The following is a 288,358-nucleotide window of genomic DNA, read 5'->3' on the forward strand; positions in this document are numbered from 1 at the left end:
CTTCCTGCTTCCCCACTGGCATCGGAACTCTCTCTGCTTTCCCCTGTGCTCGGGGATGGGCTTGAACTCAGGAGGGGAGGGACTTCGCGATATCCCCTGTCCCTCACAGTAAATGAGCACACAAAGTCAAAAGACCTTTAGTGAAACAGTAGGTATTCAGTAATACCTAGGTATATATGTATTTTTGTTTTTCTAGCTTGATTAAAATTCTTTTTTATTTCATAACAGGTAGATAGTTAAGAGCTTAGGCGGCTTCAGCGGTGGGTACCTAGCACCGCCCAGAATTTGGCGCCTGGGTGCCCCACACCCCTTACACCCCCGGGTAAAGACGGCCTTGTATGTTGGCAATGACCCATAACTGGCAAAGAGGAAGCTTTGCAAGAAAATTTAGGAAATCACCAGATTCAGCCTGTTCTGTCATGGTGACTGCAATCCTATGCATACTTCTCTTGGAGTAAAATTCCACTCTTGTGTTACTTGTGTATAGCACATAAATATGCACACTGTGCCTGTGCTTTGAGCCCTTCCCCCCAACATGGCATATTCTACTTTTAAAAAATGCATAGGGACCGGGGGGGGGGGATTCAGTTCAGTTTGCACTTAATATATGAGCCTTCACAATGTGAACTCTGAATTTTGCACCTGGTCCTCCAGACAAGTAAAGTGTACAAAAATGCATCTCTTAGTGAAAATAGCACACCAAGGATGCATTATATTAGGGGAAATTCCATTGTGAAAAATTGTAAATTAGGAGAAAATCCATATGGATGTATACATTAAGAGAAATTTGCATTAAAATTCTGATGAACTTTTATGAGGAGTTATTTTGTTTTGTTTTGCAAACTGATGTGGAAATGTGGAGAACTGAACTTAATGCTGAAATAAAAAGAGTGAAACTGTGAGAAGTATTTACTCCTCAACCCTGGTAGTGCACCAACAAAACCATCTCGTGCCTGAAAGATAATACCAAATGCTTTCGCAGTTTCCTGAAAATCCCTGCAGCGTATTGATAGGACACAGATCTGAAGGGAGAGAATTCCAAAGCCTGTTTCCTTGTGGTCACCCACATCACCAGCCTAGGAGATGGATGTACACCAAAGATAGTCTCTGTCGTGATCTCAGTGCGCAGACAGGTAGAGAGGTAAGAAAGCAACAATTTCCATTCTAACTTGCCTTTGTCACAATCAGCCTTGTTTCCATTCTCCTGCAGTGCAATTTCCACTATGTTATTTTTCCTCAATACCTGCTATTTAAGGTAATTTACATAATTAGTTATGCAATTAGTTATGCACCATTCATTTCAGTGTAAAGGAATGGTGAAACAATGTAAAAGAAGGAAGTCATCAGCTGATTGCAGGCTAAAAAAACCCCCAACAACCAAGAATGTTGTGTGTAAACACCTATGGTATTTGCTGAACTGATATCAATTGTATTTGTATTTTTGATTTCTGTTCCAGAGCTGCGGGGAAAACACAAACAGTGGCAATTTCCCTTTTTGCTTCGGTTTCAACAGATTCTCCAGCACCCCAACAGACAGGAGTATATGGCTGCAGGTGGTCCAGTAGATAACTCAGTCCGAAACCACTGAACGCTTTAAAGGATGAAAAACTCACATGATAAATTGGGCCCAGATTGTTCCTAATGGGACTCTGGCAGAACCAATGGAAGTCTCCAAACTATCTTCAAAGACAGCCCCATATAGACCGTATTATGCTAGTCTAATTTGGACGTGACCAGGGCATGGATCCATGTGGCAAGGTCAGACCTTTCCACATAGGGCTGAAGATAGAAATAAATCATCGTCCTAAATAATACTCTTACTCCCTCCCCCTGCGAAAGCTAACATTCTCCGTAGGCCCCTCTAATATTTGGAGCAACTTTCCACAGATTACCTCAGCTCCCACACATGCAATATGTAGTCAACAAGACATGAACGCCAGTCTATGGCTTTATTTAATGAATCTCGTTTCTGAGTTCTTTTTCTGTGGTAGCTATAAGCAAACATATAAACAAAAGGCTCCGAGCTATACACTGGTTCTGAGGCTAGTTGCAAGCAGCACTTACAACAGCTGCCTCAGCAAGCTACTTTGGGCTTGTGATATGTGCCAACAATAAAAAGGTCAGGCTGGAGACATAGAAAGCAAAGGTCACTCGCAGTGCCCAATGCAAACAGGTTGCAATATTAGTCCTTTGGCTCCCCTAGCAGTTTGAATCCTGGGATTTCTGCCTAGGTCAAAAAGAGCAGCAATGCAGCATTTAGTCATTACCACTGAACTGGATCTCGTTGCTGTTTATACATATACATTTTTCTGAGGCCACGTTCACCCAATTCTTAAAGCACTATGATGCCACTTAAACCAGGCATGGCTTCCCCCGAGATAATTCTGGCAGCTGTTGTTTGTTGAGGTATTGAGAGTTGTTAGGGGCTCCCTATCCCCCTCCCCAAAAAATAATCTCCAGAGTGGTTCAACCATTGCTCTCTCTTCACGGGGAACTCTGGAAATTGTAGTTCCTAACAACTCTCAGCACCTTTCATAAATGACAACTCCCAGAATTCCTTGGCTCCAGGATCACCCAGTTATGGCTTTCCCCAATGGAATCATTCTTTGGATATATCCTGTGTTATATTCCTTAGTAACAACTCTCAGGATACAAGGATCTCATTAGTGTTATTTACATAATTACAAAGTAATTATTAGAAGGGAGGAACCTTGGTTTGGTGCTAGTTCAGTTAGAATATTTCCTACTGAGAGTTCTCTTCTGCGGCAGGGATGGGAAGTCTGTTGTCTTCTAGATGATGCTGGAAAACAACTCTTCATCTCTGACAAACGGCCATATTGGCTGGGAGTTGGAATCCTACAATAATATTGGAAAGGCCACAGATTCCCCACTCCTGCTATATGAATGATAGTCCTGATATATCTTACAGATATATTCAACCTGTACCACCTAGCTGGACTCTTCCCAGCCTTTAAAGGGAACTCCAACATTGTGAAAGTGTATCCGATTCTGGGCTAACGTTTCAAAGATTTCATCACTTGACATCTCAAGGGCCTCCTAGATTGGTATGCCAAATACACCCTTTCCTGGACTGGGACCACTTGGCCATTGTGATTCATGTGTTGGTGACCTCACAACTGGACTACTGTAACATGCAGTTTGTGGGGCTTCCCTTGAGACTGGTTCACTGTGCCCAGGTTGTTGAGCAGAGCACCTTGGTGCACACATATTACACACCTATGCTGAGGGAACTGCATTAGCTACTGATTAGCTGCTGGGCTGTATTCAAAGTCATGTCACTAACAAATAAAGCCCCAAACAACTCAGGACCAGGTTACCTGAATGACCACCTGTCCCTGTACAGACCTGTAGCCTAATATCACTTGGATCATTGGTGGGAATTTTTCTCATGACACCCTACACCAGGGGTGCCAAACTTTTTTCAAAGAGGGCCAGATTTGATGACGTGAACATGCATTGCTGAGCTTTCTTTAGGATTGAAGTTGCTGAGCTTTTTTTAAAGGATTTTACCCCAGGACATATACTGCCACGGGGCCTGGATTAAATCAACCAGTGGGCCGGATTAGGCCCCCGAAACATGCCTGGCCTACACCATGTTGTTGTTTAGTCATTTAGCTCTTCGTGACCCTACACCATAGGGTGCTGAAACTAAAAGATGAATTTTCTGCTGTTTTCCCTACTTCTCTGGAATGCCCTTCCTTCTGCTATCCAAGAAGTATCTTCCATCAGTTGTTTCAGGTGCCTTCTAACATGGGTAGGCAACCTAAGGCCCGTGGGCCGGATGCGGCCCAATCGCCTTCTAAATCCAGCCCGCAGACGGTACTGGAATCAGCATGTTTTTACATGAGTAGAATGTGTGCTTTTATTTAAAATGCATCTCTGCGTTATTTGTGGGCCATAGGAATTCGTTCATCCCCCCCCCCCAAAAAAATAGTCTGGCCCACCACATGCTCTGAGGGACAGTGGACCAGCCCACGGCTGAAAAAGTTTGCTGACCCCTGCCTTGTAAGGACGCATCATTATGTCTAGGCGTTTCCTGACCTACAAGACTGGGTTGTTTTTTTTAATCTCTGCTTTTATGACATTTTCCTAAGCTGACTTTCTGTTCATTTGTTCTGTTTGCACACCAGTAAGAAGCTCCCAAATAGTAAGTAATTTTGAGCTACTTTTAAGGAAATAAATCCTTGTCATGTGTATGTAGACCACCCCCATTTGGGACTTCCTAAGCTTCCTGTGTTAGCTTTTTCTGACTTCCTGGGACTGCAGAAGGGGAGCAGAAGTCAATCACCCAACCAGTCATGAAACATAGTGGGTGAGCTGCATTTACATGTTGCACAAATGTGAATTAGGTGTCACCCCTCCTCCTTGAACATTAATATTTCCACTGCTGCTTCTGTTTCTTTTTCTTTGAACATTATTTCCCAACCTCTTCACATCACATGTGCTTCACTGGCACAATATCAAATACGAAGTGGTGCTTAATGTTTGAGCTTTAGAAGCTAGATTAGTAGCATGTTACAACGTACTACCTTTCTCGCCCCCTTTATTCTGAGATGCAGGAAGTTTACTAATGCAATGCTAGTAAACCCAGGAAAGCATGCTGGGTTAATCCTAATGTCTTGGTATAATAGCTTTATGTATTGAGAAGCCTACATCTCTTAAATCTGAAATGCAGTAATCCACATATCTACTTTTATAGTGGGTTTACTTATGAATTTTCCAGAATGTGGTTTGCATTTCCGGGCACTTTATATTGCGGTACTCAGAGCCAAATTAGAACATGCATTAAATGCACAAGTGGTTTTAATAGGTCTGGGTTTTGTTTTGTTTTTTTAAAAAAGCTAGAAGGTACCCAGTCAGGACCAGGACCTTGGTGTGTGGCTGCTTTCTCCCTCTTCCCCATCTGATGTGGTCCTGATCCTGACACCATGCCTGCTTTAAAAAAAAAGACATATTAAATGAATTCACTTACTGACCTGATTGCTATATTGTTTTTACTGTCTTATTGTCATTGAGTTATATCCAATGTTAATAATTCTCAAAGTAGACTTATTGAAATCAATCAACTTAAGTCCATTGGTTGCTATAGGTCTACTCTGAGTATGACTTAGCTAAATAATTATTATATTTAATGCCCTTTTTATTACTGTATGTGTTTTATCGTTAGCCACCTTGGGAGTTTTATAAGGAACTAGAGCAGGGGTCCCCCAACTTAGGCCCAATTGCCTTCTCAATGTGGCCCGCAGACAGTCCGGGAATCAGCATGTTTTTACATGAGTAGAATGTGTCCTTTTGTTTAAAATGCATCTCTGGGTTATTTGTGGGGCATAGGAATTTGTTCATTTCCCCCCCTTCAAAATATAGTCCGGCCCCCCACAGGGTCTGAGGGACAGTGGACTGGCCCCCTGCTGAAAAAGTTTGCTGACCCCTGAACTAGGTAAAGGTAAAGGGACCCCTGACCATTAGGTCCAGTCGTGACCGACTCTGGGGTTGCGCGCTCATCTCGCATTATTGGCCGAGGGAGCCGGCGTATAGCTTCCAGGTCATGTGGCCAGCATGACAAAGCCACTTCTGGCAAACCAGAGCAGCACATAGAAACGCCGTTTACCTTCCCACTGTAGCGGTTCCTATTTATCTACTTGCATTTTGACGTGCTTTCGAACTGCTAGGTTGGCAGGAGCTGGGACCGAGCAACGGGAGCTCACCCCGTCACAGGGATTCGAACCGCTGACCTTCTGATCAGCAAGCCCTAGGCTCAGTGGTTTAACCACAGCGCCACCTGGGTCCCTTGACCCCTGAACTAGAGTGTATAAATTGAACAAAGTAACACACAGGACTCATCCACGTTTGACTTTTGCCCTGCATTTTCTACACACAGGTAGGCGCTTTAAAGCACCGTGAAAAACCCAATTTGCCATTTGTTCCAATCAAGGCTCCCCCCCCAGCTGGAACTCACCAGAACTCAGTTCCGGCACCTCTCAGGTGGGCGCCATTGCCATTATAAGAGAACAAGGGAGGCGTTCATGGTGAGTTCTGGCACCTCTTTTTCTAGATAAATAGAATGGTTCCAATTCAGCGGGTTTCTGTGGGGAAAGTGCCAGGGCAAAAACCACTTGGACATGACGCTTTAAAGTGCAGACCTATGTCTAGAAATGTAGCATAAAAGGAAGTCTGGATGAGACCACACACATACACACACTATATCATTGGGGTCCCTACCAACTCTACAATTCTGTGAGTCTATGATTTAGCTTGGACCTTGGTATGCGAAGGCTTTTGAATAGCTGCTTCAGCCTTAAAAAAGATCCAGCCATTGTTAAGCATCAATCTGATTCACAATCTGGTTAAACTAAGTACTAGGATTTAAGATGAGTGAATTAGCTTTGTTCCAAGTACATAGATTTAGCTGGGTCTGGGCTAAGGCTGCATTCTTACTTTGTGATGAACTAGTCTGCTGCTTGACAGTAGAATCCATCACAGATGTATGCGTTTTAAAAGGTAACACCGGAATAATTTGTATTTACAGCAGCGTGCTTTTAAAGCGCTGTTATTTAAATGTGCTTGTCCTCCCTTAGCTATATGTAAATAAGCCCCAGGAGAATATACAAGCAGGCAAATAGGTACTTTATTTTGTGGAACTGCTGCATCATATGCTGTGGCTAACGCCTCTTTGCTTCAGTTTGTGAACACTCCTGCCAGCTCACTTCATGCATCCTCTCCACAGCTTCCGACTGACAAGGAGAATATTTGCAATTATGGAAACAATTCAGCAACAAGCCCTGCTGGGGGAAAAAAAGTGTTCACTTGGTTCACTACTGATAGGGTATTTGGATTTTACAAAAAAACATTGAGTGCCGTGTTTCGAGCCGAAAAACAAACTAGGCCACTGACCTTTCCCATGACCTTGACACAAATTCCGACTCACATTGACCAGCAGAAGGTAAACATGAATGGGACCTGTCCTTTCCTTTTTTTCACCATGCCTCACTCATTTCAAAGTGACAGAAGCAGAACAGAAAACCATAAGTTAGGACTGAAAGGCCTTTTCTTAATGACAAAATCCCCTCAGGGCCTCACGTTCCTTTCTTTCTGATTTAAGGAAGCTGAGTCATTTTGTTCAAATGCTGATTTTTAACACTGAGTGTTGGTGGTGGTTTTAATAAATGGTGCAACCCACAAACAATACACTTAAGCAGGATCAATTTAAGGAATAAATGGTCTTTAAAAAAAACTTTTAAAGATATAAAGAATGCAAACAGTTGGTTTCATAAAACAATTTTTTTGCTGGCGTGTAAGATTTCCTTGTATTACAGCAATGAGCTGTTTGGGATTTTGCAGGTTTTTGCTGTCACAAAAGAGGTTTGTTGCCTTACATACCACACACCTGAAGGTGTTTCCAGATGAGTGTTTATTGTGGGGTTTGTGCTCCTCATTAGGAGAATATGCTAATTTCAGTTTCTCTCAGGTTCTCATTTTTCCAGTCTTGAATTCAGTTCTCCACATTTCCTCATCACTTAATACCTTATTTACTTTTTAAATAAGTCTTCAGGAAGATTCATCAGCATTTTGTACAAATTTGTAGTGGAAGACAAATTTTTCGTTTGCAATTTTGCCTAATATGTGGCGGGAAGGTAAACAGAATTTCTATGTGCTCTGGCTTCCATCACAGTGTTCTGTTGTGCCACAAGCTGTTTAGTCATGTTGGCCAAATGACTTTGGAAATCTGTCTGTGGACAAACGCCGGCTACCTCAGCCTGAAAGCAAGATGAGCGCCGCAACCCCAGAGTCACCTTTGACTGGACTTAACAGTCCAGGGGTCCTTAACCTTTACCTTTTATTATTTTGGAAAGTGAAAGTTAGAAAAGTTTGCATGCAAGCTACCAACAGCAGCCATGTGATAAGAATGCAGAACATACCACCCCTGCCTCCAATACAGTGGGACCTTGGTTTGCAGCACCACGTCAAACCCGGAAGTGCAGCTTTTTTTTTGGATTACAACACATTTTTTGGGGGGGGGGAAGACTCCATTAGCGAAAGTGCGCCTTGGGTTACGACCTGTTTTGGTTTACAACCAGACCTCCAGAACGGATTATGGTTGTAAACCAAGGTACCGCTGTAATCTGGAATTACCCTTTTCTGTGAAAACCAGAGAAATTAAAAATACTTTGTTGCTGGCAACCCATTTGAAATATCTTAACGACTCATTTGCAATATCAAGGCCCTGGTGTGGAAGCACCCAGGAGACTGCTTCTACTTCTGTGTCTTGTTACGGTCTCTGAAGATTCACTGAACTGCAAAATACTGCATGCTTCTGTACTCAGGGCAAGTGTGTCTAGGATTGTAGCCTAAGAGCAAGATGGGAGAAATGAAGTATGGTTCCAACTGTAGGGAAATGTCTGCTGCTGTTGTATGGAAGTGGCATATTTTGCAGCCAGTGCCGGATTTATGTATAAGCTAAACAAGCTATAGCTTAGGGCCCCATTCTCTTGGGGCCCGCAAAAAAATTTAAAGGAAAAAACAACCTGGATGTGCATTTCCAAAATAAGATAAGTTCAACAATTACTTTGATAAAATACATATTGTTATGTGCAAATGGCTTCAGATACCTATTAGGTCCATAAATTACCATATAGCATATATTCAACACAAAAAAACAGTGACAATTTGTTGTTGACAAAGGACCGCTGGACATATAAAGGGCCCCATTACCTTCAGTAGCTTAGGGCCTCATCAAACCGAAATCCGGCCCTGTTTACAGCCTCTGTCTGACTGCATGTATGCGCCAGCTCATGCATGTTAGGGTTGGGAGAGGGACACAAGTAGCTTAATTGCTCAGGGACTCTGAAAGGAACCCCAAAGTCTATTTTTAATGCATTACCTGTTTGTGATTCTTTTTTAAAAATATTTTTATTAGGTTTTAAATAATTTTATACAAATAAAGCATAACCTTTTCAAACATTCAAATACAAGGTTCTTTTGAACCTTTAGACCTCCTTCCCTCCCTCCATGGATTCCATATTAAAATTTAAGTTTGCTGCATCTTTTACCATTATCTATCTACGCGGGTGGCGCTGTGGGTTAAACCACAGAGCCTAGGGCTTGCCAATCAGAAGGTCAGCAGTTCGAATCCCCACAATGGGGTGAGCTCCCGTTGCTCGGTCCCAGCTCCTGCCAACCTAGCAGTTTGAAAGCACGTCAAAGTGCAAGTAGATAAATAGGTACCGCTACAGCGGGAAGGTAAACGGCATTTCTGTGTGCTGTTCTGGTTCGCCAGAAGCGGCTTTGTCATGCTGGCCACATGACGTGGAAGCTGTACGCCGGCTCCCTCGGCCAATAGAGCAAGCTGAGTGCCGTAACCCCAGAGTCGGTCATGACTGGACCTAATGGTCAGGGGTCCCTTTACCTTTACCTTTACCTATTAATTAACCTATTAATTTACCTTTACCTATTAATTAACCATAATTATCACAAACTATAATTATCACAGATCGTGAAGCTGAGGCTCCAATACTTTGGCCACCTCATGAGAAGAGAAGACTCCCTGGAAAAGACCCTGATGTTGGGAAAGATGGAGGGCACTAGGAAAAGGGGACGACAGAAGACGAGATGGTTGGACAGTGTTCTCGAAGCTATGAACATGAGTTTGACCAAACTGCAGGAGGCAGTGGAAGACAGGAGTGCCTGGCGTGCTCTCATCCATGGGGTCACGAAGAGTCGGACACGACTAAACGACTAAACAACAACAACAACAACATCAATCACAAACAATTCCACATTACAAGTGTCCTTACATCCCTGCCAAAGATTTTAACTGTTTACAGTGGTCTTTTAAGTAAACTACAAATTTACTCCAATCTTTAGCAAATACTTGATCTTCTTGGTTTCGGATCTTCTCCGTCAATTTCGCCATTTCTGCATACTCCATCAGATTCATCTGCCATTCTTCTTTTTTTAGTACTTCTCCTTCCTTCCATCTTTGGGCTAGTAGCATTCTCGCTGCCGTTGTTGCGTACATAAAATTGTTTTATCTTCTCTTGGTAACTCTTCACCTGTTATATCTGGTTTTTTAACAAATGTATTTTTAAACATTTCCTTTATTTCATTATATATCATTTCCCAGAAAGCCTTTACCAATGTACATGTCCACCACATATGGTAAAAAGTACCCTCCTTCTCTTTACATTTCCAACACAATTTTGAACTTGTTTTGTACATTTTAGCAATTTCACTCTGTGTTAGATACCAATGGCACATCACTTTATACAATTTTCTTTCAACAAACAGCATGCGGTAAACTCCATTTCTTCTTTCCAAAACTTTTCCCAAGATAAGAGTTGGATATTATACCCAAAATCTCTAGCCAAATGTATCACCACTGCCTTAACTTCTTCATCTTTTGTATGCCATTCTAAAAGTAGTTTGTACATTTTTGATAACACATGTTATTCTCCAACAGATCTATTTCAAACCTCAATCTCATTGTATCAAAACTTTTTTTTACTAATCTTAAATACCGGTACATTATTTAATTGGTGATACAGTACTGAAGCCAACCCGTTAACAGTTCTCTAATGTCTTCAATTTTTTTCTAGTTATAATTAGTCTCCTGCCTCTTTTAATAAATCTTTATAGGTGTCCCACTCACCTCTCATATTTACTTTTAACTGAAATTGCTTCCAATGGAGAGAGCCACCATGGTGTTCTCCATTCTAATAGATTCTTATACCAATCCCATACCTCATATATTGATTTTATTATCAAATGGTTCAGGAATCCTTTATGTACTTTTGTTTCTGTTGCTTCAGGTGCGTATCCTAATCTTCTGGTATAAATGCATTAGTCATCTGTAGTGCTACCCAAGTTAATTGCACCACATTACTATTGCACTTGTTCGAGCAAGAAATTCCTAAGTTTGGTGTCTCCAAGTTCACATTTGTCAAAACAAATGTCAGCGACTTGCTTATAGAGTTCACTGACTGGTCTGCTTCAACTGTTTCCAGCCCACTATATCATACTTGCTTGGTAAACATTTTCAATCATCTCTAAAGTCATAAAAACCTGAAGCTTTCTAGTAACAAAATACTTGTTTGTCTCCTTAAGTGCTTGTCTGTAATTCAGTTTAATGATGCCACACTTCCTCATGGTCTCTCCTGGCCTAGAGGGTAGTTTGTATTGATTTAGTCATTGTGTTAGTCTCAGTAACAAAGTACCACATAAAACAGAGACTGGGGAAAGTGGAAAGTTTCCTCAGATGGAAAAAGCACATTTGTCAGTGAAAGAAACTTTGTATTCAATGGACTTTTTTCTTTTCTTTTTGGGAAAGGGGGGGCGGAATCTTAACACTTCATGAGGGAATATACACCAGTATATATTTACTTACAGGACCTCCCTACACACCCAAAATGAACACATTTTTTAAAACTAAAAACATAAGAAATAGCTGAAATTAAGTTTCACCTCATGCATTCAAATTGCTTATTTCTTAATTGAACCCAGAATTTCTTCACAGATCATGCCTCAGATGCAATACCTCATGATATCTCTTTAGGGTAATGTGCCATAGAAAGAGATTCTGTTATAAGTGGCTGTTTCTTAGCATTGTTTCTCTCACTATATTTTTTGTTTGGTACAAAGATAACTCAAATTTAAGTGCATGCACACTTCTTCAGATACCAAGTGTGCATGCACACAAAAGCGCATACCAATGACAAACTTAGTTGGTCTCTAAGGTGCTACTGGAAGGACTTTTTTTATTTTGTTTCGACTATGGCAGACCAACCTGTAATCAGATTTTAGTAGTGTGTGAATTGCCAGTTCCCCCTTTAAAATGCTTGGAAACATCTACCTAGCACAGAACCTAATTCCATGTATTTTAAAGGACAAAGACTCAATTTATACATGAGGGAATCCTTCAAGGCACGACTGAATTCCCATCAACACCACCTCTAACCATTGGATATGCTGGCTGGGATGATGGGAGTTGAAGTCCAGTAACATCTGGAAGGCCACTGGCTTCTCAAGCCAGTTGTAAAGGTAAAGGTAAAGGTACTCCTGACCCACCAGTTGTAGCCAGCACAATTGACAACAAAATGTGCCTGACACAAAATTGCTCAGGTAGAGATATTGTGACCAGAAAAGGAAATTGTGTCATGGGAAACTTCCCCAGACCCCTTTTTAGGATAGCCAACCTCCCCCCTCCTTTCTTCGTAAAAGTCAGTGGGTGATATCTGGAAATGAAATCAATGCAGCTATCTTAAATCCATTCATTTCAATGGGCTTTTTCCGAATATGTCACCAGAACACCACCCAGCATCTTTCAAAATAACTAAGATACAAGAAACCACCTCAGTTTTCAGATACAGAATATTGCAATACTCTGCCTGTCTGTCTGTCTCTATCTGTACTGTGGCCAAAATAATAGTAAAGAATTCCGGTTTGAATGCTAGTATTTTCTTACATGGAGTGAGTTGATAAACTGGTGGTTGTTGTTTTTTTTTAAAAAAATGTGCTTTTACGTTGGTGCATATAAAAAAATACAACATTAGCGTCAACAAAGGATTATCTATGATGCTTTCCTTTTAAAAAAGAAATATAAAATCCTGATGTACCTTACTGTAGTAGATGGTTGCATGTTTTCATAATAAATCATATTGTAAACATACTGTGGCCCCTTTTCACACAGCCCCTGAACAATTTGCAGGGTGGGGAGTGAGAGCACCATGCCTGTTGTCTGTGCTGCCTGACTTTCATGCATTCAGGTGAAGGTGTGAATAGAGCCTCTTTCAACAGGTTATATGCACACAGGCTCTCTCCACATGGTCAGAAACTGGGCATTCAGTTTTGTCTACCCATGCAAGTGTACATGCAGTGGAGTGTGTGTGTGTGTGTGTGTGTGTGTGTGTGTGTGTTGGGGGGGGTACTAACCCTTCAGGATTTTGGCTGAACACATGGATGTTGTGGGCAGAGACTGTAGAAAGAATCCTGCTGTCCTCCTTGATACATCCAGAGAATGTGAATATGTCATCTGAATAGGCTATGGTGATGTTGCTTGAGAATAAGATAAAACTTACATATGGAAGTAGCAGGAACAACTGAAGTGAGGTGGCTCTGGCAGTGAGTGAGGCACTTCTATTTGCTGCTGCAGCAACAGACTTAGCAACAGCCACTATCGTAATGGTGTCTTGCTGAGTGACACTCATGCCCAACAAGACATTTGGTGGTCATTTTCACATTTGTTTGAGAATACAGGCCTGTCTTATTTGAAGGGTTACGTGATATTGGTTGGACTGTAGCTGTTCAACTTCCCTGTAAAACCTCTGCCACATTCAACGGATTCTAAAAGTTCACTGCAGGAACCCTGCACAGTCCGCCATAGAGCAGAAAGTCAGCATATTGCTTCTTCACACTTTCCAGCAAGTTAATTGTTCCTGTAGCAGAGATAACTTTATGGTAACAATTTGTGCTAAACACCGATGAACAGCAATGATTCTTATTGTAAAACAATATATGTAGGGTTCGATGAATTTAATGCACTGAGATTATGGCTTTGTTTTCAGGACCAAATCCTTGTTAAGTTTTTTTTATTCTGATTATCAATATAAATTCTTAAAATTTATGTTGAAACAGTCTAGTTACTCTACAGCGTCCAGCGCATGGCTATCACTGTCTCATTCATCTTCACCAATTTTAGGAATGTTATTGTGCAGCTTGACATTTAACACAAGCAAAAAGTACAGGAGAGACCTGCTGTTCTGCAAGAACTTTATTGTGTTTCCCATTTCATTTTGCAGTTTCAATGGATTGCTTTCAGAAGATTCTCTGGTGCTGGAAATCACAGTCATTAGTTCACAAGCTCTCTCTTTAAGCTTCCAGCCCATTCATCTGGTAGCAAAGTGCATATTTAAAGTCCAATTATCTGCAAAAAGCACTTTTCAAGCTATGAAACTGAAGAGCTGCTGGAATCCATAGGAAACTCTCTGACTAAGCAAATGAAGCTGCAGTTGCTAGTTTGATCCTGAAATCCCGTCGCAAGAATTCTTATTGTAGAATTTCAAAAGGGGCTGGAAAACATCATTAGAGCTGTGTTGTTGGGTTTTTTAAAAAAACTTTAGACAGTGATGCACAGTGCTTTCTTTGGAATTATATACCATTCTTCCCTGCATAGGAAACGCTTAAAGCAGTGATGGGAAACCTGTAGCCCCCTAGATATTATAGGACTACAATTCCCATCACCCTTGACCTATGCTGTCTGGAACTGAGAGATTTGGAGTTCTACAACATCTAGAGAGCTACAGATTCCACATCCCTGGCTTAATGCCTGGGACTGCTTAGAAAGGGAACCTCTTAAGTCTAACTCTTCAACTCGTATAACCTAGTGTGAATGATTTATTTGATTTCTACTCCAGCCTTTCCAAAGCTCACATTTTCATTAGCATCACCCTGTGTTCTGCTCTTGCAAATGGCTGAACATATAATCAGCGGAACTCTTCAAAATCTCCTGCCACATTTTATGACCTGCGGGGAGGAAAATCGTTGTGTGAATGTACTCCGAGACCAAAAAAATCCCATAGATTCAAAGCATTTCGAAGACTAATCGAGCTTGTGGACAATAATGCAAGTGATAATGCACTGTAACCAAAATAGAGGACAGAAAGCAGACAGAGACATACAGTGGTACCTGTAGTTACAAACGCAATCCATTTTGGGGTGCCATTTGCACCCCGAAAAGTCCGTAAGTAGAGAGCTGCTACTGTGCGTGCACAAAGTGTGATAGAGAGCTTCTGCGTGTGTGCATGCGGCAAACCCAGAAGTAAACACTTCTGGGTTTGCCGCGTCCATAACTTGAAAAGCTGCAACGTGAAGCCAACATATCACTGTATCTTTGATAAAGGTGGGCTCCCCCGGTCCACCTACACTTAAAATGTTAAAAATATGTGTGAAAACTGCTGAAATTCTGTTAAAACAGTTAGGGCTTGTCCACACTTCCATGCCCAGAAAGCATGGGTCTGAGCAGTTTCCCCCTTGCCTCTCTCATTTCCTATAGAAAACTTGCTCTTTAGCTTTAAATTGTAACAAACAGCAGTCCACAGAAAACCTAACTGCTGTTTGTTCCGACTGAGCGCTAAAGATTAGTTCCCCCTGGAGGCAGGGAGAAACAATGGCAGTAGAGGTGGCAGGGAGAAACAGTGGCAGAAGCCCTTAGTTTCTCTAGTTCAGTCTTTCCCAACTTGGCACCACAACTTTCATCAGTCCAGCCATCATGCATAGCCATGCAGGTTGGGGTTGATGGAAGTTTTAGTTCAAAGCATCTGGAGGGAACCATGTTGGGGAAAATTGAGCTAGTTTTCCTCCACCCACCCAGAAATAAAAAGCTTTACAAGGCAGTCCTATGCATGTCTTTTTAAAAGTACCGTAAGCTCCGTTGAATCCAGTGGGGCCCTACCCAGAGGAATGTAGGCTTAGGATTGCAGCCTTAAAGGCTTTAAAATAAAGATCAAAGTTTGTTACATTTTACTAATTTTAGATGAATTTTACTAATGGCCAAATTCTGCAAGAAATGTGTTATTGGATTTCCTGATGCCTATTTTCTTCCAACAATGGTGCAGGGGAAGAGAGTTAGATTTTTTTTCAGATTCTGGTCCAGATCAAAGCCAGATCTCTGCCCCCCACCCTGCCCACCAGTTGCTGTTAGCTTTGCAGATAACTAAGATAAAATAAAATACTTGGGGGAAAGGCTGGGTAAATGGTGTGTGTCAGAAAGGGTTAATATTCCTTCTCCCTAGCACCAGAAACTGGCAACCCCCATACAGTTGATTTTTTTTTAAAAAAAGAGTTTCAATCACAAATTTCAGCAAAATATGAAGATTGGCCCTAAGCCCAGGCACTTGGATTTAAACTGATATCGCCCCTTTGGCTTTAATGAAACTAAACTGGCTTTAATCCATTTGACTCTAGTTTAACTAATTTGTGGATCGGGCGGCTTGTATTCTTGTAATTCATTTATGGATGCTTGCATTAATATTTAACAAACAAACAAAAAATGTATCAAGCCTTCACTTAGAATAAATCATGGCAAAATAAAAAGCTGCTTTCCTCAAAAGTCCAAATTCTCAGAATTATTGCTTCCATTTCAACTCCCAGGCATAAATAAAATATTTATATAAAATTACATGCAACATTAAAAGCAGAGCGCTAGTAAAAAGTACTTGAAATAATTTATGGTAGATAAACAGCGCTGCCGGCATTTTCTTTGGCAATTTATAATCGGCCATATTAGAGAAGACGTACAAAAATCCCTTTCATTGTAAAATATTCAAGGCTCTGCTGAGTTAGGAAGACACACTTTGTCATTTGTCAGCTCCAATCCCAGGGCACCTCTTGATGTTTCCATGAATCAAATTCATGGAGGATTGGGCTGTTGATGGCTACTGTCCATGATCGTTGTGCTCTGCCTTCACAGTCGGAGGCAGCCATGCTTCTGAATACCAGTTGCCAGAAGCCACAGGAGGGCAGAGGCATCTTTTGCTTGGGTCCTGCCAGCCGATTTCCCACAGGCTTCTGGTTGGATTAGAATCATAGAATTGTAGAGTTGTAAAGAGTCGTCTAGTCCAACCGCCTGCAATGGAGGCATCTCAGCAATAGCATCCATGACAGATGGCTACCCAACCAACCTCTGCTTAAAAACATGCAAGGAGGGTCTACTTACCTAGGAGTAAGTTCAGTTGAACTCAGTAGGACTTCTGAGTAGTCACTGATAGGATTTTACTTTAACATCTTGAATATTAAATAGTATTAGTAGTTGTTGTTGTTTTTTAAATCTACCAAAATACTTATTTCAAAAAAGCTGCTATTTTGTTTGCTTGTTTATGGCAGTGTAATGGCTGACTACCAAATTATTTTATTGAGGAGAATGCTTGCAAACAGCCCTGAATGGTAAATGGGTGTCTCTTTATGGGAGCCAATATTAGCAGATTGTTTCTGGAAACTTCTCTGTAGTGTTTTGAGTGAGAGAGGCATCGGAGCGTGGAGAAGATTAGGTGACTTCCTTCTCCTTGAGGGAACAGCTTGAATGTTGCGGGAGACCTGGCACCAGTGGTTAGGGTTATAAAATTTATATATCACTTTGCACACATGCACATATACAGTCCTGAAGCAAATTACAAAAGATTTTCTCTTCTCCAGATATCTCCATTACGTTATGGGCATGAGTCAGGTGCAAAGTTCCCAGCTGCTTGGGGGCACACCCCCACACACTTTCTTCTTATTGCCATCATCAGAGCTGGATCAGAAGCAAAATAAGCAAGAGAAGCAGGATAGTAGCAGGAGGGGTGTTAGGGACTTGTGAGTCAATAGCTCCAGTGCTTTTTTCTGGGGGTACTTAGGGGTACGCATACCCCTAAACATTTTGTGAATCTAACGGGAGAAGAAACTATTTTTTATTTTTTATTAGTTTCTTCTCTAGCACAGTGAACTGTCAGTTTTGTTGAATAGCATGGTGAATCATCAGTTCCATTGCTACCTCATTTCCTCATTTCCTGTCACGGTGTTTGCTGGGTCTCAGACGGAAGCGAGCGTTTAATGTGTGAAGCAGTGTGGAATGTGGATGTGTGGTGTTTTACTGATGAAATTTTGGTTTCATTGAGGGGCAGTATTGGAATATGAGAATTGTGTGTTCTTTGTACTTTTGTCCATTTGCTGTATTTATTTTTCCTGATTTGAATTATAAAATGGTGATTTTCTTGAGTCAAAATGAGAGTACCCCTAGACCCCTAGTGCTTTTTTAAAAAGAAAAAAGCACTGGATAGCTTAGTAGTTGGGTGAAGTGGCATCGAGAGCCTGTTGCAGGTGGGTATGTGCACATTTACAAGCAAAAGGAGGTGCATATGCTAATCTGTGTGGTGTGTAATGCTTTTCTCCCAATGGAGGTGGGCATTACGAACCATCAAAAATCACAAACTAGGTCTGGGCCATACAAATTTTGGCAGCTGCTCCTTCTAAATTTCCCAAGTGTTTTCATCAGGCTTAGGATTCAAGTTAAATCATGGTGAAACCTTTTCTGAATTTGCAATTCCTCTACAATGTGCAGTTGCACAGAAGCATTTAGGAAATTGCTTCTCATCACCCACAGAATTATTGCACTTGGAGAAAATGAAACCATTCGTCAATTACCAGATTGGCTGTATTTTCCCCTAGATGCAGTAAACTGTGTTCTCTAGCATCCTTTCTTCAATGCTGGATAATATCGTTATGCCACCAGGGTAAGGATGTTTGCAAACCCTGCTGTTTCAGCAATCTCTCTTTCCCATTTTTATGTGTCATGATTATTGGCAACTTTGTTTGCATTTGAGCAGATGTTGGGGTAGAGACATGATTCAAATAAGGCCTAAAAATAGTTGTGTACAGGTTAGCTACTGTTAAAGCACTTAATACTAAGGTGGTACTGAAAACTCTGTAAGCGACAAATTTCTAACAACATAATCAAGGGATTTTTTACAGTACACACTAGATAATATTTTTATCTTATTACTTCATTATGGGAGGAATAAGCTACAGCTAAATTTGTGACACTGCATCTGTATAACTTAAATAATCAAATCACCCTCTACTAAGTGACCCAGCTCCTATCAGACATGGGCTGAGTTACTTACTTAGTAATGAATTTAGTCTCACTTCATTTTCAGCCAAGATTTCAAGCTATGATTGGCCGAGTGCAAAGTTAGACCCGAACTAAACACAATTCCTCACAAACATTTTTTATCTCTGCCTGACAGGATATTACTTTTCAACATTTTTTTTTGACATTTTGTGTGTGGAAACGTCCACCCATTTATTTGCTTTCTGCATTGCATCTTTCGGTAATATCATACAGCCAGGTCTGATTTGCTCTGCAGTAGGAGTGTGTGCAGATCCCAAAATTCACCTTATATCTGTGCATTTTCAAAAATTCAAATTTGCTTCTGAGTCACTCTGTGCACTCCCCACTTCAATCTGCAATTTGTTTCCTTGAGCCACTCTTATTCACTATGCTGGGGTCAATAAAAATGGCTATAACTTTGTTCCACTTTGGCAAAGTAGAAACAGAAAGACACTTCCTGCTGCTACATGAAGTCACACTGAGATTAAGCTCAATTAAAAGAGAGAGGAAAAACAGAAGAGAGAACTTAATCTCTCCTGCCTCTCACCTTGATCAATAACTGATAGCTCATCTTCAGAACCATTCTGCTGATTTCAGCAGATGCTTTAAAATATGAACTTCTGGCCTCCACCAGAGACTCTAATTTGGCTGGAAAGGATTAATTTATTTATAGCATACATCTCTTTGAACTGGTCACACAGAGTGCAGCCTCCTTGCAGAGCCAGAGCTCCTATTTTAAGCCATGATGATAAAGGGTCCTGAGGTTCCTTAGAGGCATGAGTTTTCAGTAAGCTGCTCTAGGACACCCTTGGCTGCAGTCCTGAACATGTTTAGGTTGCAGGGTTTTTGTTTTTGTTTTGCATTGCTCAGTATATAAAGCCTCCGGTTCAGTCTCCAGCACCTCCAGTTAAAACAGAGGTGGGGAACCTGTGCCTCTTTGCACGGTGTTGGACAAGAACTCCAATCATCCCTGACAACTGGCCATGGGATCTCCATCCCAGGTAGCAGGGGTTATAAAGACCTCTGCCTGAGACTCTGGAGGGTAACTGCCAGTTAAATACAGTACCGTACTAGGCTGCTATGCCAACAGTCTTTATAAGTATAAAGCAGTTCCACACACAATACTGCATTGTAGTAAATAGCACACAGGTGGAGGTGCTTTGGGGTTTATAAACACGTATTGAGTTGGTGCATGACGGGGGGGGGGGGAGCTTGTGGTCCTCCATATATTGCTGGACCACAACTCCCATTATTCCTGAACACTGGACATGCCACCTGGGGATGATGGAGACCAAACAACATCTGTAAACCCTTGGACTCTTCTTCCATGGAGGTTTTCCATGGAGCAGAGATTGGATGGCCATCTGCCATAGATGCTTTAGTTGAGTTTCCTACATTGCAGGTGGTTGGACTAGTTGGACCCCTCAGGGTCCCTTATACATCTACAATTCTATGATTAGCACTTATTTCATTATTTCCCCCTCTTCTTGGTTTCTGACTCTTGTTTTCCCCTTCATTGCCTCACAGTTCCCATCCCCCAAATCTGAATTTCCCAAAGCACATTTATTCAAAATAACACACTTTGGACAGTCTAGTAGTTTAAACACTGTGTGTTTCCCCATGGACGTGGTCAAGATGAAATGTTTCTGTGACTTAGGTTCGTATAACATCTTTAAAGATTATCAACCTCCTTCTCAAGGTGCTGCATTTGTGCAGCTGGACCATTTGAATTAAAATGGTTTACACTAGTGAAATAGAAGGGGCCGCTTTCTTTCATAAAAGGGAATCCAGGGAAACCACTGCCATTTTTTTACTTTAAAAAACCACCAGGATGTTTTCCACATTGAACATTAGGCGGAAATTACATTATTTTCTTCCATTTCACAGTCCTTTTTTGGGGATAGTGATTTATTCTTTTTCTTTTCTTAAAGAGGCAAGTAAACAAATAAATGCTGTTCAGCATTTGTACGAAACTCTTGATGGAGGACCTATTGTTACAAACAAGTTAATAAGATAATTATAGAAGTTCAGATTGGTTTCCTTAGATACATAACAGTACCCAAACATTTTGGTTGCAATTCTGTGGCAGTGGCCTCAGAGTTATATTTGATTAAAATGCAGGGCTGCTTCAAGCTGGGAGTGCCTGATATCACTGAAAACTCCTTAGAAGTGCTTCAATGTACAATTACAACATACCCTATTTAAAGGTATATTTTTAGTCTTTGGTGCCAAATATAAACATAGTTCCATACATCACTTGTAATGTCTCTGATGAGCTGGTCAGAAAAAAATCCCTCACCCAGCATCAATCAAAGGTCAGCAATTTGGTGTCTGAAGCAAGCAAGCAAAGCAAAGCATTAAGTTCTTTATGTGAATTCTCTGCTGGAATTACACTGGCTGATGGCCTTTAGGATTTGGGGGAAGCCAACCACAGAGTCTAGGGCTTGCCAATCAGAAGGTCGGCGGTTCGAATCCCCGCGACAGGGTGAGCTCCCGTTGCTCGGTCCTAGCTCCTGCCCACCTAGCAGTTCGAAAGCACGTCAAAGTGCAAGTAGATAAATAGGTACCACTACAACGGGAAGGTAAACGACATTTCTGTGTGCTGCTCTGGTTTGCCAGAAGCAGCTTTGTCATGCTGGCCACATGACCTGGAAGCTGGAAGCTGGACGCTGGCTCCCTCGGCCAATAACGCAAGATGAGCGTCGCAACCCCAGTCGGTCACGACTGGACCTAATGGTCAGGGGTCCCTTTACTTTTACCTTACACAACAGCCAGCCGTGGTGTGTAAGCAGGGGAACAACAGGAATGGTACAATTTACAGTAGTGTAGTGGCAAAATTCAGACGTGCAAGGTCTCTTCATGATAGTCACAGCCATGCACCCTCACAGCCATGGCCTCTTCTAAGATTGTGGAATAATATTATAATTGAACAATAATAATACTCGGGGACAGTGCTTTTTTCTGGGGCTACTGGCACCTTTTTTCTTCTAGAAGAAAAGCACTGCTTAGGGATGCATTGCAATGATCAGTGCAGATCTCCATGTGTTTCTTTTTCAGTGAGTTCTGCTATTTTCTGTGCACATACATGAGCAAATGATTTGGAGTGCTGCATATCTTCTTTCGGAGTGGCTTAAGTTGTGCTTTCCTTGATGTTCCATTGTATGTAACAGAACTTGCACACCATTCTCTTGAAGCGGAAGCTCTTTGCATTTTCAGTATTCCGAAATAATTCGCTTTGGAGCATACAGAATAACTGCCGCTTTGTGTTCGTCCCATGCATCTTCTCCAGAGTGACCCTAGGAGCCGATTCCCAGTGCCTGACTCACCACTTTCCACTCTGATTGGCTCTAATCAGCACAAAGGGTGAGGAGGCTTATTCTCAGTGGATGAAATCTCCCCTTTCATGCAAATAGGATGCTGGTGATAGAGACTCTGCTGAAGAAATAGCAGGCCTACTGTCTACCCCCGCAACCCTGAACCACTACTTCTCTGCCTTTCTGGTAGCTGTGATATGGGGGGTGGGGTTCTCTCTCATTTCCTGCCATTTTTGTAATTTCTAGTAGTATGTTTTCCCCAACCTCACTGGGCAGTCTTTGAATCCTACAATTCTATTATTCCTCTGGCATGGCAGTAGCATATCTATGATCTTAGCATAATGTCTGTATAGAATTGCTTGCTTAGAATCATAGAATCATATAATTGTAGTGTTGGAAAGGACACCAGTGGTCATTTATTCCAACCCCATGCAATGCAGGAATCTAAACTAGATCATACATGATAGATGGCCATCCAACCTCTGCTTAAAAACTTCCAAGGAAGGAGAATCCACTACCTCTTGTGGGAGTCTGTCCCACTGTCGAACAACTCTTACTGTCAGAAAGTTACAGGTAGGTAGCCGTGTTGGTCTGGGTCGAAGTAAAATAAAAAAATTCCTTCAGAAGCACCTTAAAGACCAACTAAGTTTTTATTTTGGTATGAGCTTTCGTGTGCATGCACACTTCTTCAGATACAGTGAAATAGAAGTCCCCAGGCACTTATGTAGAGAAGGGGTGGGGAGGGGTGGGGATGGGGAGGGGAGGGGGGATCACTCAGAAGGGTGGTGGAAGTGGGTGATTGACTGGGTGATTGTCAGAAAGTTCTTCCTTATGTTTAGTCGAAGTCTCATTTCTTGTAACTTGAAGCCATTCGGAGCAAGAACAAACAAGCTTGCTCAATCCTCCATGTGCCAGTCCTTTAGAAACTTGAAGTTGCCTATCATATCTCCTTTTTTCCAGGTTAAACATTCCCAGCTCCCTCAAGCCACCAAAATTCCCCAGTTACTCTTTAAAAAACAAAGCTTGTGAAGTTGAAATGTGACACTCTCCAAAACCAACTAGGTTTCAAATTAAAGAATCTTGCCGACGCCCTTTCAAATTATGTTTTTAGAATTTGTTTGGCCTTTTGCAGTTCCCATTTCATTGATGCCTGATGGATTTTGCCATATTTCATAAATCCCTGATACGATGAATGATGATACTATGATACTATGAATGATGAAAATGATCAGAAAGCAATAACAGCTTGATGTCTTCCCCTGGCCTTCACAAATCTGCAGAAAACCATTTTGTTTAGTAGGAAGGAATGGGATTTGCATAGCTACCGGTATTTCCCAAGTGGCCTTTTGTGTGCATGAGAACATATGTATTTAATTCATCATGGGATATAACCCAGCTTTTTAAAAACTGCATTATTAGTTTAACAGTAGTTCATCCTATGCTCCAGACAAAAGTTCCATCTATTATTTAGAGGTGAAAAATCTATTGGCAGATGACTGGAAACTTATCATCAAATATATCACCTACCCCACAGCAAAGACAGCACCTGGAAAGTGTTCATTAAAGCCTGCCTCCATAAGATATTTTGGGATGTGACTCACAATAATTACTAATAGAAAATGACATTATTGCTCAATCTGCTTTGGCACTGATGCACATTTTATCATTGGTTCTACAAAAAGCAGAACAATTTAGCAACATGTTCACATACAGATCCCGTTCACATGATTGGTTCTATAGCTGTTGAAAATGTAGACCATTGTGATATTTTGATAATACGTTTCAGGATGTTTTCTTCTTTTTTGAGGCATTTCTTGCAATGGGAATTCCAGGTGAGCCATCTAGAGGCCAAAGCAGAGTTATTATTATTATTATTTAAAAAATAAGGTCACAGTAATCACAAATGCATTAATGTTGAAGCAAATCCCATTAGTTTTAGTGGAATGTCCTCCTAAATACCCAATCTGACCGCAATGAAGAATATAACTTTTCTGAAATAAATCCTCCTAAAATATTTTTAGCACATGTGGGTACCAAGGCCATTCATAAAGCTCCTCAATACTTCACATTTTCTTTATACTTCTTTATACTTCTACCTTTCATGTGAATTGCAAGCAGGTTTCAGGCTGCTTTCATTTTAGAATGGAGAAGAAGAATTTTGGCTGTGTATCTCCGGGTTGGGAAAACCTCCAGCCCATGAGGCAAGTTAGGCCCACCAGCATGGCCCACAGTTTCAATTCTGTTTGGTTTTTGTTTTTGTTAAAAAGGTGTGCTTAATATAACATGTAATCTGGCCCTAAACAATTTCAAGATAAGAGGTGCCTTGATAAAATACTACAAGCAATGAAAATGATGGCAACAGCCAAAGCCTGTTAACAGAGCATCTGCTTTTCATGCAGGAAGTTCCAGAATCCATCACTGGACTCTGCAGGTAGGCTTGGGAGAGACTCCTGTCTGAAGCCTTGGAGAGCCTCTACCAGTCACTGTAGGACATACTGAGCTAGATGGATCAGTAATATTGCTCTGCATAAGGCAGATTTCCAGTGCTAACTTTGTCACAACAAAGAGACTATGAGAGAAGGAAGCAGGCTATTATTATTATACTGGTGAAATTTCTAAGGGACTTCTGCACACCCATAAGCTTTCACCAATTTTTCTTAAAGTGACATTATGAAACAAATGTGGAAGTTCCTGTTTGGGGGAAATGTCTACTTTGAGGAAGGAAGGAAGGAAGGAAAGAAAGAGGAATTCTGACTAATATGTATCTCACCAAACAGCAAGGAAAATTTTTATAATGGGAACTACATAGTAAACACATTCATAACTGTGACGAATTTTTTTTTAATGTGGAACTCAAACCCATTTTGCAAGCTGCTCATTGGCATAGATATACCACAGCTGAATAATGGCCAGGATTCAGAGCTCTTCTTCCACATGCTCTTCTTCCACAGAAACAATATCCTACACCATGCAGAGCAGCCATTTTTTTCTGTTTCATGAAGCTCAGGTAAAACAAAACAAAATGCACACTATTTTTGTGTGAAGGTAATCATACTTGTCCTCACCCATGGTTGTTTCTCTGACTGAGAAGAAGGGATGCAGCTTAGTGGTAGAGCACAGGAGGCCCCAGGTTCAATCCAGGCAGGACTAAGAAAGCATGTATCCTGTCTGAAACCCTGGACAGCAGCTGCTAATCAGTATAGACAATACTGAGGAATATCTGAGTGGTTTACACTGAGTTGCCTAACTCATTATAAGGCAGCTTCCTATGTTAGAGGAGAACGAAAGGTGGTTTCCAATGGACAAACAGCTTCAGAGAATGAGAAAGACCCTCAGCCAGAGAAAGCATCCAGTTCTGCATCCCAAATAGCCTGTTTTACACAGCTAACTGTGCTCATATCTAGAAATTGCTTACACATCTGTGTATGGAACGGGCTGGGAAGCATTTCTACCCCCCCCCCCCCGTACTGCTCATAGTCCTCTGGATCACAGCCAATTCCCAATACAGTACATAGAAAGTTCACCATTTCCTTCTAGCGGGGAATCAGTACTGCTTTCATTTTTATATGGGTCTTTGCTGGTGGTCAAAAGTGAAAGGCAGAAATATTTATTTCCCCTGCTCATTCCATGTGAAACACACCTGCTTGTGCTGGGACCAGCAAACCAAATGCAGCCCACCACCTGTGCATTGTGGGCTTTCAGGTGCTTGAGAACTGTTCTTGTAGGCAGGCAGCAAAATCATTCAGTTGTGGACGCCTCCCATTCCCGGTGTAGTGCCTATGTACACCTAGTTGCATGTCCCCTGCTGTTGGAGGATAGCCAGACCATCTGAAATGGAACGGTGTGCAATTCCACCGCCATATTTCTCGGCAGACAAATGGAGGGGCCATTCCAGTTATTTTTCTCCCAGAGGAAAATAAGTTGTCCATCAGTTTCTCAGGGCTGGGCTTCACCGTTAACATTGGGGCTGCATTAAGTTTATTCTGTTTCTCTGAGATTTCCCGAACTGTTAATTTCTGAGTAACATTTGAGTTTTCACCCATCTTGCAAATTAGGTGTTTGAAAGAATATCATCCTAGTGGGTGACAGTCTAAACTGGTCATACTTTGCTTGCTCCCTGCCTTAAATTATGTCATCATTATCTTATCAGATGTTGAGCAGACTTTCCTTGGCAACTTGATTTACAAGGTGTGAGGAATTAGAATATTTCCTGAATGCCTTCCAGGAGATGATGCTGGAATCAGACTTGTACCAAGGTCACTAGAGTTCATAATGAGGTTTCTATTGCCATATTAAGGTAATACCAACCTTTTATGTATGCCATGATCTACATTAATAAACCATATACAGTAATAAATTCAGATTGACACACACACACACACACACACACACACACACACGCACACACACCTATTCATAACAGCAGCCCCTAAATTGAGGTTCTTCCTGCCCATAGAAATGTGTCAAGGATCTACATAGTACAGGTTTTGCCATACACTGAAGCGGCAGCTCTTTACCTTGACAGGTAAGGTATTTTGTTTCAAAGAACCCACCTCTTTCGCTGAATATATATTGTTCTGTTCCTTGTGAAATGGTTTTGCATGTTTTATAATTGTAATTGTTTCAGCTGTTTTTATTAGTGTGTATTCTAATGTTGTTACCAGGGGCGTAGCCAGGATCAAAACTAGGGGGGGGGGGGCAAGCCATGGTTGTTCAGGGGCGGGGCCAAGGCACAGAAGGGGAGGGGCCACAAAGTGGGCGGGGCTAAAGGGCCAACGGGCCTGATGACATCGTGGCGGTGGCAGCAGCGGCCACCTTGTGCTTCTGGGGCTGGTAGCGTTGGCGGCTACCCTGCTTGGCTGGAGAGGACGGGAGGGTCGGGCAGGCGAGAGGGGGTGGCAGGGCGGGCGAGGGCGAGGCAAGACACGGCCGCAGCCACGACGGCTCCGAGGCGTTGCTGCATATCAGCATAATATTTCAACCATGGTTCAAGCCCCACCTTAGGAAAAAAATCCTGCATTGCAGGGGGTTGGACTAGATGACCCTTGTGGTCCCTTCCGACTACAATTCTACGATTCTATTGATATATTACCATACCATATGCATCGTTCTGCTTTCTTGAATTGTCCTACTCCTAGGCATAGCAGCCAACTCCTAGAGGTCTAGGTGCCTCCGCCCCCCAATTACTGGTAAATACCGTATTTGAAAGAGTCATCCGCCTATGTTGATGGGCTTTCTATGTGGGGCTTATCTGCCCCCCCCGTATTTTATTAAGGATGGAAGAGGGAGGGAAGGAAGGAAGAAATAGAGAGAGGGATAACTCATATTTGTGGGTGCCTCTGGGTGACGCTGTGATGCTGGAACTCTGCATGTACAGGAGCCTTGTAAGCAGCTTTCTCTCTGCTTGATTTACAGCAGGCACGTCCAACAGGTAGATTGTGATCTACCAGTAGATCACTGGATGTCTGTGGTAGATCACTGGTAGGTCACTGACACCCCTAAAAAAAGCTCACCCAAAATTTTCCTCCTCCCTCAAAAAAATTGAACTATGACCTGAAGCCCTAAACAAAAATGGGCCTCCCACCCTCCTAAAAGAAGCTCAACAAGTTTGACCTAAACCCCAAAAAACAGGGCTTCCCTTCCTTTAAAAAAAACTCAACAGCTTTGACCTGAACCCCCCAAAAGGGGGTAGATCACCCCCAGTTTTAAACTCTGAGTAGATCAGAGTCTCTTGGGAGGTGGCCACCCCTGATTTACAGTATACAGATGCAGGAGGAGGGGCAGACTGGAACACCAATGCTTTTTATAAACATCACTGTGTCTGTCAAAGCTACAGCCCCCCCTTTCTTATTCACTTCCTTTTAGCCTTGCAGAGCCACCTTAGTCAAATTGAATCCTCCGAGTCTGCACCCTCATTAAATCGCCAATAGAACTCTTAATGCTCCTGAATGCTCATTAACAAGTCCCACTTAAGAACAATAGGGTGAAATGGTCAGCTATCAAATCTTGCCTGGGGATATATGCTCCATTGTCTTAACTGCTTAACTACTGGTAGCCACTTTGCTTTATTTATTTGATGTGTTTTTGTTACTGCTGTGCCCCCCCCCCCAGCAAGCGGAGACTTAGCTGCTCTTGCTAAAGCAAAGCCTTTTCCACTTCAGTTTTTGGAGGGGAAAAGTGCTGGTTATGGTCTGTAAAATACATTAATTTTTTTGCTTCTGGGGGGGGGGCAGCTGCCCCCTCCTGCCCCCCCTGCCTACGCCCATGGTTGTTACCCACCCTGGGACCTCGTGCTGGAGGGCAGGTAAGAAATCTTATACCGGTAAATATATGCTCATAATAATTTGAAATGCAAGGATTTGGAAATGAGTTGACCTGGCTGCTCTCGTGTCATGATTCCTGGCAGAATTTCTTGCACTCAATCAACACCACACTAAACTTCAGCTGCAATAGAGGCGGGGCAAACCAAACCATGTTCTACCCAGAAGTAAATCCTATTGAATTCAACAAGACTTACTGCCAGGTAAGTGGGGTGCTAGTTTACAGCCTTATAAGTCTGGAAATAGGCCTCACGGAAATCAACGTGTCTTTTTGTTGAGTAGACATATTAGCCACTTGCTATGTTGTTGTTGTTGTTGTTGTTTAGTCGTTTAGTCGTGTCCGACTCTTCGTGACCCCATGGACCATAGCATGCCAGGCACTCCTGTCCTCCACCGCCTCCCGCAGTTTGGTCAAACTCATGCTCGTAGCTTCGAGAACACTGTCCAACCATCTCGTCCTCTGTCGTCCCCTTCTCCTAGTGCCCTCCATCTTTCCCAACATCAAGGTCTTTTCCAAGGATTCTTCTCTTCTCATGAGGTGGCCAAAGTATTGGAGCCTCAGCTTCACGATCTGTCCTTCCAGTGAGCACTCAGGGCTGATTTCCTTAAGAATGGATAGGTTTGATCTTCTTGCAGTCCATGGGACTCTCAAGAGTCTCCTCCAGCACCATAATTCAAAAGCATCAATTCTTCGACGATCAGCCTTCTTTATGGTCCAGCTCTCACTTCCATACATCACTACTGCGAAAACCATAGCTTTAACTATACGGACCTTTGTAGGCAAGGTGATGTCTCTGCTTTTTAAGATTTTTAAGGTTTGTCATTGCTTTTCTCCCAAGAAGCAGGCGTCTTTTAATTTCGTGACTGCTGTCACCATCTGCAGTGATCAAGGAGCCCAAGAAAGTAAAATCTCTCACTTGCTATGTTAGACTCTTTAAAAATACACCTGGACTGTTGGAAATACATTGTGCTTACACATGGATGGGGCTAGTTCATTGCTGTGCTGTATTATCACCAACATAGAAACAGCAATGTGCTAACAACTGGCAACACAGTAAAGAAACCAGCTCTCTGATCATGAAAACAAGCTTTGAAATTGGCACTTTGCTGCCTTTGGTCACATTCCAGGCATCTAAAACTGGGCAATAACATCCCTTTCGCTTTAGGACCATCTGTGATCATGCTGGCAGGTAAAATGAAGATGGAAATAGCTGGAGTTACCACCACAGAGGGACAGGGATAGAAAGTCAATCAATATATTTACTTGCCTATTATTGCAGAGTTGGCTACAGCTGAACAGTTGGCCTGGTCTAGCCCCGAGGAAACATAACAGGTATCCTAAACTTAAAGGCTGTCCAAGCATTAAAAAGACTAGATTATGAACAGCTCATTTCCCTTTGCCATTTGAATATAGAGGACTATAATTTAGCATCCTTATACTTTCAAGGCACCTTTTCTTCTTGTGGGGGGGGGGTAGGGGGATGTTTGGCAACGTGCTATGATGACATTTCTGGCTCCACTAACATGGCTTAATATCACTGTTATTTCCAGCTCTCGACAATATTAGCACAACGTGGATCATTCATTTGAAACAGGTTTGATGATACGGCTCTTGTGTTTCACGGCTTGCCTCATCGTTCATTATGAGGAGCTAATACCCATATTCCTATACCTTCAGAACACTTGGGCAGCCTGAGAGTATGATTCATCAGGACAACAAATAAGCACCACATTGCTCAAACACGTACAATACCACAATATCTTGGAGGGACTGTTGAAAAGACACCAGAGTCAGACAGCCCAGCATTTATATCTTTAGCCAAACACTTCTGGAAGCTCACAAGCAGGTCCATATCCTGTTGTTTACATCAAATGTCCAATGACCAAAGATCAGGGCTGTCTCAAGACATATTTTTGCTTGAGGTGGAGAAGCCAAAGTTTCCTCAGTCAAGGTGCTCATTACCCTAGGGTAGTCAAAATATTTTTGCTCCTGAGGCAGTCTGGGAGTAAACAACTAACAATTTGTTGCCTTTTCCGTGTCACTGAAAATCAGCTGCCTGAGGTGCAACCTCAGTTAGCCAAATGATAAGCACCAGTCATGAGAAAGAGATACTCAGCCAGACCAAAACACTGCATAAAAAAGTAGAAATGTATCTCCCCACCCCACTGGAAATGTCAGGGGTTGAATTTGGGACCTTCTGCATGCCAAGCATATGCTCTGGCACTGAGCTATAACCTTTTTCAAAGGAAGATAACTAAAATTATGCTAATTATGAGACAAGGGGCATGGGAGGAAGGAGTTGGGTAGGGTCCTGATAGCTACGCAACTGATATGGTTACCAAGACCAAAATGTGGCCAAAATGTGTAGACCTCTGATTTTAAACATACTTTCATGATGCTTGAAGTGAAATAGGTGATGAATAAATGTCTAGATCAGGGGTCAGTAACCTTTTTCAGCCATGGGCCGGTCCACTGTCCCTCAGACCATGTGGGGGACCGGATTATATTTTGAAGGAAAAAAAATGAACAAATTCCTATGCCCCACAAATAACCCAGAGATGCATTTTAAATAACAGCACACATTCTACTCATGTAAAAACACCAGGGAGGCCCCACAAATAACCCAGAGATGCATTTTAAATAAAAGGACACATTCTACTCATGTAAAAACACGCTGATTCCTGGACCGTCCGTAGGCCGGATTTAGAATGCGATTGGGCCGAATCCGGCCCCTGGGCCTTAGGTTGTCTACCCCTGGTCCAGATATTGTAAAGGATTTTCCCCCAGCTGCAGTAGATACCAAATTTTGTAATATTGAACTAAAAGGAATGATAAAGTTGAGATTCGATAGGTATAGGACTATGCAGCATGACTGCAACCCACAAAGTAAAGTGAAAACATTTTATGAATGTATAATAATTGATCAGAGGGGGATGTGTATTCGGGGAGGCATCAAGGAAGTTTGGCTGTTTTAAAATTGTAACCTGCCTCAGGTGCCTTGGTAGCAATCCATCCACTCAATCTGTCCTTGTCATCACCTCCATAATTAAAGCTACAATGGAAACATCACATTTCTTAACATTAAATTGCTCTTCAACCAACCTTCTGTTGGATCTTGGATTTGGGCTTTACGGAAACGTTTGTCAAGAATGTCATAACCACAAAACAACGGTTGTAGCTGTATGCTGTATTCTAAAGACCTTTTGGCATTGCAATTAAGCATAGTGTGTGTTATGTACTAAGCTTGGATCCTAGAACAATAGGCAAGTAGGATCATAGAATGCAACAACTGATTGGCTTGCAGGAGAAGACCAATCAGGCTCCAGGAAGAAGTTAATCAGCCTATTAGGCTGGTAGGATCGTAGAATGCAACAACTGAGTGGCCTGCAGGAAAATACCAATCAGGCTCTAGGAGCGAAGCAGAATCGGCCAATCAGACGGGACTCATTGTATATAATAGCCTGAGGTTTGGGGAGCATTTCATTCACTGTTTTACAAGATGCAATAAAGAGCATGAAGTCACTACAGGACTCCCAGTATATTTCAGTGTGACTCTGGCATGAGTAGCACTGGGATTAATCTCTTCAACCAGGGGGGGACCCATTAAATGTAAAGACAAACATATGCAGCTGAAGAAAATCATCAGCCGCAAGTTCTCCTTCTGTCATCACCAGAACCAACAATGGTATGTGCTTTGTCTTACTTTTTATTTTAATAAAAAATGAACTTGGTAATACAGTCAAAGATCTGCAAGTCAAAGTATTAATGGCCATGTTAATTAAATTAAATTAAATTAAATTTCTGTTCTCTAGCTGTCTCCCCTCTTGACCACATTCTTGGAGGCCATAAATATATGAAGGTTTAAGAAGTCCAGATGTGCCTCTCTGAATGTTATCTGGGCTGGGAAGTTTATTCATTTAAGGACTCAAACACCACTTTACATTAAGAGAATACCCAAGCCGTGTACAGAAATGTTGGCACCCATCTGTCTCAAAAGACAACAGAGTGTGCCTCTGGGGGTGAAGTCAAATTGCTAGAGAACCACTGCATCCACTGTGGAGACTGGTAACTCATAACTGCTGCCTCCTGCATTGTTTTTGCTCAAGTCTGGGCAGTGTGTACAGAAATAGACTCCAAGTATAGTCTGATCATAAAAAGATCAAACAGCATTAAAACATGAACGCCAGCAAGAATTAAAAACTGCACAATACAGTTGCTTGGAGATGGCACATACAGTGGACGCTCGGGTTGCGAACATGATCCGTGCGGGAGGCACGTTCTCAACCTGCAGCGTCCGTAACCCGCAGTGCTGTGTCTGCGCACGCACGGATTGTGATTTGGTGTTTCTGTGCATAGCACGCGAGTGCTGAAACCCAGAAGCAACCCGTTTTGGTACTTCCAGGTTCGGTACGGTGCGCAACCTGAAAATGCGCAACCTGAAGCATTTGCTGCTCCAGAGAAGCGGAAAAGGTAGCAATGGATTCAAACTACAAGAAAGAATATTCCACCTAAACATTAGGAAGAACTTCCTGACAGTAAGAGCTGTTCAGCAGTGGAATTTGCTATCAAGGAGTGTGGTGGAGTCTCCTTCTTTGGAGGTCTTTAAGCAGAGGCTTGACAGGCATATGTCAAGAATGCTTTGATGGTGTTTCCTGCTCGGCAGGGGGTTGGACTGGATGGCCCTTGTGGTCTCTTCCAACTCTATGATTCTATGTAACCCGAGGTATGACTGTATCTATATCTATAAATTAGCTGACTGAAGTATGTTCAAGCATCCAGGGCTAGCCTATTATGCAGAGATCACATCTCAGACCATCTGGCTGAGCACGATTATGGCAAATCTCTATTCAAGAGTGCAAATTCTCATAAAACCAGGGACGGACTTGGGTAATATGGCAGCCTGAGTGAGGACCAAATTTGGTATACCCCGCCCCCAAATATTTCTTACTTTCACAAGAATTCCTTTTGGAACAGAATTTGTTAAACACCCTTCCCCCCCTTCTGTTCTGCACATGTTCTCAAGCGCATAATTTTGTGCCCCCTTGGCTTGACGCCCTGTGCAGGGGAACCACCCACACTTAAAGCTGGTGCTGATAAAACCACAGGGAATGTGTAGAAATAGATATCAATGGGCAATTCGGTTCATGTAAGGTGATCATAGGGAGACGGAGCACAATAAGCCATCAATAGTTGTGGCTGGTGCCTACTAAGATCTGGTGGAACTGCTAGGAGGTCCCAGGGTTGTGGCTAATGAGCAGTCACAGAGGTGTAGCTAAGTTGTTCTGGATTTCTCTCCATCCTCCTCTCTTGCAAAGCTGCTGTGGATTGCCTGAATGTCTTTTGAAGCCTTCAAGATGGTGGCCGTCACTACAATGTGTGATAAGCATCACAATATTACAAATAGTTGGAACCTAGCTAAACTGAAAACTGGCTAACTTTAGTTCAGAAGGAGTCCCTGTGGTCACAATTTCCAGTATGTATTTATGAAATGAATTACCATTAATTGTCCTTTTGAATTGCCACTCTTTTATATGATCAAATTCCTTTTTGTATTTTTTAAAAATGCCCCAATCTGTTTCTCTTCCAGGCATTTGGTAGCCCGAGAAAACAGTTCCAGCTCCTTCTAGAATCACCTGCATTGCTTTGTTCTCAAGGCAATCACAAGTGAACCCTTAAGTACTTTGCTCATAAGGTATTCATTGTCAGATGGTATGCTCTGTGCAAGTCAGAGAAAGTTAATTTCCTTGGGGAAAAGACACATCCAGTGAGTAGGTACCAGAGGGCTTGGCTGCTTCAAGGGCTTCAAGCAGAAATCTGATTCCCAAGTCGCTTTAGCATATGTTTTCTTTCTTGCAAATTCTGCCGTCAGCTCAATTTCCACAACTTTAGAGTGAGCGTATTCATTTGAACTCTAAAGTGTGCATGCAGGCATGATTTACCGTATATCTATCCTCCTAAGCATTCCCCCACAGTATTCTTTCGACGTTTGCTCCACTCAAGCCAATGTACAAACAAACAAGGGGGAACTGATATGAAGTGAAGTCTCTGCCACAAGGCGATTCAACTTCACTTAAGATTTTGCTTATAAGTGGTTTAAATCTATCAAGTGTGGCCTTAAAAAAAAACTTAATCCATATAGCAGTAATCTTTTTTAAAAATAAAAAAAATCTGGAAAAAATGATTGAAATACAAACAAACAAACAAACAAACAAACAAACAAACAGAAAAGATATCTGTTTTTTGTTTCATTTGATAAATTAGAATAGTCTATTGACAAAAATTAGGGACCCAGGTGGCGCTGTGGGTTAAACCACTGAGCCTAGGGCTTGCTGATCAGAAGGTCAGCGGTTCGAATCCCTGTGACGGGGTGAGCTCCCGTTGCTCGGTCCCAGCTCCTGCCAACCTAGCAGTTCAAAAGCACGTCAAAATGTAAGTAGATAAATAGGAACCACTACAGCGGGAAGGTAAACGGCATTTCCGTGTGCTGCTCTGGTTCGCCAGAAGTGGCTTTGTCATGGTGGCCACATGACCTGGAAGCTATACACCGGCTCCCTCGGCCAATAATGTGAGATGAGCGCGCAACCCCAGAGTCGGTCACGACTGGACCTAATGGTCAGGGGTCCCTTTACCTTTATTGACAAGATTACATAGTGAAAAATGTTGTTAATATTTATTTTGCACTCATTTTTTTAAAAAAATGAGAACATGTTATAAAAGGAACAGTCTATGTTTCTTAAAGATAATAATTTCATTTCAACTATAGAGAAAAAGGGTAACTTATTTTGTTTCTGTAGTGGTTGTTTACAAAGGTACAGACTGATCAGGTAACAAGTTCATAGCAAAAAAAAAAAAAGTCCAAAAGCAATAGCAACACCCTTGAGGCTTTAAGTGCCCGTCATATCTAAATGTAGAGCTTGCCAAATAAAGACATACCTCACTGGGATAAGTGGGTTCATATGTTGTTTGCTCATTTGCATCACAAAAGCCCTACCAGCAGCAGCAAAACCCATGGCTTTAGCTGACCCTTTAAGATGATGGGGTGATTTTTCTGAGACAATGGTCAAGGGGGATGGAGGGGTGTTGTCCAGCAACATCTGGAGGGCCACAGGTTCCCCAGCCCTGGGTTAAAGGTAGAATCCAAAGGAGGGTGGAGCCCAATCAAGAAGGAACTATCTCCTTGAGGAGACACACTTCAGCATCTGTTTCACACAGGGCTTAGCTAAACAATGGAATATGCTATCACACATTGTAGTGATGGCCACCATCTTGAAGGCTTCAAAAGACATTCAGGCAATTTCATGAAGGACAAGGCTGGCAGTGGCTGCCAGCCATGATGACCATGTTCTACCTCCAAAGTTGGGGTCAGTAAGCCTCTGAGGATCAATTGCTAGGGCTCACAAGAGTGCTGTTGAACTCACATTCTGCTTGTGGGCTTCACATAGACAGCTGGTTGGCCACTGCAAGAACAGGATGCTGGATTAGATGGGGCCTTTGGTCTGATCCAGTTCTTAATGGACCATTGTGGGCATTGAATGGGGGCAAAGCACAGATCCATGTTCTCCATAATGGCCATCAGATTTCACTCCTATTTGTGGGACTAAAAGACGAAAAAGGAAGGGCTTTATTGTGTCCATATTGGGATCTGCTCCCTCAACATGCACATATGGATGCAAGAGTGAATTGATCATGCCCTGTGTTTTCAGCATCAGAACATTAGCAGCCAGGTTCTCAAAAAGAGTAAAATTATTGAAAATAAACCCAAGAACTCTAAGTTAACTTGGTTGTGGGTCAGTTTGCCTGTGTGATAGAATTAGATAACTCACGCTGAAAATAAGAGGAAGGGAAAAAATCACTTCTTGCTTTATAAGGAGTTTCAGAGTTTTCAAAATAGAACACAGCAGATTTTCAGTGGGAACGAGTGAATTTAAAACTATTTTAGATGTTTTTACCATAAAGACAGCTCAACCTCTCTCGAGCCTAAGATAACATCTTCAAGGGGCATTATGTACCTAACTGACATAAATAAAATATTTTAATTACAGCTAATAAGGATTGGATTTTTGTTTCTGAGCTCCATAATGTCAAATTTGGCAAGCTGCTGGAAGGAATCTGCACAATAGGTTTTTCTATAACTCACTCAGACTGCTATGTTCATGTCAGTTTGACCTTGTAAAGAACACATTGTGCTTAGAGTCTAAAAAGCACATTCTAAGCAAATGTTCTTGCCTACAGACTTTTCCCAAAACTTTTAAAGTGCAATTTGTTAGTCCTGCAGGAGAATGAAAGCAAAAGAGAGAATCATAAGTCTGGTTTGTACTTCTAACTTTGTCTAATGTAATGCAAGGAGAGAGCTCATTTGCATTTGCTTATGGGTGGAAATTGTTCCGATTTTGCATTTGCTACATGATCACTCCAACCCAAAGCTTTTTTTCGTGCTGCAGCGTATAAGATTATAAGGTCCCCATACTGCATATATTTACATATGCAGCGAATGTCCCATTAAAGTCAACGTAACTCACAGAACTGCAACTATTTGTAGCCTTCCAACAGCCTTCCAACAGTATGACTTGATTACTCCCAACCTTTTGCCTGCAGGCGAGTTTGTTCCACCCCAATGAAGGAGGAAGACTCTCAATACTTCCTCCCAAAGGGAGAGAGGGGAGAACTTTTTCATATGGCCTTTATTAGGCCTCAGGGAAGGGTTACCTATAAAAGATGGCCTCTCCCTGAGTTCTTCCTGTTTCTTAGTTGTGGCACTTCACCCTTTGAATAGCTTGGGTTTTGCCAGTTGCCATTTGGGGCTTACTAGGAATTTTCCAGTGCATGGACTGCATACCCCACAAGTTTCCCAGGAAAAATGGACACCCTGTTTTTTTTCACATGATAGCACAGTAACCGTTTTGGGTGCTGTGGGGTTGCATGATTTCAGACCAAGATCTCTCCTCCCCAAAGTGCTTTTTTCTGGGCTGCAATCTCACAAGCACCCCAAAATGTGTGTTTTGGGGTACTGTGCAAACAGGAATGGAGGAATGGAGGCAGTCCTGAAACCCTATAAGTATTTCTTTTTATCTGTCTATATGTTTGTTCCCTTTATGGGGCATTTATGAAGTCCTCATTCTGATTGTTGCCCAATATATCTCCACTTCACTTTAGTTAAGTATTTTCGCCTTCCACTTGTACTTCTGTTTTAGCTTTGTTGCTTGTTTATACTTTTTTATTGTAAGAAAGTACAGTGTAAGGAATATACAGTAATGTCAAGGACATAATTTAGTAATCTAGATGCCTGCAGAACAGCATGTGTCAAGAAGACTAGATTAATTCACGTGGGTTGCACGCCTCGCTCCTTTCAGGAGGACCCGCCCGGGCTGTGCGCTCCCACCAGCGAGCCACGCGGCGGGCGGGTGAGCGGGGGTGGGGGGGACCCCGTGGGGGTGGGGGGTGCCTGAGGGATCCCTGCACCACGGCACCACATAAGCTTAAGACGGCCCTGATTCAGATATGCAACAACCCACATTACTATTTTTTTTACACAGTTGAATGTCTGAATGAAATGGTTCATGAGGATGGTGAGGGATGAATGATATGAGTATATATCTGAATGGTAGAAACTGAACAGAAGCAAATACTTGGCTGCTATCCTTCTTGGAATATACTGCATAGTATATATTTATCTCCTTATCCTTGATACATAATTTATCAGAGGAAACTTTAAATGTCTTTCAAGTTTTTAATTTTAAACCAGATCCTCACATTCCTTTGTCAAGCAGCCATATCCAAGAGTCTCAGGAACCACAAGAAAGCACTTGGTTCCCTTGTTCTGACGCTTGGCTGGACAAGCTGGTGAAACCACTGTCAGAATTATGTAAAGTTGTAAATAACTAAGTTTTTAGCTCACAGACTAACTCTTCATCCAGATGTGATGCAGAAACCACCAAAAGTTGTCTTCAGATATAGATCTCTATTGAGGCCCCAATGAAAGGAACTCTGGAGTAACCACAAAGCTGTGAGATCATTTATGATATAAACAACCGTGACAAGAATGATTTACTTAAACGCCATCAGTTAGCCAGAGAACCATATTATATGCACACAGAGTAGCTTAATTCTATAAGATGAAGTATTAAATATGTTGTTCCCTCCTGACATCTAGTGCTTTTGAGAGAGATTAGTGGCACAAAACTATATGTTCTACATGCACTAGGTTAGTTGTGCCAGATTCATTTTCACTAAATTTGTGCCCAAACTCTTTGTTGGTGATTCCCAAAATTGAAAAATGGAGAGACTGTGTATTGAGACACAAAGGCTTCACTTTATGAACTGTGGAGTGGTATTAAAGAAAGATTTAGCAATTGTAATTCATTCCAGGTTTTTGCTAGAATAAAAGAGCATATTTTCTTAGATATTTAGCAAGTGGGGATGGAAGCTGACTTAACTTTGTCAAACTCTGAATGACTTTGGTATTCAAATGTAACAGTTTACTTCACCTTCATGTGTAATTTACCATTTGCTACATCCATCCTGCAGGTTTAAACAAAGATGTGACCTTAGTTAGGAGAACATCTTTCACCTTACCTCTAAGGGTCCAGTGTTCAACAAATGCTTGAACAGGTACAAACTCCACTTCCTGTAAGTTTGCAGTCCTCCCAGTGCTACTTTTCCTAGAAAAAGAGGTGTCTGAACCAGTGCTCTTTTTCTAGGGATACTCAAGGCTATGTAGTACCGGACTGCCCCCCCCCCCAACAAGGAATCTTTTGAAGACCTTCCTGTGAAATCCAGAGATAGCTAAAATGCCCATTAAAGTTCCTGGGAAAGTTCTGGTTTGCCAGCTAGGAGATCACAACCATCAAACCAAAAGTCTCAGGTCTGATAGGTAATCCTAAAACTCCGAGAATGGTGACAAATCTACATAATATTAGGGAAAGCCTTTATGGGGCAGATTTCATGAGGCCAGAGCATCATAAACAGAGACCCGTTGTGTGTTTCCTTTGCATTAAGTATAGAACTGTTCCCCCTTCCAGCTTTCAATCCCCCTCTTCAGTATTGCAATATATTAGCCAGCTGATCCTTTAATCTCAATGTGCCAAACTGGAATCTTTGTTCTCGAGCAATGCATCTTTTCCTAAAGCCTGCATGCTGTCTCAGAGGCTTATTGCAATCTCTGTTGTGACTCCTAAGGTATTTAATATAATGATTTACCCGGAACCAAGATATGCCCAACTTCTCACAATTTTAAATTTGCACTTGAAACAAATTCAGACTTGTTGGGTTGACTGAATTTTTTTCCCTGACATTCCACAGCAACAGCTATTTATTATTTAATACTACGGAATCCCTAAAACTGGCTCTTTTGGTTTTGTACATCTGTCAGCATCCACAATAGTTGGCATTTAACCACCAGAGAAAGCTGGATTCGGCTTTATCATGTTATCAGAGCTACTTGCTTCTGTCTAAGGGAGTTTAACCTATTTTAGAGCTTATTCCGTCATACTCAGCCACAGGGATTAATTTGGGTCTCAGAACCTGTTTTCTGCATTCTAATTCAACAAAAGAACATATAAAATGATATCAATTGATGGAGCACCTTAGAGCATGTTATGGTGCCTTTCTGGGAAACCTGTGGCAGAGAGAGGCATTGGAGCCAGTCAGGAAAATGTGGCATTTTTAGTTTTAAACACTGGTTTTTTTTTTGACTGGTTGTTTATTGATTGTTGCGTAAGCCACGTTGTGATCAGGTTATAAATATTAAAAAGAAATGACTAAAATGAGCCAAAGGAATCTCACCCATCGCTATCTATGGTCCCTATAGTGTTTTATCTAAAAGTAAGACTATCATCAACAGAATTCTCACCCTTGAACCCTAGATTATTTCCACACATACATGAGTTTCTAGGTAGATCAGGGTAATTGTAATAAATGTTCCATATTTCTTTAAGTTTTTGGTGGACCACACTGTTTGTGCTTCTGCTGTTTGTGATTTTGTAATGCTGAATGGCAATAATTACAGGATTCTGAAAATTGCATATTCCAGACAGTCAAAGAGGTATAGATGTACAACATGTACAAAGATGAAAAGAGCTAAATTAAGATCTCATGAAGTAACGTTGCCATTGTCATAAAGGCTGAAGAGCTACAAGCCAATATTTCCCCTAAATAATAAAGGACATTCCAAAAATGGTTTTGGGGATATCAAAAGCATGTTTAAGCCACTTTGTGGAACTTTAAAATAATAAAAGCAAAACAGATTGAAATAAATCAAATGCAATTGAAGTCTAAACAAAGAAGGGCTGAAACCATTAGACATATGTGCCATTAATTTGACACAGACTATTATTTTAAAGTCAGGACATAGTTTCTCTTGGAATAGTTAGCATAAGGTATTATTAACACCAGACACCCAAAGGGGTATTTATTCCAATCATGTAGAGATTTATTTTATTATCCGTTAGTTCATTTACAATCTGTACGTAGGAACACATAGAAAGTAGGAAACTTGCACATGAGGAAATAGTCATAGCATATACAAAAAGAAATATATTGAATGTTAGAAAATAGTCACCTAGTATATATTGCCTAATATGTGTTCAAACAAAGGAAAATCCATCAGAAGAAGCAAAGGGCAGCGGCACAGATTTGTGTTTTTGATGTGTCCCCCCCCCAAAAAAATGTTTATTTTTCACATGAAAAGTTTGACACATTCGGAGCAGGTGTGAATATTTTCCACTCAGTTGTAAAACTCTTTTTTGTCCTTGAAAAAAATGTAATGTATTGGGGAGGTGGGGGGGGGAGGGATGCAAGCACTAGTAACCTTTAGGAATTAAGCTGTCAATAAAGGGTTTTGATTTTAATTAAAATATGTACTCTTTTTATTTTTAAAAAACATTGTAGAACTGTTTGTGAGTCCATAATTGTTTAATTTTCAGGTTCCTTATTTTTCTTCTGCAAGGAAGTATTCTACTATGCCTCTTAATACCTTTTTCATTGTTTGGAATATTAATTGGCATGTTGATAAGTGCCCCCCCGCACAGTGTTTTAAAAATTTCCATTACACGCATTTAAAGGAACTTTTACATCTAGGTTCAGACCCAACATGTCTGCTATGTCAGATGAAGGGACATTGAAAAGCAAAACATTGAGTCAGCTGTAAATAAAAATCCCTCCCCCAAGTTTTATTGTTTAAATCCAATAGATAACAGGGTCCCCAGAAATGCTAGACATTGCAGATGTTTTTTTTTTGTGAATATGCTGGACACAGTAGAACATATTATTTACTACTGCCCACTGTACAACCAGCTGAATCATAGAATCATAGAATCATAGAGTTGGAAGAGACCACGAGGGCCATACAGTCCAACCCCCTGCCAAGCAGGAAACACCATCAAACATTCTTGACATATGGGTGTCAAGCCTCTGCTTAAAGACCTCCAAAGAAGGAGACTCCACCACACTCCTTGGTAGCAAATTCCACTGCCGAACAGCTCTTACTGTCAGGAAGTTCTTCCTAATGTTTAGGAAGAACTTCCTGACATGGCAGAATGAAAATATCAGATTCTATCTCTCTGACATTAACCTGGAGGTAACTGCAAAGGTGGCTGAGTTTTTATCAATAGTATCTCTTACAGTGGTGAATGGCACTATTTAGCTGGAAGAAACTCCAATGAAAACCCTCGTTATTACATATTTTTACATGGCTGTTTATTTGCATATGTTTTGAAATTTTATATATGGATATTTTATGATGGTCCATGTTTGTAAAGCCTAATAAAGGTTTGGCGAAGTAGGAGTAGTACGTCTGCTATAACACACAGTGTCAGATTGAATGCTAGGAGGAATATATAGCCACCATATACTCACAGAATATTCACCATATACTTCCACAAGAATGTGGAAGAGCCTTCAGTATTTCTTCTCACCAGTGTTGAAGCAATGATTCTTCAACATCAACTTCGTTGGACTGGTCATGTTGTGCATTTGCCTAATGATCGTCTTCCAAAGCAACTACTCTATTCCAATCTTAAAAATGGAAAGCGTAATGCTGGTGGTCAACAAAAGAGGTTTAAAGACTGTCTCAAGGCAAATCTAAAAAAAGTAGTATAAACACCAACAATTGGGAAACATATGGCTGCGAGTGCTCCAACTGGAGAACAGCCTTTACCAAAGGTGTCATGGGTTTTGAAGACACTCGAACTTAGGACACAAGGGAGAAACATACTAAGAGGAAGGCACGCTTGGCAAATCCACACCATGATCAACTCCCACCCGGAAACCAATGTCTCCACTGTGGAAGATGTGTGGATCCAGAATTGGCCTCTACAGTCACTTACGGACTCATTGTTAAAACTGTGTTTATGGAAGACAATCTTACTCGGCTACAAGTGATCGCCAAAGAAGAAGATGATTTCCTCTCACAGCAGCAATGGGGTCATCTGGAAGAAAGGTATGATCTGGTACGGCAAGAAAAGAAGAAGAAGAAGAAGAAGAAGAAGAAGAAGAAGAAGAAGAAGAAGAAGAAGAAGAAGAAGAAGAAGAAGTCATCCAGTAAATATTATGGCTGTGAATCCAGGTCTCATCAACCAAAGTCCAACATACAGGCTGCCACACAACCCTCTGCCATTTCTTGCATTTTTCAACTTTCCTTGGGGATGTGGCTCTGTAGTGTCTTTGGGAGTGTAGGCTTTGAAATGAGCCCCTGCATTTCAAAATTTACTATTGCACCAATGTTTACTCAGATCTCCTCCCAATAAGGTTTAGTTTACCATAGCAAGGGAAATTAAGGGACAAAAGAGAAACCTATCCTGTCTTCCTACAGAGAAGGATTTTAATATTTCTTGTGAACCATTTCATATCGTTTTCATCACCTGTTTTTATTGAGTTATATTGATGACCCTGTTTGTTTCCACCAACATACAACTATAGCAATGTAATATTAATGTTGGAAGGAATGCACTGACTGGGTTGCCACCCACCCACCCAGGTTCTTGTTTATCATAATGTACAAACATTCATGTTTCCGGTCCATAATGGCATTATCTATAAACTACGGAGAAAAATGGTCAAGGGTATGGGGAGCAAGCATTATGTGACATTAAAACCTAAACACAAACCAACTCAAGAATGGGCCAAGCTGTAATCAAAATAGACCTAACTATATCAGGAGAGTTACTGGTACCCTAGCCAGATATTTTCCTTCATTGACTTAGTTTCATTCAAGGGAGTGCATTTTTTTTCTTTTGGGTTTTATTTTTAGTTGAGGAAAGAAAGTTCAACAAGGAAATTGCATGTTGTTCCATGTTAAAGAGTTTTTAAAAATACTGCCCTGGAAAGTTGAATAATGGTTGTCCATAATGCAGGCAAAGGATGGAAAGTGGCAATTATGATGCAGAAAGAAGATATTATCGAAGGCCAAGACCTCTGATATTTCTGAATTGTTGGTAAAATATGGGGGGGCTGGCTGCTATTGAACTTTTATTAAAGCCGAGATTTATCTCTGGCAATTTGAGCCAGCCAACCCAGGCTCATCCAAAGATAAATCAACCCTTTGTATAATATTCTCTGCCTAAGGTAAATCTGAAGAGGGAGTTCTTCAGAGCTTAGTGGCACAGTGAATGCACCATTAATTATTCTTCCCTTTCACATTATCCAGTGCTCTTAACTTGAGGTATGATGTGTTTGAGGACAGAAGACATCCTGTCAAAATCAAAGTTCTGTGTCAGCATTCTGTCTGGGTTCTTCACACCACTTTTCTCCCCCCCCCCAAAGTTAAGTGTTGAAAGACAAATGCACTTCGGAAGAAGGACCTTGAGGATGGAAGTGGAAAGAAATTTTGGAGGGGATCAACCTTCCAAGGCAGGAACTCACTTTCTCCACCTGTTGCCATTGAAAGCTGTACAGTGGGCTAGCAGATACAAAGGAAAATCACAGGGAAAGTGTGTAAAGAAAAAGTTCTAGCATATTGGCAGGTTCAAATGTTGAGTAGTAACAGCAGTAGTACTCAAGGTTTAGGTAATATTAACAGTAGCAATAAAGACATTATTGAATTTTTTTTAGTAACTTTATATTTCCTGTGGCAGCCCAAAGTGCTGCAGAATAAAATGGACAGGCAGACTGAAAACTACACATAGATACTTTAGAAGCAAGTGGAAAAAAGAAATACATTTTAAAACATCCTGGTTACTTTTAAAAGGCAACAGATATGGTACTTAAGGCAAAATGCCTGGTTATAAAGGAAAGTTTTTGCCTAGCACCTAAAGAGATCTAATTATGTTGCCAGGTCAGCCTCTCTGGGGAGAGCATTCAACAAACAGGGAGCCACTGTAGAAAAGGCCTGTTCTCGTGTTCCCACACTCTAGAACTCTCATAGAGGAGGCACATGAAGAACAGCTTCGGATGGTGATCGCTGGTTCTGGGTCAGTTCATATGGGGAGAGGCCCTTGAGGTGTTGTGGTTAAAACCAGCACTTTGAATTGAACCCGAAAACTAATTGGCAGCTGGTGCAGTCGGGCCAGGATTGGTGGTATATGCTCAAACCATCTTGCCCTGGAGAGCAAGTTATAGCAATAACAGTAGTAAGTTAAGTTGAAATCAGCTGGTTGCTGAGCATTCAGGGAGCTCCGCACAAAGGACTTTGCAAGCTCTGTGCTTCTCAAATGCCAAGTATATGTCTCACACAGCATTTCCTAATTGCCCAGCGATCAGATGGTATGTTTGCATGAAGTTAAACGACTTGCTATCTCAACCGCCCTGGAAAGGCACTTCTGACAAGTACTGGGGAGAGATACAATTCTCCATGAACATCACTGAAGCCAGTTGCCATTAGAAGGGACTGTATTTGCTCTCTCAGTGGGCACAAGTGTCAGTCTGCCTATTGCCCATGCGTTTTCTGTCCTCTGGTCTCAGCAAGTGCATGTTCTTGTTTTCAAACAAATATTCACCTTGTGGAATACTTGCACTTTAAACCATTGTGAAACCATTGTGTGTGTGTGCTGTGCTGCAGAAGACAAAACTCTTGGGGAACAGGACATATACATTTTTTTAAAAAAAATCCTTCCAGTAGCACTCGGTGTATCTGAAGAAGTGTGCATGCACACGAAAGCTCATACCAATGACAAACTTAGTTGGTCTCTAAGGTGCTACTGGAAGGAAATTTTTTAATTTTTTGTTTCAACTACATCAGCCCAACACGGTTGCCTACCTGTAACTAGGTCATATACATTCTCTTTAAACCACCCTTCCTCAACCTGATGCCCTCCAGATAATTAATATTGATATGAATCTTTTGGGGGTGGTCTTCTGGGGCTTGGTGTCATCAACATGTTGAAGACATCCCACTCCACCTCTATACTAACTAAACCAGATGGAGCTGTCTTGGTGCTTGACTGGTTCCTGCATGCAGTTATGGGTTGGATGAGGACCAATAAACTAGAGCTAAATCCTAACAAGATGGAGACAGTGTTTGTATGTAGTTCATGGGTTTGAGAACTGGGTGATCAACCTGTTCTAGATGAAGTTGCTCTTCCCTTGAGAGAGCAGGTTTGTAGCCTGGAGGTAACCATGGATCCAGTGCTGTCACTTCAGCCTGTACTGTATACACTGTAGTTTAAGAGTGCTGAGAGTAGCATTAGGAGAAATGGGATTAGGAGAACCCTGTTTCCCTCAAACAGCAGCTACAATTTCCAGTTCCCTGGGAAAGGGGATTGTTGAACCACAAAAATAAATATTGCATCTGAATATGTGTAAAAAAGGCTCAAGGTTTTATTTATCCTCTTATTTTGCTCCTTCCAGACAAACCAGCTTGAATCCTGGCATAATTAATTGGAGATAAAAGGCTGAATATTTAAACTATTGCTTTTATTATAATTACACTGGCGTACAAATAAATAAGCACTAAGTTATTGTAAAATATTGTCAATGCACGAAAGGAAACAGAACTGATTTTCAAACAACATCTTATTACTTCAGAAGTATCAAAGTACATATAATTACATTTTACTTAAAAAAAGAATCAAGTACAAAAATGAAAAGAAATAAATATGTATTCATACTGTGTATATAGAAATGGCTAATATATGATTACAGTTATCATCTAGCTACTCCGTACACATTTCAGGCACATACCTGACATTTCTAATGAAATATGAAAAAGCAATATGACATTCAGTTTTAAAATATTGGTAAACATATTACATTGGAATGGACATGTTACGGTTTCATTTCCTTTAAAAACCCTGTTGCTTAAAAATGTAGGGCCATTGGCCGCTTAAAAAAACCCAACATACTATTTAATACCATCAGCTATAAATGAAGGAGGGGAGCAATAAAGGAAACATACATTTGCTAATATACGTAAACACATTTTTAGTGCAATAATTAACAAGACCTGTGACCTTACTGTGCTTTCTTGAAATCACAGTGCACTTGACACAAATTGCTACACTAGAATGTTGAACTTTAGAAATTTAAAGCAAAGTTAAGTGCATACCAAACATTTTCGTATATACAGTCAGTATAAGTGTGTGGGTATATATGTGTGACCTGGATGTTAGAGATTGCATATTTAAACACAGCTTTTTATGAGCTCACCATGCTAATCCTTGGCATTCTCCCTGTACAGAAATAGAAGAGAATCAAGAAAATGCTTAAATAGGATTTGGTAGTAGTGGAGGCATGCTATTTCTTTATGACCAACCACCATCTCCTATATCAGGGACACCCACTTTTGTGTTTTCAGGAATGATGTGTGATTTGGAAGAGTGATGGCTTCATCCCCAAACCATGTATGTTTTCCCAACGTTTTCCTGTCAAACGCTTCAAGGGATTTTTGGAGCATTGAAAAGGAATGCTTGCAAAGTCCAAATGGGTAATATGTGCCTGCCCAATAGTGGATTTATTTATTGTTTAAATGGTCTGGAAAGTGTGCGATAGCACTTGCTTTGATACAACATCATCTAATCACCCTGTAATCAAATCTGGATGACTGCTCATTAAATACCCAATGTTGTCTAATCTCCCTGCAAACAAATCAAGACGAATCTTCCATAAACAGGTCATCGGGGAGCAACCCCAGAATAAGGCCATGTCCTATGTTGCTAAGCATGCCCCCAAAATGTTCAGAGAATTTCTTTCCCTCACCTCCACCAAAAACCAGCAGAAAATCTGCCTGTGTTTTTATAGGGGGATAACGTTTCATGAACCTTAAGGGTGGGGAAGAGGTTTTGACAAAGCTCTACTATATATATAATCACAGATGTGCTAGTGATAGGGCAAGTTACTCCTATGTATGAAACTGCATGCTGAGTCAACATAACTTCAGAAATGACAACACCACACACAGGGCAGTTTACCATGAGTTAGAGGACCTGGCTGGTGGGATCTTTTTACAAATAGCTGTGGGTACTATCACTTCACATTATATTTGTGTGATTTTACATTTTAGGGCTGAAGAGAGGTTTAAAAACTAGTCTAAGACTTGCTTGGTGGTATACAGGAATGTCCAATTGTGCTGATTTGTGTTGCAAATCATTAAAATGGCACATCGTTTCTGGAATGGCCCACATGGGGACGCAGTGCCTTTCTCAGACTGACTTCTACAAGCCAAGTAACTGATCCCAGCAAACTGGAATTTGGATTTTCCTGAGCCAAATGCATGTTACATATGACCACATCAAGCTTCCATTGGGAGCTCAATGACTTTCAATCATTCCCCTAGCTTCACCCATGTGAACCTCCAAAACTGTTTCCCATTCATCTATTTCCCTTGTGGCCACTCATGCCCTTATGGCTGAGGAGAAGGAGCACTCTCTCTCTCTCTCTCTCTCTCTCTCTCTCTCTCTCTCTCTCTCTCTCTCTCTCTCTCTCTCCACCCAGTGCCCCCATCCAGTACCTGGTGTTGATGCTGGCATAGTAGCAAATCAGGAACATTTGAAACACACCTTTTGCAGCACTCCTGATACTGTACATATTAGGGACACTGGAGAAAGCCCATTTCCCAGCATCCCTCATACTCGGCTCCTCAGTTTTGCCAGCATCAGCACCAAGTATGCATAAAGATCCCCAACAAGAGGGAAATTCCTCCCTTGTGTCACCAGAACTTAAACAGCCTCAAGATAAGCAAGTGGGGATGGATTTCTGGAGACCTCCTTGCCCTTCTCCCATCGCTGGAGCAAATGGAAAGGCGGGTGTCGCAAAGGATTAAAGCTGGAGACCCTTGCATATGTGGAGGGAGGAGGTGGAAACAAGTAGGTGAGTCAGAGGGACTTGGTGGCAAGTTGTGAAAGGGCTGTGGCTCAGTGGTAGAGCATGAGTTTTTCATGCAAAAGGTCCCAGATGCAACTCCTGGCACCTCCAGGTAGGGCTGAAAATGTCCCCCTTCTGAAATCCTGGAGAACTGCTGCCAGTTAATGTGGGCAGCACTTGTCCAGATGGATCAGTGGTCTGACTCGTCGTAAGGCAGACCCCCAGGTTTCTAACCAAGTGAGTTGCTTGATGGGTAGGGTAGTGGATGGAAGGAAGGATTAGTGAATTGGAGACAAGTTCTTCTCCAAATGCAATTCAAACCCAAGAAAGAATTCAGGAGTCATAGCGCTTGCTGTGCCTTGGAGGTGAGGGTTATGGGCCTTCAGGAGTCTCTATCCCCGTCCAAGGAATTTCAAAGCTAAATGCCATCTCTGTGCAGAAGGAGAAGCAGGATGACTCTTAGGAGGACAAATTCTTGGACCGCTCCTGCTTATCTTAAGAAGCGAAGTCCTGTACACTTCAAAAGAAATGACAATTTTGCAGTATTTCCAAGTATCTATTTCAACATTTTCTTTGCTAAGAATGTAACGGTACTTTCTTTTGCATATAATATTTTCTTTTAACAAATTAAGGATTGCTTCCAACATGCTTGCACTTGGTTTTCTGACTAGGGGCACGTGAGCAGGTGTAAACTAGCAACTGAATCACATACCCATTTTTGCTGCTGCATATGCACAGAGTGGCAGTGTGTGTGTGTGTGTGTGTGTGTGTGTGTGTGTGTGTGTGTCCCCTTATGTTGTGGATAAAACATAAATAATGATGCTTGAATAACTACTATATACACTTATAGACCCCCACACTACTTCTTCTTTTAAATCTGATACAGTAATTGTCAATTTGGACATCAAAATATACATTAGTTATAAAATATTTAAAAACTTTATTTTTTTTTATTTGTCTGGAAAGAAACTACTATTGGTAAAGTAATAATCAATTTTATCAATATAGATTACAAAATAACCTACTAAAATTTTGTTTCATTTTTGGTCTTATTGATCAGCAGTTGCGCATGTGGCATTACTGTCAATATCATTTTAAAAGAAAAAAGAAAAAGCCAATATGACAATAAATTCAAATGACACATTTTTTCCCTTCTTCTCAGAGAATATATTATTCTTAAAATGATTGTTAAAAGAGGAACCCTTTCATGCTGCCAAACCTTTAGAAGCATCGATAAAAATTTAAATATATAAAATATATGTGATCACATCAACTCTACGGCAATATGGATTTTTAAAAATCTTATCCTACACAGTGCCTTCTAGAAGATACTTTAATGCACAGATCTCACCCTCATGTACAGCATATAAACCATCTCTTTCTCCTGCTAAAACCAAGAGGTCATAATTCTTTGGTCATGACATTATAGTCTAGTAAGATGGGTGTGATGTCACAGAGGACTATGACCCAATTACAGGATCAACCAGGAATACGACAATGGTTACTTGAGAGAAATGTGCTCTACAGACCCAATCCAAAGGGTCAGACTTTCCAAGATGAAGTCAACCTTTCTCATTGACTTTAGTGAGATTTCACACTAACTCATTCTATAACTGGACACAAGATACAATATATTAGAAAAGTAACGTGAACATTGTGAACAGAATTTTTTTTTTTTGTTACCTTTATTTTCAGGGACCCAAGACAAATGAGGATGGGAATTAGAGCTGCATTATCACCATTTCAACCTGCTAAATGAATAGAGGATAACTGAATCATGTGATGTATACAATTCCTTAATCACAGTGAACCCTGGTCTCCACAAATCATCTGAATAGAAGAAGGAAGAGTTCTCAGTTGAAGATAACCTTTCTGCAGCAAAGCTAACTCACAACTAATTGATGCATTTTGCTCAAGACATTCACCCTGATCCAAACGGTTGATCCATGTGAAGTAGCCTATTTCTTTGTGCAGATCCTCCTTGCATTATTGTTTACTCAAAGTTATGTGGTCAAGGCTTAACCCTTGCCCACCACATCAACATGCAATATCCCTGCATCTGCTACACAAACATCTCACTGAGCTGAGTTAACTCTGATAACCTATCTGGAAGGATGGGGTTCGAGTACGGGGCTGATTTTAGACACCCTCTCCCTACCACCAATTCCCTCTAATGGACTGAATGCTGTTTGTCAGGAAAAATCCTGGCACAGCTTCTGCGCAGACAGGTCTCTGGATCATGGCCCTATGGTACAAGCCATTAGACAGTCTCCAGCCACGTTAGCGAGGCTGATGCAGGAGGTTGCAAAGCAGTCGCGCTTGGTAAATTGCATTCATTTCAATTTTACAATAGCAAATATACTTTTTTTATATAAAAAAATGACACATTGTTAACATAATTCCAACATCTGAATGAATACTGGTTTACCTGCCTTGCTTGCAGTTCTATCCATCTTCCTGCCAAACGGTATACAGAAAATGAAATCAAATTAGTTCTTTTAAAATTATTATTTAATTTCACTTCTACATCCCTAGCACCGGTTTGTTACTGTTAAATCAAATATGTACAGCCACATGCTTATGTCAAGATAGAGAATGTAGGCTTATGGGATAATTTTAAATTAGTTTTCTTTTTTTAAAAAAGAACAAAAACAAACCCCAAAACATAAAGGTAACACATAGAAAACAGTTAGAACAGTTTATGAGTAAAATTCTTCATACATGTTTGCATTATATTTTAAATAGTGTATTGTCTCAGGTTTTTTTTTAAGAGATTGGCAAAATATTTACATCTTTCTTTCTTTTTTTCTGGATCCCAAAGAATCCTCAAAATTGTGCATGCCTTCATTTAGTGGGAGACATAGATTTTTCTTTTGATTGACAGGTGGGTACCGCTTTAGCAAGCTTTATCCCTAGGTAGTTCTTCACCTGAAAATTAAGTCCCAGCCACCACCTTATTAGGAAGATAGGCTGACAGTGCATGTTTGTAGCAATGTGCGGAAGATAGCCCCTCACGCTCCTATCATATTGCAGTGTCCCAGAAAACGGTTTGTTGCTTGGAATACGGAGGGGGGCTGTACTTCTTGGACCCTGTGTTCTTCTTCCAACTCGGCAAGATAGGCATGCTGTCCTGTTTGCAAAGTCCTTTCTCGGATTTCTGCCGTGCCTTGATTTCTTTGCACAGGCAACGCTTTTTCTCAATCATTTCCAGCATTGTATGGTCTCCGTGCAACCACTGCATACATGTCACCTATTAAAAAAGGCACAAGAGTTTAACTGCAGGCAAAGTGGTAGTGCTGGTTCTCAGAAAGCATTTTCAAAATACTTACGGCAATCACTGGAGGAGAAAGAAAGAAAGAAAACCAGAAACTACGCAATGGGGCACCTTTAGCTTTCATCCATCCCCAAGACCAACAAATGGGCACAAGTTCTGTGTTAAATATACATAAGAAATTCTGGACTGATAGCTAGAACAGTAAAGCTAGACAGTTCAGTATCTACTTAGCATGCAGAATGTCCCATGTTCAAAACCCAGGCATCTCCCAGTAGCACTGGAAATGTCCCCTGCCTAAAACAGTGGAAAGCCGCCAGCCGCCAGTGTAGACAATACTGAACCAGATGGATCAATAATCTGGCTTCGTTTAAGGCAGACTTCCTATGTTCCTTTACACAACAGTTCTTGGATGGAACCAGGTAAGGCTGCAGGTGGTTTTCTTGTTTGAACTTTTCTCATTGGAAAGAAAATCCTTACACAAGGGAAAACTAACATGCCAAAGAGAAGGGTAAGGTCTTCTTTTTTATTATTTATTAAAAAAAAACCAAAACTCTTCTTTGTGTTTTCTTTCTTTGTACATCCGCTGAGTTTTAAAATGAGAGAATTCGGTCATGCAGTTTCCGCACTTGTTGACTCAAGTGATACAGGAAATTTTGTGCATGTAATGAGCCATTTTCTTTAGACCAAACAAAAGATTGTGAGTGAATTCATGTATGCAGAAACCATCTTCGTCATTCTTCATTTGAGTTAACTAAACACACATGAGGGGCAGTGGGAACGAGTGTGCTAGATCCATCTCCATTGTTATTCCAGTCACCCTCCTTAAGTTGGAGGGTGAACTTGTGAAGTGGGGAGCCTTCTGTGCTTGTGGAGAAACCCTGCATGTTTTGCAACTCTGAAAAAATCAGGATTCTCATAGTGGCACATTTCCTGGAAAAGGCAGTGATCAAGGCAGTGTTATTTTTCTAGAAAAAGAGGTGCCAGAACTCACCACGAACACCTCCCTACTTCTCTTATAATGGCAACGGTGCCCACCTGAGAGGTGCTGGAACTGAGTTCCGGCAAGTTCTGGCTGAGAAAAAAGCCCTGGATCAAGATCACATCACATCACTGTGTGCTGTTCTCTAAACATGCTGGGGGACTGTGGACAATGAGAGTGGAAGAAGACTCTCTTCAGAGTTTCCCACTGGCTGCACTTCCATGTGATATTCAATATGGTAAGCAACAATCATCTCCCCATAATTTTGGAGAAATATCTCCTCCTGCCTCCCCTCAGTTTTGCAGGGGAGAATATTTTCTGGAAACAGGAGGAGCTGATATAGACCTAGCCTATGTTCTGTCCCCTAGACTTCTCTTCTTATTCAAAGAGTCCCTGTGCCAGAGCAGCAATGTTCTTCTCTCAAGGAGAAAAAATGGTGAAGCTCAGCTTCCCCCCATTCAGTACTGATCTTTCAGTTTTCCCCTGGAGCAATGCTTTGTTTCCATTTGTATGGCAAATTTCCCTTTATTTTTATGACTTCCAGCATGTATGTATGTGTGTGTGTGTGTGTGTGTGTGTGTGTGAGAGAGAGAGAGAGAGAGAGAGAGAGAGAGAGAGTACATGTGTGTGTTCAGCACCAAATGAGAAGATCACAATAAGGTACAGACTTAACCCCAACGGTTAACCATCTGACAGCTTCTTCAAATGTTTAAGTACAGGGCGAAATTCAGTTGGGTGCCGAATCACAGCAGAAGAAAACGATAGATGCACACCAAAGAGTAAAGATGATTCTGAAGGCCTCACTAAAGGTAACATAATATTGTTCAGGTAGCAGATGGTCACCTTGGCAACCATGCCTATTCCCCCTCAGCTCTGTAGTCAACGATGACTGAGGGCACATTCGGGTGCCATGAAACTGATCACTGGGTGGCCCTGCAAGGTGAGCACATTAATTGCACCATCCCTCCATCATTATCATTATCATCGCACTCCATGGGTTGGAGGGTGGCTATATGCCCATAGTCACAACCCTAGAAAATCAGGGTTAAAAAAAATGTGTGGAGACCCTTTATTGGTGCAGGAGACTCCAGCTTCACACAGTTGCCCCCAAATTCGTGGAGGGCACTGAGACTGCTGATGAGGTAAGGCAGAGGTAGTGCACATATCCCTTTAACCCCCTCTCCCCCCAAATGGCTATAGTGTTACAGCATTGCAACAATGGAAGAGGGCTCAGGGTGCCTTGCATCTGCCTTGGGATTTTGGTAAACAGTGGTTTTGGTGAATAGAAACCACAAAAATGGCCATAGCTTCCATAGCATTAAGACTGTTCTCATGATGTTTGAAAGCTGGGGAAATAGGTAGGGATGTGGGAGGGAGCTGTTTTAAATTGATTTACATAGGCAGTTCCAACCAGTGGCATGCGGTCAGTGGACTAGAGGGCTAGGCTAGTCCTTTAAATATTTCTGGTAAATTAGAGTCTTAAAGCCCAGCGCCTCCTTCCCAAAGCCCGGGAAGCTTCTGCCCAGCTTAGGGAGGGAGGGTTGATGTTCTACAGGGTCCAAGAGCCCTCCCACCACCTTCCTAAAGCCTGCCTGGATTTGGGAAGGAGGCTGCAGGGCTCCAGCATCCATCCAGGGATTTTCTGCTTGGCTGAGGGAGGGAGGTGTGATGTTCACGCACATGACATCAGGATGTTCCCTGCACCACCACACCCGCAATCATGCTCACTATCTGGTGCCTCTGGCCCTAACTGTTCCCCTATGGAAATTTTCACCACACGCCACTGGTTCCAACCCAATCATTCTTTGCTCACATTGAACCAGGTCTTGCATCGAGCACCCAGTTATGTCCGAGCCTAACATACTCAGCCGCAATGTCAATCAGTCAGAAGATGAGGAATACAACAAGCCTGTGTTCTTTCTTATTATTGGGTAGTAACATTGCATTCTGAAGAAGGGTTACACAATTCAATCGTTTCCTGAAGAGGAAATAGGAACGCCGTTAATGCTTGGAAGACAATTTTTTAAAATATTTCTCTGAATTAGTACGAGCTTTTAAAAATGTCTGGCACTGCAATATCAACTAATTAAGGGTTTTTAGATCAATTAATTTTATTGCCTCTGAGCAAATTAACCGACTCATTCATCAATTAAAGTATCACATAGTATGTAAGAACTGACAAACCTTTGTATGACTAAATAATAAATATATTTTGTCTGTTAAATGAAAACTAGATAAAATGAATTTCTTCAATCAAGGGATGTGCTAAGCTTGTCTACCACAATGCTATCAGTGCTCAGTATTCTTTCAGAGGGCACATCTCAAATGTAATTTCATCTTTTTAATCTGCAATTAATCAAATTAGGTCCACTGATTAGCTGATTAAATTGTTCGTTCCTACTCAGACATTTATGGCTAGTTAGTTTCAATAAAATGTGACTCTCAATGGAGGCAAGAATACCAGCATTTCAATATGCAGTTCTTTTTAGTGCCTCTCAGCACTGAAAGCACCAAACAAGAAAGCACCACAAGAAACAAACGGCGTCAACACTGTACACAAAGTCAATAAGTCAATACACAAAACACGAGTGAGAAAAAAAATATGGAAACACCTATAAGAAAACACCTTTTTTTTCTGCAAATGAAAAAGTGACCAAAAATATAGAGAGATTATGGAGGTGGGGAAAAAATGATAATATTAATAAAAATAAAAGAAGACAAAAGCCTTATCATTATATGAATGTGATTCTGCTTCAGCACCTGATTCTCTCTTGTAATAATAAACTTATTACATGCACCATGCCTTATTGAACAAAAAGCCCCACTGAAATAAATGGAAGCATTTGCTGTGTTTCAGTGGCCGTTCTCGTTCACTTCAATGGAAGCTTGAGAAGGGGAACTTCCAGTTAGAGTGTACCTAAATATGAATTGGATCTGTTATGTTATGGTATAGCATTAGCTATCTTTAGAACTTCCCACACCACATACTTCAAGCACGCAAGGGGAAGGAAAAGGCTGCGGGTTCAAGCGTTCTAGCCCCTTCTCCTCACTGTCACTCTCATCATCTCCAAGAGTTGTAGGGGATGACCAGAATGATGATGGGGGAGGCAGAGCTGGCTGACTTGACTCCTCAGCCTTACCTTGCGTGATTCCAGGGCACAGTGCTGGAACTCCTAAAGATGGGTAGGAGAATGTTCCCCTCTCATCTACCCCCCCCACCCGCCGCTCCACAGCACCTTCATCCTGCTTCGCCTTGTGGATGGGCAAGATACTATGGTTTTTCCCTAGCTGCAGAGCTATTTTCAAGTAAATAAACAAATAAACAAATGCATTGCTGTTCACAGCAGAAATGGGGCAAATTGTATTCCATTTTCTCTCTCTCCATGTAGAACTTTTTAAAAACCGTGCTGAGCCATTGTGCTGCAAAAACCCTTCCAACTGCAGCTCCCTGGGACAAGGTGGTTGACATCATAGCAAAAATAGAATAAAAAATCCTTTTTAGTTTCCCTCAGAAGAAAAGGCTTTCCCACCTCTTTGTGCACATGGCAGCATTTGAAGCTCTGGTCACTGAGACATGCCCACACTTCAGTAGGTGTTTCCATACTTTCCCCCAGTATTGCATTATCACACTTACTTTACTGTAATTGTTTACGCTACTAGGCTGTGGAAGTGGTTGTTCTCTCCTGGTTCTGGTGGGTTTCTTCCCTCTCCTATTGGGTGTGCAGTGGGGTTGATTCTACATTTAGAGTAGGTACGGGGGAGAACCAAATAAAATGATATCGGTGTGATCATGGAGCTCATTACGTATCAAAACAAAGTTCTTTTCCACAATTGCTGCACAGGAACAAAATGGACAAACCAATGTGAGATGAAAGGATGCACAGAGGTGATGGTTGAATTTAATTAAAATGTTGTCGTTTCAAAATGGCCAGAGTGTCCAAAAATAAAGGAACCCATAAAGCGGTTCCCTGAAAAGTGCAACGCTTTTCACTTTTTGTAGAGCTGTCATCAGGCAAACAAAAAGGAGAGGCTCGTTGAAGGAATCACTTACCGTTTGCTTCAAAGAGGGGAAAGTGAGGGCACTACTTGCCAACTCTGACTGAACAATTAAGGCACATGATTCTTCAAATTCCTGGATTCAGTATGTCTGGTGAATGCATTTTTTCTGTTATATTGATTAGATAACCAAATTCTGGTACAAATCTATCTATACAAATATGGGATGTCTCTGTTATTTACCTGCAGATTTTGAAGCAAGACAGCTGGCATGTTAGATTATGAACCCTGGGATCTAATAATAGAATCATAGCATCATAGATTGTAGAATTGGAAGGGACCCGAAGGGCCCTCTAGTGCAACCCCCTGCAATGCCGGAATCTCAACTAAAATATCCATGACAGATGGCCGCTTTAAAACCTCAAAGGAAGGAGAGTCCACCACCACCTCCCAAGGGAGTCAGTTCCACTGCTGAACAGCTCACCATCAGAAAGTTCTTTCTGATGTTTAGTCGGAATCTCCTTTCTTGTAACTTGAAGCTATTGGTTTGGGTCCTACCCTCCAGAGCAGAAGAAAACATGTTTGCTTTATCCTCTATGTGACAGCCCTTTAGATATTTGAAAATGGCTGTCAGTCTTTTCTTTTCCAGGCTAAATATGCCCAACTCCCTCAACCGTTCCTCATAAGGCTTAAGTAGTAGTTTTCAGACCTGCTTGTCAGTACCTGTATGCTTCTTAAATTGTGGCAGACAGAAATACACACAGTACTCTAGGTGTGGTCTGACCAAGGTAGAATAGATCAAGATCAAGGCTTCCTTCATTTGAGACAGTATTCTTCTGTTGATACAGCCTAGAATAGCATTACCCCCCCCCCACTTTTTTGTTTTGTTTGCAGTTTCATCACACTGTTGACTCATGTTCAGCTTGTGGTCTACTAAGACCCCTAAATCATTTTCACATAGTTGAACAACAATGTGCCTAGGACAGAACCCTGCGACATCTGCTTGTAACTTCTTTCAAGTTGATGAGAAACTATTAGTGAGCCCTCTTTGGGTTTGGTCAATTAACCAGCTACAGATCTAACTAACAGTTACCTTGTACAACCCACATTTTACAGCTTCTCCACAAAAATATGAAGCTTTGCTGAAATTAAGATACATTACATCCACAGCATTCCCCTGATCCACCAAGCTTGTAACTCTATCAGAAAAAGAAATGAGATTCGTCTGGCATGACTTGTTTTTGAGAAACCCATGCTGGGTCTTTGTAATCACACTAGAACATTATCTGTTCTAGGACCTTTCCTGGAGGACCACAGGATCTCCATCCCTTGAGCAGAGCTAGAAAACAGGCTGTAGAAGGGAAGAGTCACAGTACAATTATTATTAAGAAGCACATGCGAGATAATGTCAAAACACTGAAGTCATTTGAATGACACAGGAACAGATTGTTTTATGTCTGAGGCCTAAAGGCCTCATCACTGTTCTGTCATCTGAGAATGTTTAGGCTTATTAAATTGATGCATCCCACATCTGAAAAGGATGCAGGATTAAGCAAAAAGGAAAGATTCTCCCCACTCCTCAGGTGACAAATCCTTAACATCGAAGTGAGTCACAGAGCAGCAGGCAGCATGACTCAAGGTAAGTCACTGCCAGTAAATTCAGTTCCCTCCTGCACAATGAAGTAAATGGGAGTATTTTCATCTTCTGTCAGAACAAAATAAGAGGAGATAATTCTTGGCATTTGGAGTTCCGCAAGTTATGCTGTGAAGCGACTCATGGAACAGGGGAGGACCAGACAATGGATCTGGAAGTTATCTTCACAGGTCAGCTGTATTTTCCAACATGGAACTAATGTTCTGTTGGCATAGTGCTTATTTCTTGCGCTAAAAAGAACAGCAGTGGAATTTTTTAACATTCATTTTTTTATTAAAACATACAGTCATTGGGAAGAGTCAACATGTATTCAGTAGGCTGCCCTGCTGCAATATGCCCTCAACCCATTGATAGCCCTTGGGTGGGCTGTGATGGTGGGGGCAGGACAAGTACACACAACCCTGCTCTTCTCCCCCAAGCAATTATCAGTGCTTTGTTGTGACCACCTGAGCAGGGCAGGATTCTGAAGCACTTTGTGAACTTGAGCACACACAGTAGTCCAAGCACTGTCCAGTGTAGAATTTCCTACCCTAGTGACTGTGTCCTTCAACACTTAAGGCTTGATTAAAATTCCTTTTAAGTCACTAGAATGTATCTCGTTAACCTGAGAGAGATTTGGATCAGATTGGACTCCCAAGAACTTCTAGTGGAACATACCCTCAACTCATTTTGTTGTTGTTGGTTTCCAGAATCCACCCTTCTAAGCTACTTCCTTCCTAACCCCATAAACTACAGGCTACAACTGAGTTTCTGAAGATGAAGAATAAAAAGTTAATCTGCAGAGGGAAGGTCTTGCACAAAAGAGGGATTTTGAGTTTGGCAATCAAAAATTACTATTGTAGAACAACCATCCACCGCCTCTTTTTGTGAAAATGTGTTGTCCTTCCAGAAAGAAGGTACACGAGGCTGCCGTAATTTATTGTTCAGTTAGAGCAATCCAGCTGGACCAAGTCCCCAAAGATAAATAACAAAATTAACACTAATTGAATGGAAGTTATTACCCTTAAAAAGTAAATATGCCTTATGTTAGCACAGACAGTTCCTAATAGAGGATGTAATCCAGCAAAGCACTTATGTGCCCAATGTAAAGTCTGGTGTTACTGATCATCTGTATGTCCAGTAAGAACAGGAGGGAGGCTGGCCAAGATTTCATCTGGAGCCTCTTTGTGGCAGGTGTCCAGTGTGGGGAATAGGATGTTAAAGTGGGGCTGTGGAGTGGTACTCAGAGCCAAACATCACTATGGAAACATATTATGAGCTGGAGGGCAACAGCTAGTTTCCATGTATTATTTACCTAACCAGGGACTGTGAAAACGATCGTGTTGAGAACTGTGATAGATTCCATCACCTTAAATACATTTTTACTCGGTGAATATGATCAACAATCTTAGCACAATCCACCCAATTTCTTTCTTTTTTTCATGACAGGCATGCTAAAATGAAGTCGGAAATATTGACTTTGAGATGATGAGATTTTTGACACCTAGTACGTCTGGGATTCTTTTCATTGAGACTTTGGGCTACTCACTGCTGCCATGTTTTCAATTTGGGTGGGGTTACAGTGGGACATGGTTACAGACATAGATAAAATTATTGAGAGTTGGGGGTCGTAGACCAACTTGGCCTCATCTGCACAAAAATCTCTAATTACCCCAGTTGCAAGAAGAAGAAAAGAGGCACATATCATATTCTAACAGAATGAAGGAAATCCAAAGAGGCCAAGGTAAATATTACAAACCACACGCCTTTGTACATTAAGCCAAATTTAACAATGTGTGATTTACCAACATCAGCCCTATGAAACAGAAAATATCTCAGGGTGAACTTTAATTTAGCAAAGATCAGGGTTAGAAATGTTTCATTTGTTTACAATTTTGATTTTAACAAGAATGCCTAACCCTAGGAAGCCTAACTCAATGCTATTAATACTATTTAATGCCCATTCTTATTGGCTGCAAGAAGTCACACCGTGATATAGCTTATTGAGTCTGCTTTTAATTATCTGAAACACATATCAGTGCCTATAGCCCATGGTAACTAGCATGTAATTATGAACCTTGCAAAAGAAATGAATGTAAAACTAAGAATATAACTACAAGGCTGGGACCTTCATTATTTGTTAGAAGAGAACTTAAGAGTAACACCCCTCGCTGCTTAACTAAACAACCAAAACTAGTTGAGCAAAGACCGAAATACCCAGGTGTGGGAATGGTGTTTAGGCTCCCCTCTGTGGTGCCTAAGGATAGGAGAAGGAAATGATGGCTAAATGCAATACCCTGTGGAGAAGCCCTATGCTTTATGAGTTCCCCTCTTGTATCTGAGTTTTCCATCTTTGTCCATGTATGGGCAATGATATAATGAGACAGCTAGTGATAGACTGAGATTCCCCCAGTGAGGGACTAAAGTTAGGCACCTCTAATGTTTCTATGCCAGTTCTCTACAGATGGTACAGCTTCCCCCCCCCCCTTCAGTCTAATTATCACAGCACTGATTCTTGTTTTTCTGCTGCTCCGCCTTGCCCCCTTCAAGGATTCCTGGCTTGTTCGCCATTGGGAAGCCACTTTCTCAAACCCAGACAGTTGCTCTCCACTTCCTGAACATAAACACGAGAGCATTAGCAGTGCCCTGCTGGATTGGGCCAATAGCAGATATAGTCTAATATGCTGATCTCACAGTGGCCAACCAGAGGCCTGTGAGAAGCCCACAAACAGGACCCAAGCACAAGAGCACTTTCTTCTCCCGCTTTTCCCAGCAAACGTTGGTGGCAATCACTGCCTCTGGGGTGAGAGAATACCATAGTTTAAATATGTGCTGTGCCAAGAAATGCTTTCTTGGTTGGTCCTGAATTTCCCAACCTTCAAATGCACTAGATGTCCATGTTCATGCCATGCATAATATGATACGCCGAGACCTTTTGCTCTTAAGAGGGAATCATTCCAGCTGTCCACCCTACACCTGAAACAAGAATCCCCACACAGGCTGCTAAAACAAATGACCCCACCCGACCCCAAGGGGCCACGCTTGAAAGTAAAAGAAAAGTAACCACTGTTTTAAAATTCTCATTTAAAATACACAAAGTTTTTATTTCCATTGTTTAACAAGACAAAATGAAGGTTATAAGTTATCAAAAGTGAGTGCTGGCATCCATACTTCATCATAACTTGCAGACATATAATGTTTGTGAGGAAGTCAAACATTTCAGAGACAGACTATGAAGAGACACACGTACATATACAGATATATAAACAAACTATACATACATACATACATGGGTGAATAAATATACATATTTATGGGCATACAGTATACAGACAAGATACTATACAGTTGCAGTAAGTGCAATATACTGTATAAGGCTATACAAACATTTGAGGGGGAATCTGATGAAATTATGGTCACCATGGCAACAAGGCTAGAGCGGTCTGTGATGTAACAAAAGAGATGGTGGTAAAGAAAATGGTACTTTTGTTCACAGTGTCCTGTGTGGTGTCTCCCTCTCTCACACACACACACAGTTTAAACAGAAGACGCATGGGTGAAACCCAGCAAATTCACATATCAGAAAGGCAAAAAAAGCTGTGTTTGTGGATAAAAGAGAAATGTGTGCTAGATGAAAGTGGCGGCATTCTATTTATAGCACATTATAAATAGGCTCTCTATTTTCCTTTCACAAGGGAATGGCGAAACTATAGGCAGTCTGCCATGCTGCCATAAACTTTTGTTCCATGCCACTTTTAATCATTGTTTTCTTTCTTTTTCATTTATGAGTAAATACCCTATAAAATTGTTGCCCTGAGTCAAACGTAAATGTGCACCAAAGGAGAAAAGAAAGGCACAAGAATTTCAACAGGTGCAGGTGCAGAAGAACCACAGGAAAGCAACTGGGCAATCAGTTGCTGATTGGCCACATTTATTTTCTCAACTTGATTAAAATGATAATTTCGGTTCCAGATCTTAGAAAGCGAATTTCCTCCCCTCCCCCTCCATTACATGAAAAGGTGAGCCTCGAAGCAATTCTTATGAAGGATCTTGGACAATAAAGTTACAACCAACCTATAGATACACATAGGCTGACAAGTAATATTAATATCTGTTATTATCATAAGCTTCATTTCATTCAACTGTCATGTAGTCCCTCTAAAGTTCACTGTGATGTTTGAATGGTATCACATGAAAGGCAGTTATAAAAAGGGAACGAAGCACTTACATTTTTATTTGCTAAGTAGACAAAAGCAAAACATGGTTCAAAAGCCATAATAAATTCAGGAAGCAGTCCTACGCACAAGAAACTAGCACGAAGCAGGCCAATATAAGTTAAGCCAGTGTAAAGTTACACTAGTTGAAATGAGGAAGCCTCTCTGGAATATCTTCCACTGAACAGGGGCTGGGGACTTAACACTGCTTGAGTCAGGAACATCCTGCATCCTAAACTAATCACCCTGGAGGATCCTGTCATGGGATAGCCCCTGTGGACCAATGAAGCCATAAGGATAAAATGTCTGTCTACCAATAACCACGTTTGGTTGGTCGCTGTACAACTGCCTCACAGCTGCTTCTGTGCTGTTGTGACTGTGAGGTCTTTTTGGTGGAAATAATATATTTTATTGCACACATTTACATCTGCATAAATTTTTATAGTATACTAGTATAAAAACTAACACCCTGATCCTAAACACATCTACTTAAAGAACTGTTTTACTTTCATTTAATAGCAGGTACTTCCAAAGAAGTGAGCTTAGAACTGCAGTTTTCAGCTGCACTCCTCAAAGCTCTTACCTGCACCACATGTTCAAACGCTACCTATGGCTACAATCCTCTACATGCTTACATGGGAATAAGCCTCACTTAACCCTGTAGAGCTTCCTTCTGAATAGACACATCTGGGATTGCATGGGAAATGACTGTGGATGAGAGACTTAACAGACGTCTCTGTGCACCATCCTTATCCCTATTTGTTTTGCCTTTGTTCTGTTGCAGTCTACAGGTCTGCCCTACTGTAGCCTAGCCTTAACCTGTCATTATCAAATTGCCTTTCTGGATTCTGGCTCTTATCCTCTGGCTTCTGATTCCTGATCCTTGATTTGGCTTGATTTGGTTCTCTGTTTTCCATCACCTCCATCTTTCAACCTTTCTTCATTCCTGAATACATACCTAATCTAAGCTCAAGTACGGCACCCTCAGATCATTTGATCATTTGGACTGATTTGCTTCCAGCTTTTTCTCAGTGTATAAGCCAGGGCATCACTGGTTTATAGGAGACCCTGGGAGAGTTCTTAACATTTCTCCAATGAGCACCACTTATTCCCTTGCTCTGATGCCTGCCTTTCCTTCCATGAATTTCCCATTCTTATTACAGCACTCTTATACCACTTTAACAGCCATGGCCTTCCCCGAGGAAGTCTAGGAGCTGTAGTTGGTTAATGGTGATTAGTCCACAGAACTACAATTCCCTGCACCCTTAACAAACTACAGTAACCAGGATTCTCCGTGGCTGTTCAAAGTGGCATAAGAATGATTTAAATGTTTGATGTGGACCAAAACGTGACACCGGGTATCTAACTAATACTCAGGGAAGGTTCAGTTTCCCTGTTAGCTTTCTATATTAACAGGGCAGATGGCAACTCCATATGAAGCTCAGGACTTTGTAATATGGATGTAGCAATGTTGCATGGTTAGGTTTCAGTGGCCCAGCTTATGGATAATACCAAGCTTATGAAACCCTCCATAGATTAGTGTTCTGATGGGGTATTGTATCCAATGGTAGTTTTGCACTAGTGGAAAGCACTTCCACTCGTGAAGGGTTGGTTACCAGGTTTTTGCTAATCCTCCTCTATCCACTGCAGCCCCCACCCCATACCTCCTGAAAACTGCTCCTAAGTGTTGGGGAACCCTCTCTAGCAGTATGCGAGGGCTGCAATAGTAAAAAGAGTGACCGGTGGAAAATGGATGTGCTACCTTGCATGGGCATAAGCAAAACCACCATTAAAGTGCCTTTAAAATGTGGGTCCCAGTGTCCAGTCTAAGGGCACATGAGGCCACCACCCTGCTAAAGCTAAGCAGGTCTTGGTTCGGTTAGTCCCTGGATGGGTGACCATCCAGTACAATGCTTTGGATTCCATGTTGGGTTATTAAAAAGTAAGCATGCAAGAAAAGTGAGATGATGCCCTGCCTGTGAAAACTCTGGCAATGTAGTTGGTATGAGATGCTACTCGTGCGTTGTGAGAGCACGATCCATAAGAGGAAAAATACTGAGATACCCTGGATGCAACAGTTTGCCTGCAAAGTGTACAGTATCAATCCCAATATCAATAATAGTGCTGGATTAATTTAGGATGAATGTTAATAAATGAAAAACCTGTCAATTCAGTATGTGAAGGAAATGGGAGGATGGATGGAGGCTGATGAAATCTGTGCTGACATGCTTACCCTTATGAGAAATGTGTTTTATTTTAGACCAGTTGTCTGACTACATAAACCCCAATGAAACATGCTACCTAGTGTAAATGAGTAAAATAGTTGTCACTGTGTTTCACCAGTTCATTTTCAGAAAATTTAGAAATTCTAGGCTCCATCAGACCACTTGATTGTGGTGGCTAAAACTTTCATCCTTCACAAAAACTAAACACTCTAAAACAAAGTAGATCAATACCTCCCTCTTGTGGGCACCCAAAAAAGAGAAACACAAATCTCAGTTAATAACCACCTACACAGCAAACAGTACAAAAACAAGTCCACATAAGTTTGTGAACATCAAAACCAATAGGGTTTGGGGAACATTTTGTACATCTTTCAAAGAAAGATGAGGCTAAATTTTAGAGGTAGATTTTGCTAGGCTAGGTTCCATCAATTAAGCAGTTCTTAAGCTTTGAAAGAGGGACGCAGGTGGCATTGTGGGTTAAACCACAGAGCCTAGGGCTTGCTGATAAGAAGGTCAGCGGTTTGAATCCCCACGATGGGGTTCGGTCCCTACTCCTGCCAACCTAGCAGTTCGAAAGCACGCCAAAGTGCAAGTAAATAGATACCGCTCTGGCGGGAAGGTAAACAGTGTTTCCATGCGCTGCTCTGGTTTGCCAGAAGTGGCTTTGTCATGAGCTGGCCACATAACCCGGAAGCTGTACGCCGGCTCCCTTGGCCAGTAAAGCAAGATGAGCGGCGCAACCCCAGAGTCGTCCGTGACTGGACCAATGGTCAGGGGTCCCTTTATCTTTACCTTTAATCTTTGAAAGGTTTTTACACGAGGCAAATAACAACTTTAAGACTGCAGAGTCACAAACTAAGTGTCTATATCATCTATGTGTCTTGTATATGTTCTTGCCCATTAAAGACATCAAACTTCACATATTTAACCCCTACCTTCCATACAAGAACCAACAATTCTTCCTCCACCTCTTATTTTTTTTGTCCAGTTGCTGTCCTGTGTCACATTTTCTACCCTGGGATCCACTAATCCTGCTGTAGAGCTCTTCTCCTGCAGAAACATCCCTGCAAAAGCTGGCTATAATGACCACCCAACAGACCCCTCTTCCTTTTTTCTTTTTTTCTTTACACTTTCCTGGAGTAGCAAAGGGAGACTAAGGATCTTTCAGAATTGTGGCAACTCATAGATTAAGGGGAATAGTGATGAGCCATGCAATGGGCTGTATCTAACACTCTGTCCGCTAGCACAAGAACTCTTGCACTAGCAGACAGGTGAGTTTTAATGCCGCACAACGGAGGAATCCAACACAACAGTTGTCCTAGTGGAAACTCGTTGCGCAACTGGTTGTGCAATCTATTTTGCAACAGAGTTAACAGCAGGGGTCAGCAAACTTTTTCAGCAGGGGGCCAGTCCACTGTCCCTCAGACCTTGTGGGGGGCCAGACTATATTTTTTGGGGGGAAATGAACAAATTCCTATGCCCCACAAATAACCCAGAGATGCATTTTAAATAAAAGGACACATTCTACTCATGTAAAAACATGCTGATTCCCAGACCGTCCACGGGCCGGATTTAGAAGGCGATTGGGCCGCATCCGGCCTCTGGGCCTTAGTTTGGGGAACCCCTGGTTGACAGCAACCCGCTTATGCATTCTCTTGTGTGGTAATAGTCCGCTGGTGAAAAGCAATTTGCCAGTTGAACAAGTATACCTCTAAATGATTTAAACTTAGCAATGCATTGGATACAACCCCATATTTGCAAATAAAAATAAATATTAGGCCTCGGGGTGGGAGTAGTGAAATGCATACTCAGAAGCACAATTCACTTCAAGGAAACATCATAGCAGTAGTTTTGATTCAACTCATTTCCTTCCACCTTCCTCCACAACAGGACAACTGTTACTTTTCATGATGCTTCTGTACTTTCCCCTTTGCTGGAATTGCTTTGACTTGATCTAATATTGATGTCGTTCAGTGAATCACCTGACCGTCTTTCTGAGCTGTTCTGATTGCACTAGCAAATATACCAATGGCAGTCAGAAAATAGCAGGGAAAATGGAACTTCCCTCCATTTCCCTTTCATAAAAATAAAGCAAGATATTCACTTAAATAATAGTGTGGATTCCAGCTCCATCTAGTGGCTGTTACAGTGCACAGAGCAATGGAAGAGTATAAACATCCAAGCAATTTCATTTCCAGAGTAAAAACTGGAAATTATGGATAGACAAGGAACAAAACTGCAAGGGCAGATTTCATAGTCACAAACATAATCTGGACTTTGATGCTGTCAAGGAAAAATACATGTAGTTGGTTTGCTGTGCTCATTATAAAGCATTACCAAAATGCACCAGCTTAATTTTAAGACTCTGAGAAGCAAAGAACAAATTTCACAAGCTGACTATTCTCACAGTCAATGCAAGATCAGCTTTTTTGGACCCCTCCCTAGAGATCTTCTTAAAATTAAAACCTATAGCTAGGGAAGAGGGAGAAATTCGATTCACTTCATATGCAAAGTCAGATTTAATAAATTTGCCATTTCTGAAACAACACAAGAGCTGAAAAACAGCAATCGTTCAAAATTCACACTTATCTGAATTTTGCAATGCAGTTCTCCAACCAAAAAATCTGAAATGTGCATAAAAATGAACATAATACTTAAAATAATACACAAATGCATTACAGTATATTAAGAGAAATTGCTTGCAAAAATTAGTTGAAGCTGCATACAGTACAAAAATGTGTTTATCACGAGAAATTTGTACAAAAGTACTGATAAATTTTCATGAGGGTTTTATAGAAGAAAAATCCACAAATTGTGGAGAGCTGATTTTAAGATTGGAAAAATGAGAAACCAAGAAAACAAAAATTGACAGATCCTCCTACTCCCTAGCTGCTACTTATACATGTTCTTTCAGACCTACAAATAGAACTATGAAGGACTGGTGTAGGAAAGTACCGTAGTAATAGTCATTGAGGCAGGGTGAGAAGGAGTGGTGCAGCTTAGCTGGCTGGGGTTACTTCCAGATACCAAAATGGGGAGGGGTTAAGCAATAGGGAAGATGGCACGGGTTGGGTGCAGTGGCTGTCAATCTGATACTCCTTGCCACCTTGCCTGGGTGGTCCCTCTTGGGAATCAAGGGCAACCTTGGCATTGGGAAGTCAGGCTACCAGAACCACCCGACTCCATCCTGCGCCACCAACCACTGATGGGAATAAACCAGACAACTTGGCGAAAATAAGAAAAGAAAGAAACCCACCAGCACCTCACATCTAAAAGAAGAAGTGAGATTTGTTGCCTCAAGTGCCCATCTGACTTGATGAACCTTGATTTAAGGCGATGTGCCATTTGTTGGTCTGCCTCATGCTAAAAAATATGTAGGTCTGTGGGGCTGCTTGTGGGTCGAATCTATCTCAAGATCCTAGTTGCTGGGGTTAGGGATTATTATACCCCCACACTGTGGTTCAACGCTCTGTGCCTGAACTCTGCATTGGGGGGAAAGTCCCATTCATGCCGATGAGAGTTTCCCCCATGTGCACCCTGTGCCATCCCCAAAATTTCCCTGGAGGGATGGGGGAACACCTAGAACAGATTCAGGGGGTATTGGGTGGGAGGAGGGGCGAGTTCCATTGCACAAGCAGAAGTCCTTGAGCTAATGGAACATGTTAGTTGGATGCTGCCCAAGCATTTAGTCAACACACAGAGCTGGTCTTTAGAGGTCAGGCTAGTGCATATCTCCCACTTACATGAAGGCATGCACATGGAGCCTTATAGTCACTATTCCTCAAAGTTAAATGGCATCTGCACAGAGAAAACTGCATTGCCCCACCCATCCACAGGCATTACTCACAGCACCAGGCTTCACTGCTCTGTAATCTTACCAAGTGGCCTGAAAATTCAGAAGTACAAACAAACAGTAGGATACCATCAAATGGCTAGAGCTTTGTGTTCCTTTGACTCCCTTCCATCCAGGTAAGATTTTGCTAGAATCCGGCCAGAATGTGGCCTTTCTTTAGAGTTCCTGCAACATTCTAGCGTCACGGAAGCAAAACAAAAGAGACACGGGGAAGGATTCAAATATTGCCTTCATACTTTGGGTCTGAGAAAAGACGCTAATAACACTTAAGTGAAGTCCCTGTTCCTCCAGTTCCTCAACCCTAAACATGCTGCATGTTTTGGATTGCTGCGCGAGTCATTCTATATTTTAAATCTTGCACTTATGTAAAACACTACTTGATAGGATCTCGACATTCATCTAATAAAGCTAAATATTCATATCTTCTTATCTTTCTTCAAGTTATATACATAGAATGGTTATTCTACTGACTTCTCTGCTGCCTCTGCAGTTGTGAAATCTTTGTAATATATTGTAAGTAGTAATATTTAAACTGGGTGGTTTTTAAACACGATTTATCTATCTATTGACCTACCTACCTACCTACTTTCTCAACATTGCATCCTATTCTCTAATGTGTAAACATGCAGCAAAATAGGTGGCGGAATGCTAAGGTGGTATAATTAGTGCTAAGCTGAAAGTTCAATGGGATGAACTTTCAGCTCAATCTAAATATATATATTTAGTGCATTATTGCCTAATGCACTAGCTTTCTGTTTTAAGCACAATGGAGCATCCAAATGGGAGATGCCCTGTGAAGCAGTGCCAATCACTCGGACATCTCAGCACCTGAGCACCTTTTACTGCTGCATTTGTAAGCTAAGTTTCCAGGGTGGAGCTATGTAGATATGCTTAAGGAGAGAAAACCCTGTCTGCTAACCCAGAAAAAGAGATATCCTTTACTTACTCTAACACAGGCATCCCCAAACTTCGGCCCTCCAGATGTTTTGGACTACAATTCCCATCATCCATGACCACTGGTCCTGTTAGCTACGGATCATGGGAGTTGTAGGCCAAAACATCTGGAGGGCCGCAGTTTGGGGATGCCTGCTCTAACAGTTAGAGCCCAACTGAATTGACTTATTTGCTGACAGAAAGAAGGTTCATTTTCGAGACAATATTGTAGTGAGGGTAAAACCTGCACCAATACCACAGAGAGGATTACAAAACAGCTATGGGGGGAGAGGGAAATCCAAGAACTTAAGTGTCAGCAGCACAGACTGATGTAGTTCCCAACATGTTTTGAGAAAGGAAGAAACAATACATGTTTTTGTTTGTTTGTTTTTATAAAAACTGCTTTGGACAACTTTCCTCTTCCAGTTCACCTAAAGTCTGCTTTGGAACCATCTCTATTTGTGCAGCTGTCTGAGATGTTCTTGTTCTTGGCAGCCAAACATGCGCAGCCCCCCTAGGTGACTTGCCTGTGTGATTGTGGTGGCTCAGGGTCTTGGCGGGACCTTAAGCAGGATACCCTCAGCAGACCCACCTCCTCCTTGGTTCTGTTCCTACGGCCCATTCCGTCACCATTTCCCCCAGGGCCCAACCACCCAAAGGCAGCGTACACAGCAAGCAAAGGATGCTAATTTATCTCCTCCTCCTGGTCCAGCAAACAGGCAGTAAAAACCAGGAGAAGGAGCAGTGGGGCCAGGAGGCTTCTGGGATTAGCAATGGGCCTCCAACAGTAGTGTGGGCCTTGGCTGGTGCCCAATAACACCTAGCGGACAGGAAAACCCATTAGTGAGGGGGTTTGCAGAGAGCACATTGCATTCCCCCCCCCGTTATTCACAATATATGGGACTTCCTTCCATGTATACCAGGCTTCCTCAACCTCGGCCCCCCAGATGTTTTTGGCCTACAACTCCCATGATCCCTAGCTAGCAGGACCAGTGGTAAGGGATGATGGGTATTGTAGTCCCAAACATCTGGAGGGCCGAGGTTGAGGAAGCCTGATGTATATACCCAGCTCATTGCAATGTTTTTGCCAGTTTATAAAAATGCAAGGTATTACTTTATAGTCCCACTACTATTATATAGAAGCAAGAGCTGATGAAGAATGAGCTGCCCCATGCAGAAAACAAAATATTTTGCAGCTTCGCTAAAATGTATGTATATAGACAGAACAATGTATGTGTTTAGACAGACAGATAAATCTATATGACTGCTAATCATGCACCAAGCTCAAAACAGATGCACACATAATTACAATACAAGAAGTCAAAGTTCAAATGGTATATACAAAGTTGGTGAGAAATAAAGTAAAAAAAAAGTTGTACATGAAATATTTAAAAGAAATATATGTTATAAACAGCATCAATTAAATTGATAAATTGTTGATAAAAAAATACACCACAGGACCATTTTTTCCCTAAAAAAAAGAAGACGCTCACAGCATTCAGCTAGTATATAGAGCATGAAAGGTCAGCACATTTATATTACAGAATGAAGCGGAGACAAACAGAGATTTTAAATGAATTAACAGCAAAGAAAGTCTTGACATGATACTGGAGAGGGTAGAATTTCTTTGCTTATAAGAGAGAGAGAGAGAGAGAGAGAGAGAGAGAGAGAGAGAGAGAGAGAGAGAGAGAGAGAGAGAGAGAGAGAGACGCACATATACAGGCATACAAACAGAAATCAAACCAAATCACAGAAGAACAATTTACAGCAACAGATGGCAGACACACAGAGAGGTGAGAAAATTTGGCATGTTGCATCACAGGAAGTCATTCACGATTGGCTAACGATGGTACCTGGCTCGGTTGCAGATCGCTGGCTTGCCTGAGAGGAGTAACGGAGGGAGGAGGCACACCGGATGTGGATGCAGATCGTCCTAATCTGCAGCTTGCTTTCGGCTCTGGAAAGGAAAGGAAACAGGTCAGAGATCAAGTTCTGGAGTCCTTTGTCCAAATCCAGACAGCCATGAAAAAGCATAGTTGTAAAAGCCAGCGGTTTATGATGTTCTCGTTTCTCTTTTGCTCTCTATATTCTGGCAGCGTGGTCTAGCTTGCTGCCCTCCAACGGTTCCCAACTTGTTTTTGTTTTTGAGATTTGCCGCAAAGAAGCCCTTGATTCTCCACCACCAGGGCCTATGGAACAGAACCCACTGTCAACAAAGCACAGCTCAGACATGTGCTTAGCCGGGAGTGGATTTGATCTCCCTCATGTGACTCTGGAAATAGGGATCATGTGCAGGGGGGAGCACACTTGCAAAACAACATCAAACCTATGGTTACGTAAAATACACTCAACAAACACACAAGCATGGACCAAGTTTGTTTCACTTCTGGTGGGTCATATGGGTCACTTTAAGAAAGAAAATTTTGTATCTGTGGATTGCCAACAACCTGTAACTATAATCAATACTGTGTCTGTCCATATAACCCCACATTGCAACAGTTGCTGTTTACTGCAGCTACAACCATACCATAAGATCCATAATCTTGTTACATCAGATATGGTATGTGCAGTTGTTTATAGTATTTATATTATTCTTCCTGTTAAAATGTGTGAAACTACGACATTTTATTTATTTGCATTACTTAGAACTTGTACAACTGATGAAGCCCAGGACGGCGAAACAAGGCCAATATTCTGGAAATCCTTGTCTAGACTCTGTGAAAGGATTCTGTGGAGCTGTAGCAAGCTCCCATGTGGATTTTTTGGATTTTATGAACATACAAAGACACAGGTGGAATAGATACTAGTAAATGTGTGGACCTCGTGAATGAACTGATCGGTGAATGAACTGATCTACTGGGTCTTCTGCTTACTCCATTGAACTTTATGAGTCATTTCCATTGAACTCTATGAGTTATTTGATCAGTATGGCAGCCCACCTGCCTGCTCTAGGCTGAGAGTCAGCTTTGACTAGCTGCTTCTTTGGAGCTCTGAGTAGTCTGCCCCCCCCCATTTTGCGATTGGCCATGTGGTTCCCTCTTTTCCCACACAGTCCATCTCTGGATGTGATTGGGCAGATTGCCTTTCGTCATGGCTGGCAGGAAGTACAAGCAGGAAATTGCAGGTAAGGTGAATTATTGGCCAGCACTTGAGGCCCTTGTGAGGTGCCACCAGAACACCTCTTTGCTGTCTGGCTTGAGCTGGGATACAACTGAATGGTTCTTGGGTCCATTGGCGAAGGATTGACCACAGTGCCTCCTCAGCTCCTCTTTGGGAGTAGGCATTGAAGATCTGGGCCAAGCCAATCAAATAGTTTTGAGCATGTTGTATCATTGTAAAGTGACTGAGGGTGAACTCAATCATCATTTCTCCAGCACTGTGCAGCCTCCCTGGTTGCTCTCACTTCCTGATTTGAAAAAAGCCCTGTGGGAGCAGTTACCACGTGACTTCTCCCCATGGGCTATCATTGATGCTTAGGCATCCAGGAAGGCTGCAGACAGCACACTGCTGGAGAGATTATTTGTAGAATGAACGAAAGGACACTCGCAAATGCTCCCCAACCGCCTCAAAAATAAGGCAAGTGGATAATAAACCCTACACCTCATCCAATAAAATTTCACCCATGTTTTCTTTCCCCTTTGATAATTTTTGAACACAATTCCCTTTCTCATTAATCAACGGAGAATCATTAGGGTAGGGGTGTTTGGCACATCTCTGCTTCTTGTAGGCAACGTGGCCGCCTTTAGTTTTGTTGATGTGAAAAACTGCAAGGTCTTGTCTACCACAGCTTCTGAATTGTTTGTTTCCAGAAAATGGAAATGCTAGCTTTCTCAGTTGGGCACATACATCATCATGGAAGATTATCACATCTTCAGTAGCAAAAAAACACTTTCATCTGGCATCAAAGGAATGGAATGTATCATACTCAGAGAGAATGGTTGTTCCTTTTAAAGAACCTACCTTGCCTTATATTTCTAGCATGGTGTGCCTGTTGCAGCTTTCAGGCTACAATTCAATACACACTCACCTGAGAATAAATCTCATTGCCTGGGTAGTAAGTAGATATGTATTAGATAAGGATTTGATTGCCAGTTTTCTAGTACTAATAATTTCCTGGTAATGCTCCAGCACCTTCCTATGTCCATTATTCTAAGACTCAAAACAAAAAGTGATTGTTATTTATAACCTTTTAAAAACTATTTTCTTTTTAAAAAATTCAAGTAAGAAAATAAAAACAAAATTAAAATAATTCAAATTATTTACTGGCACCTTAGTTAGGAAATAGCCTATTTCCTTTCATGTGAACAATGCCTCTGTATTTATTCCCATTCAAGATCCAAATGCTGCATCTTAAATTGTTTTATGCAATAATGTCATATAGAATTGGAGAATTGGAAGGGACCCTGAGGATCATCTAGTCCAAGAATATGTAGCTCTCCCATACAGTGACTGAACCTGCAACCTTGGCGTTATCAGAATGATAATAATAATAATAATAATAATAATAATAATAATAATAATAATAATATTTGTATGCTGCCTATCTGACTGGGTTGTCCAAGGCACTCTGGGCGGCTCCCAACAGAATAATAAAACACGATAAAACACCATGCTCTAACCAACTGAGCTATGTGTGTGTGTTTCAATGAGTAGGTATAGTTATTAACAAATGCAAAACACTACAGTATAGTTATTAACAAATGCAAAACACTACAGCAAGCGTTTCTGTTCCCTCGGGGTCCCTTCCAACTTTACAGTTCTATGACTATATAGCTTGGTCTCTTCTATATCTCTATCTATCATCTATCTATCTATGTATGTACGTACGTACGTACGTATGTATCTATCTATATCTATCTATCTATCTATCTATCTATCTATCTATCTATCTATCTATCTATCTATCACAACCCTGAGAGGTAGGTTAGGCTGAGAGACCGTGAATGAGACACAGTCATCCAGTGAGCTTCATGGCTGATCAGGGATTTGAACCCTGGTCTCCCAGGTCCTACTCCAGTACTCTAGCCACTACACCACACTGGCTTTCTCTAAAAGAAGGCACAGAGTATTATTACTTTTTAAAATTGAATTTATATACTGCCCTTACCTGGGGGGTCTCAGGGCAGTTCTTAGAATAAAATCAAGATATAAAACCACAAAATACCTAATAAAAACAAAAACAACAACCCAATATCGCCCCTAGTAATAATTTTACTACTTTGCACTTGTTCCCAGTAGAACATCTAATCTCTGTCCAAGTAGGAACAGGGCTGGCCCACCTATGAGGCAGACTGACGCAACTGCCTCAAGCGGCAGAATCCCCTGAGGAAGCGAGAAGCAGTGGCAGCGGCTTCTAGCAGGTTCTTGTGAGAGTTGCATGAAATCTCACCAGAAACCACTTCCCCGTGACTCTGGTGAGCATGCCTTTGATGGAAGGGCAGCAGCGGGAGGGAGTAGCCGCCCCTGGTTAGGAGTGCCACCTGGCAACTAAAGAGACAACTCTTCAATGCCTTGCATTCTTCCCCTCACTGTCACAGGGCACCCAGAAAGTTTGGGGCACCCCCTCCTCCATGCTTAGGATCACCTGAGGCTTATCGGATGATGGAAGGTGGCAGTGCTGTGAGCAGCACCACAAGCAGGGATGGAGGAAGCGAGTTCGGTGGGGGCCGGTTGCCCTCTCTGTCTTTGCTGGGGGGGGTGAGATTTGGTGTGCACCTGCCCACAACTCCCAAGCCTACCCTGAGCTGATGGGGAAAGGTGGATCTGTGTTGCTTTTATTCCCCCCCTTCCCTTTTTATTTTGACAGCTGGGGGAGGCTTGGAAGTCGGGGTGGGCAGTGCGCCAAATGTCAGCCATCGGTGGCCCGCTCCACCCTGGCTTCAGGGTGTGCACACCACTCTGTGCACCAGAGCGGCTATCCCACACCTGGGAGGGCACCCTCTGTGCCCCGCCCCCCCTTGGGAGTGCGCCCCCCCTTGGGCAGCACGGGCATATGCTCTGCTGCTGAACACCAGCAGCCCCAGGCGACTTGAGCTCAGCCACCATTTTAATTTCCCACAATGCCTCAAGGATGCTGTGTTCGGTCCATTGTGGGGGATTACTACAGGGGCTAGACTCAGCCACACAGCTCTATTCAGACTGCTGCACCAGATTCTTTCTTTTTTTAAATGGAGGGCCCAAGGTAGGCACTGGCGGTTGGCCCTCCTGGAAACCTGGCAGCTACCCAAGGATTCCAGGTGCTAATTTCAGCCCTGTACATTGGGGTGGGGGTGGGGTGGGAGGAAGAGGATTTCAACCCAGATTCTTGTCCAATAAGCCCTAAAGTCTAGGCCAGGAGTATCAGCCATAAAATCTGCAGAAGATGACATGATGACTTTAATTGTATACTCATCACACATTTCTGGGTAGACTCTTTCAGGAAAGGCAGCAGACCCTGGTTAATTTGCTGGCAAAATGGCAAAGGAAGTTAGTAAAGTGGTTTTCCTCCTGCTGAATCAAAAGAAGAAGACTACAGAATTTGCTATTCCCCTTGCATTAGATGGAGGTGAACGAAGGCAAATGTCTCGAGCATCCTTTTTGTCAACATTTAGACCTTAATATCTAAGATTAATAATGTATTAGCATCATTCCTCTCTAATCCTAAGCACCTTCACTAAGCGCACAACTGTTTTACTTGCAAATCGTTTTCGCCTGACTTCTAAATGATCTGGCCAAGTGCCAACTTTGCAATGTTTAAGAAATGAAAAATAAAACTGCAAGTAAACAGTACAGTGTGGGACAGCATCTTAAAATGGAGCGCAGTGCATCTTAGCAGCAGTAGGTGGCAGTGCAAAATGCCTTATATCCCAAGCAGGCAGCAAGCTTCTGGAAAATGCTGTTTGAAGCATCCACAATTGAGTTCCTTGAAGCCTCCCATTTTGCCGACCCCCTGTGGTTTTCCACTGAAACAGCAATGGCATGTTTTTGTGGCTGCAGTGTTTCTTTCTCGTCGTTTTTTTTTTTTTAAAAAAAAATCACTGACAGCTATTCCTCTAAAAAGCCTCCTGATAGCAGAGACCTGAAATGAAACGTCCCTGAGAAACTATCTAAGAGACGAGGTGATGACACATAGCAATGAAACACAGCAGCGAACGCAGCGCCCAAGGTCACCTTAATATTTACAAACTCAGAGGGGAAATAGCCTAGTTTCAAAGGTACAGCATCCCAGCACATGGGCTATAATGACACAGGCTGGGAGCAATTGAAACTAATTGAATGGCGCCACGCAGTATCAGAAGTGGAAGTCGGCAAGAGGGGGGATCAGGTGAACCAGATCTGATGCTGCGGGAATGCACAGCTGTGCCTCCACATGAAAGGGGACTTGGAAGGGAGGATGGCCGCCTGCCCTCCGCTTTCACGCTGAAGATAACAAGAGGACCAGTGTGAAGGCTCTACGTCCCGCTGTGCAACACCAGAACCAGCTGGGTCCTGCTGAGCTGTTAGGCGGCTCAGCTGCACGGATCCTGCTGTCTGCCGATGCAGCAGGCAAGGGGAGCTGCACAGAGCCAGAATTGCTGCTTGCACTTCAGCTCAAGTAAGAGTGAGGAAGCTGAGGCCTTCAGGCCTCTCTGTCCAGGCCTTGGGAATCTCCCCAGTCCACATACCCTCACCAACGCTGCTCCACATCCTCCTTGAGTGTTTTTGCCTGGTTGGGGCATGTGCTGTGATCATGCCTCCTGCTGGCCTGGATGGAAGATGGTGTATAGAGCCATCTTCCTTTTGTGGGGTTGCTCTTCATACTTTTTCCTAGGGCCGCATCCACCTTTGGGAATGTGAGGCTGAACAGTGTTTCCATCCCTGAGCCACAGCTCTGAGCTACCCCTCATATATATTATGGGTAGGTATTTTCTCCTACACAGGAAATCAGCCCTGTGTGCTCACTGGAAGGACAGATCATGAAGCTGAGGCTCCAATACTTTGGCCATCTCATGAGAAGAGAAGACTCCCTGGAAAAGACCCTGATGTTGGGAAAGATTGAGGGCACTAGGAGAAGGGGACGACAGAGGACAAGATGGTTGGACAGTGTTCTCGAAGCTACGAATATGAGTTTGACCAAACTGTGGGAGGCAGTGGAAGACAGGAGTGCCTGGCATGCTCTGGTCCATGGGGCCACGAAGAGTCGGACACGACTAAACGACTAAAAAACAACAATTTTCTCCTACTTTTTTAAATTGCAGAGTCATCCGATCCTCAAAACTAATATTACACAACACATCTCCTTCTATGCTTAGTAGAGATAAGCCATCCAGCCTTCCTTGTTGCATAGTTCTGTTGGGATTTTAATATATATATATGTACTTCAACTGAGAAAATGAACACTCAGCTGAGCAACTGGAGACCATTAATGTTAAAAATCTAGGAATGGAATGGAAAATTTCTGTGGTGCCCCACTTCCCTCGATGCCCTTGGCATGTACTTGTTTTGCTTAATGGGTAAACCAGCCCTGCCTGACAGTCACTCCGACCATGCCCCTAAACTCCTACTACAGCTTTGCTCCACATGCAACTGTGCCAAGCTAGCACTTGGGCCAGCATCACTGTAGTGTCCCATAGGTTTGAGAAGGATACTGACCATGTGAAGATACCTTACATTGAGTCTGCCCTAATACCAGGAAGCCAGCAGGAGTTGTTCGACAGTGGAATTTCTCTCCTTCTTTGGAGGTCTTTAAGCAGAGGCTTTACAACCATCTGTCAGGAATGCTTTGATGGTGTTTCCTGCTTGGCAGGGGGTTGGACTGGGTGGCCCTTGTGGTCTCTTCCAACTCTATGATTCTATTATTCTAAGATAACTTCAAAAGTTGCCTTTATTGGTCAGCAACAGAGGAACAGCTCAGCAGAGCAACTAAGACTTTTTAGCAGGTAAGACTAAGATTCCAGCTACCGTAGTTTCCAATTAATTATGGAAGGAACCACCCCCAGGGAGGAGTGCAGTCACACTACAGTGACCAAAGAAGGAAACCCTAGTATGCATTAACTACACACTCTAATAGGAAGTAAACTTTGCACTCGTTGTATGTAAGGAGCAGGGGCTCTGGAGAGATGCAAATGTATTACTTTACACCGGATCCCCTCAACAATGAGCCACAATCTATTTCCTCCCTGTAACTCGTGGACAGGACAATGTCTCCATAGCACACTGCAAACTGCTACCCAAGATCTTGAAAAGTGCGGCTTCTTCGGCGACACATGTACACTTGAGGACACATTTTAACAATCTGATTCTGAGAACAGTCTCGAAAGCTGGTCTACATGGGATTACACCCCCCCCCCCCCGAATCCACGCACATAAAAAAAAAAGCTTGTTATAAAACAGAAACGTTTTCTGGAAGTGTTGCAAAATATTGTGATTTGATTGGCTTTTGACATCTGGGGTTAGCTAAATAAGGGGCAATTTTAATACTGATCCCAACCCACTATGATCAGCTGTGCTATGGGTTTATTTGCAAAATTAAGGATGCAAATTTCATTTCAGGTGTGCTGTCTAAATGCCTACAGAAATTCCACCGTGTTTCAGCTTTATATCATTTTGTTCACCATCTCAAGTCATTAACAGATCACTTTGCCTGCATGAGTTTCAAAACTCCAGCCATTTGTGATAACTGTAGATAATACAGCTATGTTACTTTTCTCTTGATCACTTCTCCATACTTTAGAGGCATGTGTTGCAAAATGCGTCCACTGTATTTTCCTTTCTTTGGATAACAGCACCACACTCTGTATCTGAAACAGATAAGACTGCAAGCAATTCTAAATTCTAATCTCTGTGCTTTATAATTATAACACATTCTAGCCCAGAGTTAGGTACGCTTTACTCTGGGCTGGAATATGCCAGAACTATAAAACACTGAGATTAGAATTTAAAATTGCTTCCACATGGAAAGCAATCTGCTTCACTCTTAGTTGGATTTAGCGTGTCCACTTACACAACACCAACAAAGAGGAACTTCACCAACAAAATAGAGGACAAGGAAGGACATTGATATAATAATAATAATAATAATAATAATAATAATAATAATAATAATAATAATTGCATATACTGATTTATGTGTATATGTATACGTGCAAACTTAGAAAGAAGTTTTAGAATGTAAATAGAAATGCAATACATCTCGCCATTGTGGGGAAGACTATGACCAGGTGACCTGTGTGCTTGTTCATTCTGCTGTTTTGGTTCTAACTGCTGAAGCAGATTTGTAGGGTGGGGTGGTCCAGCTGCTAAACTAGTTAGGTCACTGTTGTTTACTGGGAGGGAAACGGGGCAAGGTGCCAGGGAGCGTTGCGTGGATTTGTCTGGTCTACTTTAAAAAGAAAGAACCATGAGAAGGGACAGCAGCAGTGACCCACCTGCAGAGAAGATAGCATGCTGGCTTTATCCCAGCCAGTTAGCTGCTTCTGACTAACTCTCGATGGGCAACTTCAAGGCTGCTACTGTCCCTTCTTGTGGTTCTTTTTTTAAAAAAAAGCAGACCAGACAAATCCCTGGAGGGTAAGGCTATCAATGGTTAGCTAACCCTGACGGATATGTTCTGTCTCCAGTCTGATTCTGAATACCACCTGCTGGAAAGAGCAGGAAGCGAGAGTGAAGTTGTGCTCAGATCTCTCGGGCAGTTTCCCCATAGGTATCTGGTTGGTTACTGTGAGAACAGGATGCTGGACTAGATGGGCCACTGGCCTGATCCTGAAGGCTCGTCCTTTGTTCTTCCATTCTTGCTTCGGAGTACAGTCCTCTGTAAAGTGTGACACATGACCACCCTATCTGGAATGTAACTGGCTGACTTTAAAACTTCAGCACACTTGCAACTTCCTAAAGTCATTTGGTTTGCATTCTGCTATTGCAACTTTCTTGTGTGAGGCGGGCTTACAACGGTGGTGGGCTGGGAGGAAAGCTTAGACACACTCAGCAATAGAACTGATACACAATGTAAGAAACACGCTTACCTGTTGCTGGACCAGTTTCCATTATTGAGTGTGTGTAAGCTTTCAGTCTTCTAATTTAGGTAGAAGTCACTTTAGCAAGATGCATCACCTTACCTATTTTGTCTCTGGTGTTCTGGGACCAGCACAGGAGTAGCACTATATAACAAACAAAAGAAGTTGTTCAACACAGCAGGAATAGCCTTACCTATTTTGCTTCTCTTTCTATGGGACCAAACCACTGTCGCATTCTCACGCCCTGATGTAGGAGAGTCCTGATAAGCCAGAAAAGCTCGCTGATCTTGGATCAATGAAGCTAATAGCATGCCACCTTGGATTCTCACATAAGGACAATGTGAAACGTCCAAGGCGAGAGCTCAAACTCCCCCCCCCCCTTCAAAAGCCTGGCTTCCTTTGGCATGGGAGAAAACAAGAAGTCCCATGATCCCCAGTAGGAAATAGTGCTTCTTGCATCATATCCACTTAAGGAGAGTCCTTGCAGGGATTCTCACCCTCTCAACTGGACCCCTTTTGCATTCCTACAAAATGCTCAAAAGATCTGGTTGTTTTTTTGGGGATCCTGGAGGGGCTCACATGTCATTAATCTCTCATTAACTAGTACTTTCCAAAGAGCTAGGTATTGTGCTAGGCCAGGCATCCCCAAACTGCGGCCCTCCAGATGTTTTGGCCTACAACTTCCATGATCCCTAGCTAAGAGGACCAGTGGTCAGGGATGATGGGAATTGTAGTCCAAAACATCTGGAGGGCCGAAGTTTGGGGATGCCTGTGCTAGGCAGCGCAAAGCTTCTGATCTAGAAACTCAGCCCTTGCATATTTATTAATTTTCTTCTGTACTCACACTTACCTGAGCTATTATTTCCTGCCAACATGGTTGGACTAACAGAAGACCTTCCGAGTCTGCTAGACACAAGCGGGGGTCCTGGTGTGCCATCCCATTCCTGAGCTTTGATTGGCTCTCTGGAGGAAGATGCCCCATGGTGACCTCCTCTCTCTTTGTTTTCCAGCTTTGGTAGTGGCTCAGTGCTGTGGCTCCTGATCTTCAGCTCATCTAATGGTTCTGCAGAAGAAGGAAAGGTCACAATCCATTATACCATGCAAATTGATTCCACCCATACGCCGATGCTCTTTCCCCCCCAGTTTAGTAATCAGCTAATTGAGCTCCACTGTAAATGCATGCCATAATCAATAGAGGACCACAATAAACGGACTTTATTAAAATTATAGCGGTAATTGAAGTTTGCATCAGGATAGCAGGGAACATTCAGAATACAGACAGAAATGCTACGTGCAGGATTAGAAGGTTGCATTAAATGTATTTCCTGAAATCTTAGATAATATAAAAGCTTTTGTGTGTTTTGTTACTGATGCTTATTCCATAGGGAGAACTCCTGTTTTCGTTTTCTTGAAAGTATGGTCAAAATTCAGCTTGGATGTGCTTAACCAATGGGCCTAGTACTACCTAATCATGCCGGATTGTGACTAATCTTGTCTGCTTAATGCAAGAGTTGCCCGTGCAATTCCAGTGGGTATTATTGTGCTTGTCAGTACCTCTTATAAAAGTATATATCTCCCCAAAAATCCCCATTCCACGAGAGACAGTTCCTGCTCACTCCCTGTTTGCACTGGTTCAGCCTCTCCTGCCCTATCACACTGGATACACTAGGACTGGACACACACCTTCCCTTGCATTCTAAAGTTAGGAAAGGTGAAAAGAGCTTTTCTCTGTGAGTGTGGACAGTGGTGGATGATGTAGGTGAATTCTTTCCATGGGGGTGGGGGATGATGAGGGCATGCAAATGCCACCTTCATGCTCTCCAACATCTTGCCGATCAAAATTGGGACACTCAATTTTCAGTCCCGAGCTCTTGTGAGAACCAGCTGACTCGTGCAAGAGCAGGAGACAAAAAAATGAGCATCTTTTGGTCCAGCGCTCTGGCGCAAGCAAGCTGACTTGCACCGGAGCTAAAGACAGGGCATTCAAGGATCCAGTCAGAAGTTGGGGTGGCTTCTGTAATTCTGGGGTGTCCCACTCAAATTGGGACAGTTGAGCAATATGTGTCTTGTGCTCCTGGTCTCTTTTTGTGCTTTTTGTGTAGAAGCCCTTTTGCATCTGATTGGCATCCATGGCACTTCCTCAAAATTCCAAATGTGCCCACTGGCCCCCAAAGGCTGGCCATTCCTGTCTTAATATTATTCCTTTCAGAGCTTTCCATGCGAGAACATGGTCTTAGTCAAGGGTCATCAATGTGGTGTCCTTCAGCTGTTGTTGAGCTACAGTTCCCATCATCACCAACTGTTTTGTTCTGTTTTAATCTGGTTTTAATCTAGTGTTGTTGTTGTTTTTTGGAGATTTCACGGAACACCAGTGTTGTATTTTTATGTAAATGCTCAAGAGATTTCGGTTATTTAAAACAATTTATAGCACTTAATATAAATAAGCAACCCAATTCTACTCCTTGTCCAGTTCCTTTTAAGCTTAATATATTAGTATTTGCATAAACATTATGCATTTCTGTTTCACCCGTCCTCCCAAAGGAAACCAGGGCAGTTATGCAACATCAGAAAAAAATATTTACAATAATTAAAAATCTAAAACTGCATCTCTAAAAGATGAAAACATAACAAATAACAACAGTTGGCTGAAAAACATTAGCCAATATCACTATCTCTATTTAGTGGCAAAATGTGCGGAACATTGTGCTTTAGGGGAGGAAATCACTTGGCACATTAGATTCTTGGCTGGAAAAGCTAAACTGGACTTACTTAGATATTATGTGGATAAACCACAGAGAAATATAGAATCAGAAAATTGTGGAGTTGGAAGGGACCATGAGGGTCATCTAGTCCAACCCCCTGCAATCTTCTGCCCAATTCAAGATTCAAACCCACGACCCTGAGATTAAGAGTTTCATGCTTTACCAATTGAGCTATCTTGTGGGTTCTTTTCCCACTGTATGTTGGGGCTTCATCTTGCATGTCAGTAATGAACAATCGCACCAGTCTCTTACGTCAACCTTACCATACATATGGAAAATATAATTTTTGAGCTGCATGCCTTTTCAACTCCTTATTGATTTTGCTACAAAAATATTGTGATTAATTTATGTAATCTATGGTATACCTGATATGTTTTTTTTCCTGTGGGGTGCTTCATCCTGATCCTATCTGATTTGACCTTTTAAAAATCTTTTTTTTTTGGTACTGTTTTGCATTATTTTCATAAAAATCACAATTAAAAGTATTACACCAAAAGCAGGAATTCCCTGGCAGTCCATGTCCTCGGAGCCATGGCCTCCTCTAATGAATGATGTACCATACCACTTTAAATGGTCATAGCTTCCCCCCAAGAATCCTGGGAGCTGTCATTTGTTAAGGGTCCTGAGAGTTGTTTGGAGAATCCTATCCAACCTCGTAAGGCTACAATAACCACAGTGGTTTAACAGCCAGTCTCTCTCCCCAGGAAACTCTGAACATTGTAGCTCCATGAGAAGCACAGGACTTTCTTAAGCTACTAAGAACACTCAGCACCCTTAACAAACTATACTTCCCAGGATGTGGGTGTGAGGAGTAACAAGTAACCAAAGGGTTAACTGTGTACTGTCCACCTGACCACTGAGGAAGATATCATGTTACAGAATGTACTGGAAGTGTTTCTTTGTGTAACAGTTGGTTTCGATTCTGCCTGGGAGACGGTCGCAAAATGTCTGCGAGCTCACCAGGTCGTTTGTTGTTTTCTCTGTAAAATAAACTTCAGTAGTTATTAGAACACCTTGGACTCTGTGTGTTCTTAAGAGGCTTTTTATCCAACGGCTATACAAGCTACCGCTGTGCGTGAGAAGGGAAAAGGAGAACTCTGCTATATTTTACTGCCAAGCCCGGGTCCACGGAGCAGAGACGCTAGAGAAAGCGTGCCGGGCGGCATTTAGTGGCTCCTAATTGAGTCATAAATAACTCAAAGGAGTCCTATATTTGTCACAGTGGGAAACCACAACTGACTAAAGGGTAGGGCGGTTCATAAAAAAATATTTTTTTGGAAAATGCCTGCTCCAAAGGTCTTATCTTACTACACTAGGGGTTATATAGCTATATCTGAAATTTCATGCATATCAGTTAATATCTTGACCCTCCTCCATGAAAAAAGCTGTTTTGCAATTGGTACCTGACATTTGGAGACATGGTAGCCCCTCAAGGGGGGGGGGTTATTCCTACAAATCTTCATATTTGCTGAGACCCTACCTGCCCGCGGACTGTCTCGCCAGAGTGGTGAATGCTCTAGTTATCTCTCACTTGGACTACTGCAATGCGCTCTACATGGGGCTATCTTTGAAGCTGACCTGGAAACTACTACTAATCCAGAATGCGGCAGCTAGACTGGTGACTGGGAGTGGCTGCCGAGACCACATAACACCAGTATTGAAGGACCTACATTGGCTCCCAGTAGGTTTCTGAGCACAATTGAAAGTGTTGGTGCTGACCTTTAAAGCCCTAAACGGCCTCGGTCCAGTATACCTGAAGGAGCGTCTCCACCCCATCGTTCTGCCCGGACACCGAGGTCCAGCACCGAGGGCTTTCTGGTGGTTCCCTCATTGTGAGAAGCCAAGTTACAGGGAACCAGGCAGAGGGCCTTCACGGTAGTGGCACCCGCCCTGTGGAACACCCTCCCATCAGATGTCAAAGAGAAAAACAACTACCAGATTTTTAGATGACATCTGAAATCAGCCCTGTTTAGGGAGGCTTTTAATGTTTAATAGATTATTGTATTTTATTTTTCTGTTGGAAACCACCCAGAGTGGCTGGGGAAACCCAGCCAGATGGGCGGGGTATAAGTAATAAATTAATATTAATTAATTAATAATATAGGTAGGCCCAGCAGTATTTTCCCCCCGCTAGCCACTATCTCATGATCTCATGCTTCCTGGTTGATCACCTAAGCCTCTTGAGGATTGGAAACTGAGAGCTAGCTGGGGTGTTCCAAGAGCTAGCTGAACTTCCCAAGGTCCCTGGCCAACACTGTAACCACTACACCATAGTGGCTTTCAACAGGAACTATTGGAAGGGACAGCATGGCTGGGAGTAGAAGGAACAGCATGGCACGTGGGTAGAAAGAGGGCAAGGGAGTGAGATCTGCGGTGCAAAATAAGAGGCAATGCAAAACTGGCCCTTATCCAGGTGACAAGTAATTTCTGCTTTCCATTACAAGCCATTTGGCCTGCTATCCAGAGCACTTCTCCAATACTCCATCAGAACCCTTTCATTAAAATGTTGCATGTCGAAAACACATCCTCGGTAGTGTTAACCAATTCTGTTAATCAATTCTTGAGACCATTCTTGTACACAAAAATCTGTTTGCAGTTGACAGGTCAGTTAATATATTTACATGGCAAGCTTCATTTTTGTGGTTATCTAAAAACTAATAAAGCTAAAAGAAATGAAACAGTCTGGATCAGTCTGCCATCTCACACGGTCCATTCTTTGCCTAAAGAACATTGTTATTGGATGATATTTATCAGCAACACAAAAGCACAACTTTTAAAACATTGCTATTTTCCAAACCCTGTAAGGAGGAGGGGGGAAACATAAACCAAGGGAAATTACATTTTCAGAGAGCATCATTCAGGAGACCTTTCCATTGTCTGGACATGCAGTGGTGAACTTTTCCCCCGAATTTAATATTCTTTGATGAATATGAAAACATAATTTGGTGTACCCGCTCTATGAAATCTCCCACAACATCTGAAGCAAAGGTTGCCTTCTTTTCTGTGGTCCAATTCATCACACCTCTGCAAACAAATTGGGGCTGTGCTTGCCACACATATCAGCACAGATAAAGTTTTGTGAGTAATAATAAAGTTTCAGCTCAGCTGAAGCAACTAGAGCAGTACAAATTATATCACATCAGAGCAAATTCCACCATTGCAGCTCTTCTGGTGCAAAGCACTTTGATGCATGTAATGGCACTTCCTCTACAACAACAACAACAACAATAATAATAATAATTTATTATTTATACCCCGCCCATCTGGCCGGGTTCCCCCAGCCACTCTGGGCGGCTTCCAACAAAATATTGAAATTAAGAAATCCATCAAACATTAAAAGCTTCCCTAAACAGGGCTGCCTTAAGATGCTTTCTAAAGGTCTGGTAATTGTTATTCTCTTTGACCTCTGGTGGGAGGGCATTCCACAGGGCGGGTGCCACTACTGAGAAGGCCCTCTGCCTGGTTCCCTGTAACTTGGCTTCTTGTAGCGAGGGAACCACCAGAAGGCCCTCGGTGCTGGACCTCAGTGTCTGGGCAGAGTGATGGAGGTGGAGACGCTCCTTCAGGTATACTGGACCGAGGCCGTTTAGGGCTTTAAAGGTCAGCACCAACACTTTCAATTGTGCTCAGAAACCTACTGGGAGCCAATGTAGGTCTTTCAGGACCGGTGTTATGTGGTCTCGGCGGCCGTTCCCAGTCACCAGTCTAGCTGCCGCATTCTGTGTTAGTTGTAGTTTCCGGGTCACCTTCAAAGGTAGCCCCACATAGAGCGCATTGCAGTAGTCCAAGCGGGAGATAACTAGAGCATGCTGTCCCTGCCACCCACCCCAGCACTCTCAAAATAAGCTCTGGAGCAAATTTGTGGGTTGAGGGGCAGGAGCAGGGGAGGGAATGGAAGTCCTGTTGCATAGCATTGGATACCAACATGTATTTTAGGGTGTATTGCATCACAAAATGCATATTTTATATGTATTTTATATATGCAGATCTTGAAATGTATTTTATAATTGAATTTATATCTCATAAAACATTGGGGTACCTTTTCCGAGCCAAGATCTATGTCACAAATTTTGGAGAAATGCGAAATCTGAATAATAAGTACATTCCAACTGACACGAGCAGGTCAGATCACTTCCCACTGGAATTCATAGGAAAGGAATTCCTCAGGCACCTCAAGCTGTTGCATCCCTCGTTGGCTACTAGGCTTTTAAATGGGAGAGGCAGCGTTTGGCAGAAGAGGGCAATGTAGGCTCTGTACAAACTGTGAATTCCATTTAATAAGCTACAGCTTAAAACAAAAGCAAGCTGATAAATCAAAGCTGCGGAATTGCTTAATCTAAAAACTCTCTCATTGAAATGAATGTACTCTACCTAGTCAGTCTCACACGCCCCCTAAGCATTAATTCTGGAGTCTGGCTGTTATAATGCTGAGTGACAAACAGTAAAAATCTCTTTTTAGGCGTCGGAAAAGTGCAATCGAAGGAACTGCAAATGAGGGCAAATCTCAGCTAGTCTTCTATAAGTAATCCAAAATGTATCAGATAACAATGCATGTATTATTCATTCATCTTTGTCCCCTGTCTGTTATAAATCTAAATAAATCATGAATCACCTTTGCAGAAAGCAATTTTTATTAATTTATTTATTTAGAGAGATAATGAGAGCCAGTTTTGCCAAACTAGATTACTAATATGAAAGGTACTTTTGAGCAGCACTGCAAAACAAGGTCACACTGACCCATGGTGAAATTTCGCATACTGAATGGCTCTGAACCCATTCCCTGAATGGTTTCTGAGTTGTCCTCCTGGGAGCTGATTTATACAACTACCCAGTACCTGGGAAATCACCATATTTTCCTGTTGATTGGTTTTGGAATGCTAAAGCAGTCTGATAAATACTGGCCTTTATGTCAGTATCATGGTTCATGATGTCCTGGCTGTAGCACCTTGAAATATAGCAAATTATTCTTTTTTTTATATTTAGGTAATATAGGCTTTGTGGAAAGATTGCCCCATGGACATCAGTTCAGCACCAAATGTTGGGTGCATCCAGCAACTATTAAAAACATGCTTTGAAACATCCTCTTTTTCATGGGTAGAGCCATCAAAGGGACCCATAGCTAAAAGTAGAAGTTGACAGATGTTTCCCTCTTTTTTGCTCTTTAGAATATGGCACCCCAATTTCCTGACTATTAATACTAGCTCCTGACATTGATTGTTACTGCAACTGATACAGATGTTTTATTGACATGGTATGTATTGCTAAAGGGACACAGGTTGTGCTGTGGGTTAAACCACAGAGCCTAGGGCTTGCAGATCAGAAGGTTGGTCGTTCGAATCCCCACGGCGGGGTGAGCTCCAGTTGCTCGGTCCCAGCTCCTGCCAACCTAGCAGTTCGAAAGTGCAAGTAGATAAATAGGTACCGCTACAGCAGGAAGGTAAACGGCGTTTCCGTGTGCTGCTCTGGTTCTCCAGAAGCGGCTTTGTCATGCTGGCCACATGACCTGGAAGCTGTACACCGGCTCCCTCGGCCAATAATGCGAGATGAGCGCCGCAACCCCAGAGTTGGTCACGACTGGTACCTAATGGTCCTTTTACCTTTACCTATGTATTGCTATACGTTGTTATGTGCCATTTGTTTATTTGCACTGCAATTATTTTAAATGAAAGCTGGTTTACAAATTTTTCTTTTTCTTTTTAAAAAATGCATCAATACGATGACTTTTCCAGGCACACTACGCTTATGAGAATCAGCCCCAAGTTTCTTAAGGGTCAGTTTTCAAAAGCAAAAAAGAAAGGTTTTTTTTGTTTGTTTGTTTGTTTGTTTGTTTCTCAGCGTGGAACTCTGCTTGGGAGCCATATTTGAGAACCACTTGGGGGGCTCAAATGGATGACACCCACATCTGACTATGCACCTGAATGCAGATGATGTTCATCCACATGCCTTTACTTTTAAAGGGATGCATATCTAAAGGCACACCTCCATTCTGCCCCAACTTACTCATTTTATACAAATGGGCTGGATCAAGGAGCATCACTTTGGTTTCCTTGACAATAGAGACATGGTCTTTCTCCCTGCAAATAGTTTCTTACCCATTCCAAAAGCTCCTATTTTGCACCCTGCATTTCACACTAATCTACATGCACTGCACATACAGATTCAGCTAAGACCTGAATGAGTCCTAATCAAGTTGATTTGATTCTGGGAACCAACCTTTGAATAGATCCTTTGATTTCCCACCCTGTAGCCACTGCCAGCTGCCACCGCCATCTTTTCACTTGTCCTTTGCTGCTGCTGCCACCATCTTACCATTATTTAGATCATATGGGCCACACTCCAAAAAAATAGTTGAGTCAAAGGACATAAGTGCACTTAACTCTCTGGTGGATTGCCTTGGCACATATGTGCACAATACGTTTTAAATGGCCATTGTAAGGGAACATCTATAGGAGCTCTTTCATATGTAATGCACTGTGATTGTAATATTGAAAAATCTCTGCATTCATTAGCAAATTGGCAGGGATTGGCATGCCAGCTGCAAATCAAATACATTATTCTGTAACATTTAGATGCATATCATAGTTTTAAAAGTGCTACATATTAAAATCTGCAGCTACAAATATAAAGTATTATTTAGTTTTGAAATCAGAGAGAGCAGAGCTCTGTTCTATGAATGGATATAATTCCTTCAGGAAATGTATAGAGATATATGGCTACATTTATTGTAACTAAAATAAATATATTATGAACCTTTTTGTCCAAGACCAGACATTTTAGGGCTATTTATTTATTTTATTAATATTATTCTTAGAGATAAATCTGATATTCAATAGGCATGAAATGGAATCTTAAACTCACATTTCCCAATGCATCTCTTGCAATTTTGTATAAAGGTATTCTGCAACTGCTGTGACAGATTTGTATCTTACAGGGTAAATGCTCAGTCAATGAAACCTGATGTTGACTGCAGTAGAAATATATGCAGTAGGTTGGGATTCAAAACATAGCTTGAAGATTGTCCAAAGGCTTGACTATGCCTGCTGCCCAGTGAAACTATTGACTTTCTTCCCACCAATGGATGCCATGCCTTTTCACAAACTACAGTGGTACCCAAACTACAGTGCTACCTGAGTTTTCAAACTCAGCCCATTCTGGAAGTCCATTCAACTTCCAAAATGTTTGAAAACCAAGGCACACCTTCTAAATGGCTGATTGGCCCTGGGCCAGCAGCTGAAATGGATGTTTGGCTTCCAAAAAATATTTGCAAACTGGAACACTTACTTCCAGGTTTGCGGCATTCGGGAGCTGATTTGTTCATCAACTAAGCTGTTCAGGAACCAAGGTACCACTGTACTTCGAAAATCCCCCTCCATATCAGAAGAGGTTTCCCATGAGGGATAGGTAGCTAATCCTAGACAAACACAAGTTTCAAACCTCTTTTTGTACATAGAATTCATCACACAATTCTGTAGATTGTATTGTAAACCACCCTTTGATCCTCAGATGAAAGGGCATTCTAGAAATTCAACAAACAAACAAATAATAAATAGATTCAGGCCATATATATGAACCAATTTATGTGATCAGAACTGGCAAAAGGAACTGGATGATAAGTTTTTATCCCATCTACTGTATCCTTCTGGACCAGAACAGATTACATTACCAGACTCATATCACATTCAAAGGACTCCCTCCTTGTCACCCCCTCACTGTAAGAGCCAAACTTAAGGGCAACAGCCCTTTTGTCATGAACCTGGACTCAGATTCTCATTCTTTAGGAGAGGCTGAGGACTCTGAACCCTTTGAAGGGTTTCCATCCCCAGAAGCACTTTCACTGGACAAGCCTGTGTGGTTAGTACCCCTCCAGCCCCACAATGTGACACCACTGTTCTTGGACTCGGAGGACTCCATTGTAGAAATCCCAGTGATAGCAGAGCTCAGCCACACAGTTACAATTGGAGACAACTGAAGCAAGCTGGGCCCCTTTAAATGAAGAAGCACCGTCCCTTGCAGTTAGGGCTACTACTACTACTACTACTACTACTACTACTACTACTACTATATTTATACCTAACCCATCTGGCTGGGATTCCCCAACCACTCTGGGTGGCTCCCAACCAAATATTAAAACCACAATACAGCATTAAACATCAAAACATCCCTAAACAGTGCTGCCTTCAGTTGTCTTTTAAAAGTAAGATAATTGCTTATTGCCTTGACATCTTACGGGAGGGCGTTCCACAGGGCAGGCGCCACTACCAAGAAGGCCCTCTGCCTGGTTCCCTATAGTGCTCTATATGGATCAGTTTGTTGCTTCAGCAATGCCAGAGCCTTGTGTCCCATAGCAGAGCCTGAGCACTCCATTTAGCCTGACCCCTAGCTTGCCTCATGCCTGAGCCTTGCCTACGATCTCAGAAAGTGTTTGCTCCCTGCTGAAACAACTCCTCTTGCTACAGATGAGCAGCTTCAGCCTGTGATCTGTCCATGGTACTGATAAACTCTGCCTAGTTTATATGATTCTCCTTAACCAGCAGAGTCTTGGCCTTGCTGGCTTTGACATTTGCTTTGTTCAAGTTTACCTTCACTTTACCTATTGAAACCTAACCTTGATTAACGCGACCTAAGCGACCATGCTTCATTGGCCACTATGCTGCCTGATTAAGAAGTGACACAATAGTATTTCATTTCCCTAGAGCTCAGAGCCTAGCCAGAGCAAGACAGGACAAGCCCCTTACCCTGTTTCAATGTTGCTGCCTATTCAGTCACCTACTTTCACCTTCTGAACACTTCTGTAGATAAGGCAACTGAATAAGCAATGGTGATGATTTCAAGGGAGTGGACCCATTCCAGAAAAGTCTTCTTCTTCTTTGGCGATCACCCGTAGCCGAGTAAGATTGTCTTCCATAAACACAGTTTTAACAATGGGTCCGTAAGTGACTGACTGCTTTGCAGAAGCTTATGAAAAGCTTGGTCTATCACTCAACATTCAAAAAACCAAAGTGCTGAACCAACAAGTACAAAATAACTCCTCTGCAGTGCCACAAATCCAACTCAGTGATGTAACATTGGAAAATGTTGATCACTTCTCCTACCTAGGCAGTTACCTTTCCACAAGGGCCAACATTGATGCCGAAATCCAGCATCGCCTGAGCTCTGCGAGTGTGGCTTTCTCCCGATTGAAGTGCAGAGTGTTTGAGGACCGGGACATTCACAGGGAAACCAAAATGCTTGTTTACAAAGCTATTGTACTACCAACCTTACTATATGCGTGTAAAACATGGACCACTTATAAACGCCATCTCCAATTCCTCGAAAGATTCCATCAACGGTGTCTCCGAAAATTTTTACACGTCACTTGGGAAGACAGGCAAACTAATATCAGTGTACTGGAAGAAGCAAAGATCACCAGTGTTGAAGGGTCCCAGTAACAACACATTGACTAGAGCTTCCCATGCCCCAGTTCTGGAGGTGATGCTGAATGTGGATGGTCAAGAACTTCTCATTCTCACTATGTCTGAGAAACAAACTGGTTGGGTGAGATAGAACATGAAGCTGCCTCATACCAAGCAGATTATTTGGTCCATCCAGCTGAGCATTGCTGATTAGAAGTCACCCTGGAAGGGATCTTGCTCCCAATATCTGTTTTTGTTCAGAGATGCCAGGGATTGAACTTGGGACCTTCTGGATGCAAACCATGTGCTATGTCACTCAGTTACAGTCCTTCCTACAAAGTGTTTGGAGCCCCCCCCCCACGGGGTGTGTATGTGTGTGTGCTGGAACATAGGAAAGATTTAGTAAGGGAGAAAATCAATGATACAACTCCCTCCCTCTGAACATCATCTGTATCATACAATCCACATCAATAAGTGCCTTGCACTTCCAAGCTTTAGATGCTAGTACCATTTGCTTAGTATGTTATTTCCTCCTTAAAAAAATTGTTTGCCATGGCCCTGAATGTGTCCCTCTTCTATTTGTAGCTCTCACAAACAGAGCAAAGCCGATCAGCCGTGCAACATGTTCACACTGGCACACTGCAGACATTTGTTGTCTTTTCAGTCATTCCTTGCTGAGACTGTAACTTCTGGAAATCTGTTGGATAAATCGCAACTCAAGCTTGAGCAGTTGAATAAACAAAGAGGAAAAATAAATAAGTCTGTGTGCATCAGTGTCAAACAGCAGCTGCCTTGAACAACAATAAATAAAGAGAAACCCAAAATTACATTTGTTACATAATTAGGTTCCCTTCACTGATTCTATGTCCTCTTGCATGAAGGCAAATTGATCTTTTTTTATGATGACCCTAAATTCATCAAAGAGAAGCAAACACAAAATCAGACTCCCAATGAGGAAGCCTTTCCAAAACAGATTATTCTTGTATCCATTACTGAAGGCGCCACAGACCTCATGTGCATCCACTTTGTGTGTGGCTGAAAGATTGAATGACTGTACGGTCATACCTTGGGTTACAGTCACTTCAGGTTGCGTCTTTTCGGGTTGCACTCTGTGCTGAACCCGGAAGTTCTTTGCGCTTGCACAGAAGTGCAGATGCGGATTGCGAATGCTGTGGGTTGTGAACGTGCCTCCTTCATGGATCACGTTCACAACCTGAGCATCCACTGTGCCCATGTTCATACCCAAAGCATAGATAGTGGAACTTGAACAAACTGGTGGTTGAAGTCACTTGTACATACATTCAGTTGTGTGAACTACTAGACATGTAGCAACTATTTATCTGTGCACAGCTTTATTTTCCAAATTACAGCAACAGCAATTTAAACGTCGTGCAATCTGCCTACCCAGCATGTGGTGTTGATCATTAGCATTTTGTAGTATTTCCCACTTGACTATTTGTGACTCATTCCCACTGTAAAGCAGACTGGGATTTCTGCTGGGAACTTGCTTAAATCGGAATGCTTAATTAAACGGGCTGAAGGTATGAACAAAGAAAATGAACGTGTATACAATGATCAATCTGCATTTGGGTAAACCCAGGTGTATATGCTGATTGTATGTGCATTCCCATTCCTTCGTCTATCCCCACTTTGTGGATGGGATGGGGGGACACTCAAGAATTACAAGAAGGACAAAGAAGGAGGCAGGAAGCATGGTGGTTGGAAGGTCTCTGTTTCATGTCGAACAACCAATAAGAGGCAGATCAGATCAGCAACCAAGTCACTCAGCTCTCTTCCCCTTTCCCCACTAAAGTGGTCTTGTTAGAGGCATGACACTCCAACCTAGTAAGCTGAAGATTTTTACAATAAGTTACAAAGCAGAGCGAGCTAGTTCAGTGCTGTACAAGCACAACAGGAGACTTTAGGGCTTTGTTCAACGTTGCGTTAATACAAATGTTCCATCAGTCAACAGAATGTTCTCCACCTGCGCACACCCTAAATCTATCCTGGGTTTCCTCTCAACCTTCTGGAGCAGGTTTAGGTTTAGCGGGGGATGGGGGAAGGAGGTGTGTATGTCCTGTTGTGCTCTTGGCAGTTCTTGCATGTGCACGAATACCACCTTAAATAGCCAGGGAGCCCCCAACTTCAACTCTTGTCGTTGGGGAGTTGAACACATTCTCCCCACAGTGATGATGTGTTTGGCTGAGAGGTCTACAAACACATCTGTGGCTGAACAAATTGCATCACACACATATCAATTTCAATAGTAATCAATATTAATCAGTTGATATTAATCAGGTTGGGCTGATGCAATCCGATGAATTGTTCAACCTCAGGAAACTCTGGCTTGATGTTCTCTTTTTAGCAGTCTCCATATTGACAGACGTTTCATCGAGAGCCAATGTATAGGTGCTCTTAGTTTGCACCTAGCATGGTCTGTGTATCATGCAGTTGCACATGCCATGTTGTTGTTTAGTCATGTCCAGCTCTTCGTGACCCCATGGACCAGAGCACGCCAGGCACTCCTGTCTTCCACTGCCTCCCACAGTTTGGTCAAACTCATGTAGTACAGTTCAAATAGGTGATACCTAGCCATAGGTATGAGGGATAGCTTGAGATTCAAATTTTAGTTCATTTATATTCTCTCTCTCTCTCTCTCTCTCTCTCTCTCACACACACACACACACACACACACACACCTCTTTGCACATCATCTCATTTCCTAGGACATTTGCAGATCATCCCTTCTATGCAAATACTACTGTTACCAGAATATTTTTTTAAAACGGACTTTACCGTAAAACCCATTAGAATGATTAGTGTGCTGTGCTGTGTCAGTTCTTGAACAATCCCTAAGATCCTAATTTGCGATAAGTAATAATTGTAATGCAACTCTCTTTAATTTCCCTGTAGGGGTCTCTCAAAGCCTGCAACCCTTCCCTGTGCAAAAAATTCATGTCATTATCCTCAACTATGGATGGGAAGTGGGTGGGGGGGGAGAGGATTATTATACACTCACATTTTCAAAAGACTTGAGGACTTAGTTAGGCATCTGAAGATTTCAATAACTTCAATGTTTCAGCTTTTTTGCTGGATGAAAAGTGAATTTAATTATCTGTCAAGTGACATATATGGAACGTTGAAAGTGACTAATCATATTAAAAATTGATGCATTTGCTTATCAGGGTACTGCCAGCAACTCAGGGATATTCCAGGTACAAAAACAAAACAACTGGCTCCAGAATCCTGCTCAATGGATTCAAACCACAGCTGCAAATGGTCTTCAAAGGAACTCACTATAATTGCCAGTCACATGACTCTTGTGCACGTATAGATTAGCAATGGATTTCTGTTTGTTTGCTAACAAATACTGGTTTGGGGAATATTTCCTGCCAGCTCTACTCCACCATTTCTTCCCCTTTCCTTTTAATTATTCCTAAATATTGTAATATACTTTAAACACACACACACAACACAGCCTTGGTCTCTTATTACAAGAACCACCTGGGATTTAATATCTAGATTTGCTTGCATCCAATCAAACACAAATCTGATTATATTTTGTATTTATTGCTGTAAAAACTTTTATTGTCAATAACCCAAATGAACTGTGGAATGCTGATTTTACATTATGGGCTGTAAGCTGCCAAGCTGCTGCAAAGCCAATATTTGCACTGACACTCTCTTAGCTTGTATCTCCTCTCTTTCTTATACCTACGAATAAATTGATTAATTCCCACGGTGCTGCCACTAAAACCTTATTAACATAGTGGACAGCATCCTTTTCTGCCATGGGAGTGACCAAGGGGTTTGATTCCCCAATGGGGAGGTCAAATACTTTGATAGTGAAGGACAAGAGTTTAGTAGTAGAGCTTATGCTTTGCATTCAGAATATCCCGAGTTCAATCCCTGGCATCTCCAGATAAAGCAAATCTGGTAGTAGATTGTGGCATAGGTCTCTGTTTGAAAGCCTGGACAATGCTGCCTATCAGAATAGGCAATACTGGACTCCATAGTCAAACAGTTTGCCCTGGTATAAGGCAATCCTGGATTCCTAAACTCTCCCAAAGTTCCATATAAGTGAAGCAAATTCTAGTCAATGACCAGAGAAGTGCTGTCTATAACGGAGATGAAAGTGAATCCACACAATTCACACACATCTGCAATCTGGCTCTTTTCTTTCTGCAAGTAACACCATAAATGCAGTTATCAAGTACATTTGACCAGGGTGTTTTCAGTGTTGCTCTTCCACCCCAAAGGCGTAATTTATTGCCACTTGCTACATAAACTCCCGGACTAGAAAATAAAACCCTTCTCAAATAAAAGCACCTTGGCTATACAGGATTCAAGGTACCCCAGACTCACTCATAAAGTGGTTTTATAGGACCTGCAGGGGAAAGTATATCATGCTCACTTTCTTCGTTAAACTACTAAAGGCTGAGAGTACAATCCCTGCCTGCGCTTGATTCATTTTCCCAAGGACTTGACTCAAAAGCATTTCCGACATGCTGAAGGCAAAGCAGAGACAACATAATGTGAGTGGCGAGAAGGACGGAAGTCAATTGTGCCCCCTGCTTCTTCCGACAAAAATTAAGCTCTTCCTGGCTAATCTGAGCACGAGGATAAAGAACCACAAGGCAGTAACCAGCAAAGAGCAATTTTGGGACCTGAGCATTTTCTTTTACTTGGTAATAATATTTTTTTAAAAAAATATATACATGCAATCATTAAAGGTTTTGATTGCATTAAACATCTCAGAATCGCAAGGGAGACTTTCGAGAGAGGAAAACTCTGTGATGATCATTCAGTGGTGGTGATGGTTATTGTTTTGTTTGTTAGCATGTTATGTATTTATGTGTTTTTGTATTGCAAACCACCCTGTGATCCTTGGATGAAGGGAGGCATAGAAATCCAATCAATCAATAATAATAAATAAATACAAACTCAGATATGAAAAGGGCCTTACAGTGGAACCTCGTGTTACGTACCAACCTCCTTACGAATGCTTCGGGTTATGAGCTCCACTAACCCTGAAGTAGATGCCCCTTGTTACGAACTTTGCCCCAGGATGCGAGCGGAAGTTGCGTGCCGGTGGCACAGCAGCAGCGGGAGGCGCCATTAGCGAAAGCGTGCCTCATGCTAAGAACGGTTTGGGATTATAAACGGACCTCCGGAACGGATTAAGTTCGTAACCGGAGGTACCACTGTATATGAATAGTCCTAAACTAACCCTGGAAACTCATAAAGCAAATGAGTAAGTTGCATGGTGCCAAGTACACCAAACTGAAATCCCCAACAGTAGGATAGTTTATCAATGGAGGTACTCCACAGTTAGAAATTGATCGACGGCATGACACTGATTTCAGCGATCATCAGTAAAGAGTAAAATAAGTAAATACATTATTTGAAGCACTTACTCTCTGCAGGCTCTTTAGATCTTCTTCCGCTGGAGGATTTCCTCAGTAAGCTTCGTCCTGAGGTAAAAAGGCTGGTTAATTCCTCTAGAGGACTGGTAGGTGTTCTAGAACGGGAACTACTTTGCGATGATGACCCGTAGGTATTGACAGAGGTGTTTACCATTTTCCCTCCTTCTTGCAATATGCTCCTGGCTGTAGAATGAGGCACTGATGGAGAACTTCTTGAGAGACTTCCTGAATGTACAGAATCGTAAGGAGGAGGTCTTTTGAGACTTAAGGGGGTAAGTGACCGACCCATATTCACAGGAGAGGGGGAGGCAGAGTGGCTTTTGGGATAGCCATGCGGAGACTGTGTTCTGTATAAGGTGGAAGGATGTGGAGGGGAAGAAGAATGTCCTGGAGTACTAGTTCCATGAGATGCTGTCTGGTCTTTCTCCAGTTTTTGATGACTTGGCGTGTGAGGTGGCAGTGACGATGGAGAAGCTCCAGCTTGCTGCTTGATATAAGACACGTTTTCTAGCACAGGAAGCTTTGTGACTTCCAGTGGTGTTAAAGGAGATTCATCAGAATTTGGGGAGCATTGCACTGGTGCAGGTGGAAATACCAGGAGTGGAGGTCTATGAGAAAGCAAATTTGGAAATGGTGGGGGTATATCACAAAGCACACCCTTGGGAGTGGATGGCACTGAGGACTTGGTGAAATCAAGGTCAGGCACTGTGGGAGTAGCACACTGAGAAGAACAGCTGTGATGGTCATACTCACATGGACATTTTGAATCTTGGCCTCCATCGTCAAAGATGGGGTATTTCATTTCCTCATATACTGCCTCACTTTGATCCTCCTCATCTTTTTTAAAGTCTCTAAGTATATTTCCGACCATTTCGATATAAACCGGTTCGTCTTCCTCAGTATCTGGAGCAGGACTGCTGACCTGTGATAAGGAGGTATCCCTGCTTAGTGTTGACTTTGTGCGGCCATGTTTTTTGATGTACGTCTCATCAAAAGATGCACTTAGCTGAGTGTTTGGGTTCCGTTTCGGCTTAGGGGGAGGAACCTTCTTTGTGTATTCATCGCTGTGAGGCCTTGGTTTGGCCGACACTGCAAAGGAACCAAAATACACATCGATCAGATGTTTAGTTAAAACATTGTCCACCTTTCAAACACCTATAGTTTAGATGCTCTGTTTTTACGCCTGATTTGTTTCATCATTTCTCCTGAACTACATGATGCAATGGAAGCAAACATTTCACAGAACACCATTCAGACTTCATGAAGCTCACTGGTATTTTAGATTTAATCACCAGTGTTCAAAAATGATACTGTTTTTCAGGATAGCTAATGTAAATGTGGCTCATGTTGTGCTGATCACCTAAGTATCACCTAAGTATTTTTTGATGAACTTGAGAGATCTAATCTTTTAACATCCTAAGGCTGCAATCCTATATCTACTTATATGACAGTACACATCCATTAAACTGAATGGGGAAATGAGCAGACATGCTTATTGGGCATAGCTTATTAAAACAACTTCTTTCTGCTTGCTTTAGGAAGTACAGAGCTTTAGAATGACAATTAGATGAATGGCAATTAGATTGGGAGGAGCTGAATTTAACCAAGTTTCTTAAAAAAACTGAAACAAATTGAGATAACCATAGAAATTTACATAAACTGCTTTCTTGATTATTCTGTAGAGATTAATTTGTATGAAATCTTTGACCTTTCAATTCAAATGATCCCAAAGCAATGTTTTTATTTGCAGTTTCAAAGACAGTCCAATATGTTGTTCCTGGGTTTATATTGTAAAAAAACAACACGTAAAATCCTGGGGCACACTGAGCCTTCTAGACCTCCACTGAAGCCTTTACTATACATTCCTATCCATAGAGTCGTAGAATGATAGAGCTGGAAGAGACCTAACATCGAGTACAACCCCCTGCGATGTAAGAATCTTTAGCTGTGATGAGAGATAGCATGCATTTGAAACAGGCAGACACTGGTTAATTTTTAGATGCCAAGTCTATTTCTGCTATATGTGGTAGTGGTATTTTTTCTCTCTCTACACTGTTTGTCATCTGTAAATGCCATGTGAAAAAGAAGACATGAATCAATCATGGCTTCCCCATGTGTATCTGAAGCATGTTCCACAGTTTATGCTCACCTCAGGGAGTCAACTATGTGGACCATGATGATCCTGCGCCAATCCCTGCCATGTGAGTAGACTGGTGCTGGCAACCAAGGTGGATTCAAGTGCCAATCAGTCTGGATTTCAGGAACTGGAAATAGTGCCTCCAATTCCATAAATTAGAGTTCTCTGGATGTACTTTGTCAGGTGCCTATAGCACAATATGCTTCAGGTCCATGCTGCTTTCCATTACACAATGAGCAGCATGAATTAAGCTGTTGGCTTTCATTAGATGTGGCAACTCCTGAGCCGGGACAGGAGATTGTATGAAGTGACCTTCGGGTTCCTTCCAAGTCTTCCCTTTTTTTCATTCAGTGAAAAGGTCCTCTCCCCCCCCCCCGCTTACTCCATTTCCCCAGCAATAATTCAGGCATTATCTGTGTTTTCTATTTTGCATTGTGCTGTGCAGTCAAGAAAAGGAAGATAACATGGTTTGAAGTGCACCGTGGAAGCGTCTGGCATTTTCTCATCTGGTGTATGAATGTCATGTTATATCATATACAGAAAACAAAATACAATTAGTGGCATAAAGGTCGGCTGACTGCGCCCTCGTGCATAATATGGAAGATAGATGTCTACAAGAGGGGTCCTCCTCTCTTATCCCTGTACAAGACTCTTATATCTCTCATGGTATTGTTTGCATGAAGCAGTTTTCACAACGGAGAAATATATATATATATATATTAGCCTCTACCTCCCCGCCACCCCACACAAAGTCTGGGCTGTAAATATTTTATAACACAATTTATTTAAAAGGATCTATGGTGTACTTTCCTGTTATTTCAAGCCCTGCCTGAATAATCACTTATCTTCTCAGAATATTAAGAGCAAAGAAATAGTGGGAAAATGAAATTCTGCTTACAGTAATCACAGAACAAAAAAAAAGTGCAATGGTAAGTAGGCAATTGCTGCACATTTACGTGCAACTAATTATTGGCATGGATTTTGTGTGTGTGTGTGTGTGTGTGTGTGTGTGTGTGTGTGTGTGTGATATCTTGGAGCGTCTCACAGGCAATGAAAAGGAATTATTTGGCAATCTACATGCAAGAGAAAAAGGCACAACATTCCATTAGCACTGTGACATTTAGCAGACAAGGAAAACATTCCACGCATGCTGAGAACACAAACTCTCCTGAATGGCTCATTCTGGCCAATTGCCATACTTAATGAATGATATCCACACCATCCACTGTTGTCTTTTTATAGATACTAAAACCTATCCAAGAAGAAACCTGCTGGTTTAGACCACGTACTCCAGGGCAAAAACAAATAAACCAACACCTACTCTGCCCAGACCATTCACGGGACTGAATCCAGGCTCACTGATTTCAACTTGGCTCCCAACTAAATCAATTGCACTTAAGTCATGATTAACTTGTCATACTAATTTCAGGTGGATCTAAGTTCAACTAACCTAATCTAGAACCAAGCCATATATTTTTTCCTAAATTTCTGTTACCTGCCACACCCACTTTTCATTTTTATTGCTAAATTAAAAAGTGTGTTAGAACATGTATGTTGTTGTATGCATGCATCCCCACACCATTAAGCACAAATTAATGTTGTTGCATATTACACATACACACACACCCTAAATAAAAGCAAAACCGAGTTCACCCTGGTTTTTTTGGCACATTTGTGTGTGTGTGTGTGTTTTACACACTTTCCGGTCTCCGAAGTGAAACACATACCGTACATTAAAATCCCCCAGGACCTTAACAATAACCAAACCTTCTACCAACATGTGTTTCCATTATTGCATTGCTCCCACAGGATCATTAGAAATTTGTTGAAGTATTTTTATGTTGATGTTTTGATGGATGTACCCCAACCTGAGATCATTTGATGGAATCCAGGCTTTGAAATGTTTTAAATCACATTTTTATTCAGGTATTTATGGAATAGAACGCTGTTGTTCTATAGTTTCACAGAATCCAATTCCACATTCCATCTTTCACATCATACTCCTGACACCCATATTTGGTAGGTTCATTGATATGCAACCCCAGTTTTCTTACCTGCAAATCCTTTTTGTGGGTGGGTGGAATGAAGTCCTGTATACAAGGACTCTAAAACACCATATGCAGGGTGATCTTCACCCACCTTTCCTGGCGGGAGGTGGGTGGGGAGCAATAATGACCGCATAACTCCCTACAATCCTTATCCAGGGGCATACCCAGGATCAAAACTGGGGGGGGGGCAAGCCATGGTCATTCAGGTTGTGACATTTCAGCACGGAAAAGGTGAATGAAACCAAAATTTAAAGAAAATTATATATAATTATAGCAGTGTTTTATTACGGTAGTTATTACAATTATTTGCTTGGAAAAAAATTAAATTTTTATTCTAGTTACATGTCTTATACTAATATCATTTTTTCTTGGGTTTGAAGAAAACTTGTTCAAAACTTTCGTTTCAACCCAGTCCTGATTTTCCTTGAAGAATTTCCAATGGACGCTCATCAAACTCAACCCAGTCAGTCTGTCCTCTCCCATTGTACTTCTGAGCCAGGTCTTTACCCTTTAAAATTTAATTTTCTACAGAAATTACTTAAATTACCTTTTTGGAACCAGTTTCTTATATCCATTTAGGCAGCCTCGATGTCTTCTTAATGTAAATAAGAAGGTAAACTAATAGCGGGCGGCTCACTTTAGCGGCGGGCGGCTCAGTTTAGTGATGTGGAACTCACTAGACCCCTCTAGAAGATTCCCTCTTCACTCTGCTAGAGGCCGCTAGAGATCTCTCCCTCCCTTGAATCCCAATGGCTGGCTGACATAGATTCCTCTACTAGTCGCTAGGTGGCTCTAGATACTTCTCGATTTTTACACCATTTCAGTGTGGTAAACAACGGATTATTCGCCATCACCCTACCAATTTTGTTTCATTTCATCACTTTATAACCATTTTAAAAAAATTTTTTGCTTATGGGGGCAGCTGCCCCCTGCCCCCCGCTGGGTACGCCCATGTCCTTATCCATGAGAATGATACACTACAGTCTGCTGCCATACCTGAAGCTTTCCAGTAACCAGCTAAAGGAGCTCTAAACAAACAAACAAACAAACAAACAAAATGACACATGGAGATCTCCGCTATAGTATAGGAAGAGAGAGAGCCTATTATTTTAATAATTATTTTATTACTTTATATGGAAATTTAGGGAAATTAAGAGATTTATCTATTTGAGGGTGGTAAATATACAAGTCTGCTCCAAAACCTAGAACTGGAATAGGAAACATGTTGTCCTTCAGATCTTTTTGGTCCCATCATCTCTAACTGTTGATCATGCTAGTCAGGGTTGATGGGAGCTGGTGACCAAGGCTATTTGGAGGTCAGTATGTTCCCTGTTCCTAACCTAGAGAGCTCAGTTCTTGAAACAGATCCGATGGCATCCCAACTGAAGAAGCAGACTGATAATGCAGGGCCGTCTCAAGCATGTTGGGCACCCTGGCGCCGTGGTGCGGAGATCACTCTGGCGCCCCCGTCCTGGTAGGCGCAGCAGCACAGCGCACGGCACCCCCCTGCTGGCCCAGCGCCCTGGCACCCCGCGCCACCCCAGCCTACCCCTAGAGCCGGCCCTGTGATAATGTATAACTTTTTTTAAGGAGGTATTTTTGCAGAGCAAAAGATGGGCAGAGCTTTCAGACATGCTTGCAACATGCTGCACTTAATTCTAGAAGTTCTGCTCTTTGTCCTCGCAACCTTTATGGCTCCCCCTCCTTTCCTGCATAAGAATAGATTGAAATACGAAATTATGTTGTGACATTTCTTTTCATGATTGCTCAGAGTGTGAGGGGAAAGGGCAATTAAAACAACAACAGCAACTAGTTTGTCATTTTCTATTGTGCCTCACCTGTTTACCAGCTTTTGAGACCTCCATATGGAGTTAATTTACTGTGCAATTCAGCCCACTTAGAAGAATGACATTAAGTGCACGGGAAAATTAAACTAACTCCTGCCTCCTCATTTATAAAGACACTGTGCCAATAGGTATTTTAAACCTGAACCACCTTTCTCTCTGCTTCCCCTTAAAAAAAACAACACAAAAAAACCCTGAAATGAAAAAGCTATTCTCTAGAGATCTCACCTGCACACATAGCACATAGAATTAGGCTGTGGTACCACACTTACTACAGGGCGAGTCCCATTAAATTAATCAGGACCCATGTCTGCATAAACATGCTAGGATTGCACAGTTTATCAGGCTATGCTTGGACAGATGTTGCATAGCCTATTATAGTGTGCATATGGGAGCGAATGGCTAATTTGCTCTGCATTGAACTCCTGATTTGCATTACAGTCAAAGCTGAAAATATACAAATAACTAGGAACTGAGGAGGAATATGTTTCAAATGGGTTCATACAAGGAATCTGGCAGTTCCAACCTGATAAAGCTTTGCCCACATTGGACCTGCTCTTGCATCGATCTGCTTTTATGCAAAAAGGAACAATATATTATACGTATAGTACATATAGTGCTGTATTTCTGCAACACAATTATATAAGTACAGTCGTACCTTGGATCCCGAACGCCTTGGTACTCGGACGTTTTGGCTCCCAAACACTGCAAACCCAGAAGTCATTGTTCCGGTTTGCAAATGTTCTTTTGGAAGTCAAGCGTCCGATGGGGCTTCCACGCCTTCCAATTGGCAGCAGGAGCTTCCTGCTAGCCAATCAGAAGCTGCGCTTTGCTTTCCGAACATTTGGGAAGTCGAATGGACTTCCAGAACGGATTCCGTTCGACTTCCCAGGTACAACTGTAATAATATATAAGAATTTTTATATAGTGGCATGCCTTCTTGTGTGTGTCTGTATATTGCCTGGTTTTTCTTTAGAAAATCTGGAGCATATGTGTGTACAATATGATATGCATAATGATGCATACAATAACACACATAATAGAATTGTGCGGATTTTTGATTTTTTTTAGCAAAATCGGTAAAAAAGTAACTTGCTTCTTGTCAAGATCAAGGAGAGTGATTGGAATTAGGAAAAATTTCCTGTGTTGTCCAATGCTTCCAGTCTTCTCCTCTCCCTTCCTCTCCCCTCTGCTTCAGTTGCACACCCTGAAAAGCAGCTTCAGGGAGCTAGGGGGCCCTCTAGAGAAGATTTGGGGGGGGGGCACACAGAGCAAACAGAGACAGCACTGGGCTCTGGATACAACCATGTGTTGATAAACTCAACACAGATTTTCAGAAAATTCCATCCCTAAAAATAACTCATTTCTTCTACTACTTTTCAGTTAGTTATAGTTAGAGATGTATCAGTGGTATATTCCTGCAATTTAAAAACATAGCCTAACTACCATGATAAATGCTGAAGACAGATTAGCAGCACAATTCTGTGGATGTTGGTTTGAAATTCAATCCCACAGTGCTCAATGAAGTTTACCCCTTGTGAATAGAATTGCAGGCAGTATAAATCAGCTGATATAGATACCATAGTACGGAATCAAAGTCACAAATGTCAAGGTTTTTTTTTTTCAAAATTGAAAAGGGCTTTATTTTGAAACTAAAACTGGGGTTGTTTTATGATTTTGAGGATTGTTTCAGAAGTAGTTTTAGCACTGTATACAGCATGGATGAAGACGTCTGCCAGTCTTGAATGATGATATATTGGATGGATCCAGACTTAATCTGTTTGAATCAATGGAACTTAGCTTAGTCATGACTAACTTGTCCTGCAGATCTTGCAAGCAATGTGAAATAAAGGGGAGCAAACACAATGGGTAATCACTGTTATTCTGCCCTTAATCTGAGAACTCCAGACTGTCTCATCTTCTTCATGAAATCAGGGACTCATATAGACTGGTAAAGAAAAAGCAATTTACAGTATATGCATTGTATGTGCAATATAACATTGTGCCATCAGATGGTGACGTGGAGTCCTGGTTTTTTCTCTACCTGTTTTCCCTGCTTAAATTTACAACACTTTAAACTAAAATGCTTCTTTGATGTGTCTAGATCCGGCCCTGCTTTCTGCTTCTCTGCTTATACCAAACTGAATTAGTTAACCTTTCCCACAATGAAGTATCCACCCACAGAGTGGATTACAAAATGACTGATCACTCTCTCCACTTAGGGTCCTTTGCCTCTGGACTTTACACTTTAGCACCATATTTTTCATCAGGACTGTGTAACTGAACAACCTTGAACAACCACAAGAAAATAATAAAAATTCATCAAAAAGGACACTGCGGCTCCAAGTTTTGTTTTTAACCAAATGGTTTGGAAAGAAGTTGTGTTAAGCCTTTCTTTAAAAACCCAGAGGTTTCTTTCTTTTTGGTGAGGGGGAACCCACATGTAGAGAAACTGTAAAGAGCTTAGCAGTTGGATTTTAGATTTCTTTGAGAGTTTATTTCAGAGAGAGAGAAAATATCAGTACTTTCTGATCAAAATGTTTTCACAAAATATGGTTTGTAACTGGAAAAATATTAACATTATTTACAGTTAAACACTTCCTTTCCTTCCATCCCCAATAACTGATGGGAATTGTATGTGTGCTGCTCCAGAGAAGCGGACACGGAGCAATGGATTCAAACTACAAGAAAGAAGATTCCACCTAAACATTAGGAAGAATTTCCTGACAGTAAGAGAATTTCCTGACAGTAAGAGAATTTCCTGACAGTAAGAGTTGTTCAGCAGTGGAATTTGCTACCAAGGAGTGTGGTGGAGTCTCCTTCTTTGGAGGTGGAGTCTCCTTCTTTGGAGGTCAGTAAGCGGAGGCTTGACAGGCATATGTCAAAAATGCTTTGATTGTGTTTCCTGCTTGGCAGGGGGTTGGACTGGATGGCCCTTGTGGTCTCTTCCAACTCTATGATTCTATGAAACAGGACAATAGATGAAGCCTAATGAAATTGGGTAGGCACAAAGCTGGTGCCAGGCTCTTTGCTGTCTGTGATAAAGAGGATGTCCCCTTTCAGTTCCACATAGAGAAGTCAGCTGGACTGGCAAGTGAATCTCAGGGCAGTCCTCCAATACTTCGCTACCACTTCCTGTCCCCCAGTATCTGCCACCTGAGGCAGCTTTTTCACTCTGACAGCACCAGCCATGCAGGGTCAAAATGTGGAAAGAGTAGATCTGCAAAGCAGAAGTGCTTATAATCACAGGGCTGATTTTGATCTGAATCCCCAAGTCAGTTCTCCAACAGATTTGGGTATTCTGATACTCTTCAGTTTCCTCTGGGCCAGCAGGGGCTACCCCCGCCCCAATGTCCAAAAAGCATGGAGGTGAAACATGGAGTCAACCACAGCCCGCACAACAGCTGGCTTCTCCTCCTCCTCCTCCTCCTCCTCCTCCTCCTCCGTGGTGGAGGTGATGGAGGAGGAGCCCGTCACTGAAGTCCCATGGCCGCCGTGTTTGGCTCCGCCCCGTCTCCTCCCAATGTCCTGATGGCAAGCATGTGGTGTCAGGTGTTACACGTGTGGCATCAGCACATCACATGCACAACCTTGGCCCCCCACAATCGGCCTCACAAGCTGGCGTCTCTGCTCTGTGCTGACCTTCTTACCATGGGAAAACATCTGCCATACGAGCAAGCTCAAAAATGGCAGATGCTGTTGCTTTGACCAAAGAGAACTATGCAAAGTTTAAACTCTGCAAAGAATTGCCCCATAAGCAAATCTGCAGTGGCATTAGGTGAGAAAGTATCCAATGAATCAAATAAGTATTAAGAGCAAAGCAATATGCATTTGCAGTCTCCCTGGAGATTAATCTGTGCATCCACAGATCAGCTGTAATTAAACTGATATCACTATGTACTCTCACTGTTTCCAATCAAGTGACAGGATTTCAAACTGAAAATTAGCAAGCTGCTAAAGATTACTTGTGAAAAACAGGATTTTTCCTGCAGGGACAGAGTGTACCAATATTCTCATGATGACCATTTTAAATATTAAAAGTCCTCCTGCTGTTATCTCCCTAATTTGTTTATCAATGTGTTATCTCATCACCACCTTATGCAGTTTGGAAAAGAAAAGAAAAACATTAACAGGACATACAGTTTTGTTGAAGGGTGACCAGAGAAGAAGAAGAAGAAGAAGAAGAAGAAGAAGAAGAAGAAGAAGAAGAAGAAGAAGAAGAAGAAGAAGAGAAGTAGAGTTTGGATTTGATATCCCACTTTATCACTACCCTAAGGAGTCTCAAAATGGCTAACATTCTCCTTTCCCTTCCTCCGCACAACAAACACTCTGTGAGGTGAGTGAGGCTGAGAGACTTCAGAGAAGTATGACTAGCCCAAGGTCACCCAGCAGTTGCATGTGGAGGAGCGGGGAAGCAAACCCGGTTCACCAGAGTCCACTGCTCTTAACCACCATTTGAGCATTTCAAGCCTGAGGCCTGAGGGCCTTCACTGAAGTTTTTCTTGATTGAATGCAGGGATGGGGAAGAAACTCAATTCAATTTGCATTGAAAGGTGAACCTGCCAAATCCACAATTTTTTAAAAAAACAATCTGTGAATGAAAGCATGACCATCCTTTGAAAAAAACCACACATTCCTGAATTTTGCAATGCAGTTCTCCAGCTGAGCAAAGTGTACAAGGATGCATAGATTAAGGCAAAGTGTGCATACAAATGCTTAAGTCAGTGACAACAACATAATGCATTGTATTAAGGAACGTTGTCTGCAAAACTGTGCCTTTTTTCAAAACTGCATGTGTTTATTATGAGAAGTTTGCAGTAAAATGCTGAATAATTTTTATAAGGATAAAAAAAGCACAAATTGCTGCAGAAACGTGCAGAACTGAATTTAAGATTGTAAAAATGAGAAACTGAGTTAACCCATGAATTGGCAGATTTGTTTTCCCCTCGTTGTGTGAAGAACATTTGCATGGAGAAAGAAGGATCCTATGGGAGATTCTGGCACCATCCTAAGGTGAGGTAGTGGAGCTGGAACACAGGAGCATTTAGCTCCAGAATTTACCTCATATCATTGAGGTTTGGGTGAAAACTTGTCTGTTTGCCCAATATGATATTGCTGTGGTGGTTGCTTTGTATTCTAATTTTCTCCAAGGAGCTCATGGTGGCATGCCCAATTCTTCAACTCTCCATTTTATGTAGAAAACAACCCTGTGAGGTAGGTTGGCGTTAGTGACTGGCCCAAGGTCACCCAGTCAGCTTCATGGCTGAGTGGGGATTAGAACCTTTACCTCTCAGGTCCTAGTCCATCATTCTAACCACAACACCACACTAAGGAGTCACCAGCATTATGCCACTGCTGCAGTTGAAGAGTCTGTGGTATGGCTCCTGGGGGTATATTTCAAAGATATGCTGTGCTGCTATTTGTTCTTATACAGCAGCGGAGCCGTATCGCTTTATATTGTGAGTGCAGACGGTGCTTTGGCTGAGCAGCAGATATTACATGATACAGCCGTACCTTGGAATTCGAACGGAATCTATTCCAGAAGTCCATTGGACTTCCAAAACGTTCGTAAACCAAAGCACGGCTTCTGATTGGCTGCAGGAGCTTCCAATCGGAAACTGCAGAAGCCCAGAAGTTCAGCTTCTAAAAATAGCTGGCAAACCAGAACAGTCACTTCTGGGTTTGCGGCGTTTGGGAGCCAAAACCTTCGAGAACTAAGCTACTCGAAAACCAAGGTACAACTGTATACAGGCCCGGCTCTAGGTGCAGTCCCGGTGGCGCAGGGCCGGCAGGGGGGGCCGCTCGCGGCAAAGCCGCATGGAAGCCATGCTGCGCGCTGCGAGGGCGGGGTGCCGGAGCGATCTCTGTGCCTCAGCGCCAAGGCGCCCGACCTGCTGGAGACGGCTCTGACTGTATAAGGGGGTTTTCAAGAGTGACACCAATAATGCCTCCTTAGACTGTGCTGCAGCACTTGTGAACAAGCAGAGGAGACCCATTTTCAAATTAAAAGGACATCCTAGCAGCAGTGTACATTTTCCTACTTCAGCTAAAGACACCAGAATTGCAAAAGCTCATTGAAACCCCCCTTGTGAATATGGCCAGGTCACAGAAAGGAAAGGAAAACATGAATAATTTTGAGGAAGTGTTCTCTTTTTAATGTATCGTTCTGGATGTTTTTTCCACAGCAATTGCGTAGCTGACAAACTTCTCTGTACTTTATTATACCCATTAGTCAAGTATTCCCCAAACTGAGCACACCTAGCAGTTTTGCACTGATCTGCACTCTCCATTCCGAGCATCTTACCCACAGTATTTAAAGGAGAGCATCCCATGGATACTTCAAAGAGGTTGTGCTACACCCCGGTTAGGAAGCTTGAATGGTAGTGACCTAGAGGCACTGTATCCCACATTTGGAGACATTGGTGTTATCCTTCTCACCCATCACAGCTTTTGTATGAACTTAAGCCCAGGTGGCGCTGTGGTTAAACCACTGAGCCTAGGGCTTGCTGATCAGAAGGTCGGCGGTTCGAATCCCTGTGACGGGGTGAGCTCCCGTTGCTTGGTCCCAGCTCCTGCCAACCTAGCAGTTCGAAAGCACGTCAAAATGCAAGTAGATAAATAGGAACCGCTACAGCGGGAAGGTAAACGGCGTTTCCATGTGCTGCTCTGGTTTGCCAGAAGCGGCTTTGTCATACTGGCCACATGACCTGGAAGCTATACGCTGGCTCCCTCGGCCAATAATGCGAGATGAGCGCGCAACCCCAGAGTCGGTCACGACTGGACCTAATGGTCAGGGGTCCCTTTACCCTTTACCTTTAAGCTCCCTTAAGCTCCACAAATACCGGTTTGCCACTGCAGAGTTGATGGAGGACATGGGGTTAGGCAAAGGTCAAATAGCTTTGGATGTCATTTTGATGTCAAACAGCAAATATCTGCCAAACATTCCCTGCATGTCCACAACTGGATGAAAATAAATATTTGGCAAATAGTGGACAAGAATGTAGAGGAATTTCTGGAAATAATAATAAGTGAAGAAAATCATAATTGGGAGGGAGGGAAAGAGAGAGAGCACACACTGGGAATTAATGAGTGAATAGGCTGGTCCAGAACCCATATATATATATATATATATATATATATATATATATATATATATATATATATATATATATATATATACCAATCTGCATAAATGAGCAAAGATTACATACAGAGCAGAGGATGTTTAAAGTGAGTTTTTATCCACACAATCCGCAGACAGGTTAGCGTATCTTGACTACGAGTGCTTGCAATCAGTTTCTCAGCACAACATAATTCCCAAGCTGCTAAGTACGTGTCATATATTTTAACACCCAACAGACAATGCTTTGCAGTGTTTGCAACTTTCTTGAATGCTAATGTGTATATAAGGTCTCAAAGGATGTGATTCCTATACAGCTTCAGTTAATGCAGTATATGAAGTGTTTGCGTTAAATGTTGGCTTTTAAGGAAATCAAAATACAAAATGGTAAAAGACAATAATATGTAGCAGAAAGTACAATCTCTCTGATTGCAATGTGTGCTATTGAAATCCTGAATGAAACCTCTAACATGCCTGAAGTTGTTACTTCAATACTGTAATGACTCCAGGATCTAGTATTCAGCTTGCTATTGATATGTAGATCAAAACACACTAAATTCCAAAATGTTCATAGTTAGCAGCACAAATAAATGTGAGGCATTTGTTTAATCAGAGTCAAGTGCTTCCTTTGCTTATTCTGGCGCCTCAAAAAACAACTGAAATTATTTTTAAATGATCAATAGCAGGTATAATGAAGTGGAAACTTTACAAAAATAATCAGAACCCAAAAAACGGGCTGTCTGTTTCTATTATGAAGATGGGAATATTGTCCTTATTCTAGTTTGCATTTGTGGTGACATCACATAGCTGAATGAAAATCTGGCACAACCCAACTTCCGCTATGCCTATTGCTAGGAAATAAACTGCTGATAAGCAAGAAGAATACTGGGTTCTACTAAATCTTAAGTCCTTCAAACACTAGTTGGTCATAAACAGGATGGGAACACGCCCCCCCCCAAAAAACCGTGACAGCTCCAACTCTTTTCTGATCTAACTCATATTTCTCTGCTGTGGCAAGAGTGCACTATGGGTGTTTGGCATCCTGGATGGGTTTGTAGCAGTGATTTGATAGGAAATGGTGTTGCTTTGGTGTGTGGGGGGCAGCAATTACTGGTATAGTAATTGCCTCTCCTAAAAGGTAAATGCCCTCAATAAGTCAACCACTTTGAGAGATTACAGTGCAGGAGAAACACTTTTGTCTGAGAGAGAATTATAGAGCAGCAAGAGGTACCTTTTCCATGCAGGGAGCTCACTTGAGATTGCACAAAGAGTAAAAATTGCCAGGAAAATGTTCAGCCTAAGCCCCATTGAAACAAAACAGAGTTGATCGAGAGTTGTGCTCTTGTTCAAATCCCATCCATGTTGATGAGCTGCCCAGAGGAGGAGATGTGACTGGCCAATTGTGCCATTACAAAAATAGTGTAAGCATTGTTAAAAGCCTACATGGGTCTATATCTGTTCCAAGTGAAAGACACAACGGCATCTACTGGAATCAGAATCCAGTAAGCACAAATCATTTTTACCTGCTGTTTTGAATGCAAATGGTCCTTATCTTTTCCTATACAGTGGTGCAAGGAGTCACGTCCCAGTGGCCAACCTTCTAAATTTCCTGGCCAGCTCCATTGCAAGGCAGGATAGTCCACCAAAACAAAAGTTAAACTGCTGAATCATGGGCAGCCAATGAGTGGAGCCTGCTCCTATGAATAATACTAATAATAATACTAATAATAATACTTTATTATTATTATTATTATTATTATTTATACCCCACTCATCTGGCTGGGTTTCCCCAGCCACACTGGGCAGCTCCCAACAGAATACCGTGTTTCCCCCTTTTTAAGGCGTAGTCATAAAATAAGCCATAGCAGCATTTCTAAGCATTTGAGAAATATAAACCGTACCCCGAAAATAAGCCATAGTGATAGGCGCTGTGTGGAAGAGAGCACTGAGCTCCCCGAGTCAGCAGCAGCAACGCCGGCCGCAGCAGTGTTTGCTGAGTCCTTTCTTGCTTTTGGGACTTGGTTACTGTGCTGGCTTGGGATGGTGTGTGTGCAATTGCTGTTGCTGCTTCGTGTTTTTCAGCTGGATTCTCTGGGTTCTAAGCACTTTCCCCCGTTTGTTTGCGAAGCAGCACTCGGCTGCAGCCCCTGCCTCTCCCGGCGGCTGCATCGATCCCCAGGAGGCTGCATTTGATCGCTATCTCCTTTTCTATTTCTTTTGTCTTTGAGCACCCGGCCCCGCCCCCTCTCCCCTTCGTGGAATGAAGAACGGAGTTTTAGCAGCATTTCCTCATTATAAAAAAAAGGTCAGGAACTTTTACTTTAACCTCAAAAATGGGATATTTCCTCTCTCTAAAAACAACTCTGACCTGAACACCAATAAAACGGGGGTAGATCACTTCCAGTTTATAAATCCGCAAGTAGATCGCAGTCTCCTGGAAGTTGGGCTCTATACTTTGGCTGATTGCAAGCCTTTGCATCTTTAAAAAACAAAAACCATGCGCTTCTCAGTCTTAATTTTCCTTTAATTCATCCCCCTATACCCTCCTCCAACCATTGCCTCCTTCCATTTATCCATTCCTTACCCCCCTCCCTCTCTCCCCACTTCCCTCACTCCTGTGCGATCTCATTGCTTTTTCTGTTGTGTTGTCTATTTTATATTTAATATTATTACCCTTTATGATGTTATTTTTTCCCTTGCGATAATTATTTATTTTTTATCTTTAACTAACTTTCCTTTCCATATTTTTCCATATATAACTCAACACTTTCCCATTCCTTCTTAACTCTTTGGATAGAGTGCCCCCCCCCCATTATTATTGTTAATTTTACAATTCCTGGATTTTTTATGGAACCGAACAGCTTGGGTGCTTCAGAATGTGCCTTCTGTTGCTACAGGGCTATGGGGCTTCACTATTTGACCCCCCCCCCCAGGTTGGGATTATTAAAGTAGTTCTGTGGGTCCCAGGGCGCAGAATCACCCCCGATCCTTTCCTTTGTCTAAACAGACCTCTTCCCCCCTGACTTTGGAAGGCTGTGCTTCAAGGGTGATACCAGGGGTTTTTTAAGACCTGCGCCTCTTAAGGATTGTTACGGTCCATAACTTCCATTGCTTTCTACAGGGTTGGGGGTTTAAAGCACTGCCACCCCCACCCCACCCTGCAGGTGCTCGGAACTGGCAGCGCCAACAACGCGCCCAGCAGCGCGCAGAAGAGAGCACTGAGCGTCCTGAGCCAGTGGGTCCCAGTTGTACCAGCACTTTTTTTAAAAAAAGACACCCCCTGAAAATAAGCCACTGTGTGTTTTTTTGAGGGGAAAAAGTTATAAGACGGTGTCTTAAAAAAGGGGAAACACGGTATTAAAAACACAATGAAACATCAAACATTAAAAACTTCCCTAAACAGGGCTGCCTTCAGATGTCTTCTAAAACTCAGATAGTTGTTTATTTCCTTGACATCTGATGGGAGGGCATTCCACAGGGAGGACACCACTACTGAGAAGGCTCTCTGCCTGGATCCCTGTAGCTTCACTTCTCGCAGGGAGGGAACCACCAGAAGGCCCCTGGAGCTGGACCTCAGTGTTTGGGCTGAACGATGGGGGTGGAGGTGCTCCTTCAGGTATACTGGGTATTTATACAATATTTTAGAGTTTCAAGTCTTACTATAATGCTATTTACAGCACATCTCCTATCAAGATACCACGGAGGCCATTTGGAATGGAGTTTGGTGTTAGCAAAGCGATGCAAGCATAAGCCATTTACACAATTAGAAAATGGAAGTAATATTTCAATTTATTTATTCTGTGTTTATTTTAGTTCTCAATCACTGTCAATAAAGTCAATGTGTACTGAACTAAGTGCAAACTCAGATTTGCATTTAGAAACTTGCTTTTACATTCAGAAATTTAAACTTTAATGTACCGTTATAAAAGGAGAATTTAGCTTTGGCTGGGAATGGATGAGGAATACGAACACTTGCATTTTTGGTGACAGAAACTGAAGAATACCTAAGTGCAGAACCTCCTCAAAGTTTGAGGAATACACTATTAACAAGTGACTGTTTAATAGTACCTTCAAAAGTAATCAGAAGCTGAGCATTTACCTTCAGTTCGGTCTGGAAACTTTCCACCCTTACTTGTTGTTCCAGCATTTACAGTTTCAGAGGATGTGCTTAGTTTGGTATTGGGATCTCGTTTCGGTTTCGGTGGGGGTTGTTTGCGGGAGCAGCCACTGCTTTCGTCATCGGTACCTCCAACAGAATGAAGCGACTGGGATCGCACGGAAAAGCCACTCGAACAAGGATGAGGCAGTCTGTCCTGAGGGGCGGGCATTGTCATAAATCCCATGCGGAAATGCTTGCCAATGTAGCTTCCTTCATTTCCTCTCACCACTTCACCACCTAAGCTGTAAGGAAAGTAAAACACACATGGATATACATGAAACTGATAAAGCCATTTGGACGGCCAACAAAATAATAATAATTATAATTCTCCTGTTAAGCAATTTACCCCTTAATTACAGGAAATGCTTTGAACTTATTTGAATACAACGGCTATAATAGTACACACACACACACACACACACACACACACACACTGCAACTAGTTATACTTTAGTTAAAATACAAATTGCTTACACAAGGCATAGATTCAGATTTGTTTTGCTATTGCCACTCCACCCATGCACCCACCCAGCCTAAACACCCATGAAATAGATTTTCCAGCTTTACTCACAATAGAAATTTGCTCTCACCACACTAGTTTGTTTTATTGATAAGAAATACATTGGAAAGAAAATAGAAGAAAACAGTGCTGAGTTTATAATGTAGAACCCCACTAATTGATGATATGATAATGGACATTCAGAAATCATAAAACAATGCAGCTACATAAGAACATGGATCATTCCCAAAATATAATATTGATTGTGCTTGAATTTTGCTGCCACACTTGCCTATGTCTCCTGCCACACCAGTTTGCACCACACCATTTGAGAACCACTCAATTCTAGACTGATTCTAGATGCATTCGGATCCAGGGTCTTACCCATAGGGACTAGGGGTGCGGGGCACCCTGGTGCCAGGCTCTCAGGGGCGCCAGGCCAAGAGTCTGGGGCCCGAGAGTTGAGTCCGGGGAAGTGCCTGTCTGTCGGATGGAGCGCCCAGTGGGCTCTTCTGCTGCGGGCAGCTCTGTGGCGCGAGTTTGGGGGCGACCGAGCCAACGAGGCACTGAGGCGGCCGGCCAACTCCGCCCTCCTGCATGCCTTGGACTGGGAAACCTGGAGGGGACGGGACGCCAAGCGGATCTTTGTACCCCGGCACTGCATATGCTTAAGACAGCCCTGTTTGGACCCCACACTTTCTGATGAGGTTATCCTGCCTTTCCCTCCCTAAACATGCCCCAGACAAATGAAGAAGGAAGTGGTGATTGTGATCTTGCTATAAGCCCGCCCACAACATTACCAGGAAAGTGCTGGGATGGCTTAAATCTGTTTTCAAATGGGCATTGTGGAGTAATGCAGAATCAATCTGCAACGAGCTTTTACTTTCAGAATGAAACCAGTTTCTCAAAAAGTGCTTTTCAGGGGCAAGCAAAATACACATTAGATCTTGACTGTATGTACAAGTACTCAGCCTCCATCGATTTGAAAATAAAATACTGTGTGCATGCAGCCTTACTTAATGAATTAAAGTTCTCTTGAGTATGACAAACTGCCATCACTAGAGAGCAGTAGTGTCCAAATACACAAACCAGGACATGTTTATGACACCAAACCATTTCTAGATCATAGTTGGTGTCACTTCCCCAGGGATGTCAAGCCCAAAAAGGTAAAAAGCAGCATTCATTAAATGCTCCTTCACAGTCTGAAACTTAAAATAATAAAATAATCTATGACTAATTTGAAGGTTAATTATGCCTCAGTTAATCTTTCTAAAAATTGTTCTGCAAATAAAGTGTGATCCCAAACTTCTATATAGCAAACAACAACAACAAACAAACAAACAAACTATTTATGTCACATTTTTAAAAAGAGGATTGCCATTGAAATATTATATGTTCTTCTCTGTAGGATTTCGGCTAATCTATTTGAAACTCAGGTGTTTTGAGAATGTTGCAATAAAGGGACATAAAACTGATATTGAATGTCTATATTCTGCACAGTTGAATCTGCTCTCTGCATATGGCACATTGGTTTGGTGGATTGATGTAGGGCTTGTAAAAAAATAAAATAATAATAATAATAATTAAATTTATTACCTGACCTTCACCAGCAGGTCCCAGGGCAGGTTAAAACAATTTAAAATTCAATATTTATTTTTTTTATTAAAAAAAAATACAGCCACAGGAATAATCAAAATCTCAGGGTTTATTTAAAATGTATTTGGATATATATATATATATATATATATATATATATATATATATATACATACACCGGTATATATATATATATATAGCAACTCACTAAATTTTCGCTGCTTCTATTTTTATCTGGCATCTAGTAAATCCCACACTATTACCTACAGATTATCACCAAAAGTCAAACACGAGTCCCCCAAAGTTCCCTGTGCTTTGCTTTTTTTGTCGCAGCCTTCGTTTTGCCCTGCCCAGTGATGTAAAGAGTTCATCTGATCTTCCCGACTGTAAATAGCAGGGCTGACTGGCCGGAGCCTGCTTTGTAGCAAGAGGAGGAGAGTGAGATTTATGTGGCACTTTCCTGTAAAGGAAAATGAAGACAGCTAGTAGAAATGATTGCGTAGATGATCTCATTCCATTACTTTTGACAGAAAGGAGACTGTGCTCTTACCGTTCAGATGATAAGCTCGAGCTCGTTTCGAAATTATATTATATGAGTTGCTGAAAAAAATGCGGCACGGCTTATTAATATATATGGAAATGCATATTTGGATTCTTCCCCTGAGAGCTTTTCATTTGGGCTTGGTCAGGTTCAAACTGCTTTTATGACAAGGAAAAATGATTGGCTGAAGTACAGCATGGGAAATGTTACTTTAAAAAGAGGAGGTGGGAAAAAACATTTGTCAGGAAAGAAAAGTAAGAGGACAGTTTTCAGACCATTTACCCCAGAGTAATCTTACTGAGTGTTACTATTGAACACAAGCATCATGGTTTGATGAATGATATTCTAATCAGAGTAGACCTAGTGAAACTGATGTGCTTAAGTTCAGTAAACTCTGCATATGACTAACACTGGATTCCAACCTTTGTTTGGCACTGCTGGAATTCTGCCATCCTAGATAACTTATTGGATTGAACTACCCATGCTACAAAGTTATTCAACCATGGATCCCCAGATGGTCTCTCAGCCTCACTCACCTCAGAGTGTTTGTTGTGGGAGAGGAAGGGAAAGGAGAATGTTAGCTGCTTCGAGATTCCTTAGGGTAGTGATAAAGCGGGATATCAAATCCAAACTCTTCTTCTACAACTCCCGGCATCCATGACCATGGACAGCTGGTCTATTAGTTTTCGCTGGCCCTGATATCAGATCCATATAGCTGAGAGTGGTTCCCCTAGCAACAAGGAACTATCCACATCTGACCTACGAAGCCTTAAGCGGCTTAGGACTGAAATATCTCATGGCTGCCACTTCCCACATGAACCAATTTGGATCCTACATCCATCATCTGAGGTTCTTCTCTGTATGATGCTTCTGAGGGAGGTGCAGAGTGGCACAACACAAGAATGGGACTTTTCAGTGGTGGCTCCCTGGTTATGGGACAGGAGGGCACGACCAATGACATCACTATTCCATTTGCCAGGCAATTTTTTTTCTTTGCTGCTAGGCCAGGCCTTTGGCCTTTATTTGGAGGGTTTTGATATTCATGGCCTTCTTTAGTGCCTCTCATAAATATGCTTTTTATATTTAAATATGAATGTATTTTCAGTTTTTAATCTGTTTTAGTGTTATGTTGGCTTTCATTTCACTACCTGTCAGATACTTTTTTTTGCAGGGGGAAAGTGACTTGTAAGTGCAATATGTTGTTGTTGTTGTAGTTGTGGTTGTTGTTGTAGTTGTAGTTGTTGTTTCTGTTGTTTAAAAACTGATACTACCAGGAGGCTCATACCAACTCCAGGTACATTAGCAAGACAAAGCCCAGTTTAAGCGGAGTGTGTGTTTGTGTGGAGGCTAAATCAAAATGCCAACCACCTCAATGCCATATTCTGTCACACACCATAATACCTAGACTAACACATATACCAGCACCCCACTTAACAATACCTCTAAATACTGTTTGCGATTGAGGGGGATAGTTTGTGCATTTTCCCTTTTCTCTTCTTTGAGCCCAAGTGTTTCATTATTTCATTCTCCCTTTTTCCATATTATGGCATTGCTAAATTTTGACAGCAACCTCATTAGGCAGCTGTAAACCAAATGTGATACGATTATGCAATTTTCACCCTTTGAAATTTCAAGATGTCTTGGAAATTTCATTTCTTTAAATGTTAAAGAACCGATGCAGGATATGATAGAACCATGAAACCAGAATGTTACAGACCCAATTTGTTTTCTAAACTGACCACCAGTTACTACCTTCTATATTGCCCTGGAGCTTTTTCTTATTAATTCAGATCTATAATATGATGGTTTCTTGCCTCAGGCTTTACCATCATTCTATGTTTCATGTCCTTTTGTCTAAAATTTATTTTCTCCTTCTGTGAACCCATGCCTGATATTTAAGTGCCACATACATTTCATTCGAGACACCAATTTCCTATCTAGCTAGTGGATACCTTCTGGATATTTTGATCCATGATCCATCATGTGCAGAAGCATATTTCATTGTTGCGCAGGAACTAATTCATTCATACTTACATGCTTCTTGATCCTTCAAGTTGCTTTACACTTCAAAGTAGAGCTGCACAATTTGTGACTGGTTTTTAACAAGATCTTTTAAAGGCATGGAATGACTCCTGCAAGTCGCTCCAGTTCCTGCACAGATGTGCTAATACGCTGTCTGAATAATGCATGCAGGAGTGTGTTGTGGTTCATTTTATGTTCAAAAATGTTAGAAAAAAATGGGTGAATTGGGTCTTGGCGAGTTGTGAACGTAACTCAAGCTGGGGCATTCACCATGTTAAAAATCTACTACAAAGATTGATGCAATATAATTTCAGGATGTAAAAAAAAAAAAAAAGTATCGGTGAATTGCAGCCATATTTCATCCTCAATGGCTCAATTGTGAATTGACACTGGGAGCCACTCAACCCATTCGGAGGCAGAAAGTTACTGCCTTCAAATTTTCTATACTGTATTGTTAACAACCTTTATTGTAAAATGGTGCAACCAGCGGTACTGGTTGTAGAGGATAGAAGGGGCATCACCTTGCCCAATATTTTTGGGCAGGGGGCAGCACACCCCAATATTTAGGTGGCCAAACCAACATCACTACCAGGTGCCCACTGCGCACCCCAGTTTCATAGCTAACCCCTCGGGTGCCTGTTGGGGGGCATGTCCTGCAGCCGGGGGGGTGGAGTGATCTGTGCCCGTGGGGGCGGGGCGAGTTGCCCATGGGGGCGGGGTGATCTGCCCATGGGGGCAGGGTGAGCCTCTCTGACACTTGGAGCCTCTCTGACACCTCCCCCTCATCTGTCGGGTGGCTGAGGGAGAGGAAGTAGGCAGACGCAAGTCTCATGCTGCCATTTCAGGCAGCGCGGAACCTGAAGGCACCTAAGCCACCACGTCACTCCTGAAAAGTTTTGTGAGCCCTTAAAAACAACAACTCATTTTGCCGCCCCCCCCCTCGGTGATGACACAAGGGGAGGACCGCACCCCACCCCCTTCCTCTGCTACTGGCGCATCCCAGCCTCTGCACAGCAGGCCAGGGGCCAGGCAATGGCTGGGACAAACACGGGAGATCTTTGCTTCATTCGTTCCAGCAGCAGCAGCCTGGCAGCCTAGGAGCTGGGCTGTGGCTGGGTCAAGTAAAGCAAAGATTGCCCACGCTCATCCCAGCCTCCACTCAGGAGCCGGGCGGCAGCAGGGATGAGCAAGCCCGGGGATCGCCCTCTGTGCACCCCACATGACATGTCACATGGCCATGCCCCCTCAATGTGGGGGGCAAGTTGGCACTCCTGCTTGCAACTATGCGAGATGTCTCAGCTATGGTTAGCTCTTTATAGCTATGGTGAAAGCTGGGATGTGAAAACAGATGTGAACTGAGCCCACATAAACACCAAGAATTAGGCCACCAGAAGATGTTTAATCATAAAAATAATATCTTCAACTTTGGAGACAGAGTGAGAGCTAAGGTAAACCTCTGCATGTTTGTTTTGGGACTCAAGTAAACACTGGCAGGTTTCAACCGTAACTCATATTGTATTTGGACAAATGATAAGATTGCACTGAAATGTTATATTGTTATTTGTTGTAGTTTGAGAAATAAATAAACACTTTAAGATAAAATAGTTCAAAGGAAACAATCTTATCTAGTCCATCAGTGCTCCATCACATTTTATTGCTGGAATATTGCCAACAAATGCTTCTCAAATTCAACCTGTTATCCAACCATCCCTGAAAGAAGTTGCTACTTTCTCACTGGGTTATGGCACTCTTTAGGAGCTTCTTCCTAGAGTTTATGCTGGCAATCTTATATCCTGATGGTTAAAATTTTACTGTTCCATGCTCAATTCACAACGGAGACTATTAAAGCGATCAAGTTATCCAGCATATAAAAAGATGCCTTGCTTAAGAAGAATCAGCACAGATTCTGCAGACATACATTAAGAGTTCTTTGAGAGAGTAAATAAACATGCCAATAAGCCAACGGACATCCTGTACTTGAGGGTTTGTTTGTTTTTAAATTATAGGTCCTCAACAGAGATTCCCAAGTAAGTTTAGCAGTTCTGGGATAAGAGGACAGGTCCTCTTATGGATCAGTAACTGGTTAAAGAATAGGAAATGGAGAGTAGCAATAACTGGACAGTTCAACTTCTTATGGTGGGACTATGGAAATTAATGGGTTTAAGTTGTGTTCATTAATTTTAGTGAATATGATGAACACTGGGTAAAACTCCCAGATCTTTGCCCTATCCGTTCTTGTCTTGTCTTCTAAAATGTATCATATTTATATATATCTCCTGCACACTTCTCAACTTGCATCATTTGTTTGGCATAAACACAATGCAGGAGAAGAGGTTCTCATCTGTGCTGAGCACAGTGGGACTAGTACTCTCCAGATCTTGGAAATGATTTTCTTGACAGTGTATCCTAGAATGGCCTTTGCTTCAGCACCACCGCAGTGACTCATGTTCACTTTGAAACAATTAAGCTCTAAATCATTAAAAGTGAAGATGCCTATAAATATATGCCTATAGAAGCCAGCGATGGTTCCTTGCAAACAGTCATTTTTAAAAATTCATTTAATTTTGCTTACCTAATGCACTACACATTTTCTAGCAAAAGAAAGAAAATAAGCAGCAGGCTGTTGTTTTTCTCCACACCAAATAACACATTCACACTTCAGAAAATGCAGGCACAATCCACTAGAAAGTTCTCCTGCGTAAGCCCCATTGGCAGCAGTACAAGGAAAGGGAACCTGTTGGTGGATTGGGTCCTGTTTATTCATTGTAGAGTTGTTGTTTATTTTTGTCTCTTGTGGCTGCTTATGCCATCTAATTACCACATCCCCTCCCTACTTGTGTCTAATTTTCTGAGATAAAGGACTAGGGTGCCTTTGAAATTTCTGCTTCCCCTAAGAATAAATAGAATAAATTTATAGAGTGTTTGTGTGTGTGTGTGTGTGAGAGAGAGAGAGAGAGAGAGAGAGAGAGAGAGAGAGAGGGAGGGAGAGAGGGAGGGAGAGAGACTCTTCTTTATTTCTGAAAAGTGCTTTCAAGATTAGCATAAATTGGATTTGTAAATCGGAACTTGCCTAAAAATTGAAGCTGCACTATTTTTATCCACTCAAACAAGATTTTCACAGTCCATGAAGAAGTCTAATAAAGGAAGGAGGGAGCAGAAAATAAAGATGCCCTACATAGCAAACATGCGCTGGATTATGGAGAAAGCTAGAGAGTTCCAGAAAAACGTCTACTTCTGCTTCATTGACTATGCAAAAGCCTTTGACTGTGTCGACCACAGCAAACTATGGCAAGTTCTTAAAGAAATGGGAGTGCCTGATCACCTCATCTGTCTCCTGAGAAATCTCTATGTGGGACAAGAAGCTACAGTTAGAACTGGATATGGAACAACTGATTGGTTCAAAATTGGGAAAGGAGTACGACAAGGTTGTATATTGTCTCCCTGCTTATTTAACTTATATGCAGAATTCATCATGCGAAAGGCTGGACTAGATGAATCCCAAGCAGGAATTAAGATTGCCGGAAGAAATATCAACAACCTCAGATATGCAGATGACACAACCTTGATGGCAGAAAGTGAGGAGGAATTAAAGAACCTTTTAATGAGGGTGAAAGAGGAGAGCGCAAAATATGGTCTGAAGCTCAACATCAAAAAAACCAAGATCATGGCCACTGGTCCCATCACCTCCTGGCAAATAGAAGGGGAAGAAATGGAGGCAGTGAGAGATTTTACTTTCTTGGGCTCCTTGATCACTGCAGATGGTGACAGCAGTCACGAAATTAAAAGACGCCTGCTTCTTGGGAGAAAAGCAATGACAAACCTAGACAGCATCTTAAAAAGCAGAGACATCACCTTGCCGACAAAGGTCCGTATAGTTAAAGCTATGGTTTTCCCAGTAGTGATGTATGGAAGTGAGAGCTGGACCATAAAGAAGGCTGATCGCCGAAGAATTGATGCTTTTGAATTATGGTGCTGGAGGAGACTCTTGAGAGTCCCATGGACTGCTAGAAGATCAAACCTATCCATTCTTAAGGAAATCAGCCCTGAGTGCTCCCTGGAAGGACAGATCGTGAAGCTGAGGCTCCAATACTTTGGCCACCTCATGAGAAGAGAAGAATCCTTGGAAAAGACCCTGATGTTGGGAAAGATTGAGGGCACTAGGAGAAGGGGACGACAGAGGACAAGGTGGTTGGACAGTGTTCTCGAAGCTACGAACATGAGTTTGACCAAACTACGGGAGGCAGTGCAAGACAGGAGTGCCTGGCGTGCTATGGTCCATGGGGTCACGAAGAGTCGGACACGACTAAACGACTAAACAACAACAACAACATTCTGACAGCTGCACATAAGCCACTACTGTAAAATATAACTGTTGTAAATTGGCCCAGATCTTTCATCAGGCAAACACAAGCAGTGGGATAGGTCTCTGGTTCCAGAGACATACGATACTGTTCAGTTCAGCATCTATGAATAGGTGTTGGGGTGATGGTGGTTTTGTCTCAGCATCACTTTTCTGCACAGCGCCATGATTAAACCCTGTCAATCCTGCTCCTGTACTTACTGAAATGTGATGGAAAGAAACACTTTCTCCCTCATCCAATCCTTAAAGGAATGGAGTTGAAGGCAGGGTGGGTGGGCGGGCTGAGATTGTGATGGACTTTGGTTTCGTGTGACCTAGCCAACGACACAGCATCGCCAGATTTATGTAAAGTGCCATGTCCCTCCCTGGGCAGCCCAGAATTGACAGCTAGTTGCCCAGCTAGTTGTGGGAGCGGGGGAAACAAGATTATTTGGGCCTTTCTTTTTCTGATTGACTTTGGGTGGCTTGCTTTTGCTGGGTCAATGGAGACTTTTTTTTTCTTGGTTTATCTGCTATGCCCTACCAACCAGATTTATTAGGCAGAGACCAGATACCATCTTGACTGTGAGACCTGGAAGACGTGCTCCCTGCCTTGCAGGACTTTTCCTATATGGTCTAGAACAGTAATCCTCAACCTTGGGCCTCCAGATGTTTTTGGCCTACAACTCCCATGATCCCTAGCTAGCAGGACCAGTGGTCAGGGATGATGGGAATTGTAGTCTCAAAACATCTGGATGCCCAAGGTTGAGGACCACTGGTCTAGAAGAGCAGGGCCCTGACTGACTCTAGCTACAAAATCTGTTGAAGAGGCCAGAGACCATGGCTGTTTCTTAGTGCCCAAGTCATTGAGCCTGAGCTTCTACAGCCAATGCCTGCCATGAACCACCATTGGCAGGATTGGCAGCAACAGATATGTTCTATGCTTAATATATTCTCTTGCTAATTATGCTGTTTTAAATATACATTTTATATTTGGCATCTTTAAGTATTTTTTTTGGAAATGTTAAGATAATTCTTTTAACTTTGCTGCATTAAATGTGCCTTCTGTAGCTGACCTCCTTTGTAATGTTGTTGTTGTTGTTTTTTAAAAAAATATCTTGCGGTAATAATTTAGTTTCTTGTTAATTAAAAGTTGCTTTGATTGCATACTTTATATTTGCCTTTCTTCAGTAATGTTTTGTTCTGCATTGTTTTATTTGATGTTTTAATGTAGGCTGTGAATTGCTTTGAGATTTTTTTCTTAAAAATATAAAACGGTATAGAAACAAACAAACAAACAAACAAACAAACAAACAAACAACAACAACAACAACATACCTTGGCAAAGTTCTCCTGACTGGGTTTTAAAGCCAAAATTCAGAGGCTCATAAAAACCAACCTCGGACAGCTTTATAAAATCCGATATTATTAGGCTACTCAGTCACACACCTGCCTGGCAGTTACTTTAACATTTTCCATGGGGAAGTACCCTCACAGGACCTAAGAGCAACAGGCTAGTTTTTTGGGAACATTGCCCCTCTGCCTAATGGTAGGGCCAGCCCTGTTCCAAGCTGCCAAAGCCTATTAGATGCTTTTTAAAGCTCCTTTGGACCACTTGCATGTACTCCAAACTCTGGCTACAAAAGACATCTGTCTGTAATGAATCTCCCTTATATTGTGTGACCCTGGCTGCTCACCATGGTGTCCAGCTCACCATAGAAAACTTCCTGCACAGGGGACCATCTGAACCCTGGCTGCAATGGCTCCCAAGAACTCTTATCACCCACCTTTCCTGGTTTCAAAGGAAAGCTCTGAACCTGGGATGGCTGCCTTTTACAGTCAAATATTGAGCAGCCTCAACTGAACAGGTTGTCCCAGGGCACACAGTTATTGATTCCATAATGCAGCCTCTCATACATGCCCAATTTAGACTCCAAAGAAAGCCTAGAGGATGTTCTTTGCAGCCAAACATGGTGTGCTTTGTCAGGGGACCCAATTCTCTGTTTGGTAAATGGAACACAAATGTATAGTCATTGTTTTCCCCTGAGAGGAAACTCCCTCCCCCTCTTTTATGTACCATGCAAGCACATTTCGCTGCACCGTTCAACACACACACCAATCTGCCTAATGTACAGTTTAATTTAAGCCCCAAATAAAGTCTGCAGGACTCCAGCTAAGTGCCTTCACATCACATACACACATCTAGCTCTTGAAGTTTAGAAACAGGAAATAGATTGCACTCCCTAATATCTCTGGACTGCTAAACACTAGACTTGGCAATGCTGAAAATAATTATTCATTTCACCTTCTTCTTCTTTTTGCTCCAGAAGAAAACAAACTGCTTTTGTTCTCACACCCAGTGGGATACTAAGAATCTATCATATAACACTGCCAACACATGCAGTCCCAACATACCACAATATTTCATATGCACTACCCAGTCTTTTTCATTTCTACAAAATCAATGCATTTGAAAGCTGGTCATATATTACACAGGTACGTATATTCACAATTACACATAATGCAAAGCACCAGGAAATCTCTCTTAAGGCTTTGAAACTGTAGCAACTAATGTTTGCCACCTTCATTCTCTCTCTCTCCCCCTCCTTCCCTCCCTCTCTCTGTGACTGGTTTCAATATGATAAAACAAGTGCGTCAAATATTGTACATCAATATTGGCAGCTTTCAGGCCTGCTTTTCATCCAGGCCTAAAAGGCTGCAGGGTCTTGTTCACTAACATTCAAATTTCCCTTTGAACGGCTGGCTAGAGTTCTTTTTATAGAACATCTTTATTCATAACAAAATGATAGTTATTGCCACAATGGAATATTTAAACGCTTTATTTCTAAATCTAGGAGCAGAGAGCCTATTTCTTGATGGATGCAAATCATTGCGCTGTTGAATGGATAGTTACAATAAACTAAAAATCTAAATTTAAAGAAATAAATAAAAAATAGATGCTTAAAAGAAATGAAATAAGGCTATCATATGATCAGTAAGGAATTTGGGAGAAGTATGATCTTGATTGGGACCCAGGTGGCGCTGTGGGCTAAACCACTGAGCCTAGGGCTTGCTGATCAGAAGGTCAGCAGTTCAAGTCCCTGTGACGGGGTGAGCTCCCGTTGCTTCGTCCCAGCTCCTGCCAACCTAGCAGTTCGAAAGCACATCAAAATGCAAGTAGATAAATAGGAACCGCTACAGCGGGAAGGTAAACGGCGTTTCCATGTGCTGCTCTGGTTTGCCAGAAGCGGCTTAGTCATGCTGGCCACATGAACAAGAAGCTATACGCCGGCTCCCTCGGCCAATAATGCGAGATGAGCGCGCAACCCCAGAGTCGGTCACAAACTGGACCTAATGGTCAGGGGTTCCTTTACCTTTACCTTATGATCTTGATTGTGTCTGAAATAAGCAGTTTCATTCCAAAACATGGAAAGGCAAAGTTGTGACATCTGTTGGAAATTACTGAATCTAAGCAAGTCTAACATTTGAATTCTACTGCACCTATGCCCACTTACCCGGGAGTAAGCCCCAGTGTTGTCAGTGAGACCTACTTATGAGAAGGCGTGTATATTATAGTGATGCAATCCTAAACGTATCTATTCAGAAGTAAGTCCCCATGAATTCCATGGGGCTACTCCCAGGTAGGTAAATATAGGGTTTTAACCATCAGGATTTAATACAAAGTGGCCCTAACAATGTGAACTTGTGCACATGGTTGGTTTAAACAAGTGGCTTCACACACACACACACACACACACACACACACACACACACACCCCTTGCCAAACATTGATCTGTTGCAGATGATTCTGATGCTCTTGCTGCATTTTGCATGTCAGTATCAATTTATGTCCAGAGCTCAGCCAAAGTAGTCAGGTAGACTCCAGCATAAAGTGATATATTTCGTGGAACCCTTCTTAGGACACTCAAATACAGCTGGATAAGAAACTGGAAAATGAACTTCATGTCCAGTTACTCCGCTGTGGGAATTTAGAAGGTCAGGACATTTTTAATCTCCCAAAGCATCTACAAGGTAGGATGGAGGTAGAATGTGTTCACTAGGGATAGGTGAATGAATTCCTCTCAGTTCAATTTGGAAATGGGTCAGACATTTAATACACTGTTGGAGAACACTAAGAACGCCCTTTCTTAGTATCCTAAATTAATGTGTTCTAAATCTGAAACGATGCTGGAAAAGGACCTAATTTACATTTGACCCTGAGCCTTAGGGGATGAAGAAGATTGGCCTCGCCACACACACACATGCCATACCAAGAAAATAGAGGCTGGGGGGGGGGGGAGAGAGAGAACAAAAGTAGCATGGATAAATAGCATTTGTGTAAGCTGAGAGGTGCCGGAACTGAGTTTCAGCAAATTCCAGCTGATAAAAAGCCCTGGCTATAAGTTTCTTGAGTTTGAAGGGAATGCATGTTCCAATATTTTGACAATGGTAATTCCTTCTTCATCCACACAGTAACCCCATCACTGAATCTGCATGAAGGCAACCAGTTCATGGAGAACATAGGTGCTTCCCCCCCGCTTCAGGAATACAGGAATCTGCTTCATGGCAAGTCAGACGATTGGTTCATCTAGCTCAGTATTGTATACATCGACTGGCCACAACTTCTGGTGGGGCCACCAATAACTACTTTTGTGGCCCTGTTATTCACAGTCCAAGAAGTAGACTCAAGGTTCAAAAGTAGTCTATCCGTAGCCACCAGAAGCCAGGGAAGAAGAAGAAGAAGAAGAAGAAGAAGAAGAAGAAGAAGAAGAAGAAGAAGAAGAAGAAGAAGAAGAAGAAGAAGAAATTTCCATCAGATAGTGAATTCCCAAAAATAATGTGCTGCAGAATTTTGCAATGCACTTCTCCAGTGAAGTAATAGGTATAAAACTGCATATACTAAAATGTGCATTAAAATGCATGTGTTAGTGAAAATAACATAGGAAAATGCATTATAGTAGGGGAAAATACTTTTCAAAAATGTGGGTATTAAGAGTAACTAGCACTAAAATCCAGATTAATTTTCATGAAGATTTGTTTCTACGGTAATATATATTTAAAAAATCAAACCAATGTAGAACTGCAGGGAACTGAACTTTAGGTTGGGAAACTGAGGAACTGAAATTGACAGATTTGGCCATGCATACCAATGACAGGAAGGAGCCCTTGGCAGGCAAGCCAGACAAGGTTTCTTTTGCACAAAATTCAAAACCAGGACAAATTCAGAGTTTGCTTGCGTTTTATCCGCTCCTGCACTTTTGACCTACTTGGAAATCTCTGCACTAACTTCTGTTTTAGCGCCTATCTCGATCAATGCGGATCTGATTTAAGTATGGACTCATAAAGCTGAAATGAACCTTACACTGAAGCAAAGCTATTGCTCTCCTCCTCGTTCCTGCCAATTAATAAAAGGGAACTTTGTGGTTCTTTAATTCCTGAGCAATATATGTTGCCTTTGATTAAAGGTAACAAAAATAATGCACAGACGATTCTTTCTTGCTTTTTTTCTTTCACTGCAATTCATTGCTTTTGACACCTAAAACAATTTCTTATTATATACCTGTCACATCTCATACATTTCTTACTTATAGAAGTTAAGTTTGAGCTGTCACTTAATGATATTTGCTGCATATAAGTATGAATTTCTAATAACAGGCTCCAGCATCTGTGTCTGATTCTCTCCCTCTCTTTCTCTCTTCCTTTTGTGCACTGCATGACTCCATTGATGTAGGTTCCGCCCCACCACCGATTTTTTTTCCTGGAGTAATCATTAAGCTCATCTTACTTGCTTTTATATGTTTAAATATGTCTGCCTTGCACATGAATGTTAGGTTTTTCTGACATTCCAACTGTATGAGGAGCACACCTTGCTTACATATGGAAAAATGATGGTCCAAAACAGCTTGCCCGAGTTGGGGGGGGGAGGAGTGGCTGACGTGGGTTTTCTCTGACATTAATTGATTGCCTGTCACATATGCTGCAAGCAAAAATAATAATAAATAAAAGTATGTGTCCATGTTCTGCAGTACTGCTTCCCAAAAATAAAAGTTCAACTATTGTTGCAAGCGGAAAGACAATAAGTGGATGCTAATAAACATAGGCTATTGGAAACCTTAAATTTTACAAATATTCCCCCCCCCCCCGCAATTTTTGCAGCTACCGTGAGAGGAGCCCATTAAACTGAACCTTCTCCCTTCCTTCAGAGGAGCAGCATTTCTCTCCGACTGAAATGCATGGTTCTGTTTTGTATTTTCACCCCCCCCCCAACACCACAATTCAGTCAACGCTGGTCCAGTTGTTTCAACCGAGTTTAAGGCAAGAGTATCTGAGACTGAGAGTAATAAATTACCTGTCACCATCTTTTCATGCTTTTATGTGAGGCCAGGCAACATGACAAAAAAATCATTATATTTCCTTCTTTGTAATTAGCTGCACATGGGGTGGGTGGTGGTGAGTTTAGGAAAACCTAAGGATGCTCCAGGCATGCTACTTGAATGAATCCTGCTTCTGTGTGGTCCTTCTCTCTCTCATTGTCTTCTCCTCTTGTATTGCAATCTTCCGTCTTCATTTTATCAATTATCAAACCACAGTCGGGTGTTATACCTGAACTGGGAAAACTACAGTTACCTCTGAGCAAACTAAAGTTTTGAATTGCAAATCCAGTTCAGTTCAAATTATGTTTTACAAACCTATCATCATTTTGCTTTGATGCTCTATACCTGGGGTTGTCCACCTGGTCCCTACCGCCCACTAGTGGGCATTTCTGGATTCTAGGTGGGCGATAGGGGGTTCTACGGCACAAGCTGAATCTCCCTTCCATCGAGCACTGGTTGGGCGGTAAGGAATTTTACCATCAAGAAAGATGCATTAGTGGGCGGTCGGTATAAAAAGGTTGACTAGCCCTGCTCTATACAAAATAGGCCTATCATAGTGAGGGAGAGGGGTGCTTTTCACAGATTACATACCCTATACCATGCTGAGACCGAAAACCAGAATGTGTGTCTTTTCAGCCATGCTCCTGTGAGAGTCATGTGACCTGTAGGGGGGTCACAGAGCCAAAAAACATGTTTTGGGGGAGGTGCTGAGAGCAATTTATTCAGGGCAGTCAAGGTGTATGAGATTAGACCAACCTAATGTGGGGTCAGCCAGGCATAGAGTTGCACTTGTGTGGACATGCACCCAACACAAAAATATATACCAGGCTCCAAGCCAGTGGTATATTTGACTCAGCTAAAAACACTGGGCAGAAAAATATGTTGTTGTTGTTGTTGTTGTTGTTGTTGTTGCTCCTGCTGCTACCGCCGCTGTCATTGCAATCCTGTTGGGACTTAAGCCTACAGTCCCATTTTGGAATTTGATTTAGGAAGCCCTCATGTTTCTGAATTGTAGCCGCCAAAAATAAATGTATTGGTTTGGGAGGGGAATATGAAGAATTATGAAGATCAGCGCAAAACAGAAGCACATATGGCGGTAGTTAAGCAAAATATACTTTGAAACTAGTATCCAAAAAGAGCCAGCTGTCAGTTGCAAAAACTGCAGAAACTACTAACATAGAAGGAAGGAAGAGTGTTTATATTTTCTTCCTTTATGCTCATAGCACTGACAATCATTTTTTCAGTATGCTACAAAATATTTAAGCTACAGAGGCAACACTGAAAATGAGTCTCTATTTCCAATGACCAGTCATGCAAAGTGACCTTGGGCCTGTCACTGGCTTTCAGCCCAACCTACCTCACAGGGTTGTTTTGAAGGATGATATAGAGAGCAAAGGAACTATGTCCACTGCCTTGAGCTACTTGGAGCAGATGTAGTATATGAATGTAGTTGAGAAAGTAAATTCAAAAATTAAGTAATCTCTGACAGAGTTCTGGGTAAAGGCCATTATCTCATGATTTCTGGTTCTGTGCTTTAGCCATTATCTGATCCTTAAAATCTAGAAGTATCAAACCATAATAGAAGCATAGAACAAACTATAGTAGAATTTTGGACTGCAGTTCAGAAAAGGTTTAATTGACAGTTGCTGTATTTTATAAACACTATACTCAGCCAGTTTACAGGAATCTGCTGTTTGTTTACCAACTTTACACTAATAGCTGTTGCCATTTGTTTAGTATAGAAATGAAATAATTACAGTCAACAGGCATCCTAAATAGCATATCTTTGATCAGGTGGAAGTCTGAACGATGTTGGTTAGCCATTCATGCAATCAGGCTTCGATTTGACCATCTGAACATTAAGTGTGTGGCCTCCACCATTTTCTTGCCATTTAAATCATGGAAATAAGGGGAAAGTAAAATAAAGGAGGCTGCCTTGAAACTAACAGAAGGGGTGGGGACGAAAGAAAAAAAGAAAGGAAAGGGTTAATTCCATTAATTTGCTTTAATACCTTGCTCCATCACCATTCTCATGTGGTTTCTTAGTTCATTATCTCTGTGACTCAGAAATGTAAAAAGAGAAAAAGTGAACTTAAATGCTTCAAAAACTCCATTCAGGATTATGCTATTTGGCAGCATGATTCTAACAGTTTCCCCAGGCAAGGCAGCGACACACATTGCTGAAGGCTTCCAGTTTGGGCCCTGGCAGTTCCTGGCAAAGATGCTGCCCAGAGAGTTATAAAACCATATTTTGAGGAAGGGCCTTAGCTCAGTGGCAGAGCATGTGATCACGGCCGTCTTACCCATAGGCGCTAGGGGTGTGGGGCACCTGGGTGCCTGGCTCTCAGGAGAACCAGGAGGAGAGTTCGGGGCCCAAGAGTTGAGTCCGGGGAAGAGCCTACCCATTGCAGTCTGCGCCGCAAGTTCGGGGGCGACCGAGCCAGGCAACCTGGGGGGGAGGGTTGCCGGGCAGATCTTTGCACCCCGGTGCCGCATATGCTTAAGACAGCCCTGCATGTGATTTGTATGCAGAAGGTCCCAAGTTCAGTTTCCTCCATCTGCAGGTAGAGCTGGGAAAGACTCTTGCCTGAAATGCTAAGGAGCCTCCGCTAGTCAACGTAGACAGTCCTGCCTGCACTAGATGGACCAATGGTCTGACTCTGCATAAGGCAGCTTCCTACACTCCTATGATAATGTATAAATCCAATGCTCTGAACTGGATAGGTGGGAGTCAAGGGAGAAAAATAACTAGGCCATTTCAAAAGGATACATAAGTACCACTATGCAAGAAATACCTCCTGTGTTAGAGAAAGCCTTACTCTTCAATGACTCAGTTGGGAATAGAAAATGCCGTTCTTACTGCATGGGGGAAGGCCTTAGAAACCAAACTATAAATCCTTTCATGCTGCTGGCGTTACCACATCAAAAAAGTAACATGCAACTCCGAGTTCAGAAAAATGGTAAATCTCCTGGAAAGTTCATAGGATGTTGCAAGAGCTGGAAGATGAATTGGCAGTGCAAGAGCAGAAGCTGAGGGTAGTCAACAGTGCTCCCTTTTCTTGGCAGCATCATCTTGTGTTGGAAAACACAAAAAAACAAATGAAGGTAGAAACATCAGAAGCAAAGAGTAAAGAGATATTAAAGATTACGAAGCACTTCACGGATGGGAGACTATTTGCTGCACTACAGAAGAATTGAAATAGGATCCATTTGGTAGATTAATGATGCTAAATATTTACACCATACACTAACTGATCCGGAAAAGCTAGCATGATATTTTTCAAACCCATTAAAACCTGGATCTTTGACGCAAATCAGTCTCAATATACTGTTATAGCATCACTGCTGGTACACTACATTTTAATGGGGAGCAGCCTGGGTCATTTTTGCCTGATAAAATTCAGATTTTGCTTTATTACTAAGCTTTGCTCTTTCTATCTACCTGGTGAAGGGTGGCAATAAATTTGATAACAGCAGCGGCAATAACAACAACAACAACAACAACAACAACAACAACAACAACAACAACTGCCCTATCTCAATCTGTTGGCTTGGAAGGACTTGCTGGTGCCATCTTTTCTCATTCAGACTTTCAAGATGATCTCATAAACAGCATGGATCTCTGTCCTTTGAAGAGGCTGCAAGTGGGTGATCTTGTCCCTTGAATCTCACAGTGCCTATTGAGATACAGGTTGTGTGCATGCTCCCATTTACTTTGCATCTAGTGGCACTCTCACCACTGTACACACAGCATTAGTCACTATCCATATTTATTCTGCATCAATATTGCATTTTTACCCAAACCAGCTTCGATATGTATTGAGAAAAATAACAACCTAGCTACAACACTGTCTAAACTACTGCTCTGACTGCTTTGAAAAGTTAGCAATGTGGGATATAAACATGGTAAAACAACAAGATAGTGTGCATGACTATTGGTTCTTATCAGGATTGCAACATAGGTCCCCAAAAAACCAGAGTCCTTTTGGTTGCGGATAACTCAGACTGAAATTCCCAGGTGTCAAAAAAGGTTATTTATGTATGGCTACGGTATTACTGCGGCCCATGTTTCATTAGCCCAAAAATGGAAAACGAACGAGGTCCCAGCTAAAGAAGAATGGCAACTTAAGTTGACAGAATGTGCACAACTTACAGACTTAACATAAGAGAACAAGAAGAACATATGTTTAGAGAAGACTGGAAAACGTTTATTGAATATATGGGAAATAATTGTGTACAGCTGTAAATGCTGGCAGCATTAAGATAAATTCAGCATTGTGAATAATTTTTGATGGATGCAGTAATGGAATACTGAATGGTTTAGTTTTTGTAAAATATGCAGGGATTTTTGATATGTAAAATGAACCATGGAAAGAGAAGAAGGGAAGTCATATCTTAAGGATGCAAAATGAGTATCTTAAACTGTAAAACAGAAAACTTAATAAAAACACACTCTCTCCCCCCCCCCCCGAATTGCAAGATTTGTGAGAAAGCCTGTCCATCCCAACTGTGTCCTGTGAACAGAGGTCAAACTGGGTGCTTCACAACTGGGAGTGAATCATGGCATCCAGATGGGTGCTCATGTTCCATTGCGCTCTCTCTCTCTCTCTCTCTCTCTCTCTCTCTCTCTCTCTCTCTCTCTCTCTCTCTGTGTGTGTGTGTGTGTGTGTGTGGTACCCAACACACCATGGAAATTTGTGCATGGAAGCATATTTCAGTGTGTAGCTTGACTTTGCCAGATCATGACTCATATCCCAAAGTCTGAACAATGTCTCCTTATGGATATATCATCATCATATCCTTCAAACCCCATTTTGCAGCTCTTGTTTATTCTTGAGACTGGGCCTCAGAACTTGAATCCATTCTCAGATCCAATCATTTGTGGTTACTTTGAGCACCGACAAACTGTAAATGTCACTGTACATATAAATCAATACAGACGTGTCTTTGCTTTGCCTGATTCCAATACACCAGGATGTTTACAAGATGGGCAAAGTCAGAAAAATTATTGTTACAAGAAGAGGGAGAATAGTAGAAGATGGATATGCAGTATATATCCTTATAAATATGGAGTGGGAAATAGTCCTAAGAAGAAAAATGTGCAGTGCGAACCTATACATAATCTATGGCTAGAAGAAAATGTACTAGATAAATATGCATAGCAGCTTTCACCAAATTGGTGCCTTCTAGATGTCACACAAGCTTTGAAAGGGAAGAGGATGGGAAGGAAACCAGAACATAGTATTGCATGTTCCCCGCAAACCTGTAGCTGGCCCTGGCCAGCCTTTCTACTTGAAACTCTGTGAGGAGGCAAAAGTGCGGTTTTTAATTTGCCCCAGCGGTGTTCCTATTTGATCACTGCCCTCCTGCCCACTGGGGCAAACGAAGCACCCCCTTTCCAGCAGATTCTTCCTTTGTAGCACTGTGCAACCTTGTTCAAGTGCACCTCATATACTGTTTTTGATGTGCAGCCCATGCTGTCATGATCTCCCGTTTTCTTTTCCTGCATATCTCCTTCCTGTCATGGGTATACAGGAGTAGCTTGTCAGGTCGGGTGGGGCCACTATGTTAGCTTCCCAACAGGTGAGATGCTGTTGCTTACCAGGAAGAGAAAAGGTAAGGCAGCTCAGAGGTCAGTTTTGTGCAAACACATTGGTGGAGCCAATCCAGCACTCCCGCCAGTGTGTTTGCCCCGCACCAGCCTCCCCACTGCCTCACCCCTCCCTCTCCCGCTTCCCATAACCAATAGCAACCCACCTGCTTGGTAGCTTGCCTAGCAACTCCACTGCTTCTGCAGCTATATATCTTAAATTGTACATGAGATTGGGGGGGAAAGCTCTTCCAAGAATACTTTAATATTCATGTTTGTGACTACTAATTAAACTTTAAAATTACTCTATAACTCTTGAAGGCATATGCCTTAATGCAGTGTGCAGGGATTTAACTATGTGGGTCAAACTATGTTCCAGTCAAAAGCATATCATCAGTATCCCCACCCCCTGGGCCTGGGGTTCCTTCACCACTAGGAAGTTCAAACTGGGAACAAAATAGAATGAGAGGATCTGCTGGAATATAAAGAACAGCAAGAGTGTGACAGCCAACACTCTTTTCTTGACTCAGAGTGTTTTTTAAAAAATCTAATTCAAGAGAAACTAATGGTACATGTTTTGGGAGAAGTGCCAGCATCAATTTTACAGTTTTAGCAGCTGAAGATTTAGGCACCATTCTGTAATAAAAAATTCAACGCAAACTACTCTACACTTTTCACATGAAATCTTTCCTGGAAAGTTACAATTGTGTGTTAAATATTTATTAGTTACTTGAGAGGCTGGACTAAATCCATGGCAGCGCTTTTAATTATTGAATGAACATCCAGGGCAGAAATAGGAATGACTTCAGCGGTAAACACTGGCGTCCCCATAGGTACGCAGGAGGCATGCACTACGCTCCAAACTCTTTATGAGGTCAATATAAGATTGCCAAGCCTGTGTTTTCTTCATAATGCTCACACCAGGCCTGGCATTAGAATAAGCAAATGGGAAAGACTTAACTCTTTCCCTACCTGTTGATGCCTACAAATGCCCCTACTTCACCCAGCAGTGACTCTTTCCTGCAAGTAGACTCTGACCTAGAATTAAACCTGGCTGGGTGGGATGGGGTGCATTTGAACAAGGTTGCACAGTGCTACAAAGGAAGAAGGTCTCCACTACCAGGTCCTTCAGACCCATGCGGTGCCAATAGATCTGCAGTTTTACACACAATCTGCTGGAAAGGGGCTGCTTCGTTTGCCCCAGTGGGCAGGAGGGCAGTGATCAAATAGGAACACCACTGGGGCAAATTAAAAACCGCACTTTTGCCTCCTCACAGAGTTTCAAGTAGAAAGGCTGGCCAGGGCCAACTATAGGTTTGTGGGGAGTAATGGGCAACAGAGTTCCCTTCATCTATCTATAGGCCCTGGCGGGTTTATCTAGGTGTGGCGGTAGTAGAGAAATGGGTCAATGGGTCAATTTTGGTTTCTCTCAGTTTCTCATTTTCTGAATTTTCATATCTCATTTCTCCACATTTTCACATAAGTCTGCAATTTTTATTGCAGGCCCAATGAAAATTCATCAGCAGTTTTTACTGCAAAGTTATCCTAATCTTTTTTTATGTACACATTTCTGGAAGCAACTTTCACTAAGATAATACATTTTAAATGATATTGTCATTAATATAGCCATTTAAATGCACATTTTATGCCATTATGTGCATTTCTGTCCAAGTACCTTGACTGGTGAACTGCACTGCAAAATTCAGAGGTGTGTGAATATAAAAGGATGGCTGTATTTTTGGTCTGCATGTTGTTTGGGGAATGCAAATTAGGCAGGCTCACCTTTAACTTTGAACTTAACCAAATTTATCCCCCATTCCTAGCACTTAGCTACCCTTTAATTTTTTTTTACAAATCCCCAGAATTATACTACAGAGATCCAGTTGTTTGGTGCTACTTAGAGGGCCAGTGCAATAATGAAGCTAAGGGGCCCAGGGTAAGCATCAGCTGCGGGCCCTGCCTAGAAGCTGACACCAGTTTCATCCCAATTCCATAGCACCATAGGAGAAGGATTTCCCTAATGACCCTGATTAGACTTTCCATGTTCTCTTACTTCTAAAAACCATGTTTTCAGCACTTACCATTTGCTTCTTTTTAGGTCTATCTGGCTGCAGTATATTTTAAGCTTTCATAACAGAGACGGAAACAATGAGATTGTTTTGTTTCAGTGGGTCTGTGACTACATAAAACCACTTCCGCATCTCACGGAAGTGGTGTTGTGGGCTTGGCCCGACTGAAATCTCGTGATGGGGGCTGAGTTCTCAGCCCCCTCGCGAGGGGGGAGTTCCCGCCTCCGTCATAACCGGGCTGGCCAATCGGGTCAGCCGGGAGGCGGGGCTTCCCCTCCTTTAAACTAACCCGGAGGCGGGAACCCAGCCTCTTTCGCCCCGGCTCCCACAGCGATCGGTTCACCCACCCACCCGCCCTTTAGGCTAGGCAGGTCAGGCAGGTTAGGCCGACGCTGCTATGGACTTTGGTTGGTCGCCCCGGTTGGCCGGGGGGCCTGGTAGGACTTTTTCCACTTGGACTAGCCAATCTGTTTTTTCGCCTACCTCATAGCAATTCGTCACAACTTGGTTTGGCGGTTAGGCATTGGAAATTTGCATAAATGAAGAAGGGGGGCAGATTACGTCATCCTCTGCCCAAAATTGGAGATTTAATCCCGTTAAAGGGGTTACGGGGGCGGTAGCTTTGTCCTGGGCCTACAGAGGTCAGGGCCTGATTGTACCCCCCAACGGTGGCCACAGGAGGTGTCTCAGTAGATGTACATCATTGGGCTCCTTTCTGGTGGTTAATTTCTCCCAGACTGTAACACATGGGTTACAGTCGGATATAGCCGGTTAGGTTCCAATGCCTAAGCCAATACCGCTCAACATCCGAAACCAATAAAGTTGTGGCCTTTTCACCCACTTAAATCTATTCACTGTGTCCTGAGTCTTATTTCCTGGGGAGGGAGGGACATTGCCACACAATAAATGACTGATGATCGATTTAGGTTGTTTTGTATTGTTTCTGAAGAAAGCAGCTCCACTATTTTTTGAGGCAGGTGCAAAAGTGAGAGAGATGTTAGTAATTTTGCAGTTGCATCTCATGTCTGCTTGCTCTACTTTGTCGTGATTCTGTTGATAAATTGGCTCCTCATCTGCATATAAGAAAGAAGTCAAGCCACAACAAACTGGAAGAGTAAATTAGGGATCCTAATTCCTAATTAGGATCAAGTGTTTTGATGTTTATTTCCAGGTAATTAGAGCTGATGTCTTTGTCCTTGTTTAGAATTTCACACTATAGCTACCTCCATCTCTCAATGCAAATAAATAATACAACAAAGTGGAAACTGGGGTATGTGATTGAATGGCTTGTTCCTCGTCTTGCTAAGCAATAGAATTATAAAGAAAGGAAATTAACTGTGCTGGATTTTAATTAGAACAGAACAGCAATAAATAAATAACATACAGGAACTCCAGACTGCCATGCCATAGAACCAAGACTTCCAGCTTGAATCTTTGTGTTGGTGTGTGCTACCTGTCCCCAGGTGACTAAGGTGCACACCACATGAGACTTATATAGGCCTCAGGTTCTCCGAACCATACTAAGGACATTTTCATCTTGAAAAGCCCTTCAACTTCTTAGAAACTGTGTGTGAGAGAAGTGGGGATATCCAGCAAAAATGATCTGCTGGCGCAATAACTTTTGACTGAGTAAAGGTACTTGTCCCTTGCCTCTCTCTGTTCACCTCATACCCCCACCCAGGGCTTCCCTCAAGCTTTCAGAGCAGATTTGGGGAGAGGGCAGAGGGGCAAGGAGAGGGAAGGGAGGGTAACTCCCACTGTGACAGAGGCAATCCTTGTGCTAGTGGATCTATTTCATTGGATACTGCCTGGTACCTTGCCAGAACATAAAGCAGTGACACAAGAAGCAAGGAGTGTCTATGACAGCTCTTAGGTGCCAGTGCAAGGAAATAACCCATCTCCCTCACACGTTGCATGCCACATTTGTGAGAGGAAGAGCCTTCCCTATTCTACTGCAGGAGGCGGGGCTAATAAGCCATTTTCAAATATATAAAAGGGCCATCACTTGGAAGATGGAGCAAGCTTGTTTTCTCCTACTCTAGAATCTAGGACCCAAACCAGTGGCTTCAAGTTACAAGAAAGGAGCTTCTGATGAAACATCAGAAAGAACTTTTGGAAGGTGGTGGACTCTGCTTCCTTGGAGGTTTTTAAGCAGAGGTTGAGTGGTCATCTGTCATGTATGATTTGAGATTCCTACTTTTCAGGGGGTTGGAGTAGATAACCATCTCCACAATTCAACAACAACAACAACAACAACAACAATTTATTTATAGCCTGCCCATCTGGCTGGGTTTTCCCAGCCACTCTGGATGGCTTCCAACAAAATATTAAACAGAATAAGACCTCAAACATTAAAAACTTTCCTAAACAGGGCTACCTTCAGATGTCTTCTAAAAGTCAGGTAGTTGTTTATTTCCTTGACATCTGGAGGGAGGGTGTTCTACAGGGTGGGTGCCACCACCAAGAAGGCCCTCTGCCTATGATTCTATAAGCACCCCATATGCAAAAGTTCTATTGCACATATGCAAAAGTTCTATTGCAGTACAGTATTGAATTTTAAATTCAGCTGCATCCAAATTGAACTGAAATTGCAAGCAAACCTTCCTGTTCCTTCCACAGTCCCCAAGTTGACATGGTTTATAGCAATAAGGTGCAACCCTAGCACCAATTTTTTAGATAAGATGGATACAGAAGACTTCGCTTTAGTTGTCTTATATTTCTGCTTAAAGATCAAGGATAACCTACATCAAAATCTTTTTGTTTAATTATACAATAGCTGAGGGGATGTGACTCAGACTCTTTGAAGTGCCACAATTGCTGTGCTACTTGCACAAGTGAAAGGATTCATCACTTTGAATTCTACCACCTTAGATCTGTAACTTAATGGGTGCCATATTTCATCGGATAGATTTTTAAACTGGTAAATATAATGTCAACAAGCCATTGAATTAACTAGCAAGTTAGTGGCTTGAAAATATAGGTTGTCAGGCATTATTCACATGCTTCTGTCCTACATTCAGATAATTAAGATGCCAGTAACACAGCTACCCTTGTGTATAGCAGAGATAGTAGGGATTCTTTTTTCACATATTTTGTAATATTGTTATTATCATTATTTCACTTTTTAGCCCAAAGGGATGAACACAATAGTGAAGTTTGAATTAAAAAATATACAGGAGCAGTATAGATCTAGTAGAAGAAAACAAAAAAGTACAGAATGAAAAGACACGAATAAAAGAAATCTAAGGTGGAAGATTAAAGAGCACTCCCACTACCATTCTGCCCCATATCTTTAGGGGCTAAAAACTCAAACAGATACCTATGCAAATTAGAGGAATTAAGGGGTGCTTGCAGCACTGTTTTAAGCATATGCAGCTCCAGGGTGCAAAGATGCGCCCAGCCCCCCCCCCAGGTTGCCCAGTGCCAGGTACACAGGAGGGTGGAGCCGGTTGGCTGCCTCAGTGTCTCGCTGGCTCGGTCGCCCCCGAACTCACAGCGCAGAGCCGTCTGCAGCAGAAGAGCCCATCATGGCGCTCTGACCAATGGGCAGTCTCTTCCCCAGATTCGACTCTTGGGCCCCGAACTCTGGGCCTGCTGCCTCTGAGAGCCCGGCACCCGGGTGCCCCGCACTCCTACTGCCTATGGTTAAGATGGCCCTGGGTGCTTGCATCATCATCATCCCGTCCCAAATATTCAGTAGCTCAGGATGAATGAGTGATCAGTATAAAGAACTGTTCAGCCTTTTTAAAAAACGTGGAAGCACTTCCAATATTAATAGTTACCACCACAATGGGATAGAGTCCAACACATGATCCTATACTATTGCAGAAGGTAGGCTTAAAGGGGCTGGCACTCACAGTCATGTCAACCTGAATGGATGACGTAAAGTGCAACGATTCCTTCGAAGTTGTTCCCTTTGACAGCAACACACTGGTGGTGACAACAGCAACCTGTCAAAGTTAGCCCAGACCTATCTGGGATAAGAGCCATGCAGCTGCAGCTGCAAAAAAAAAAAGTTCATAGGGAGCAGAACTAACTTCTGGACTCTGGTAGCTGTCTACTACTCCCATTTTGCACTCACAGCAGGCATGAACATTGGGGTCAGAGATACCAATTGATGCTTCTTTCACTGTGTGATAAAAAGTCTTGTTTTTGTTCCTTTGTTCTAGCCTTGCCTAGCTTGGTATCTTCCACGTGCCTTGGACTACAGATTCCGTCAGCTCCAGGGCATGACGCCTGGGGGGTGATGGAAGTTGCATTCCAAAACATTTGGAGGGCATCAGGTTGGCAAAGAATGCTTTGTGCAGTAGACAGTATGACGAACTGAAAAGGTGCTTGGGCCTACAAGTAGCCTTCCTGTTTTCTAGGTTGTGGAAATGGCTTTGGAATATCGATGCTCGATTATTTATTTCTATTTTATTTTAACTTTTTTTTTCTCAGAACACTTCAAGTCAAGCATGCCTGCATCTCTCACACATGGTCGAGAGCTTGTAACTAAATCATATACCTATTAAAGGTGGAGAGCAGCAGCCAAGTTAGTGTTTCATGAGGTTTGTTTTTTTAATAATAAAAAATAAACAAACAAAGAGTCAATGACAGCAGTACAATGACAAAGTACAAGCACACTTTGGGATTCTAGACCTCCAACACCTGCCATTGCATTAGTAACTTTATGACTGAAAATCAAATGAAGCAATTATTCATACAAATAACCACCTGCACAATTAAAACCAGTTGCCCCAAAGCTTAGCCACAATATTAGTGTTTAGCTCATTTATGGAATGTGCAAAAAAAGAAAAGTCTTCCCTTTATATTTTTGTTGAGATAACGTTGATCCCACATACAACACTCCCTCTCTCTCATACACACATAAGCAGTGCCGATAACTGAACAGAAAATTGTGCTACAAGAGCACACACCTCTTGGCTCTTAGCTTCACACTCTATAGCTCCCCAACGCTCATACTGACAGCATGCTAAGAGCATGGTAAATACAAGGAACAGGTGCTGGATGCTCAATTATAGCCACTGTTGACTTATTTCTACAGTCTTCTCTAACCTATATTGCTGTATTTAAGTAAACACAGTTGACTTTCTAGAGCTGTTAAAACGTATCCTTGGATTTTACCCCAAGAAAACCTACACTTTAAAACATTTCTGATATCAGTGATCTCTGAAAGATTGTTGTTATTAGGGCTTCTGCTGCCAAAATCTGGAAAAGCAAAAAATCTGATATCAGGAGCATAATCGGGCGTCCGAAAAGGATGACCCACTCATGATAATTTGTTTTGTTTTCTTGACTATATTACAGGGTTTCTCTTGTTCCAGATTGCCTCTCTGTCCAGTGCTTGGATACCTCTGTGTATTATGTTGCAGGTCATAGAGCATCAAAGGGAATTTCAGTATTGCTCTAGCCCACAAAATGACTCCACTGAGGTAGTCTGAGGTGGTTAGTGTGGAAGAGTCAATACAAGCCTTGGATGCTACAGGTTGCACAAAGTTCTCTGGGGTGGAGTATGACCAGTGTTGTCATCAGTATACCCTAGAGCAGGCATCCCCAAACTTCGGCCCTCCAGATGTTTTGAACTACAATTCCCATCATCCCTGACCACTGGTCCTCTTAGCTAGGGATCATGGGAGTTGTAGGCCAAAACATCTGGAGGGCCGCAGTTTGGGGATGCCTGCCCGAGAGGCTTAGATGCTGGATAAGAATTTTACAGGATCCCTTTAGGATCCCTTCCAACTCCACAATGCTATGATTCAATGTCTTATTTTAGAATCCTAATCTATGGTGTTCCTTTTTGTTGTTGTTGTTTAGTCGTTTAGTCGTGTCCGACTCTTCGTGACCCCATGGATCATAGCACGCCAGGCACTCCTGTCTTGCACTGCCTCCTGCAGTTTGGTCAAACTCATGTTCGTAGCTTCGTTCCTTATCGCCATCCTATAAGCTCTCTCTCACCAGGAGTGAGAATTTACTAAAAGATATTGAGTGATTGATTTACCAATGAAAATCTTGCCAATTCAATTACACAGTTGATTAATAATCAGAATAGCAGAGGGAAAGGCGGGCATTATCACTTAGACAATACATTATAAGACACAAAAGCTGGTATTTTCCTACAGGTCCTGAAAAAAATAATATTTTATGACACTTGCCCCTATTCCAATCTAAGTATTTTTTATAAAGAAACCAAGAACAGAACTTTTCCCAGCAATCATAATTTTGCTTCATTAACCAAAGGAAAGATGTTATGCAATTATATATTATTTATACCTGACATGTGGCATGGAAGACGTGGTTAAGATTAAATGACACTTATCACTGCCTACTTACAAAAGCTCCCTGGAGAGCCATGAAAGGGCATCTTGCATAATGGAGTCATCTGTTGAATTGCAGCCATTATTAATGGTGTACATTAAATGTACTGAAGGTGAAAACCAGGTCTCTTAAAGTACTGGGCTCTGATAGCTTAGGTGTGCCTGAGGAAATTTTGCTTTCTTCTGGTTTAATTATGTTTTTATGTTCAAGTACTGAAAAAAGAAAGATGTGTTCTCGACAATGAGTGGAGTCTTTGATCCATAGGAGGAGGAGGAGAAAGAAACCCACAGCAGGATTCAACACCCTTTTTCCTGTAAGAACAAAACATCACTGCTCTTTGTGAGAGGAAAAGGTGTTTACCATGACAACTGACAGCAACTGCAATCCTAGGCATTTTTACTTGGGAGTAAATCCTACTGAACTCAATGGCTTACTTCAGAGTAGACATATACAGGACTGCAGTTTTAGAGACTCCAATCATAATGAAGGTTTGAAGATACACCCAAAAGATAAGGACTGGCCTGCAAACTCTGGATATTAAAAAAAGAAACAAATACAGTCATACCTTGGATCCCAAATGCCTTGCGAGTCAAATGTTTTGGCTCCCGAATGGCACAGACCCAGAAGTGAGCGTTCTGGTCTGCGAACGTTCTTTGGAACCTGAATGTCCGTTTCGGTTTCCGTGGCTTCCCATTGGCTGCAGGAGCTTCCTGCAGCCAATCAGAAGCCGTGCCTTGGTTTCCGAACGTTTTGGAAGTCAGACGGACTTCCGGAATAGATTCCATTTGACTTCCAAGGTGCCACTGTAAAGGTGATTTTGTATAAAGAAAACCCAAAACAACTGGAAGACTGGTTGGAAAGAACTGTTAGATCATAGGAATGTTAGATCATAGGAAGCTGCCTGATAGTGAGTCAGACTTTTGTTCATCTAACTCAGTTTTATTGCCTTTGCTGATTGGAAGCTGCTCTCAAGGATCTCAAACAGGTGTCATTTCCAGACCCCCTTTGAGATGTCGGGGGATTGAACCTGGGACTTTTCATATGCAGAGCAGATGCACTGCCACAGAGTTTTGGCTCATGGCCTTTCAACCCCATGACCTCCTTAGGATTAGGATCATATGTTAGGTAACACTTTCTGTCCATCTAGCTCATCTTTCCCCACCCTGGAGCTATCCAGATACGTTGAACTACGAGCCGCAACATCTCTGGCCACTGGCCTTTCTTGTTGGGGCTGATGGGAGCTGTAGTCCAGAGGAAAGTCTGGAGGGCACCAGGCTGGAGAAGGCTGGTCTGTCCCATTACTGCCTACATCAACAGGCTCCAGTTCGGCTCCAGGGACTCAGTCAGAGGACTTTCACATCACTTGCTGTCTGGTCCTTTTAGTTGGCTGGTATAAGGGACGCAGGTGGCGCTGTGGGTTTAACCACAGAGCCTAGGGCTTGCCAATCAGAAGGTCAGCGGTTCAAATCCCCACAATGGGGTGAGCTCTTGTTGCTCGGTCCCAGCTCCTGCCAACCTAGCAGTTCGAAAGCACCTCAAAGTGCAAGTAGATAAATAGGTACTGCTACAACGGGAAGGGAAACGGTGTTTCCGTGTGCTGCTCTGGTTCGCCAGAAGCGGCTTTGTCATGTTGGCCACATGACCTGGAAGCTGTACGCCGGCTCCCTCGGCCAATAACGCGAGATGAGCAACCCCAGAGTCGGTCACGACTGGACCTAATGGTCAGGGGTCCCTTTACCTTTACCTTTATGAGGGATTAACCATATAGGAACGTCTTGCATATAAAGCACTTGCTGTCCCCCTGTGCTGTAGCCTCTCTCTCTCTCGAAATGCCAGGTAATACAACTGTAGCACATGGTTGCATTTAGATTTTTAGAGGCCCTGAGCCCTGAATAGATTATGGTAAAGGTAAAGGTACCCCTAACCATTAGGTCCAATCGCGGATGACTCTGGGGTTGCGGCGCTCATCTCGCTCTATAGGCTGAGGGATTATGGTACCCCATATATACCGGTAATTCAAAATAGAAACAATATTAACCCCCCCTGTTTTACCAATCTACTTTAACAGGATGCCCACTGGTTTAGGTGGGGGATAAAAAGAGAACAGAAAAAAATAGCTTTGTTTGCCTTCATGATGTCTGCACATAGCCAGATTTGACTGGATAGTTAGTGTTGTAACGTCTTCTCATTCATTACAGGTTTCCTGATAGTCCAGGAAAATAGAGTGGGGGTTGGTGCCAAATCAGCTGCCGGGAGGCAGAAGAGGGGCAGGTGCAAAAAATGAAAAGTGAACATTGCCATCATTAGGGTGCTTTGGAGAAATATTTCAGGCTAACTTGATGTACTACTTAATTCCTGAATATTGAAACGGGCCAACATTTGGCACAGCCCACCACTCAGGCCTGTACATAGAGAATGCTGCAGCTCCTTCAGTGTTGCGTTTTACTGTTGTAGTTGCAAGAGTTCACGTAGACTAGGACTTCTGTCATATGGCAAGCTTTGCACATTGCTTTAATTCGACGTCCACGATTTCCTGACTCAACACAACAATGCATAAATCATGCTGGCTATCGCACGCAATGTCAACAGTCCCTGTGGTTGTTCTTTTATAGCCTGTCACATGCAGAGGGAGATGAAATGCAGAGCAGCTGGTGCCTACATCAGATCAGGCAGGAGGTATTCTCTAGGTATAATTTCACCTTGACTCTTCGCTGTAGAAAAGCCATTAGTAATTCTACCTTGCTGGAGGATCTGTTAGGAGAAAGAGACGAGAGGCATTTCTTCCCCTTATAGCATGAGCTAATGAAGTCTTGAGAAAGTCCAAGATTTGCTTGAATGTGGCCTGAAGTATTTGTGACTTTTTTAAAAGTTTTCCTTCCCATTTTTCTTTTCTCTTAAAGCAGATGGCAGAATATGGATTTTATAACAGGCTGCTTGCTTAAAAAAAGGCATGACATCCAAGGATGTCTACCTGATTGTGCAATGCATTTCTGTTTAGTCAGTGGTCTTCCACTCACTCTTCTTCTTCCTCCATACTGTAGTCTCTCATAATCTGTCTGCAGGATTGGGTCAACCTCCAGAACAAATTTGGGGGTGTACAAAGAGCTACAGGGCAGCTGTTTATCAGCTCCATCTGATACGCAGGCTGAGACCCTACCTGCCCGTGGACTGTCTCGCCAGAGTGGTGAATGCTCTAGTTATCTCTCGCTTGGACTACTGCAATGCGCTCTATATGGGGCTACCTTTGAAGGTGACCCGGAAACTACAACTAAACCAGAATGCGGCAGCTAGACTGGTGACTGGGAACAGCCGCCCAGACCATATAACACCGGTCCCGAAAGACCTACATTGGCTCCCAGTACGTTTCCGAGCACAATTCAAAGTGTTGGTGCTGACTTTTAAAGCCCTAAATGGCCTCGGTCCAGTATACCTAAAGGAGCGTCTCCATCTCCATCACTCTGCCCGAGCACTGAGGTCCAGCACCGAGGGCCTTCTGGCGGTTCCCTCGCTACGAGAAGCCAAGTTACAGGGAACCAGGCAGAGGGCCTTCTCGGTAGTGGCACCCACCCTGTGGAATGCCCTCCCACCAGAGATCAAAAAGAACAACAATTACTAGACCTTTAGAAGGCATCTCAAGGCAGCCCTGTTTAGGGAAGCTTTTAATGTTTGATGGATTTCTGTATTTTAATATTTTGTTGGAAGCCGCCCAGAGTGGCTGGGGGAACCCAGACAGATGGGTGGGGTATAAATAATAAATTATTATTATTATTATTATTATTATTATTATTATTATTATTACTACTACTACTACAGGCGAGAAGAACCTGGTGTGGTCTTCCCTGGTATTATTGCTAATGCTATGATGGTATAGAAATGCTTCAAATGAATAAGTAAATAAAAATCTAGCTATTGGGTGGGTGGGGGGAATGAATTCTAATTTAAATCCCATCCTTATTCAAAGCAGTTCACCCTATAGGGCATTCTATTACAGAACATACTACTACTAATTAAAAACATAATTATTTCAGAAGAGGTTTGTGTATTGGAGTGTGGGTATATGTTGACTCCTTTAAGATGAAAAGGAGTGAAGAAAGTGACAACAGTTTAAGATCTGAATCAAATGGTACCTAACAGTGCAGTCCTAACTACGGCTACTCTGAAACAAGTCCTAACAAATTCAATGGGGCTTCAATCGAGCATAATTAGCAAAATCAACTAAAAGCAATGAAATACAACCACTAAGATACCTGCAATAAAATCAGAAGCATAATTTTTTAAAATAAAAACTTTAAAAATAAGAAGCAGAATAACAACAGCAACAACAACTTTAAAAATAAGTTAAGTATCAGAAATTTAATGTTGGATGTGTTTTGATGAGAAACTACCTGATTTGCCCTTCTCAAACCAAAGCATGGACCCCAACACAGTTATCCTTTTATATTTTAATTTCTCTGAATTTTGTGATGCATTTCTTCAAGCAGTGTGTCAAAAAAGAAAATGCACATAATAGTCGAAATACAGCAACATACAAAAATGCATTAGAGAAAGTTTGTTGCAATAAATTGTACATTGGTCAAAACTGCATATAAAAGTGTGTCTATTAGGAGATACTTGCACTAAATGCCTCCCCGGCCCCAGAAATTAACATTTTAGTTTTGGGTACTGTCACAGTGGCCGGAGTGGACTACTTCAGAGTAACGACGCTACGCAGCTCTGCATTTTTATTCTTTTATTGGTGCTGCGTATTTACAGTGCTGAAGTCATGCTATTTACACGGAGTGATGTGGTCAGTCGGTTTCAGAACCTCCAAGTGACTTTTGGCGCGTCTTTCCCCAGCACAAAAGTCTTGGAAGCCCCATCCTCTTTCCCCTCCTCTTCCGGCGTAATTCTGGAGTTGGGGGGATGGGTCTCCCCCCCTTACTTCCCCCTTCCTGTCCCACCTGGGACCCTGGCTCCGCTACCTTGCCTGAGCCTCGGACCCGACTTCCTGCTTCCCCACTGGAATCGGAGCTCCCTCTGCTTCCCCCTGTGGTCGGTGATGGGCTTGAACTCAGGAGGGGAGGGACTTCGCGATATCCCCTGTCCCTCACATCCACCCCCTTCCAAGCTCCCCTTCTCCCCTCCCCAGGTCCCCCCCAGGTGTCGGTGACGACTGGAAGCCTAAGAACTCAGTGCTTTCCGAGCCCGTTGGTGTGAACACCTCCCCCCAGTCCTGCGAGGCTCCCCCTTCCGCCTGGGAGGACTGGAATCCCAAAAATTCCGTGGCGTCCGAGCTGGTGGGGGTAAAAATGTGCTGCCAATCTGCTTCTGCCTCTGACTGTGTGGATCTCGGTGACACCCATATCTCGTCTCCCGAGTCCTCAAACTCCGCTTCCCAGCGCCATGGTGAGCTGCTCTCCCGTGCCTCCTCCTCCTCCCCCTCCCTTTCCATGTGCCAGGGCTTGGGTCTGTGGGGATAGAGGGCGTGAAATTCTTCCACCAAGAATTCCTCCTGTATCTGAGTGGCTGGGACCCATTCATTCTGGGACGGTGGAGCATCCTCCCATGCCATGAGGTACTCCAGGCCCCCCACCCCTCTCCGTGAATCAAGGATGGCCGTGGCCTCATTGAGTTGCTCCCTGCCTCCCCTCTCCCCCCCTCCCTCGGGGTTTTGTTCGCTGTCTCGGAGCCTGCTGCTTTCCCTGTACGGCGACAGCAGCGATCTATGAAACACTGGATGCACCCTCATATCCTCTGGCAGTGCCAGCCTGTATGCCACCGGGTTGACCTGTTGCGTGACCGTGAAGGGGCCCAGCCGTCTGGGTGCCAGCTTTTTGCACCTCCCTCTGGTGGGAAGGCCCTCCGAGGACAACCAAACCTTGTCCCCCACCCTGATGACCTCCCCTAGTCGCCTGTGGCGATCCGCCCCCTTTTTGTACGCTTCCTTGGCCCTCTCCAAGTGTTCTCTGAGCTGCTGGTGCACCGTCTCCAGTTCCTCTGCCCAATCCTCAGCCTGTGGGCCCTCCTCCTCCTCCTCCCCCTCCCTCTCTGGGAAAGATCTGAGGTCGCGCCCGTAATTGGCCTTAAAGGGCGACACCCCTGTGGAGACGTGCACTGCATTGTTGTAGGCAAATTCTGCCAGTGGCAGGCGATCCACCCAGTCCGTTTGCCGCTGGCTGACGTAGCATCTCAGGTACTGCTGCAGAATGGCGTTGACCCTCTCCGCCTGTCCATTGGTCTGCGGGTGTCTAGCCGTCGACAAGCTGACCTCCACCTGCAGGAGGTTCATGAGCCGCCGCCAGAACCTGGAAACAAATTGGCGGCCACGATCCGAAATAACCCTTAAAGGTAATCCATGCAGTCTGAATACGTGATCAACAAACAGTTTGGCTGTCTCTTCTGCAGAGACCGCCCTGGCACACGGTATAAAGTGGCACATTTTGGACATGAGGTCCACCACCACCAACACTGCGGTCTTGCCCCTGGAAGAAGGCAGATCTGTGATGAAGTCCATGGACACCACTTCCCACGGCCTGTGTGGTGTGGCTAAGGGCTCCAGCAATCCTGCTGGCGCTGCTCTGACCACCTTTGCCCGCTGGCAGGTGTCACAGCCCCGTACATAGTCTCGAACATCTTCCCTCACCCCTGGCCACCAGAAGTGTCTCATGACTAGGTGAGCGGTTTTGTCCCTTCCAAAATGACCCGCCGTTGGGTTGTCGTGCATCTGCTTGAGGACCGTACGTCTAAGCTGGGTGGTGGGCAGGTACAGTGCACCCTTGTAGAAAAGCAGCCCCCTGCGTTCTGCAAAGTCCTTTGCCTGCTCCCTCCCCCCTCTCAGTTCTCTGAAGATGCGGTTGGCAAATTCATCCGCTGCCGTCAGTGCTGTGAGTTCTGCCTCGCTCACCACTGCTGCTCCGCAGGACCATGCTGACGGGGGGAAAATGTGCCTTGGTGCTGGTGGCGCCTCCTCCTCCATGTACTCTGGCTTGCGGGAGAGGGCATCCGCCCTGACATTCTGCTCCCCCGGGATGTAGTGTATGGAGAAGTTGAAGTTCGAGAAGAACTCTGCCCACCGTATCTGCCGCTGGTTGAGCACCCTGGCCGTTCTCCAGAACTCCAGGTTCTTGTGGTCTGTGCACACCTGGATGGGGTGCTTGGCGCCCACCAGGAAGTGTCTCCAATGCTTGAACGCCGCGTGGATCGCAAGAAGTTCTTTGTCAAATACCGTGTAGTTGCGCTCGGGCTGTGTCAACTTCCTGGAGAAGAAGGCACAGGGTCTCCACTCCCTGTTGGCGTCCAGTTGCAACAAAATGGCGCCCACAGCTTTCTCAGAAGCATCTGTCTCAATGCGTAGGGGCGCGTCCTGGACCACGTGGAACAGGTTCTGGTCCGAGGCGAACACCCTCTTGAGGCTTTCGAACGCTGCTTGCGCCTCTGGTGTCCACCTGAACTTCTGCTTGCCTCTCAGGCAGTCCGTGATGGGAGCCGTAACGCGAGAGAAGTTCTTGATGAACTTCCTGTAGAAGTTGGCGAAGCCTAGTAGGCGTTGGGCATCTTTGCGCGTCCTGGGGCTGTGCCAGTCCAGGATGGCCTGCACCTTGTCCTTGTCCATCGCCAGCCCCTTGTCTGACAGCTTGTAGCCCAGGAAGTCCACCTCCTTGGTGTGAAACTTGCACTTCTCCAGCTTCACATACAGGTGGTTCTCCTTCAGGCGCTGCAACACTTCCCTGACATCTTTCACATGCTGCACTGGGTCATTGGAATAGATAAGGATGTCATCTAGGAAGACCAAGCAGTTCTTGAAGAGTAGGGACCCCAGGACGTGGTGCATGAAGGCCTGGAAGCATGCTGAGCCCCCTTGCAACCCGAAGGGCATCACCAGATATTCAAAAGAGCCCAGAGGCGTGAACATCGTGGTTTTCCATTCATCGCCTTCCCGGATCCTGATCAAGTTGTACGCCCCCCTCAGGTCGAGCTTGGTGAAGATCTTGCCCCTGCGTGCTGCTGTCAGCAGATCATCCACTCTGGGCATAGGGAAAGCCACCGGTTCCGTCATGCTGTTCAGCCGTCTGAAATCCACCACCAGGCGGCGCTGTTGTGTGTCTTTCTTGTCCACCCAGAAGACCGGGCTGCCCCCTGCTGCCTTGCTTTCTCTGATGAACCCCCGCTTGAGGTTCTTGTCGATGAAAGCGCGCAGATCCTCCAGTTCCTGGTCTGACATGGCGTACAGCTTGGCTGGGGGTATAGTTGCCCCGGGCACCAGGTTGATCTGGCAGTCAAAAGGCCTGTGTGGGGGTAGGTGGTCGGACTCCGCTTCGCTGAAGACCTCCTGCAGGTCCCAGTACGGCTTGGGTATCGCCTCACCCCCTTTGACGTGCATGGTGGCCACCGTGGCTATCGGAGGCCCCTCCCCTGGTTGGCGCTGCATGCAATGTTCCAGGCAAAAGTCCGATCCAAAAGTGATGCATCTCTGGTGCCAACTGATGGAGGGGTCGTGGCGCGCCAGCCAGCTCATGCCCAAGACGATGGGGGGGTCTGAGATGGTGGTGACGTTGAATGCCAGTGTCTCTGAGTGCCTTCCCACCGTCATTCTCATGGGGGGGGTTTGATGAGTGATGGCCCCCCCCAGCAGCTCTCTGCCGTCAATGGTTGCCACGTGAAGGGGAAAATCCAGCTGCAGAAGCTGGATCTGGTGCTCTTCTGCAAAGTTTCTCGAGAAGAAGTTCGCTGAGGCACCACTGTCAATTAAGGCAAGGACTGTCAGGGGATAGCCATTTGGGAGCGTTAGCGTGACTTCTAGAACCACTCCTGCTCTGGGAGGGGTGGGCTGGCTCTGCTCCTCTCTGTGCGGGTGGGCGGGCTGGGGCTGTTCTCTGCTGACTGTGCCTGGCTGCTGCCCCTTGTCTCCTGCAGCCAGGCTTTCCCGTTTCCCTGCTGTGGTGCTGCGTCAGTGGGGGAGGGCACCACCGTTCCCGCCCTTCCTTGCCACTCCCTGCGATGTGGGCAGTCTCTGACGAGATGCTGGGGGGAGTTGCAGAGAAAGCAATTCCCGCCCTTTCCCTCCTTGCGTCTTGGCGCCGCTGGGGTTTGAAAAGCCCGCGCGCGCGCGCTATCAATCTGCATGGGTTCCTGGTCCTGGCTGGCCCCAGGCGTGGCTTGAAAGGGTTGTTGGGGGAGTGGTTTCTCCTGCGACCGTGGGAACCAAGCCCGCTTTGCGCGCGTTGCTTGTTTGTCGCTCCACCGGGATTCCTGTCTCACCCCCACCGCCAGAGCCGCTTTGCTCAGCTGATCCATATCACTGGGCTTTGGACCTCTCGAGAGCTCATCCTTCACGTCCTCATGCAACCCCAAGTAGAACGCCGCTTGCATTGGGGGTGACCCTAATTCCCACCCCAATCTGTGCACCAGCATGGTGAATTTCGCCCAGTACGCGCGAACTGTCATATTTCCTTGGCGTAAATTATGAAGTTCCTCCTTAGTCTGGTCCATATGACTATCGGACGAATACATCGTTCTCAAACCTTCTAGAAATAGTTTGACATCCTTCATGCAAGGATTCTTTGTTGCGATTAACGGTCTTAGCCATTCCCTGGCTGCCCCGGTAAGGTGCTCCACAATAAACGCTACTCTGTGCTCATCATCAGGGAACTCAGCGTGGTGTAGCTCAAGAGCATACACCATCTCAGTCTCAAAGCCCTGATATTCCTTCGGGTCTCCATTGAACTTGCTCACTAGGGTCCCGGCTCTCCTTCCTGGCAGCACTTGGACTTGGGGTGCCCCTCCCGCCTTGTTTTTCTCTGCATCCAGCTTGTTTTGGAGGTCTACCGCCACCGCCCTTAATTCCTGCTCTCTTTCCTGTAGTGCTCTCACCTGTTCCGCCAGTTGTAGCCGGTCGTCCTGGACCTTCTTAGTCTCTTCTTTAGCTGCCTTCAATTCCCCCTGCGCCTGCAGCGACAGCTGCTGCAGTTCTTGCTGGGCTTGCTCCGCGATCTGCCGCCATCTCTCCGCCTCTGACACGCTCATCCCGGCAACTCCAAAGTAGCCCAAAAAAGACTTGGAGGTTGCTGTCACAGTGGCCGGAGTGGACTACTTCAGAGTAACGACGCTACGCAGCTCTGCATTTTTATTCTTTTATTGGTGCTGCGTATTTACAGTGCTGAAGTCATGCTATTTACACGGAGTGATGTGGTCAGTCGGTTTCAGAACCTCCAAGTGACTTTTGGCGCGTCTTTCCCCAGCACAAAAGTCTTGGAAGCCCCATCCTCTTTCCCCTCCTCTTCCGGCGTAATTCTGGAGTTGGGGGGATGGGTCTCCCCCCCTTACTTCCCCCTTCCTGTCCCACCTGGGACCCTGGCTCCGCTACCTTGCCTGAGCCTCGGACCCGACTTCCTGCTTCCCCACTGGAATCGGAGCTCCCTCTGCTTCCCCCTGTGGTCGGTGATGGGCTTGAACTCAGGAGGGGAGGGACTTCGCGATATCCCCTGTCCCTCACAGGTACTATATAACGTAACTCCACCCAACCAAAACTGCTCTGGCTGCTTAAGGCATGATTCTCAAAAGTTTTGCTTTTGACACTAAATCGCTGATGAATTTTCACAGGGATTTAAAAAAAATTAAAATAAAACTAAAAATCGCAAAATGCTGATGCAGGTTCACCCACCCCTAGATACAATGAACACAGTAGAACTTAGGACCATTGTGCACGATTGCGCAGTTAGCCTCCCTAACTGCAAAATGTTTTGGTAATAAATAAATAAATAAATACAGCTTTTTCAAAGCATATGAGTGCTACACAATAAACATAACAGTTAGTTATGCTTGCAGTGTTTGATGACCCCGAGTACTCTATTCAGGGGGGGGAAGTGTAGTCAATGAACTTTTGCACCATGAAGGCTGCAAATGCTTTGGAAATCCATATTGGCAGGGGCTTCATATTAAGCTTAATGCCTCTCTCTGATGAGAACAGGTCAGACAGTCAGCACCAAGAATTGGATTAGAAATTCTGGCTTAAAATTTGCAGAGTTCCACTTAAATCCTAGCTGAGCATACATACAAGATAATATAAATCACTCTCCAGGTACTGTAATTCAATACAGAATGTGGCTATTTAATCCTACGATTTTAACTTTGGGGCACCCCTGCCGCAAGCAAGCAAAGCTGCCTATTGTGCTATCATGGCCTCACAAGCTAATAGCAAATTTTCCATTACCTTTTATCTGTTGAGGGTCAGGTGGCTTTTACATAGAGACCTAACAGAAAATAGGATGTGCAGTCTGGGCCTTGCTATGGCCTCTTACACAGTGTAGAGAGAGAATTATGCTATCACTCCAGATTGCATGTGGCACAACTCCTCATAAGCTTCCCTTTACTGAATAAAGTAAACATACTAACTAGGGGTAGAAGCTTTGATTGTCAGATTAGCTGGATGTAGCTTTAGTTGCTTCATCACTGATTGACAAAATCTATTCTGAGAGTCAAAGACAATTTGCAAGGGGTTATTTTTTAGTTTCAGTGTACTATTGAAAAAGAAATATATTGCAGATGGTCTTTTTAACTACGACTGCTTACATAAATTACATAATTCCCACACTTGCTCCAATATCTCTAAGAGTCGCTTATGTTACTTTTTTATTATATAACTTCAGATTGACTAATTCAACTGAAACAAAGGCAGATAGCTAATATATTCTTCAATAAGTTGATAGTGAAACACCTCAGATTACTAATGTGTGGTTAAGTCTTGTAATCATGTGGGGGGGCCTGTCTTTCCTTCCTTTTGCTTCTGTTTCTGTGCAAAGTGACATGCACAGTGGTGGCTCTAAAATAAAATCCAATTAGCCAAAAACCTCGGTACTTAACACATTGTGTGAGAAGGGGCTTTCCAGGTCCACTCAATATCCACAATGCTGGGGAATCACAGCTGTTAAGGACCAGTGGACATAATTCATTCTGATTAAAACTGAGGCCTTTTCATTCAAATTAAAGATCCCTTCGCCACCCATTCAAGCTCAGGGCATTTGTCAGCTTGGTTTCATTTTAAAATCATGCAGCAGTTGCTTTAGAATTGCACTGTTTTCTGAGCACCTGAGTCCACAGATCAACTCAGGATTTCAGGGAGCCCTTGATTTCATTCCAGGTGTCTTGCTAATAGCACAGTCCAACTTAGGAATGTGTAAATCTCACCTGAATCATCTCTATTCACCTAATAGTTAACGAAGTGCTGTTTATGTGCACCTTACACAGGGTTCCAGGGAGTTGCACATAAAGCTGAAATCATGTATTGTCCAAACAACCCCCTGGAACCACCTCTACATCAGCAATCCTATCTTCTGGAGCTGATGCACTGAATGGGTCTTACTGCCCACCCCCACCCCCCATGCAAAGCTCTCTGCCTTGCTTACCTGGCTCTGGGAGACTGTTGCACAGACTCTGGAGTCTCTCCACCTTAAAGGTAAAGGTAAAGGGACCCCTGACCATTAGGTCCAGTCGTGACCAACTCTGGGGTTGCATGCTCATCTCACATTATTGGCCGAGGGAGCCAGCGTACAGCTTCCAGGTCATGTGGCCAGCATGACAAAGCCGATTCTGGCAAACCAGAGCAGCACATGGAAACACCGTTTACCTTCCCGCTGTAGCGGTTCCTATTTATCTACTTGCATTTTGATGTGCTTCCGAACTGCCAGGTTGGCAGGAGCTGGGACCAAGCAACGGGAGCTCACCCCGTCACAGGGATTTGAACCGCCAACCTTCTGATCAGCAAGCCCTAGGCTCAGTGGTTTAACCCACAGCGCCACCTGGGTCCCCCTCTCCACCTTAAGAGTATGTAATTTGTGCAATTCCAACTGGTCAGCTGCTAAGTGTGTAAAGTTGAAATTGTGCAAGTTAAATGCATGCAAGTTGTGAGTTGACTACACAGAGCTGGTGAACACCCCTCCAGCTGAGGTCTAAACTTTGTGCAATCGAAGGAGTGGACCATAAACGTTTATGTCACAATAAATTTGCTAACCTTTAAGGTGCAACAATACTCGTCCTTGTTTCTACTGCAACAGAGACTAACATGGGGAACTTTCTGGAAACTTGAAGATCAGACCATCTGAAAGATGTCCCTTGAACCTATATGTAGACTCAGCAATTTAAAATCTAATATCCATCCCAAAGGTCCTGGCCTAACACATGTTGAATGCATTTTAATAACTCTGACTGATAGCATTGTCTGCATCACGAGCAATTAGAGATTTCTCCTAGTCCCACAGTGAACCATGCCAGTAAGAGCATTGCTTCTATGGCTTTTGTATATAGCGTCCATGCTGGCAGTGCAGTTGTTATGACAATACATATGGAACTGGCACTGCTGTGAGAACTTCATGGGCTTTTGCCATAATTCACCAGCCTTTTTTTTTTTTATTGACGTTCTACTGCAGTTACCTTAAGCAGGCAGGCTGTATGAGATACCTTGCTATGGAAGTCTTCGGTCACCGTATTCGGGACCAGGGAGGATTTCGCCTTCAGACAAATTCTGTCTTGGCGTTTTTGCCTGCCTCAATGCAATTATTACAACTTGCTGGCAGGTAAGGCATTGCGATGGATCCTTATGCTTGTGGGGCAGACAAGTCACAACAGTTCCTAGAGTGTCCACCATAGCTGCCAAGTTATCCCTTTTTTAAAGGGATTTTCCCTTATGCTGAATAGGCTTCCTCGCGAGAAAAGGGAAAACTTGGCAGCTATGGTGTCCACTAACAGGAACTCACCTGGGGAACAGCTGACTAAGTTCCTGTTCCCCCAGACATGCAAATGAGATGGATCAGCTGGGACAAAAGCCCCTAGCCAGCAGCCATTCTCTCTCTTAGCCTTTTCTTCTCCGATGGGAACACATCTCCAGAGAATCTACAATTAGGATGGTTCTCCCTCTTGGCCTGCTGCCAAGAGTGAGACCAGATGGAGTCTTACCTTACTAAGTAGTCTCCACATGTATATACTTGTAACTTTTATAAGCAAGCCTGCCTTTCTGAGATTATGCTGTTAACTCAGGATGAAACTGTAAGTAAACTCTATCTTATTTTATAAACACTGTGTTGTGTATTTCTTTTAAGAGGGACAAAGGGGACTTTGCCAGGAAGTGTAATATTGAAGTATAAAGTATAATATTATTGTACAGGTTTTAGCAAACCTAAACGCACTCACTTTGCTGCGCACAAAAGGGGAATGTCACTCTGCTGATATTGGAAGCTTGCTAACACAAGCTTGGATAGGATCTATCTAATAATATATCCTAATTCACATCCCTAACATTCCCACAATGCTAAGTAGACAGGGAGTTGTCCACCCCCTGTGTCAAAGGATCAGAGTACCCCCTTAAAGGGATCCGGGGAGGTGGTTCTGGCTGGATTCCAGGGTGGGGAGCTGATGGGCCATAGAACTCGCAAAATGGCAGTCTTGTGGTGGTCACCCCAATTTGATGTATGTCATAGGGAGATCCTTAACCTTGGATAACCCTGCCAAATAATCAACTAGCAGATAGGTTTGCTGATTCAGGTTACACACCTGATGCCTCCGCCAAAGCCTGTTAACAGCTGTAATCAATAAAGCTGTGGCCTGTTTAAATCCCAACTGGTTGTGCTGTGGTTACTGCATCTTTATCATGCCTTTGCCCCACCACCCATGACCCCAGTGAGCCTGGACCTGCAACACATGTATTTTAATATATTACAAGCCATGCTTAATTGAGGAAGTTCTGCATGTTAGGCTACAACGAAAAGTAAATCGGGAGTGAATATTAATGCTTTAAAAATGTAATAGTTTTCAGTTGATATCAAATGTTTATTTTCATAGGCTCTGTAAATATACGCAGGAAGTGACATAAGTATTATTCCAGCAAGTTTAAAATTTCATACATCAATACTTGCAGCAAATTCTACTACCTTGTAGCTTTAGGACCATATTCAATTACATTATCTCTTTTAATAACACTAAGTGCCTTTGCTCCTTCAGATGACACAGTGCATTCCAGTAAAACCAAATGAAGCATTTTACTCTTCCTATTACAGGCATGTAAGAGCAAAAGACCCTTTTGACTTACAAAGACAAAGATTTTTCTGATAAGGTGATATTTCTTGTTTCCTATTTCCCCCCTAGATCATTGATTGCTTATCTGACATTTCTCTCAATTTCATACTCTGGAAGAGGAGGGAGTTATTTCTGCCATTAATAGACTACTGAAAAAAGATACCATATTTCCGGTTACAAGGCCCTTCAAACATTTATTCCCCCTTCAAACATTTATTTCAGTGAGCCAACCTGACAGTGATGTGGGATTGAGGACTGCCGTGATCATTCTGTGATATTATGGCAGTGGACAAAGCTGTATTGCAGGGGTCCCCAGACTACGGCCCGGGGGCCGGATATGGCCCAAAGGCCTCATTTATCCGGCCCCACAGCCCACTGCCGCCGCCCACTTTTACCGGTGTGGCGTGGCACAGCTGCCCACTTCCAGGCTGAAGGAGCACCGGAAATAGCTTGCATGCATGCACAAGCGTCATTTCTGGCGCACTTTCGGGTTGGAGGAGGCCTGTGCGCATGTGCACAAGCTATTTCCGGTGCTCCTGCGACCCTGAAGTGTGCCAGAAATAGCGTGTGCACAGCCCAAAGCGCTGTACGTTTGGGGACCCCTGCTGTATTGTAACTTTTGAATAAAGTTTAAATAACCACATTTATTTCCTCACCAGGCAACTACAGCATCAAGCGGCAACCTTCCTGTTTGAATGGTGAGGTCTTTCATATCGCCTCACATCACCTCAGATACAATGGTTTTCAGCGGGGTCAATTGAGTAATCAGGTCCTAAGAAACCAGGTGATAGGTGTGTTATGAGTAAAGCAGCCCTACATCGGATTGATTAGATTGCTCTGGGAATCCTTGCCTGGAAATAAAAGTATAATTGGAATAATCTCTTCAGGCTGAACATTCTAATGAAAAAGTGAAAGAATAGCATTAAGAAGTGGAGGGAAAGTAACTGCACTAATTACTCCAGAGTTATGAGTTTATCCATAGTTAAATATCTTCTCTCCAAGCATTTATTTGGCATTCCACATCCACTGAGCATGTTCTGCCTTCATTGTTGGACTCCCCCTGCCTAATACATTCAATTTAGGCCCACCCCACCAAATATTATTTGTATTTCTGCAAATGTTGTGTGCTGATCTCTCTTGTGTGTGGTGCTATGATAAAGCAAAGGTAAAGGACCCCTGGATGATTAAGTCCAGTCAAATGGCGACTATGGGGTGCGTCACTCATCTCGCTTCAGGCCGAGGGAGCTGGTGTTTGTTCATAGACAGCTTTCCAGGTCATGTGGCCAGCATGACTAAACCTCTTCTGGCACAACGGAACACCCTGACGGAAGCCAGAGCACACAGAAACACTGTTTACCTTCCCGCCGCAGTGGTACCTATTTATCTACTTGCACTGGCATGCTTTCGAACTGCTAGGCGGGCAGGAGCTGGGACAGAGCAACGGGAGCTCACCCCGTTGGGGGATTCGAACCACCAACCTTCCAATCAGGAAGCCCAAGAGGCTCGGTGGTTTAGATCACAGCGCCACCACAATATGAGGTGCCATTTGGCTACATATGGAGTGTCACTCAGAGAATGGAGACTGCTAATAGCACATGACACATCCAGATAGCTTTGAAGTCATATGGGTTTTGAAGAAGCAGGAGAATACCTAAGAAAAGGAAGCATTTCACCAAAGGCCATTCCCACCTGCTCCATTTAATGCAGATTATGGGCATACTTAGGAACAATGCCATTCCAATTTAACTAAATCTATAGCCCCTTTGCACCAGCTTTTTAAAAGCATGAAATATTTATAGCTTACTGTAACCAAGGCTGCATTTCCTAGCTAACAAAGAGGTTTTTTTCTCTCCTGGTATCTCCTGGTATTTTCATCTGTATTTTTGCACTAAGGTGCTTAGAAATGTATGGCTCAATGAGAAAATATAAACAATAATGGAACAGTACTGGACTCTATCTCTCGCTCTGAGAGAGAACTTTTCATTTCTGAATTCGTTATATTTTGGAAGGGATTAATTTAATTCTATATAAAAACCTTACAAACAAGTTCCTGAGTAAATCTGGGGGGGGGGGAAGGACTTTTATTTGAACACAAGTGGTTGACTAAGGCATGTTTCTCACACATTTTTCACATGAACGGCATATGCAGAATAATTTTAACAAAGTTGAGGATTAAAAGCTCTGGTGATTTCCTACTGCCTTTGACCTAGTTGGACATTTCTAGCTTGAATGATGCGAAGACTACATGATTTGCCTTGAAGCTTCTTTTTTTAAAAAGTAAAAAGTAAAAGAAAAACCACCTTTTCTTTATATAAATAAACCCGAGGAAGAGGAGATAATGGTGGGAAATGATGTTCATTTCAGAACTTCAGGAACATATGTTCTGGGGGGGGGGGTCTACTGGGTTCAATTTCCAGTTGTGCCAACACTCCAACACTTATCCCAATTTTTCCTATGTTCGATTTACTTTTCATCAGGGCAAAATAATCTGTGGATATTTGTGCAGCTAAGCAACCTGGACAAACATCCGTGGGGGTGGGGAAAAGTGTCATCATATAATTTAGTCACTAGGTGACACTGGTATTAGTTGTAACCAGGTGGAATCAGTAACTTCCTGTTGCTGTTATGTTCTGGAAGAGGCAATAGTGTATTATATAGCTTCCTGGTTGTGTTTTCCTCCAAGCTTTCCATGATGGAAGGAGCATAAATGTAAGAGAGAGGGCTTGCAGAGAGCAGCCCACTCTGCTTACTTCCATCAGATGGGAGAGCAGCAGCAAGAACATCAAGGCAGGAAGGAGGTTCCAGGGCTCTAGCAGCATACCAGAGCCTCCACTGCAGTTGGGAAGCAGAGAAGAAGGGGTGGAGCCAGCTGCATCAGAGGGTGGAAAGGAGAGGGAAGAATCAACGGCAGCTGAGGAAAAAGGTTTGACACAATGGGGATCCCGTAGCGCCAGTAGGAGGGGCATTTTGGGGACCAGTCTTAAAGGCTGGGTCAGAGCCCGCCAGAGGCTATTGCGGGCTTCTGCCCCATGCAGAGCAGACATGATTTGAGAAATATCACCACTGTATATAGCATGCACAATAAAACTCTGAAAAGCCAGACGATGTGTAGAGTGCTTACTCAGGAGTAGCCAACACCCATCTGTGACAATAAATATTGAATATGCTCAGGGTTGTTGATGCACATCCAAATATGGATGTTCGTTGGCACAGAATTACTCTCAATAGGATATACATTCCAATGTTTATTACTCCCATCCACAGCTAGTCAACAACACACAAAGACTGGCCTGCTGCTACTATATTTAGGTTGTTGGTTTTTTTCCGAGGAAAAAAAAAATCCAAATAAATATTTCACCTGTGCTGAAGTTGTTGGGGAAACCAAGGATGTAGGGGACACTCTAACTCTATTTGGGCATTTTTCTACTTGTGTATTCAATGCACAAAGGGGGAGAGAGCAAGTACAAGCCTGCTAATTCCCATCCCACAGCCATTCGTCTCCAGGAGCTGGAGGAATAACCTCTGCTACAGAGAACCTACCCGACTTATATAAACTCCAGGTGTAATTGAGGACCCTGGAAAATTAGGATAACCTATCATGACAGGACTCAACAAAAAAACTCTGCTGCTGTAGAAGGATTGCAGCAGGGACAGTGACAATATTAAAGGGGTGAGCAGAATGAAATCAACAATTAAAAACGATATTCCAAATACAAAATACCACAAGTCAGTAGATTAATGCACCAAATGTATGCCTGAGTAGGAATCTTGTGGATTTTCTGAGACTGTGGGCAGGTAAGGGAGAACACCTTGAAGGAATAATGCTGGAGATTTCATAAATCCACAAGCCTAGGTTAATTTAAAGAAAAAAATAATTTTATCTTCATAGGCTTGCCTGTCTTATTGTCTGCCTGCCTCTGCCTCTCAATATTATGCACATTAGTGACCCAACTGGTGTAACTTTTCCCTTCAGCTTCCTTTAGGTGAAATCTTGTTTTTTCTTTCCTCCATATACCACAGTAGGCAATTTTGTCTGTGTGCCTGCTCAGGCAGATGAGTGAGCAAAAGAACCCAACTAGGTCCCAGGGAGAGAAGTGTAACCAGCCTCTGTTAAATCCCTTCTGAGCGCTTGTGGTCTAGGAGACAATTTGCTACAACAGAGTTAGTTGGTGGGCATCAACTGTAATAGGCCAACTGGGACCAAATCCTTCAGCTATTTAGGTTTAAGTCTACCCTGGGGCTTCTATCAGTGCAAGTTAGAAAGATGATTATTCGCAGAATGGGCCAGTGTGGTTGCAGCTTTGTTGCTTCTGATGGACCCATCAAAAAGATGGGTTTAATTAGAATTTCAGCTAACTTCCTTCTGCAGTAAAGTTTTTTTCTTCCCCAACCTAACTTAAATGGAAAAGGGGAAATGAGGGCACAGCATCTTTTGCACTCTTTGGTTTTTTTAACCTCAAACTACAGCAGACTTTATTTGCTCATTATGGGAGCAGACAGACTCTCCACCACCGCGGGATGAGAAGCTGGCTTAACTACAGTGCAAGGTGTGGGCGACTTGTGAAACTGTGATTAATCTAAAATGGAAGCAGATGCTTCTAATCTCTTCCTCACAAACAAGCAGGAAGAGAGAGGAGCTCAGAAGGTGCAAGCCCAGGGCTCGCTGCAACTTATACTCATCATGCTATATCCTAGGCTTTCTCAATCTCCATGATCCTTAGTTAGCAGGACCAGTGGTCAGGGATGATGGGAATTGTAGTCTCAAAACATCTGGAGGGCCGAGGTTGAGGAAGCCTGCTATATCCTGTTCTAGCGCTCCATCAAAATGAGGCCAGGATTTGTTTATTTATTATTTTATATTTATTGGTCACCTCATCATATAGTGACGTACAGTAAATTTATCACAGCAATTTTTCAAACAATGTCAGAATATACAAATCCATGCCAAACCAGCCTAAATGAATCAAGGAAAGCTAAACACAGCTCCTTTTAAAAGGTAAGCCCAAACCATCCTGAAGAATTAACCAATCATCATCGAGCAGCAGCATAGACCGTACTAAAAATGATGATAAAATATAATAAAAGGCGGTCATGTTAAAGTTATCAAAGGGTCTGGGAGAATAAAAGAATTTGCCTTGTGCTCAGCGGGCATTAATGTGTGGCACTAGGGAATCCTTTCCCTCTGTCAGGAGTGCCCAGGTTCCATGTATCTGATCCTCTGGAGATAAGGAGGAGGAAAGAGGGAGGAGGAGGAAACCATCCATTCATAGTGTTCATGATATAACCAACAAGTATATCTCAAATATGAACATCTAAAATATGGAAACGTAAACAGAACATTAGGGTGTTGTGCTGGACTAGGATCAAGGTTCAAATCCCTATTCAGTCATGAAGATCAGCGGGTGGAATCAGAGTCTCTCTCTCTCTCTCTTTCTCTGCCTAACCTACCGGTACCTCATGGCCTGGTTGAGGTAGAAGTGGGCATGTGGCCACCGTGAACTCCTCATAGGAAAAGTGGGATATTAGCATAAAAATAAGTGAAATGAAATGAAAAAGACACTTATCAAGGAGCCAGGATTGGCGCCCTCAGTGGCAGATTCAGGCCTGTTCTGCCTTACATTCAAGGTGTGACCCAAGAACATGAATGTGAATATGTAACTAAAACACCGGGTGGGAGCTGCCTAGAACACCTCAAGGTTGTTGATTTAGGATAGGCATTTTACAATCTCTGGAATAAGGCAGGGTCTCATGGTAGTGTAAACAAACCATAAACCTTTCATGAGGAAAATACACCCCCCCCCTGTCATAAATCCACTCATGAATAAGTGCCGTTTTATCCTTTAAAGGCCCGCGCATGTGATACAAGCTTGAACATTTACAATGCACTTTAAATCAACAAGGTGATTCATTTTACCTGTGCCTTCCCCTAAAGTAAAAGCTAAGTACTATGCCATGGCGCTCATTAAGATGCTGATAAATGCTAGCACTTAAATGCATTTCTAAATACACATGGCGAGACACAGAGTATGGTTATATCAGCACTACAAGACAATTTTGAAAGAAAAGTCCTCAAAGTGGGTGGGGGGCAGTTTCCTGGAAGATACAGGGAGGGCACAAGCGGGGTACCAACAGTGGCATGGGAAGTGGTGAGGACTGTGGCAATGCCACTGGGAAGTGGGATGATCTTTTTTTATAGTGGCCAATCCTCTATAAGCCTTCCCAAGAGCTGTCAAGTGTGGTTTATGGACAGTGAGTGGAATCCTGTGTAGTGGTAAGGCAATCGTTCAGTCAGCACAAAGTTTTGTGATTGAGTAGTGGGACTTTCCCTCCCTCCTCCTCCCTGCACCCTCTCCTAAATCTGTTCTAGGGGCTCTATCAACCCTGCGGAGAAGATTTGGGGAGGGTGCTTGGGCAGTAGAGAAAGGAAAGTCCCATCATGGCAAGTGGAAATCCTTGTGCTGATGGGAACGTCTTAGTGGGTGGGGTATTGGCCAAAGAACCCTAAGAAGGAAGAGAAGGAGCTCTGAAGTTGCCCACCAGCCGTTAGCTCCTGGACAACAGACTAAACAAGCACACAGACCACAGTCTTCCCCATTATGGGGAGATGTACTGTATTTCTATTTAAACTATAGCAATTAATTCTATATTTTGCATCTGCCTATCATAAATCAACATACACAAATTTCATGCAACTTCATGCCCTCTGCCATTTACCTTTTGGGTGATGCACTTCTAACTTTTTTACTATCTTAGCAGGAAGGCGTTTGAGAAGGTGTGTCTTGACTAAAAGATAATAATTTCAAGTGCAAATGAAAAGTCCTATTCAATAAGAGCAAAGGTCCAGCCAGTTATTTTGAAAGAAGCCCACCAATGGAGCCCTTCTCTTAAGGTTCCTCCTTAGGAACTGATACTCAAGAGCTTTACTGTCCCTGAACATGTCATCTCCATTCAGCAAATGGCCATTGATAAGCCCACCCTCCATGAATCTGTCCAATCTCTTTTTGAAGCCCATTTGATATGCTTTTAAAACAGGCACTTTGTCCTGTTTCTTACAGCAAACTTAACACTGACTGTTATGTGATGCAATCCACAGAAAGCTAGGAACACCAAATCCCTTGAGCTAACAGCCTTAGGTCTCAGGCCTGCCTCGGCATGTGTGCATGCGTTAGCTTTCCGGCAAAATTGTGGAAAGGGAATGCTGGCACTTTCAAACAAGCACATGTATTCTGCAGAGGTACAGTGCCAATGAGAGCATTGTGCTGGCAATCCTGGCTTGGCCAGGGGTTCAAGCTTCAGTGGAATCATCAGGACGTATGTGCCTGGGTTGGCCCTACTGTGAGGCAGAGTGAGGCAGCTGCCTCAGGCAGCAAATTCTGAGGGGTGGAAAGTGGCTAGAAATGTGAGCCATGTGGTCTGCCCTGCAGCCCATAGGCTGGCTTGCTGCCCTGGCATGGCCAGCGCACCAATGACATATCCTGAGGTGACCTGCTTCAGGCAGCATGTTCCACAGCGGGCGGGAGATCCCAAGGCAGCCATGGTGGCAGCTGCTTTCAACTCAGGGAAACTGAAGATGCAGCCAAAAGTTGAGGAGAGCCTCATGCAATGCCCTCTTTTTCACCTCTATTCTTGGTGAAAAGGAGTTGCTCCCATAGAGAATCTGTGTTGCTGCTGGTCTCCTCTTACCCTGCTAGGGCATGGGCCCAGATCTATGGGGCTGTGTTGGTGGCATGTCTTGCCTCAGATGCCAGAAGGTTTCGGGCTGGCCCTGATAAGTATTAAGTGGTTATTCTGCTTTCAGACAGATGTAGGCATGCCAACTATCTTCTGGATCATGGCCACAGGTTGTGTGTGTGTGTGATCATTCCTCTGTTGAAAGATGGCGGCTAATATAGCTGAGAAACAATTGTGTTCTCACAGTGGAAACTGTCTCTACTGCATCATCAACAGCCTGATGATTTGCAGGATGTTTTAAAGCAACACCTCAACAAATCACTGGTTGTAATTTATACATATACATTAGCTCATTTCATTTTGTCCTACAAAATAAGAGACAGCAATTCCTGATTTCTGTTTTGAGATCTACCCCGGTATCCTAAGGATGCCATTTCTCTTTAAATGACCTTGTGGGTACCAAAGCTCACCTACAACCTCATTTATGAAGCATGCAAGTGCTCTTTTTTCTCTTTGGATCCTTAACAAACACACACACACACACACACGTTTCAAACCGATAACTTTATATTCAATGACATTTGCAAGTAAATGTGATTGCTAGAGAAATAGAGATGAAAGTCTCATTGATTTGAATTGAAAATCGAAAGGAAGCTTTTCCTGAAGTTCAAATGCTGCATCGCAAATCACAGGAGTCATTAATTCCAGCATGCAAGCACTTTTCAAAATGGGCTCTCTTGATGTAACAGGGGAGCTTAAGCTGTGGCACGGGAACTGACAAGAAAGGCCAAATAATTGATTGTGCTTCATTCATTAAACCAGCATGGTCTTCACACCTTTTTGGTTCTGTGCCAGCTCTGCTGCCCTGCCTCTTTTTGTTGATGCAGCACATTTTTCTACATAATTTCTTGTCTGTAACTTAGGAGGTCAAGTATAGCTGCTGTAAATTAAAAACAAAGTCCAAATGCTTCCCTTTTCTGTATATATAATTGAATTAACAGAAATAAAGCTGAACTTCCACTCAGTCCAATATTGCACTGAAACCTCTTCCCTTTGTAAGTGTATGCATGCTCAGTTGTATGCATACTTAATAAGTAACTGTATAACCTTTGGAAGACATCTGAAGGCAACCCAGAATAGGGACATTTTTAATGTCTGATGTTATATTATGGTTCTGTATATGCTGGAAGCCACCCTGAGCGGCTGGGGCGACCCAGTCAGATGGGCAGGGTACAAATATATAATTATTATTGTAAGTAGAGCTATGTGTCATCAGCGTATTGCTGACGAGGTACCCCAAAGCTCCAGATGACCCCCAATCATCAGTTTCATGTAGATTTTAAACAGCATGGGGGGGGGATAAAATCAAACCCTGAGGAACCCCACAGAGAAGGTCCCATGGGACCAAAGAGCACTCCCCAAGCATCTCCTTCTGGGAAAAAAACCTCTTCTAAGTAGGACTGGATCCACCACAAAGTGGTGCCACCCACCCCCAATTCAGATAGCCACTCCAGAAGGATACGACGGCTGATGGTAGTGAAAGCCACTGAGAGGTCAAGGAGAATTAACAGGGACACATTTCCCCATCACTCTCCTGATGGAGGTCATCATACTGGACAATCAAAGCAGTTTCAAAACTGGGCCTAAACCCCAATTGAAATGGATCTAGAAAATCATCTTCCTCTAGAGTGCCTGGATCTGTAAACCAATAAGAGAGAGATACAAAACAGGACTCCTGATGTTGACTGGATTCCATGGGAGGGAAGTCAAGTTCAGGAAGTAGAGTCTTAACTCATTTAGTTTGCTTTTCTATAATATCCCATATATACAAATCAAGGATGGCCAACCTGTGGGGTTCCAGATGTTGTGTGACTCCTGTCAGGCTCAGCTGATGGGATAATAACATCTGAAGGACCACAGGTTCCGCATCCTTGCTATAAAACCTATAATATGGATTTATAGCCTTCCTCTTTTTAAGGACAGCAACAACTTAAGAGCAGGTAGGTAGCCGTGTTGGTCTGACATAGTTGAAACAAAATAAAAAAAAATTCCTTCCAGCAGCACCTTAGAGACCAACTAAGTTTGTCATTGGTATGAGCTTTCGTGTGCATGCACATGAAAGCTCATACCAATGACAAACTTAGTTGGTCTCTAAGGTGCTGCTGGAAGGAATTTTTTAAACTTAAGAGCAATCATCAGTGTTGATGTTGTCCTTACTGGGCTACCTGGTGAATAAGGCTAAATATAGGAAAGGAATTACTCCAGAGCCATAGTTTCTGCCATTAGCATTTGAACGCAGTGCTCCTATTCTGGAATAGCATTTGGATGAAGAAAACAACATTTGCATCAAATAGTGCAATAGGTTTGCTCCCTTTAAAGCACTCTATTTTTGAACAACCCACTGCAATGCTCAATATACATCCCCTGATATTCAATTAAAAGCATGTTTCAGAAATTAAATTACAATGTGGTTTTAGCAGAAGGTATGAAATACTGCATTTGCCCTGGCATTCAAGGAAAGGCTGTACTTAGCAATTTGCTTAATGGCTCCAAGCATGTGATCTCAACTTAATAAATGAAAGTGCCCTCAGCTAGCACAGAATCTACTGGGGAGAGATGTCCTATATAAGGAAAGGATTAAATGATATTAATTTGCTGCACACCATGTAACTGTCAATATTTTTAAATGGAGGGTTGCCATCATCTCATTTCTGCCAAAGGTCACATGTGTCTTCCAATGCCATCTGTGTTTTACACAGCTGCAATTTCAAAGATACCTGAAGATTCATGAAGCTTCAGGGCCACCTCAATGGTACATTGTAGTGAATCACCTTCCACATGTAGCAAGATTTTTTTAAAAAACTAACAAAGGACTTGCATTGCCCTTCCCCAAATGCACGGAATACGTATATTTCAAAAACGAGAGTGACTCTGTTTATGAAATTGTAGCATCAGAGTTGCCTTCTACATCCCTGCTTGTCTGATTCTGTGTGCAAATGTCTGCTTCCACACTTTCAAAGATTTAGGCCCTGCCAGCTTGCAAAGTCAGAGAGTGAGTCTATAGTGTTTTTTGATCCTTCTGTACAACCTGGTTTTGTTGAATTGTCAGAATTCAGCCAGCACTGAAACAGACCCCATGGCTTATATCCCAAGGGGTTTTGTGCAAGCAGAGCTCCCACAATTGTCACCAATCCTCCCTATTGGACTACAGCCTCCATGCTGCTCAAGAGCAGGCTTCCTCAACCTCGGCCCTCCAGATGTTTTTGGCCTACAACTCCCATGATCCCTAGCTAGCAAGACCAGTGGTCAGGGAGGTTGGGAATTGTAGTCTCAAAACATCTGGAGGGCCAAGGTTGAGGAAGCCTGCTCAAGAGGTTTAGGGAAGCTTTTAATGTTTGATTCTATTTTAAATATTCTGTTGGGAGCCGCCCAGAGTGGCTGGGGAAACCCAGCCAGATGGGCAGGGTATAAATAATATATCATCATCATCATCATCATCATCATCATCAAGGTTACCCCCACACTCAGTTTTTTTTGGGGGGGGGGAGTACTGCAGTGAGTGGCGAGAACAGCAAAACCCACAGTCACTACCCTGTACAAGTGGAAGTTCTTTCCACTCATATGCTACAGAACCTTTGGATGCTACATATTAGCTTTGTTTTGTTCATTAAATGTATTTCTAGATTGCTATTATCAAGATTTCAGCTTGAATGAGAATTGTAATATTTGGAGGAGTGGAAGCTTTTTCATTCATTACCAGTCCAAATGTTTCGGCAAATTAAGCTGCAGCTCAGAACTATGAACATGGGGTGGGGGTGGGGGTGGCCTTGGCTCAAAGCCCTGGACTGTGGCACCCTGAGTTCACCTTCCCTGCTGCTGTCCTTAATCAGCTTCTGGGGGGTCATCCTTTGGGCCAAGGCCAACTCCCTCCAATGTTGGCCAGAGTAGTTGAGCCCAGTGAAAATGCTCCATCCCACTAGGCAGCCAAAAAGTTCAGAATCATTACAGGGAAAATCTTCAGAGCAAGGGACACTTTTGGGAGAAGACCTGCAGCTTTTACTTTGGGCCAGTCACCAATGTATTGCAGGAGGTTGGTCTAGATGACAGTTGGGGTCCCTTCCAACTCTACAAATCTATGATTCTATGGTGAAGCAGCATGAAAAAAAAGCTGCATGTCACCTTCCCAGCTGCACAATTCCTCTGCAACGGGTAGATGATTCATTGGAGGGAGGGTGCCCTATCCTCTAGCTGCTAAGAAAGCACTAAAGGTAAAGGTAAAGGGACCCCTGACCATTAGGTCCAGTCGTGACCGACTCTGGGGTTGCGCGCTCATCTCGCATTATTGGCCAAGGGAGCCGGCGTATAGCTTCCAGGTCATGTGGCCAGCATGACAAAGCCGCTTCTGGCAAACCAGAGCAGCACATGGAAATGCCGTTTACCTTCCCGCTGTAGCGGTTCCTATTTATCTACTTGCACTTTGACATGCTTTCGAACTGCTAGGTTGGCAGGAGCTGGGACCAAGCAACGGGAGCTCACCCCGTTACAGGGATTCGAACCGCCAACCTTCTGATCAGCAAGCCCTAGGCTCTGTGGTTTAACCACAGCGCCACCTGGGTCCTACTCACTACTCACTACTCACGAGCAATTAGCACCTTCCCTGACTCAATATGCCTTACTCATGTGTGTGACACAAATGATCCTGCCTTTGTTAATAGATTCAGCGGAGAAAATCACTCTCGACACTAAATTTTAAAATTAGATTATTTTTAATCTGAGGGTAACTTTCCAGAGGGAATTGCGTTGACACTTTCAAATTACTTCACTTGGGATCTCAAGTCAAATTAGAACAGAAAAGCATTTGATGGAAAAGGCCACTTTGTGAAGTAATACATTTTACAGTTATTTTTTACGCCACTTTTACAATCTATGGTTTGCCAGTCCAATCATACGGAAAGGTAATCCAGTAAAAAAAAAAAAAAATTGGGGGTGGGGAGCAACATTAATATTTTCATATCATTTCATACATCTACTTGACTGGCGACAGGTAAATACCCCTTGGCAGATGTTGTATTTCAGTAAAAAGATGAACTTTAGGACAGAATTTTTATCTGAGGCATTTGCAATAAGATATATATCTATATATGGATAGGCAAGTATAATCTCAGTTAGATGATAGCTTGTTTGATTGGATTACCAGGATACTGAAATATTTCTACAAACTATTGGAAATATTCATATTAAAACTCTGTAATCTGATATGGCCGGGCACTGCTGATAGTTTGAGATAGGTCAGCTTAGTTCATGGGTAGCAAACATGGTCCCTTCAAAACATTGATGGGCTCCAACTTCCAGCATCCCTAACACTGACCCTGATGGCTGAGCTGATGAGAGTTGTAGTCCAATAGCTGGAGAGCAGTATGTTGACTAGCCCTGGTTCAGTTACTAGCAGAGTTATTTGTCAGCTTTGGTGTGGATGGGAAGGAAATAATCCCTCTATAATCAGAAAGTCCAATACGCCAAAAGAGGAAGGGCAACATATAATGTTTCTATATACGGTATGCATTTACCACTTAAGTTTTATTTGTGAGCCAAATTTTCACAAGGTTCAGCTTTTGTATTGAAATTTGCAATTTCAACCCACAAGAATGTTTCATCCAGCTACACTGCACCTTACATGAAGTTTCCCTGATAATTTAAGTTGTGCCAAAATGAAAATTAAACTAAACAGGTGGATCTGCCTCCATTCTGCAAGTGCTTTTTAAGAATGTGTGAACTGACTGCTGAATCAGAGCAAAGTCCCTCTAGTCCAGGAGTAGATCTCTTAAGCCACCAAAGTTTGACTGTTTTTTTAATCTGTGCAACCAGTCACTCCCATTTTCAGCCATTTCGCATGGGGGCTATGTTCCTGGCCCCCGCACATGTTGGCTGAGTGCGTATAAGCATGCCCCACCCTGTTCCAGCCCACCCTGGCATCATTACACCATAGCTGCCAAGTCTCCCGTATACTCCGGGAAATCCCCGTTTTTCCAGCTGTTCTTAGCTGAAAAAAACGGATTTTTTTGTTTTTCCCTGGTTTATTCTGGCGAGGCGGCCATTTTGGAACTGGGCAAAGCAGCATCAAAAGTCACTTCTGAGCATGCTCCGCCCAGTTCCAAAATGGCAGCAGCGCTACTTCCGGTCTGCTACTTCCGACCCGGTCCCTTATTTCTCAGACAGCAACTTGGCAGGTATGCATTACACCCCATTTTGCCCTCCTCCCATTCTTCCTTCTTCCGGGTCAATAGCACACCATTTGGACATGCCTAAAATGGTCACTGTCTGTACAAACTTCCACTTCCTGTTTGCAGATTTCAGCTTTGTAAACACAAAGCATTTACTATGTGAACAACTCACAGTTCACTGTATTGTGAGTCCCTGTGAGGCAGCTTCCAATGGAGGCTCTAGCAGTTGAACTAGGGCCAAGGATTCAGACAGCAAGGGGACAGGTCTGATTACTCATCTTACCCTAAGCCTAGCCAACCCTACTTAATTGCTGGTAATCAGTAACATTGTTGTTGTTGTTGTTGTTGTTGTTGTTGTTTAGTCGTTTAGTCGTGTCCGACTCTTCGTGATCCCACAAAGAGTAATAATCAGTAACATTATGGCCTCTTTTTATCCATTCTCTGCTGCCAGAGGCCAGACATCTGCACATCTCACATGGGCAAAAGCAGACTCTTGCTTTGTCCCTCCCTATTCCTGCTTTGCTCTTTAGACTTTGCGCCCCTTCTGCCGGCTCCTCATGCCTTTGAGCCTTGCTACATGCATCTCTCCTTGCAGTTTCCACCTCATCTGCTTCTAGAATTGACCTCATCTTGGCTCTCCAGTCCACAACTTCACCTTGTTCCCGAGACAGATGCTTTCATCAGCTTACCTATAACTGGAATAAGATAGCTCTGCAAAAAATCCAAGTCTTTTTTTCTACCTCCTAGTTTGCCCATACCATCTAGCATACCCTCCAAAATTTCTCCAATGAAAACAGGGATATCCTAAGGAAAGGTGGGACATTCAGTGATCAAATCAGAAGCTGAGACAGCTTCTCTAAGTCAGGGACAACCCTGGAAAATAGGGACACTTGGAGGGTCTGCTCTAGAGAGACAGCAGGACAAACACAGGACTCTCCTGTGTAATTCAAGTAATCTTGGCCATATGCTGTTAAACATGGAAGCTCCATTTAGCTATTGGGCAAAGATTTACACACAGCAGAACTTTCTCCTCTCTTTCCCATGTGTGCACCCCACACCCTCCCCACATTCAGAGCATGGGGGGGGGGCAGAACAGATTTTGAAGGTATGTGGAGGTGCAATTTCCATTGCACAAGGGTGATCCTTTCGCTGATGGAATAAGCTACTTAACACTACTTCGGATACAACCCATTAGATGTTGAATTTATTCAACCTCTTTGAGGCACTTAGAATTAAGACCGTATTTCATATAAGAAAATCAACACTGCCTTTTCTGTAAAGTTATGAACACCAAACCCTGGAACTAAAGTGTTCCATAAAATAAATATATGCATCAGGTTGGGCAACTTTTTCTAGCCTGTGGTCCACATTCCCTCCTGGGTGACTTTTTTTTTTTTAAAGCAAACTTTTTAATGAATTTTTGTTAAATATAAAAACATGTACACATCAGGTGGAAACAGATAAGTAACAAAGCGGCTTTCCAGGGGCCACAGTCTAATAGTGGATGGGGCTAGAGCAGAAAAGTGGATAGAGCAATGAGATTCTTACCTTTGTTTTGTAGGCTACATTCCAGACATACAAAAATCAGAAGGTCGCCCACCCACCCAGCTCCATCCATGCAAGCAAAAGGCATTATATCCAACCAGGCAAAAGCATTTGAAGAAGGGCTAGTGAGGGATGTGGTCTTGCCAAGGGAATGGTGCCTGGAAAGGAAGCATGGCTTGGGGAGAGTCCCAAAGTTCAGATACAAAGACCTGGATAATTTCTGGTCTGTGACCGTAATAAATTGATTGATTGATTGATTGATTGATTCATTTGTTCATTCAAAGATCCAGATAGCCAAATTTGGGCCCTGTGCCTGAGGTTCCACATCCCTGGTTTACGTTTTGCTAAAAACAAACACAAATCTAACAACACCTCAATATTGAACTATTCCCCGAATTTGCATGTGTGTGTATGAAATATGTTCTGCCAGCTATAGAAAATATTAGCAACCAATTTCATTGTTGTTGTGAAGTATATTCATGGACTGGTGTCACTGCAGGCAGATGCTGAGGACTGTGGAAGTTCATAGTCCTTTGCACCTGTCCTTTTCATTAATATCATTCCCTTGGGTAATGCCACCCTTTCCCCTAACCTTTACAATACAAGTCACGAATAATGAAAGTGTTTGTCGAGAACCACTATGGCATTTCTGAAGGCAGAAGATCAACATTCAGCACAGAAAACTAACCAGAGCAGGCTTTGCTGATGCACGCAACAAATGGATGGTGCCATTTTGCTCAGAGTATTCCTTTATTAATGAGATTCAACCCCTTTAGTGAACTCAGAATGTAATTGGTCAGCAGTCAAGATTCTTTCTTCAGTCTGAGTCTGTCAATAAAATTTAATTCCTTCTGGGAATGTACTTAATTTAATAGATAATAAAGCTTCTCTGGTATATGTATATAGTAGCTTTTCTGTTTTAGAAAGATCTTGAAACATTATAAATTACAATAGTCCATTAAAGTGCAGGCATAATTTCTAATAATGTGTATGTTTCAGAAAGGGCTGTGTCCATTAAATTTCATCTAAGTGTTTCAGAAGGGGTGGGGGAACTACTTTGGTAAAATATTTGTGTAGGATTAGGAAATGTTTGCTATCCTTTAAAAAGGTTTTTAAGAACAAATGACCCCAAATCCCTCAGTTCACATTATCCTGCACACCCTTGAACCTAGATGTTTTGCAACACTAAAATGTTTGATGTCTGTTTTTGATTCCCTCTTTCAAAAACCCTCCTTCCTGGTTTAAGCCCTGTCACTGGGGGGCAATATTTGTACATTAAATTCATTACACGTGACAGCTGGATTCAAGGTCGATTGGTTATCTGAATAATATTCTCTCCTATAGCAACTAAGGATAATTTGGCCACATGATGGAGCAATCAGATGGTTACTTTGCTTGTGAAATTTACAAGATTCACCACCAGGGTTGCCATATTTCAAAAGGTAAAAACCAGGATACCCCAAAAATTGTTGAGCAATTTTTAAAATTGACTTGTCTAAGATCCAGGACTGTTGCCTGCCAGAACCCCCCCCCCCGATGTCATTTTTTCCCTCTGAAATCCCAGTAATGTATGGGAAAATCCAGATGTATGACAGCCCTATTCATCACAGATAGAAAGCTGATTTTAGACCCTGCTCCTTTCAGCAGGCTTTTATGGTGATTTAGTTATCTGAGGGACCCAGGTGGCACTGTGGGTTAAACCACAGAGTCTAGGGCTTGCTGATCAGAAGGTCGGCGGTTCGAATCCCTGCAACGGGGTGAGCTCCCGTTGCTCGGTCCCAGCTCCTGCCCACCTAGCAGTTCGAAAGCACATCAAAGTGCAAGTAGATAAATAGGGACCGCTCTGGCGGGAAGGTAAACGGCATTTCCGTGTGCTGCTCTGGTTCGCTAGAAGCAGCTTTGTCATGCTGGCCACATGACCCGGAAGCTGTCTGCAGACAAACGCCGGCTCCCTCGGCCTATAGAGCGAGATGAGCGCCGCAACCCGAGTCGGACACGACTGGACCTGATGGTCAGGGGCCCCTTTACCTTTAGTTATCTTATCACTTTTTTTGGTTTCTTAGTTTCCTTTCATCTGTTGCCTGTATTTTTTGTTTTGTATTTGAAGATATATTTTAATGTTCTTTCTTGAAAATATGCACTTCTGTCACATTTTATCCTCAATGCATATTTTTATATGCATTCTGGTACATTGTTTCCCCCTTTGAGAACTGCATCACATTATTTGAGAAGGATAACTGCATCCTACTCCTCCACACATTTGTCTGGGTGGTAAGAACCAAGTCAGTTCTTATCAGAATTTGCAAAGGTCAACTCCCTGAAGCTAGAATGCGAGGCGATACTTTGATCAGAACCCCACTTGATTGAGTTCTGTCCATATATGCCCCTCCTTTTTTTGTACATCTGCTCAGCAAAGTTCTATCTACCCTGCTCAACCTCTTCAATCTCCTAAGAAGCTTAGCCAGGCTGCATGTAGTAATGTCAGCATCAACCCACTGAAGGACTGGACTATGGCCAAAAAGTGATTCATAACAGGTAGCAATAACATCTATTGACCCTGGAACTATGGTGTATTTTTAGACACTGACTGATAGATGAAGAACATTTTGCAATGCCCATGTCTCCGTGTTAATTGCATTGCTCTATACAAAGGTACTAGGACAGCAGCAAAGTTTCTACCAGGTCATTTCTGCTTTAGGAGTATTAAAGGAAAATATCGGGCTACCAGCTTTCTGGATTAGATGAAGTAAAATGCATGGCTGGGAAGATCACAGGATGAATTTGTTTTGGGGCTGTCCTTCAGATAGGAGGTGCAAGGGCAGAATATATGATTGTTGCTCCATACTGAAAACAAAAACAAAACACAGCACATACAAAACTGGTACATCAGACTCAGTCAGAACCCTCCTCCCGATCATGCTATCCTCCTTGGTCATCTAGGTTACTCTTTCAATAGATATATTGATATAGATTGGGGTGGGGAGCTTAAACTTTAGAAATTAATAAATGGTAGGATTTTGATTATTGGGAGTACTGAAGGGAAGATTGCAGGCCTGTAGAAAAATACAGGCTAGGATAGTGTCTCACCTGGGATAGAGGCATTAACATGACAAAAGGTGTTGATGGTCCATCTAAGAGGAATCTTGGGCCTGGGCACACAGAGGTTGCCATGGTGATGGGGTGTGTGTTTGAAGTGACAGGAAAAGAGAGTCTTTAGAGCAAGGTGTGCTGGGAAAATGAAGGGGGGAAGAAAGGCTGAGATCCATCTTTGACTCCAGTACTGTACTGCTGTGGGGAACAAGCCCCACTTGAAATCACCATGCTGTAAGATCCAGACTCCCTCCAGGCAGACTGAAGGTGGACACATGTGAAGAAATAATCTTTCTTAAAGCCATGACAGTCTCCATAGCATCTTCTATTCTCCAAAAGAGCACAAACTCCAGGTGACTGCCTGGAACCCCCTGGTATCATACTACCATTCAGCAGAGTGGGGATGGCACCCAGCTTTTGTAACAGTATAAAACAGATGTTTCAAAATTGTAAGGAATAACACAAGAGTCAGGCTTCTGAATGGTCCATCTAAATGGGTTTTTGTGTGTGATCCCTTCTTATGTTCAAAAATGATAATTGGGACGAAATTTCTGTTGCCGTTACCATTCTCTTTGCCTTGCATATGGGGAGCCATATGGATAGCAAGCTTTTGGAAAGGCGGATTTGTTATCTAGTTCACCTCAATTATTTATAAATATGCCGTAATGCATTTGGAGGGCATCTCTATTGAAACCATTTCATTGACAATGGGTAGCAAAGCTGTAGATGGCACTTTCTCCACATTAACCTGTCTATAGCAAGGTCATGAGATAATGGCATGTACATTACAGTATTTACTGTGCACGCAGTGGAGTCACTATGTCAACTATCCAGAAAGATCATGGGGGGAAAAGCAATTCTATTTGCGTCATGATTCCATCCTTCCATAGGCACAAATCCTTTGATTAGAGCTGGCTATTATTCAGTCCTGGAAAATTGGCATCACATTCCATGTGAAGCATATGTTTATTAATGCAACAACTAAATAAGACATTGACCCACATAATCTTGACCCAGATATATATCTGCCTTTGTCAGTGATACCCAGCTTTTTTACTATCGTAGTGTTTAGATTACCTTAGCACCTTGAAACTTTGGCTACTCATAACTGGGTGCATCTACCTTGCACTAATAAGAAGCAGGAAATCAGTTTGTTCTACTCTGATGCTTGCTGTCTCCAAGTCCACAATCAAAGCTTACCATCAACTAATATTGGAGATGAGCACATTGGAGATGTTGAGTAATCAAACAACCAAATCATCCCTGGTCCTTGCATCATCATCACCACCACCACCATACCTCCTTTCTTTTATATGCTACACATTTGATTTGACCTGGTCACTGGTGCACAATAGCACCAATGCCAGCTTCATATCTAGCCTTCGTTTGCAGCACCAGTTGAAAGCCACAGGTTATGACATTGCACTCTTGCAGCAGTCATTGCAAGCCATCCAAACACATTTTCCACTGTGGCAGATCACAGGGTTGGATAGTTTTCCTGGAGGACTGACCTACAGCATGTTGTCATCGACAAAGCATGAATCCCATAGCATATTTGAAGCATGAAGTTCACTGAGCACAATCTTAGCCAGTAGCAATTTCAAAAATATAAAAGTGGTCTGTGCCTTTCTATTTTGTTTTATTGGCCTATGGCAGGGGTAGCCAACATCGTGCTGTCTTCTCGACACTACCACAATATTATTGGAATCAAATTATCTTTGATGAGTTAATAATCATCAAACCCTTCAATGTGCCCATTTGTAGAATTCTGGGCTTTGTGTCAATGGAAGACTTCCTTGAAGTCAATGACACACATTTCCAAGCAGATACATTTAGGAGAGAGCTGCTAATCCAATATTGCATTGTGTTTTGTCAGCTAAGACAAAATTTGTATGAGCAATAAATCAAGTCTTGCTGCACATGCAGCCGTGAAAGATGTCAAAGGTACTCAGCCCACGCTGGGGCTGAAAGCCTATTTACACTTCTCCTTGAGTAAGCCCCATTGAACACAATTGGACTTACTTCAAAGTAAACAAGCATTGGATGGCACTGCAAGATCCTTCTTATGTCTGTCTGTCTGTCCCTTTCACACACTCTCTCCCCCTCCCACATCCCTTTTTCTGCTTTAGATCCAGCTCTCTAGCTAAGCTAAACATACACATAAATGCATACATAAAAGAATATGAAAGAGAGTTGTTTTCTTAAAGGAAAGAAAAAAGAAAAAATGTGCTTACATTTGCTGAAGGGTTAGTCTTCAGTGTGTGGCTTGCCATAGATCATGAGGGGTTGAGATGACAGCTGTTCATTACAATTACTTGTTCTTTACAAGAGCTTAGCTCTGCTCTTGCCTGGCTGGCCCATTTCTGTTAGCTCTGGCACAGAATGCAAACAGCAGACATGCTCCTCCTCCTTTGCAACATCTGTCTACTTATTCCCAGGAATGAGCAAAACAAAGCCGCATGCAGTGGCACTTCAGTGCTCAGAATGGGACTAAGGCTGGAGCTGCATCTAAATGACGACGTGCAAGACTTTCACCATTAAGTGCACTGGAATTGGAAGGTGCTCAGTGGAAGTGATATAAAGGAATAGCAGTTGCTGGGAATCAGAGGTCCTACTTGTGGGCATCTGGTTGTCCACTGTGAGAACAGAATGCTGGATTGGAGGGCTCTTTGGTCTGGTCAGCAGGACTCTTTCTGTATTCTTATCATGGCCATGGAGGTACCTCTGGCTGCAACTAGGAGACCTCCATGAGCAGACCTCCTGCTCTACCTGTTCAAAATCCACACCACCCAAGGGTGCTGTCCCAAGACCATAGGATTCTACCCTAAGCCTCTTGCCCTTTTCTCTATGGAGATACAAAAAAGCACCTCACCTTCTGATGCAATAAATAAATAAATAAATAAATAAATAAGTGTGCATTGGAGCGGGCTTGAATTATGTCAATCTTGCCAAAAACAATGTTGGCCACCGTAGCCATACAACACATTCATTCTCAAGAAGCTCATTCAGATTTCGTTGTTATTGCCAATAACAGTATTAAATGATCCTAATATATAAGCTATTTTAGAGTGGGGGTATTTTTCAGAAGGGATGGGGAACCCTTTTCAGCCTGTGTACTACATTCACTTCTGGCTAACCTTCTGGTGACCTCATGTCAGTGGTGGGCGAGGCAAAAGTAGGCAGAGCAATGGATGTAAATGTTATGTTTGTACAGTAGAGTAGTTTCCACACACAACTCTTTCTATCCTCCATTCAGACAAGAATGGGGCATTATCAGAGGTCAAGGACATATATGCCAGCCGGGCAAAAAACATTTGGGGCACAAGGCAGGAGCAGTGAGGGGTGTGGCCTGTGGAGAGTACTGAGGGCTACACAGAGGCACCTAGAAGGTGGTATGTGGTCCCTGAGCCTGAGTTTCCCCATCACTGTTTTACTACCATGCATTTAAAAAAGTATTTCATGAGATGATGATGCTAGGAGAGCATAAACATGGAAACATTAAATTCAAAGCAACGTGAATTATCGGAATGTCTGCTTCAACTATGAAAGGGCTGGCAGGCAAAGGTCTAAAACCACGAGTGCCTACAGGTAAACCAAAAATATCCACCCCTCCTACAGTACTATGAATTGATTGAGCTTCCCTGACATTTGTATCTAGAAGTAAACCCTCCAGCAATTGGTGTACTGTGATCTCTTAACAGTGGGCAATAGACATCTAGAGGAATGCACAGACCACCCATGATAAGGAAAGTAGGTCCATGCTTCCTAGGAAATGTGATGAGCAGTCTTGCACTTTAACAATATCCATGATCACAGATCACAGAATCGTAAAGTTGGATGAATAATGCTGTGTTATATTTTAAAATAACATTGTTTTTTGAAATGATTTCTTCTTTTAAAAAAGGCTAATAATAAAATGGTCACAAAACAGTCACAGTCATACTAAACGTTTGTGTCATCATTTCATCTCATTCTCTTAATCACCACATTAACCTGGTATTCTTTGCACAATCGCTGACTGCTATACTAAAATTAGGTCAGAAATTCATCAGCTGACTCCATCCAGTAAGAGACAAAGACTTTATCAGTACACTCAGAAGGAATACGGTAGCTTAAGACTCACTTATTAGGAAAGATATATGAGGTATGAGTTTTGTTTTGTTGCTATTAACTATCCTGCCAAAATCATTCTTAATGCCACTGCTATTCATGAAAGCGTCATTCTCACTTCCATTTTACTCCAGGGGAAGAATGTGCAATACAATGGATGTGAATGGGGTTTTTTGGGGGTCTTTTTTCTTTTTACACAAGAGGTATGTAATACTTCTTATTGCCTTAGAATTTTTTTGCAACCGTTTTTAACAGTTATTTTTTTAACAACTGTTTAAGATACAAGACATTTATTGTATGGTTCAGCACATAAAACACACACATATCTATCAGAAGCCCTGAAGCATAGCAATTTGTCTGGCATTAAATGATGTATTGTTGAAAATATTTCCTACCATCTTATTCATAGACCACCCTGTAATACATATCACTCTCCAGAACTACAGCTACTGATATCAGCCTTCCTGTGTTTCTACTTTAAAAATCAGTATTTCTCCCCCTACATACACACAAGAAGACACATTAGAGCAGGGTTCAGCAAACTTTTTCAGCAGGGGGCTAGTCCACTGTCCCTCAGACCTTGTTGGGGGGGGGGGCGGAGTATATTTTGGGAAAGTGTCAGAGGTTATTACGGCTACTCCTGAGTAACGACTCTACACAACCTTGCCTTTCAGAGTCTTTATTGGTACACATTATTTACAGTGTGATGAGCTGTCGGTTTCATGTCCTCTCATTCCGTGTCAGAATCCGGCACTGCCCCTTTTCGCCCCTTGGACCAACATAAGAGCCTGGGGACAGCGAATTTCCTCCCTTTTCTCCTCCTTCTTAATTCCACTGCCGGGGGAAAGGGTCTACGCTCCGTCTTTTCCCTCTCCCCCCTTTCCGTCTCTCTCTCTTCCCGCCTGTGGAGCAGGGGCTCTTCCCTGCTGCCGGAGCCCTGGCTCTCCCTCTCCGCTTCCTGACTCACCCCTTCAGACCCTGCGCTTCCATGGCTGCTTGGGGAGGAGCTGCTCCTGATGTTAGGGGGAGGTTCTCTATACTCCTTCCCCCTTACAGAAAGAAAGAAAAAAGAACAATTTCCTATGCCCCACAAATAACCCATAGATGCATTTTAAAGAAAAGGACACATTCTACTCATGTAAAAACACACTGATTCCCGGACCCTCCGTGGGCCGGATTTAGAAGGGGATTGGGCCGGATCTGGCCCCCGGGCCTTAGTTTGCCTACCAATGCATTAGAGGAGCCAGTCTGTGAAAAAATACCAAGTCCTATATTATCCTTCTAAAACTCCATATAAAAGAGCAATATTGTCTCCATATTTTTGGAGTGGTTTTTTTGCTGGCTGCAGCAGAGCTCAAAAGGTGTCCGGCCAGCACTTTCAAATGCCTTGCTGCTTCAGATGTGATGACGCTCCAGACCTATCCAAGGCACTCCGCTCAACCACGCTATAAACAAGCACCATCTCAGTATCATACTCCAGTTGGAAAACAGACAGAGATAAATCTAGCAAATCAGTGGCATTCATCTGCGCTTGGAACTTGGAGGCCATCATATTATTTTCCCCACCCTACTTGGCCTTCATCAGGTCAACATGGGCTCGGATCCAACTCACAAATAATCACTTGTATCTCTCTAAGCTCACCAACCAGTTGCAAGCCCATCTGTGGAAACCACACGCTTCAATTCACCAACTGAAGGCTAATTCATATATGCATGGACATCGCTCGGTAAATGCCGGCACCGACAGTGTGTGAGCGTTAATTACCCCATTGAAACACTGCACTTCAAGTGAAGTGAGGTGACAGGACACCCATGCACATGTGGAGGTGCGATGTCTGTTTCACAGTTGCAGATCTTTATTGATGCTGTAGTCCTCAAGTGATGAGCATGCATATGTAAATATAGAAGTCCATCAAGCATGTGAAGGGGAAGATACCTTTTGCTTTTCCTAAGTGGAATGCTACTAAATGCTACTGAAACCTTCTCTAAGATTCTTCCTCTTCTCTTCGACCAAAGAATAGGTTTCTAATTTTCTCTCACACGGCTGCTGGATAAGAAACAATGATACTGGGGCACCAGACAGCACTGTCTGGAGATTAATAGATAGTCTGTTTCACTGTTTTGTTTCTAATCTATCAAGCACTCAAAAACATGTCCTCAGTATAATTAAAACAAGTGAGTGAATCTCTCCAATGTGCTTGTAAAGAATAGATTTCTTCCTGGGCTGGAGTCCCAGTAAATGTGAGAACTGGAATATTATATATATATATATAATGGGCAAAGTCTTCAGCACTAAAGACCATTTTGGAAATATGTCACAAGCCTGAAGGATGTGGATGATTTAAGTGTAAAATTAGCATGATCTGCATATCATCTCCATGTTTCTGATACAATGAGTTACAGCCTGGGGATATAATTGCATCTATGAAAACAATTTCGGAATAAAATTATTGTATAGCTTGGATATGAAAAATCTGGGTTGATCTTTGAAAGAAGATTCTTGATCAGTGGGCTTGGATATCATGGCTTCAGAACTCTCAACCAGTGATATCTATGGCAAATCTAGACAAGATGTAAGTACTAGTGGTAGAAGGGAAAGCCAAACTGGGAAGAGATGTCCAGCCTATTCAAGATGGGGATCACATTCCCTCTGAAGAAACACTTTGGGGAAACATCTCCTGGGTCCAGTTTTTGCTCCTGGATAGACAGGAGCAATGACATTTTCAACCACGTTCTACTGTTTGTCATTCTGAGAATATTCACTACCTGACTACGACCACATACGTAGGAAAAACATCACATAATACAAGGGCCACATAAAAGTCACTTGAAACCACATGGACCATGTTGCCAGTAGGTGCCAATTTATCATGGATAGGAAGGAGGGGTGCTGTGGGGCTGACTCCACCAGCTCCACTTTTGTTTTCACTGTTCTCATGGCTCTTCTGAAGCGTGTAGTCCCTGTGCTCATGGGAGCTCCTTGCACATTTTAGAATCCTGAGAAATCAGGGTTCTAGAGCAAGGCTAGAGAACTTTTTCCAGCCCAGGTGCTGCATTTATTTTCTGGTCAACTTTTCTGGGCACCCCCACATACTGGGGGTGGGTGGGGCCAGAGGCAAACGTGGGCATTACAATTAATTCAAACTTTGCCTTTGTAGAGTAGGCTAGTTTCTACACCCACTCACACATCCCTCTCTGTTCTGCATTCAAGCAAGGAAAAAACACTATCAAAATTCAAGAGCACATTCCAGTCCGGGGGGGGGGGGAGGATGTGTGAAGTAGGACTAGTGAAGAGTGTGGCTGCAAATGGGGTACTGTCTGGGGATAATCTTGAGTGCCAGACAGGCTTGGAGGACTGAATTTGGCTCCTGGGCCTGCAGTTCTCCACTCTGGTTCTCAAACATGCAGGAAGCCTCTGTGGGTATAGGAAGTTTCCCACTTCCCAAGGTCACCCTCCATGAATCAGAGGACAGCAAGCATGGTCATCAGAGGGCAGAGCTGGCATTGTCATTCCTGCTGTTCCCCTTCATATGCTAACACATAATGAATGCTTTAGTGGCTACACAGTGTAGCGAGCTGTTTCTTGGATCCTGGCATGCTACATGGATGTCCTTCAGTGAAAACTTCCCTAGAATATTGCTAGGATTGAGAAGACTAGGGTGGCAATTTAGTAAACAACTAACAGTCAAAGATCTATTTCAATGGTCATGATATGTTTTTCCTGGACACTTTTAACAATGCATGATTACCTCATAGAATCAAAGAAAGGAACCACTGGTGTTTTGTTATTAACATATTCCATTAGCACAACTCTCTCCAACTCTCTCTCTCTCTCTCATCTATCTATCACTTGTTATATAAATGCTACCTTCTCCCCACCTCTCTTCCAAGAAATATACATTCAGTGTAATCCAATATTCATTTGATTAGTTTTTTAAAAGATATATAGATATAGATGATACATAGACATTGATATAGATATATGGTATGGAGAAGCTGAGGCCTTTTCTGTTGTGTTCCCCATTGCAGCTCATGAGGCAAGCCATGGTTTACCTCTTAAAGTGGCATGCTTCATGCAGCTGTGAAAGCAGTAGAATGGGAAGCTACAGGGGAAATCCATGGCTGTACTTGTGGTTCTCGTATCCACATTCAAACAGCCGAACTCTGAAATCCAGAATGCAAACCAGTGCTTGAAATCCAGGTTCTCCTTCTGTCATTTCTGGCTAGAACAAGTGACCCTTGTCTTTGCAAACTCCCTCAGACATAGCCATCCAAAGGATCCCCTCTTTTTTATACATGCAGCTGAAAGCCTTGTCAGGTAGGTCCTGTTTTAAGCCATGGTGTATGTGCAAGTTCTCATCTGCCACTCTCCTGAAGGCAGTGCAGTGAGGGACAGGATCCCCTCTTCCTTTCTCCCATGTCATGCAATGGGACGGGTAACACAGCTTGGACAATCTGCCGGGAAGTGGACTATATATTATCTTCAACAACATAACATTATATCGTAACAGAGCTATCGCTGTTCCATTAGGCTACCAGTCTCATCGACCTCCAAAACCAACATCACTTCCTTGAAATAGCCATGTCAACCCTCAACAAGTGGAGACAATCTTTTAATCTGTAACCAACATTTCAGGTTTTGAAGGGACCTGTTTACTCTTTCTCAATCAACCCTGATTTTTAACAAAAACCATATAGTTACCGTTTTATTGCTTCTTCTTGTTTCCGACGTTTTTCATTCTTTTCTTTCAAGTAAGCCAGGTTCGTTTCATTCCTCATCCGATCGTTCTCTCGAGCAATGTCAGATGCATTCTGTATAACCAAACCATCATAGGCCTTCATGCCCATATCTTCAATATACTGGAGGAAAGTGCCCAAAGTGACTTCCTCCTGATTAGAACTCATCATCTTGTTGGAGACAATAAATGGAGGAAAATACTTCCTGTAGGTTGACAAAGAGGGAAAAGAAGTCCATACAGATAAATCATTTTTTGCTTTCTAGCTATTTTTAAGATCAACTTTCTCCAATGTCATTTTACTTAAACCTGAAGAAAGATCTGGGTGACTGCTGAATTTTATATTTTTTAAAAAAACGGGTGATCAGCCACTGTGTTTCTTTTCATCCCGGGAGTCCTAGTTGAAATACGAAACCTTCCTAGCAACTAGGTGAACATAGCCTACTTCAGTCTGCTATCTCCTCCAATGCTTCATCTTAAGACCAGGAACAAATTACTTTGTTTAACATTCAGCCTGATGAAGAGTAATGACAACCTCAAAGACCTGCTCACTTTTTTGCACTGCCCTACTTTGGATTTCAAAATTTGCTTTTCAGATATTTTTGAAGTAGACCTAAATTTAGAGCAAGCATGGCTTTTTTGTTGTCACCTTAGGCACATTAATTTTGCCTGACACTGTTTTTCATGGTTTTGCAGGAGGATTAATGCATGGATCTTGGCTGCCAGGGATGTGTTTGCACTAGATCCATACGTGCATTCAGATTCATTGGATCATCTTTACTCCAGTGGTTTCCCATGTGATATGCACAAGGCTCTAAATACTCTTCAGGGCAGGAAAAAAAGCAAGCTGGGGCTTCAGAAGGAAGAACAGAAAGCCGACCTAATAATCCCCAAAGGCTCTTAACAATGACATTGGCACGTGAAGATTATTTGCAGTTCTCATTACATTCATTTATTATCGTATTTGATTTTAAACACTGGGAAAACATTGTGCAACCTCTGTATGAATGAATTTCAAGCAAGTGCAACAGACATGAGGTCTGGATATGGTGGAAATAGCCTGCTCACATCTTTCAGTCATTTACTTGATTCACACCCCTTGAAAAATTCTTGCCGATGCTCATGACTGTCTTAGACCCAAATTTTCTTATGAGTTAATATCAGCATCATTCTCAGAATTTGCAACGGCAAAGACTTGGATCCAAATAATACACTGAACAAGTGGAAGGCAAGTCTACTCATACAAAGAGTGTTTTGTTTATTCCAGTTTTCTCCCGTCTTCAGTACCCTGCACTACCTTTGAAAAACTGATTCCACAAGCCTCTTGGATGACATAGGGGACTACAGATAGGGTGACTATGCCTACTCCTCCACACTAAGGAAGTACCTTCCACTCCTGCAGAGAGATCTCTAAATTGCCTTTAAACTGGTGATATAGTCTAACCATGTAACGGGGGTCTATTTTCCTACTTGGTCATCTTCCCCACCCCCTTCTGAAATGATGAAATTCATTGTGACACCTCAACATGAAAAATGAAAATTCTGCCACGATACAGAATTTCACAGGAACTTTCTCTGGCCTTGCAGTGGGGATGAAAATGGGGAAACACTGGATCTATACGTGCAGATGTTAATAGGGACCAAATCAGCTAAAATCCAGGAACATCAGTTTGAGTTGGGCTGTTTGATCTCTTAGAAGGAGAGTTTGAGGAAAATATGGTAGTATTGGATCAAGGGGGTCAACCATAACAAAACCAATAATATTGTGTTTAGAAATGAGGCTGCAAATCAACTGGTTATAAATACCAGGTGCCCCTCGGATCTTCATGATCATCATTCAATTTTTAATGTATTTTTTCTCAAGTTGTGTCTATACCTATAATGAATCAATCAACCATGCAGAACCTTCATATATCACTTTTTCATGAAATTTGAACCAGGGTTCATACCTTGCTTTCTTAGGTTACCCAGCTGCCATATAGGCTGCATTTATTGGATGTTTCTGAATTTTATATGTTAGATGTGTTGTTGTTGTTGTTGTTGTTGTTGTTGTTGTTGTGTGTGCTGTTGTATTTGGTCTTATGTAGGCTTTGTACTATTGTATGCAAGTGGAACCTGCAACAAAATGTTGTCATTATAAAAAACAATGTTCCTGTTCAGGGTTCCAGCTGCCTAGTCTCTCCACCCCACACCCCACCATGCTACTCTCCTGGCTGTCACTCTACATTCTGAGATTGCTGAGCTATTCCAATCCTTATTGGGCTGTTGGAGGGAGGGTTCTGCATACTTAGTTTTGTTTTTTTTAAAAATTGATACCCCTCTTGTTTCTGAATAGTTCTGTTTCAGCTACAATTTTGGTGGCACCTCTCACCCGAATCTGATTGCTGCCTGATCATCTCATCGGCACAGAACATGTGGGAATGGGATATAAGGAATAAGCACACTGCTTAGACAACTTCCCTGGGGTTTGATCATTTGGGGGGAAAGTCTGGAGCATTTATGACAGTGACAGCCAACAGTGTCTATAGACTAGGAAGGTCATCACCGTCTATAAAGCACAGCATGGTTTAAAATTTCCACTACTTTATCTTCCTCTCACAGCTAGAGTCAAGAATCAGTTGCAGGATAGTAGGAGATACCTTCACCCCTGCAATCAGTTATCAGCAGGGAAGAAGTGAAGTGCACCAGAGAATACATGTATTTTTAAAAGTTTACTGTTCCTGCCCGTTTGTTCAGTTTATGGCAAGGTGAATCAGCTCAGTGAATAACATTCCGCCCAAGAACTCTCATGACTAACTGAAATATCGTTATAATCATTCTCATGCAATTTCTGTAAATGAGCATAAATTATTAATTGAGTTTGCAATTCAGGAATGAGGGAATCAAGTATCTGTGACTTTTTTTTACGGCAGAGGTAAGGTTCATCTAGCAAAGTAAAAACAACAGCAGAATACATCATAATGTTCGAGCAACTAAAGTCACATGTCCCCATCGAGCTAGGGCTACATTAAGAGGCTCTGCGTGCACCGTCCCTGATCTTGTCCTCCAGTGGGCTGCAGTATGGATGAGATTTTGTCCAGATAATCAGCAATACCTGGCTTGAACTGCTCGTTGGAAAAGAGGGAAAGCAAGAGGATGGATTTTGTCTTCCCATCCCTTATTTCCTCATATAGATAATTGGGATTTTAGCAGATCATCTGATCAGGTGGATGTTAAGAAGCCTGATGTTGCATGTGCACACAGTTAGATCATAGCTGCCAAGTTCTCCCTTTTTTTAAGGGAAATTCCCTTATGCTGAATAGGCTTCCTCGTGAGAAATGGGAAAACTTGGCAGCTATGAGTTAGATAAGTGAGCTGGACTTTGACCCCGCATGAATATGAAGTTCTAACATGCGAAGGCTTCCCCATTCATTTCAGTGGCATGGAAAATTCTACATATCCATAGGAATGGAAACCCAGAGATTTCCCACCTACTGAACTGCACAAGGAAGCCCTTTCAAGAATGTGAAAGTAGTGTGTGCAACAGCGCTCCTGTGTGTGAAAGGATCCCCCAAGTTTGGCTGCGTTCTGAAGAGACTACAGTGCCAGGGGGGTGGTACTGAATATCTGAATTGACCCTAAAACTCAATGAACACATGCACATTGCAGTATGCAACTCATTTGTGCAAAGCAGGTCCCTACACAAGGTCTGGCAATTTTCACCGCACTACTGCAAACATTCACTTCTGGTGTTTCTGAAGCCTCGCTCTTCTACAATGAAACCTAACAATGAATACTGCTTGCCACATGAAGCTGCTACTGCATTGCTTGCATTTCAAGTGTTTCTCACTCTGCAATTTGCATGTGTGATTTGAGCCGTAAAAAAAAAAAATGCTGTGCTGTAGGAGAAATAAAATGTGGACCATCAAATGGAACAAGTTGTTAAAATAAAGATAATGAGTGCCTTCCATAGTTCATTGATATATATATAAAAAAGAAACCCACAACCATTTTCTATCAGTTTAATAGCTACATATCACATTTTTAAGTGCCAATTGATTTCTTTTCAGATAGGCAGAAGAATTAAAAAAGAGTTGGGCACATACCCCACTGGTATACCATCCCTCTCCTTGAATGTTCACTTGCATTTTGCAACATAACAATTAGCTCATCTGAAGTACACTCTTCTCACCACAGATGTTATATGGAGTACCACTTGTAGTGTTTGGGCTCTGCTTTCATTCTGCGCTTCTTGAATTGCTTACAAGACAGTAAGTGCAAAGAAGCTAGGCCACATTCAATATCTAGCAGACTGCTGACTACAGCACCACTGTTAAAGAGCTAATGGCACTGGTATGCTATACACTGGGTTCCCACCCCCACTTCTTCAGAGTTGCTGTCTTTTATGAAATGGCTTCCAGAAGACAAATTATTTCTTTGCTAGGCACATTGTCAATGAAGCTCTCATATACATGTCTGGCTGCTGCCTTGTCAATTTTTAAGCAGACTTGATTTTTTTATTCATTTAAAGGAAATGTTTTCCAATTCCACATGGCCCACATACAGGGAATAAAGCATTTGTTGTTGTTCTTGCTTAGTCGTTTAGTCGTATCCGACTCTTCGTGACCCCATGGACCAGGCACTCCTGGCATTAGGCTTCTTCAAAAGCACAAAGGCAGATTGCAGTGCTACTCATAGTGCAAAGTTTGCAAGAATCAACTCTTCTGACATACTCAACCAGGTTTATCCAGAAACTTTCTATTCTGTCGCTGGCTACCCTTGTTGTAAATGGGAATTATGCCAACTGCAAAAGGATCTCTCTTTTAATAACACAAATGGTTAAAAGGAGCTCCTTCAAAAGAATGAGGAAAAAATGCATTGCATACCTGAAATAAAACAATGCTTCCAAGAAGGTGTGTTTATATTATGTCTCTTTGTCAGAAATAAAGAGCTTTACAAACCCAATAAATGTGCACAAAGGATAGATCTCCCCTTCCTTGTGATTGCACTCCTCAAAGCCTCTAGAATGTGGAGTACTACTGTTGTTGTTTACTTGTCAACCAGAAGTCCTTCACATATGTGTTGTGATCCCAAAATGTACAATTTCCTAAAAAGCAAGTAGCATGTAACTGGATAGCCAACAGCCAGCACTACCTATAATTAGGAGATTAAGATTATCCCAACACTACCAGGACAATAGGTCTTTTAATTTAGGAGAAATACTTATTTGCTTTCTGCTTAACTAAATTGTTTTCCATGTTCTTCAAGGCGTGTATTGTGGGGAGGGCAAAATAAAGTGAAGATCTTTTGGCTAAGGGAAACATATTTGAAATGTTGTGAAATATTAATGGTGTGGCGTGCCTAATAAGTAACTAACACAGCTGTTAGGTATTATATCAATTAATACGTCAGAAAAATAGCTAGCAACCTTTTAATAATTTAATACTGCCTTTACAAATGAAAACTCCAGACACCAAATGTTCTTATTATCAGGCACCTAATGTGTAGAAGAACAATAAATAATCCCAAATACATTACACATTATTTGGTTTTGCTGTGGTTTGATTAATGTCTCCCCAAACAGACAAAGTTCTTGCTTAGATATTTCAGGGTTGTAAATCATTCCATTTCTGCCAATATGCCTCTCTGATAAGTGATATAGTGATATATAAATATAGATAAGCACTGTATTTCATTAGCATGCTTAGATATTCTTTTTTAAAAAAAACAAAACAAACCATGTACATACCAAGATTAAAGTCCTCGGGGGACTGCTAAGTGCAATAATTAAAGGTGACTTTTGTCTGTAAAAGCCCTTTCCTGTGGTTTATCTCAGTGCAGTCTGAAGGGATATTTCAGCACCATAAAAACAGATTTTGCAGATTGGCTCAGTTTTTCTTCAATTAAAGTGCTTGAGATCTTCTTGGCAAACATTTCCAGATTGTAGCATTCTGCATCTCTAGAAGTCAGCGTGTTGCATTAAAAATAAAAGAGCGATCTTCTCGGCATGGGATTAAAATAGCCTTTTTAAAGTTTGACTTTCAAAAATGCAGTGGGGCTGGGGGGAAAGAGGGGATCTGGCATCTTAAATCCACATTGAGAGAAATAACAGCAAAGGTTTCAGGGGGGCATCAACGGCACCCTGCTTTGAAGTCCAGCAGGAAAGAAATGGGAGGATTTTTTTTGCCCACTTCACCACACAGAAGATTACAACACCAGCATATGCAGTGGCAGAGAGGTGGCTAAGGTGCCTCATTGGAGTGGATGCTGTGGAGACCAAAAGAAAAGACAAGGAGGGATAGAAAACATCCTATCCAAATGGCTTCTTGCAACAGAAAAAGATGCTCTCTCCTTTCTCTCATTGCCACCGAGACAGCGAAGGTTTGAAACAGTCTCTCTCACGCTCGCCCGGTGACTACAGGCAGGCTCTCTCGCTCGCTCGCTCTCCCTCTCTGTTGATGCTGTTGCTGATTAATCAGGGATTCTCAAACAAAGAGCAAGCCTACCTTCGGCAATGAGCAGTAATCTGGAGCTCCTCTTTTTCTGCAATCCGCTTGCGTTCAGCATCAAAGCAGCCAGCATTCTAGCACCCTGGACAGTTCCCGTTTGCTTAGGCCCATTGGAGAAAAAGGAGGCGAAGGAGCAAGTGAAGAAATGACAAGAGACCGGAAAGCAGCCGCCTTCGACTTCAGCTTGCCGTCCCCAGGGGCGCAGCTGCTCATTAAAGCTTCCTATCTAGGCAACAGATTCTCCCCCTTTTATCTTCGCTGCACTGAAGTCTGATTAGCAAAATAATCCAGTTTTTTTTTGGGGGGGGCGGGAGTGTAGGAGGGATCTGCACAAATTCAGGCTCTCTAGGTAGGACACGGCACGGCACAGCACTGCTCCATTCTTCTCCCCCTCCTACTCAAAAAAAGAAAGAAATATTTTTTTTCCAAAAAAAAAAAGTCCCTCCACAGAGAATGGGCAAGTTAACCTTTAGCCCATGTTATGGCTCCAGGAAATGAGCAACCACTTAGAGGGAACATCTAAGTCTCAGTTTGATACCTCATATTGATGAATCGCTTGCACTCACCCTCACTGTAAAAAGCCGTGCAAGGCTCACAATTACTGCTGACGCAGATTAGGCTGCTGCTTGGGGGGAAAGGTAGGAGGAGCTTTTTAACCTCATCAAAACAACCTCCCACCACCTGCTCCCACTGCATGAGTGAATAGACCTCCCCCTATTTGGAATGCATATCTGTATAATGTGCGATTTGGCAGCAGGGATATTTGAAACACAGCGGGGCGGTTTTATGCCCTCCTGCAAAGTTCATCTCTCTCTCTCTAAAGAAATATTTAGTTTCTGTTCACTGATTCAGAGTCCTGGGGACCAACCACCTAATCCAAATCCCTGCTATTCAAGGCAGAGTTCTCTGGCTATCACTAAGGTTCTATAATTCAGCCTGTGCTATCCACAAAACAATGCACTGTGACTCAGGCAAGCAAGTCAAGACATAGCATTGCAGAGAATAAAAAAAAGGCTTCTTCACATGTTACAATGAACACAGGTACGAGCTATCTCTGCACATGTAGAAATGTTTGTGTGGAAGAGTATACGCTTGTTAATTTCTACTGCTCACCTATTTTGTAGACAGGTACACAGATTTTAAACTTTTTAAATGTTACATGTGAATAATGGTATGAGGGTACACCTCAATTGTTAGTGTACATGGATGGTACCCTCATTGGATGTAATGTGTGAATGCCCCTAAAAAGAACCCAGATCTGGGGAATTCATCCAACCCAGTGAATCCAAACTGGAGGAAAATCTTCAGCGTCAAATATGGCAATTAATAAGAAAGCAAGGAAGACCTGACCATTGATTGACACTTCTCAAAATAAATGGTTGTGGTGGGCAAATTTAATTGTATAAAACTCAGCGCTGTTATTCTAGCTGTGATGGTACCCAATGACACAGAAGTAAGGCCTGGCACCTCAAGGACTATAGCGTGGTGCAGCCAGGATTAGTTCAAATGAAGAATTAAACTTCCATTCTGGACTAGATGTAAACAGTTGCTTGGTACTCAAATCTGCAGCCTGATTTCACAATTCATTCAACAAAGCAAAACTTTGTATGACCTGTGGTTTAAGATGAAGTGCTGTTGGCATCCATCTGTCTTAAGAGACACTGGAATGCACCTCTGGGGGTTTAGTCATGTCCACCTTTGGTCCCCACTCTGCACTCAGCTCTCACCTGTGGTTCCTAAAAGCTGTCAGCAGGTGACAGTGGCCAGAAACCAGGAAATGGTTTTTATTGCCCAGCTAAACCAGGTGAGGGTAACCGATGGTTCCCAAACCCCCAGTGAGTTAGGGACTTCCCCTGCAGACAGGCTCCAGAAGATTGAGCAGACAAGATCAATAGTGGGCCCGACAATCAAGAAGACGGTTTCTGCACGTCCTGTGGAGGGAAATGAGGGGCAGATGGGGCTCATCAGCCTGGGAAGGTAGCTCCTCTAGGACAAGGAAAACTCTGGTCCTAAACCTCCACTGCCAAATGGCTATACGTACTTATTTGTGAAATAGGCTTTGGGAGGATGAGATGGTTTAGATTTAGTACATTCTCTCCTTCTCGCCCCTCCAGACAGCTGATATGTGTTACTCAGATCATCTGAATGGTTTTCATATACTTTGTCGTGTTGGGGTATTTCTTTTCTGACTCCAGTGAATTGCGGATATATCATGGTAGAAAAACACAAAACATTAATCATGACCCTGAACTGGTTTTTCCCCGGAGTAGGAGTGCTTTCCCCTTTTATTTATTTACATTGTCCCCCTGTCCTTTTCATCTGTAATTATATACTCCAGATATATGAAAGACTGGTCAGTGATCGTTGGACATACATTCCACCAAAGCTGGAGCAGCTCAAGGCTAAAAACAGTGATTATACACTCAACCACAGTTTAAAGTCATCTTAAAGATAGCATAATACTACCCCTTGATAGTGGACCTCACTTTGCTCCCCCCCTTTCATTTCCACACAAATACTATAATTTTAATCTAACCTTTAAGAGAATTCAAGGCATTCTTAGGAACATAGTCCAATTCTTATTTCATATAACCATAAGTCTAAAACAGAGGCAAGTAGCATGCACTCACATTCAACTATATGCCCTATCACAAATGGCAAGTGGGCTGCCCAATTCTGCAGCAGTTAGAGATGTCCTGGTGCCTTCAAAATCATTCATATAGTCACTGCATTGGGCTAATTGGTCACTGAGGTTACTGGACTGATCCATGGGAATTGTGCGTGCATCAGCTCTATATAGAATGGTGGCAATGGTTTTCCTATGGAGTCCACAACACAGGAAAAGGGGACTGACAGGCCCTGGAAATTAATATGGGCTTCAAATATATCGGCCGTCATGCATTCCATTTTAGCAATCCCTGAGAGGCCTATGATAGAGGAAACAGACCCTGAACATCGTAATCTATTTATTATTACATTTATGCCCCATGTCCCATGCCTCCCATGTCCAAGGAGCTCAGGGAAGCCTGCAGTGTTCTCCCGCTCCTCATTTTATCTTCAAAACAACCCTGTGACGCAGATTAGGCTGAAAGACTGTGATTGGCCCAAGGTCACCCAGTGAACTTTATAGCTGAGTGACAATTTAAACCTTGCTCTCCCAGGTCCTAGTTCAGAACTCTAACTATACCATATTGATACCATATTTTGCTCTTACAGAGTTTGGGAGGTGGGAAGGGCATTTATATTTTGCTTAAAATAGAATGAGTCACAAATGTGTCCTTCACTTAACTGATACTGAGACATCCAAGAACTATTTTTAAAAAATAAAATATTGCATTCTTGCTAGTCTTTTTAACTATATCACATTCATTAGTCTTGTTGAGTTTTCCTCTCGAAAGTATCTCCTAATGAAGATCTGAGCACTGAGCTTTTCCTCGCCCCTTTTGCATTGAAAAAAGTTGTGTATTCTTTCTGATTTACAGAACCATTTAATCACGTTTAACCTCACCCTGTGTTAATGCATATTTGAGACCCCCAGCATGGCTTATTGTAGGTCAGCAAGCAGGCAACAAACGAAAGCTGCAATCTATATCATATATACCTATATCATGTACCACTGCATTCTATTACATCACTTTTCCTTTTGTTTAAGTGGGCTCTTAGCTAGTGGTGAGGCACAGACACCAATTGCCCACCAATTGATTGTAGCCTCTTTTAGATGCTTGTTTCATACCCACATCATCATTTGTTGCGGTTGTAGTTGAATGATCCACACATGAGTATAAGCCCATTAATGGGCCACCTAGAATTGCAGACGATAGGAATCCAATCCAATCCGCATAGTCTACCTTCTCACAGGCAACAATTTCTCCACTTTTCTACTGAAATATTCATTGCACAAAATACTTGGGCATAATAGCTTGCCTTGCTTGTTCCTGCTGTCTACTTGCTGCACATTGCGAGTATGTGTGTGAGAGAGACAGAAATCCTACTTTACGTGCTATTTCCTTCTGTTTTAGTCCTATGATTGTACTGAAGTCAGAGGCTTTAATTAATTAATTAATTAGAATAATTACGTTTACTTGATATAAGGGTGCATGGTAGTCATTCAACAAATTTAATATTAGTGTGCTTATTTATTTATCATTATAATGGCTAATATAAGGAAGGCACTTGTATCTGCAGCATCCGAATTTAAAAGACAGTCTATTTATTGTTTTCCTTATGCAGTTGACATCAGTATCCCATTCATAATGCTAACCCAATGATATAATTCGGTGAAAATCTAACAATAATGCCATTTTGTGGTGAATAACAACACACAATGCCCTGGAATTGTAAAAGGAAGCATCTACAACAACAGGGGAGGAAATCTCTTCACTATAAGGTAAGACTGAAGGAGGCCTCCTATCATCTGAAAATGGCATCTCCTCTGCTGTTTAAGTTTTAAGCATATCAGTGCTAAATTATTATTTCAGTCCTCATTTCTCTTTGTTGTGATGAGATGATAAAGAAGCTTATTGAGATATTATGGCTTAAACTGTGTTACAATAGATTTTATTATCCACTTTTAATTGCATTCCACTAAATACAATTAGAATGGAACCAAAGCTTGCAGAAGGGTAGAGGATATCGGCTCGCGAAACCTACTTCTTATGACCTATTAGTACCTGATCTAGTAGTTAATATATGCTTGAGTTATGGATGTATCAATAAATGATGACAAAAATCAGCAATCTTATTCATGCTTTTTTAAAGGAGTTGGGTTTTTTTTGGTTTTTTTGTTTGCAATATATATTAAATATAAAACCAGTGTTTCTTTTGTAATGGTACTCACTGTCTTTTTTCTTCCCTGGACACCTATCTTGCACATTTATCAATAAATGAGCATCAGCGCCTATGACAGGGGGAAGGTCTCCATTCAGCAATAACTTTGGGGTATATCAAGATTAGCCAAAATTATATCCACTCTTCACAAATATGTAGTCTAGCAATCTATTGTTTTCACTGAAGATGAACTAGAGCTATTACTTGACTCAGACCATGGCTCTCTGGATTTTGCAAAGCAGATCTTCAACCAAATGATGTGTATATTAGTGAAATGTACAAACAATAATGCATATAAAAGTGAAAATAATATGCAAAAATTGATTATGATAGGGGAGAATTGCTTGAAAGAATGCAAAATTGCACACAGAAATATGTATACAGTTTTTAATGTGGACTTTTTGTTTTAAAAATTAACAAACATATGTACAATCGGGGTACATCAAACTTAAGACTGGGGGAAATGAGAAACTGGGAGAAACCAGAATGGATAGTGTCAGGGGGACTCCCTACAGAGAGCCTCCTCCTGTCATCCTGACCAGCACTTCGCCCAGCGACAGCACAAGTAGCGAGTCGGGAGGAGGGAATGAGGAATGGAGCGGTTTGGAGAGAGGGCTAAGAGAAGAGTCAGAGCCCTGGCACTGACCTGGTCGAAGGTCAGCAGATGAGGGACTCAGTGAGACGTCGGAGCACAGGCGCCGCCCCAGCCAGCAAGAGGGGAAACCTCTCCTTCCGGCGCCCAAATTGAGGCGCGCGCCCACACATAGGGTGAAGGGGCGGCGTTTTAGGATGCCCAGGCTTTTATGCTGGCTGAAAAGCAAGAAGCAGCCATTGCCGGGTTCTGAATCAGACTAGGCAGTCATGTTTTCTGCCCTGTAAATAGAATACACAATAAAATTAAAGACAGTGCGGACTGGAGTGTCTTTACTCGAGAGTAGCCGCAACAACCCCCTGACAGATAGATTCCTCTATTTCTAGAATTGCAGACTTAAGATGTTATTTAAAATGTTAATCAATGCACACACCTCCCATTCATTTCAATTATCATTTTTAAAGAATTTATACCTTCCTATAAAAGTACGTAGGTCGGCTAGTGTACAGTTTTACGAAGGGTTTCTCCACTGAGGAACTCAACATACACAAGAGAGTCAGATTCATAGCAGTGGCAGACCTTGACATCTCAAATTTCAGTGCTGCCCTGTGCAATGCAAAAATCCAGCCCCACCCATTGTCTCTCACCCTCTTTTCTATGTCTTTGCTGTGGCACCCCCTGCGACACCCTCTTGGCTGGTCACACTCCCTTAAATCACTGTCTAGCTATAAACGTATGATGTATATGTTGCCTAACTCTGCCACTCTCACAGCCAAACCTTGGAGGAGAGTGATAGCCCATGTGGAGAACAACTCTATTTACTTCAGCATCCCTCCCCCAAATCACGGTGACTGGCGTGGCCTCAGAAAAGGGTTCACTGTGTTAAAAGCTAGACCTGTCTGTCAAAAGTCAACCTCTCTCCACTGCCTCCCCTCTTGAGCTCTGGAGATTTCACCAGTCAGGTTAGTTTCTTTTCTCAAAATGGAAAAAAAGTGCTACACATTTAACTTTTTGGGAAAATGAAAAGTAGGCCATGGGGTGACTCAGAAGCCTGAGCCACTGCTAGGTGACATCTTTAACAGTGTGATCCAACCCAAAAATAGTAGGGTCATGACCTAAATCACCTTGATTCACCTTGTTCAGGATAGACACAGTGCACTGTTTAGAAATGGGGGGAAAGCTGCTCACAAAAAAGAAATTATTTTTAAGAAAGGAATTCTTTGTGAAAAGAGAAAAAAAGTACTTCAGCTTTTTTCTTTAAATGAAATACTATGCAGGGTCATACAAATGGTTGTATTTACAGATAAATTCAAAGAAAATGCTGTGATAAAGCCACCTGTCCTTGTTCAGTTTGCACAATAGTGACTTAAAAATAAAATGAATTTATATAATTCCTCAAATGACTACTCTATTAGCTAAAACAATATGATTCAAACTCTTGGATCCCTGCTTTATTCAAATTTCTGCTGTTTTAAACCATCACTATTCCTTTCTCAGGACTCGGCTATATAGCTGCAAATAAAATGTTTTGAGTGTGTTGTTGCAAAGTGCATTATACAAATGTGACACTAGATGGTGATGGTGAGCTACGGCAAATTCAATATATTTTTCAAAACATTAAAATAAGCATTTTCACGGCTTTTTTTACATATATATTTGTCTAGATTCCACAACAGTGTCCCTCCCTTTTCGTTTCCATGCCATGGCCACGACTATTGTGCAACCTGCCTTCACTTTTCTAACTCTACTCCTTCAATAGGGGCTGCACTCCAACTTCATGCAAATCCAGAATTGTAATGTGGCCCTACAAATCCCCCAGTGGGGCTGCATGATGACATTTACTACATGGTTAGTATATGTAGGAATTGCATGTGGCGACAATGGATTCTGACATAAATAATATTATGTAAAAACAGGGTTGCCATATGTCTTCTTTTTCCAGGACACACCCTCTTTTTCATGGGTAGAGTTATCAAAACAATTCATAGTTAAAAGTAGAAGTCGGCAAATTTGTCCTCTGTTTTGCTCTTCAGAATATGGCAACCCTGAATGTTTAACCTGAATTTGCTATTTTAATTCTTCAGGACATGCCATTTGATTGTCTCTTTGAAGGAGATTAGATTAAATGATTTTGGCAGTTTTCCAACCTCTTTAATTACTGGATAGCATATTCTAGATGAAAATGTTCTGCTTTACCTAAGTGCTTCTAGAGCCTGTCAACTCCTGCTTCTAATCAACTAATATCTGTAAAATCTACAACTCTCCACAAAGTGCTGAATCTCAATTCAAATATAATGATATTGCATTTTGTTGACTTTTAACCAAGGTGACACCCCTAAATCTTTCTAACCATATTTAGGGGGGAAATAAATCCCACACAAATAAATGGAACCCTCTTCTACGTACATACATTGTTGACACAATGATGAGTCTTTGGAAGTTCTTTTCTCTGTCAGCACAGTCTCCTGATGATGATGATGATGATGATGATGATGATGATGATGATAGGAGAATTGCTTTTGGGACTTTTTCATGAAAAGGAAAAAAAATGAATTTGAGACATATGGGTCTGGAAATTGGGGAAATATTGCTCAACGGAAAGTAGAACAATGGGATGCCATACTAGAATGAATGTTTTGAATGGATTCCTTTATGTAACTGACAGGTGGAAAATCTGAAGGCCTTCTTATTTTTCACTCTCTCTTCCTTTTTCTTTCTTTCTCTTCTTATATAAATTCCTTCTTTTTATCTAGTTTCTTCTCTTTCTCTTTCTTTCCCTTTGGTGTGCACTGCTCTGGAGTCCAAGGATTATACAAACATGAAGGTGGTAGATGAATGGAAAAACCCTGGGTAAGACACATGGAAGGGAATATCTCCCAGGGTGAGAGCTGAGAGGGTCCACTACTTTCTGTGTGATCCAAGAGTTAAGAGCTACCTTAGAGAGAGGACTCTGAATTTTCTTTCCTCTTTCTGTCTTTGTTTTTATTTTATCTAAATTATCTTTTATCTTTTTGTATTACAAAAAACCACACAAAACTTTAGGCTAATCTTATAAGAAAGAAGCATAGAATTTTAAGTCTTAAAATCTGCCTTATTATTTACTTAATCAAGAATGTAATTAAATGAATAAGGAATAAAGAAAAACAATACATTTAAGCAAAATAATAATTAACATAGAAACATGATTTCTGGCCATTTCATTTACAATCCCTGGGGAAAAAAATTATTATTAGTGTGTGGGGGAGATAGTAACTTTTTAAATCTCCCTTATTAAAAAATAGATATCAGGATATTGTCCTTCAAGTCTTGTTATATTCTCACATGAAGCTGAAAAGTTAATAAGAATTCCGAACAGTAGCATATTTCACAGGTGGTATTTAAACATTGTAGGAATATAGAGCTGGAAGGGAACTTTGAGGTCACCTAGGACTATGTGGTGCTCAAAGATCTGCAAACCAGTGTACAACCGAAGCATCCCTCACAGATGCTTTTTATATAAAATGACAATACAGTGCGGGATGCGGGTGGCACTGTGAGTTAAACCACAGAGCCTAGGGCTTGCCGATCAGAAGGTCGGTGGTTCGAATCCCCGCGACGTGGGTGAGCTCCCGTTGCTCGGTCCCAGCTCCTGCCAACCTAGCAGTTTGAAAGCACATCAAAGTGCAAGTAGATAAATAGGTACCACTACAGCGGGAAGGTAAGCGTCGTTTCTGTGTGCTGCTCTGGTTCACCAGAAGCGACTTTGTCATGCTGGCCACATGACCTGGAAGCTGTATGCCGGCTCCCTTGGCCAATAACGTGAGATGACCGCCGCAACCCCAGAGTCGGTCATGGCGGGACCTAATGGTCAGGGGTCCCTTTACCTTTACCTTACAATACAGTGCACTTGCAAATGAACCTGCACAATCATATATGGCCAGATGGGGAAATGAACTTTCAATAACCAAACTTTGGCCTTCACAGGCAACTATCAACAGCTCCCTGCTTATTGTGGAGTTCCTATTGTGACTGTTATCTGTGACAGGTGAGATGTTTTCTGCAGTAGCAGTCTGGCTGATCCAGCTACACTGCAGCCTGGGCTCCATCGCAGGAGCCAATCAGCTGTGCCAGTTTGTCTTGGGAGGTGGGGCTTGGGAGAGAACCAGAGGGAGAGCCTCCCCTCTCTGACCTGCTAGGCATTAACCCTCAGATTTGCCTAAGCAAAAATGGGCTGCAGGCTCAAATCAAAGAAAGCTGCAGCCAGAAACAAACCTACATCTTACTATGTTATTGACACAATGGCACATCTGAATTTATTTTGCAACAACTGTGGGGTCTGATAGATCTGTGGGTGTTCACTTCCTTTCAGTCAGTTGCCTAGTCCAATGGTGATCCAGCTGGCGGCATGGCTGAGAGATTATTTTTTGCTCACGTTTTGTAGAAAATAATAGCAACCAAGGAGAGCTTTTACATTATTTATCACTGTGCTCCATATTCCACACACACACACACACACACACACACACACACACTGCTTAAAAGAAGGTGTTTAAATGTAAATTGTTGCTGCTGGCTAAATCCCCTCATCATTTCTTTGTTTTTCAACGGGCACTTAGTTTTATTTTGAAATTTAAAACAAAGGCTATTCATTTGCTCAGGTCCTGTAATTCATATGTTGCCTTTTAATCAAAAACCCTGATGGATATTGGCAGTGTTACTAATCCAACCCCAAACTTCCAAAGAATTTAAACATCAGTAAAAAAAGCATTTGAAGCAGCTTTTTCGGTTTAAAGCAGCTTTTGTCAAGTGCTTGTTCACAACACATTTCAACCTGCATTCATTTCAGCAGTAGTGGGTGGCACGATGGGGCAGAGGCACTTACTTGACCACCTGGCAGGTGCATTGCTGCTGCTAACCTAATAGGAAGGGTAACAGTGAGGGTGGTGTGGGGTAAATGCACCAGCAGGAATGCCATATTGGCTCTGCTGGCGCATTTGCACCCCACCGGCACCTCACCCCTCCATCTCCTTCTCCTAAGTAGTAGCAACAACTTACCTGCTGGAAGATAAAGGTCATGATTCACATCAGAATACTAATATTTACCATGGCAAATACTCACATCCACTTAGTCACAACCATTGATGGGAATATTTGGAGCAATGGTGTATTGGAAGGGAAATGAAGAGCAGCGCAGCTCTGGGACTTTTTTTTCAGAGCAGGAGCCTCTTATGCCAGACACCAGGGTAAGAGACAAACCCTCCTTTCTCTGAGGTGATAATGAGTCTTTCAAGAGTGTGTGTGACTGATTAGCATAGAGGAAGTCAGAGGAGGAAGGAAATTATCCATCAGAGGTGTTTGTCATAACTATACTTAGGAAGTATAGCCCTAAATGGCCTCGGTCCAGTATACCTGAAGGAGCGTCTCCACCTCCAACATTCTGCCCGGACACTGAGGTCCAGCGCCGAGGGCCTTCTGGCAGTTCCCTCGTTGCGAGAAGCCAAGTTGCAGGGAACTAGGCAGAGGGCCTTCTCGGTGGTGGCGCCTACCCTGTGGAACGCCCTCCCAACAGATGTCAAAAAGGAAAACAACTACCAGACTTTTAGGAGACATCTGAAGGCAGCCATGTTCAGGGAGGCTTTTAATGTTTAGTAGATTATTGTGTTTTATTCTTCTGTTGGAAGCCGCCCAGAGTGGCTGGGGAGACCCGGCCAGATGGGCGGGGTATAAATAATAAATTATTATTATTATTATTATTATTATTAGGAGATCGCTTTTATTTGATAGGATTCCTCGTTCACACTAGCAGCTTAAATGATAACGCAATGCACGGTTGCATTTTTAATGATAAGCTAAAGGTGGCATTTCAGCTGGCTGGAGGTCTTTTGTTAAATTTTGCAGGTTGAATTTATGAGGTACCTTAAGTAGCACTACAACCCATAGAGCTTAATCCCCGAATGTTGATGGTGGGTGGTGATATTAATTCTGTGCCCTTCACCAGCAGGTTCCAGGGTGGGGGGTTATAGCCATTTAAAATTCAGAATTAAAAATGATTAAAACAAATTACAGTCACAGGGGCCTTGAAAACACCAATAAGATTGCAATCATGCTGGAACCTGATGAATTCCATATTATACTATGTAGAACTATTTTGGGGGAGTGGGGTATGCCATAAAGGATGGATGCAGCTGCTTGTATTTTTTGCCTCTTTTCAGGGGTATGGCTATAGAAGCTTTCAGGATGAGGTCATCACATCAGCATTTACCAGTCCACCATTACATAGGAGTTGAGAACCACGTTGATAGTATCATTCTCTAGTACTAGGTTGTTGTTGTTGTTGTTGTTTTTATGAGATTCCTAGATTGCCCTTGGTGTTGTATAATTCCTGCATAAAAGCAGGGAAATGAAAAATTCACACCAATCTGATTTTGCCATTCAAAGTGTGATTTGTAATATACCCTCACCTTTTCCCTTTGTAGATAAATGCATTCTAATATTTAAGAGTCTGTGCTCTTTTTATTTTACCTGCTCTATTTTATTTTTGGTATTAAATTAAAAATATTAATAAAAATGGTATGATCAATGTCCTCTGTAGTAGGGTGGCCATACTCAAAAGAGCTAGATTTAGTGAGAGAAGTCTCCTCACAGTGCCTGAGTAGCAGGAAAGCCTCTATTGTTCAGTGTGTCATTAATGAACAAACAAAACAGGGCACACACTCGGAGTTCATACAAAAAACCCTCGCCAAACGTTTAACGTATTTCCTAGCATATGACTTTTGTGACTCATGCCCTTTTCCAATACCCTGCAAATCAGCTAGTTTTGTTTTGTTTTGTTTTTTGGAGGAACAGTGTATGGTAATAATAGCAACCACAGAATACGGAACAGAAATAGAAGCTGCTTTTCCCTGGTTGTTGTCAAAATAAGGCTATAGGAAAGCCTGCTCCCTTCTTGAATAGGCCTCATTAATAGTATAGTGTTTCACTTGTTTTCTTTAGGAGAATGTTATGATCTTCCAAATCCTCTTAAGATAATAGCCATTCCTATCAATGGATGTGCTGAAAGCGCCACCACTAAAGAAGGAAAGAATGTAAATGCGGTGTCCCAATTAACCTTCTTACAATTAAAAAACATCTCTATCTATTAGTGTGCCCATTAGTGATATTCTAGTTAATGGTCTGTCAACATTTCTATTAGACCTTTCCTCCCCCACCCTACCCCGCTGCACCCTTTCAAAAGTCTCCGCTAATCACCTTGGAAATACATCCCTGTGGATTTACAAGACACTTCATACATGCTTTAAAAGACTTAAATGTGGCTTCGCGCTATTACAATTCATTGCCAACGCATTTGTACGGCGCAATCAGAATGTACCGAGCAATTTACTGGATAGATTTATCTTTTAATTTCCCTGCACTGCACATCAGAGTAAAAGCACATTAAAATGCCTACCTTAAATTAATTTATTTGTGTATTATTTATTTGTAGAATTGTTTTTTTCCTTTATCCAGTTCTTTCTCTTCAGAGCTGTTTTTTTCAAGAGGGAGCAACAAAAAGCACCTATTGCCACTTTTTTCCATAACAACCACATGAAGCAAATTGGGCTGAGAGATGTTACGGGGTGAACTTCATGGCAGACCAAGTCTCCCCAGAAATGCACTGCAGTCCTAGGCGTGTTTACTTAGAAGAAAGCCGCATTGAGCTCAATGAGATTTTCTCCTTAGAAAGGGCCTAACTACATATTAACATTGACTGCATGGGTTTAGAAAATTTAATTCTAGGCACAGAGAGCCTGGTTCCCATTAGGATTGCAGTTCACAGGGAAGAGGGGCTTAAACCTTCCTTCTTAAGTCATGAACTCCTTGGCAATTCCCACTGCACTCCAACTAGGGCTTAAAAATGCTCCTATTGGCACCAAGGGGAGCCCCACCCCCAACAGTAGTTGCAACAACACAGAGGGATTTCCATCAATAGCATGACTGGGGAAGGAAGGGATAAACCTCCCCTCTGCACACTTTGGTCCTATTGGAAATTAGGGGTCCCCATTGTCTTTTTAAGCCACCTAACTATTTAACTTGCAGTTAAGCCCTCTGAGAATTTACGATTCCTGCCTTGGTCCAACATTTTCCAGTGGACCACCTCTGATAGATGAGCTGCATTTTTCATAACTGATGTCTGCCAAGCAACAGACTGATACAGACAGAAGCTTATATCTGATGATATGATCCTTTATTAGGAGATTTGGGACAGTAGGTTATGTTTTGCGCTCTAATGCCTAGACAACATGGGGTGAAGCAAGGACAAGGTTTCATCGTTAATAGCGTGCAATCCCATGACATCTTGACGGCTAAGCCACACTCCCCACATTATTGTCATGCAGATTCTTTGTGTGTCAGATGCATTACAAATTTAACATGCTCATGTATATTGCATTTGCTACTCCTTTAAACTTTAAAAACATATTTAAACATTTTATAGTGCCCTAGAAAAAAAAAGATATTCTAGAGGCTTGGGAAACAGAGCAGAAAAGAGGTATTCAGGGGGTGGGGGCTACAGAGACGGACTGAAAAATATTTTCAGTGCAGGTTATAAAATGCCATTTAAACACATGTTTTCAACCCACATTTTATGTTCCTACTGAAACCCTACATAAAAGCAGAACCACTAGTTGTAAAGGCTGCTCACCTATGGTTTTTGCACCCAAAGGCAGTAAATTCTTTCACATGCCCAGCTGAGTTTACTTTGGGCAGTCTGAGATGACTTGCATCAAAACATCGCCTGCACAGTTTGGTATGCAATTGAACTTCAACCCAGTTGCTGTTCTCTGCCTCCTATTTCTTTACTGTAGATTTTTATACTTTTGGTCTGCATGACTCATCAGAGCCTGGAAAAATTTCCAAAATGATGGAAGATGGTTCCTCATTAGCCAAGATTAATCCATTCAAGCCCCAAGAGATTATTCTTATTCTGTTTAATTGGATGCAAGCCTTGCTCATTTTCTTTAGGTATTATCACCAGGACTACGCATGTGTGAAGATATATTCACAGACTCTGAAACCCTGTCAAGGTTGCCTTTGTCATTATTATAGTTCTCCAGTAATATGACTTTCATACCTGCCAAGTTCCTCTCTGAAAAAAAGGGACCGGACCGAAAGTAGCATACCGAAAGTAGCACGGCGGCCATTTTGGGACTGGTCGGAGCATGCTCAGAAGTGACTTTTGATGCTGCTGTGCCCAGTTCCAAAATGGCTGCCGCACCAGAAGTCACGCTGCAGCCATTTTGGAACTGGGCAGAGCAGCATCAAAAGACGCTTCTGAGCATGCTCCACCCAGTTCCAAAATGGCTGCCGCGCCAGAATAAACCAGGGGGAAACAAAAAAATCCATTTTTCGGCTGGGGACAGCTGGAAAAACGGGGGTTTCCCGGGGAAAACGGGAGACTTGGCAGCTATGATGACTTTGGAGATTTCGATTCAGAGCTCATCACAAGCAATTCAGCCATACAACTCTCTCTCACACCCATTCTAATTGGACACAAGTATAATTATCTGCTGACCCTCATGAACTGGCAGGACAAAGGGGAGGAAGGAGATTCCAGTGAGGGGTCTAGCTAGGACTGGGACACACTGGGGCAAGCAGGCGGTGGGGAAGGAAGTACTCACAAGGTGATGGAGGATGGCGAGGGGATGGCAGTCAATGCACAGGAACCAGAGCAGCAGGACCCATCGCCAGAGCCAAAGGGGCCCCTGTGCCCACAAACACAGTGGGCTCTGAGGTGTAAGAGAGCAGCAGGACCAGTGCTGTAGGAGGCTGGGGCAGGCAAGGGCCCACAGCCCAGCTCTCTGGCTGGCCAGGTGAGGCTCGCTAGCTCATTCAGGAAGTGTGTGATTTCTCAGCTGGAGTAGGCTTGGAATAGGCGAGGGTCACATGCCTTATCAAACACAGATGCTGCAATGAGCATGAAAAGTGCAAGAGGGAAGCAGAGGTGAGGTGCTGTGTCTGCTCATCTGCCCATGTTGATGGACCTTTGCTTGGATGTTCCTGGACCTCTCTACAAGACTACTTTGGGATTGACTCTGGACTGTGACCTGACTGCTGGACTTCAGAGCTGGATACTGTGTTTCCTGACCTTCCTGAACTTTGGACTTGACATATTTATTTGCTGCCGGATAGGCCACGGGTTTAGGACACTCTATTGTCTAGCTTAAATCTCCTTTGTATACCTTCAGTGTGTTGCTGCCTTTGATGGCCCTACGCTGGGGATGAGAAACCTTAGGCAAGGGGACTAAATGTTGCCCTGCAAACCACTCTTATCTGGCCTGCAGGACTGTCCCCATGCCACACTCCCTCCCCAGCCACACCCCTGTTCCTCCTCTTGAATGTTTTAGCCTGGCTGCTGTGTGTCCTTGGGCTCAGATCATGACACTTGCTTGTCTGCATAGGAGTGTGTGTGTGTGTTGTGAGTGTACAAAGCTAAAATCCACACTCATTGCTCTGTCCACCATTGGCATGTGGACCCCAGAAATCTGCCCAGAAGGGAATGTGGCCCTCAGATGGAAAAAAGGTTTCCTACCGCTGTTCTACATGGATGTCGCGGTGTGTCTGAGATACTCCTGCAAGTGTCAGCTACATTTCCTTAGGGCCTCCATAGCATCAAAGGGTCTGATTCAGGATGCAAGCATTACAACCCTTCAGGCTGCCATTGGCTAAGCCCCCTCCCTGTAATAAAGCCTATGCAAATGTCATTGCAAACTCTTCCCTGCGGTTTTCTAGGTTGTAAGCCCATTGGGGAAAGGACCTGTCTTCTCAGTCTTTGTGTGCCAAGCACACAGATGCTGCAACAACATTGGACTCAATTGGACTGAACAGAACTGCTCTCCACTTGCTGCTTATGTAGGTATAACAGCGACCCAAATTCCAGGGTGCTTATGAGGACAGGTCAGGAATGAAAATGTTCTTTACAGATGGTGAGGCTACACACATCCACACACAAATATATATATTTTTCTATTTTGACTGAAGGAAAAGTTTGAAACCCAAAATGGAAGCCAATTTTTTTTATTCAATCAAATGAGATTTAAGCCATTCTTGGGGGTTTATGCAGTGGGCGGGCAGGCGTTGGATGAGGGTTTTTGACACTTTTGGACAGTTGGGACTAGCAACATTTCAAATATGCCTAGCCTACTTTTTCTGCGGTTCTATTATTCTTTTACCATGCCTGCATTCAGACAGCAGGAATAAGTTCTTATCAGGGGTCCACAACAGGCTGCTATTAAGCTTTGTGCAGAGAATGTTCAATGCATGGCCACAACATCTCTGAAGAAATAATTTATGTGTGGCGAAGGCAGATTAAAAATACAGGCACTTTAGTGCAAGACCCCATAAAGCAAAGATGTTTTGAATTTCCTGAATGGATTTTTGGCTGCAGATCAAGCGCAGACTGGTAGTTAGATTCAGCTTTTCCATTTCTAAAAATAAACACAAAAACCTCCATACCTATCAGGCACATGAGTTTAGTGGTAAGGGACGATTTGAGCTTTAGGGCATCTTGTACCGAGCATATGGTGAAATTATATCTAAATGGTTTTTGAAAATGATGGTATAAGGCAAATGGTAAAACAACCAGCGATTTCAGTTAAAAGGAGCAATAGAAAAGCTAAACAATTTTTAAACGTCTTTGCTTGTTTGCTTATTAAATTGTGAGTTCATTACCCAGGAAGGTAATATAAATAAGGGTGTTTCTACATCTTTTAATAAGACCTTATAGATCAGCTAATTATAGTGCTGAGAAAAACTGATATACACACAAGAAAATTTGCTACCCTATTTGCAGTGATGTTTTTCCAGAGAATTTTTCAGCATGGAGGCATGATTCGTGTTCCTACTGAAAGTGCAAATATATAAGTTTAACAAACAAAATGACGCTGTCTGTGCATATTAAGGTCACCTGTAGCAATAATTTCTATTCCAGTGTTGCAACATACATAGCATTATGTTATATATTGTTGTTGTTATTCAGGGGGCAATCCTAAAGGAAGATCTGCCAGGCTGAGTGATGTCAGGATCCAGATGATCTCCAGCTGAGTCAGTAGGTTTCCAGCTCAGCTGGATTTTGCTACCTGGACTCCTTCATCCTGGCTGAGTCTGAGGTCTGCCAGCATTTTCTCCACATCGTGGCTTAGCCACAGCCCAGCCAGCTGAGCCAATTCCAAGGGCTTTTAAGCTCCTGTAAATCATGAAAAGGCCTCCTGGAAGTAAGGGAGGGAGGGAGGGAGACATAGACAGTATCCTAACCCTGTTCAGCATGATCACATGACCCAGCAATCCAACATAAGTTAAGCTAAGAAAAGCGTTTTCAGGACAGAGGGAAAAAAGGTGTGTGCAACAACACATAATTAACATGGAATTTGCTGTTACAAAATATGATAATGGCCTCCAGTTTAGCTGGCTTTAAAGGAGGATTAGACAGATTCCTATGGGATAAGGCTATCAGCCATGTTAGTCTTGATGGCTGTATGGATTCTCCTGTTTAGCAGCAGCATGCCTCAGAACAAACTTTCTGTGGGCAGATGAATGGTGGCTGCTCACAAACATTTGCTGGAAACATGACACTGGACTAGGCATTCTTTTAGACCAGGCACCCCCAGACTCGGCCCTCCAGATGTTTTGGGACTACAATTCCCATCATCCCTGACCACTGGTCCTGTTAGCTAGGGATGATGGGGTTGTAGTCCCAAAATCTGATCTAGACCAGGCACCCCAAACTTCGGCCCTCCAGATGTTTTGGACTACAATTCCCATCATCCCTGACCACTGGTCCTATTAGCTAGGGATCATGGGAGTTGTAGGCCAAAACTTCTGGAGGGCCGAAGTTTGGGGATGCCTGGTCTAGACTGATCTAGCAGGGCTCTACTTGTGTACTGTGTTCTCCATGATACAGGGAATTGGGTTGAGACATTAAAGCAGCCATGAGTGGTGAACAAGTCTAAAAAATGGACACCATCTGAAGTAGAAGGTTATGTAAGAATTATGTCCCACCAGCTCTACTTTTATTCTCTAAATCTATATGGTTGAAAACTAGATAAAGCCTTAGAAATTAGTGCCACCTCCCAAATATTACAGGGCTACAACTCCCACAATTTCTGACTGCTGACCATTCTGGCTGAGGTTGATGGGTCTTGGGAGTGTAAGAATGTCTTGAGGTTCACCACTCTTGGTCACCCCTGCTCTGGATCCCTGCTTTAGAAGAGTGAGGGGTACAGGCTAAGTGTCAGCGACTGCAGCACACATTTCAGCTCCCTATCACAATCCTTCTTCACATTCTAGCAGCAACATGAATGACATACACTATAGAAACATATGAAGACAAAACCACTGTTGTTACTTACTAGTGGCTGCAAATGCAGCAGGTGTGTGTTTGTAGCAATAATTTTGCATCAGCATGTTTAAAAATCTTTAAACAATATTGTTGCTTATTCCATTTCTTGCTCATGTTCTCTTTTTGTTAAGTTATTGTTACTGATGATAAGTTGTCAGAGGTTCTTGCGTCTAGTAATGACTCTCCACACCTTCTTGTCTTTAAGGTGTTTTTATTGTGCATTCTATTTACAGTGGAAAGAGTCTGGACAACATGTCTGCTTAGTCCGAGTCAGAACCTCACAGTGGCTTCTTTCTGTTTTGTGCCCAACATAACAGCTTGGGAACCCCAAAGCGCGTCCCTCTTGTCCTACGGGGTGCCGTGCACCTCAATTCAGGCGTCTGGGAGAAGGGCCGTCCTTCTGACTGCTCTCCCATCATTTCCTCCCCAGCTGCCTCCTTCTCTACTCGGTGTTGAAGCTCTCTCATGCTGCTAGAGCATCTTCCCTCCCTCTCTACTTCCTGACTCCTGGACTCCTGTAATCTGATCCGCTGCTGGACTTACTGCTCTGAGAGGAACTCGACCTGATTGGGGGGGGGGGCTGTTCCCTATAAGCCATCCCCCTTACATAAGTCATTGGGAGATGTGAGATGAGAAATAAACAAACATTCCAACAGCGTGTAATTATGAAGTGGGAAGCTTGAAGATGCCATTAGCATGCATTTACTCATATATATTTAAAATTTGTTCTTGTTTTTCACTGCCAGTCGAAGGAATCAGAAAATCAAAAGCTAGATTTGCATCACTCCATAACAACAAAAGATTCTGCCTACATGAAGGAATGCTCCTGTTACATTTTAGAGAAGTGATATGGTGAATCATAATTCCATGGCAGTTGTGTGATATTCTATCAATGCATAATGGATATGGGGTTAGCATTGCTGTGTGGAGACGATATCCACTGACAATATCAATGACTGCACTTGGTGAACTCTTGCACAAAAGAAGAAGAGCGCTTAACCTGAAAGGAAGGGTCATGCTGAAACCGACTGGTCTCAGGGTACATTTGTTGTCAGTTTCATTTCAGCTACAAATCCCACCAAAGTCTCAAGGCAATGTCTAAAGATTGACTCCAGACATTAAGATATGGGGGTGATATAGCTGAAACCGACAAGTGCCTTCTCCACACTGACTTGAAATTAGTCCATTTCAGTGCCCATCTTTGTCCCATCATTTCTGGCAAAGTGCTGATATTAGGATCAAAAATTCTTGGACCATTTTGTGGGCACAATGATGTATTGGGTGGGGGATAAGAAACTGAGGCTGGATCTGGACAAATGATGGTTTTGGTCAGTAAGAGAGTTGACCTGGGGTTGCAGTCTCCCATGAAGGATCAGGTCCACAATTTCAAAATGATCCTGGATGTGTCCTTGTTCTTGGAGGACCAGGTGGCAGGAGTGATCAGGGTGCCTTCCATCGGCTATGGCTTGTGTGCTCTTTCCTAGATCGTGTGGATCATATCACAGTCATTCATGCCTTGATCCTATCAGAGTGGGATCTTGCCGTGCACTCTGCATGAGGCTGTGCTTGCAGAGTGTTTGGAAACTCCAAGTGATGCACAATGCAGAACATATTGCACTAGTTCTGTTTTGTTTTCACTGGTTTCATTGCCAGGGACACTATTCAAAGAACTTGTTATAACCTATAAAGCCTTAAACAGCTTGGGAACAAGTTATCTGAAAGGTCACCTCCTCTTGTATGAACCCAGCTTGTGCAACTTGCTCCCAAAAGAAGCTCGGCTGGCCTCCATCCTTTTTTAATTTTAGGGCAGCAAATGGTTGTTTTTAATTCAACTGTGTCTTGGATTCGTTTTAACCACTGCTGTATCAATGTATTTTCAATGTATATTGCTTTCATGTCCTCCTCCTGGGCTTCCCAGACTCGCTTTGCTGGATTCTGTTGGAAATAAGACTTGATAGAATCTAGATCAGGCATCCCCAAACTGCGGCCCTCCAGATATTTTGGCCTACAACTCCCATGATCCCTAGCTAACAGGACCAGTGGTCAGGGATGATGGGAATTGTAGTCAAAAACATCTGGAGGGCCGAAGTCTGGGGATGCCTGATTTAGATCAAAACCAGTAGAGCTGTGTGCGAGATGGAGTAACAGTGCTTCACACCATTGATGCCGCAGACATTGCCTAGTAGTTGCCCCAAATAGGAAAAAAAAGCCCAATGAGTTACTTCCCCCCTAACAACATAGTATAATTTTTGCAAAATGGAAAAAGGTGCTATCACCCCAAACAAAAGTGTTTCCTGGATAATATGTATGGTCCCCACACAGCAAATGATCAACAACTGTGTGCTTGTGGCACTCTGCATTGACCACCCTGGAAGGCCCATAAAACAACTTGCTGATGGCATCTGTTTGTCTCAGGAGACAATGGAAGAGTGTGCTGTTGGGGGTGAGGTGAAGCTGTTGGCAGGCTGTAGAGACTGATAAGGGAGAGACATGTTTTGTTGCAGCTAGGGTAGATGAAAGTGTCCAGTTGTGCTGCTGGAGAAGCACCATGGTGTTTCTTCTCTGCACTCCTCCCCAGTGGTTATTTCTCCTTTGGTCATAGCACATTACTGGTAGTTGAAATAGGGTAGAATATTTTGGTTGCATGCAGATTTGCCTTCCTTCAGCACACATCAATGAGGACTCTCTTAAGAGCAGCTCATAGTCTTTGGCAGAGGATTAGCTTTTCCCTAAGCAAGATCATATAATCAGTCCGACTTAAAGAAACCTAAAAAAATTCCTTCAGTAGCACCTTAAAGACCAACTAAGTTTATATTTTGGTATGAGCTTTCGTGTGCATGCACACTTCTTCAGATACACACGAAAGCTCATACCAAAATATAAACTTAGTTGGTCTTTAAGGTGCTACTGAAGGAATTTTTTTATTTTGCTTCGACTCAGACCAACACGGCTACCTACCTGTTAAAGAAACCTGATTGTTTGCATTCAAATGCAAATTCTGCAAGGTTTTGCAGAATTCTGCTCAGGCACTAAAGCTGACACTTCATCCCTAGTGTAAACATTTCATTCATACTCTCCTTGTCAGGTAAACCAGGCAGAGAAGGAAAACACTTGTTTATCTCCAAGATCACCCTGAAGCGGCATGTATTTATTTATTTATTAGTTCACAATCCTCTTCAGGTTCTTCTGGCAAATCCTTCTACCTCTAAAGAACTTGGAAAAAGTCTCCGAGTAGATGATATCATTGTGTAGATAAAATTATGCCTCCAGGCTGTCTGAAACTTAGCAATTTAGATTGGTTGCAACAGATCTCCTTGGGCTCCTGGCTTAAATTGAGCTATACAAGACTATAAGCATTCCTATCTCTTGGTTAAAAGATGCACTGTGTCAGGTACTTTATTAAACCCAAAGAACAGAAGACAATCTGCACCTGAAGTGTAACAAAGGGGAAGGAGTAGTGGAAATCACTTATTTCCTCCATACAGGGAATCGATCCATGCAAACCTTGCACAATGAGGGCAATAAAATCCGTTAATTATGAATGTTCATTACAGTCATACCTTGGTTTAACTACGCTTCGGTTTGAGTATTTTCAATTTAAGTACTCCGTGGACCCGTCTGGAACGGATTAATCCACTTTCCTTTACTTTCAATGGGAAAGTTCAGTTCAGGTTAAGTACAGACTTCCAGAACCAATTGTGTACTTAAACCGAAGTACCACTGTATTATGTTTCCCCCCCTGTATTATTAAAATATTAGTGCTCTCCCTCCTCCTCTGTGTGCATGGAACATGTCCACCAGTTTGTGGTGTAGGCATTTCTGGAAGGAAAAGGATCTTTTGCCCTTCTTTTGAGATATCTGTCACACAACATTTCTTGCATAAAAACTCAGATCCTAGAACAATGTTATTTCTCTCACATCTTATCGCCACCATTTTCAATGCATGCCCTGCTCTTCAGAAGTATGGTGACATTATGACATCCTGCATATCTTAGTTCTGCTGAGACTGACATTCCTTTGCTCCAATTTAAGGCCTCCAAGGTCATAGAGCTGAGGGTGGAGAGTACCTTGCTTTGCATTGCAATAACATGCATCTAGTGAGTGAGGAAGAAGTCAAAAGGAAAAGAAACTTTATAACTTTTATTTAAAGTGGAAAATTTAGATTAGCATATATCTAACATGCTCACAGATGGAACCTAATGTCCCTGGGGAGGTTTAAAGAATGAAAGTGAAGAGCAGTTATTGCTTAAGGCATTGTTGCATACAAGACTACTAATGCTATTTTTATAAACGGCTTCACTTGGATGAAATTTGTGTGCAACCTTACCATTGTTTTCCTCTCTGAAGGCAACCTATCATTCTAGTTAACTATGTCATAGTGTGTGTGTGTGTGTGTGTGTGTGTGTGTGTGTGTGTTATCTTCAATTGCTTTAGAAGCTGTGGAATGTGGCTTATCAGCAACATTGGTAAGAAAATTGATCAGTGGATCACACTCATTGGCATTTAGTAATCAGTTCATCTCTAATCAGCTGAGTCGGTCATCTAGAATTTAATTGTGGATACAGAGACTGACCTGGCGTATGTAACCAAGACTTGGGTGGGGGAGCAGGGAGGAGTTAATCTCTCCCAATTGTACTCCCCTGAGTACTTGGTTCAGCATTAGGAAGAGGTGTGGGGTGAGGGATTCATGGTCTATCAGAATTCTCTCCCCAGTCAGTGCCAATCTGGTGTGCTTGTATTTTGTGCTGGGAGGGCAGGACAGATTGGGGATTTTGCTGGAGCACCACTCACCCTGTTGTCCAGCAGGTTCCCTATATGAGCTGACAGAATTGGCCATGGATGCAGTACTAATGACTCCAAGACGGATGGCCTTGGAACAGCTTGGGAATTAATGGCTCCCATGACAATCATGGGACCATCTCATCATTTCATCAGCCCAATACATACAGCAGAACACACACACAGAGGGGAAGGTTAAGGAAGAAGGCTCTCTGAAAGTGGGGAATATTACATCTATTCCAAATGGATTCTGGGGTCTTGAGGGACATGACTGGTGCTTCTCTTCCAAACCCTGCTGAATCCTTGGAAAGCAGAGATAACCCTTTCTCACTTGACAGATCCCAAATTGGAAGAAGATGAGAGGGGGATGAGAATTTGCCTTCAAAAGGAACAAAATTAAAGCAAGCATACATGGGTTCCCATCACTTGTACTTAAATATCTTCCTCACTTCCTTTCCCAATTGCTTGTTTTAGTGGATAAAAGCCCTAAACAGTTTAGGACCAAAATATCTAAAGGATCACTTTCACCCACATAAAACTTTCACCCACTTTCACCCACCAGCTGAGATCCTGATTAGAAGACCATGTTTCTCTGCCTTTGCCTTCAAGGGTGAAGCAGATAATACCACAGATAAAGACATTTTGGTAGTGGTGTCACTGGTATGGATCCCTCATAGAATAAAAAAATCATAGAACTGAAGAGTTGGAAGGGACCTTCCAAAATACATGCAACTAATGTAACTGTGGTTTTATTTCAGATGCTCAGATACAGCTGTCTGGTTTGCCTGAGCCTTTAAGATCTATCCAGTGGCGCCCTCCCATCAGATGTTAAGGAAATAAACAACTATCTGACTTTTAGAAGACATCTGAAGGCAGCCCCGTTTAGGGAAGTTTTTAATGTTCGATGTTTTATTGTATTTTTAATATTTTGTTGGAAGCCGCCCAGAGTGGCTGGGGAGGGTATAAATAAATAAATTACTGTATTGCTTTTGTTATTGTTATCCATCTGTGGGGAGGGAGGTCCGAAGAGGGTTTTAGAGCATGTTTAATTGAAAACACACTCAGATTTCTCCTTGTGAAAAAGAACCCTGATTGCTCATCTGAATACACTGCAAAGACTTCCCCTGACTTTCCCACACAAGATGGAAAGTTTGGGGTTGAAGTGGGTGTGGATCTGCTCAGCTTGTATGAGAGAGAACATTATGGCAATGCGTGCTCTCTCGCTCTCGCTCTCTTTCCCTCTCTCCCTCTCTCCCTCCCTCCTGCACGCACCTCTTTTTGACCACCTGAAGATAACTTCTACAGGTGAAACTTAGAAAATTAGAATATTGTCAAAAAGTGCATTTATTTCAGTAATGCAAGTTGATAGATAGATGCATGACATGCAAAGCAAGATATGCCAAGCCTTTATTTGTTGTAATTTATTTGACGTTAGGCGGGTCAATTATAAATGGAATGTAATTAATGAAATGTAATAGCGATGTGTGTGTTTTTTGTAGTATTGTAACTATTTGTTTTATTACTGTGGAATTTCCAAACGAAAGCATTTGTAAAAACAAAACAAAAACCAACAACAATAAGTTGCATTACTGAAATAAATGCACTTTTCGACAATATTCTAATTTTCCGAGTTTCACCTGTATTAGAACATTCACATCTCACACTTAACAATAAAATCAAACTCAAGGTGAGTTATAATCAAAAGATACATTTCAGCAAAATTAAAAAGAAAACTAGCAGCAAAACAAAGCAGCAAAACAGTCTCATAAAAACCACATCAACAGCAGTATGCTGATATTTGCTTAGCTGCTGCATATTGAATTATCTGTTGATTAGGGTGCTTCCTGATACCCTGTTTGTTGAGCATTTGTCCTGGTTTGCTTGCAGGAAGATTAGACATTGTTGGCTCTTCAATGAGCATTTGCTCTGATTAGTTTGCAGGAAGGGTAGAAGATGGTTGCATCAAAGGCGGTGTCACCCCACACTTTCCACACAGCATTTCCCTGTCATTCTCCTGATCACACACAAAAATAGAATCTTATGGGAAAGAAAGTTTGCGCTCCAATCAGCTTTAATTACACTATCTGAATCTGCTCATCCTGGTGGATCTTGCTACAGGATTGCACCACAACTGGCAGAGTCAGAATCCAGTGGACCTCTGGATGGTCTGGGAGGTTCCTGGCACAGCAGCCACTATGCTGGTGTAACTCCCCATCCTCAGCTCAGCCAGAGATACGCAGGTGTATCTCCCCCATCCCAGCTTAGCTGAGCCCTGTGGATCTTGAGTAAGCCTTGAAAAAGGAGTGTGATAGGGGGTGCAGCCAGAGAGAAGACCCGCTCAGCTAGGTTATGTGACCTGGCAACCTGGTATAAATTAAACTGACAAAAGGGGTGATATAACTCAAACACTATTCAGTGTTCTTTTTCTGCCTGCCATGATTTGGCCATCTCAGCCAGCAGTAGCCCTGCTCCAGAATGGAGTTTGGAATGGGCATACTTAGCCACAGCTTAACATCAGCTTCCTGCGTATAGGATTGCCTTGCCCTTGCTTGAAGCCCACTTGAAAATAGCGAGCCTGGAAGTGCCCTTCAACTAGTTGCTGTGTTAAATCATGTCTGTGAGGCTCCTTTAGACTGTTTTGCTCAAAGCATGTATGTTGGGGGTGAGTGCATTGAATGTGCATGTTCCTATCCTCTTTCCCAGTCTTGGAGCCATAAGAGTGTGTGTGTGAGAGAGAGGGGGGGGAGGCTAACATTTGAAATGAATGACCTGATTGTGCCAGTCCACAAGCTTTCCAATTTCATCCTTTAAACAGAAATCAAAGCCCAAAGTACTCCAAACAAACCTTTCTCACAGCCATGGCACACACAGGATATGAAAGAGGGAAAGTGACAAGCATTTTCTGCCCACATATAGGACTCCAGAAAGGAAGTGGCATTATTACTTCTGTTATCTCCACCTTCACATTCTTCACCTGTCTCGGGCCATTTCAGTGCCGACATTAAGCTTTTTCATTTCTGATGTTAGATATCATGTTGTGTTCGGTTACAAATATCAGCATACCTTTGAAACTATGGCAATAGAGCCAAATATGTTAGGCAAGATTGTTATCTAATTGTGAAGAAATAAAATACTGTATTACTGGCAGATTTTAGAATGGAATATAATAATAATAATAATAATAATAATAATAATAATAATAATAATAATAATAATAATATAGTAAGCCATACTAGCTTTTATTAATTAACATAAGTTTCATGCTTCCAGTCTGTGATAATCCATGATTATGGAACCAATTCTAAATAAACTTCCTAGGAAGTAAGGTGGTTGTTGTTATTGTTGTTTTGCTGACATTTGCTTCTAACTATAGATGGGTGTATCTGCCAATTTTGCTATATCTTCGCTTTTCCAGTCTCTCAGTTCTCCACATTTCCACATTGGTTTGCAAACTTAAAAAAAAAAAAGACCTCATGAAAATCCAACAACATTTTTGCAATAATTCCTCCTAATATACATGTTTTTCTATGCAATTTTGCCTAATTTACACCTTTCTTCAAACCAGTTTTGCACAGTAAAATTTCACTTTCACTAATATCCATATGGCTATTTATGTACACTTTGTCCTAGTAGGTGCATTTTTGTATGTATTACTTTGTTGGAGAACTGGATCACAAAATTCAGAGAAGTGTGAATCTTGGAAGGGTAGCTGTGAATTATGACATTTTAAATTATTCCAGCATAAATTGCCCCATTTCCAAACTTGGGAGCCTCTGAGAAATAGATTGTGGTGAATGTGGATCTCAGTTTTGAAGTATGAGTCTTTGGTCACATGACTGAGATGAGCAGGGTTTAGAGTAGCTTGCCTTGTCTCATCCTGACTCCATCGCACACCTCTTTTGAGGGGACTTATGTAAGTGACTTATGTTCTTATGCATATTGATACACTCAAAGAACTCTGAAAAGTTAATGAGTTCGTTACCTTTTGAGAAGCCATGTTCTTCAGCAAGACTTGTTCTTCTTTGTTCTTGATGATTAATATCTTTGATAATGCTTTTGACCAATTTATGAAGACCTGCACCATAGCACTCTCCAGACATCTCCATTTAATTAGTTATGGTAATGTGATCATTGCTAATATTGAGAGGACAAACACTATTACAGAAACAAAATTCCCACTGGACGTATCTCAACTAGGCTTTAACAATTGCTCTAAATATTGTTTCCCAATAGCAGATGGCTAGAAACTATGTCAAGATGCTAATCCACTGAATGTGCACTTAATAAAGTGACAAAGGAAAACCCCTGGGTGAAGCCCAAGAACAGAAGGCTGGAAAATGGAGATGGGCAAGAAGAAAGGAACCAGTCAGGCATGTAGGAGAAAATAACTCACTCAATGGAAAAGGAAGAATCTTCATTAAAAGGGTCGGTTTGTGAGAATGTTGAGCCAAGGATGTTCCTTTATGCCCTTAAAATGATTTGGCTCAGAAACACCATGTCCACTGTCTTCTTCCCCAAACCAAGAGCTAAATGAATCTATTCAGGTGCTAGCCCGGACCTGGGGCCAGATACTGAGTCCTTGGAAGATGAACCAGACACCCCACGGGTCAATAACCTTGTGGAGCAGGCAGGATATTATGGAACTAGAGTTAAGAATCATCTTGAGGAACTCTCCAGTAGGAGACCTGCTGGCTCTCTTGGAGAAGGAGGTGGAGAATTCTGGTGCCAAAAGGTTGAGGTCAACTTTTGAGACAGCAACTCTTTTTTAACTCCTTTTTTTAACTTTTGCATATTAATTTTTAAGCTCCAGCACTGACTTTTTCCATGTGTTCCTTAACGCATTCCCACTCTTTATTAGTTTTTGATTAGAGCAGCTTCTGATTGATGCTGTTAATTTTGCCATCTCCACGAATTCAAAAAGTTTGGTTCTCCATTCTAATAATTCTGGTGTTTTGTCAGTTTTCCCATTTTTCGCTACACTGCCGCGGTTGCGTAAAGGAATACCTACCTTCCTTTTATCCTTGGGGATATCATTCGATACTAAACCCAGAAAAAATGCCTCTGGTTTTTTAGAGATTGAATTCCTAAGTATTTTTTTAAGCTCTTCATGTATCATAATGCAAAATTGTTTCACCACTTTGCGCCCCCACCACATATGATACATCGTCCTGGTGATATTGTAGCCATTGGAGGATTGGAGACGCAAACCCGGTTCACCAGATTACGAGTCTACCGCTCTTAACCACTACACCACACTGGCTCTCAAGTTCCAGGTTCAATATTTGACATCTCCAGGTAGAACTGGGAGAGACCCCTGTTTGAAAACCTGAAGAACCATGGCAAAGCAATGTAGACAATACTAAGCTAGATCAAGTTGGATTTGAAACAAGACAGCTTGTTGTGTTCCTATAGCCAACACAGTGCAAGGCTTGTTCCCCATCTGAAAACAACCAGGCTAGCCTGATAGGTTCAAGTGCGGCAATTCCTGTTCTCTGATGAGTACTGGGCTGATTGTAAGGTAAAGGTAAAGGATCCCTGGACTGTTCAGTCCAGTCAAAGGCGACTATGGGGTGCAGTGCTCATGTCGCTTTCAGGCTGAGGGAGTCGGCGTTTGTCCACAGACAGCTTTCTGGATCATGTGACCAGCATGACTAAACTGCTACTGGCACATGGAGAACTGTGATGAGTGCGTTCTTATAGAAATGCACCCTTTGCTCATCCTTTGCAAGGCTGCAGGTAAGATCATTCTGCAGTCATTCTAATGCATCGGTGAGAACCAGCATCAGCATGACAATCTTCAAAATGAGAATGCCCATATTCTTCAAACTTTGAGGATAAGTGAATTTGAAAAATGCTTGGATACCATGACGTGGCCATAGTAACCTAATACGTGGAGCTGCGTGTTATCTTCCACCTCTCTCAAAGAAGTTCAGTTCTGTTATTGTGAAACAGCTACATTCAGGTTTTCCATAAATACATTTTTACCTTCTATGTAATATTGGAACAGGAGACTGAACAACAAGATTTGTGCAACGTTTTGCATGCTGAAATCTACATGCAGAGCTGGCCCTGAATCCTGGTTGTTCAGAGCACACAAATCAAACAATTTGTGAAGCTAATGTTTTAGGGACGCGGGTGGTGCTGTGGTCTAAACCACTGAGCCTCTTGGGCTTGCTGATCAGAAGGTCGGTGGTTCAAATTCCTGTGGTGGGGTGAGCTCTCGTTGCTCGGTCCCAGCTCCTGCCAACCTAGCAGTTCGAAAGCACGCCCAAAAGTGCAAGTAGATAAATAGTTAAGGTTTCCGTGCGCCGCTCTGGTTTCGGTGTTCTGTTGCACCAGAAGCGGCTTAGTCATGCTGGCCACATGATCCATAAAAACTGTCTGTGGACAAACACCGGCTCCCTCAGCCTGTAAAGTGAGATGAGCATCGCAACCCCAGAGTCGTCTGCGACTGGACCTAACTGTCAGGGGTCCTTTACCTTTACCTTTAATGTTACATTTGGAATCGCTGTGTTTCAGACAAGCCTATACATTTTCTAAGAACTAGCAAAAGAATAACAGTGTCTTGCTATTGACAGAAGTATACAAACACATTCATATACCACTAGACAAATGTAATGTGATCCTAATGCAAATGAAAGTCTGTGCACTTTTTAAAATGGAAATTTGGACTATGGGTTTTCAATCAAGCTGATTGGGGTGCAAATTAAGTACTGATTAAATTAATTTGCGGAATTGTTATTAATGCAGCAGCATCGGACTAGGCAGGCCCAGACTGGAGAAATGCACTTTGTACAATTCCCACCCTCTCATTAACCTAATGGGAATTTTCATTTTCTACAGTATAACACTTGCGGAACCAGGAAAGTGTGGCTGAATGCCATACCAAGGCACAAAGTTGAACAGGAAAGTTCAAATTATGGCTCCTCATCTTAATGGCAACTGACACCATGGAATGCTTAAGGAGCCTAGGACTTTCTAGCAGCCAGTGAGCACACAGCAGTAGCAGCAAAGCTTCAGGAGCAGTTTGGCAGCCATCCACATCCTAAGAGCCAGAGAGAAAACTGTAAATTCTCATTCATTTAGCAATGACACACTGCAGAGGGAGAGAATAAGACTGGGACCAAAACCACTCATCACATTTTATGAACACTTTTAGCAGTGTTGAAAAAATGCTTCACTTTTTTATTGGAAAGAAAAACATTTCTAAATCACTTTTCATTTTAAAAATCCCAGTGTAGTTTACAGCCGTGGAGTATATTTCTACAATAAAACAACAGGACAGCCATGATAAGACACAGCAATACAGTAAAGCATCAGCCAAACAGTACAGGAGGCATTTCAAATCTGGCATGAATGGTCATGAACCACTTGGGTCAAAAGGTTAGGTTTCCATAAATGACAGAAACACTTAACTGTTGGAGCCTGTTGTGCTGCAGGGGTGGGGGGTGGGGAGATTGTTCCACAAAAAAGGCACCACCATAGAGAATACCCATCTCCATGTTTCCCCAAGATGGAATTCAACAGGTTGCCTGATGGCCAACATAATTGCAATGGAGGAATCTCTTGCCCAATGTGGGACTCGAACCCATGACCCTCAGGTTAAGAGTCATAAGCTCTGCCAGCAAAGCAATCTCTGAATATTCAAAGAATATTGTCTTGGTAATTTTGACAAATTTCCTGAACCCCTTGCAATGAAGTTTGTCAGGTTTGTTTCACCTCCCTCATTTGTCTTTTTCCCTAAGTTGCTCTCAGTTGACATTATCATCTAGTCACATGTTCTGTTATTTTCTTTGATGCCATCTTTTGCGCTATTAGTTGATAGAATGGGGATAGCCATAGCAATAATTCAGGAGGAGAAAGAAGATAACAGAGAGAAGTCATGCTGAGGAAACAGGCATCTTACACACAGCCTCACGGGATCATTTTGGTGGTAACTAGGTCCATTGCCAGATATTAGTGCTTTGTAAAAATAAAATAAAAAATCATCTGCTTTTTAAAAAACTATTCTTCTTCTTCATCAATTAATGAGAAATTAAACATGGGAAGAGAAAACTTTTGTGAAATTCTCATGGATGGGAATGCTATGGTACACTAAGTGGGTGGAGGAATTGTACTGAGCTTACGTACATTTGAGGTGGCTGAGAGCTTAATGTGAGTATCTTTGTTTTCACTCTACAAGTCATCTCTCCAGATGTTCAATGGAAAGAAGACACACACAAAACACAAACACCACCTTCTGCCATCTTGCAATAATAAGGTAAGCTCAGCTCCACACCCATTTGAAGTTATAAAGAAATTTATTAGCTCCTTTAGTGGGGAAAGAACATATTTTGGGAATTGGAGGACAGATTCTGGCATGGTACTAGTCCCTATTACTCCTGACCCCATCAGATGCTGCTCCCAAGGTATACACACCACTGGGAAAGGGAAACAGCCTCTCATTTGCTGGTACAGCAAATTTATTGGGACTATAATAGGACAAGCTCTATTACCACACATAGAAATTGATTGGCAGGAGATTCAGGGCAAACAAAGGAAAGTACTTATTCACACAACATGTAATGAATTTATGGGATTTGCTGCCACAAGACATGGTGACAGCCACTAACACAGACAGCTTTGCAAAGAGATTAGACAAAGTGATGGGCGATAGGTCTATTGATAGCTTTTATCCCTGGCAGTTATATGGAAGCTACACATTCAGAGGTAGGAAGCCCTTGAAATTCTGTTGCTGGAGAATCGCTTCATCATGAGAGGGCTACTCTTCTCAGGCTTTGCTTTAGGTATACGGTGTGCTTTTGTTGTTGTTTGTTGTCGTTTAGTCGTGTCCGACTCTTCGTGACCCCATGGACCATAGCACGCCAGGCACTCCTGTCTTGCACTGCCTCCCGCAGTTTGGTCAAACTCATGTTCGTAGCTTCGAGAACACTGTCCAACCATCTTGTCCTCTGTCGTCCCCTTCTCCTTGTGCCCTCCATCTTTCCCAGCATCAAGGTCTTTTCCAAGGATTCTTCTCTTCTCATGAGGTGGCCAAAGTATTGGAGCCTCAGCTTCACGATCTGTCCTTCCAGGGAGCACTCAGGGCTGATTTCCTTAAGAATGGATAGGTTTGATCTTCTAGCAGTCCATGGGACTCTCAAGAGTCTCCTCCAGCACCATAATTCAAAAGCATCAATTCTTCGGCGATCAGCCTTCTTTATGGTCCAGCTCTCACTTCCATATATCACTACTGGGAAAACCATAGCTTTAACTATACGGACCTTTGTCGGCAAGGTGATGTCTCTGCTTTTTAAGATGCTGTCTAGGTTTGTCATTGCTTTTCTCCCAAGAAGCAGGCGTCTTTTAATTTCGTGACTGCTGTCACCATCTGCAGTGATCAAGGAGCCCAAGAAAGTAAAATCTCTCACGGTGTGCTTTAGGTATACAATAGAAAAGTATTGATACTTTAAGAATGAACTTAATTTGAGTACTCCTAGAGGTATTATGAACATGCATGAGATATTGCTGTGTATAATTTTCTTGTCTGGAAAGCCTGAGAGAATTAGTTCATGATTACATGCAGAAAGTGACAATGAGCTTTTGAAAATCAACAACAACAACAAATAGCCAATATAGATTTTCTTTTTTTTAAAGGTCCTTTCCACCCATCTATTGCAAAGACAGATAATAAAATATTGTATGTGACAGAAAACCTGCATAAAATATCCAGACACTCATAAATTTTAATATAGCAACTTCAATATTCTTTTTGTAGTCATTCATGAGTTTATTACATATTCTGTTTTCAAGATATGAACGATTGTAAACAGGGTTGTCAAAAATGGATTTTTCCAACATCTAACATTTTCTGGCTGCCTTGATGTCTTAAAGTGACCAGAAACATAAAGAGATTCTGACTAACATTAGGAAGAACTTTCTGGTGGTAAGAGCTGTTCAACACTGGAACTGACTACCTTGGAAGGTGGAATGTGATCCTTTGTTGGAGGTTAGATGGCCATTGAGGTCTAGTGCCGAGGGCCTTCTTGCAGTTCCCTTACTGCGAGAAGTGAGGTTACAGGGAACCAGGCAGAAGGCCTTCTCGGTGGTGGCGCCCGCCCTGTGGAACGCCCTCCCATCAGTTGTCAAGGAAATAAACAACTATCTGACTTTTAGAAGACATCTGAAGGCAGCCTTGTTTAGGGAAGTTTTTAACGTTTGATGTTTTATCCTGTTTTAATATTCTGTTGGAAGCTGCCCAGAGTGACTGGGGAGGCCCGGCCAGATGGGCAGGGTATTATTATTATTATTAATATTATTATTCGTCTTGGATTTTTAAGCTCTGATTCCTGCATTGCAGGATGTTGGAATTGATGGCCCTTGAGGTCCCTCCCAACTCTATATACTCCCAGTTCTGCAATATGTACAGAACTGTGATGTAGGCACTTCAATCTCCTCCATGTGATCGGATCAGATGCTTGCTCTTTGTGTGTCAATCCCTTTCACATGCTAATGAAATGTGTACATGGCAGGGGGTATACTGCTGTGTACATGAGAGGCAAGGGTAGGCCTAACCTATGTGAACCTCTTCTTTCTCTCTCTGTGTGGAGGGGGTCTAACAACTCTTCAACATCCAGCTGCCATCTTACCTTCCAAATACCTTCTATCCATCCGTCTATCTGTCCGTCCATCCATCCATTACATCCTGCTGTTTCCTTGTGGAGCTCAAGGCCCCCCTCCATTTTATCCTCACAACAACCTTGTGAGGCAGGCTACATTAAGATGTGGTGACCAAGGTCACCCAACTGAGCTTCATGGCTGAGAGGGGATTTGAACCGGGCTTGCCCCGATCCTAGTCCGATACTCTAGTCCAGTGGTTCTGCACCACTGTTCTTCTCTTATCTGGGCTAAACATAGACATTTCCCTCTGTAGCTCTTGTTTTCCTTTCCAGTGTTTTGTCAGTTAGAACCACAAGAGAATGTTTAAAAGGTGACAATTGTTTTGGTGGAAAAAATAACCACTTGTGTTTCAAAAGTAAAGATATTGTGCTAGCATGTTTACTAAGGAATCCTTCATTATTTCTCTTAAATATTTTGTTCCAACTGTTCCAGCCAGGTGACAGGGCATTTATAATTAATAGAATTTGCTACAAACAATACAACACTTTGAATTGTTGAATAGCTGCAATTTCAGAAAGGGTATGCATTATAGATAAAACAAATGAATATCATGTCTCTGTGTGAGGTGTATATTTGAAATTAATAACAGTAGATCAGAAATGGGGAACAGCCATAGAACACCTGCTTTTCAGGCAGAAGGTCCAAGTTTCAATGCTTAGCATCTCCAGGAGGAGGTGGGGATGTCTCATGTCATGTCAGAAACACTGTAGAGTCACTGTCAAGTAGAGACTATCTTGGCTGTGAGTCCTGCCAGACCTACTCCTTGCCTTGCAGGCCTTTTTCCACCTAACCAGTGAGGGTAGGGCCTTGACTGACTCCAGTTACAAAAGCTGAGGCTGCTGAACAGACTCTTGGGCTGGGGTATTGTGTAGCGGGGTTGTTGCTATGGCCGATGCTAATTTTTTGTGTCTTTGTTTTTGCACCTTATTATGATTTATGTGGAAATTTGGTTGTGTGCTTTTTGATCTCTTATTTATTGTTTACGGCTACTTTTGTTATGGTCTACTTTGAGTAAACTTTAATTGAATACTACCCTTTGGTTGCGGGTGGCACTGTGGGTTAAACCACAGGGCCTAGGGCTTGCCGATCAGAAGGTTGGTGGTTCAAATCCCCACGACAGGGTGAGCTCCTGTTGCTCAGTCCTAGTTCCTGCCAACCCAGCAGTTCGAAAGCACGAAGTGCAAGTAGATAAATAGGTACTGCTCTGGCAGGAAGGTAAACAGCATTTCTGTGTGCTGTTCTGGTTCATCAGAAGCAGCTTAGTCATGCAGGCCACATGACCTGGAAGCTGTACGCCGGCTCCCTCGGCCAATAACGCGAGATGAGTGCCACACCCCCAGAGTCGTCCACGACTGGACCTAATGGTCAGGGGTCCCTTTACCTTTACCCTGTGTATTGTGTGTGTGTGTGTGTGTGTGTGTGTTTCAGGGGGTAATATTTCAGCAGTTTGGGACAATCATAGAAAAAGAAGCCTATTTTATTTTATTAGTTTGTCCTAGTGCTGAGCACTGGCTTATACTTTCATTTGTATCTGGAGAGCATCAGTCAGTTCCTCAAAGTAAGACGAACACATCTTCCCTGTCAAGTTGAGATGGTATGCGTTCCCTATAGCCCCATTGTCATTACGAGTAGGTTAAGCATTAAAGGCTTCATTTATCAAGCATTCCAGATGTTACTAATGATCTTGCTTGACTTTATTACACTGTCACTGACTGGCGCTCTCTTAGAAGACCGATCATTACTTGCCTCTCAGAATATGAATCCCAAGATGAAGTCATGCTTCTTTCTTCATAATTCTGTTATCTTGATAGGATAATCCTGAAACCAAGGGTATCTTCGGTGTGTGACAGTTGTAGAACCCTACATGGAATGGCTTCCTGCATTGTAATAATGAGTAGTGATAAAGTCATTATGATTAGTTAGGTTTGGGCACCCAACTGTCCATACATGAAGAGGTGTAAAAATCCAATCCAGGCTAAATCATTTGTGAACTTGCAGAATTCAGGAAGAAGAAAAAAATCCCAAAACACTTCCTTTCATTGGCTTGGCTAGAACTGAGCATAAAGAGTAGGGTTTCTGTTATGTATTATGTACTGTATTTAGTTTGACTGCAGTACTCATTCTGGCCACCGTGGCTGCAGTTCTTGCCCTGCCCACAGTGGCTGCAGTTCTCACTCAGGTCCACAACATGCAAATGAAGCATTTAGATTGCTGTTCACGGATTGGGTAACTAGGGGAAGTTTGTTACTGTTGCAAGTTACTGAGTACTATATAAGCCAGCCGGCTAAGCTATTGTGCAGTCCTTATTTCAGAGCTGAAATAAAGAGCTGGTTGTTTTAAGAGCTGTGTCTTCATCCGTCTTCCCCACGACTCAACAGTTTCCTCCAGTTACAAAATGGCTGTGTTGAGGAGGACCATTTCAATGAACACAGAATCCGCTTTAGGCCTGTTCACATGCTGTGCATGACAACCTCTCATCAGCTTCTCAGGTTTGGTGAGCCCTTGTATTGCAACAACCATCCCAGCACCAGGGTAACACAACAGGACTGGGAATGAATGTTTAGAACTACTGTACTTCCATACTTCATGTTAACATCTAATCTGAATTGCAGAATTGTCAGAGCACTGACAGGCAATGAAAGGCCCAAGGGCTTTATCCAGTTTCTCATAGATGGAAGCAGAGGTGAAGGAGGGCATAGAGATGGTACCCCAGAAGGCTTTAAAAAAATGCAGATTACTGAATGTATGTCCTTCTGTATCAAGGTTAATGGTTTCACATTCACCAGCCCACAGCCTACCCAAAACAGGGCTCTGCCAAAGAGTTGCTACAGGTTCTTTTTCATGTACTTTAGCTTTAATTAAGATCAGCTTGTGAACATACCATCCTCAGGGAAATGTCTCACAGGTTTCCCCATCTTTTATTTGTAATTGTTGTCATAGGAATTAGATTAAGCATCTATAGAGGGAAACAACATTTATTGGTTTTCATGGGTAAATATATGAATGCTAGCTTGAAAAATATTTGAAGATTAAGTTGCTGGGTTTAGTGGTTCGATAGCGCCTCTGCATTTTGAAGACTACATTGTTAAACAGTGTCACATGTGCAAAACAGCTTGTCATCACACTGCAACCCACTATGCTTTCAATACGTCAGTTTTTAGGCTGAAATCCTCTCCTCACCTGGGAGGAAATCTCACTGAATTCAGGAGAGACTGCATTGGTTATTGTTATTGTTTTATTTGCCACATATTGCACAAAATGTTGCAAAGCAATAAATCAATAAATGAAACAGTTAAAGAAACTGAAAATATCAGCAAAATAACAGAATCCTTAACACACAAGGCTTGCACATAGCTGCTGTAGATGTAATATCATAATTGACCTCTGTATTTTATGTTTTGTTTTTTGTGGGTGTTTTTTTTTTTTTAAAAAAAGCATTTTTGCCAACAGCAAGGAGGACAGTGTAACTCTGGTTCACAAGTCATTCCAGAGTCAAGGACCTACCTTCTTGTGGGAGGAAGAGAAGGCCCTTTCATGTGCTTCTAAAGACTGAGAGTAGTGTACCACCTGAAGCAAATGATATGTATTAAAGGAGAGGAAGGGATGCGGGGAGAAATTTGGTTCAATTCCCATTTCAAGGTGAATCAACCTAATTTGCACTTCCTGAAACAATATGTGAACCAAAAGAGAGCAAGCCTTTGAAACAGATGTAAAAATGTGTAGAACTTAACAGAAGAATGGAGAAACAGAGAGGACCTTTGTATCTAGAAATGCAGCCTAAAGCTAGAACTAAAACATTTTCAAAGTTTGGGAAGGCAGGAAAGGGGACAGGAAAGCATGAAGGCAACAGTCTATGCTCCCCTTTACTCTAGTAGGTATCATCTGCAATCAACATGGCAGGGTGTTTTCCTTAGATACTGCTCCAGCACTAAGATCACGTTGTCAATGATAGAGCCTCAAGCAGGTGACTGAATCACATAGTCATCCTCATTGCTGATGCTCAACACCACAGACAGCTCTAGCAGGATGTCTGGGTGCAGTTTTAGATGCCTAATGATTTCTTTCCATTTGAATGAATGGCCTAAACTAAATAATGAGAAAACTGCATACAGTACTTGTAATACTGACCACATCATCGGTCCCTCATTTCAAGGCATCAGATGTTCCAGAATGTTTAGGGAACTTCTGAATGATGGTGCCACAATTGTTTTTAAGACGTTCTATAACATTCTGACTTCCACTTCTAATATTGTGTAAGTTAGCTTCTTCTCTCTTTTCTCTTTTTTTTGCAAAGAGCTTTATGGAACAAACAGGTCACTTTAATATCAAAAGTCAATGATCCATACAATCAAGTAAACAATAATTTGCTTCTGCCAAAATGGCTTTATTTCTAATTCATTCCCGCCTTGGTAATGACTTTTCTCTGTTGTGTCTATTCTGCTGATATTAACCACAAATTGCTTTTCATCATCATCATCGTCATCCTAGCGCTAAACAAACTGCAGCCAAAAAACCCCCCCAAATATAATATGAATTAGCTATGTATCTACCATTGTAATTGTAAGCTGCATAAAACAAAAAAGGAGAGACTGTTCTTTGTTTTTCATCATTTTCTTTAGCAGTATTTTACCCACATCTCTATTTACAGCATTAGTGCAGAATCTCTAAATTGTTTATAAAAACCAGTGTAATTAAGTGGGGATGTTAATGAAGTGGAACTTTTTAAAGACCTTTTAGAGTCCCCTTGGTTTTTTATCTGGGAATCACTGGTTGGTTTTTTTCTGCCATTACCAGAAGCCTACTTTATATACTGTTGCTTGGGAAATTAGGGGAGTACACAGTGGTCTTGTAATTTCACACAGTCCTCAGAGCTGGCTGTTCATAGCTAGGCTGCCTCCAGCCAGCTCCCTTGTATGGCCCAGCACTATAACACATGCCAGGCAAACAAATGGATTCTGATCAAATTGTCCAATCTCAAAAACTGATCTTTCTCTTATTATACATGATATTGTGAAAGGTGTGAAAGGGAAGAAGCAGATTTCCAGGAGGAAAAGAAAAGTATAGGTTCTAAATGTAGTTCTGGATTATTTCAGACTCTATTCAAGAGGGATATGTAAGCCCCTACCATATTTTTGTGGGAATGGAGTGGGGAAGGGATATTGCAGGAAACCAGTAGCCATGGATATGTCCGTTACCTGAATGCTTTTCTATAGAGCTCCCCGATAACCAGGAAGGACATTCCTAGGCCCATGAAGGAAGGCACTTTCTATATTTCAAGGATGGGTCTAAATTGTGACCAAAACAATTGCAAAACCACAGAGCCTAGGGCTTGTCGATCAGAAGGTCAGTGGTTCGAATCCCTGTAACGGGGTGAGCTCCCGTTGTTCGGTCCCTGTTCCTGCCAACCTACCGTAGCAGTTTGAAAGCATGTCAAAGTGTAAGTAGATAAATAGGTACCACTCCGGTGGGAAGGTAAACGGCGTTTCTGTGTGCTGTTCTGGTTCGCCAGAAGCGGCTTTGTCATGCTGGCCACATGACCTGGAAGCTCCCCGGCCAATAATGCAAGATGAGCGCTGCAACCCCAGTCGGTCACGACTGGACCTAATGGTCAGGGGCCCCTTTACCTTTACAGAAGGTCAATACCTAGAATACATCGTGCTTACTGGGCATTTCCGATACTGATATTTCCTATAGGCCAGGAAATATTCAGCGGCCAAGTTTCTCACTGGAGCAAGACTGTTGGAGCATATTACTCTGATCCTAGTCTGACCACTGACTAGCAATTAGTTTCTGGGCCCAAATCAAAGTGCTGGTTTTGACCTATAAAACCTTAAACGTCCCAAGATTTCAATACCTCAGGGTATGAACCTACCCAGATCATCTTCTGAGGCCCTTCTTCATGTGCCTCCTCCTTGAGAGTTCCGAAGGGTGGCAACATGAGAATGGGACTTCTCTGCAGTGGCTCCGCATCTGTGGAATGCTCTCCCCAGGGAAGTTTGCCTGGCGCCTTCATTATACACCTTTAGGTGCCAGGCAGAAACATTCCTTTTAAACCAAATCTTTGGTTGATTTGATTGATGTCCTATGCCCTTTTAAAATTGTGGGAGGGGTATTTATTGGGTTGTTGTTTTTATTTTGATTACAGTATATATTTTTTGGTTTTGTATTTTGATTTTGTCCTGAGACCTCTGGGTATGGGGTGGCATATAAATTCAATAAATAATACTAATATAATAATGATGATAATGATAAATATCAATGCCCCCACCATTTCACTGCCAGTATCAATGACTGCCAGTATCAATGACTGGATACATATAGCATTTTTTCTGCAGTTATCTGCAGCTTCCCTAATGCTGGTTGGTCTCCATATCTAGGATAGTACTGTCATAGAATCATAGAATCATAGAGTTGGAAGAGACCACAAGGGCCATCCAGTCCAATCCCCTGCCAAGCAGGAAACACCATCAAAGCATTATTGACATATGGCTGTCAAGCCTCCTTTAGATACAATTCTGGAATCCATTAGATACAATTCCATTTTCATTGTTCTTTTCAAAATCTGACCACCAAATTGACCCATGAAAACATTGTGTTTGGTAATGGCTATAAGAACTGATTAGATTTCCCGAGGATAAAACTTCTGATGACAGAAGCTCCACTTCTATGTAGTGGCTGTAATGGCAAATCTGTTGTTGTTGTTATTATTATTATTATTCCAACATACATATATTTGGTTCTAATTTTCTATGGTGAGGTTAATATAGTCTTTAAATTTCAAGCTTTTCAATAAGCTAGCTAGCATTTAAACCCACCATTTTAAGATCCTCTCTCTTAGAAATTGCAAGTTTTCCTTAATTAAGGCATTTCTATTTCTGAAGAAGAGAAACGGCTGACCCAGAGGTTGCTATGAACCTTAAGGAGGAGAGGTAATTTACAACAGTTTGCCCTCTGCAAATTCTCCTTAATGTGTTTAGCTCTAAATTCTTCTTTTGATCATTATACTTGAACGAGGCTTCCTCAAAATAGTGAGAACATATAAATGCTACTTAAATATATCACCACAAATTTGTACTATCTGGTGGGGGAATGAGTAGCTTTCTATTAGCCTCTTGATTACCTCATCATTCCTCTTTGCCAATTCTGGGCAGTTAGAATGAAGCCGCACATTTTATTTTAAAGAAAAAAAATTGCAGAACACAGGCCTTTAAAAAAAAAACAACAAACACACAATTCACCAGACTTTGCAATATCATCACAATTATTATTACTGCTGCCTGTGAAAAAATGAAAAGAGCCAATTGCATCACATGGTAGGCTAGGGATATAAAAAGGCATCATTTTCCATTTTGCTCTTCAGTGCCATTTCCATTCTGCTGCAGTTTGGCTTCTGCAAAAGAAAAAGGTTATTTGTTTTCCTGTGGCAAAATTTAATAATGAAATCAATTCTACAAGGCAGGCTTAAGCAGTATGTGGATCGAGAACTCCCAGAAGTGCAAGCTGGATTTCGAAGGGGCAGAGGAACCAGAGACCAAATTGCAAACATGCACTGGATTATGGAGAAAGCTAGAGAGTTCCAGAAAAACATCTACTTCTGCTTCATTGACTACGCAAAAGCCTTTGACTGTGTCGACCACAGCAAATTATGGCAAGTTCTTAAAGAAATGGGAGTGCCGGATCACCTCATCTGTCTCCAGAGAAATCTCTATGTGGGACAAAAAGCTACAGTTAGAACTGGATATGGAATAACTGATTGGTTCAAAATTGGGAAAGGAGTATGACAAGGCTGTATATTGTCTCCCTGCTTATTTAACTTATATGCAGAATTCATCATGCAGAAGGCTGGACTGGATGAATCCCAAGCCAGAATTAAGATTGCCGGAAGGAATATGAACAACCTCAGATATGCTGATGACACAACCTTGATGGCAGAAAGTGAGGAGGAATTAAAGAATCTTTTAATGAGGGTGAAAGAGGGGGGCGCAAAATATGATCTGAAGCTCAACATCAAAAAAACTAAGATCATGGCCACTGGTCCCATCACCTCCTGGCAAATAGAAGGGGAAGAAATGGAGGCAGTGAGAGATTTTACTTTCTTGGGCTCCTTGATCACTGCAGATGGTGAAAGCAGTCATGAAATTAAAAGACGCCTGCTTCTTGGGAGAAAAGCAATGACAAACCTAGACAGCATCTTAAAAAGCAGAGACATCACCTTGCCGACAAAGGTCCGTATAGTTAAAACTATGGTTTTCCCAATAGTGATGTATGGAAGTGAGAGCTGGACCATAAAGAAGGCTGATCGCCGAAGAATTGATGCTTTTGAATTATGGTGCTGGAAGAGACTCTTGAGAGTCCCATGGACTGCAAGAAGATCAAACTTATTCATTCTGAAGGAAATCAGCCCTGAGTGTTCACTGGAAGGACAGGTCCTGAAGCTGAGGCTCCAGTACTTTGGCCACCTCATGAGAAGAGAAGACTCCCTGGAAAAGACCCTGATGTTGGGAAAGATGGAGGGCACAAGGAGAAGGGGGCGACAGAGGACGAGATGGTTGGACAGTGTTCTCGAAGCTATGAACATGAGTCTGACCAAACTGCAGGAAGCAGTAGAAGACAGGAGTGCCTGGCGTGCTCTGGTCCATGGTCTCACAAAGAGTCAGATACTACTAAATGACTAAACAACAACAACAACAATCAGTTGTGTTGTCATATGATTCCACATTATTCACTGTAAGTGGGGGGAAGGTAATCAATAATGTACTGGGGGGAAATAACAACAATGAATGGTGAACTGTGATTCCTTCATGGCAAGGGATTGGACCAGATGACCCGTGGAATCCCTTCAAACTCCACAATTCTATGAGTCTAGGATTTGAAGATGACAGCAAATGCCAATTATACTTGCCTGCCTGATTTGTGTTCCTGTTTGCAGATGGACACAGAGACACAATTTCTGATACAATTTCCCATTTCAGTCGAGTTCTCTGACACCCCTGCCAAAAGCACCCAGTTTCCCACAGTAACCAAACAGATACCTGCAGGAAGCCGATAAGCATGGGGGAAGGAAAGCATCTTTGGGGGGCACCTACACAAAAAAGGTAAAAAGGTAAAGGACCCCTGGATGGTTAAGTCTGGGGTTGCGACGCTCAGCTCGCTTACAGGCCGAGGAAGCCGGCGTTTGTCCACAGACAGCTTTCCAGGTCATGTGGCCAGCATGACTAAACCACTTCTGGCACAACGGAACACCGTAATGGAAACCAGAGTGCACAGAAACGCCATTACCTTCCCGCCTCAGTGGTACCTATTTATCTACTTGCACTGGCATGCTTTTGAACTGCTAGGTTGGCAGGAGCTGGGACAGAGCAATGGAAGCTCACCCCATCGCGGGAATTTGAACCGCCAACCTTCTGATCGGCAAGCCCAAGAGGCTCAGTGGTTGTAATGCCCCTCCACACACACACACACACACACACACATGGGTGTTTGCGCTCACTGCAGTAGGGGCTATTGTCTGATTTCTGGCTGAGTGGATACAGCTGGGGGATGGGGTGGCATCCAGGGCTTGCCCTGCTATAAGAACAGACTCTGCCATGGGCAGCAAGGTCAACTCCCCCTCCCTCTTCTCTACCTTGGTATGCAGCAGTGTGGCAACAGGAGGAATGTCAGGTAAGCATCAAGCTCCACCATGCTGCACACACTACAAACATTGCCCTTTCTTTGTTGACATTCAGCCTTGCAGTGCCATTTTATATAAGCTAAGTCAGACGTAAAACCCCCTGTGTTCCATTGGGCTTACTCTCCTGCAAGTAAGAGTAGGATTGCATCCTTAAAGAGTGGTTTTTTAAAATTATTCCATACCCCATTGTATGGTGCTGTGCTTTACCCATTGTTTCACCTGCTGTTGATGCCTCCCGATATCATTTTAGTGTTATTTTAATAATTTGAACTTTTAGTGCATTGCAATTTGCTGTTTGTCAAACAATTATGTTGAGCCACTTTGCAAGGGTAGATGCCCTGAAAGGTGGATTAATATATTTGTTATAAAACAACAACACCCCTATTGAATAAATATGCTTGCCTTTTTCAATATCCTTGCAGTAGTTCTTAATGTGAATATTTCTTGTATCAAGATACCTAGCTTGAGATTAACTTAGAGCGAGGTGACTGGGGAACTGGAATTGGAAGCTGAGCATCAGCTTGAATTGCTGGCGAGAAGCAAAATGTACTCCTCCACAGAGCACCAAATGGGAAGCACCATGGTGAGCCTGGGGGAAGCCTTCACAGTTTGCCTCACACATTCACACATGTTGGAATCAAGAATCAAAGAAATTGCTCTGCCATCCTGGGAAACTGAATTAAACCCGACAAAGTTCCAAGCAGTTATCTTGCTGGCAAGGCTATTAGAACATATAAAGAGCATTTAAAAGGACATTATGGAATATAAAAGGAACCTTTTTTTAAAAAAAAAAGGAGTCAGATGCTTATTATGGCACAGTGTTTTGCTCTCTAGATCTGTAGTCGTGCATTTAGACAAGCAAGGTAGGGATCTATATATCTATTTACAGAAAATTGCTTGTTTGAACTCTGAAAATCAAACGTCTAATTTTCCAGTGAAAAATATGCTGCCCTCTCCAGTAAAAATAAGCATGCAATATATATTGTTCAGTCAGAATGCTACGCTAATTTTTCTTTCAGTGATTTATGACCCATAAAATAATCTAATTAGCCATTTGAAATGGAAGGCACTCTTACAATACAATGTTATGTTGGGTACGGGAGACATCCTGTCCTCCGTTTCATCTTATGGATATAAAAAACTATCAATCTTGTACCTTTGGTATATTGTAATGCTTGGAGTAGATTCATTGAAATTAAAACATGACTAAAGTCCTTCCATGTCAGCTTAGTTAGATACAACCCTCCATGTACTGTATTTCAAGTGCTGAGCTTCATGATCTTGGTGATCAGTGACAGAATATTAGTAGGGGGAAGGCAGATGTTATTACAGAATAACATGCTTCTTAATTCAGTTTTGCGCTGTACTGGCAAAATATAATTATTTTGAATTCCAAAATCAGCTATTCAAACTTCCTCTGCCAAATCAAGTGATATCAAGGCAGTCAAGCTCCCATTTCCTTGGCCCCTTTTAAATTGGTTAACAGCTGGCCGGCTAAAAGGGTTATAACCCTGTAATTATGTGTATGTGGCAGGGGAAAGGGTTAAGTTCCTGAGACCAAGTTTCTTGCAAACATATTATATCAAATTGCTGGAACAGACAAATAAAACCCTTATCTGCCTTCTTATCCGCCAGGTTGGGTTAATACCTTTTTGGGTGTTATGACCTTTCTGCATGGGTGTAGACAGGGGGGGCAGGGGGGGCAGTTGCCCCCCCTAGAAGCAAAAAATTAATGTATTTTACAGACCATAACCAGCACTTTTCCCCTCCAAAAACTGAAGTGGAAAGGGCTTTGCTTTAGCAAGAGTAGCTAAGTCTCCGCTTGCTGGGGGGGGGGGAACAGCTGTAACAAAAACACATCAAATAAATAAAGCAAAGTGGCTACCAGTAGTTAAGCAGTTAAGACAATGGAGCAGATATCTCCAGGCAAGTTTCGATAGCTGACCACTTCACCCTATTGTTCTTCAGTGGAAGTTGTTAATGAGCATTCAGGAATCACATTAATAGTTCTATTGACAATTTAATGAGGGTGCAGAGGATTCAATTTGACTAAGGTGGCCCTGCAAGGCTAAAAGGAAGTGAATAAGAAGGGGGGGGGCTGTAGCTTTGATAGACACAGTGATGTTTATAAAAAGCATTGGTGTTCCAGTCTGCCCCTCCTCCTGCATCTGTATACTGTAAATCAGGGGTGGCCACCTCCCAAGAGACTCTGATCTACTCACAGAGTTTAAAACTGGGAGTGATCTACCCCCTTTTGGGGGGTTCAGGTCAAAGCTGTTGAGTTTTTTTAAGGAAGGGAAGCCCTGTTTTGGGGGGTTTAGGTCAAACTTGTTGAGCTTCTTTTAGGAGGGAGGGAGGCCCATTTTTGTTTAGGGCTTCAGGTCATAGTTCAACTTTTTTTAGGGAGGAGGAAAATTTTGGGTGAGCTTTTTTTAGGGGTGCCAGTGACCTACCAGTGATCTACCACAGACATCCAGTGATCTACTGGTAGATCACAATCTACCTGTTGGACGTGCCTGCTGTAAATCAAGCAGAGAGAAAGCTGCTTACAAGGCTCCTGTACAGGCAGAGTTCCAGCATCACAGCGTCACCCAGAGGCACCCACAAATATGAGTTATCCCTCTCTCTATTTCTTCCTTCCTTCCTTCCCTCCCTCTTCCATCCTTAATAAAATACTGGGGGGGGGCAGATAAGTCCCACATAGAAAGCCCATCAACATGGGGGGATGATTCTTTCAAATATGGTATTTACCAGTAATTGGGGGTGGGGGTGGGAGAGGCACCTAGGCCTCTAGGAGTTGGCTGCTATGTCTAGGAGTAGGACAATTCAAGAAAGCAGAATGATGCATATGCTATGGTAATATATCAATAGAATCATAGAATTGTAGTCGGAAGGGACCACAAGGGTCATCTAGTCCAACCCCCTGCAATGCAGGAATTTTTTCCTAAGGTGGGGCTTGAACCCACGACATGGTTGAAATATTATGCTGATATGCAGCAATGCCTCGGAGCTGTCGTGACTGCAGCCGTGCCTTGCCTCGCCCTCGCCCGCCCTGCCACCCCCTCTCGCCTGCCCGACCCTCCCGTCCTCTTGCTGCAGAGTTCCAGCATCACAGCGTCACCCAGAGACACCCACAAATATGAGTTATCCCTCTCTCTATTTCTTCCTTCCTTCCCTCCCTCTTCCATCCTTAATAAAATACGGGGGAGGGAGATAAGCCCCACATAGAAAGCCCATCAACATGGGGGGTGACTCTTTCAAATACGGTATTTACCAGTAATTGGGGGGGGGAGGCACCTAGGCCTCTAGGAGTTGGCTGCTATGTCTAGGACAATTAAAGAAAGCAGAATGATGCATATGCTATGGCAATATATCAATAGAATCATAGAATTGTAGTCGGAAGGGACCACAAGGGTCATCTAGTCCAACCCCCTGCAATGCAGGAATTTTTTCCTAAGGTGGGGCTTGAACCCACGACATGGTTGAAATATTATGCTGATATGCAGCAACGCCTCGGAGCCGCCGTGGCTGCGGCCGTGCCTTGCCTCGCCCTCGCCTGCCCTGCCACCCCCTCTCGCCTGCCCAACCCTCCCATCCTCTCCAGCCAAGCAGGGTAGCCACCCCCTCTCGCCAGCCCCAGAAGCACAAGGTGGCCGCTGCTGCCGCCGCCGCCACAATGTCATCGGGCCTGCTGGCCCTGTAGCCCCGCCCACATTCCCACTTCGTGGCCCCTCCCCTCCTGTGCCTTGGCCCCGCCCCTGAACGACCATGGCTTGCCCCCCCCCTAGTTTTGATCCTGGCTACGCCCCTGCCTTTCTGTATGTTTTCTAGTCAGTTACGGTATCTTAAAGGAGAGCTAAAGGTATTTTAATTTGCTTTTCTATAATTATCCCTAGGCCTGGGTTTATCTTGAGCATTTCTTCATGGATAATCCCTTTGATTTCTGGAAGATAGATTGCTAGCAGGGTAGGAGTTGGGGGGATTTAACCTGGGCACATTTCTTCCAATGCTTGCATTTGTGCCTATATAATGAATCTTCCTTTCTTGTCTATTGGAGCACATCTGGGTATTATTAGTATAGGTGACAGAGGCAGGAGTCATATGACTTGAGAACCTCCTGCTCCATCCTCTCAAGTTGCCTTTTCCAGACTGCAATTCCTTTCATCTAGTAAGTACAGGGAATGGATTTCTAACTTGCCATTGGGTGCGGGGCAGGAACATATGAATCAATAACCAAAATTTATCCTGTACATCTGTATCCTGAAAAGTTTGTTTGATACTGCCTCTCTGGTCACAATTAGACTGGTATTTAAAATGTAAACCATTTCCTAAACCCAGGGGAGCCCCTACAATGCCTTGAATTCCTGCTTGCAGCTCAGATTCTGCTTTCATTATTCCACTGGATTTCATTACTGAATGACCACCTGTAGAAAATCTGGATACCTCTTTCTAGAAGAGTCACCATTGGAATTTGGACTTTCCAGGTGTGTTTATTAATCCATCGTTCACTGCCTTTTATTCCCATCTGCACTGTGGGGCAGGAAACATGGAGTGTCGACCTGTAGCCTCCAGAGTTCTGTCAAAAGACGCCAGATTGCGGCTTGAACAAAATAGGTTAGGTGACAGACCAAGATCATTTCCTTGGAAGGTAGCAAGTGGGTTTTCAGCATACTCATCCACTATAAATAGCCTTGGATCTGAAGGGCTTAGATCAAGAATAGAAAACAACTCCAACTCCATCTCCTGAGCATTCATATTGTAAAAGCAGGCCTCTGAGTTCAAGTTCCAATCTTGATAGATGCCATTTAATTGTTTTGCTACTGAATCTGATAGGGACGTAGAAAGCTCAGACCTATCCCCATTTTGATGTACAGTGGTGCCTCGACTTACAAATTTAATCCGTTCCGAAGGTTGAAAAATTCGTAAGTCGAAAAGCGCCATTGGAAACGTGATTTCCCATAGGAATGCATTGGAAACGGAAAAATTAGTAAGTCAAAGCAACCCCATCTAAAAATTCATAAGTCGAAAAAACCCTATCTAAAACCGCCGTGGTTTTCGTACGGATGTCGAGAAATTCATAAGCGTGCGGCCATTTGCCCCACTCGTAAGTCGAAAAATTTGGTTGTCGAGTCGTTCGTAAGTCAAGGTACCACTGTCCCTCCAAATGATCACCAACTTCAGTTTCTTTGCTGGTAGGTCCCGTCTGTGGGTCTACAATAAGAATTCCTGCCTGCATTAACCCAAACAGTGTACCAATTATGGCACTGAAACAAAAAACTGGGTTTTCTAATGCTTTGATTCTGCTAAAGACTACCCCCTTTTGCTGTTTGATTTGTCAAGAGACATTGGTTGTGTAAAAGTTCCCACAGAGAAGACTTTCAGTCTGCTCTCATGGCAAAATTGTTATTACACATTGTTGTGGTTTTCTTATCTGTCAGAAGCTGAGGTTGCCTAGGAGCTCCCAACACTCTTGCTGGGGCCAAAGGGGCCTCTTCTGAACTGTTTTTGCTTAGGAGTAAGGGGTTTGTGGACATTTTTCTTACAATGTCTCCAGATGCCTAACTAAGTAAGAAGTGTGGCGGCTGTTCTACCATTAGAAGTTTAGCCGCCACCAGCAATCAATGTATCCTCCTGGGCTGCTAATTGAGAAAGAGCAGCCACCCCCAATGACATTCTGGCCTCATAGCACCACATTTGGGGCCTGGTTTGTTTCCTAGTGCTGAGAAGGGGGGCCCATCTGTCTTCCCTGCGCCATTTCCTACAGCATTCGGCATGTCTCTGGCTGCCTCCTCACCAAGTTCTGACCTCGCCTCAACCTGCTTAGTTTATCAGAGCTGATGAGCTCGCAGCTTGAGACTGTTTGGCTGCAGGCAACAATTTGACTTGACTGCTGCTTTTATATTTACTCTGCACACTCCTTTGGTCTATGGAGGAAGACGGCGAACAGGTGGTGAACCTCCCAGGAGTGGCCAAAGAACAATTAGTTTGTGACAGCTCACTTGCCATTGGAAATGAAATTGCTTTATAAGAGTTATATTTCTCCAAGGATCTTTTCTGCTTCATTTCTAGGGCCGTTCCCAGGGCATCTAGTGAACAATGCATAAAATCTAGGTGAATTTTGGAAGCATTCCCCACTCAGCTATTCTTACTTGCTAGAAGAGTATTGGGGGGGGGAGTTTGTGGGGCAAAACCCACCAGACTTCATAAAAAGGATTTTCTCCCCACTCTGATTTGTCCACTGTGTTTTACTTCTTTATTTAACAGGCTGTGGGCACAGAATCTGCTTGTGAAGGTGCAGCACAACACAGGATTGGACCCTCCTGCTTAGCAGTTGGTAAATGGAAGGATCCTGTCATGTACATCAATACTTCAGGGGGCGGGAAGGAGGAGAGGCCCAGCAGGAAGGAGAGGTGCAGGGACGTTACTCATGAAGGAGCAGCCCCATGCAGAATCTGAACCTGTTTGCTGCTGGTGCACCCCCTTCCCAGCCATATTTTGAAACCCTATTTTATATGTGTGGTAAAAACCCTCCACCCTACTCCAAATGACTTCATTGGCAGATCTGGGCTGTGTGATCCCTAGGGTTGCACACAGTGAATCAGCCTGGTCCAGGGCCCACAGGCCAGGTTGGAGGGCCATTGCACAGCCCCTGTTTACTTTCAGCAGCAGGGCTGCCTGGTGCAACATTGTTCGTACTATTGGGGCCAGCCTGCCCATGAGGTGGGCTGAGGCAGCTGCCTTGGGTGGCGGAAGCACAAGACGCAGTGCCCCTGCAGGAGAAGCACTGGAGAAGCACTGCCAGCAGTGAGATATGATGGGATCACATAGAGCTTGCTGAAATCTTGCAAGAGTTTGCCAAAATCTCATTGAGATCTCAAGCATTTTATAAGATCTCACGAGAACCCCTTGAGATCTTGCAGAAACCCACCACTGTGAAACCCAGGTAAGGGAGGGTGGGATATTCCCATTTTGCAGCCCCTGCATTCTCTAGTGCGGGAAATCACTGTGGTCTTGTCCTTCTTCTTTTCCCCTCTAAGCTAAACATTCTGTTCTTCCCATGCTTTCTTCACTTACTATTGTCAATACCCTTTTGTGCCCTAGCGAATGCACAATTGAAGGACAAATCAGCTATGTCTTATTTCTTCTTATCCCACTACTCTATCCACGTAGGCTTTATTTTTTCCTTGGTTTGGAAAAGAGGAGGAGTTGGTTTTTGTTATGATTTCCCCATTATAGTGAATGAGTGAACAAAGATATTCATTTCATGCAGTACAGTTTAGAACTTGAAGGACAGATCGAATAGGAGAGAGCTCAATCACAGAGTGACTCAGAAATGGATCATATTTTTTTAATGTAGAGGTACAGGAGAAAACTTGGGCTCCAGTTTAGGCTGCTCTGCTGCTGTAGCAGAGATGTTGCCTGCCCACCCATTACAGAATCACTAACAAAATCAATAGTCCTTGCACCAACAGAACCTCCTGGAAACTAGAAATGTATCGCATATTAATGAACCAAATGAATCATATATTAATCATCATAGTAGCTTACTGTTTTTACACTTAACAACTTTGGGAAGCTGTAGTTAAAGCTGGAATTCCAAATACAATAAATACCTTGATTTGTGAAGGTCTTTCTATCTCCCTTGCCTCTTAAGTCCCCCCCATGGGAGTTTCAGTGGATCTCTTCTACAATAAATATTGTATTCCTAATCATTTTCATGTTTTCATTTACCGGTAGCTCTAATCAAACTTTCTGATGACTAGTGAATATAGCCATGCACCACATAGGATATCCCATAACTTTGACATCAGGTGAGACTCTGGAAGTGATGAATCAGTGCCTCAATTCAGTAATGAGCTGGACTTAAATGGAAAGAGAATTCTTCCATTTTGACAACAGGGAATTGCTATGGATGGGTGGTCTTTTTGCATTCACTCTGAAAGTGCAAGTTTACAGGAAACTTGACCCTGCTTCTGAGCCCAGTTCAAGCTGCTGGTGCTCAGCTGTAAGGACCTAAATGTCTTTGGTTCTATGAACCTGATGCAGAACCTACCTATACAGCATCACCACTGCTGACCTGTCATATCCAAGTAGGACACTGAGCTGTGTGGGAAAATGTTCTCCCTCTCTGACTTGCTTTTTAGCCTGGCCGCCATTTTTTATTCTCTGAAATCCTCCATACTTAGTGTCATTTCAGACATTGTTGCATGGAAGGAGTGTGAGGTACAGCAACTGTCAAAATGGCCTTCATTTTCTGGGTAGAGAGTAAGAACAAGAAAAATATCAGAAATTGTCTCAGAAAATTATATATTCTGAGAGATTTAGGGTAAGATCTATCTCAGATACTTCCCCATCTTCTGTTGAGCAACTATCTGTAACACTATTTTAGTGAGAAAGCTCTCAGTAGTGGGTGTCCTTAAAAGCAAAAGACTTGAAATATTGTCTGGTTAGAAGAAGCCCTCGAGTGCAACTTTGTTGTAGCTGGTTTCTCTTTGAAGAATCATTTCCTGTTCTGGTTTGGGCTTTCACAGAGCCTTCTCAGCATGCTGAGTTCAAAAAAGCAACCTAGATTACTGGAGCTGAATGAACTGTATATTTCATAGGATTTCTAAGTTCTGTTATTTCCAGTGCTCTGGTTTTTTTTAGTAACTGGAGCAGAAAGAATTTCACTCTACCTTAATGCATCCCAGGGAATACTTTTCAGTTACCTTCTGCTTATCAAGGGAACTAGGAGGAGGAAAATGTAAACCACAGCCTTTTCCAGGACAGGAAACCTCAAATATTACACTGAAACCATTGTTATGAATTTTAACAATTGACCAGCTTCTAAAGAACCCTTCATACAAAAACTAAATACTTGGCATCTGGTCATTTATTTTCCCTTAAGGAAACCACATTCTCGGTCTGCCTCATGTATTTTTTAAGATTCCCAAGCAGCTTGTACGCAAAAGACTTCATCAGTGCACAGTTGGTTTCCATGCAGCTGTGAATGAAATGTCAGAGCCTGTCATGCAATACATGCTTTACGATGTAAACAATGAAATTGCTCTGCCTCTCTCCTCCCTGCAAGTGGCTTCTTGAAAGATGTTTTCAAACTAGTTCTTATGCACTAGAATCATTGTAGCTTGGAGCTGATGGGTGTTGTACTCCAGTAGAATCTGAAGGTCAGCACATTAGCTGCCCATGTTCTAGAACAGGGGTCGGCAACCTAAGGCCCATGGGCCACAAGCTGCTCATGGGGGTTGTTTAACTGGCCCATGGACCCCCACTGTCTGCTTGGTCAGCTCCCATGAGCCACGCTGAACCGGCGTGGAGCAGAGCGGGGCCCGCCTTCCGTGACGCTGGCCAGCTTCCCATTGGCTGCAGGAAGTTCCTGCAACCAATGGGAAGCTGCGCGCACCTCCTCCACGCCGGAAGGAGCACCGGAAATAGTGTTTGCGCATGTGTGCATGCACACTCCGGCCCACTGTGGCGTCTGCAGGACCGTGAACTGGCCCAAGCCACAGAAACTTTGCTGACCCCTGTCAAAGCAGAAAGATGTCAAACAGCAGTATGAGATATATAAAAGCAGTAATGTAAAACAGTAACATTTTGCACAGCATTTTAATTAAAGGCAGATTGGAACAGAAAAGTCCTCAAAGCCGATTTTAAAGAAGATGAAGGAGCCCTATTATTTTTCTTGGGGAGAGTTCGAAAGCTGTACAACCACCACTGAAAAGGCCCTGTCTCTTGTCTCTACCGTATCTCCCATGTGACAGCCCTTTAGATATTTGAAGATGGCTATCAGATCTCCTCTCAGTCTCCTCTTTTCCAGGCTAAACATACCCAACTTCCTCAACCATTCCTTATAAGGCTTGATTTTCAGACCCTTGATCACCTTCCTCTGCACACATTATGGTTGTCAACATCCTCATTAAATTGTAGTGCCCATATCTGGACACAGTACTCCAGGTGTGGTCTGACCAAGACAGAATAGCACAGTACTATTACTTTCCTTGAACAGAATACTATACTTCTGTTGATGCAGCCTATAATTGAACATCCCTCTCTTTTGTAATGCACAGGTAAATATCCTTAAGCACATTGTTATATCAAAGAATTGTAAAATATAAAAAACCTGGTAAGTATCATGTAAGTGGTGCAAATTTTGATCAAGTAGGCAAGGTTATCTTGACTTGACCTGAACTGAACCGCTGCAGTTTTCAAAAAGGCAGATGACCCCACTTAGGCTGTAGTCTTTAAGCCCCATTCAAGTAAGTATGGCTGGTACCAGCCAAATACTTGAAGAATCATATTTTTTTCCTTGCAGCATCCAAATCATTGATGTTAATGTATATGGAATACTTAATTCCCCCCTCTACTTTTGCATTCTGATTTAAACACATTTGGCTTCTACAAATATGGATGGCACTGACCTATTTTATCACTATTTATTTAAAGCCTAGTTCCAGCCTTGTCACACAAACAACCATCTTTTGCATCATGCAAATTCTGCATTTGTAATAAAAAAATGCCTTGTGAAACTAGATAATTTGCAAATGATACCATGTCTGAATCCATCTCCTATGACAACTGAGTCGTTTGCATCTCAGCAGAATTAAAAGTGACACTAAAAGCATGGGATGATTTAAGGGAAATGACATGGAAAGGGGATACTGTATAGTTTAATGGATGAAAAGGAAAAGGAAAAGCAGCACGTGGTCACACCTTTCTGATTCATTGGAAAGGCTCTGCTTTAAAAGGAACAGGATATTCAGTCCAGAAAGTGTAAAGTATACTAGATACTAATATCCGTTCCCCATAGAAACCATGCTATAGATGGTACAGAATTCACAATGCAGCAGCAGAACAAACATCAATCGCATGTCAATGACAATTCAGGAACAGACAACAGTTCATTTCGGCCTTCTGGTGCTAAGTCCAAATGATGCCAGAGCAAGGTAAAACACAGGACACCCAAACGGTGCTACTATTTTGCTCTGCTACTGCCCTCTACTGAGTTATTTCCAATGTAGCATTGGTTGCAGTTCTCAGAGTGATCGATAAATAATACCAAGTGCCTGTTTTTTTTTCCTATCCCTGAAGTATAAACGGACCCCAATGTGTAAGAGATGTTGCCCATGTGGATCTGGGGAAGTGGAAACTATTGGCCACATACTCCTGCGATGCAGCTTCTACGAGGAGGTGCAAGGCGAGATCATCCACACAATGCTGGCTGAACTTCCTGGACACTCAGACAATTTTTATATAGAGTGGCTCCTTTCAGATGCTAATTCTAATGTGACAGCAAGGGCAGCCAAGTTCTGTGCTAGAGCCATAAAAATTCAGGCTGACCTAGTTAGTAGTGCTCATAAAATTACAGGACAGAGCTTAAGATGCTCCAGTGCCATTATTAGCTGTACCCTCCCAAGTAGTGATAATTTCTATTATCTAATAATTTTTATAATGGCTATAGTTTATATTGATTCTATATATTTTAAATTGTATATTGGATTGTTTGATGTATAAATGTGTGTGCTGGTCGAGAACCGTAACAATAAATTAACTAACTAACTAACTAACTAACTAACTAACTAACTTCTACTCCCTGTACACATATTAAAAGGGAAGGCAGATCCTGTCCATAGGATCACCATTTAATAGATATGACATAAGAGGAAGATATGTATGGAAGTGAGAGCTGGACCATAAAGAAGGCTGATCGCCGAAGAATTGATGCTTTTGAATTATGGTGCTGGAGGAGACTCTTGAGAGTCCCATGGACTGCAAGAAGATCAAACCTATCCATTCTGAAGGAAATCAGCCCTGAGCGCTCACTGGAAGGACAGGTCCTGAAGCTGAGGCTCCAATACTTTGGCCACCTCATGAGAAGAGAAGAATCCTTGGAAAAGACCCTGATGTTGGGAAAGATTGAGGGCACTAGGAGAAGGGGACGACAGAGGACGAGATGGTTGGACAGTGTTCTCGAAGCTATGAACATAAGTTTGACCAAACTGCAGGAGGCAGTGCAAGACAGGAGTGCCTGGTGTGCTATGGTCCATGGGGTCACGAAGAGTCGGACACGACTAAACAACATGAGGAAGATTGGGGGGGGGAGGAAAGCAAGTGATTACTTTCCGCGCAATAGATGGGGTCAAGTTGGCCTCCCCTTTGTCATTATGTTCTTGTTCTTTCTAGCTTGAGGGGGGGGGAACCTGACACCTGTAACTTGTAACTGCTCCATCTCTAGCCAGTGAATGCTGCCAGGTAGGTCTCCTCTTGCTACAAGAAATACAACTTCCCATCCCAGTAACTCTTGGTCAGTTAACTGTGGGTAGTAGTTCTGATGAATGATATGAGTTCAGCTATCAGACAGAATTTGTGGAGCTAGCTATTCTAAATGCTTGATAACTATTTTCCAAGCCACCTACACGAAATATTTCAAAGAAAGAAGGAGTTGGTGCTGCTTTCACTCTGGTTTAAATATCCCCCCAGTGTTGATTGCACAAACAGTCACGTAAAGTTAGCATGGGGGGCTTTGCAGTTAAAACATTTCAGTTTATTTTTGTTTTGTTTTACTTGATTTCCTTTGATGTATTTATCACACTCATTCCTGAATGCTTAAAGCTGGAAAAGATGTATATTAGTTTTTCCTCATAGCTTCCTAAGCACCAATAACTTGCTTTTCATAAAAAGGAGACTCAAGAATGTCAAGATTTCAGCATGAGAGAAATGTACAGTGAGTTTCAGGAAGTCAGTCTCGATAATACCCTGGCTCCCCTCCCAGCTGGCGATCCTCTATCTTTGAGGGTAGGCTAGATAAGAGGCAGGCTGCCAAACTACTTCCTTTGTCAAGTTAATGGCTTTGGCTGCCTAGTTAGGCACCATGATTTAACATATCCAAAGATAAAAAAAATTCCTTCAGTAGCACCTTAAAGACGAACTAAGTTTTTATTTTGGTATGAGCTTTCGTGTGCATGCACACTTCTTCAGATACACTTGAAACAGAAGAGTTTCAAGTGTATCTGTTTCTGTTTCAAGTGTATCTGAAGAAGTGTGCATGTACACGAAAGCTCATACCAAAATAAAAACTTAGTTCGTCTTTAAGGTGCTACTGAAGGAATTTTTTTATTTTGCTTCGACTCAGACCAACACGGCTACCTACCTGTAACTATATCCAAAGATGTTGCTCTGTTGCCATAGTGGCAAATGGGTGGGCCTTTTCCCACCTCACTTGGCTGGATGCCATGTCATTCTAGAATGAAGAACAACAGGCCAAGGTTGTGGAAGGTTGTGTGAGAAGGTGGGGCTGATGCTGGAAGCTGGAAGCTCTGTGCTGGATCCAAAGCTGAGTTTGAGGAAGCAAGATTGCTGGAGTGTTAATGCTCAGGTTGTATATATTGTATGTGTAAATAAAACCATATATATTGTAAATACACCGCAATCTCCACTGATCCTCATTCCAAGGGAACCAAACCCTGCATAAAGGGCGGACCTCCCCAGAATCTGTTGGCGCTTGGGGATTGAAGTAGCGTGTAGCAAAATGCTGTAATTGGAAAAGGTACATATAGAAAATTCAGAAAGCTTATTTTACATTTTGCCCATTCTTAATTTCAGAGTAGCTGGGAAATTTCCTCTCTTAGTCTGGTACAGGCACCCCCAAACTTGGCCCTCCAGACCTTTTGGGACTACAATTCCCACTACCCCTGACTACTGGTCCTGTTAGCTAGGGATGATGGGAGTTGTAGTCCCAAAACATCTGGAGGGCTGAGTTTGGGGGTACCTGGTGTGGTAGACTATCACTAACCTGAGTTGTGTGGCTGGGGCAAGAGGGCAGTCCCTGGAATAGAGGAGGAAATGAGGCATACCAGCCCCATGTATGGGTTAAGAATGTATAGATAACTATAGATAACAGGAAGCAAATGGGTTTGGCATGACATAGGGCAGTGGTTCCCAACAGGTGGTCCGGGGGGCCCCAGGGGTCCGCGAGCTATGCCAGAGGGGTCCGCAAGATGCAATTAAAATAAAAAATATATTAAATATATTTCGTATGATAACAGATTTTTTGTTTTGGCCACTTCCTGCATGAGCAGAGTCTAGTGCAAAACTAGAATTAGATGAGGCAGTAGTTCTGCTGTATACCGTTAGGTGGCGCTTTACAAACACTACTGTTTTGCAAAGAGGCAGCGTGCACATTCTACTAACGCTCACCTCCCCAAGATGCTTTGCGCGCGTCGGCTTCATTTGTGCACTACTGCGCAGGTACCCTGTCTTCTCCATTCCCCTCCCTCCTCCCTGGACTCTTATAAAAAGACTCTTAATTTGGCTCTCACTTTTTAATTTTAGGATTAGGAATTAATGGGGGTCCTTGTCACAATAGCAGCTCGATGAGGGGTCCTCGAGAAAATTTTGTTGGGAACCCCTGACATAGGGCAAGGATCTGAATTTGAACAACCCACCTGCTGGGCACACCTTTGGTAGCTGCCAACACAACTGTCTCCAACTTGGTTCATGCCGTGCATCTGGGAACCAGCTGACAACTCAAAGTGAGTGACATTTGGGTCACCCCACTGAGCTAAGGCTATGGCCTGATACGTTACCCCCCCCCCCCCGCAGACCCCACATGGGGTCCCTTGCAATATCCCAATGCCATATCCCACCACAATAGCTAGGCTGTGAAGCTGACCAGCTCACCAGTGCTTCTGCCACAACCAAGTGACAGACTGGAATGGTTTATCCTTGTTGTTGTTGTTGTTGTTGTTGTTGTTTAGTCGTTTAGTCGTGTCCGACTCTTCGTGACCCCATGGACCATAGCACGCCAGGCACTCCTGTCTTGCACTGCCTCCCGCAGTTTGGTCAAACTCATGTTCGTAGCTTCGAGAACACTGTCCAAAGCTGGGCCAAAGCCGAAAGGTCACTCAGTTGCGGATATGCCTGGAAGCAAAAGGAAAGTCCGATGCTGTAAAGAAAAATATTGCATAGGAACCTGGAATGTAAGAACCATGGATAATGGTAAGCTGGATGTGGTTTATCCTTATTCATCTATTTTGATTCATTGGCATAGCTGCCAAGTTATCCCTTTTTTTCAGGGATTTTCCATTATGCTGAATAGGCTTCCTCGCGAGAAAAGGGAAAGCTTGGCAGCTATGTTCATTGGCTCGTTGAAGGATAATTATAGACCTTGGTATAAGGAAGGTCACTTATTCATTTTCTATATTTATATTTTAAACTTTTTCTGCTTTGTAATATACCATTATATCTGACATCTATACAGTACCCATTCCTCCTTGCCTCCTTGCCTCTTTTGCATGCCATTCCTGCCGGCTAACTTCATAGGTTTTCTCTCCATGAACAAAACTAACGGACACCTTCCTTTTTTGCTCTTGGGAAACTGTCTTGTTAGTGGCTCATGTATGTCCACAACCACTGAGGGACGGTGATGCTTTAGTCCAACAGAGAATCCCACTCAATGATGCAATAAAAGCACATTAATGAGGTGCTAACAGGACAGTTTCCCAAGGGTATAACAAACTGCCCATTAACTTCTCTTTATGGAGCAAGGTCAAAGTCCAACCCCATAAAGGGAATGCCTCACAAATTTAACAACAGATTGCTTAGGTTGTTCATATATGCCAGTAGTACAACTGTTGCTTCTTCGTAAATAAAAGTCTCTTTGATTTACTGTTCTTTTAACACTGAGTCCAACACACAGATGTGCCCCTTTAAGTGAAAGTATCTTATATCTGAGCTGCATGATGGGAAAAAATGTTTTCGAGAGGAGCAAAAGAGCAGGAATGAAAGTCTCAGAAGAACAGAGATTAAAAGTGCAAACGCAGACACATCCTGAAGATTATTTGTGCCTGTATCAAAGGTCCTATTTTTCTACTTCTCACTAATACATTTGAGGATAAATAGTGACTCCAGAGTCTAAAGAATGTCAGAAGGCTTAACAACTATCAGTAATCCATCTGGTAGAATACACCCAAGGCAAGCAGCTGGGTCATTGGGATTTGCATGGTTTAAATTTCCAGGGCTGGACAATGAGGGTAATTAAGAAAAAGGAGCCTAAGGTTAGTGTGCAGTGAATCAAGCTGCATGTAGGTAAATGGAGAACAGCAATGCCAAGCCCCAAAGGCATAGGCTGATGGAAGTGAAGCAGTTAATTCCTCACTTACTGGCAGCATGTCGTTAACATAATGTCGAGGACCAGCTGAACTGAGTCAGGTAGAGTGATACAAAGCTATCAGCTAAGCAGCATCCAGAGTAGGGATGGGCGAATCTCTCAGTTATGGAGTCTCATCTTCACAGTCTTATTTTCAGCTCTCCATGTTTCCACATCAGTTTGTGATTTTTCTTTTCTTTACAAAAAGTCATAAGCATTTTAGTGTAAATTTTTTGTCATATGCAAAACTATGCAAGCGATTTTGTCAAATATATTCAATTTTGCAAAGCAGTTTTCCCAGATTTATTTTGTATGTTACTTTCACTAAGAAATGCATCTTTCTGCACAATTCAAACTAGTATTTGCAGGGTGGTTTGTTTATTTGTTTGTTTTAAAAAAACATATTACTTGGAGAAATGCACTGCAAAATTCAGAAAAGTGCAAATTTCAAAGGATGACAGTGTTTTGGTTCATGCATTGTTTCAGAAAGGGCAAATTAAGTAGGTTCATCTTTAAATGAGAACTGAATCAAATGTTTTCCTGGCACCTAGTCCCAAGGTACTACTTGTTTCACGTTTTGCTGTATCTTCTGCTGTGTCTTCCTCTAGCACCAAAGAATGTAGTGCAATGGGGTTGCCATTGGCCTATTCTACACACAGAGCCAAATGAAGCGGTTGAAACCTAAGGTGGAGTCATAGAATTGTAGAGTTGGAAGGGACCATGAGGGTCATCTAGTCCAACCCTCTGCAATGGAGGAATATTTTGCCCAACATGGAGCTCAAACTCATGACCCTGAGCTTAAGAGTCAATGGAGCTGAGTAAACTCTTGGCTTTCTGATGGGGAATGTCAAGTTTGAATGTTTTCCTGGCCCTTTTCATGCATTATCACCCAAAGAGAGAACATGGATAGAACAGGGCTGTGCAGATGCACCTATAGCTCCACTCCTAAGCCACATAGCTCCACCCCAGAGACACATAATTCCTTCAGCTCTTTGCACTTTTGGATAGCTGAACCCACAGAAAAACTCGGAAGCGTCTGATCCAACTTGAGACATCTTGCTCTTGGCATGATGTGACTTGGAAAATGAGAACCTTCTCCAAATCACCCCAGTTTTAACAGTTGGTTGACCATAATAAATATTTGGTGATTCACTTCATACACAGAGAGCAGTTGCACACCCTTAATAAATGCAAAGAATAAATAAACAAACGCCATGATGGAATCAGAGATCAGGAATTTAAGTTCTCTATCCCCCTCGTCAAGTATTCTAAAGAATTGTGCTGGTCTTATAGTAGGGAGAGGGGTAGGCTATGCATCCAATCCCCACCTCCAACATCCAATTGCAGATTAGTCCCTCTACTATCAATTGTAAGCTGAACATGGTGCCTGAGCATGGTGTCAACCACATTCAGCTGAACATGGCTAGAATCCTCCCCGTGAATCCTGCAAAATTAGAGTTGCACATGCATGCATGTGCACACACACACTCCACTCCTCCTGCAGAATTTGAGACCGATTTTCTTTGTGAATGCTCAAAGAGTACTTATTAGCATCTTGACACTGAATATCGCTTTGGGATTGTTAGACAAACTGTGCTAGGAAAACCCTGTAATAGAGGAGCCTGATATACAGCTGAACTGCAACCACTGAAGCCTGGTTAAAGGCTTGAATTATTACATTCTAAAAGTCAGTTATGGTGTGCCACTCCCTAGATGACTTCAAGCTTCCCTGCTGTCCTATTAAACCACCTATCGGTTCTTAGCCACATGTGAGCATGATTGCTGGAAGGAACCCAGCAGTGCTTGTATAAAGGTTGCCAACAGTGAAGCACCTTTAGCAGTTGCCTCCAGTCCTGGTTGCATGGATATGCTATGATTTATACTCTCATCACACTGATTTAGGCCCTGTAGGTGCCAGCACTTAATGGGGAGTTACTCACTCTTACAGAAAAAAAAAACATATCGTGTTCCTTTAAGATTCCCTGGAAAAGACCCTGATGCTGGGAAAGATTGAGGGCACAAGGAGACGGGGACAACAGAGGACAAGATGGTTGGACATTGTTCTCAAAACTACCAACATTAGTTTGACCAAACCGTGGGAGGCAGTGGAAGACAGGAGTGCCTGCTGTGCTCTGCTCCATGGGGTCACGAAGAGTCGGACACGACTAAACGACTAAACAACAACAACATTCCTTTAATTTCACTACCTTCTTAAAATTGGGTAATTTCACTACCCAATCTTAATCAACTCCTCACCCACAATAATACAGCAACCAGACTTAACGTGGACACTGGTACCAGAGCCTGCAATAAACTCAGATGCCTACTTTGCTGCCACATACACCCAGACAACACCATCACTGGACCCAACACCATGAAACATACCATCTCAGGCCTATTTAATTGCTAATCTTCTAACATTGTGTATGCCATCAAATGCCAGCAGTGCCATTCAGCGATTTATATTGGACAAACAGGCCAAACCCTACGCCAAAGGATAAATGGACATAAATCTGACATCAGGAATCACAAGACAGAGAAGCCAGTAGGAGAACACTTCAATCTCCCAGGACATTCAATACCGGAACTCAAAGCAGCTGTCCTATTACAAAAGAATTTCAGAAATAGACTTGAAAGAAAAGTTGTTAAATTACAACTTATTACTAAACTGAAAACTATGGAGAGACCTGGTCTGAATAGAGATATTGGATTCTTGTCTCAATACATATGCTAAAGCTATTTTTGGTCATCTGCATACTATCCCTTGCTTTTTCCTGTAGGACTAATTGCAGTCGTTAACAGTCAACAGGTTTACCATATCCATTGAGTCAATCACCCATCTCCTACTACCCTTCTGAGAAAAACCCGACCCCACCCTCCCACTACGGTATATATAAGGGTCTGGTGACTTCTGTTTCAGTGTATGTGAAGAAGTGTGCATGCACATGAAAGCTTATACCCAGAACAAACTTAGTTGGTCTTTAAGGTGCTACTGGACATTTTCTTATGTATTTCGACTTCATCAGACCAATACGGCTAGCTACCTGAATCTACCTTCTTCTTTGTCAGTCATCATGTTAATGGGTCTGTGCATGTATCTATTAAAAAGAGCTCCTTACAGAGCAGCAGAATATAAATAACATGATAGATGCTTTGACTTGTAGTGACAAATGCTCTCACACAGAAGCATATGGGCAACACTCTCTTTCACTGTTGCCCTCAAAGGAGCATCAAAACGTGACGTGTAGATTATTAGCTCCAATAACTCGGTCTGACACCAAAGGAATTGGCAGCATAGGGAAAACAAGGAAGAATACTAAAAAGTGACTTTCTGGATCACACAGACAGAAACTGGGTAATATGAAGATTCAAGATTTGTAAGAATTTCCCCAGCTGGCTTTTGCATATAGCAAAGTATCAAAAGTTAATCAAAGTGACTGAGATTTTAGGGATGGGGGATCTCAGGCCACACTACTTAGGCCACACCCACCCAGGCCACACCCCTCCACTGACTCTTCTTTGCACCCTCCCTGAGTACTTCTGCCTGACTTGAATGAGCCCTTGAGTTCTGCTATTGCTTCTTGCTTGCCTGGATGGAAGATGAAGAGAGGTCATAGCTGCCAAGTTTTCCCTTTTCTCGCGAGGAAGCCTATTCAGCATAAGGGAAAATCCCTGTAAAAAAGGGATAACTTGGCAGCTATGAAGAGAGGTATGTGCAGAAACAAACATATTGTACAAAGATAAAATTAAAATGTGTTGCTCAACCGATTTCTGCTTCTGGTCGTGTCTGCCACTGGCATGTGACCTCCAGAAGGTTGCTTAAAAGGGCATGGAAAGGGGCTGAAAGGGGCTCCCCATCTGTGTTTTGGACTTGCATAACTGCAACACTGGAAAGAACCAAGTGGGTCTACAAGACCAATACAAAGCACTGGAAAGGGTATCCTGTTTCAAAGCTGCCTGTGAGAACATGTTCCAATTTTCCAGTAGGCAATAGAAGACATTCCACAGCCTCCTTGAGCAGTTCTTCCCAGTTGTAATTCTATAAACACAGGTTCCACTGAACTCATATTAAGTTTGCTCCTGCTCCTTCCGCCGTGCAATCTGCTTGCTCCATGAAACGCTGCTCCAGAGGGTTCGAGAACCTTCCGGAGCATCATGAAAAGCAGGGCAGAGTGGAGGAACAAGAATTGCCTCTCCCCTTCTGCCAATGGGATCTTCTCCTGGATCTCAGTACCATCTGTGAACAGAAGGAGACCAGCTGTTCACAGAAGGCTAGTTAGGATCCAAGTTGATGGGACTTACTTCAGAGCAGATATAAATTGGATTGTGCACTGAATTTTTCCATGGGGGGGGGGAGAACCAACCAATTGTACATTCTAAAGTTTAATTGCTATTTATTGCCCATTGTACCTTGCTCTGTTCTTTCTAACATGCTTTTATGTATTTAAGATTGGTTTGGCTTTAAAAAAAATTTTTTAAAACAAAACCAATTTCTCCTCTTTTGTTTCTCTTTCACTTTTTCTTTTGTTCAGGCTTGAATCCAGGGAAAGAATATATGGGCTGGCAGTTTTAGGGAGCACTTGTTAGTTTTTTTAAAAAAAAATCATCATGAATTGAATTCATTCTATTTATAAGAACAACTTTCCCTACAAAAATACTTTGCCAACTTTTGGCTTGAGCATAGCCTAATAATATTACTGGTTATGATATCCATGCCAACATAATTAAATGCTATTTTATAGCTGGAATGTAATAACATTCCTTCAGCCAGATAATGAAAAGGCTGCTCATCTGACACATGATTTCTTTTTCTTTGAAGTTTTAATCTCATATTTAGGAGTTGGCATGGGATAACCTCCCTTTAATCTGACAGATAATAGTCATTAACTTGTGACTAGTTGACTGCACTGCTACTGCTCTGGTGTGGAGCTGCTTGCAAGCCTCTCCGCTTTCTATTAAGGGCTCTTAAACTGCGGGGTCAAAAGGGGAGGAAACAGCTTAAGGACCGTAAGAACATAAGAAGCGCCGGCTGGATCAGGTCAATTGTCCTTCTGGTTCAGCATCCGGTTCTCACAGCGGCCACCCAGATGCCTGTGGAAAACCCACAAGCAGGACCCAAGATCACTCTCCCCTCCTGTGGTTTCTGGCAACTAGTAATCAGAAGAATTACAGCCTCTGACCATGGAGCGAAAGCATAGCACCACGACTACTGTTGTTGTTGTTGTTGTTTAGTCGTTTAGTCGTGTCCGACTCTTCGTGACCCCATGGACCAGAGCACGCCAGGCACTCCTGTCTTGCACTGCCTCCCGCAGTTTGGTCAAACTCATGTTGGTAGCTTCGAGAACACTGTCCAACCATCTTGTCCTCTGTCGTCCCCTTCTCCTAGTGCCCTCAATCTTTCCCAACATCAGGGTCTTTTCCAAGGATTCTTCTCTTCTCATGAGGTGGCCAAAGTATTGGAGCCTCAGCTTCACGATCTGTCCTTCCAGGGAGCACTCAGGGCTGATTTCCTTAAGAATGGATAGGTTTGATCTTCTTGCAGTCCATGGGACTCTCAGGAGTCTCCTCCAGCACCATAATTCAAAAGCATCAATTCTTCGGCGATCAGCCTTCTTTATGGTCCAACTCTCACTTCCATACATCACTACTGGGAAAACCATAGCTTTAACTATACGGACCTTTGTCGGCAAGGTGATGTCTCTGCTTTTTAAGATGCTGTCTAGGTTTGTCATTGCTTTTCTCCCAAGAAGCAGGCGTCTTTTAATTTCGTGACTGCTGTCACCATCTGCAGTGATCAAGGAGCCCAAGAAAGTAAAATCTCTCACTGCCTCCATTTCTTCCCCTTCTATTTGCCAGGAGGTGATGGGACCAGTGGCCATGATCTTGGTTTTTTTGATGTTGAGCTTCAGACCATATTTTGCGCTCTCCTCTTTCACCCTCATTAAAAGGTTCTTTAATTCCTCCTCGCTTTCTGCCATCAAGGTTGTGTCATCTGCATATCTGAGGTTGTTGATATTTCTTCCAGCAATCTTAATTCCGGCTTGGGATTCATCTAGTCCACGACTACTAGCCACCGATAACCTTCATCATGTGATAGCCTTGATCATGTGTAACTTACCTACTCCAAAGAAACTGAAATAGGTATAAACTGCCAACCCAAAAACTACATGCTTTAAACAAATTGAGGGAGATTCCCTCCTCCAAAGGGAGATTCCCTCCTCCATGTTGGGCTTGATCCTGATGCAGGATGGTGTGGTCATAGGGGAAATCAGTTTGTGTTTTATGTGTTCCAGTTTCACAGAGTTTGGCGCAGTTCCTGTCCAGATTTTACATGAAGCGGAGGATATCTAGAGGTTAGATCCTGCGGCAGTTGAAGGGACGTATTTCTGTTGAGCTTTCTTCATCCTTAATGTGTATTAGTTTGTTGTAAATGAAGAGATCTGGTCACCATTTTTTGTGTACAGAGTACATCTTACAGATGTGTCTGAGCAGAAGAACTGTAGGTAGAGAAAAGCTGTCCTCTCATGTACTTTGTCAGCTCAAAACTGCACTGCACAGATTCCCTATCTCTCTGCCTCTGTATTTCTCTCTGTTTCTCACACACACAGAGAGTAATTTTGATCTAAAATATAAGATGAGGATCAATAGGGTTTACCTGTCCCTGTGAATCCTTCTTCTCTACAGATATCTCCTGCCCCACAGTTGCTCTGGATTAAAAGAATAAAAAAACACTCACAATTTTTTGCAGAACTCTGGGCAGCTAGTTTAAGGAAAACATGAATAATACGTTTATCTATAATGCCAATAATTTTCAAAGGAAAGAACAATAACCATATACTTACTCCATCAGAAAATGTGAATATTAAACTTTTAGCTAGCCTTTGTAAACAGGTCCATATGTTTACCTAAGGCACGCTTTAGATTATGGAAGGTATGTATTGTCTGGTGGGTCATTTACAAGATCCTACAACTAGAACACCACATTTCCCTCCTTAGCAACTGTATCCAAGGCTTCTGTTAGCTGTCACACTCCTGTACATTGTAACCTTCACAGAGGTCTGACTAATTAGCTACAGCTTTACCTCATGTTTCATGTAAAGCTGAGATATTTAACCATAGTGCAAACTAATTATCATGTGATAGTCTCAATGCATATATAACCATGCATTACTCTGAACGCCTATCTTTTACATTAAATAATAACAAAGGATACATTTTTAAAATATATTATCAAGAACAACCTGCTGCAATTTTGGACTTGCTTCCTTCACACATGACAGGGGAAGACTAAACACTTTTCCTTTCAGTTTCGGCTAACTGTAGTTTCCTGCACAAATGTGATTTCATAGAATCATAGAATCGTAGAGTTGGAAGAGACCACAAGGGCCATCCAGTCCAACCCCCTGCCAAGCAGGAAACACCATCAAAGCATTCCTGATATATGCCTGTCAAGCCTCTGCTTAAAGACCTCCAAAGAAGGAGACTCCACCACACTCCTTGGTGGCAAATTCCACTGCCGAACAGCTCTTACTGTCAGGAAGTTCTTCCTAATGTTTAGGTGGAATCTTCTTTCTTGAAGTTTGAATCCATTGCTCCGTGACCGCTTCTCTGGAGCAGCAGAAAACAACCTTTCTCCCTCCTCCATATGACATCCTTTTATATATTTGAACATGGCTATCATATCACCCCTTAACCTTCTCTTCTCCAGGCTAAACATACCCAGCTCCCTAAGCCGTTCCTCATAAGGCATCGTTTCCAGGCCTTTGACCATTTTGGTTGCCCTCTTTTGGACACGTTCCAGCTTGTCAGTATCCTTCTTGAACTGTGGTGCCCAGAACTGGACACAGTACTCCAGGTGAGGTCTGACCAGAGCAGAATACAGTGGTACTATTACTTCCCTTGATCTAGATGCTATACTCCTATTGATGCAGCCCAGAATTGCATTGGCTTTTTTAGCTGCTGCATCACACTGCTGACTCATGTCAAGTCTGAATCAATCTGAAACATGAAGGAAGGAAGGAAGGAAGGGCAGAGCTGCAAGCCTGAAGCTCTCTGTATCTCAAATGTGAAGGGTTAATAATAATAATAATAATAATAAGGAATACTGAAAAACGACATCACTCACCTGCTCTCTGTAATGGTGCATTTAGCACCTTAGTAAGCTGCTACCTCATTCCAGTAGTGTTCAGTGAGAACCATTCTGGATCCTGCCACCACTGAATTTGAGAAAATATCTTCCAAGTTTGAGGAAGTGCAAGTAGATAAGTAGGTACTGCTGTGGCAGGAAGTTAAGCATCGTTTCCGTGCGCTCTGGCACTTGTCACAGTGTCCCGTTGCGTCAGAAGCAGCTTAGTCATGCTGGCCACATGATCTGCAAAGCTGTCTGTGGACAAAGGCCGGCACCCTTGTCCTGAAGCGAGATAAGCGCTCCACCCCATAGTCACCTTTGACTGGACTTAACCATTCAGGGGTCAGTTACCTCACCTATATTTACCTACTTCTCCCCCAATTCCCCAATTCAAAAAAAGGGGGAGCATAATAGATTAAGTACAAAATTTATATTTATCATAAAGAGACTCAATGTTGCTTACTGTCTCGTGTCTCAACAAGATCACGAAATATATACTAAACACACCCAAAAGCTCCTCCAACTAAGAAACACCCCTTGTTGCTTCACCGGCCTTCAGGCAAATAGCTCTGACCATGCTCTGAACCAATGTATGATTCTGATAGGCTAATGCTACCTTATACAGATGTTTATGAAGCACTCCTGGCTCCTCCCATATATGCTGGACAGGTCTCGTGACAACAGATGGAGCAAGAGCTTTCCTATCAGGGCTGACTTCCTGGCAATCCAAACAGTCACATGGTTTTTCTGCTTTAGAGATATATGGGAGGGAGGTTGACAGAAATGCCTCTGTAAATTCGAGGAAGTATGAAACGTATGGGATGGGCGAAAGTGTGTGGCTTTGAGATTCTGAGGAGGATTTTTTTTTTAAGAAAGCTTGATATTTTAAATGGGAGGGCTGTGCCCTAGCAGTCCCAATGAACTAGCCTCCACTGTCTGGACCCATTCATTGGTATAAGTAACTCAAACAGCTCAGACTAGCAGAGACAAGATGCATCCAGAGATTTGCATCCAAACACCTTTTCTTTCTCTCCGATGCTTTCTTGAAACCTCCACTGTATTCCTGCCAAATGCCTGTGGATGCAAGGGAGATACCAACATACGTCTTTTTCTTTCTTCTCCCTCTAATTGTCATTTTGCACCCTTGCAAATTAAAGCAAAAATCCTATAAAATCAAGAAACTGCATATGGAAAAAGTCATTTGGCAAATTGTCTGGATTACATGAGATGTTATACTTGCATGCAGAGTGGGTAGTTTGCTTCTCATATCTGACTTTGTTGGTGTTTTTTATGATGCTACATAACATTTTACTATGCAAATCCTTTCTGAAATGACAGGAATGACTGCACCATTGATTTCAAAGAGGTGCTTTGTTGTACAAGGAATATTTGTTTAATGGAGTGTCTTATTTCGTAAATACATTCATTCTGGGCATAACTGGCGCATCAAAGTCATTATGTGGTATTTTTATTATGCCATTTCTGCCCCCAAACTGAGTGTGATAGCAATTAGGTGGCTCCTTGTGGACCACCATTTCCTGCAATATTTTGTGTATGCAAAATGTTTGATGATGGCTCCCCGCCCCCCACAATAATATTGCTGTATGCCACACCAATCCCTGAGTGGTGCAAGATTCCAGAGGTTCCAAATGCTTACCCAGGGTTCATGTTTCCTTTTGGAAATGAGGAACACCAGAGACTGTGGTGTCTTTAGGATATATGGTTTGTTTGCACATACATACAACCTGAGCCAATGATGGAGAGGGTCACAGTATTAATATCCCAAAGGATTCTTGTTTCTCCCATAGCTTCAGCCAGCAAATGTGAGCTGCAGTATTTGTTTATTGCGAGAGCAAAATGGTAGTGACATTCATCTGATATCTTCTCTATTCTAAGACTATATTTTAGAGTTGACTGTTTCGCTTCTCTTCTGGTTGTTTTAAGGCATTTTGTGATCTGTTGTGTGTGTGTTTTAAAATTGCGAACAAATTCATAGAATCATAGAGTTGGAAGAGACCATAAGGGCCATCCAGTCCAACCGCCTGCAGGGCAGGAAACACCATCAAAGCATTCCTGACAGATGGCTGTCAAGCCTCCATTTAAAGACCTCCAAAGAAGGAGACTCCACCACACTCCTTGGCAGCAAATTCCACTGCTGAACAGCTCTTACTGTCAGGAAGTTCTTCCTAATGTTTAGGTGGAATCTTCATGAACCATTTGGTTAAAAAGGCAGGATATAAATGGGAGAAATAAAACAAAGTAGTACATAAATGCCTAGACTTGGCATTTACTGTAAGTCTCCAAGCAGAATCAAGGTGCAGGACTTAGATCGTTGCTCAGCACATGCTGTGCAACTGGGTACTCATTTAATGCTATTTGCAATTTTAAAACGCTTGCACCTTAAGTCAAAGACACACAACGTTCAGTTTGGATCTTTGCCTGTAAAGGAATGAAATAAAATTGTAATTTTGTTACATACAGTACTCATAGTTTCAATATACATATTACCTGTGAGGATATAATTTCACTGTTGAGAGAGAGAGAGAAGAACCCATTCTGGATCATGTGTAACAACTGGATAGCAGTGGCACAATTGTTTGCACGAAGAAGGAAAAAACCACCCGGAAAGGCTCTCAGGATTTTGGCACCCACAGAATGAACAACATCTATGATAGATCTCAGGAGGTAATATGTTCCTGCAATTTAAGACTGGAATTTAAATGCTTGTATTTAAGTTCTGCAGAATGCTTTGTCATGAGACTGACGGTGTGTGTAGGCACTAGGCAGGAGGCAGCCCCTTCCAGATGATCAGCTTATGCTGCACAAAGCAGGGCAGATCAAAATGGATGTCAAGGATCTTTACAATATGCAAAGGAGCTGCTGCTTTGCATTAATTACTTTGGCGCGTCACTTCTAATCTGAAGCAATTAAAGACCAGGGGAATGCAGGAGACGGTTTCATGTCACATTTTGCTTCCTCGTGCAAGTTCCATATTACAATGACTGAAAAGTAGAAAGTAACAGGATTTCCAGCAAAGCATATTGGTCTCATTTCCTTTCTATGTTTAGGCCATGATAGAAAAAAAATATCTTCAGGAGTCTGCAATATACACAACAGTCTCTTTTTGCCCCTGCAGTAGTTCCTCATGCTTTTATCTAGTGGTTTTGCCGGGGGGGGGGGATGTTGCCCAACTTTTCAGTGGTGACTTTCCAGGAGTTGTGGGAGGCACTGTTGGCAAGAAGGACTGCAAGATCTTCATTTGTGCATACTGAGTTTGATGTGCGGTCCATTGGGTGAAACAGCCTGAATTCTGCATTCTAAAAGGGGGAGTTCTGCAAACTATATAAATTGTGAAATGAAACTGGAGCATTTTATTATATATTTCACTTCTGCACTTTCCACTATTTGGGGGAGGCCAGTGAACATTTCCTCAGGTTTTGCTAGTGTTTGTGTGTGCATGTTTAGGAGCTCTTACCACTGGCGTATTGTTTGTCAGCACAAATTGCCCATTCGGTATCAAACATATCTTCAAAGCCATAAGGGCTAGAAACTTGATGGTCCCACTTTTTAAAGTGAAAGCTGAGATTCTCGGGAAGTGGGATTTGGTGACTATTTGCTTTGCATTCAGGTGGAATTGCAGTATATCAGGACCTTCTCTAGGTCCCCCAGCCTCAAGAGGTGAGTTGAGAGGCTGCTAGAGAGATGGCCTTTTTGGTGGTGGCAGCCCACTTATGGAAGAGAGGTTTGCCATACTGCTCTTCAGGGTTCAATATGCTTCAATTGTTGCATCAAGCTGCCCCTTGTTGTGTTTTGTGCTAGTTTTACCGGTAATGTCTTTGCTTTATATTTATTTCACTGTTGTTATGTATTTTTGAGAGGTTTTTATATTGCAAATTGTATTTTATTTTCTATGCAAACCTCACAGAGAACGTGGTTGAATGGGCAGTATATGGATTTTGTAAGTAAATAAAACAAAAAAATGTGTCTATGAGGCTTCAGTGTGCCTGGAGCTCTGCATTAGCAGAGGTTGTTCCTTTCATTTTCAGGGGAATGACAGTCCACGTTCCCCCTGTGTACTGCGGTCTGCACCTGACATGTTTCCACAGACCACCATGTGCACATCAGAGAACCTGCACTTATACTTCTCCACTATTTAGGGAAAATAGAAGGGGAAAGTGGGGGGGGGGTGTCTGACAGATTTCCTTTGCCTTTTATATTAAAATATGGTTGTCTTCTTTAAAAAATATATAGAAACCTCAAGCTTTCTAAGAATCATTAAATATTTAAAGTTCAGTTAGTTAAAAGTAAGGGGGATCACGAATCTAAGCCATTTAATCCTTTTATCTGCTCTGACATGAACTCCAGCGCTTGATGAGAGAAACCCTGGGATACTTGCTGATGATGCATCCGTCAGCTTTCCTTTCCAGTATAAAAAGCACAGTAAGTACGGCTAATTTTTCAAACTGACAGTGACTTTTGGAAAATAATAATCATTTGAACAATGGGGGGGGGGAATGTAAAAATATGATTACATTCCAAAGGACCGGGAGACTTCTAAATTGGACTTGCATTCAGAGAACAGATTGAATGAGGAAATTCCTTCAGCATATATTCTTCATCTGTGGCCTTGTTGGTGTTTGGGTAGAGGATTTTTTATTTTTATTTTAAAGCCAAATTAGGCCTTTTATAGAAGAAAATGGGGCCATTTCATTTGTCGTTTATTGGTTTGAATACCCTAGCAAACAAAGCAAAAAAAGAGAGAAAAGTATCTCAATATTTCTGGGTAGGTGTGCATTTTAAATAGCTGTGCAGAAGCACGTCACCTGTTTCTAAACATGTGAATTGTCAATGAACCAGACATAACTAAAAAGCTCTATTAATTTGTTGCTTGTTGATTTCAATGAATTGGTTCTTGCATCAGTGGGCAGAGGGAAGTATCTTTTGTGAAGGGAACATATCTGTAATATATCCCCCCCACCAAAAAAAAAAGAAAAAGAAAAAAAAGTTGCTTGGCCTCTCCTTTTCCTTACCCACAGCTAGAATAACACAACTAGATGTTCAAGATGTTCATTGAATGCCTGGGTGTTAAGTAAGGTATTGTTGGACATCATCATACCAAAATTTCAGGAGGACAAAAGCTTCCCTCCCTAACGACTTATCTTACTTCCTACTTCGGATGCATAACTATGCTGTGCCATACTCATGGTAGCAAGCGCTAGCTGACAACAATGTAATATGCACAGATGGGAATGTAATCTTCCATCAAGTTGTGTGTCAGTTTCTCCCCTCCCCATCACCAGCAAATTTCAGAAATAGCCCTGTATACTAGGGTACAGTATAGGATGCTGATGGATTGCTGAAAGAAGAATGGACTGTGACTTTACCTACTGGTTTAACTGTTGAGTGAATGATAAGTATAAAAATCTGTGGTTATTCCTCTTTCCTGTCCTCATTCATTTCTGGAGCCCAGCTTTCGATCAGTGCAACTGCTGATGTGATTTTGAGCTGCTAAGGAAACAGGAATTTGCCTGTGCACAACCCTACCATGGAGATGCAATTAAAGGTGGCAGATTTTTATAAGGGTGTCAGGGTAGTGACTGCCAGACAACTACATTGCACATGTGTTTCCTAAGCAAATTACTCTAGGGTGGCACCGTCTTGCCTATCATGGTAAAGGAAGTGCCAGCAAGGGTATGGGGCATGAACAAGGTATAGCTGATTGGATGGCAGAAGCAGTGGCTTAGCTTTGCACCTTAGACTAGCCTTGACCAATCTCTAGCTTCCCATCTGTTTTGGACTCCAACTCCCATCATCCCTGACCACTGGCCATGTTAGCTGGGACTGATGGGAACTGTAGCCCAACAACATCTGGAAGACTCCAAGTTGCTTTCAACAATGGAATAGGCCAACCTTGATCCTATGCATTTGTGATATGTGAGCCAGCCAGTGGATTTCAACATAAAAAGAACACAAAATTATACAAATGGGTACAACTGAAAAGTGTTTTGAGTTTCAGGGCTCAGACTTTTAATATTTGAGTTAATAATTCAAAATATGACTTAAGAGTAGTGTGGTAGAACTGCAGCAGACAGTAATGGGATTAAAACAGGGATCCCCAAACTTACCCGGCTTCGGGCCAGTTCCTCAGGCGCCGATCGCGCGGCGGGCCGGAGGACGGGGAAACGAACTCCCATACGTGCGCACACTTGCTTTTTCTGGCATGGGGCGCCTCCAGAAATGGCTTCTGCGCATGCGAAGACATCATTTCCAATGCACTTCCGGGTCGGAACGGCGCCAGAAATAGCTTGTATGCATGCGCACAAGCTATTTCTGGCGCCACGCCGACCCGGAGATGGGCAACCGCACTGCGGCGTGCCGGTAAGGGTGGGTGGCGGGGGCCGTTGGGGGCCGCACAATTGGCTCGCGTGGGCCGCATCCGGCCCCCGGGCCTTAGTTTGGGGACCCCTGGATTAAAACTTACACGCTTAATGAGCAAAAGTTTATTGTATGGACTTTATTTCCATCTTAGAGGTAACTTCATATGTTTACATTTAGCTCCAAGCAAACTATGCATCACAGCCATTCTCACTAGAACAGGGGTCAGCAACCTTTTTCAGCTGTGGGCTGGTCCACCATCCCTCAGACCATGTGGTGGGCTGGACTATATATATATTTTTGGGGGGATGAATGAATTCCCACAAATAATAATAATAATAATAATAATAATAATAATAATATATTATTATTATTATTATTATTATTATTATTATTATTATTATTATTTATACCCTGCCCATCTGGCTGGGTTTCCCCAGCCACTCTGGGCGGCTTCCAACCAAATATTAAAAACGATACAGCATCAAACATTAAAAACTTCCCTAAACAGGGCCGCCTTCAGTTGTCTTCTAAAAGTAAAATAGTTGCTTATTGCCTTGACATCTGCTGGGAGGGTGTTCCACAGGGCGGGTGCCACTACTGAGAAGGCCCTCTGTCTGGTTCCCTGTAACCTCACTTCTCGCAATGAGGGAACCGCCAGAAGGCCCTCGGTGCTGGATTTCAGTGTCCGGGCTGAATGATGGGGGTGGAGATGCTCCTTCAGGTATACAGGACCAAGGCCATTTAGGGCTTTAACCCAGAGATACATTTTAAATAAAAGGACACATTCTACTAATGTAAAAATATGCTGATTCCTGGAGCGTCCACAGGCTGGATTTAGAAGGCGATTGGGCCGCATCCAGCCCATGGGCCTTAGGTTGCCTACCCCTGCACTAGAAGAATGTAATAAGAAACCAGAAGATAAGGCTACTAGCCATGAAGACTATGTTCTCCACCCCAGTATGGTTCTGAATCAGAAGTAGAGAGAGCACTGTTGTCTTTTCATTAGGCATCTGGTTGGCCACTGTGAGAACAGGATGTTGGACAAGATGGGCCATTGGCCTGATCCCATATGCTCTTCTTCTGTTTTATAAACTCCACATATAGAACTGAAGCCACTCAGCAATGATTTCTGCAATTCTGGCAGTGCTCTGATTGTTCTCTAGTGTTACTGTGGCTGTGCTTGATTAGACCATTTCATATATTACATTCTCCCCCAAATGCCACCTAGAAGGAAGCCTGGGATGCTTTGCTTGAAGCTCTGTGAACTAGAATTAAGTCTAAGTCAGCCGTCGCCAACCAACTGCCCCCTGGATGTTGTTGGAGTACAACTTCCGACATTTCTGGCCATTGGGGCTGATGAGAGTCCCACCACATCTGGAGAACATGTTGGGGAAAGCTGTCCTAGGAATTCAGTCTCATTAAACTTTCTGTGAGTTAAGCTCTCCTCACACATTAGACACATGTGATGGCTGGGGAGCAGCCTGTTCGACTGGCCCCACAACTACTGCCATTTGCCTAAGCTAGTCCTGCCCCCAACCTCCATGTGTTGCGTGTGGATATCAGAAGTGGAGCCCCTATGCAAAAGTAGCTGCTCATGCGCAGGTGTTCCATGCAATTGGGAGCTCAGTTGTACGGGCATCCTGGTCACATGAAGCCCCTATGCCGGAGCAGATGCTCACAAACAGGGTCTCCTTCTTCAGATGTCTGCACTCAGCAACAAATATTATGTGGGCAGAGCTAGCCTGGGCTTACTAGCTTGGTGGGCAGTGCTAACAATGTGTCCTTTCTTCCCACTCAATGCATGAGCAACACGTGAGAAGTGATTTTCCATCAGTATAAATATGCTTACAGTTGAAATGCAACGAATGCAAATGTAATATCTATTCATTTCCCCAAGCTTGTTTTGTGTAAGCAGATCACACACACACACACACACACACACACACACACACACACCGTAAACACTACATAGAATATTTGAAGGTCATTTACTCATTAAATTAAATTTTAACACATCTGTTTGAAACTGGGAAGGTGGCTAATTCTCTAGTTGTTATTATTCTCTCTCTCAGCATAATTAGCCAATACTAAATCCAAAGTTGTTTTGATGATTAGTTTAAACTACAGAATGATTGTCTTTAGCTTTCTGTGTTCACCTGCCTATTGATAGAGGGCAGCCAATATTAATTCACACTGTACAGTTAAAGCATGTTCAACAAACATTTAAAGCACACTTAAAGCCCCCCCCCCCAAATACCTGGGAACTGCAGCTTGTTGAGGGTGCTGGGAATGATAGCTCTGTGAGGAGGAAACTACAATTCCCATGATTCTTTGTGAGAGGCCATGTTTTAAATTGTGTTGAATATGCTTTAGTGGCATTTGTCCAAAGGAAGGAGACTTGAAAGTTCAGGGCCACCATGTATATTTTTCAAATCCAATGCTTTTGAAAAGCACTTAGCTCATCTAAAGTACTTATCCTCTCCCCCCCCCCCCAAATGTTTTGGCAGACACAGCCATGAATTTTGAGTCATTCAGATTCCTAAAGGTTTAACTTTGGGATAGCCTCTGCTACCTGAATCCTGCTTCTTTGAGTTAGAAAACATCAATTATCTATGTAGATTTTCTGCTTGGGAACCTGAGCTTCCGTCTTGAAGATAAAAACAGTTCACTTAAGAACACTTACAGGTATATAAAAAAATTCCTTCAGTAGCACCTTAAAGACCAACTAAGGTGCTACTGAAGGATTTTTTTTATTTTGCTTTGACTCAGACCAACACGGCTACCTACCTGTAACTAACACTTACAGGTATACGTGAATTACTTCCAAATACCATGTTTAGGATTGCAGTCTCTTAGAACTTTATTAGCTATCAAGACTGCACAGCTACCGAGTTAAATGCAGACCATCAGCCTTGTATGGTGGCCTGTTAGGAGCTGGCCAACCTCTTTGTTTTGCAGGCCCAGGCAACAAGTTGTTTATGATGCTTCTGGAGGCAAGCCTAGTCCTACCATTAGATAGAGGGAGGTGGCTAATGGGTGCAGATGGGTGGGTGGTATTAGCAATGTGATGGAGCAGAGAACAGAGCTGTTGTCCTTCACTTCAGGCCACAAAAAGTCCAGGGTCAGACGTGCCTAGAGAGGACAACTGTATCTGGCATTGGGGTTTTATTTGACTTCACATGCCACAAGTTGGCACTTCGTTGTAATGATCATTGGCTGCAACCATTAAAAATCTGAGTGAATGAGATTTCAGGTGTAATGTAACACGAAACATGATTTGGCGTTACAAGGAGAGGCAGGTATGAGCCTCTTGCTTCCTTTCCTCTTTCCTTCTTCCTTCAAGCTTTTGATCACAGTTTCTGGAGAGAACAGCATTGTGCAATTTGTTCTAATTTCACTTAGCTTAAGCAAATAACGATCACACCATGGTTTCAGAACCTAGTTTGGTAACTAAGTGTTGTTAAAGCAAACTGCAATTCTCCTTATTCAGGCATATTCTCAAAACCACACCCATAAGCTTAAAACTTCCTCCTCTTATCCACAGTGAAGGAGGGAAGGGGGAGGGGGGGAGCAAAAACCAACCTAAAGCCTTTCTGTGGCATGTTCTTGTCACAACCAACCACGTAACATAACGTCAACACTTTTTAGTTAGAAGTGCATCATCAAAGAATTACATTTTTCAGCCATATCTGACTAGAAGTGAAATTTATTTCTGTTCGTTCAAATATAGCTTGCCCTTCGCATTTTATCAAGGTGTGCTTGCTGTCTTTTAAACTGTGCCTCAGAGAGATTAATATCCTAGCAACTGCAGCTATGTTAGAAATAACTATAATAAAGCAGCACTTTAAAAATACATGGCTCCTTACAAAGATGAATGGGCTTTACAGTATGGTAAACTGCCATAGCTCATTTGGACAGGGAAGCAGTTAGGACTTCTTAGTCCAATGCGTACATGCATTTGCAACTTCATTCCTGAGAACCTTCGCTCTGTTCATGCTCACTGGAAAAATGTGTGGAGCAAGGAGTGAATGGGGCCATCTTCATGTTGCATCTCCCCTCGTTCCCAAATAAGTTTATGTTGTGTGAGGTTGTGTGAGCAGAAAGCCCAGGTTGAGAGCTCCTTATAGACCCCTGGTCCAGCGAGCTCTGTTCTGTCTACACTGACTGGCAGTGACTCTGTGGGGTTTCAGGCAGAAGTCTCTACCAGCCCTACCTGTAGATACCTAGAATTGAACTTGGGATCTTTCACACACAAGGCGAGTGTCTTGATTGTGTGGACCCTCTACTTTGAGACTTAAAGGTAAAGGGACCCCTGACCATTAGGTCCAGTGGCAGACGACTCTGGGGTTGCAGTGCTCATCTTGCTCTATAGGCCGAGGGAGCCGGCATTTGTCCGCAGACAGCTTCCGAGTCATGTGGCCAGCATGACTAAGCCGCTTCTGGCGAACCAGAGCAGCACACTGAAATGCCGTTTACCTTCCCGCCAGAGAGGTACCTATTTATCTACTTGCACTTGACGTGCTTTTGAACTAATTGGAGACTTGGGGTTCCCTATTTACAGAGTTTTCGTCACTTCATAATAAATGCTTCATCTTCTTAGGTACATGGATACGAAGCAGCATAGAGGAAAAAGTGTGCTCTGGAGATGCAGAACTAGCACGTTAATTTAAAAATCCTGACCAGAGGCTTCTGTGTCCTTCACAGTTGAGCAGGAAGAATACACCATATGCAGTATCTTTTGAGAGGACAAATTCCACACAGCTGAATTTCTAGGAGTTTGAGACTTTTGGTTCAGGTAGCTTTTCTGCAAGGAAAGAAAGAAAGTCATAGGAGCCTTTGAGCAGAACAAGTTGGCAAATAAGCTAAATGAGATGTCAATTTGTTTGGCTTTCTAATCATTGTCAGCCTCTGTTCTTAAATGTGCAAAAATAAGTCTGGAAATGGGCAGGAACCCAATGCCTGTGCATTGTTGGACTGCCAGATCCAATAACTTATAATTTTCTAACTATTAAGGGAGATAGGCTCTCCTTAAATTAATCCTATTTCCCACTAAATAAATAGAGGGGGAAATCACTTAATATTGTTTCCAAAAAAATTAGGATTCTTCTAAATTACTCAGAAGTAGGTTGCTGGGTTCCAAAATTCTGTAAAATCAGCTAAGTTTTATTCATCTGTTCATTGTACTGATCTCTGCTTCGTTCATTTTTGAAAAAATTGAAGCAGCTCACATTGGGCTCTTGGTAATAATTCACCCATCCAGACAGTGGCCTGCATTTGTCCTATTTATTTGTTTTTTTTTATGAATTGCTTCTCATGAGGCGTCCCAATATAGTAAAAGCATACCCAGTACAACTGCATATATAAAAACATAGGAGAATGTGAGTTGAGTGGTTATGTGCCAGACCTCATGGCGAATGTATATATAAACCTTCCACAAAGAGGGAATTGTGTACATTTTCCAGTCAACACACATAATCTCCAACAGGTTTTGGGAACTGTGCATTTATCAGCTGAATTATGTACATTCTTTGTCCATCATACATAATCTGCAACAGGCTTTGGGAAATTAGCACATATTAGCTGATTTTTTCAATAAATACATTCTCCTACCATTATGCGGGGACACAGGTGGTGCTGTGGTCTAAACCACTGAGCCTAGGGCTTGCCAATCAGAAAGTCGGTGATTTGAATCCCCGCGACAGGGTGAGCTCCCATTGCTCAGTACCAGCTCCTGCCAACCTAGCAGTTTGAAAGCACGTCAAAGTGCAAGTAGATAAATAGGTACTGCTCCGGTGGAAAGGTAAACGGCGTTTCCATGTGCTGCTCTGATTTTGCCAGAAGCGGCTTAGTCATGCTGGCCACATGACCCGGAAAAAACATCGTCTCCCTCGGCCAATAAAGTGAGATGAGCGTGACAACCCCAGAGTCATTCATGACTGGACTTTACTGTCAGGGGTCCTTTACCTTTTTTTACCATTATGCATAGTAGCCTTGGGGAATGTGCATTTCTCAACTGCATTTTGTACATTCCCTGGACACTATGAACATGCTTCAGGCAGTATGCATAGTCTCTGAAAGACATGCCTATTTTTGTCTAGAAGTGTGCAATCTATGCCCTAACAGACCTTTCCACTGATTAGTCAAGCAGCAGGTGCAGGGTGAGGGGACCTCCAGAGAAGATTCACTTCTTTCTGCAGCATCCCCGTTTTCACCACTTTCAACTGTTTGAGCAGCACAAGGGGGATTTCAGGGAGATAAAAGCTTTCATTCTTCCCTCCCTCTCCCTCTCCCAAAATCAGGATGTCACCCGGTAGTGGAGGGTGTTGCAGGGTGCCACCAGGCACCTGCCTTTCAGTCAATCATATTGCATATTGGTCAATCATATTTTCACTGGGAGGGAGAAGGGGGTGGGCAAGTGGCAGAGAGGTCAGCATGGTGCAAACACACTGGCAGAGCCAGCCCAGTACTCCTGCTGGTGTGTTTGCACCATGCAATCTGCTATTGGTGCTACCACAGAGAAGGATCTAGTAATTTACCTGGTTTATAATGAAGCCCTTGGAGTGGAAGAGGCAGGAACTGCTACCACCATAAACCCCTCTTCACTCGTTTCTGTGCCATGTTGTGGTTTTTCATGCCACATGCTACATGCTACATATATTGATGCTGGCTGATAAAAATGCTGGTATATTGATTCATAGTCCTGGATTGGCAGGATGTCTTTAGCTCCTTATAGGCTGGGCTATAAACTAAGAAGAGTACAGTATTTGCATGTGGCGGATCTCACAATGGATGCTGGAAAAATTGATTAATTTTGACTTCGAAAACAAGCTACTTGTTTTTATGTTGTGAACCGCCCTGTGATCTTCGGTGAAGGGAGGTACAGAATGTTAATTAATAATAAAGAACAATAGTAAGTTATTTTCATATCATTTCTGCATATGCTGAGAGCATAGCACTCAGTACACTAACTCCATCATCTGCACTCTAAAGAGGCTTTTTGCAGACCTTCCTAAGTTTTCTTTCAAAGAAGTAATACGAAATGCAAATGAAGAGATCTCCATGGATTTATCCTCTATTTAATCCTGTAAGCTAATGTGGGCGATTGCAAGGCAGCAGATGCTATTTTTAGGGAAACAGCCTAAAGTTCTCATAAATTTTGAGAGATGTTATCAAACATTCTCAAACATCAGAGGGATGTGAAAGTAGGACTAATATCGGGCAAGGATTCAAGGAGTAGCATGTGTCTAACTAATATGAATGGCTTAGGAGCCTCTTGCCAGTCTGCAATGAAACCAACCAGAGAGGCTTAATCTTTGCATGGATGTCACTACAATTGTATCTAGTCCAAAGCATTTTGCTTCAGCTAACCTCTTCCTTGCTGCGATGAATTCCTGCACTTCCATCTCCCCCCGAAGTGGGATTAAAAAAATATTACAACTCTTTTGTTCCTGGTATCTTGGCTACAAAGAGCATCATCTTGCGCACACTCTAGTGCAGCCTTCCCCAGCCCGATGCTCTCCAGCTCTTTTGGACCTCAACTCCCATCAGTCCTAGTCAGCACAGCAGCACTTGCTGGGTTCTGATGGGAGTTGTAGTCCAAAACAACTGGAAAAGACCAAGCTGGCATATGCTGTTGCTGCCTCTGCCACTGCTTCACTACCAAAAATAATATCATGGGAAGTGGGAAAAATTTCTGGCCTCATTCATAATGAAACTGCAGTTGCACCAGTACTTGCTTTCTTCTTTTTTCATTTAGCATCTATTTGTCTATTTGATTGCAAACCTGGGAGCAGAGCATCCCTTCCTTTAGGATTCACCTGATGAGCCCTTAAATCCCACAGAAGCTATGGACCCTTCTCATCCTAGAGTCTGTCTGGGACATTTTTCCCCTAGCCCACTTGCCTGCTCAACAGTGGCTTGTGTGTACACACACGCACACACAACCACAGGTCAACCATTAAATTTGATACATAATAGTCTCTCCACTGTAGTTTTCAGTGTCTACATCTGTCTTGCACAATGCACACCTGTTGTTCTAAACTTTTCATTTCTCACCTGGTCCTTCCTTGCTTGTTTGTTCATACATAGTTGTTGACACCCACATTGTCTTGCAAGTTCTATATTTTGCAGGCTGCTAGAGTAAGGCTTCTTTTTCCCCGAGAAGGTGCAATACTCAAGCAGTACAGCTTTCACGTGATATTTATGTGGAACTATACATGATTGAGCATGCGATCTTAAGAAGCACACTTAACTAGGGAGTAAATCTCATTGCGTTCAACAGAAGGGGTTTTGCCCAAGCACTCTGGCTTAATGAAAGCTTTGTGATAGTGTCCCAGAGATTGGTCCAGGATCCCACACAATGTTGGGCCTCTTCATATTGCTGTTGAATGTATAGACAGCAGGGTGTGCATTATATTGCAGATATTAATATTGTGCAGCTTAAAGCAACTGGATGCATAAAAACTGACTCCTTTTGGAACAAAACATTGTCCAGGCCCATAAGTAATTGATTCAAAACTTTACTTGCAGAACTTTCTTCAAAACAGAACAAAAAGCAAGTGGTACATCCAAAATAGTTGCATAAAATATCTTGTGCATGTCCTGCACAGACTCAGCATCTTATAAGAAATACTGTAATTTTACTTCTTCCAGAATTCAAAACTGTGGCTGAATCCTGAATCTACAGATTTTTTAAAAAACACACACTGTGAAAATGCTTTTTTTTAATAAAATAAAATATGGAATTTGCCATTAGCTCACCAGGACTATCTAGTGTCACATTTGTATAATGCACTTAAAACATTATATTTGCAGTTCTGGGTCTCTTTCTCATTCCAGCCTGCATTCTGCCTAAGGCTATGCAGCTCCTGCAGAGCCCTTATCACATCCTTTGTTGTTTCTGTGGTGTCCACAGAATGACTAACAGACAACTCACTTCAAAACGGTGATTTATAATTTAATATCTTACTCATGTGATCTAAGGTTAAACACTCACAAGAGCAAATAACATTCTCAGTTAATCATGTACTCATGTACCATGGAAAATCCCCCGTGTTAGCAATACACATTCAGGTATTCTCCATTTCAGTGTCAATTAACCAATTATTCTTAACACATTATGCATTGTTGGCAAGGGCACAGCTAGCCAATGCAACCTCACAACACAATCACACATGCTTTCAGTATGTGAGAGGGTTCCTATAAATCCTCCCATATAGACGTCACCTTTGTGCATATATTCTGTTGCTGAACTGGAAAAAGCATGCATAGACTAGATGTGGATGCACATCTTAAAATGCATTTGAAATATGATACATTTCAGTATTCGGCATCAGATGTAACCCTCATTAGTGTGACATGATGTGGACAACAGTGCGCATTTTCATCCATGCACTGCAATGGGAATGGGAATTTAGTAAACCTAACCATAGCTCAGGCTGCAGATGTACACCTGGATCAACACCAATGTTTCTTACTTATCATTCCTTTGTAATATCTAATGTATTTCCCTTGCTTTGCCATTCCAAATTGGTATCTTTCATATTAAAGGTTTTTTTGTAGTTTTTTAGGCGATTGTTATGTATTTGAATTGAGCTGTTAGACTGAAACCATTTTGCTTTCAGTTTGTGTTCCTTCCCTGTCACTGCTATCCCACAAAAATAGTCAAAAATAATAACCAGGAAATTCAAAGTTCTCCTCATAATCCTGTTCAAATTCTGTTAAGTTCTTTACAGCTTTGAAGAAATACACAGATTTACAGCTCTTGTTTTTGTTCTTGTAAATCAAAATGATATATGATGCAATGTGTTTTCATATTAGGAAGTGGAAGAGATATTATTTCCTGTATTGTTTCCTGCAAATCATTTTGCTGTGTTTATACATGCGAAGGCTATAAAACACATTGGCACCCCATGCAGAGATAGGATTAGGAACAGACCCTTAGATTGTTGACAGGGGCATTTTTAGGTCAGGAGCCTTCAACCAAATCACCTAAAAACATATTTTATATTATTACTAGACATCTTTATCTAGGGATGTTTTGTTTTTCTGGGACCTTCATTGGAGTCTACTCATCTTGCTCTTTGAAATGGCAAAGCACCTTGGTTAGTATAAAAGCTATGACATTTTTAAAGCATAACTTATAAAGCTAGTTTCTCTAGTCCCTTATATTAAGGCAGAAAAGGTAAATGAGTCAGAGAGGAAACCAATTTTCCTTCCCATCTGCACCACACACTCAGCATACTACTAGTGAATGGGTTCCACAGGGGGGAGCAGTCAGTGGGAAAGAGGTTAACTTCTGGTTCTCAATGGTGAGCCAGCAATTAGAATCATTGGTGGTTAACAATGGAATCATCTGGTGTAACCAGAAAACATCAAAATATGTTTGTATGTGACTTCTTGTTTAATCTATTTAAGCAGCAGTGGAAGATTAAAATTAAACAATTAATCCAAATTGCAGAGAATTTGTAATTTGAGATAACATATGGATCTGTCTTAGAGATGGGAAGGCCTGGGAGGGACGATGGAAAAATTGGGTAAAAAACCAGGGTTTTTCCCATTTTCCCCCCAAAGCCGTTTTTCCTGGAAAAATGGGGGGGGGAAGTGTGTGGAATATTCAAACTATATCAAATTCCCCCCCATTTTTCATAAAAAACAGCTTTGGGGAAAAGAACGGGGGGGGACCTGGTTCCACCCCCACCCCACCCCCAATTTTCCCAGTCCCCCCCCCCAGACCTTCCCATCTCTAATCTGTTTTAACAACATTTTATTATAAACTAGCTGGCCCTGCCACGCGTTGCTGTGGCTAATCCATGTGACTGCCCCATGTGCCAATCCATGACGTATCCGCCCCCTCTTCCCCTCCACCCGCCTTATCCCTGTGATTCCCCCCACCCTGTCCTGACTCATGAACGTATCACGCCCCCTGGCTCATTCCTGTGACTGGTCCCATTCCTGACCTATCCCGTCCCCTCCTCCCCCCAACCCCCACCCAGGCGAGTCAGTACCTCCATTCGGCCTAGTCAGTAAACATAGTATGCCTAGTATGTAAATGGGAACTGAGGTGCTGTTGAGAGGTAAGGTTCTATAGGTGTAGTAGCAGTGTAGCCACCACTAGAGGGTGCTGGTTTGCAACCTGGTTCTTTTCCCAGAATGCATTTTTGTCTGAGTGGTGTGTTTTGAAACACAGGGTGTTGGGCTTTTTACCAGGCACAGGTGTGACATCTGAAAATGGTATGGGCTTGCTCTCATATTCACATGCGGCATTGTGTCAAAATTTGAACGCAATCGGTCAAGCGGTTTCAGTGAAACATGGATACTAATGGACATGGCCAGTTTACATTTATATATATATAGATAAGCCACAGTCATGCTCAGGCAACTGTGATTAGCTTAGTGAGAATAAGCCATGGTTTAAAACAGCTGTTTGAGCTTCCCCCCTCATCCAGAGTTTAACAAACTATATCTTTGAGCATCATTGGGAACTAGGGTTAGTTTAAACCTCAAAGGCAGAAGCTTGATCTCTTCAACACTGCAAATGACAGGGAGAAGAAGCATACAAGCCCAATACTGTCCATGGCTCACTCTCATTTTTGTAAACCACTGTTTGCTGTTATATCTGAATTGACCCTCTATACTTGCAGTCGCTAGTTTGGAATACTGGTGCAATGAAACACTGTCATTCATCAGTGGCACAGAAATATGCTGCAACTCCGATACACCATTTAATAGCAAATATGCATGTTAGCAACCATTTTTGCAGAAAAAGCTTTCCAAAAGAATGCCTTCTTCGTTCTCTTGCATTTCGTGTTACGTTTTATCCCTACCATTTTAGGGAATCCTTCCCAGAGTCCATATGGTAGTCCATCTGTCTTCAGCCTCCAGAGTTCAATCCATAGCGAATGATATATGCAGAAATATTAAAGAATAACAAATTGGTTACCATGTAAACATTCAATAATACATTATATGGTCTGTTTGCTTTTGAAATGAGGAGTAAGGAAATTGAAAGTGGGTAGGCAGGGAGCTAATATTTCATGTCATTTAATGAAATAAATATGTAGGTCAGATGAATTACTCTTAAGTGCCTGGGATAGTTTTTTTCCCCTCTGGCCTTTTGAAGAACAGCTGTTAGGTATTCAGCTTTTCCTGCAGAGGCTTTCAGAACAGTGGAAAGGTCAGCATTGCATAGTACAAGCCAATTATTTTCCAGACATAACAAATGAAACTGCCTGAAAATAGTAAACTCTAAGTCTGGTAACTTGAAATTGGGAACATGTGACAGTTCTTTCCCGCTGCCATCATTACAACAGTCTCAGGCTTTCATGACATTGCTTGTAGGGTTAAAATAAGTTTTGTAAGGAGTAATATATAAATTATTGTGAAAAGAATTAAGAATAGGTATTAAGATTTGAATTTATAGCAATAACTACAGAAACACAATGCATAATTAGAAAAGATTTTAGAAAACCATCAGTTGAGGTTGAAGGAAGTCTTAGGCTGTGATAGCCAAAGATTTTGAAATGATGTTTAAAAGAATGATATGCTGGAAAATATGTGTAAAAACCAGTAAAAAATTATTATTAAAAAAACAGTCTCATAGTTTCTCCCCCCCCCCCTAAAGTAACCAAAAATATTCACATACTCCTGTATAATAATGCTGCCTCTGGGATTAGACACACACACAGCCTGATGAGGCTCAATTCAATTAACTAGCACTTCATAGATTTGTGGTATGGGTGTGCACTGACCACAAGATTTGCTCCAGACCCCATTTTGGTCCTTTGGATTACAGTCCACAGTGATCTGGAAAATTTCAGAGACTGTCCAATTCATTTTGTGGTTTGAGGCTAAGTTCACTTACAGGAAAACAAAGCTTCGTTTGAAATTTAACGAAGGATAGCTTTCCCTACTTTATACGAGCATCCTAGCCTATTCAGAGTGGATTAAATGTTTGAAAGTGAGGGAAATGCAGGCATCATAACCCCTTGAGTGGGTTAAGCTTGCTAAATTATAGGTCCAGGGATTTTTGTTCTAGGTGCAGTTAAAACAACAACAACAACAACAACAACAACAACAACAACAACAACAACAACAACAACAACAACAACAACAGAGCATTTAGAGGGGATGAAAACTGCCAAATATCAAAAGGATAGTGGCAGTGAATGTCCTGTGATAGAAGGCTTTGCGTTTACAGATCTACCATGGACAAGCCCAGAATTCTTTTGAAGCTCTCCACTTCATCTGCACACCTCTAATTTGACATGCACACCTCTAATTTGACAGCTGGTAAACAGCTGCTTGCCTGGTTGCTTTTTATGAATAAAAATGGTGTCCAAGAGAATCGGAGAAAGCATTTGTTAAGTTGGAAAGGAGTCTTGTTTCATTTTACAGATGTGTTTAATGTTTAATCTGGCCCTTACAATGGGTGTAAATGTTTAAGTTATGTTGAAGCCTGTTCTATCCCTCTTATTGTTCTTTACTATATATTGATTTTAAGAATTTTAAAGTGTATTTTTATTGCAGATTTCAAATGACTGGTTTTAATTTTGTGAGCTGCTTTGGGGGCTAGTTTGTGTAAAAGCCTATAGTTAATTTTGTTGTTAGTTCAGTCTAAATATTAATATTTTTATACTGTAGATAAATATTTTAAAACTTGTGCTCTCCCACCTTGCAGCAACTGCAAGGAGGAATTTGGTAGGAAATTAACATCAGTTAATTTTGACAACTGAATCTAGGCAATTGTAGCTAATCTTAATGATGGTTTGCCATCACAAGCCAAGTTCAGTGTGGTTTATGAAGCTGTAAGATTAATCGTGTAACACTAAACTGTGGTCAATGTAAAATAGAAGTGGAAGCTTCCAATCTCCTCACAGTTGAGGAGGAGGGGAGAGAGAGCATCATATAAGCCCCAAACTCACAGACTTCTCCTTGCAATGCTGAAACAAAATTTGCTGTTGTGTGTCCAATCCAGCAGCTGTATTCCTCCAGGTAACCATGCATAGGATTGCAGCCTAAATCCAAATGAGCTTCTACATGCATGGGACTGTAAATGTAATCTATTCTACCCATTTATTTTAATGGAAGTTCTGAGAAACACATTAGGGACGCGGGTGGTGCTGTGGTCTAAACCACTGAGCCTCATGGGCTTGCCAATCAGGTCGGCGGTTCGAATCCCCACGATGGGGTGAGATCCCGTTGCTCGGTCCCAGATCCTGCCAACCTAGCAATTCGAAAGCATGCCCAAAAGTGCAAGTAGATAAATAGGTACTGCTCCAGCAGGAAGGTAAACGGTGTTTCCATGCGCTGCTCTGGTTCGCCAGAAGCGGCTTAGTCATGCTGGCCACATGACCTGGAAAAACTGTTTGCGGACAAACGCCGGCTCCCTCGGTCTGTAAAGCGAGATGAGCGGCGCAACCCCAGAATCATCTGTGACTGGACTTAACTGTCAGGGGGTCCTCTACCTTTACCTTTTACCTGAGAAACACACCAAATAATCATGAATTCACTTTGCATGTTTTCAGTTATATTTTCACCAGCAATGTGTTTTTAACAGAGAGGAGCTGGCGGGACTGGCATACATCATATGAAAGGTGACTGGCTTCTTTGGTGTTTGGACTGAATTCCAAGTGTGCTTGCCTGTGACTTAAGACACAGTTCATGCCAGTTATAAATTATAATAGTTTTGAAGATGAAATCCAGATCAGCTCTCAGCACTGAAACAAAACCCCATTACCCTAATTTATGATATTATTAATTTATTCCATCAGGCTCCTGCCTTCATTAAAGTATTGTGGTTTTTGGTAAGGCTTAATGTTACTCTTTAAGCATGCTATTAAATACTTGCTTTCTCTAAAGCACATACTTAATTAGAAGGCTCTGTTAATACAGGCAACACATTCCCCGCCCCCCACAAGTCTTCACATTTCTGCAGCCAAAACTTAACATTAACACAAAACAAATGATGTTGCTTCTCAACAACCTTACAGAGAGAGCCTAAATGTTGGACTTAATTTATTTTTCTGCTTGAATGATGGATGTCATTTTGACTGCAGGCTACATTTCTCCGTTAGCTAGCCTTTTTGCAGCTGTAAATAAAATCCTCAACAAGTAAAGAAACCTACATGACATGTTGGAATGAAAACTAATATACAGTAGTGACAAAACTCCTTGATTACGGTATGTACCAGGCAGAAAACATCTGCCCTAAACAGCATCAGGGTGGGGTGCAATGCCCAGCCATTTAGCAGTCTATGCTACTGTGAACAGAGAGAGGGCTTTGCCAGATATACAAATGAAGGTTGTTTATGTATTATAACAATAATTCTGAGCATTTGCATAGTGCAGTTCAAGTGTTGAAATCTCAGGTATCATCTTTGACCTCATTCACATCATGATGGTGTTGCCCTGAAGGTGTTGTTGGAATCCAGCTTCAATAATAATTTATTACTTATACCCCGCCCATCTGGCTGGGTTTCCCCAGCCACTCTGGGCGGCTTCCAACAGTGATCTACAGTATTAAACATTAAAAGCCTCCCTAAACAGGGCTGCCTTCAGATGTCTTCTAAAACTCTTTGACATCTGATGGGAGGGCGTTCCACAGGGCGGGTGCTGCTACCGAGAAGGCCCTCTGTCTAGTTCCCTGCAACTTGGCTTCTCGCAATGAGGGAACCGCCAGAAGGCCCTCGGTGCTGGACCTCAGTGTTCGGGCAGAACACTGTGTCCGGGCAGAATGTATCCCACATTCATCATTCCTGATTACTGGACATGCTGGCTGGGGCTGATGGGAGTCCCACAATAAAAGGTGAGCACCAGGTTCCCCTCCCCTACCAAGAAGCCTATAAGAGAGGAAAGTATAGTTTTCCATATTTGTGCCCTGCAATCAGGAGCAGACTGTGGATGGGAGAAAAGAACACACAAGATACAGGATACCTTTTAGTGGATACAGTTAAACAGAAGCAAGGGGTCCATGGCAAGCGTCCTTAATTCTGACATCCCATGTGCTTCATCCTGCCCACAATCTGGGCCATGTTGAGAAGATGGAAGCAGGCTACAGCTGTCAGCAGTTACACCATTCCCACAACTGTGGTCCATCCACTTGAGGCAAAGCAATCGTGCTGTCCCTTGAGGTGGATTGGCTCACCCTAATACCCTCAAGGTCCCTCCAGTTCCAATATCCCTCTCCCTCTTGATTAAAGGTCCTGTCTGTTGTTTGTTAAGGTTCTTGTGAGTTGCTAGATCACCCCTATTTCTCTCACAGGGCAATAATTTCCAGAGTGATTTAACAATCGATCCCTCTTCTCAGGGAACTCTGGGACCTGTAGTTCTGTGAGAGGAATAGGAATCTTCTAACAGATCTCAGGACCCTTAACAAATGATAGTTCTCAGAAATTTTTTAGGGGGAAACTATGACTGTTTAAAGTGGTATGGGACAGCTGGGGTCTAAACATTCTCCTTTATTTTAGCAGTTGTGTTGTTGTGAATGTAGAAATTAGTCAATATTGGGAGAAGCTGACCTGTCTGTGGCCAGTTTTTACAATAGTATATATGGTCTTCGTTGTTGTTGTTTAGTCATTTAGTCATGTCCAACTCTTCGTGACCCCATGGACCATAGCACGCCAGGCACTCCTGTCTTCCACTGCCTCCCGCAGTTTGGTCAAACTCATGTTTGTAGCTTCGAGAACACTGTCCAACCATCTCGTCCTCTGTCATCCCCTTCTGCTAGTGCCCTCCATCTTTCCCAACATCAGGGTCTTTTCTTACTGTTACTTTTTGAATTACTGTTTGTAAGTGGTTTTGAGCATCTCCATTGATGGAAGCAGAAGGTTATATATATTTATCAACATAAATAAATCCCACTTCTAAAATGTGTTACATAGTTTTCTTAAACTATGTGTTTCCTATGTAATAACTATGTAATAACTATGTGTTTCCTATTGCCCCCCCCAAAGACCCCAATCCTCACATGCTGTCTGATGATCACACCATTCAGCCAATTTCAAACACACTCAGTGAGAGATTTCCCTGGATGGATTTTGACAGCGTGTCCAAACAATCTCTTAAAGTAACAATGCTAAATAAATAGTGTAGTGCCTGGTCACTCTTCCATGCTCAATTCTCTCTGCATCTCCCCTCTAATCACATCAAAAGCCCCTCTGGGTTTGGGAGGATGAAGTGAATACAGACCCCAGAGGTTTTATGCCTGTTTGCCCAGGTCTATCAGACTCAGTGGCCGATGCTCAGTGATTTGTAAATGAAGGTGCCAGGTCAGGTTACATTTGTATTCGCAACTTCTTCAGGTGGCATCTTCATGACAGCACTCCAAAATCTATCATATCTCCCAGACGGGGCTGCACTCTCCCTGAAGGACAAGGGCTGTTAGAGAGTCATTTGCTTGTTGCTTTAAGAGAAGCTGATTTCTTGCTTTAGGTTTGTAGAGCCACTTATTAGGAACACGGGAAGCTGCCTTATACTGAGGGCTTGGCCACACTCCCACTTGTCCCATGCCTAGGAAGCATGGGTCTGAGCAGTTTTCCCCATGTCCTGCTCTTTTCCCAGGGAAAACCCAGCTCAAAATCAGAGCTAACATCAAGCCAGAGAAAACCTGAATTGCATTTGCTCCAACTAAATAGTGGCTTTTCCCAGGGGGAAGCAGGAGGAAGTATAGATAAGCCCGGAGTCAGATCACTGATCCACCTAGCTCGGTTCTGTCTATTGTGATTGGCAGCAACTCTTTGGATGTCTGGTTGAGGTCTTCTGCACCTCATGATCTGTTTAATTGCAGAGGAGTATAAAACCTTCAGTTTTTGCATGGAAAGCATATGTCCTTCCAAAGGGCTATGGCTCTTCCTCTTACAGGAGAAAGGTCACTGCAACCTGTATACCTTGCCATCTGCCTGTAAGTTGTTGCTAGGTTGCTGTTGATGGGTCAATAATTAGCCCATTGCTGAGGCCAACGGAGAGAGAGAAAGAGGAAGCAGCAGGCAGGTATACCCTTCATTGTACCTAGATACAGCTCCAGCTGTATCCTCTCTCCCTCTACCTATCAACTGACATGATTAAGGCCACCAAAATCAGAAGGAAGAGGAGGAGGAGCCCTTCTATTGTCCTTAGATCCAGCTCCATGACCTGCTGAATTATCTCCTACTAGACTAAGAATTGGTGCCTGAGCTGGCTGCTTGTTTCCTCTCTCCCCAATCCCTTTCCTCTTCGGCTGGCTGTACAGAATCAGGAAGAATCCAAATGCTTGGCACAGACCCATCCTTCCCTTTTACCAATGTTTTGGTGGATGTTTCCAGGCAGTTTGCTATTAGAGGTGAATTGGCTGCCGTTATGCAAAATTCAGCCATAAGGCCTACCACCTCCTATTCCTCAGTAACAAAGACAGCAAAATGATTCACTGGGAATCTTGAGGGTAAGTCCATTTGCACCTGTATCACTTTGTGCTCCAACCACACTGTCCAATTCATGCTTCCCTCAATCTCTTACCCTTGGAAGAACTGAAGAATTATTTACATTATTTATCTCTTTCTCCAACCTGACCAGGCTCACTATATCAGCCTCCTCTCCCCACTTTTCTGACATTAAGCATCTCCTCTCCAACTTTCCTATATCACCCTCTTGCTGTTCTGTCTTGCTCTTTGCATCCCTGTGTTCTGCACAGTTTTAACCACAAAGTTGCTGGTCACCTTCAAACACTGCAGGCATGTCCAAAGTCCATTTCAGGGGCCTAATCCGGTCCGCTGGTCGGTTTAATCCAGCCCCTGTGGCAGTTTCAATCCTTAAAAAGGTCAACAGTTTTGTTCAGCACTTCGTTCGGCCCTCACACGTGTTCACTTCATCAAATCTGGCCCTCTTTGAAAAAAGTTTGGACACCCCTGAAATACTGCATATATACTTTCTCTGCCTCTGTAATAAACCATGTACCCCAAACCCTGGCTCTGCTTTTCCCCCAATGTGTGCTGCAGTTCCTACTGCTGTACACAGTGACCTGCCTGTGCATGTCTGTGCATTGCTATACATATATAGATGAGAGCACATGGTACCAGAGGCTTCTGCCAGATCCTAGAGACCTTCAGCTAGTGGAACTGAAGAATAGGATTGCACACTTAATTGCAGCCTAAGTGGGGGAGATGATACCAATGCCACTGAGTAATGAGGTCAGAAAATGAGGGTTGCTCATGCAGTCAGTTCTTATAAATAAGATTAGAACTAGAAGGAAGCATGAAAAAAATAGAATGCAATGGCTTGATTTTAACGCGCATGGTAACTGACATGGAAAGAGATTGTGGGGTGTGTAATATTTTGTAGTGCAGGAAGCACATAGTAAACCTAAGCTTTAAACCTTGCTCTTCAAAACCCCAGCACAATCAGGATATCATTTCCTATACTGATCCTAATGATGCAGAAATGTGTCTGTGTGTCTGTGTTTATTGCATTTGCACAGCAATATTTATCTTTTGATGAACATAGATCAGCTTATTTCATTCACTTGAAATTATGTTAAGCTCTTGACACAGATAAGTGTTGATCAAGATTATACATCATTCTCTATTTATAGCTTAAAAGCTTTTTTTTAAAAAAAAAACCTGCTATTTTATTTTACCAAAATAGGTACATTCAACATTCCTGATGCTTAGCTCCATTTCTTAAAATGGAGTCCGAATTTTTATTTTTAAGCACTGGTTGTATTTATGGGATCTGGGTCAAACCGAATGTTAAAACGAATTAAATCAAAGAGGATCGTAATTGGAATAAAGAAGATTCTGCCAGCTCCAGTGACCTCACATGTTGCATGGAAATCAACAGAGCATTGGTTGTCTGGTGCAGCTGTGGTTGCTATGGCGATGCAATCATAGGAGTATTCCATCTGCCGAGGTAGGGACAGCTCGGAAACCCCCTCGCAGGTCTGGAAATAGGAACGCAGTAAACAAATGACTCATCTGATTATGAAGGCAGATTTTGAGGTGCAGCTCTTTTGACAGATCCAGTTATGTTAATAATAAGGTTTAAAAAGATCCTTGTTTCTGAAATGGGGGGCTTGGTCACCCTTCTTCTTCTTTTTTTTTAAAAAAAGGATTTCAAAATGTCAGC

General features: G+C 42.5%; 1 protein-coding gene across 1 annotated transcript; it reads right to left on the reverse strand.

Annotated features, from left to right (window-relative positions):
* Positions 1–51,248: 51,248 nt before the first annotated feature.
* On the reverse strand, positions 51,249–187,420 carry NYAP2 (neuronal tyrosine-phosphorylated phosphoinositide-3-kinase adaptor 2). The gene is made up of 8 exons (XM_035133461.2): positions 187,215–187,420; positions 115,425–115,726; positions 98,168–99,265; positions 81,447–81,659; positions 80,699–80,740; positions 71,480–71,583; positions 56,407–56,508; positions 51,249–51,769 (listed from the first exon to the last, which is right to left on the reverse strand). The coding sequence occupies exons 1-8, from the start codon at positions 187,418–187,420 to the stop codon at positions 51,542–51,544; spliced, it is 2,295 nt and encodes a 764-aa protein (XP_034989352.2). The 3' UTR covers positions 51,249–51,541.
* Between the last annotated feature and the right edge of the window lie 100,938 nt (positions 187,421–288,358).

This window comes from Zootoca vivipara, chromosome 5, assembly GCF_963506605.1.
Source record: "Zootoca vivipara chromosome 5, rZooViv1.1, whole genome shotgun sequence".
NCBI lineage: Eukaryota > Metazoa > Chordata > Lepidosauria > Squamata > Lacertidae > Zootoca > Zootoca vivipara.

Excerpts from the sequence above, each read along its gene's own strand:
- NYAP2 (XM_035133461.2), bottom strand. The coding sequence starts at position 187,420 with ATGATGAGTTCTAATCAGGAGGAAGTCACTTTGGGCACTTTCCTCCAG. Across the intron at positions 115,727-187,214 it reads CAAGAAGAAGCAATAAAACG|CTTAGGTGGTGAAGTGGTGA; the intron begins GTAACTATATGG and ends CTTTCCTTACAG. Across the intron at positions 99,266-115,424 it reads GTTTCCAGACCGAACTGAAG|TGTCGGCCAAACCAAGGCCT; the intron begins GTAAATGCTCAG and ends GTTCCTTTGCAG.